Source organism: Vanessa atalanta, chromosome 3, assembly GCF_905147765.1.
Source record: "Vanessa atalanta chromosome 3, ilVanAtal1.2, whole genome shotgun sequence".
In the NCBI taxonomy this organism is placed as follows: Eukaryota; Metazoa; Arthropoda; class Insecta; order Lepidoptera; family Nymphalidae; genus Vanessa; species Vanessa atalanta.
Window position 1 is genome coordinate 7,736,004 of NC_061873.1, and position 282,903 is coordinate 8,018,906.

At 31.5% G+C, this 282,903-nt stretch overlaps 36 protein-coding genes and 1 non-coding gene across 49 annotated transcripts; 20 read left to right on the forward strand and 17 right to left on the reverse strand.

Moving 5' to 3' along the window:
- Positions 1-29,392: 29,392 nt before the first annotated feature.
- LOC125077011 (programmed cell death protein 10) lies at positions 29,393-31,876 on the reverse strand. The gene is made up of 5 exons (XM_047688781.1): positions 31,613-31,876; positions 31,042-31,219; positions 30,796-30,928; positions 30,239-30,400; positions 29,393-29,918 (listed from the first exon to the last, which is right to left on the reverse strand). The coding sequence occupies exons 1-5, from the start codon at positions 31,682-31,684 to the stop codon at positions 29,834-29,836; spliced, it is 630 nt and encodes a 209-aa protein (XP_047544737.1). The 5' UTR covers positions 31,685-31,876; the 3' UTR covers positions 29,393-29,833.
- A 776-nt stretch (positions 31,877-32,652) lies between these two features.
- Positions 32,653-37,382, forward strand: LOC125077386 (actin-related protein 2/3 complex subunit 5-B). Its single transcript, XM_047689314.1, has 3 exons — positions 32,653-32,927; positions 33,992-34,064; positions 37,088-37,382. Exons 1-3 carry the CDS (start codon positions 32,788-32,790, stop codon positions 37,325-37,327), a joined length of 453 nt encoding a protein of 150 aa, XP_047545270.1. The 5' UTR covers positions 32,653-32,787; the 3' UTR covers positions 37,328-37,382.
- Positions 37,383-38,797: 1,415 nt separating this feature from the next.
- LOC125077270 lies at positions 38,798-39,949 on the forward strand. The gene is made up of 2 exons (XM_047689163.1): positions 38,798-38,809; positions 39,067-39,949. The coding sequence occupies exons 1-2, from the start codon at positions 38,798-38,800 to the stop codon at positions 39,709-39,711; spliced, it is 657 nt and encodes a 218-aa protein (XP_047545119.1). The 3' UTR covers positions 39,712-39,949.
- Positions 39,950-40,156: 207 nt separating this feature from the next.
- LOC125076358 (protein timeless) lies at positions 40,157-52,721 on the reverse strand. 3 transcript variants are annotated; one of them, XM_047688460.1, is made up of 18 exons: positions 52,382-52,721; positions 49,310-49,413; positions 48,676-49,226; positions 48,333-48,486; positions 47,890-47,947; positions 47,694-47,757; positions 46,904-47,187; positions 46,074-46,434; positions 45,719-45,910; positions 45,277-45,377; positions 44,678-44,876; positions 44,223-44,425; positions 43,295-43,785; positions 42,915-43,115; positions 42,556-42,736; positions 42,357-42,467; positions 41,429-41,629; positions 40,157-41,118 (listed from the first exon to the last, which is right to left on the reverse strand). In XM_047688460.1, exons 2-18 carry the CDS (start codon positions 49,404-49,406, stop codon positions 40,947-40,949), a joined length of 3,621 nt encoding a protein of 1,206 aa, XP_047544416.1. In that variant the 5' UTR covers positions 49,407-49,413; positions 52,382-52,721; the 3' UTR covers positions 40,157-40,946. The 3 variants fall into 3 exon arrangements, with proteins under 3 accessions (XP_047544416.1, XP_047544414.1, XP_047544415.1); XM_047688458.1 differs by having other exon boundaries at positions 47,694-47,947; XM_047688459.1 differs by having other exon boundaries at positions 40,158-41,118; positions 41,429-41,620; positions 47,694-47,947.
- A 714-nt stretch (positions 52,722-53,435) lies between these two features.
- LOC125076997 (WD repeat-containing protein 55 homolog) lies at positions 53,436-57,318 on the forward strand. The gene is made up of 5 exons (XM_047688765.1): positions 53,436-53,636; positions 53,974-54,308; positions 54,880-54,997; positions 56,133-56,301; positions 56,782-57,318. Exons 1-5 carry the CDS (start codon positions 53,531-53,533, stop codon positions 57,278-57,280), a joined length of 1,227 nt encoding a protein of 408 aa, XP_047544721.1. The 5' UTR covers positions 53,436-53,530; the 3' UTR covers positions 57,281-57,318.
- Positions 57,319-58,713: 1,395 nt separating this feature from the next.
- On the forward strand, positions 58,714-60,796 carry LOC125077023 (GDP-fucose protein O-fucosyltransferase 1). The gene is made up of 4 exons (XM_047688795.1): positions 58,714-58,947; positions 59,287-59,739; positions 59,848-60,133; positions 60,303-60,796. Exons 1-4 carry the CDS (start codon positions 58,845-58,847, stop codon positions 60,601-60,603), a joined length of 1,143 nt encoding a protein of 380 aa, XP_047544751.1. The 5' UTR covers positions 58,714-58,844; the 3' UTR covers positions 60,604-60,796.
- A 383-nt stretch (positions 60,797-61,179) lies between these two features.
- On the reverse strand, positions 61,180-62,634 carry LOC125077037 (60S ribosomal protein L35). The gene is made up of 3 exons (XM_047688824.1): positions 62,548-62,634; positions 62,095-62,231; positions 61,180-61,428 (listed from the first exon to the last, which is right to left on the reverse strand). Exons 1-3 carry the CDS (start codon positions 62,548-62,550, stop codon positions 61,197-61,199), a joined length of 372 nt encoding a protein of 123 aa, XP_047544780.1. The 5' UTR covers positions 62,551-62,634; the 3' UTR covers positions 61,180-61,196.
- A 606-nt stretch (positions 62,635-63,240) lies between these two features.
- On the forward strand, positions 63,241-64,386 carry LOC125077063 (alpha N-terminal protein methyltransferase 1-like). Its single transcript, XM_047688853.1, has 2 exons — positions 63,241-63,947; positions 64,115-64,386. The coding sequence occupies exons 1-2, from the start codon at positions 63,508-63,510 to the stop codon at positions 64,347-64,349; spliced, it is 675 nt and encodes a 224-aa protein (XP_047544809.1). The 5' UTR covers positions 63,241-63,507; the 3' UTR covers positions 64,350-64,386.
- Positions 64,387-65,406: 1,020 nt separating this feature from the next.
- Positions 65,407-68,298, reverse strand: LOC125077359. The gene is made up of 2 exons (XM_047689284.1): positions 68,029-68,298; positions 65,407-67,859 (listed from the first exon to the last, which is right to left on the reverse strand). Exon 2 carries the CDS (start codon positions 67,850-67,852, stop codon positions 66,281-66,283), a length of 1,572 nt encoding a protein of 523 aa, XP_047545240.1. The 5' UTR covers positions 67,853-67,859; positions 68,029-68,298; the 3' UTR covers positions 65,407-66,280.
- Positions 68,299-72,328: 4,030 nt separating this feature from the next.
- LOC125077372 (plasmanylethanolamine desaturase) lies at positions 72,329-77,152 on the forward strand. Its single transcript, XM_047689297.1, has 4 exons — positions 72,329-72,694; positions 72,905-73,110; positions 74,995-75,213; positions 76,106-77,152. Exons 1-4 carry the CDS (start codon positions 72,439-72,441, stop codon positions 76,364-76,366), a joined length of 942 nt encoding a protein of 313 aa, XP_047545253.1. The 5' UTR covers positions 72,329-72,438; the 3' UTR covers positions 76,367-77,152.
- Positions 77,153-79,746: 2,594 nt separating this feature from the next.
- LOC125077237 (golgin subfamily A member 2-like) lies at positions 79,747-84,499 on the forward strand. The gene is made up of 4 exons (XM_047689117.1): positions 79,747-79,964; positions 80,050-81,009; positions 81,358-81,615; positions 82,236-84,499. The coding sequence occupies exons 1-4, from the start codon at positions 79,923-79,925 to the stop codon at positions 83,046-83,048; spliced, it is 2,073 nt and encodes a 690-aa protein (XP_047545073.1). The 5' UTR covers positions 79,747-79,922; the 3' UTR covers positions 83,049-84,499.
- A 321-nt stretch (positions 84,500-84,820) lies between these two features.
- LOC125077221 (phosphatidylserine synthase) lies at positions 84,821-90,585 on the reverse strand. Its single transcript, XM_047689092.1, has 7 exons — positions 90,233-90,585; positions 89,595-89,853; positions 89,045-89,355; positions 88,377-88,631; positions 87,497-87,719; positions 86,958-87,022; positions 84,821-86,467 (listed from the first exon to the last, which is right to left on the reverse strand). The coding sequence occupies exons 1-6, from the start codon at positions 90,394-90,396 to the stop codon at positions 86,978-86,980; spliced, it is 1,257 nt and encodes a 418-aa protein (XP_047545048.1). The 5' UTR covers positions 90,397-90,585; the 3' UTR covers positions 84,821-86,467; positions 86,958-86,977.
- Positions 90,586-91,600: 1,015 nt separating this feature from the next.
- On the reverse strand, positions 91,601-93,211 carry LOC125076911 (WD repeat-containing protein 82). The gene has a single exon (XM_047688648.1). It carries the CDS (start codon positions 93,025-93,027, stop codon positions 92,080-92,082), a length of 948 nt encoding a protein of 315 aa, XP_047544604.1. The 5' UTR covers positions 93,028-93,211; the 3' UTR covers positions 91,601-92,079.
- Positions 93,212-94,765: 1,554 nt separating this feature from the next.
- Positions 94,766-115,158, forward strand: LOC125076910 (chromodomain-helicase-DNA-binding protein 7). 2 transcript variants are annotated; one of them, XM_047688645.1, is made up of 16 exons: positions 94,766-94,995; positions 96,882-97,085; positions 97,195-97,487; positions 97,557-97,678; positions 97,757-97,858; positions 97,967-103,808; positions 103,913-104,087; positions 107,306-107,393; positions 107,626-107,921; positions 107,998-108,087; positions 108,181-108,378; positions 109,057-109,294; positions 109,371-109,702; positions 109,831-109,977; positions 110,832-111,708; positions 111,920-115,158. In XM_047688645.1, the coding sequence occupies exons 2-16, from the start codon at positions 96,949-96,951 to the stop codon at positions 114,239-114,241; spliced, it is 11,259 nt and encodes a 3,752-aa protein (XP_047544601.1). In that variant the 5' UTR covers positions 94,766-94,995; positions 96,882-96,948; the 3' UTR covers positions 114,242-115,158. The 2 variants fall into 2 exon arrangements, with proteins under 2 accessions (XP_047544601.1, XP_047544602.1); XM_047688646.1 differs by lacking the exons at positions 107,306-107,393; positions 107,626-107,921; positions 107,998-108,087; positions 108,181-108,378.
- Positions 107,480-107,557, forward strand: LOC125077468. The gene has a single exon (XR_007120760.1). It is a non-coding gene; the product is annotated as a small nucleolar RNA U6-53/MBII-28 (small nucleolar RNA).
- A 3,755-nt stretch (positions 115,159-118,913) lies between the features above and the next one.
- LOC125076951 (probable NADH dehydrogenase [ubiquinone] iron-sulfur protein 6, mitochondrial) lies at positions 118,914-120,190 on the forward strand. The gene is made up of 3 exons (XM_047688700.1): positions 118,914-119,167; positions 119,418-119,594; positions 119,861-120,190. The coding sequence occupies exons 1-3, from the start codon at positions 119,051-119,053 to the stop codon at positions 119,924-119,926; spliced, it is 360 nt and encodes a 119-aa protein (XP_047544656.1). The 5' UTR covers positions 118,914-119,050; the 3' UTR covers positions 119,927-120,190.
- A 419-nt stretch (positions 120,191-120,609) lies between these two features.
- Positions 120,610-121,214, reverse strand: LOC125076952 (UPF0184 protein AAEL002161). The gene is made up of 2 exons (XM_047688701.1): positions 120,997-121,214; positions 120,610-120,808 (listed from the first exon to the last, which is right to left on the reverse strand). The coding sequence occupies exons 1-2, from the start codon at positions 121,085-121,087 to the stop codon at positions 120,651-120,653; spliced, it is 249 nt and encodes an 82-aa protein (XP_047544657.1). The 5' UTR covers positions 121,088-121,214; the 3' UTR covers positions 120,610-120,650.
- A 1,619-nt stretch (positions 121,215-122,833) lies between these two features.
- LOC125077096 (ras-related protein Rab-14) lies at positions 122,834-128,466 on the forward strand. Its single transcript, XM_047688895.1, has 5 exons — positions 122,834-122,979; positions 123,403-123,512; positions 123,841-124,021; positions 124,971-125,153; positions 126,183-128,466. Exons 2-5 carry the CDS (start codon positions 123,407-123,409, stop codon positions 126,352-126,354), a joined length of 642 nt encoding a protein of 213 aa, XP_047544851.1. The 5' UTR covers positions 122,834-122,979; positions 123,403-123,406; the 3' UTR covers positions 126,355-128,466.
- A 473-nt stretch (positions 128,467-128,939) lies between these two features.
- LOC125077175 (carnitine O-acetyltransferase-like) lies at positions 128,940-135,978 on the reverse strand. 2 transcript variants are annotated; one of them, XM_047689011.1, is made up of 13 exons: positions 135,589-135,978; positions 135,395-135,424; positions 135,066-135,305; positions 134,399-134,610; positions 134,110-134,260; positions 133,684-133,858; positions 133,300-133,484; positions 132,851-132,951; positions 132,503-132,622; positions 131,343-131,465; positions 130,826-131,024; positions 129,648-129,785; positions 128,940-129,561 (listed from the first exon to the last, which is right to left on the reverse strand). In XM_047689011.1, exons 1-13 carry the CDS (start codon positions 135,631-135,633, stop codon positions 129,346-129,348), a joined length of 1,935 nt encoding a protein of 644 aa, XP_047544967.1. In that variant the 5' UTR covers positions 135,634-135,978; the 3' UTR covers positions 128,940-129,345. The 2 variants fall into 2 exon arrangements, with proteins under 2 accessions (XP_047544967.1, XP_047544968.1); XM_047689012.1 differs by having other exon boundaries at positions 135,758-135,977.
- Positions 135,979-137,278: 1,300 nt separating this feature from the next.
- On the reverse strand, positions 137,279-143,836 carry LOC125077198 (kinesin-associated protein 3). The gene is made up of 12 exons (XM_047689055.1): positions 143,658-143,836; positions 143,342-143,525; positions 142,474-142,712; positions 141,778-142,342; positions 141,593-141,693; positions 141,148-141,390; positions 140,899-141,073; positions 140,501-140,728; positions 140,310-140,428; positions 139,516-139,660; positions 138,285-138,357; positions 137,279-137,822 (listed from the first exon to the last, which is right to left on the reverse strand). Exons 2-12 carry the CDS (start codon positions 143,496-143,498, stop codon positions 137,711-137,713), a joined length of 2,157 nt encoding a protein of 718 aa, XP_047545011.1. The 5' UTR covers positions 143,499-143,525; positions 143,658-143,836; the 3' UTR covers positions 137,279-137,710.
- A 497-nt stretch (positions 143,837-144,333) lies between these two features.
- LOC125076899 (E3 ubiquitin-protein ligase Su(dx)) lies at positions 144,334-153,113 on the forward strand. Of its 2 annotated transcripts, none has more exons than XM_047688632.1 (14): positions 144,334-144,433; positions 144,627-144,708; positions 145,101-145,227; positions 145,525-145,812; positions 145,904-146,145; positions 146,347-146,564; positions 146,838-147,145; positions 147,379-147,581; positions 147,772-148,065; positions 148,305-148,805; positions 150,710-150,805; positions 150,956-151,108; positions 152,278-152,409; positions 152,732-153,113. In XM_047688632.1, exons 3-14 carry the CDS (start codon positions 145,158-145,160, stop codon positions 152,867-152,869), a joined length of 2,643 nt encoding a protein of 880 aa, XP_047544588.1. In that variant the 5' UTR covers positions 144,334-144,433; positions 144,627-144,708; positions 145,101-145,157; the 3' UTR covers positions 152,870-153,113. The 2 variants fall into 2 exon arrangements, with proteins under 2 accessions (XP_047544588.1, XP_047544587.1); XM_047688631.1 differs by having other exon boundaries at positions 144,336-144,462.
- Positions 153,114-153,803: 690 nt separating this feature from the next.
- LOC125077431 (alanine--tRNA ligase, cytoplasmic) lies at positions 153,804-158,321 on the reverse strand. The gene is made up of 2 exons (XM_047689390.1): positions 158,197-158,321; positions 153,804-156,874 (listed from the first exon to the last, which is right to left on the reverse strand). The coding sequence occupies exon 2, from the start codon at positions 156,860-156,862 to the stop codon at positions 153,959-153,961; it is 2,904 nt and encodes a 967-aa protein (XP_047545346.1). The 5' UTR covers positions 156,863-156,874; positions 158,197-158,321; the 3' UTR covers positions 153,804-153,958.
- A 1,408-nt stretch (positions 158,322-159,729) lies between these two features.
- LOC125077072 (transcription termination factor 3, mitochondrial) lies at positions 159,730-161,358 on the forward strand. The gene is made up of 3 exons (XM_047688863.1): positions 159,730-160,550; positions 160,744-160,958; positions 161,081-161,358. Exons 1-3 carry the CDS (start codon positions 160,024-160,026, stop codon positions 161,356-161,358), a joined length of 1,020 nt encoding a protein of 339 aa, XP_047544819.1. The 5' UTR covers positions 159,730-160,023.
- Positions 161,359-161,367: 9 nt separating this feature from the next.
- Positions 161,368-165,583, reverse strand: LOC125077070 (endoplasmic reticulum-Golgi intermediate compartment protein 3). Its single transcript, XM_047688862.1, has 8 exons — positions 165,206-165,583; positions 164,977-165,135; positions 164,757-164,893; positions 164,613-164,686; positions 164,341-164,506; positions 163,492-163,681; positions 161,592-161,793; positions 161,368-161,509 (listed from the first exon to the last, which is right to left on the reverse strand). The coding sequence occupies exons 1-8, from the start codon at positions 165,297-165,299 to the stop codon at positions 161,374-161,376; spliced, it is 1,158 nt and encodes a 385-aa protein (XP_047544818.1). The 5' UTR covers positions 165,300-165,583; the 3' UTR covers positions 161,368-161,373.
- LOC125077073 (reactive oxygen species modulator 1) lies at positions 162,319-162,819 on the forward strand. Its single transcript, XM_047688864.1, has 2 exons — positions 162,319-162,538; positions 162,624-162,819. Exons 1-2 carry the CDS (start codon positions 162,408-162,410, stop codon positions 162,730-162,732), a joined length of 240 nt encoding a protein of 79 aa, XP_047544820.1. The 5' UTR covers positions 162,319-162,407; the 3' UTR covers positions 162,733-162,819.
- Positions 165,584-173,057: 7,474 nt separating the features above from the next.
- On the reverse strand, positions 173,058-179,190 carry LOC125076850 (chitin deacetylase 1). 2 transcript variants are annotated; one of them, XM_047688566.1, is made up of 5 exons: positions 179,035-179,190; positions 178,018-178,153; positions 176,163-176,275; positions 174,770-174,919; positions 173,058-174,531 (listed from the first exon to the last, which is right to left on the reverse strand). In XM_047688566.1, the coding sequence occupies exons 1-5, from the start codon at positions 179,084-179,086 to the stop codon at positions 173,372-173,374; spliced, it is 1,611 nt and encodes a 536-aa protein (XP_047544522.1). In that variant the 5' UTR covers positions 179,087-179,190; the 3' UTR covers positions 173,058-173,371. The 2 variants fall into 2 exon arrangements, with proteins under 2 accessions (XP_047544522.1, XP_047544521.1); XM_047688565.1 differs by lacking the exon at positions 176,163-176,275 and adding an exon at positions 176,433-176,563.
- A 7,691-nt stretch (positions 179,191-186,881) lies between these two features.
- LOC125076927 (chitin deacetylase 1) lies at positions 186,882-196,052 on the reverse strand. Its single transcript, XM_047688665.1, has 5 exons — positions 195,970-196,052; positions 190,247-190,407; positions 189,379-189,628; positions 188,105-188,426; positions 186,882-188,016 (listed from the first exon to the last, which is right to left on the reverse strand). Exons 1-5 carry the CDS (start codon positions 196,022-196,024, stop codon positions 187,188-187,190), a joined length of 1,617 nt encoding a protein of 538 aa, XP_047544621.1. The 5' UTR covers positions 196,025-196,052; the 3' UTR covers positions 186,882-187,187.
- Positions 196,053-211,320: 15,268 nt separating this feature from the next.
- On the reverse strand, positions 211,321-231,275 carry LOC125077354 (adenylate cyclase type 8). 2 transcript variants are annotated; one of them, XM_047689276.1, is made up of 21 exons: positions 231,186-231,275; positions 228,907-229,728; positions 228,682-228,831; positions 228,378-228,493; positions 228,192-228,303; positions 227,989-228,116; positions 227,562-227,720; positions 226,270-226,408; positions 225,201-225,302; positions 224,841-224,932; positions 224,193-224,448; positions 223,759-223,842; positions 221,218-221,322; positions 220,685-220,896; positions 220,418-220,493; positions 220,126-220,348; positions 219,961-220,043; positions 219,774-219,875; positions 217,656-217,904; positions 215,471-215,620; positions 211,321-212,765 (listed from the first exon to the last, which is right to left on the reverse strand). In XM_047689276.1, the coding sequence occupies exons 2-21, from the start codon at positions 229,450-229,452 to the stop codon at positions 212,640-212,642; spliced, it is 3,210 nt and encodes a 1,069-aa protein (XP_047545232.1). In that variant the 5' UTR covers positions 229,453-229,728; positions 231,186-231,275; the 3' UTR covers positions 211,321-212,639. The 2 variants fall into 2 exon arrangements, with proteins under 2 accessions (XP_047545232.1, XP_047545233.1); XM_047689277.1 differs by having other exon boundaries at positions 228,907-229,464; positions 231,186-231,265.
- Positions 231,276-233,473: 2,198 nt separating this feature from the next.
- On the forward strand, positions 233,474-237,644 carry LOC125076886 (integrator complex subunit 2). Its single transcript, XM_047688614.1, has 7 exons — positions 233,474-233,932; positions 234,059-234,432; positions 234,544-234,728; positions 234,797-235,145; positions 235,229-235,301; positions 235,420-235,603; positions 235,680-237,644. The coding sequence occupies exons 1-7, from the start codon at positions 233,643-233,645 to the stop codon at positions 237,597-237,599; spliced, it is 3,375 nt and encodes a 1,124-aa protein (XP_047544570.1). The 5' UTR covers positions 233,474-233,642; the 3' UTR covers positions 237,600-237,644.
- A 397-nt stretch (positions 237,645-238,041) lies between these two features.
- On the reverse strand, positions 238,042-243,422 carry LOC125076887 (anaphase-promoting complex subunit 5). The gene is made up of 13 exons (XM_047688615.1): positions 243,081-243,422; positions 242,932-243,008; positions 242,645-242,861; positions 242,424-242,557; positions 242,149-242,261; positions 241,859-242,018; positions 241,552-241,739; positions 241,189-241,417; positions 240,858-241,008; positions 240,469-240,651; positions 239,268-239,702; positions 238,610-238,770; positions 238,042-238,528 (listed from the first exon to the last, which is right to left on the reverse strand). The coding sequence occupies exons 1-13, from the start codon at positions 243,208-243,210 to the stop codon at positions 238,409-238,411; spliced, it is 2,298 nt and encodes a 765-aa protein (XP_047544571.1). The 5' UTR covers positions 243,211-243,422; the 3' UTR covers positions 238,042-238,408.
- Positions 243,423-243,872: 450 nt separating this feature from the next.
- On the forward strand, positions 243,873-246,594 carry LOC125077378 (frizzled-7). Its single transcript, XM_047689306.1, has 2 exons — positions 243,873-245,221; positions 245,304-246,594. Exons 1-2 carry the CDS (start codon positions 244,039-244,041, stop codon positions 245,819-245,821), a joined length of 1,701 nt encoding a protein of 566 aa, XP_047545262.1. The 5' UTR covers positions 243,873-244,038; the 3' UTR covers positions 245,822-246,594.
- Positions 246,595-247,285: 691 nt separating this feature from the next.
- LOC125077125 (protein transport protein Sec61 subunit beta) lies at positions 247,286-248,067 on the reverse strand. Its single transcript, XM_047688937.1, has 3 exons — positions 247,907-248,067; positions 247,629-247,831; positions 247,286-247,538 (listed from the first exon to the last, which is right to left on the reverse strand). The coding sequence occupies exons 1-3, from the start codon at positions 247,907-247,909 to the stop codon at positions 247,451-247,453; spliced, it is 294 nt and encodes a 97-aa protein (XP_047544893.1). The 5' UTR covers positions 247,910-248,067; the 3' UTR covers positions 247,286-247,450.
- A 6,860-nt stretch (positions 248,068-254,927) lies between these two features.
- LOC125077346 (2',5'-phosphodiesterase 12) lies at positions 254,928-263,531 on the forward strand. Its single transcript, XM_047689268.1, has 8 exons — positions 254,928-255,673; positions 255,754-255,877; positions 255,992-256,131; positions 257,073-257,235; positions 257,579-257,867; positions 258,334-258,454; positions 262,807-262,958; positions 263,398-263,531. Exons 1-8 carry the CDS (start codon positions 255,013-255,015, stop codon positions 263,503-263,505), a joined length of 1,758 nt encoding a protein of 585 aa, XP_047545224.1. The 5' UTR covers positions 254,928-255,012; the 3' UTR covers positions 263,506-263,531.
- Positions 263,532-265,268: 1,737 nt separating this feature from the next.
- LOC125076977 lies at positions 265,269-267,534 on the forward strand. Its single transcript, XM_047688739.1, has 4 exons — positions 265,269-265,500; positions 265,688-266,116; positions 266,559-266,721; positions 267,293-267,534. The coding sequence occupies exons 1-4, from the start codon at positions 265,431-265,433 to the stop codon at positions 267,516-267,518; spliced, it is 888 nt and encodes a 295-aa protein (XP_047544695.1). The 5' UTR covers positions 265,269-265,430; the 3' UTR covers positions 267,519-267,534.
- Positions 267,535-270,628: 3,094 nt separating this feature from the next.
- On the forward strand, positions 270,629-272,657 carry LOC125077015. 2 transcript variants are annotated; one of them, XM_047688786.1, is made up of 3 exons: positions 270,629-271,234; positions 271,837-272,188; positions 272,313-272,657. In XM_047688786.1, exons 1-3 carry the CDS (start codon positions 271,104-271,106, stop codon positions 272,514-272,516), a joined length of 687 nt encoding a protein of 228 aa, XP_047544742.1. In that variant the 5' UTR covers positions 270,629-271,103; the 3' UTR covers positions 272,517-272,657. The 2 variants fall into 2 exon arrangements, with proteins under 2 accessions (XP_047544742.1, XP_047544743.1); XM_047688787.1 differs by lacking the exon at positions 270,629-271,234 and adding an exon at positions 271,424-271,597.
- A 901-nt stretch (positions 272,658-273,558) lies between these two features.
- On the reverse strand, positions 273,559-277,570 carry LOC125077172 (RNA-binding protein 39). 5 transcript variants are annotated; one of them, XM_047689008.1, is made up of 10 exons: positions 277,407-277,570; positions 276,963-277,017; positions 276,367-276,415; positions 276,161-276,218; positions 275,830-275,909; positions 275,209-275,743; positions 274,858-275,124; positions 274,565-274,780; positions 274,189-274,313; positions 273,559-273,986 (listed from the first exon to the last, which is right to left on the reverse strand). In XM_047689008.1, exons 4-10 carry the CDS (start codon positions 276,161-276,163, stop codon positions 273,698-273,700), a joined length of 1,515 nt encoding a protein of 504 aa, XP_047544964.1. In that variant the 5' UTR covers positions 276,164-276,218; positions 276,367-276,415; positions 276,963-277,017; positions 277,407-277,570; the 3' UTR covers positions 273,559-273,697. The 5 variants fall into 5 exon arrangements, with proteins under 5 accessions (XP_047544964.1, XP_047544962.1, XP_047544961.1 ...); XM_047689006.1 differs by having other exon boundaries at positions 276,161-276,415; XM_047689005.1 differs by lacking the exons at positions 276,161-276,218; positions 276,367-276,415.
- A 796-nt stretch (positions 277,571-278,366) lies between these two features.
- Positions 278,367-281,225, forward strand: LOC125077044 (protein CWC15 homolog). Its single transcript, XM_047688831.1, has 5 exons — positions 278,367-278,526; positions 278,646-278,831; positions 278,905-279,184; positions 280,583-280,687; positions 280,937-281,225. The coding sequence occupies exons 2-5, from the start codon at positions 278,701-278,703 to the stop codon at positions 281,072-281,074; spliced, it is 654 nt and encodes a 217-aa protein (XP_047544787.1). The 5' UTR covers positions 278,367-278,526; positions 278,646-278,700; the 3' UTR covers positions 281,075-281,225.
- Positions 281,226-282,903: the final 1,678 nt, after the last annotated feature.

Here is a 282,903-nt window from a genome sequence, read left to right on the forward strand (position 1 = left end):
ACGTTTAGTTTATTTACATAGGAAAAAATATAAAGCCCCTAATTTATTTATTTTATATACGTTGAGCAGACACGAATTCAAATTACAAACAATTAAATGACGGTTTTGTGGAATCGAATCTTACATAGAAATAGTGTTAACATTTTTTTCTTATAGTTACTATGCAATTTTCACTGCCAATACTTGTACTGACTCACTTTAATAAATACCAAGTAACAACAACACGAGTTATTAACTTGTAATTTCTCTTGATTAGATACTTGAAAATATACAATGACCGGGTTTAGCATTGACTTTGTTACCAACAAAGATCACGAATTGCTCCGCTTTCGCCACTCACAGTAGCAGTCCATGAATAAATTAAAAAGATTCTGAGAGAGCATTGTCAAGATATTAACAGTAAACATGATATGTTTTTATAGCACTTTTGGTAAGGATTCAAAAGTAAATATAGTCAAATACAAAATAAGATAAAACACATACTGTTTGTTTTTATTAAAATTATTTTTTTATAATTATGAAAATTCTTGAAAGAAAAATACAAAAAAAAATTAAAGTGTTGACTACACTTTAAAGTAGTTAAATATACATCAACTTATTTTTATGTAATTACGTCCAATATAGACTTACACATACCATCAGGTAACCCATTTTCTCGCTTGTCATCCTTAAATTAGTAGAATATCAAATAAATTGAAAGATTTTCATATGTTTAAATCATCATAAAGATTGTTTGAATCATTGTTATTGTATTAATTGTCTTTAAAATTTGACGAATTTGGATAATAAAAGTAAAAGAAATCCTTATTAAAGTATACACAACATTAATGACATCGACAATAGCAGTGGTATAGATGGCATCATATCAGAGGATCAATTAAATTAATGTGTATAATAGTCAGACACGTCGTGCACAGTCGCTTTAATAAACCTGCCTTAGAAATGAATATATATATAATATATATATATACTTAACTTACTTAACATAACCTAACCGGTATTTTAAATACTTTTTAAATCCCTCCCATATTTAATTATTTGGTCAATATATCGTAGTATTAAATAAATTAAATAAACACGGAGACAAAGTTTATGCTTTAGTATACATATACATATGTACATTTAACAAAATTGTAAAACGACGCTCATTTCGATAAAGCTTAAGTTTTACGATTCTAATTAACAAATTCTAATTTACAACGTCCCCTATAATTGCTGGTCGCAGCAATGTTGTTTATTCTGAGAAAATTGGCGTCTCTAAATCAGCGTTGACATTTATAGTCGAACAGTAAGTTCAAAGACAATGCGTTGGCAGATCGTTTGGGCATAATGTTCGGCGTTACTACAGTGGTAGGTAGTAGGTAGTAAACAGGAATCCACAAGCATGAGTCAATGTTGAGTGACGCGGGCGCCGGCGACGTCGGGTGGCGCAACGTAAGTCGCCACCTCGCAACCTCGCCTCGCCATTCGACGCTGCCCGATCCATCATACCACTTCAAGTGACTGCGTGACTGCCCATTGTTGCCGCAAAATTGAGAATGGTGAATAATTTAACACCAATGCATTACGTAACAACTATCATTGAACAATTCGTTACAAGGAACTTATTTTACAAATATAGTTAATAGGATATATCATCAATTCTTGTATATACAAGATCATATAAAGTAGATACATATTTAATATTATAGTTTTGCCCGGAATATGATTTGATTCTTGGAATATGTTATTATTATGTTGAACATGAACACAAATAAATTTGTGCATAAATAATGTTGTTGCTAAATAAAATACATTATTAAATTATACTTAATTATTCTTTATGTGTGTTTTTTATTATTCTTGATTTATTATTATTCAGGCAAAAGCAACTGATGAGGTCAAGTTTTAGAGCACAAAAACGGAATCTTAAACAAGTATTGTACACGTCCATGGCGAGCGGAGCGTAATACGATATTTATTGATTTCTGTCGGAGCGTCGCTTAATGAATGCGGAGCACATTTCACGATTTCTCACGATACGTTTGGGAACGAGATTTTTTCTCGTTTCATTTCTCTCCGCAAACAATAGATCACTGAACACGGATGGAGGGTTGGAAGTGCGTCGCGCCCGGTGCAATTGTGGCCAAAGCGACTGGATGTAGTAAGAACCTAAAGATTTGGTCGTTTTTTCATTTCATTCGTAATGACTACCTAACAAAAATTATGTCTGATTGTTGATTACTTTGTAAATTATAATATATAAACACACTGCAATGAATGCTATCTCAAATATTTCCACAACATTTTCATCACAATTCTCATACTTTCATCATCCTTTGACTTTTATAAATCAATAATGTATTTTTTACTATTAAATATTTAAGTTAAAACTGATATCCTTCTATATAAAATATTTTTATTAGATATGAACGTTATAATAAATGAAGAATATTTTTTTACAGTAATCCAAAGTATAAAGTTCCGAAGTAATCTTTGAACATTCAGAAACCAATGCATATGTCGGGCACTATACCATGGGGTCGATTGCTCCCCGCGTCGAATATAACTTGTTGTGAACTAGTTCCACGATATGTAACCTGTTGAATTACTTCCTCATTTAATTATTCAAATTTATTGCACTCTGTTCTGCACAAAATTATTCATACCGTAATAACATTATTCATATTATGCGTATAATTTTAAACTAGGTACCTGATTTTTTTTTTGTAAAGAAATGTTTAAGAAAATATTGCGTTAAATATTTACATAACCGATGACTTGAATAACTAATATTCATTCTTATCCATTCTATTTATAAAATCATGGAAGGGTTTAAATTTTTTTTTTTAAATATATTTCATCTAAAGTACCTGACCGATACACTTACATATTGTAATGTAATTATTATCCCAATTTCCTTACCTAATAAAAGACAGCGGAAACTGCTACCTGTCTCGTGAGAATTGTCAGCGGATGTTGCAAAAGGTGTCCCGTTTTTTACACACGAAGAGATTTGTTGAATTGAAAGAAAGTTAAAATTAGGGGTGATTCCGTCTTTCCGTCTCCTGCTTAGGGAGTACAAAAACACACTTTAGGTATTTATTCATAAGTAGAAATACTATTGTCAGAAGTTGCTTGTCAGAACATCGTCGGTTTCAAATTGCTTTACAACTTGTACGTTACAATGTTTTTTACAAAAAATAAAGATTACATAGACTAAAAAACTTCCTTTTAGTATAATATATATTATTAGTATTTAATTGTTTCCATCGTTTCATTTGGATAGTTGTTTATCGATGGTTTAAATGTTATAACATTGCGTATCTAATGTTAATCTTACCTATTGCAGTTGACTTATACAAAAATCAATGACGAAAATAAGCAAAAACAAATAGAAAATGTAAATTATATTATTTTTAAAAGGAATAAATGTTTTTACCTTTCACCTACAACAGTATTACTTTTCATGACACACATACAAACAAAACTACTGTAATATCTCTTACGTAACTTGAGTGCGCATCCGTCATTATTTTTAAATTCCAAAATGAAGATTCTGACAATAGCAAGTAGTCCCGTTCCCACACTGATCTATCACGATACGATCCGTACACTATTATGACTTTTATCACCTAATGCGATAGAAAGTTCACTAACCTTGATTTTGTTATCTCTATCATAATAAGGCATTAACAATATAAAAGCAATCTATCATTTGATATTAATATGATCAGTGATCGGCGCGGCGCGGCGCGACGGCTCAGCGGTAGATATCTGCATAGCTGGGCGGAATGGCGGTTAATCAGGTGGCCCGTTATTTTACATTGTGCTCGCCGTGAGTTCGAACCCGACGGAACAGGTTGCTCCAATGACAAAGGAGCAGATTCCATCGTCCGCAATCCGCGTCTGCGGGCTCCATATTATAAATAGTTCCTCGGAATAATCCGTTGTTGTACGTCACTCTGGCGCCCACCAACGTGGCCCTATTAAATACATTTTTTAATTTTACTTATAACTTTACTAATAATGTTAGCTTAATGATTATTATAAATAAACCTTTAAAAATAATTCAATATGATAATATATACAACACGTACGTACAAGTATAACTTTATATGGTTTCGTTAGGTTATTTTATTAATAAAATATACATAATTATTTCGAGATATTAAAACAAAATTGCTTAAAAACACAACGCAACGTGTAGATTACACAGACGATTATTCCACTGCGATAAACAAAAATATTTCCCACAAACAAAAAGCTATAAAATCGGTGTTTGAAACCTGCATAATAACAGTAGTAAAGCACAAACAATCGACTTTCATTTAAAAACAAGGATCTGTGCGCCACCTGCGCACAGCCTGGCGGAGCAATGCTTGAAGTCAATACTTTACTGCCAACCGGAACAATGGAGTGAAGGCTAGTAACAGTATTGTAAGAGCACGTGTAGCTAACAAAGTAGGCGTACTGTCTTATGCTAGCACCTGATTTAAATTAGTTTATGAGATCGTTTTGTTAAACGTAACTTACGAATTCTCTTTAAAAACGATTCCAATTTCGAAGTTCACAGACCATTATCTTCGTAGTTGTTTGTCAAATCATACTTGAATTACATAAATGAGGATGTAAGTGTACCTTATTAAAAAACAAATAATATTTTCTAGTCATTCATAATTATCCACAAGAAATAAAATAGAAAATAACAATGAATCCCAGCTGATGCGGCACATTCAAAGATGTATCAAGGCGATTACACACCATTTTAAAATATAAACGATCGTAACGCCCTGGCTAAAAGGGTTAATTCTGGCAGCGGAAATTGATTTAAATTACACTATTAATAATTTTAATATAACATACTGCCCTAATTTTTTTTTCTTTTAAACTTCTGTTCCAGATAATGAAATTATACAAGCGTTAAAGTTCGATCACAAAAAATAAAACCATGTTTAGGCAACAACAAATTTAATAACAGTTATTGATTTTTGATTTATAAAACAAATACTCATAATTAACTATTGTTTCTTAAACGTGGTCGTTTTGTTTGGACTACATTTATGATTTATTTTATACAAAAAATTATAATTAATTATAGGTAGGTAAGGCACTTTTAACGATTCGAGTAGAATCTTAACCCATTACTTGCGTCGGAACTAAATAATTAATAAGATTATGTTTGTTTTGGTTAGTGGCTGCTATATAACTTATATTTGGGAGATCTATTTTTATACATAATTATTCGTATAAAATTAGATGGACGTTATACGTTACCAAAAATATTATAATTAGTAAAAAAAGGTCATTGATATATGCATGTGATAAAAGTTTAAGTATTTTCATATAAAATTTCAAATAAAATAAGTCGAAAAAATCACAAGTACGACAACCACAGTATGAATAAATAACCTAATTACTTCTAAAATATGATGTTGAATTTTTTACTAAGTTGAACGTGGTAGAATCGCTGCATATTTTCATTAGATAATGATAATAACCCGAATGATGACTTATGGAATGAAGTAATAATATAATTGGCTGTTGACCCTTTTGTCCAATTCAAATATAAAAAAAGTTTAATTTAAAAAATAGTGTATCAGCGGTCAATTACTGACCCAGCAGGCGTTATCCCGATTTTGGTCGAACAGATGGTTATTTTTTAACACTACGCCGTGACGGGGCGCTGAGTGTTGAGCGGGGTTGAGCCGGTGCGCCCTATAACCGTATAATTATATGTTGTAGTAACGCGCGCTCGTACATACAATTGGCCTAAACGAGAGCCTTCTTTGACGCGCCGACGCGCGACGATTACGCTGTTTACCACGATTTTATCCACGTGCTCACGATTTAATCAGTTGTAGTTATATCTAATAATTTAAAGGTTTGTGAGTTTAAAATTAAGCAAATTAGTAATAAAATGCTTTAACTACTTGAATAGAAAAGCTTGATATTTGCATTACAGTTTTACTCGGGTACAGCATAATTATGCCTGAAATTGTGGCTACTAATCTAAAGATATGATTTAATCAACAAATAAACATGCGTCTGTTCAACAAGTCACTAACTATCTGTGTCATCTATAGTTTACGGTTATATCGCACAAATGCCAAGGGCTACATCGATCAATCCAATGTTGTCGCAAGCGACTCTTAATCGACGGCTGCAGTCGAAAGTTGAGCAGCGACGTCGTGATTCCGAACTTAGCCTCCTTTGCACCGGTATACACATCGTTGTGAAAACGTGGCGTTCGGCCCGTCTCGATAATCACAGAGACAACGTATAAAAACAAATTATTAATCTCTCGATCGTGACTAACGATTTCGGATCATCGTTTACGCAAAAGTAGGTCGAAAGTCCAGATAAATATTGGATCAAAATTTGCGTGGTAAAGCTTTCAAATGTCGCATTCGTTGATGGCGCACTGACCGGTGCCGTCGGTACGCCGGTCACGCCGCGATCCGCCTCTACTGAAACTTATCTGCACACTACTCGTAACCTTTTATGATATTATAATTATAAATTTAAGTGGTGAATATCTTTTATTCCTAACGGTCTTCATTTAAAAGGTTTTAACTCTCAGATGTGGAGTAGTCATCAACATCCTTATTGATATTAAATATCATTGAGCTACATTCGTATGGTAATTTCTCGACTTGCTGGTTAAATAAATACATGCCTCTAACTATATACATTTACTTTAAACAATTACGATGATTTAATGACTCAAGTAAAGGCCTTTCAACCAAATCATTTTCTAGGATTGGATAACGTTTATCGTTGGCAGGTGCTAGTGAGCGGCAATAAATAATACCTCATAGATATCAGGCCGAAAAATGATTCTACTTAACACCTTGATAGATCGTTTTGACGGTTCAAATAGTTTACAGGGCTAATGAAACATAATAACCGACGATAAGCATCAGATGTGAAGTAAATTGTATTCATCAAAGACCTTGTTTGTGGTTTATTTTTTGTTAGTGATTTACTTTACTTTATTTTATAATTTTTTTTATTTAAGATTAAAAATTTATATACCTACATGATTTAAAAAGGGTAATAAAAAATTACATCGACTGATCACTGTAAATTACTGTCAAGTACTGTTATTAAAAAAATGGTATCATGTATTCACGTATCTTTATTGAAATAACAAGACATATAATATAGTAGAAATTATATCTCATGTTATTATGTTTTCTTGTTATCTTAACGGTAAGTCCGTGTTCGCATTGACTATAATCGTGTTCAATTAAAAATTTAATTTAATTGAACTTAGGTGAAGGGTATAAGGTATAAGGTCAAATGCTGACAAAAAGTAAGATTTGAATCTACACGACTTATATGAAAGCCACTGAAGTTACTCAACTTATTACAGTCGTTCGACAGAGTTGCGGTAAGCTGTCGCTTTATTAAAGCTTATTGTTTTAAGTACGATATTGCTCCATGCGTTATAGAATACGTCTGTATGTAGGCTAGCGAGATAATGATAGATAATACGACACAATGAAGCACGCGCCGCACCGGTTCGTTAGTGTAACTGTTGAGTCACGGACCCAAAGATCACCTGACGGGGTGCCTTTTGACAGCTCGCGATATTACATAGACGCCGCCGATAGTTGCTGCGCGCTCGCTTGCCTCGCCACCAGTCATCACTCGAGAGCTTACCAGGTTACATTCAAATAAACAATAATCATGAATCATAAAAGTCACGCAGTTTATTCCATAGTAAAAAAATCGTACAATTGGGCAATTTTGGCATGACCACAAATATACCACTGTTAAGCCTGGTGTAAAACACCATACAAACTAAACTTATTTCGATATAAATTTATTTTTTTAAGTATCAATGTAAAGTTGTAATTTTATTATTCATTCCCTTTTTTCGGGGAACTTTGTAAATGGAATATAATTTCATTAAAGTGTGACAACGACATGGTACGCGACCGTGAAAAAAAACATAGGTAATAAAATGTAATTAATTATAGTTATTGACAATTAAATCAAAATATTTTTATTCTAACTCGATACATGCAAAACTTCGAAAGCTGTTCCCTTCAAACTAATATCAATACTAGTTACTGATGCTATGCAACTCGATTGAGAGATAGACCGACAGATTGACATTAATGAACCTGGAAAACATGTACATCATGAAACATGCATTTTTTGGAAATACATTGCTATTTAATATGAAAACATTAAATACTCTACCGTAACAAAATACCTACATATGTGGAAATAGATCTTCCACGAATCTTCTTTTGTTGCAATGACGACCTTCAACAGCGTGCGGTAATTTCACGACTTCACACAAAGACTGTCGAGAATAATTAAAGTAATTACTGTTTACAATAATTAATGACCCACATAACGTGATATGGTTTGATTGATCTCAACATAGTGACGGGATAATTATGCCTTGCTAGATACGATTACCACATGACATGTTAACGTCACTTTTCAATTACTGAATACTCAGTTTACTATAAATTTGCAAATAAATACAAACAATGTATTTTCAGGGTGCCATTGTCAAAGTAAAAACTGGTATTGTGTTTTACTGAAATGATAAACGTGTAAAATTAGAATTCAAAGCTAGACAGATAAGATTAGCCTTCTTAGAAATTAATAATATCTTGTTAAGAATTTGTCTTATATATTTTAAATCTGCATAAATTCTACAGTTATAGATAGATATCTTGATAAAATTTTATAAAGAAGTTGTCGATATCAATTGTATTTATACAAAATTGTTTTCATATTATTTTCATTTACTTAGTATAAATACGAAGAAAATTAGAGTTTGTTTTTCTTACTAACTACGTTCACAGTGTCATTGCAAAATTCTTAATCCGGTATAATAATTTTTTAAAGTTCTCGGATTAAAACCATATTCACTTTTGCTGCACAAATAACTTTATATAAAATGGCATGTAGCATAAATTCCCTACGAATCTCCACAATCTGCGCGGCTTTACACAAACTTAGTACTTAGTATTATTAAAGCTTAAGATGAATTCAAAAACTATAGGCAAAATAAATACATATTTTTTACCTACATATTTTTAATCATTATTACAAAGACTCAATTATATGCAATATATTTTATATAAACTATTTTTTATACTGTAATTTAGAACATTATTTATTGAATTTGGTTGTGGTTTTCTGTATGCTATATTGCCAGTATTTTATTTATAAAAATATATTTTTAGTTAGAGCATATTAAGTTATTTTATAAATAAAATGTAATAGAGGCGTATTTCTAATTAATGAGGACTATCGATTGTGCTTCAGAATAAGTGGCGAAGCGGCGGCGGGAGCGCAAGCGGCGACGTGCTGATAGCCGCGAGCTATCCGGTATATAGGCACTACATTAGGGCTCATGCGCCCGCCCGAGCGGCATCTTTGCCTTTGCCATAAAAGCATTTAACTTGTAATCACGTTTGCATTTCTCTTTTATATACACAAAAAGACGCAGAAGAGCGGTTCTTTTTTATTTAAAGATTACGCTAAATATGCTTATCTATTTTATGTTTTGTAAATCTTCTCGTACTTTATGTCTCTAAGCATATTTCACATAGATGACTATATTTGTGTAATAAAATATATCACATCTTAAAGGCAATTTCAAATAATAAATAAGAAATCCAAAATTGTCTACACGAAGCACATCCCTAATTAAGGTATTACGGCATGTAATCTAGCCAAGGTTGACCCAGCCTCAGCCTAAACGCTGTTGGCATTTATTCACTGTTATCTTAACATTATTCAGAACACCTTACGGATACCTAAGCAGGTATAATGAACTACCATTTTAAGAGCCGCAGCAGTAAATCACGGTTACTTGATAAAGCATCGACTGCGCCTACACACACTAAGAAGGAAGTCTAGATGGAAGAAATGATTTGTTGATAACAATTTTTACAATTTATTTATTATATGTTTTAATGTATATGTAATTTAAGAAATTACTTAAGCACATACATTTAATCAAATTCACTTTGGTATCGTGCTGAAATGATAAAAAATAAAGCTCAATGTTTAGTCAATTTATTTTTATTAATTTATAAATATATGCTTGAATGAAACTCTTTCAAAAGTCGTCAAAAGTCTTTAATGAAAGCTATAATATAACATAGAAGCTACGTTTATGTTACTTGGATTTAACTCGGAATTATTTCAGGCAGTTGCAAACTTAATTTCAAGAAGCGGCGATTACGGTGCGTGGGCGTGGATGACGCACCGCGATTGACTCGTCAGCGGCTATCGGACTCACTTAGCACTAACGCGAGCTTTATCGCGCAACACTATGCTGCTCGTCTGCGCCACGTAACGTGTGTCTTCTGTTCGTAAATATGCTATCCTATCACAAGTGATTTAACTAATGCCTAGATTTTTTTGTATCAATATCTTAATTCCCCATTTATAAAATACAACAAATTGTACAATATTATAGACTTCAAATCACAGAAAATATTCATATATAAACAATTTATTAAATAATATTTAACGGATTTAATTTAATTATACGAGTGTAAATATACCAGGGACTGTACCCTATATTTTAGCATTTTCGTTTTTAATACCCATTAAAACTAAAAGTAACTTCACATTACAAACTTGGAATTGATACGTTATTGCTTTCCTCTGTGAATTAAAATAAAACCGATTAACAATCGCCTTTAAGAGAACTGGGTTTATGGGAATTTTTATTTATTTGTTATTCAAATCGAAATTGGTACCGTAATATAGGGTTCTCATATATAATTTTAGGTTACGTTTACATTATTAAAATGCATAACAAAGAAAGTTAACAATATCGAAACGATTAATGTAAGCAATGCTTTATTAACGTCATTTGACAAAGGGTTATATAACGGTTTCAACGATAGCGACAATAATAGCAATAATTAGAATATGTGTATATTGCAATTACCTTACAAATCTTTAAAAAGTTCACAAAAAACAAATCCCACATCGATTAATTTAAAACTCAATTAGCCAAATAACATTGAATCATCTTAAGCTCATTAATTGAAAATGTTTTTTCGTTATTAAAATTAATAATGATCGGCTTACAAGGGTGAGCGCAGGGGTGGGCACAAACAGTGATGTGATGAGCGTTGCTAATCGACCACGCACCGTGTTGCAGCAATGTGCAGGTACAACATCCCTCACCGAACCTCACATTGGGGTCATGATAAAAACATAAAATATCATTTTTTTAGTTAATTCCTTAATTAAACCGCCACACATGACTAAATATATTAATAACAGAAGCCTAATGTAACTATGATTTCTATATTATCTGTATAAAAATTAAAGAAAATACCACAATTGGCTGACTATCGTTACAGCTTAAACTAATTGTTATTAGTTTTAAGGCGCACTAAGAAAGGTCATAAAGGAAAGATAATAAATACCCCCTTAATCTCCACCTTCATTCAATAATAGCTTGTAATATATAAATATAATAAGCAATTTTATCCGTGTGCCAAGAGTTAAATCGTCTCAATCGACATACAAATCCATCTTAAACATATATTATGTATAATTTGTTGGAGGAAATAAATTATGATATATATAATAGTTATAAAAATATGCATAATATACATATCATGTATGAATATCATTTAAACATATGTAATGTGTGAATATGTCATTAATATTTTTCTTCTTGTGTATATTTTAGCAAAGAAATGTTTGTTTATTCGACGGACTTATCACACGAAAACCATATTATAGTGTTTTTCTTTTACTTTCCGCGTTCGAATTGACGATGTTCCGTGCTTTTATTCCTAGATAATGAAAATGTCATTCCGAATTTTAATAAATAATTTTGTTGTTACATAGTTGCTTAAAAATATAACGAAAGTTACTGCAATACTAAACAACAGTTAATCTGCATGTGTCACATTTCACGAATGTCATATTGGACTCTAAAAGAGGGGAGTAAAGCTTTCGATATTTGTAAAGTAAAGTTTAGATAAACAGAGATATCTGCGGACCGGTACTACGAGCTTACTCACCGTCTGGCGGCGCACGTGCGCGCGCGCCGGTAGGGACGGGCTCGCTAATCGCTCTAAGATTAGTGCCTTGCCTTTAATCATATCGATAACAATAATTCTATTTGTTGACCATGAAGCTTTCTTAAATGCTTTCCATGTTATTGAGTTTGTAAACTACTTCGTTTGTTTTGTAAAAAATATATCCACAAATTATTTAAATGACTTGTAGTAGCGTCGTACTCGTGGAAGTCCAAACCATTTTGCTTATTAAAAATTGAAGCTATATAACTGAATATAAACTAACCAATGTAAATTCTCCAGTTGTTAAAATATTATTTTTAGATAGATTTCACGTCTCGAAATGGTATATTACGAAACTGTACGTTAACATATCGAGAGAAGAGCATACCCACACACTTGCTAGTTGTGAGGGCACGCAAAAATAAAAACCTGTTAAACATATTTAAAATGTAATCATTACACGTTGTCCCCATAAATAAATATCAATAAAACGTTAACTTAATTTATTTACGACTTTTGATATAATATCTAAATAGGCAATAACTAAGCGCCATCTGATCATGTAACGGCTTATTGCGATTGTAAAATTAAGTTGTGATTAATATAATATAAATTCCTCGCAATCGAGCCTCGAGACCAATCACTAGGGCCGGTGTCCCGCGCACAATCGTATATATCAGACATTTAACACACAGTGGTTTCGCGGCTGGTCATTATAAATAGATTGTTGAGATACTACGACGTGTTTACAGACACTATCTGTCGATAGCCCGTCTAATATCAACCTAGCGTCATGCAATTAACTTAGATGACAAATAAGCTCGCATTCTCTAGTAATCTCATAGCAAGATAAAATAAGAAAAACATCGGTACCTAACAATTAATAAATGAAGCGCATTTAGTTCAGCATTAATATAAGAAGATATACATAAATATATAAAATACGGTAACATCAATTTTGTGTAAATATATTGAACTTTTAAAAACAATCTAATTAGTATAGGTAGGTACAATGACATATATATTTTTTTAATTTATATTTCTAGCAATTAATAATTATAAATAATTATATTTAAATATATTTATTAAATTAATACAGCGAATAATCGTAGAACGTCGAATCTTATTTATTATATCATCATCATATATCAAAAAATTAACAAAATCTTTCAGTTAGATTTCTGTATATTTTATCGCAATAGAAAAGAAATGACTTAATTAGTGTTTAACTTAAACACCATTCGTTAAATAAACATGGATGACAACTGGGTGTCATATTTTGAAAACTATACACTACTTAATTAGCAAAAAAGGACAAGAACAAAATGTACATTTACAATAATCCCAGTAACGAGATATCTTCACTTAGTTATTTCTGCTGTCAGTAACGAGAAATAACGATGTAGGAAGAACATGGAACTATTGCGTGTAGAAAACAACTGTAAGAAATGCCGTGCTCTATAATATTTGGTACAAATAAGTTTTGATACTTAAAAAAATTGTACATTGTATTCTAACTACTTGATTAATTCTACGTTTAAACAAAATATAATTTTTATTTTGTTTTATTTTTCGTAGTTTAAGCTTTAACTTTATTTATACATATTATAATTTTCAAAATAGCGATGATAAAATAAATTTGACACACTGCGGAAATAATTAAAAAATTAGACTTGGACAACAACATTAGAATTGGACTTTATGGTTAAGAAGGAGCCATTAATTGCAAATGTATTCTAATAATTCAAAGCTAAATTTTAGCCAAAATTACAATAAAGTAGTTTTCAGAATCGTCACGCATTCGCTTATAAGTTGGACTGGTACTTTGGTACACGATTGTAGATTGGTGGCGGTCGCGGGCGCCACTTGCCGATTGTTCTGCTGTTCACGTCGCGACAAAAGGTAGACATTTACGGCAATTATTTGCAAATCCTATTAATAACTTATAGAAAACCTAAACTTATTAAAAATCTTTATTGTACCAAGATAGAATTATTAAACAAATATGCACTTAAAACGATAAATTAACATTATAATATGAGTTATACGAGTAATCATTAATGGAAACACATCAGGTTTTAAGTATAATATATTTAAAAATATTTTAAACTTTGATTCAAGCAATAAATAATAGCAAGTAAATATTAAACATATACACTTAGAGCCGGTGTAATGGAGTGAACATTGACACACGCTAGGCGGCTAGACCAGTTCGGCGCGAGCGCACGCGGCACGCCACATTAATGACTTGTTGTAAATTATTAAACGCCTCGCCGCCGCCACACGGACAACGACAACGCCCAGCCACTTGTTCCATTGTTGGCAATCAGAACAAAATTGCGGAAACACTGACCACTTGCGATACAAACTGTTAATAAAACAATTATTGGTACCTACACACTGCTGTTAATTGTTGATTACGTTTTGTTCTTGCGTAATTTAAGATTAAATCCTACCGTTTTGTAAACATAAATCAAGAAATACATTACAACTCGTTATATCAAGAAAGCATCTTATGATTTAAGATTTGCTTTAAAGATAAATTCATACTGATATTTCAGTAAAAATTCGAAAATTATTCACGCGTAAAAAATTATTCTCGACATCATCTAGGCTTAAGCTAAGCTAGATGCCTATTTAATTTCAGCTATTTACCACGACAACTGATAACTGGTTTATAGTCAAAAATAAATCCTAAAATATTAGAAAGCAATATTCTCGAATTGAAATACAATTATCATGATAATTATTATTAAGTTTCAGTCACTGACAGTCATTTCATAATATCTACCTTTCTTTCTTTAAATGTCATATTGGGCATAATTTCAAAATAATATTCATTCATTACTATTCATTCCTTTTACTGTCTGTCTCTACGCATTACGTGATATTGGCACTTAAAACTTTTAGAAGCTACTAGATACGTGTTATGTGCGAAAAAAGTATTAAAAAGAAACTACGTAGCTAAAGAATTAAAGAGAATTACTACATTCGTGACATACAAGTAGTTAGTAAAATTAAAAAATGACAATATAAATATAACCATAAGATCTTCTAGATTTTAAGCTGATCTATTCCGCAACTAGGATATATCTGTGCGAACATGAATTTCGTAACTCCATACTAAGGTGGCCGAATTGATCGATGACGTGAAGCGTGCGCTCGCCGCTTGTCAATTATGTTACGAGTTCAGGGCCCGAGATACAGCTTATCTATGCCTAGCTATCTTTCTTCGCTTGCGTTAACGTTAACAAGAGAAAAGCTAAGCTATTAACGGATTGGATGTTGACATTTAAAAATTTGTTCTATTTGGCTTACAAAAAACTTGAATATAAAATACGAGGTTTAATAAACATAATACAGTTCACCTCCACTTCCTAACTAAGTATTTAAATCGTATAATTTTTGTCTAAATTAACACAAAAAGGTTCTTTTTCGATTAAAAGTTTGATATTATCAGAATTTAAAACTACAGTTCAATTTTCAAACTAAAAAAGATTGATCAAAAGTTGTTTCAAGTCTCGTGTTACAAATGAAACCTAATAACAACTTTAAAATTTGCCTTGATTTTTTAAGAATAAGTAGGTATAACCTTAACACGAACATTTTAACAAAATGAAGTACCATAATATTGTCTGATACATATAGACCAGGTATATATGATAATATTTTTTTACTTGTAATGTATATATTTTTAGTACCTATATCTTTGAATAAATGGAGTTGCATAATATGGATAGAAATTCACTTTAAAAATTCGATTGTTCATTATAGGTGATGTATGTTTTGAGCAGCTGCCTCGGAATTTAATGCATTCTTTCTTAACAATAGAATCTTCACAGGTTGTTCCAGTGCGATGGGACCATCTCGCTTTCAAAGAAATGCATCGTCAATACCGCCAAAACTGCCTTTGCGTAAACTCTATTGTCCAAAAATTTGTTTTGTTAGCCTTTGTAAAATGACATCAGCTGATCTTTAATAAACATTAGCAACGTCATTTCAAAAATCTTATGTGAAATTAACCAATAAATACCTACCTTGCACAACGTGTTCCAATACAACGATGATTTTAAATAATTATTTACATTTGCTGATAAACATTACTTGGCAACAAGCGGTACTTTGAAACTATACATATTTCAAAGAACACACTAAAAAAAACTAATATAAATAAATTGTTTATTTATGAACCATTTGATACATTAATATAGTGTCTGATGATTGTAAGTAAGGCAAGTTACAAATACTAAATCCGTATACCGAATCATGAAACGTTGCACAAGGCGAAGCAAAGCAGGCGTGGTTTAATGTTACTCTTGTGGAAACAGCTGTACGCTCCCCTTTACCTGAACATTATGTACCGAGCACGTGTTATATGTGCCCTCGCCTTTTGGATAAATACGATTTGTATTTTAAGTCCTTACATCCGGACTGGTAAAGTACAGGACACAGGCGTCTTAGCCACTCGTACGGCTAAGCTTATTTGCATGTCGAAATTGCACAACCATAAAAAAAAATCAATGCAAATCAATTTATAATTGTTTTCTTACTACATTTAAACAAATCTAATTTGCGCCTGTGGTTATTATTAATATATTGATGTAAAAAAAATATGTTCGGTTCTGTTAATCACGTGTCTATTTATAGAAATATTTTTATGCATACTGCATACTTACACTTTTCATTGCCCTTAATTGTTAAAATTCTTGTAACCGCATGATGAGCACAAAGACAGCAAACAAACAGAACTTATTTATCTTAATATCTATATGTAAAACAAGACGAAAATACTTTGAAGTTTTATTAAGCATCATATCATATACCTATAAATCAGTACTGAAAATATGTTGTAGGTACCTATATAAGATTCTCACAGAGGTTGTATTGCATATTATTTAGTAGAAATTCATATTAACGTATTTAATTGAATATGCATCTCCTATAGGTACTTAATCAAACGTATTCAGATGAATCTCGTTTCGATCTAAATCACATACAAAAGAAACCGGATCAAAGATCTATTGCATATTAATATTGAATTAATTATAACTAGTTTTCAATTGTACTTCAAAGAGTAACTCTGTCAAATCCGTTTAACCGAACGTCTCCCTTTCAAAGTCAACAATTAAGCAATCGGAAGCTTCAGGCAGGTGTGTTTAATTCTTTCCCAAGACAAGGTTGGTATATTACTTGACAAAAAAACGTTAGACGAAGCGTATTTGTATGTATGTATTTAATTATCATAATGTTCAATAAGTCCGTGGACATCATACATTTTCTCATGAATTTAGATTAATAACAAAGAAGATTGAACTCATCCACGTCGATATCAATTAACAAGTTTACCGAATAAAATTATATGTAAACGAATTATATTGTAGTAATATGGACTTATAAATAAATAAACATACCTGTTTTACAAAGATAATTTATTATCGTATTATTATATTTGCTTTATAATCAACCAAAATTAATCTTAGACAGGAAACAGGCTCTTTAAGAAATATTAACTGTGATCATTTGTGCATAAGATAGAATAACTCAAAATTTTATGAGAATCGTAATTCATAAGTCAATAGGAATTGCGGTTTTGGGTCCATAGATCGCATCGTCGCAGTGTGTGTGAGTATGTTGCACTCGCTACACGTGTGTCGCGAGACACGTGTCGATCAAACGGAATTGAGGGTTTTAAACTAACCATCAATATGATTATTTTCTTTTGAGGTTTTCATCTATAAATATTGCCTTCATAAACAAAATAGATCGTTGAAATATTAATATATTATAAGTTTGATTGTTTCAAATATTGATTGTATTGTACTTATTCGATTTAACCTTATATTCACAAAACTTTACGCATACTGTCCTATCTGAGGTTAAATGGTTGTTATCTATGACCAAATTCCGGGCACTACTTGCTTCAAATGTCGCAAAAATAAACGTATTTATTTTGAATATAAGTAATGTTTATTGATATAAAGTCAACCGAGGTAGCTCAGTGGTTGACTACGACAATTTTAAGAGAATAACGCAAGTTAAATCTGATCAAATATCATTATTTATTTTATATGTGCTTAATTTGTTTTTGTATTTCATCTCGTTCTCAGCGTGTAAGAAAACGTCGTGACGAAATAAACACGTCTCGGATGGTTCTGCCACTTGAGTATCCCGTAATGGGACATTCTGGGGACATATTAGCTTTTTCTCAAGATATTAGAAGATCTTCGCCTAGTAGCTCACTTGTGGGATATTTATTTTTAATATAAAGTCATTCGTCCCGTAACCTCGATAAAACAATCCTTTTCAGTGGCGGCTATATTTGCTCAAAGAAAAAGCCTACCCAAACAGGACCAAATAATTTCCCGTAACTTATAGGTTATATTAAATTAATCGACAATAACGTTAACATCACCATGTTTATTTGCCAAGTATGTACTCTCAGGCCTATCTTAATACATGTACAGCGGGCGGGGGTGCATAAATACCGGGCTACACGCGTTGAGGGCGCCTCGCCCATGATAGTCTGATATTGGACCATTGGAGAGCATCGCAGCAGGTCTTTTAAAAATATCTTTGTAGTAGGAAACGAAAGAACAGTGTTAACACCCGGCGCCTGTTGTGCCCAAGACGGAGCACTCCTATTGGAACACAATAAGTGCAAAGTTTATTTCTTACTGTGATCTTTAATTAAAACAAAATTTAAAATTCCATAATATATCAATACATATATTTAAAAAATAACTATAAGAACTCTACTTGTTCATATACAATCATAAAAGCTAATTGCCTCTCGTATCACACGTTATCTAATCAGTTTCTGAAAGAAGCCAATGTGAATTCTGGCACACATGTGTTTGCGCGAGCGCACGTGTTCATTCATATATCTTATGCCTCAAAGGGGATCGCGATTCCCGACAGAAATAGGTAACATTAAGCAACACGTAAGTAAACAGGGCTCGCGTCGCCCTTGATAATGCACAAAGAAAATCCTTCTCCGCGCCCGATAGTCAACGGACGGGTATTTCTAAGCAGTGCAAAGGAAACACACGTGAGTCACGTTTTGTATAATAAAATTGCACCATATCACTGAAAAAAATAATTTTAAGCCTCATGTTTATTTTGTCCTCACTGTTGCTCGTCAGCAAGTAAACATACAATTATATATTTTAAATATAACAGATAAAAGGTTTCTTAAACTACTTACGCGAAATTTTACAAGTGAATGTTAATTATAAAGCCACTTTGTTTCGAAATTTAGATTATATCAAAAGAAACGCCAAAAAAACATTAGTTTCTCTTTTTTACAAATAATTTTATTTAACATAAAATTTAATAATCAAACTCCACTATTTTTATCAACTTAAAATCTTGTCTTGAATAATATTTATTTTTAATAAATACTTAGTTAAAAACTCATTTAGAAAATAAATAAAAAAGTACGGATAAATAATGTTCTATTCTGTAAAATCTTCTGTATGAACGATAATATATATTTTTTTGATGGAATACTGAATATAAATAAAACTTTTAAAAGACTTTTAAGTTTCTTCGTTATAAATATGACAAATAATTTTATGAGGACCTAGAGACACAGATCGTGCACATATTTGCTCATATTATGAATTTTAAATAATTCAATTCTAATAGTGTTACAAACATACGAATTGATAACCTTCTTTTTGTGGAGTCGGTTAATAAAGGTAAAAAATAATAAACTTCAAAGCTAATTTAAATTATTCTTATAAGCACTATTGAATCGTCTTGTTAGATGATTAACTTGAAGGATTGTAACGACATTTATTTGAAAAAGCTTTCTGATTACTATGAAAAAGGTCAAGTAAATTTAAATTTGCCATTATGAATAAAACTAATTAAATATTTTGCAGAGTATAGAAAATATATTAAGAATGAAAAGATTTCAATGTATTAGTCTGCAAAAATAAAAATATCTACGTTTTATTGATAAAAACTCATGGAAAATTTACATGCTATTGATATGAAAAAAATATATCTAATGTTAGAAAAACAATAACCAATTGAATAAATACATCGTTAAATCATACAAAACTTATTACATACGTTACAGTTCAGATATAGGGGTAGTCAGCAGCTAATTTTAATTTATTTGTGAGAGGGTCCGATACATCCAAACGAAAATTCTAATTGTAACATTTTTGTTGGTCATCCCTATCAATATGGCACGTCGCAACAGTCGTTAATTTCATTAAGAGCTTATTAAGCGGGCACGCGACCGTCGACAGTTGGGCTCGACACGCGGACGATATAATCGAAAACCTTATGGACTGGAACATAACTGCTGGTGTTTACGCTATAGAACACTATTTTGTTTTATGTTTAATTCAATCCGATAATTATAAATAAATATGACTCACGAACCTCAATATAATATAGCCTATTCCAATCACGAGAGGAACGAAGACAAATTACATTTGACATTCAATTGACGGGATATAATTGGTCAAGAGATTAAATAATTTACTATACTGATTATGGATTCGCGAAAAAATAAACTATTTTAACGTCTACGAAAATGTTATTGCAACTTTGAAAGCAAGATTAAAGTAGATAGATTACTTTATTCATAGAATAATAATGGGTATTTTAAATAAATATATACTAAGCACAAACTGTCTATATTGCACAATATGTGAGAGCGATTAGCGAATCGCATGGAATACATAACCCAAAGTTTCCTATCTTTATTTAGATCGACTCGCCTTATTATTGTAAAAAGGAAATGTATAGACTTATGCGTGTTATAGCCCGCTTGTAATCGGGATGACGTCTGCATATTATACGATATGCTGTGTGAGTTGTATGGAAAGTACTTTTAATATTCTCTTTAATACTCTCACTCTTAGTGTCGTTCGTTAAATTTTATAGAGTACCTTGTTTCTCCATTCTTATTTTAAAAATATAAATAACAAATAAAATTATTTACGTTGAGAAAAAAGTTAGGTTTTCTTTTGACGAGGATTACTATGTCTACTAAATGAAGTGATGTATAAATGATCGTTTTTTTTTTCTGTAAAACAAAGATAAGAAGAAGCATCAAAATCGTACGAAAGTTGTCGTCGTGATTCCTTAGATATTTTGGATACAAATCCACAACATGTAGGTATGTAATTTTCAGTCGGAAAATTCTCAGTAGCAGGTTATAATTTGAAAGTTGGCACTATTAACAGTCTATGCCTTGAAAAGTAAGTACAGTCGACGCCGACGGTCCTACGCATGAACTCTACGACCGTGTCGGATTGCCTTCACATTGGAATATGATTGAGGGAATGAAGATTGCACCTGTGTTTGCTCAAACTTAGTCACTATAATACTTCCTTCACAAACTATTCTATGTTGAAAATGGTCTACGTTACCGATAACCGACATCAACATTATAGTTATAATTCGTAACTCATCCTTATTAAAGGAACAAAGGGGAACGCGAGTGGATGTATTTATCATTAATTTGTTGATAAGCACAAACCACTACATTAAGCGGTCACGCAGTGATGCTCATCGTGTCATATGGTATGGACTATGCCATAATATGTCGTATATACTTACTTAAACCCTCAAAAAACGGGTTTAAAATAATTGACGATATCATCATCATATTAATTTAATTAATTTTACATAAAGTAATATATTTAATAGACATCATTTGCTATGTTACAATATTTAATATTGATCAGAACAATATTTTAAGCAAAAACGTCAACACAATTGTTTTAACTTATCATTAGATAGAAAAGTCGTGGGAAAAAAATATATTCTTCGTTAAAAGCAATGACTTTATGTTCCGCGTTTAAGGTATTATCCAATGTGTAGGCGCCTCTACATTATCCATTGTGTACTTTATTGAGATGGGGATTTATTTAGTGATATTATTAATTGAAAGGTTCAGTTCACACAGCTTCCGAGGGGTAAGTCCGGGTGACCTGTCACGGGCGGCTCGTTTATTTGTTATTGTTGTATGATGTGCGATCGGTTTCCGAACACACTCCCACGACAGGGAACAGATGCCGGGTGCGGTGCGCAATGCGCTTGCGCCGGCGCCCGCTGCACCACCACTCATAATATTGTCTCACGAGTGACCCTTATTGGTCCTGTGGGAATAGATCCTACCCATGAGAATAGGATTGCAAAGTGTATGCACAATTAATTTACAATGAAAGTTTTCGTTTCATTGTTTGCTATTGTTAAATAAAATAATATTAAGGCGTACTTATCAACTAAATAATACTTTTTAATCTATTTTAAGTATTCTGTATACATGTTATTTCTAGTTTGTTTCGATACCTGTAATATTTACGCTGTCGTTTTATTTGAGAGGAGTGTTTATCTTTGTTCTTCAGGAATTAAATTGTAATACAACAAACAGACACTTGACACGTCAAAACGGCGCATTATTCAACGTGAATGTTATTAGCATAGATTTGCCTGATGATCGTCGCCGGGAGACGCCATTGCATATGCGCCGCGGCCCCGCGCTTCGCCGCCACTACCTCGTCGCCAGCAGATGCTCCATTAATATTTTATTACGCATCGCATTAGACACGGGTTGCTATACAGTCAAAATTTCATCCTCACATCTGTCTGCTGAAACATGGAAATTTACAAATCTGAAAACATTTAGGGAAATATATGTGACTGCCTGCCCGAGTCTATCAATATTTTGCTAGGCATACGTCTGTTACGGCAAATCTAGATTCTAGACATGAGTACATTAACCATATGTGCACCTGGTTCAGTTATTGAAGCTTTTTATGCAATATTATAACTATTACTATTTAAAAAAAAAAAGAATGAAATGCCTACAACTCCTTATTTAGGGAGCTTTATGTGCTAAAATTACAGAAACAGTAATATCAAAAGAAATATATAAAGGAACATGCTACAGCTATTATTTATGTTTCATCAAAGCTTAGGTATTACTTTATAACAATATAATAATACTTAATTATATACATATGCAGTCTCTTTGCGTCATTTTTTTTCGTATGTGTAAACCGAAATATCTGTACGAGCACATGAAGTGATGTATGACGGTACCTAGCTCCGCAAGTATTATGACCGTCCATCCTGAATTAAGCAAAATCGTCGTTGAACTTTCATGCATCCCGCTCCGTATAATGTAAAATTTGAATGACCAGTATAAATCACGATAACAGTTTCGGTTATCGAATGTTAATATCTTCAATAACAAATGCTTTGTTTTTGCAACCAGGAACGGAGATTGATGTGCAACAATTACGGGATGCTCCTCAACCATAAATTCAAAATGTGTTGCATTGACAACTAGGTTTTTCTCAAGTCTGCTATGCTAATTTGTAAATGGTTATAAATGGAACTTTAATACATCCATCCATCGTCCATTTTAGGGGCATCGTAAGAAAATAATAGAATCCGCTTGGTTTTATGTCAGTCAACATATCATTCGTCCCATTGCTAAGTAATATTCTAGATTCAGATATCTGATACGAAACTGAATCGCTAATCTGATTTAAAATGAAAATTATTTTAAAGTTAGTAATTATTATATATCTACGTGCTCAGATTACAATATAAAACAATAAGCAAATGGAGCACACTTACCATTAGAGTTGAGCAACAAAAGCGAATAGAAAATTAAAAGCAAATGCAAATTCTCGGTAGTTCTCACTAAGACACGAAACGAAACGACACGTTCTTTTGTTATATCAAAAGTGCTGTCAATTTTATCACAAAAATGACGTATAAAAAAATTACACACTACAGATAATATAATTTGCATTCGCTTTCGATTTTGTATTCGCTTTTGTTGCTTCACTATATTTTTTGGTGCTCTCCATATGTCTTATAAAACAAAATGAACGAAAGATATAAAATCTGAGCCTAAGTGTTAAAAAACTATCTACTTGGTACATGATAAAGGAATCTCTGTAACTTCACGATATAAAAATCTTTTACATAATTAAAACTTAATTTTAAAGTAACATATACCTACGTATATTATTGTACGCATTAGATATATTTTAGAAGTATTTGTCAATTGTTATAAGATGTTTTTCTTAATTCTCGATTAGGTGGCCTTTGAATTACTTATTCGCTAAATTGGTTTGATAAACATGAAAGACTCTATCACCTTATTTGTTCTCTATAGAAGCAACCTTCTGGTTTATTTTAATTGTTTTGTCGTAAAATAAATAAATTATAAAAAGAATTAATCGAATCTCAAGACCACATAAAGTAACAGTAAAAATCCCACTGCTGGGCTTTGGCTTCTTTCCATTTGTAGATTAGGATGTTTATTAAAATATTATACCTCAGGTGAAATACACTTGAAGTCGGTATCATATTTTTCTCTTTAGAGATATATCAGACAAAAAAAATGTAGACGATCCTATGTATAGTGTACCTTCACAAAAAAACAGAATTGTGTTTAAAAATTCATCATATTATCATGGTGTCAAGGCGTCTGATACGATTTTGAAAATAATGCGTTATGGTACCTATTTAAATTTAATTTTCCTAGTTATTGTAGTTTTGAAAGTAGCGATTTAACACCTTGGCAATAAGTAGGTATATAGGAAAATATCGATGAAAAAATGTTATATATTCTAGAATAAATAAAATAATCCATATATATCACATACACATATTTTGATGATGAATGTTTTGTTTCGATAATTTCGACAAATAAAAGTATGCTCACTTGGCACGCAATAGCTTATGCTATTAGATATTTTGTAGACCTAGCAACAAATATGTAACGACATTTTTTATGAAATATACTTAACGTTACGGTAATATACTTTAATTTGAAACTAATTCTTAAGTACCAATTCAACGAAACTATAATGATAAGTCATGAAATTAATTTTGTGAATGTAAAAAATTATACATTCTATTTTGTAGAAAAATAGAATGTATAATTTTTGTTACTTTTGCATAAAATGTAACACCAATCTACCTAACCTACCTTAAAAATAAAATATTAGCCCTTACGCAACTTTAGTTAATAAGTAATTTTATTTTAATGTTTGTTACATTCATTTAACGCAAATACCCATTTGGAATCAAATGTGTATGATAATCAAATTTTCATACCCAGAGGCAATTTATAGTAATGAAATATCTTTAAATCTGACAATATTAGTGTATTATGTTTGTATCTAACAAAATCCTTTTTATATAAATGCAGTAACATACATTGTCTAACTACGTATAAATAATCAGTCATTACTTGAATACTATAATAACGAATACTTTACTACGTGTTTAAATAATAATTTTAAGGTCTTCATTAAACGCATGGCAATAAAAAATACTTATATAGGTACCTATACCTACCCAAACTTCCGTATTAATTTGACAAATCGTAAGTTATAATATTGCAAGGAGTTACACAAAAAATAACTCAGGAACATCAAAAATCTTACTACAACTGTACAATTACGTTTTTTTTTTTAAATATAGGTCATACTAAAATGTAACTCCATGCTATTAGTTATCCACGACTGAAAAATTATCAAGCATAAACCTTTCATTTTTGTAACGGTTTTACTCGTCGTTATGGTTTTATTTACCTTTTATACTTGAACTATAGAAATGAACTGTATAAATGACAATTGATATAGGTACCACAAAAATGAACATATCGTTCGCTTTCATCTTCTTGTGGCGATGAGCGGCGCGGCGCCGGCACAGGACTGACACGTCGAAGTTAAAATCGATTACGCCTCCGCCTTAAAGCTATGAATATTTTAACTGATCCGTATGATTGACTCATTGTTAGTTTCGGTGTCATAAGACGAACGTTCTTATTTGATCCGGAAAGAAAGTGAGCTATTGTATACCTCAATGTCTATAACTACTATTAATAGGTATCTAAACACTTAGGCAAACCGTCAACAATCAGTACAAATTTTAAAGAAAGTGTATAAATCTTCATTATAGATTGTAAATTATAATAGACACAATAAAAATTATGCAAATATATAAAAATAGGTCGGCAAATACCTACTTGCCTACCGTATACCGTATTGTATAATAGTATTTTTAATTACCTTAATTAAACTACTTTATCATTAAAAATACGAACGTACTATGTACTTATTAAAAATAGTATAAAATTATAAATAAACAAAACAAATAAAAAATTGAAATATACAAAAACGATATTAAGTAATTTTATCAAACATTACAATAAACATACTTAATATTTGCTATGAGTTATTTCCCAGAATGTTCACATGTATCTACCTATTTATTTAACTTAAATCATTACGATTAGATAATAATCTTATTCGCCTCTGACATGTTTCACGGATTCACTGTTTACCTAAGTCAGTAAAAACCCGAATTTCGATTTGGATCGTCACTGACCAACTATAAAGAAATTGGTAAAAAAATGTGTACGCGGAAATATGTGAGGTCGTGGACCGCGGGTGCTTGTGTCAAGTGTCACGGGCAGGAATAGTTGAGACGCGTCGAGTTCAAGAGGCACGACCGTCGACCAGCCATTGTCCGCTGTCGCACGACGAGACGAATCACATTGCAGGCTTCATGACCCACGTCAACGCGGTCACGAAACTATTTTACCACCGTCTTTCACTAAAATGCATTAGAAACGATACCACAAAAAAAAATATTAACTTATAATTTCCCACGAACTCGCAATTTAGTAAGCCCGCACCTACGTCTTATTTTCAAAACAGGTCTTGTACGGATCGTTACATATGAAGCGCACTCCGTTTGTTAGATACATACACATTTATGTTATTTATGTAAATTTGAGATTACGTTTTGTAAGACTGTCATCACCAATTATTATAAAACTACACATAAAAATTTAAAAACTCAGCACATCTGCATATTCTACATATTGGTATTAACAAATGTCTAAAAAGTTATTGTTTTGTTTATTTTAAAGGCGTCATACTGGCGTATTTGTAGGGGTTATTTAGAGCACTAATAACTGGAAGAGGTATTAAAAAAAAAGGTGTGGCATCAGAGCCCGGATCTCAATGATGTTGAATATTTGAGCTCACAAGAGGACATGTGACTTTACAAGAAAGCTAGAATAATATTAAAAAAGAAACAATCAATTAATTGATTGGCCCAGAATATTCACTGAAATTATTCAATGCAAAGAAACATTTCTTAATTCCTTAAATTTAATTCATAATGATTTGTGGTGGATCTAATGTCACTTGTGAGGTGCTTAACCCCACTGATATTTAGAGTTGTAAAACATGCCTAATATTTTTAAATTTAAAAAGTTATTTTTCCTTTCTATGAAAATGTCTATTAAAGTTCTGCCTGCGCAAGCTTCTTGTATAAAAAAATCTGTTTAAGGACAACATTACCACACGGCACATATTATTTCAAAATATTCAGCGTAGAAACAATTTTTATTAAAAAGTAATGTGAAAATAATTTTAAACGATTTGTTCTAGTATCTCACTTTTTATGTAAAGACATTATTAAAGAACGTAGATATATTTCAGTTGTCACAATACCTAGATAATAAAGCTATACTCTTTTTTTGGAATGTCAAAATATTTACTCAATTGTATTTCATTATAGTTGCATGTTGATCTTAAAATGTAATAAATACCAATATAGCTACGATGTTTTAAACATTTTCTATATTAAACTCTCATAAAAGTTTGTTTAGTAATTAACTTATAAAGAAGGTACCATAAAGGCATTAGAATTTTATTGTTCTTTTGTCTAGGTCATAGAAAAAATATATAAATCTTATTAACACAGACCTGAACTCGCGATTGTGCGCACGCAAATTTGCCATATATGAGTGACGACCGCGTACCTCACCGAACGACGACCAGTCTCGACTGCGGCTTGAACACTGAAACGCCCAACCATACGCCCATACAAGTACCCGCAGACACGATTTTCAGTATACAAACTGACCTGCGCAAATAAAACTATGGTAAAGCTTGTGCCTGTGACAAGCCCATTATAAAACAAATTGTAATTGAAAATAACTAAAATACACTATATATATATATATATATAGTATACTTAGAGTATACTTAGAGTAGGCACTAACATAGCTGATAAATGAAAAAGACCGGTTCTATGATCTTTCACTATAAAGTTCATACAACCATTGTGTACACTTGTGAATTCCAACAGTCGCCCAATCATTAAATTTAAGGCAATTCCTAGAATTGACTGTCTTGGTTAGTAAATTTGGCATTAAGCTCTGTTACAATTAATTAAAAAGAAATTGTTCGTCTTTTTTTTAAATATTAATATAAAAGTATTTAGTGTGAAAAATAGAGAAATCGGTCACAAAAAACGCAAGCGTCTCAGTCAATGGTTCAATATGATATCTGCAAAGTTCCAAAGATTACTAGTCTCTAGCACTTTTTGTTTTTTTTTTAAATATAATATATATTATTAATATAATAAATTTAAATATTAAGTTTTGAAAACATAGAACGCCGCTACGCATGTGTAAACTGAATTAATGGAAAACAGATATCAGGTGAACAGTCTGCAATTCAGTTTAGTCAAACGGATTAAGCGTTCGGATCGCCATATCTAATTATCTAGTGCGTAGTCAATATATATCAAATCCGTAACCTAAAGATCGCTGCTGTTCATTTCAAAAACAAATATCTATAAATATTACATGTATGACATTCTTACATACAAAACAAAAAAAAAATGAAAAAAGGAGCAAAATTATAACACTTACCTCAATTTTTTATTAACGGTTATGGTCAAATTTTTAACATGAACGAACGCTATTTACATACAAAATGACGTGGGTCCCGAGGTAGTTTAAATAAAAACCATATCAAATTCTAATGTAAACTGTATTAGATTATAAGGTAAATAAAGTATTTAAAATTTACAGAATAACAAACAATATAATTATGTGCAAAACTAAATAATTATACCTCCATATTTATATTAATTTTCTAACCATAACCAATTATTTTTTTTACTTTTTACCAGCTATTTTACGAATACTGAATATTTGCTTCAATTTTATTGACAACATTTATCGACAGGTACATGAGACATTATTATATTAACATTTTGCTATGTGGAATTGAGATATAATACATAAGAATCAATTTCTGCTAAGCATTCAGCATCTCTTCCTCTTGGATAGTAGTAGAAATTGTTTATTTGGAAAAAAATCTAATAATTTTATTTTATTACAATAGATCGTAACAAGAAATTTTATTGTAATTATAGAAAATTATTATTATTGTATCACTTTAACTTATAAAATGTTTATATTAAAAACTAGAATCAGAAATAAAAATATTAGTAAAAGAATATACAAATATATAATTTCGTTATTTGCTTTCTAGTAATAGAAAAAAGTAAAAAACTAAAGCAGTATCAATTTTTATTTTTTGTAGTTATACAACTTCAGTATTCATATACAGGATATTATATAAAACAAACTGACATAATATTGAATATGGATTATGGACTATAAATTAAAAGGTGCAAAGTTTGTTTATTTTTATCTGTGTATTTTTAACAGTTCTGATACATTTCCTGATTTAATGTGTTGGTTAAAAATTATCAAACTACCTTAAGCTCTAATTTCCAAAATAATGTTCCATATCTAACAAAATGTTATTATTAGAATATAACATAATATTGATTTCTTATTTTTATATTTAGTGTTAAAAAAAATACTTACAAATTAGATTTTACTATTATATAACATTTATTTGTGGTTATTTCAATAAGGAATAAAAAACAAATATTCGTTTAATTACTTTTGTATACATATTTAAATATTTGTATATCCATCAAATGTTTTACTCTGACTTATTTTTTACAGTGTATAAGATTTGATTTGTTTGGTAAATAAGATAAAGTGCACTCACAAATACTGCATTAGCCCTGAAATGGAAAATTTATTTTTAAAAATTTATTTGTCTCTTAATTATGGAGTAAGTGAGAAAATAATTTTTAACAACTATTTCAAAAGCATTTTATGTAGCAAAATAATAAATTTTGCCTTAAGGTCGTAAATTATTAATTACCATGCAGTTTCTCAATGATGAAAAAATATATAAAAAAATGTGTTGTTGTCTAATTGTCTATATCTAATAATAGTGTCTTCCATAGTCATTTAATTTTAATCAATGATATATGCTTTAAAACAGCTCCAAATATTGTGTGTGTATTTTTGCATATTAGTACTAGCAAATTGTACTTACTGTCCTTCCTTAAAGTATTCCTTCAAGGTATTAGAAAATCTTTTGGAATACTTCACAAATTCTCTTTTTCTTTGCTCTAGAGCCTGCTTTCCCTGACCAGGTGTATATGTGGAAACCTCATTAACTGCATCCAGTAGTTTTTTTATAGCTGATGCTATTTCTCTGTAAATATTACATTATTTATATTTGCCCTTATTAATTATGTATTGGTTATCATATCATAGGTTTTTTTTTAAATATATACTTTACAAATAAAAAATATTTGAGACAAAATCAGTAAGGCTGATATATGATTTGAATATGCTATCATGTAATATCACATTGACCATTAAATTTTGTCAAGATTACCATCCCAGCATAATGGTCTGTGTTGTGGCCACACTTCTAAAAAATCTCCTGCTGAGGGTCAATCAAGAACATTCTGGACTATAATAGTGAAGAGCATCATACTTTGCTTACTAAAATGATTTTTTGTAACTGGTGTTGTCTTATAACAGCACCCTTATTGATCCATATTATTTACAGCCTTAAATATATTTTACTTTTAATGAACATACTTGATGGTTTCAAGAAAAGTCTTCCTGTCAGTAATTTCATCAGGGATCCTGCTTAAAATCTTTTTCAATGCAGCAGACTTCTTGTTAAGTTCCTGGAATGCTTCTTCTGATCTATTCAGTCTTAAGTCAGCACCTTTTAAATTTTCATAACAAAAAAAAACACTTAAAATTTTGAAACATAAAACAAAATCATATTTAAAAATATTAGTTATTCAGAGTAAATAAAATTTGTAAATTTATACAGACATTCAGCCTCAGTTAATGTTCCTTGAAGACGAAGTAAGCTTTCATTCATATTAACAGGAATATCAGCTCTTCTCATAATTCCAGCAACCAAGTCATAGTTAAGACCTGGCAAGGCAGCCTCAGCCTTCGTGAGAGCAGCTCGTAATGTTTGTGAAGCCCCCAAATCATATTTTTCTAACTGAAATTTGGTATTATAAAGTTACTAAATTTGTTAAAGATAAATAAAAAAATTGTCAGTCTTAAGAATATTTGTACTAATTTAATGACACCTTTTTTCATAGATATCTATTCAAAGTATTATAATGATAATATTTATCTAAATTTTTATCTTAATAAGCCAAACACAATTATGGCACTCTAAAATATAAGTTACAGAATCATATATGACACAAGTCACAAATTGCTCTGATAACAACAATCAATGTGTGAAAGGACTTCACAATTATTTGTCAATCGCATTACTCGAAAAAATTAATTTTGTAGCAGACATTTAACAAATAAAAACAGATTACTTTATAAGTATGGTTTACATGCTCTGCGTTTATAAGAATGTACTTGGGTTTTTATTTACCTGAGTTAAAACAGGACGTATGAGAACTGGTAAAACCAATGAGGTGACGGGCAACTCATCGCCCATTGTCATTCTGACCGAATGTGATTGAAATGTTACAACAAAAACAAACAATATAGAAGGAAAATGTAAGAATAATCGGAATAGGACTTATTAAACACAGTATGGTTTATTTAGAATGTAGACACTTGAAATAGTCAATGACAGCGACAGGAAATGTAATAAAAAAAACTGACAATTTTGTTTGACAAGTGTCTAACTTGTCGACAGACGACAGAATATTGTAACATTTGTAGCCATTGGGCATTGACTATTAAAAGTTTATTGCAGTGTAGAAGTAAAGACATAGACAAGTATCTTAGTTTTTAAAAAGTGTCCATCAAAATGTATGAAATATAGCACTTTTAAATCTATAAAAATACGCGCTAGCACTCTGTAAAGTAGTAAAATTAAATAAGAAAGCGAAAATTAAATATTCACCTGCTAAAGTCAAATTTATTATTATGCCCTACTTATATACAAATACAAATTGAAAATAGTTACACAATATATTTCCGTAAACATATTGTTCACATTCCTTTTGTCTACATTCCTTTAATGACATAGGATATTTACAAAAAAGTACCACCATCTTATAAAATTCTATATATCTCTTCTAAGTATAACATTTTATAAAATTGGAATTCAGCCTTGTCTAAGTTAATATATATCCGTTGTGCCTGTAATTGCCTCGCTCACCCTTCAAGCTGGCACACAATAATGGTACAGTTGGCCACAATTTTTCATCATCAGTGAGAATTTTACTAAATTTTTGTCTTTCTAAACTACTGGGTTTAGACCTAGGGATGAGTTGGAATAATATAAGTAAATAAAACAAATAAATTTAAACAATATTATGTATAGACTTTTATAAATTCTGAGCTTTCATAACTGAAAAAAAATATATATACATAATATACTAATCTGCACTACAATTACCACATCCACAGTCTAATTTGACTAAAGTATACTATATAGAGGCTTAACATTTTACAATATTGACATTTGTCAATGTCAAATGTCAATGTAAATTTGTCACTAGAGTCGGTTTCTATTTTCACAACTGTTTCAGTTTAATTAATTGTTTTGATTAAAACTACGCTTTATTGGTGTTAAAGTTTGCATACAATAAAGAAATGGCTAAGAATACTTCCAGTTCCGCATTTCGAAAAATTGACATTGATCAATACAACGAGGATAACTTTAAAGAAGACGAATCCGAACAATCCATACCAACTGGTCCTGATGAGGGAGAAGTCTGTGCATTACTCAATCAATATCCTTTTCAGTCTAACACCCATTGCTAATCATTTCAAAAATTTTACACTTTATCCGCCCTCATACCTTGGTAGTTTGTTGACATTATCAATTCAATGACTCATACTTGATTTAACAAACGAATATTGGTATTAATCAACAATTAATAACTCCTACCAATAAAAGAATAACTGTAGTTCGTTTATTCTATAAAAATGTAATTATATTTTAATAATAAATTTTGGAAACAAACAGAAACATTGTTACTGCTTTTTGTGTTTACAACTTAGTACTTTCATTTATTTACAAACTTAAATTAACTCGCAATATCGATATTTGTGAATAAAATGTTATTGGATTATTACAATAACATTTTATTCACAAATATCTATATTGCGAGTTAATTTTAGTTTTCAAATATTGTTGTGCATCAATGATCATACTCTTGAGAAATACCGAATGTATCGCTATGAGATTATAACTTTATAACCAATCCACACTAAAATTTTCCATAGATAGTTATATGCAATCATTTTTTTTTATTTAATAGTGAAGTGGGCGTGAAACAAAATATTCTCAAATAAGAGTTGAAATTTATTGAATATCTTTTTAAATAAAATTGCAATGTTAAAACTAGAATACATACTAGTAGTAGTAATATATGACTATAAAAAAATAATTGCTTTGACAGTTTGCATGTGTGACATATAAAAAATAAAGTTAATGTTACAACATCATACACTGGTCTTGCTAATTGGTAACCTGTCTATTTTTTAAAAGTAAAAACTAAATGTAATTAAAAACAGAATATTGCATGAAACATTGTTAACTTGTAAATTCTAATAGGATTTATTAACTCGGCAAACAACAATGAACACTATGTGTGGAGAATATTGTATCATGTCATGTGTATTTAACAGCATCATCATTTTATGACATGTGGACTTTCAATGATTGTAGATCTTAAAAATTATGTTCCACCTAATATAGATGAAGATTTCAGAAATTATCTTGCATGTAGTAGTAGTAACTACATTGCTATTGTCATACTCTGTCAATATTTTTTCTTAACCACAAAAATACAGGTCGCTTTGTTGAAGCCCTTAAACATGTTTTGAACAATGCTCCCCTGGGATCGTCGAATCAGCAAATTAAAGTGAGTAGCAAGAAACTGCTTGTCTTACTGTCTATATAATATTTGATATTTTGCATTGGCAAGAACACATGAACAACTTCACAATTCGATGATTTTAGATTAAAGGTATATTTTATATCAATGTCATATTTATGTATCAAAATTATCTACAATAGGCTTAAGAAATCTCCGTCCACAGGTAGGTAAAAATGCATTGATGCACTTTAGGGTCTTATGAAACTCCATAATGGTGATATAAACTCCTATGTAATATGGTAAAAAAGCAAAGCAAAACAATTATTCAATAATTACAATTAAAATGAATGGGAAATTAATCTTTATGATGACTCTGCACAGTTTGGCAACAATCTGTTCCTTTTTTTCTTTTTAGTAATGATATCTGAATGTATCATATCATATTGTATATTAAATTACAAAATATAGTCTGCAAGTTAGCTGATGACTAGTAATTGTCGTCAATCTATGAAAACCACATTAAAGATTATATTGGTGTATAAATCGTACCGAAAAATCTCTTTCGTGTCTTGTCCATCCTACGTGACATTAATAATCTGTGCCCTGTCGGCACAACAAAAAGCCATTAAACTAAGAATTGAATTGGCGTTCTTTGGTTTTCTTTCGATAATTAATTTAAAAATTATTTAACATGGCGTACTTTTGAACGAGTATGATAACGTTTAAACGTGTTATCTCTACCAAAGCTGCTTAAACTTGCACTGATTAACTTATAGGACAACTCAGTTTGATAAAAAACTGAGTAATCAATCCATCACCAACACTTGTAAAGCAGCGGCGAACCGCGCACGCAAATCCTTACTAACCGATATATCCTGCGGGCAGCAAGTCTTAATATGGCTGTTATTTTAATTATAATTTGTTTTTTCCAAATCATAAAGAGACGGCTCATAATGCGAAGCATCAGAAAATGTATTACAATCCAAAATTGTTACGTCTCATTTCAGCAACTATTTTTATAATTATACTCTTATTTGTTCGCAGAATCAAAGTAGTTTACATACAGTTATCTAAATCTTATAAAATGTAGATAATATCTGTTTGTTTTCAAAAATTTCATTGATTTAATGTGACATACCTATTTATTAAGTATTGTACGTAGGAAGGAGGCATTCATTAATCACGTGACGTTTGAAGGGATTGAAAACCCCTCCCGGGTTGGATAAAAATCACGAAATATCACAAGGGGGGGGGGGGGGTGTAGTAAAATATCACGTGTATTCAAATATCATTTGTATCAAACACGTGATTTCTTAAAAACGGCTTATAGTGTAACCCTAAATGATGAAGTGTGATGACCGCGCTTGATGGACATGTGCGGTGTTCTCTTCGATCTATTCTTTCGGAATGCTTCGTTATACCTCCTCCTATTTTACCGTAGTCCGAGGGCATTGTTTAATTAAATGTGTTCATGTACTCGTACAATATATGTTTTTCGGAAGATTACACCATTCGTTTATTATTATTTTTATGACAATCAAAACAACCTGCAACCATTCTGTCTAGACATTTTTATCATGGTCTTTAATTTCAGAATAAAATAAGATTATACTTTATACCTGTATTTAAAGATAATATTCTAAAAAATGAGTTGTAGGTATTAAAAATACACGTGACGTTGGGTGTGGGGGGGTGTTGTATTCTTAAACCTCACCAAGGGGGAGGGGCGGTTAAAAAAATGCAAAAAAGGATCACGTGATTATTGGACGGCCTCAAACTTTAAGGAACAATGAACACTTACGTAAAAAAAAATTAGTGACGTTATATTTTTTTTAATAAATTCGTTTCAGTAATTATATGCTGCCTATTGATAATGGCTATCTGACTCACTGTCGTTTAATTATAATTAATAAAAAACCAAAAGACTCATATTTTAAAATAAATAGAACAAATAAATTGGAATTTTATTATTTTCCTATTTTTTTCATATTTACGTCTAACTTTCCAGAATTAAAACTACACAGTATTTAACAAAATATATGATATTATGCACCGATGTCTATATTGCAGTAACATATGTATACATAATCAAAGTAAATTATAAAATTGGTCGGCGGACAGGCAATTGGGTCACCTGAACGTACGGAACTACAAGCGGCCATATATATTGGCGCTGTAAGAAATGTTTACCATTCCTAACAGTTAATGATTACATAAGGACCGCTTTAGTATAAATTTCGACAAACGTATTGTTTTTTGGTTTATTTTCCCCCTTTTATGATGTTTAGTACATACTTTACTGTATTGTTACTATAAACTGCATACTACAATAAGTTAGCTAAAAAACAAATTATAAATCTCTTACGTAGTCATATTTATATCATGTAATATCCATTGCTGGTTGTTTGTTTACAGTTGGAGCAGTATTATAGACAGGGTTGGGCAGTATTTTAATTACTTGTAATTAAAATACAAATACGTATTTGGTATTTCTATTTCTTCCTTAAAATGTAATTTGTATTTTAAATACCTGACGCAAAGGTATTTCGTAATTAGGATTTCAAATACTTGAGGCATCACAATCCATTTATTCTTCATTTAGCGATCGTAAGTGTGAGTGCGGGGCGCGAGAGCGTAATGATGGTAATGCTAATAGAGTTGGCAACACTACACAGCAAGAGGATGTTTGTCGGACAATACATTCAAAAAATCTAGTTTTATGAAAGGGAACTCTGGGTTTGAAAATTCATATACATATACACACATATACGAGCAGGATCTGCGACCGACGGGATGTATGTGAAGTGGTGTCGAATTTTTTCTAATACTTTTAGGAATTTTCAAATACTAAACCTAGCATTGTGAATGCATAAAAAACTCATTCACAATTTCTTATTATGTATTTTGTAATTGGTATTTCAATTAAAGCAAATCATGTATTTTACCCAGCCCTGATTATAGAGAGAAGAGGACTCTTATTACATTTATTATTACTTAAAGCACATAAATATATATTATTAAATAATTTGCTTATATATATACGTGGTATAAATTGTTTTTTCTTTCAGGATAACGCACTTACTCTGACATTGAAAGTCCTACTCGCAATAAAGTCTGCGCAGATCGAAGAGGCCGTTGGTACTTTATCACAAGATGATATAGACATTTTGATGAAATACATTTATAGAGGATTTGAATATCCATCAGAAGGATCAAGCGGGCACCTTTTGCTATGGCACGAGAAGGCTTTTAACATTGGCGGTTCCGGTTCTATTGTCAGGGTCTTATCCGACAGAATGACAGTTTAAATATCTTACCAAATATTATACGCATTATAACTTATTTAATAAACTTTTCATTACATTGGAAACTTTTATTACCTTTCTACAGATTGCGTCTTGAGATGGATGATACAATATAAATCATAGTTCTACACTCGTATTTTTCATTCCATTTTCTTTTTATTTGTTAAACAAGATATTGTGAACATGAGTAAGATGAATCCTAGTGTTAGTTAGTGATTTACCATGTAACTATACTAGACTTGTCGAGAACAGTAGATCATCGTCAAGCTTTTGTATGAAAACTTTTATTTATGTAGCGGTCGATTTCGACAACGAAAATAAACTATTTTGTGACTTTTTATAATTGTAATAACTACAAAAAAAAAAATTTTTGTTTTTACTTAATACTAATTTTCTCTTTTTTAGAGGAAGTATTTTTCTCTAAACTACTCTAGTGGAGGTTATGGATTCATGTAAACGAATTTCATCCGTCATGATGTCCTCGCGATGTTTTCCTACACCGCTGCCCATAACAATACCCGCAACTATTGGTACAAAAATTAATGTTCTAATCGCTAGGCCATATTGTAACTGTTTTCTGTACATCGCGATTTATAGGCCCAGACTCAAGGCCAGACGGTTAATTATTTCAAATGGATTATTTTTATTTTGAATATGAATAAGTTATTGTTGTCCTTCAAGTAACAATATAAAGATAAAAATTAATGGTTTTCGCCACTATTCGCTTCAAAATACTATATTAAATAATACAAGTTTATTATAATATAATGACAATGTATTTAAAATTTGTTTTACGGACAATTAACTTTAATTTGGACTTAACAAACTAATAACCATACTACTATCAGACTAATATGATGCGAAAGTAACTTTGTCAGTCTATTTGTTACCTCATCACTATTAAACCGGTGCTTATAATGATTTTAACGCAAAGGAATCGTGGTAAAGTAAACCAAAGCCGTAAATAACGAAATTATGAATTCGACGTGATTAGAATCGCAAGGAACAGATACATAGCATAACATAAATATAAACATCATCTTCCTGACAATGTCTCGGAAGTATGAGTTTACTTTCACATACGTATGATAGTAAATCTTGATTGAAGTAAAGTTTAGTCAGTAGGTACAAATAATATCGTGCTATTAAGTATTGGATAAGCTCTATTTAATTATTGAAGTTTTATTTATCATAAGATGCTTTTCAATTATATATAAATAATTTAATAATCTATATAAATCGATAGGTACTTAACGTTAAATTAAATTAAATGCAATTAAAGCAGTGAATGTTCCGCCACCTGCCAAACTGCATCTACACAACGACGGTGAGCGAGTATTAAAGAAAGTAATCGTTAGCCCAGGTTACAGGCAGCCTCTCTTTACCGAGAGAATGCACTATATAAAGCAACTCAATACACTTGTCAGTCGATAGTTTTAGCTGTACCTTGGACTTACACTCACCAGCCGTACAATGGAAATACCGGTTAGTATTTTTTGTCTGTTGTGGCGATTGCACCGTAACTACTTGACGAGATCAATTGCTTTGCAACTCGGAAGTAATCACATTACATAATTTCTTATATAATATTGTTTCCGTTTTTTTTTGACCCTAGCTTGAAAATTAAGCACTAAAAATTCTTACGTAAAGTGCTCTAGATTAATAATTATGTTATTATTATTCGTATAACATTCTTTGACAAAAAAGAATACAAATCTAATTTTATAATTTATTTGTTGCAGAAATTAATAACATTACTATGCTGCGCTAGCATTTGTCTCGCATCACATTACACCCACACGATACCAGTAGAAGGTTATGAAACTGAGTTGCAGGATCTTGGTCAACATGTGGAAGTACCCGAAACTCCAGTTAAAGTAATAAAAATAACTAAAACAATTGCAGTGAAAATTCCTGTACCTTACCCGGTAAAGGTAGTGGAAAAGGTGCCTTATCCTGTTCATGTCAACAAACCATATCCTGTACCAGTACCTCACATTGTTAAAGTTCCCGTAGCGCACAATCCTAGCCACGGTCAGGAAGCTCTCGACGTCGGACATGGAAGCCAGTTCCAAAATCGACAACACGACGGTAACTCATATCAAGTGCAAGAATCTCCTCATGATATATCAACAGGCGGCGAAACGCACGATGGTTCTAACTCTTATGACGAAGGTAATCACGAAAATAGCTATGGAGCCAATGGTGAGGAAAATAATCAGGGCGGTAGCTATTATGCACACCCCTCGCAAGACATTCACGGATTTTCTGGCGACCAAGATGGCCATAATTCTTATCAATCGAATAGTTACGATCAAGCTATCCAGAACTATTTAAGCAATTTGAAACCAAATGAAAACATTGGTGGATCAAGTGGTTATCATTAGCATTTATACTGTTTTAACATATAGTTTACTATAAGGTACCTGACTGTCATGAAGAAAGAGTTTCAACATTATACGAATATTACAAAAAGGTGTAATTCAAAGGTGCATTCATAGGTAGGTAGAAAATGCCAATCGTGTCATTGTAAATAGTAGCGTGATAACTTTCACATAAACTGGGAGGACTTTAGAAAACACATTAAAAGCAGGTTTATGTTAACTGAAGGATTTTATGCATTTTAGATAAAATTATGCTCTTGATGTTTAAAATAAACAGAAGAAAGGTAATTATTGGTCCATTCAACTGTTACGAACTCTATTTCGAAATTGTTACTAGATGTGTATGTTATATGTAATATTGTTAATTTTGAAATAAATTATTAACACATTTTCTATACCAATACTTTTATTTACTGCCATTCTACAAACTTTTGTTAACCTAAAAAAATACAATTACATAACAAAATTAAAGTTTGCTTTCGAATGTCGGTACAATGTAAAAAAAAAGTTATGATATAATTCAACTCTTACAAAGTTAACTCCGAATATAACACTAAGATTAGGCAAAGACATAAAAAAACACCACGTATTATTTTTTTCTAATAAAATATATTATTCTTATCGCTAAATTACATCTTATACTGACTGTATTTGTTCTGTACATTTTAAGCAATGCTAGTGTTTGGAAAAGTTGAGGTTGAACTCTAAAGAATGCCTATATAACTACAATGCATTTAATAAGTTTAACGTTGTAAATATTTAACAGAATACGGCATATGCACATGAATACATTTACTTAGTAGCTATTAGTCACGACATTCAATCAATACCTACAACATTAATAAATAACTACTTCTACGATGTTGCTGCAATATCCCATAAATAAAACTTTACTTTTCCATACAGCCGATACATTCTTTGACCGTTTACGTGACAAAAATACGTATTAAGCCTATTTCATTGTGAAGACGATTAGATTTTGAGTTCTGACACACGTAACTTAGCGTACCTGTCGACCGGATGCGGCGCTACACGTCGAAAGTGTCGCGCTACTATCTTCCGCAAAACTTCTTCGAGAACTAGGTTCTAAAAGCTCGACACTTATATGTGTATTTTAGAAAATGTACAACACGGAGACTGAGCGACCGTACAACTCAAAATAAAATATAGGTAAAAATTTAAATCATAAACTTAAAAAAATCCCAAATATTTCGAAAGTGCACGGAGTCTCGCACGCACTAGTAGGGCGGCAGGTACTGCACGCGCGGGCGCTTGCCGGCCAGCTCGTGCTCGTCGGGGCAGCGCTCGTCGGGCGGCTTGAGGGAGCTGCGCAGCGGCTCGGGCTTGTCGTCCTCGTCCGACACGTACATGCGCGTCAGGTCCGACGCCACGGACGCCGTCTCGCACACGCTGCACACGGACGCGGTATCACGACACGAGCACACACACATACATACACGGCCGCCCTCGCCGCTATTTCGATTTGGAAGATTCATCTATTCCATGATCGCGTTCACTTATTTCATGCATTCGTATGCCATTACAAATTGAATATTATACAACAGGCATTAGATTTTCGGAAAATAGTTAGAAAAATAGGAATATTTTATCAGATGAGAATTTCGGTTACAAAAACATTTTGATAAAACTTTTTAACATATAAACTATTGACCACTAATGTAATATAAAAAATAGAAATTTGTAAACACTGATAGCTTACCTATTATTGTAATAATCAGAGTCCGTCAGTCGAGTACTGAAAGCGCTGGTTTCTTGCTTCACACTCATGATGGTCGGAAGTATGACCGAGGAGCTCTCGAGGGTCCCGAGCTGGGACACCTCAAGCGGGACGTGCGTTATTTCTTGAGGAGATAAGTCCTTCATTGTATCGTCTTCGACCGGTATAATTGATCTGCGAACACTTTTTTTGATAAGAATAAATTGTTTTGGTCGCTTCTTGGTGGTACCTACTCAGACGGGCTTATACAAAGCCAGTCGGGGTACCACCCACTCATCAAATATTCGCTAAACCGTAATATATACTTAGTATTGTATTGTTCCGGGTTTAAAGGTGACTGATCCAATGTAACTACAAACGCAAGGAGCACAACATTTTAGTTCCAAAGATTGGCGGCGTGTAAGGAATGGCTATTATTTCTATGGGCAGTGGTGACACTTACCATCAGGTGTCCCTGTATAGGTATATCATAAAAAATTGGTTTTCAATAAATCACTTTTGCCCAAATATCGGCATTATAAAACACGCTTTACACTGTCAACCCACCGTCCACCACGGAAAATTATATAATCTACCTGTAAAAATGCCTACTAACCATTCAAATTGAAATACAGCAATATCTTAAAGACGTCTTGTCTTCGTATTAAGTAATTATTTTTAAACTTTATAATAAAGATTCAACTTTATAATGTTAATGAATTTATTGTAAAACCGTCGCAATTGAGGATAAGTGTTTATTTAAATGACATGTTTTGGGTATACAGAATTTAAGTTCCAAGTTTCTATGTAAAAATATGATTGAAACGCTCCTGACGCAAACATTCTTTTTTTTTTTAAATAGTTTAAAAAAAGACATTTAGAACAGAAGAAATCAGATATAGTAAATGAATAAACTATAATTATTACTCACTTTGCCAAATCTAGAGTGAGTTTGTATTTTTGAGATTTTTGTACTACGTCTAACCAGCTTGGTTTGTTAATAATAACTTCATCTTCCGTCGTGGAGAAAGATGATCCAGGCCTAGAAGAAAATAATGAAAAGTTTTATTACATTTATAGGCAATTCTAACAAACAAATAACAATAATTCAATATAACTAAGATACTTACATGGGCGTAAAATTCATAATAGTCGATAGTTTCTGCTTTTTGCTGTGTATTTGAAAGAAATTTTCGGGAGGTGGTGTTAACATTGATCCCTTCGACATCTCTGGTAAGACGCAGTTTTTCGTCTCGGCTGAATGAATGATACTGCTCTCGGATATATCGCTCAGGGAGAACTTCAACTTTGCTAGAATAATACTTTAAATGTAACGACATCTCATACTCAGTTAAACTTATATGAAGTGCCAATGCAATCACAATCATAATATTTTTTAATTAATAAATGAAATAATTTAAGTATAAATGAATATAAGGCAATAAATAATGACTATGATACGAATTAATAAAATAAAAATATTCCTTACAAACATCAATAGGCGATATCTTGCCAGCCACTTCGTACAGAAAGTCAGGCGTCCAGAAGTTCGGTATGCTAATGAAAACTTTGCCAGTGTCTACTGGCATATGGAAACCAAGCTTATGTAAAAGTTGCAAGAATTTCAAGTCTTTACAAATTGAGGCTTGTTGGCAATTCCACGGCACCAAGGGTATGGATTTGTTCAGGACTATAAAAAAATATTCATTATTATTATGTGAAAAAAAATCATTGTCATAAACAAACACGATTAACTGACAAAAAACCATCACAACAAGAAAGGATTCAAGATGTGCATCGTATTTTTACTTTTTAAGCAATTAGGAATTATGAATTTAATTTAAAATTTTTAGTTAGGGATCTACTCACGCAAAGAATGATACGATACTGGAGATAGGACGGGCAAGTCCGAGGGCTGTTTCAGTAATGTCTCGTATTCCTTTCCGTTTGAATCAAACGTTTTCGTGGCGTTCGAACCGAACATGTTTTTCGCTGACTTTTCTAAATATATTTTCGCAAAACATGTTTCCAAGAGAACGATTTGAACCCAATCCAAAAATTTAGGCATTCCATCCTGTCGGAGCTGTTCACACAATTTCCATATTTCATCTTCTCTATTTTCTTTCACCGTCTCGTGCGCTGCTTTGCTGTGGGAGGGCTTGTCGTTTTCCTTTTTCAAAAGGATTTCAAACTCATCTTTGTTGATGATAAATTGATTGTAAAGTTCCCTTACAACTGCATTTCTATTCTTAACGATGCCATCTTCTTTGAACAGTTTAATAATATCACCGATCACGTCTGCTGAATTACTGCATTGCATGTAATTCCAACTCAACGAAGATAATTCTTCTTCGGTCCATCTATTAGAAAACGTAAACGCGTTTAATTTTTTTAAATGAGAAAAATGAAATAAAATGTTAACTTAAATTTAAGATAGTATGTTGTTTTAATAATCGTAACAATTATAAGATTATAACTTTGAATAGTGTGCGGCTTGCCTTAACCAACCTTAGGATTTACAATCTTATATGCTAGCCACAAGAACAACATTAAATTTAAAAAAAAATTGATTTATCAAAATCGAATTAGCAAAACTATATGAAGAATATTTATTTAATCTTTAAGCGAGAAAAGTATTAATCCAACAGTTAGTATTGTTCTAATAAATGTTGACAAAATCAATTTGAAAACATGTACAATTTAAGTGCAAAGAAACATTGCTTAATGACAAATATTATTTTTTAAATCACGCAAGTTTCTACTGAAATAACCTTGTTAAATGAAGTAACATAGTTACCTATTAGAGTCGCCCTCGGTCGAAAACTGAAACGATTTCTTCTCTTCTAGTGGTGGATTTAGTTCCTCAGCAGACAACAGAATCTCTTTCAAATGCTTATCGTCCTCGAAAATTTCCTTCTCTATGAGGCTAACGGTGTTTTGCATTTTATACGGCTTCTTTATAAACGTGTTGATTACGTACTCAATTAAATCTGACCAATCCTAAAAATGGATAATATATTTAACATAAATAAACCACTGAGTTGCCAACATTCATTTCTTTAATTTGAGCTTATAATTCATCTTGTGTGGTGAAGGAAAAATAATATCGTTATAAACATTATGTGGCGGATGAAAATCTGCCATATTAGAGCAGCGTGATGAAATAAACTCTAATCTTCTCCTCAAATGGAGAAGAGGCCTATTAACCAGCAGTGGGACTTAAGAGATATATCACGTTATAAATATACTTACGTCACATATTTCAAATTCGGATTTCCATATAGATGTGAATGTCTTTAATATTTTCGGCTGAAAGAGGGAAATTAAACATCCGAGCTCCCCTCCGACGTGGTGCATGAGAGTGAAGATACAATCATTTACAAACTCTCCATTTCCCTCGTAATCCTCCAACAGAATTCCATACTGATACATAATTTCCGGCGATGAAAATCTAAAATAGAAGCCAAATTACTAAGTTGAAGAAGTAACTCATAATTATTATTATTCCTACATCTTTACTTTAAATACGCAATATATTTATTTGACTAAAATTATTAATTTGAAATACTTGTAAAAAGTTGTAGTTATTATTTTGCTGGTTAACAATAATTCTGTACTTGAAAATTAATATTGAGTAATTTCCACTAAGGTCCCAGTTACGTGGTGTTTCATTGGATATCTCAACTATTGCAAGCCTAGCAATATCCAATTTTACCAACATTCAAACTATTCCCTATACTGCTTATATTGTATACATACATAAATAAGAGGAAAACATTTGAAATTCAATTCCATTCTTTAAGGATCAAAAACGAAATTACCTAATATTATAATAAGTTCAAATAACTTACTGTCTGATATGGTCGACCATTTTGCCGTCGCCTTTATAGTCTGGCATTTTCAATACATTGTCCAAGAATATAAGAAGAATGTGATTGGTAACAATGAGATCCTAAGGACAAATTAAAATTAAAAAACCATATTCAAGTAAACATTTCACCTTAAATTAAATAAAACAACAATTATAAAACTAATAGAACAGATAACAATAATTGAAAATATATTCTCCAAGGGTTTCTGTTGCTAGTACCTTGCTTGCCTTCTTAATATTAACCATTCGTTCATTCGATAATCAAAAATGTATCGTAGAAATCATTCACTTAGCCAAGTCATGTTAAAATATTATAAATAAACTTAACAATGTTGAATACAATTCTACATTAAATAACAAAGGATAACAGAGCGTTATTTTTTTTTCTTTTTAATTAGATAGAATAAAAGCGTTTTCCTTACTTGTAAATATTGTTTTGAATGATATTTCGGATTGTAGTGTCTCAGAAGAAGAACTAATAGCAAACGCAGTTCTTCGGTTTCGCACATTTTTATTTGTAGCTTGATCAGAGCATCCTTATCGTCGTTACAGATGTGAGCAGATTTTTTGTAAACGTCAATAGCTTGAATAAATTCTCGGATAGCAGTGACGACCTAAAGTAAGAAATAAGAGTAATTAATGTCTAAAGTATACTAATATCAACTAAAAATTAACTATCTATGAAAAAAAAATGATATTAATTGCAAAATTATATGATTTGAAATATGATTAAGAAGAAATAGTTATTTTTTTCATTTAATTTTAAAAATCACTTACCAAATGTAATCTTCTTATTTTCGGTTTTAAGTCATTGCCATCGAGTTTAATGGCCAATTCGAACTGTTCGCACAAGTTGACTCCTTCGGCTGTGAGGTACGAGACGATGTCGAAGGACAGCACCGAGCAAACGTGCTCCAAATCCAATTCAATCTGAGTTGCAAATTTAAGAAAGTAGGTGACGAGCCAAAAGAAATGCGACGTGTCGATCTCCAGTTGCATGTTCGTCAGGATCTGCGTGTGCAGAGTTCGGACCAAGGAGTTGTAGCCCTTCAAGAGGAAGTCGACTGTGAATTCTTTCAATACGTTGGAAATGTCTTCATCGGTCGGTGTATTGTGTGATAAGCCCTGAACATTTATACTGAAATAAAAATGAAAATTTTAAAATCAAATTGATTGCGAGACATGAAATTTCAGAACTCTAGCAACTAACTAAATTGAATAGTTTGTGGACAAAGATGTGTAAATAGTATATATTTTATATAATATTTTAAGTTGTCGGCTTATAATCCTGCAGATTTTGAGTTTTGTCTTCAGTTCAAATGTCAAATTTTGCCCAAAAAAAGTTACCCGGATTTTTAAAACAATATAAAACTGAGTTTCAAACAAAGTTCTCTTTGTATAAAACTAAATATGAAAGTTGCCAGCGCGAATATAAAGGCACGAACACGGAAAACAATTGAGAGTTATATAAACGAAGTCCTCCAAGTAACCGATGTGATACCGAAAACACGTGTTCGTTAAAACGAAATAATTACTTATTTCTGTATAACATTTTATATAAGTTTTGTTAATTTATAGCGATTAATATACTATGTACATAAACTCACATATTGGCTTTGCATCTTTTGACGATCTTTTTCCTTTTGCGCTCTTGGAGAGAAACGTTGGCGCGGACTTTGTTGTTAATTCTCTGTTTTAATGGATGCGATTTCTGATGACCAGCTTTTTTTGCCGGCAATTCGTCTTCATTGCTCGAAGTCGATATTGCTCCTTGATTTTCTATTTGCGTGCCGTAGCCGCAATCCGAATTTTCAGATATAACTGTTTTGATTTCATTTTTATTTCCGATTTTTTTGTTTCCTCCATTTTCGTTATTCATGGAATTATGTACCTATAATTTGTAATTGCGATTATCAATTATAGAAATAAACAATCGCTTACTTAACTTATACAATTAATGATCATTATTTGTATCAAAAACTTGCGTTAAGACGTAACGCAAGTTTAGTTTAAATCTTATATTTCAAAACGTGAACGTTTTTCTGCTTGGACGTAATGATGACGTCAGGCAGTGTTTGTAAGAAAACTATCATTTGCAATGTCTCCTTCAATTTTCTATCAGAAACATGTACGCAAACAATAATAACATTAAACAAAACGTGAACACATAAAACACGAACTAACAACAAACAACTGTTTTTATAGCCGACTTCAAAATAGAAGACACTTATTAATTTGGTTGCATTTTTAGATGCTTTTTGCCTCCATCATGAACCAATTTTGAATATTTCTTTGAAAGATTATACTTAGCGTTTGGTACAATTCAAATTCGAAGAAAAGTGTTGAAGTCGCTAGTTTTATCAGCAGGGTACATCAGTTTAGTAAAAAAATACTCACATTCTTCGGGCTCACGGGTTCCGAGCGATTGTATATTTTACTCTCGTTACTTTCGCTATTGTCGCCTGAAGTTTTATCATTTTCATTCTGCGATTGAAATGATTGCTTCCCAGTATCAATGTCGTTTCCTGAAGAATTATTATCCCATCCGTTGTTGACGGAGTTATGTCCTCCATTGCTTTTGCCACTCGCCCCGGTGTCGGATGAGTCTGACGTAGTATCTGATGTTACCATCGGCGATGAATGATCGCTACCTGTTTGATGAGTATTCGAAATATAATAAATTAAAAATATATATATTTATAGTTCTCACTAGCTGTGTTCTGTGTTCCCGATAGTATTTTGATCCCGTGTTGAGGGTAATTCCATACTGGTAAACAGACAGACAGATAGACAAGAATGATAATGGTTATTTTGGTAATTTACAAATATCTATATCACCTATGAAATGGCAGTTTTTTTTTTAAATTACAGATTAACACTTTAAAGTTAAATAAAAGTCACAGTCTCTTTTGTCAAACAAGTGCTGGGTTAGGTTATTCTCCATCTCGATTCTACAGACACTTTTATTTATATAGAACTTATCGAAATGAAATTGATAGCTTAGCTGAAGTCTTAGTTTGCACACATTGTTCATACCTCTGTTCGGTGGAGATGTATTACTCTCATTATCTTCAGAACTCTCAGAAAGGGATGTTTCGAGCCACACATTGAGCAGCTTATGCAATTTCGTTACATGTTGATCTTTGAAAATTAAGGCTATTAGTTGGACCATAGTCACACCCCAATTGATCTGAAAATTAATGGAATACAAAACACACATCTTGATTCTTACCAGAAATTTTATTCAAAGTATTAATTTATTTTTGCATAATCAAAGCCCCTTTCGAAAAAATAAATAAAAAAAAATTACCCTTCTTAAGTGATTTGAATTTCACATGACTGCATGCATGTCTACGACTACTTACAGCTAGCAACTTACCGCATCTGGTATCGTCATCAATTTTATTAGAACTTTGTCGATACTTTGACTGAATAAGTTCCATAATAGCTGATTTTGAATCGTGTGGGATGGATTAGAGAACGTTGGGTTGAGGTGATTAGTATCCTCTGGTATGTGTAAAATATTACGTAAGAATAAAAGTGTGTTACTGATATTCGAGCATTGTTCCGTATTTAAGTTCAACTTTGGTTCAATGTCCGCGTTCTTTTTTAAAAAATCAATGATCACTTTACAAACTCGTTGGTCTGTGATCGCGGCCTTAGTTGAACAGAGCAAGTTGTTAATTTCAAATATAGCATGTCTGCCTATATCTGTTTTGTTAACAGTATCTACCGAAAGGAGACATTCCACGGGTATTGTCAAATTTACCAATATCTTAATTAATAATTCTATCGTCTTATCATCCTTGGTATTTACTAAAAGAGGTATGAGGTCTTTAGTAATGTTCTGACCAAAACTGATACTTCTCCTAAATGTGCGTAAATGTTTGTCTTCTGATAATATATTTTCAAGTATTGTTTCTAGAGCAGCTGCAAATTTAAAAACTCGATTAAAACTGTTAGTAAAACAACATTGTGTATTACATTCAAGTATATAAAATAAAAAGACGTACCATTACAATTTTCATTTACGTGATATCCATCTGTAGTTGCATAGCCAAGATTGCTAAAGGTATTATGTATCTGTGGACTTCTAAGAACCCACTCCATTTCGTAGCTGTAATAAAGAAAAACGAATAAAATTGATACCTAAAAAATAATCGGTAGTGTTATAATAAAAACGGTATTACTTATTAAACAAGAACTTTCATATTATTAAAAATCAAAATAAACCCTTGGACTTAATATAAAATTTCCGTTACTAGTTATTATAGACGAGTTCAAAATTTAAACGCTTTTTTTACCAGTTAAACAATTTTTAGCTCATGTTGAAACATTATTGAATTCAACATGAAAAACATTATTTTTCGGTTCACGATTATATAAAATAACATCGAATAAAGTATATTTCGATATCGATATCGAGGTGGATTATTACTGGATATTTTATATAATAATAGACAAAAAATAAAGACATTTATTCTAAGGAACCATATCGACGATTGGTAACTTCATTAAAATGCTTAAAGAACCAAGGGTTTCAAAATAATTATTACTACATTTGGCAATCCAACCCGGTAAATTTCCAAAGCCAAACTAAGTTACAATATCGCGAAAATTTTAAAAAAGTTGTAAGGATGTATTTAGAACCTTCAGGTTAACAATCAGAGGCAAATTTGGAAATGTAGGTAACAAAAGGACTGAAGTAAATTGCCTATTTTGCTGCGTCTTATGAAACTAAATTAAATAAATCTATACTCATGTAAAGAGAAAATATTTGTTTGTTCGTAATCGCTAAACTCTGAGGTTACTGTATCGATTTTATGATTAATAGTGATATTTTCACTATAAGAAAGCTATTTTATACAAGTTAAATATAGGCTATATTTTAGTATAGTAATAATAAAAATTAAGCCCTTGTTAAATTATGTGCGTAAATTATGAGGTACTTGTAAAGAAAGCCAATGAAAAGGAGCTATCGAAATGCTTTATCCGTGGTCTCCTACATAGGAGACCACGGACATACATATGTATGTATGTAATCTTATAGATACAAACAAAGTTCCCCGAGGGTGAACATAATATAATGACGAACGCGACTGACGTACTTAAAATTATGTATGCTTAATTAAATAACTAAAAAAAAATGTGGCCGCGGAAATAAACAAGTCTTCTATTAACGTGAATTTAAAAGATAATACCGCTTTTAAATATTTCTTTTTTTTTATTCTGGCTTTTATTTGTGCCAAGAGGGCACAGATTATTTCGCCAATGTCACGTGCGATTTAAATATTACATACAAATACAGATATTTTTATTTTTTAAGTTAAATATAAGATTTGTCACCTAGAATACTTTTTTTCCAATTATAATAAATTAAGTTTTAACTGACTCGTATCAAATAATATATAAATCGTATCACTAAATATAAATAATAAATAATGTATGCGCAAAATGTTTTAAATATTATTATATTTTAGTTGTTTTAAATAATAGTATATTATATCAAAAACATCTTAGAAGTATGGTACATATTTGATGTACCTGGATTTACAAAAGCTAGTTTAGACTTTTGTGATATAAACACGATAAAACGCAGTTAATTATTAATTGTACAACCCTAGTTAATATTTCCTTTTATTTTTTTATCATTTCCCTGTTTGTTTCCTATTTTATTTCGAAATATGAAACAAATTAAAAGTCCCATTGTCTCTTTAAAACGTTAAGCTATACTTTATATCTACTATGAAATTAATTTGGACCATATTACTATATCATTAAAATAGATTACTTAAAACTGAATATAAGATAAAGCGTTTTATTTTATCAATTATCTACATAAACAACATTTCGCTCCGTTTCAATTCGTTTAAGTATATCTGTATAACGGCAGTACATACAAAATTACTGTGTCTAGCACGGTCCACGTGAGCGCAGTGAGTAGGTCACGCTTACAGTCGACTCGCGTGTACTGTGCACGTGCCGGTCGAACGCAGTAGGTACGATCGACGTATAGACGACGCCCACTACTAGCTTTAAGCGTTGAAACGTAACACCAGACGTTTTTGTAAAATGTTTTTCAAATGATTATTAAACAATCTTTGTAGATATTTATTAATTCAATCAGAATACTAATTTATTATTTTAACTATCTAATTAGTTGCTCAAAATTAACACATATTTATTTTTTTAATTACATATAAAAAAAAAATTAAGTAAAACTTAGGTATTTCATAATTGATATCTTAAATGACAAAAATGTAATACAGGAAATAAAAAAGAGATTGAATTATTTAATATAATCAAATCCTTCCATCATAGAATATATTAAAAACCATTATTTTTAGTACCTTATAAATGTTAATGATATCAAATTCATAAAAAACCTTAAAAAAACTCACAATCAAATTAATGTGTTTAATTAAATTTTTATTACTAAAATTATTATTTGATCAAAAATTTCAAATAGTTATTTAAAAAATATTACTTTAAAAAAATATATATTACAAAGTATTTTATTCAATGTCATATACATTTATAGAACTTACAAGTTGTTACTATTACCATGATAAAGTTTAAAAAAAGATTAATTTGAAAAGTGTTATTATATTTAGCAATCACTTAATGGCATTTACTTAATTTTTAAAAATTACTAAAAGACACACTACACGAGTAATTACACAAAGAGACAAGCTTAGCTAAACAAATATAAAATTACATACTTATGATTTTATATCAATATGTTTCTACATTAGCTACGCTAGCTATTTCAAATATATATTACAGAGCTTAAAAAAAAAAAGAATGAGTACTTTATTTATGTGCTCTGACAATAGATATCCTTAAAAACAATTATTTGTATTTGAAATTTTTAATTCAATTTCACTCTGGTAATTAATTAAGCAAGTAAAATTAATGTTTAAAAAATATATATATATAAATTTCATTAAAAAATACCTAGATATTTTTGACAACCATTTGATATTACATAATTCATAACTATGAGAATCAGGAATTAATAAGCATTGGCCAGTACAATAAAGAACAGAAAAGCAAGACAAATTATTATAAAAAATAAATATTACCTTGAATCGTTTTAGTTAAATATTTTATAGTTGAGACCATTAGCGCCGTGTAGACCTATTTATTTATTTTTCTAAAACTGTTTATAATTATAAATTTTATATAACTCCTCAAATTAATAAGGAAAAATAAAACAATCCTTATACGAGTTTATTATTATCATATATTATTTATCATATATGAAGTAGCGTAACTAGTATTGACACAGTTTATTTAAAGTCACTTGTATTTTAATACCACACTCAAATGTTTAACGAGTAAAATTCGACTGCTGTTACAAGCTCAAGATACAAACACTTTTTGTGTGGCTTGTACGATACCAAGTTCCAGTGTACACTGAATTTGACAATGACATTATCATTATCGGCGACCGCAATATCGGAATAAATAAAAACACAGCTGTTATCACTCTGTCTACATAGGAAGTAGAAAGTTTTTTTTTTAGAGATTTATAATAACTCCCACTATTTATTTTTATTGATTCATTGGCTAGTATTTTTTTTGGCTTTTCTTTCTAAGAATATTCATATATTTTATTTAAATATTTGTATTTACTTTAGACATGATTTATTAAACTTTTGAGAAACGTCAAATTGGTAAAAAAATATCAAAGGTGTGAAAATAATCAATTATGAAATAAAATTACGATAAAGTATACGATGGCACTTAAAGATTGTGTTTAGATTTGATACATATTTTCTGTTAATATGAACCACCAGTAATATGCATATTTTTTCAAATTTGGGATAACATATATATGTAAAAAGAACCTCCATTATATATGTTAAAATATACACTTTATGAAAATAAATACAAAAAATATGTATGCTCCTCATATAAATATTGCTTATTAAAAATTAAACAAAATTTTAATTAATTGTATTTTTATTATTCTGGTGGACTTTTACATAAAACAAAAATAGCGGCCTTGTATCGTATGTTAGTAAAAAAATATGATTTGTATTTGAAGTATTGGTATTAATCAGAACAATTCTCATATTTGTAGTGTAGATATATATATATTAATTATTATATACCTTGACAGTTGACATTGACATTTAGCATGGTATTGCTTTTAACTTAACCTCTGTAAAACAATTTTAGCACATAAAACATAATTCATTCGAAATAGTGTGAATTACAATTATAAAATGACCCTTGACTTTAGGGATTTTGACAAAGATTCTTCTGATGACAGCAGCAGTGACTTGGGAGAGGATTCAGATATAAATGATGATATGTCTTTAAGTGAAAGTGGTAATATGTCTTACGTCAAAATATTATTGTTTGAACTAAGTATAAGTATCCTTCAATAATTCTTTGCTTAGTCTTTTTGTATGTAAGGAAATTGAATACGTATTTAACTTTGTTTGCAATAGTAAACAATATACATAATATGACGTTTATTGTTTTTTATTTACTTCAATATTTTAGTTATTTGACCATCAATCATTTGATAATCATTTGATGACAATTACCTTGATTTTTAGAGATTTTTAGAGATTTTTAGCTTAGATTTTTAACTGTCATGGCCTTATTACAGCCTTTTTATGCTGTATCAAAATGAATGACTTTATAATTTTAAATATTATAGGAGGAGAGGATGAAGAAGATGCAGGGAACAATATTAATCAGGAAGAGAACCATGATAATTGTGATGATGAAGATGAAGTTGTAAAAGCTATTAAAGCAGAAAAAACAAAACCACGAGATCATCCGCCAAGTATTAAATGTGATGATTTCATTGTAGATATTTCATTTCATCCTAATAAAAATATTATAGGCTTGGCAAATATAGTTGGAGATGTCTTACTTTATGAGTATAATAATGATGAAACAAAACTTATCAACACACTAGAACTACACACAAAAGCTTGCAGGGATATTGAATTTGATGATGAAGGATTAATTATGTTTACTACAGCAAAAGTAAGTTATGTATAAATACTATTGAAACCTGGTAGACATTGTTTGAGCCGAGATGGCCCAGTGGTTAGAACGCGTGCATCTTAACCGATGATTTCGGGTTCAAACCCAGGCAGGCACCACTGAATTTTCATGTGCTTAATTTGTGCTTATAATTCATCTCGTGCTCGGCGGTGAAGGAAAACATCGTGAGGAAACCTGCATGTGTCTAATTTCAACGAAATTCTGCCACATGTGTATTCCGCAAACCCGCAATGGAGCAGCGTGGTGGAATATGCTCCAAACCTTCTCCTCAAAGGGAGATGAGGCCTTTATCCCAGCAGTGGGACATTTACGGGCTGCTAATGCTAATGCTAGACATTGTTTTGCATATATATATTCATTAAAGTTAATGTGAAACATGAAAAAAAATATTTCAACAGTACAGGTATCAAACACACATCACAGTACATTAATCAAAAATATTATTCCTGAGTCACAAACCTCTGCATGGATTTTTGTTTGACTAAAGTGAAAAATGCAATGAGCATATTATTGTATTTTATAACTACAGAAATTATAATTTTTCTTATAGGATAAAGCAATTATGGCTACAGATGTAGAAACTGGAAAACTAAAGCATTGTTTTGAAAATGCTCATGAAGAACCAATTTATAAATTAATATCTTTGGATAGCAATAAAATAGTTACAGGTAAAGTTTAAAACATTTTAGATTACAATGTTAAGTAATTAGAGCCAGCTTTTGTTTCCAAATAAAATAAATTAAAACAGCTTGTTACTATTTATTATGACTATGTCTATGTTTGAGTGTTTAAGTAGGCAAAAACTAAAAGTAATAAAAAGCCTTTCAATAATTGACATACAAACCAAACTTATGTAAAAATATTCTGATTACAAATACCTGTTAGCAGGGCTTGATTTAGAGTCTTTCTGATTTAGGGTACCCTCAGTGCCTCCATATGATACGAGTTCAAGATTCAATAGAGATTTTCAAAATGAACATAATTTGAACAATTTTCATGTTATATATATACAGATATAGTAAAATACAAGGTGTCATGTATTTTAGACATTTATTGATTACTATTTTAAAAATTACTGATTCAAAAAGAAGAGAAAGAAAGGTGACTTATAAATGAAGTTGTTCATATTAATTTGTAAAACAATACTTCTCCATCTCCACTCGTCTGTTGCCTCAAGGCCTTCAGTCCTTTGTTGCTCCAGTTTATCTAGTCCTCTAAATCCAGCCTCAGTCAGTTACACAATAAGGTATTTCTATAGCAAAATTCCAGAGATACTTTTAACTTTGCCGATACATAAATTCAAATTATTAATAAATAAAACTAACACAAGATTATAGAGATGACAAAAAAGTGTGAAGCTAATACTTGTTGACTTTCAGGTAGGATGTATTACATATATAATTGTATTCTTCTAACATAAGATATCTGAAATGTTGAAAAATAGTAACTACTGAGTTTCTTGTTAGTTCTCCTCTATCTACATTGCGAACCATTGTAAGCTTTGTTTAGTATAGTTCTGTAAAATGTTTATTCAAAAGTGCTTGTAAAAGCAGTCTTGAATAAAGTATATTTAGATTTTTGTGATTTTGTAGTTGTTCTACTATCTTAACAATAATGCATATTCTCCTGTAATCATTTTTAAGATGTACTTAAATTCTTCATGATATTTGTACTGCCTTTGTAGTAATTTATTATTATGAGTTTTTGTCGTAATCAATGATGCACTAAAATTTAATTGCCTTTGCCTGCTTAATAGTCAATATACAGTCAATATTTTCATAAACTCACTTATTTCAATTATAGGTGATGATTGTGGCACAGTGAAGCTTTGGGATATGAGGAAACAAAATCCTATATTTAGCCTAAAAATTGGAGAAGATTATATTTCAGATATGATTACTAATGAAGCTCAAAAGTACTTAGTTTGTGCCGGTGGTGATGGTATGCTCACTTCTATTGACTTGAAAGGAAGGTAAGTTCCATTTATATGGTATGTTATGCATACATTTATTGAGATGATACACTAATAATAGTACCTAAATATTCAGTTTTTAACTTAGTTTCGAAAGGCAATTTTTTTTAACTCAAAATATAATCCATAGTTTTTTAAATAAAAACATTTGATTGTCAAAATGATAATACTATTACTCCGATATATTTTATTTTGTACTTAAACCACATACATAATCTAAATTAAATAGATCAATGCCTAGTTCCTAAATTTCCTATTTTATTGTTTCTATATTTTAAAACTGTTATAATATATCTGTAACTTACTATAATTATTATTTTTTATTTGACATTATACTTTTTTTATCGAGCTATGTTTGAAATATGCTTCATAGATAGTCGTACAATATGTAATGAAAATAGTAAAATGATTTACAAAACGACACGAAAGATGCTTAACATTATGAACCAATATAATCTTAACAAAAATAATTATTTCCAGTAAAATATACACATCCTCGGAGCAGTATGAATCAGAGTTAACTTGCATGGGACTATTCCGTTCAGAGTCAAAGTTACTAGTGGGATCATCAGTAGGTAAATTTTACTTGTTTAACTGGAAAGAATTTGGATTACATAGTGATGAATATGTTGGACAGAAACATTCCATACAATGTATGATACCCATAACACAAAATATAGTTGTGTCATCTGGAGAGGATGGGATACTAAGAGCAGCACACATGTTTCCACAACGGCAACTAGGAATTGTAGGACAACATAGTTTACCAGTAGAAGCTCTTGATATTAGTCATGATGGCCAATATATTGCATCTTGCTCACACGATAATGATGTCAAATTTTGGAATATTGCTTACTTTGAATCAATTGATACTATGATTGATGTGAACCACAAACAAAATAAAAAGAAGGATATGATCAATAATTTGCCATCAAGTAATATAAAAAATGCTTCAGATTTTTTTTCTGGTTTAGCATAATGTATGTAATCTATTGATTAATGTTGAATAAAATAAACAAAAAGTTTAAATGTTTTTCTTTTCTTTTTACTAAATATATATGTATGTATACATATATGTATAGGTTAGAGAGCCGAGATGGCCCAGTGGTTAGAACGCGTGCATCTTAACCGACGATTTCGGGTTCAAACCCAGGCAGGCACCACTGAAATTTCATGTGCTTAATTTGTGTTTATAATTCATCTCGTGCTCGGCGGTGAAGGAAAACATCGTGAGGAAACCTGCATGTGTCTAACTTCAACGAAATTCTGCCACATGTGTATTCCGCCAACCCGCATTGGAGCAGCGTGGTGGAATATGCTCCAAAAACCTTCTCCTCAAAGGGAGAGGAGGCCTTTATCCCAGCAGTGGGACATTTACGGGCTGCTAATGCTAAAATAGGTTAGTACCTACACAAATACAAAAAAGTCGTCTCCTGATGTATACTAATACATTTTTGTATTTGACTTTTTTGTATGCCGAACTAAAAAAACTTCTAATCCCATTATATACTTATTATATAAGGTTTATACCAGATTATGCAGCCCTAAAAATAACTTTTTTTGGAATTGGTGGCAAACTAGCAACAGTTTCAGCTGATGAAAAGTGACTAACACCGTCCATGGATATTAGCAACACTTACTGGACTTAAGGAAAGGGTAGGTTCGTATATTGAAGAATCCGATTCGTATCGGCTTAGAAAAACCGCTGATGAAGGCTGATTCTACAGTGTTTTTGGCTAGTGGGAAGCAGGAATGCCTTAAAAATCGATGGATTTGACGATTTTTGGACATCAACCTGAAGCGGATTCTGACGCGATGTCTGTAAATGAAATACATAGGCTGTGATTAATTCAAACAATTCCTCAGAACATTACCCATAAGCGTACGGTAATTTGTTATTTTATTTTTATTAAATACAATTATTTTTTTAAAGTTAGTGTATGATAAGCTTAGTATTCCGACAATATGATTTTTCATTTCTTATCTTTATTCCTTAATGTTCGTCACGTATAACGGTATAATTAGGTATAGGTAGCTAAACTGGTAGAGGAAACGTCTATAATATGTAGGTAGTGTTAAATGTAATTCAGAGGATAATAATGAATTTTATCACATGACGATTGAGTATACTAAATAAATAATAATTATTAATTAACGCCCGGAAAACCCATACTTTAAATGTGTATGTGGTATGATTTCGATCATACTTATAATTAATCCTAAACAATATCACTTAAATTAACACTTAATATTGGAATGGACCAATTTTTTTCTTTAAATTTAACAAATTATTGGGTTCATAATCATTGCTAAAAGTTTTATTTGATATCAGGTAGACAGATATTAAATCGGTATTCGGTTATCTACCTATGTCGTACGTCACTACGTATTGACAATTGTTTTTTTTTTTTATAAACATAACCTGAAAAATACCTTATAGTTAATAAAAGTAAATAAGTACTTTATTTATTTGTAGATAATCAAATAATTGTGGTCGCCTGCTAAAATAACAATATGTTTTTGTCATTCTTTAAGTGTTCAAAATGGATAAAATCATAACGTTAGTAACAATAATTTTTTCATTTAATATTCTTATCATTTTTGGTACGAAAATTGACGGATATGTTATTTATTGTCCGTGTATGGGTAAGTACATAAAATTTTTAAATTTCCAGTTTTACTTGTTTGTTATTAAATGCACAAGTTGAAATATATTAAAAATTAACCTCAAATACTTGGTAGTAGACTTTTGTTGAAGCCCGTCTAAACAAGTACCACCTACTCATCACATATTCTATCGCCACTCAGTATTTTTTTAAGTAAAAGGTGAGTGCGCTAGTAAATATATACAATACAATACAATACGGCCTTATGCCTGTATTTACTGTTACTGGAGTTACTGTTGCTGCATTTACTATGGTAGAAAGGTCTAAAAACTAAAATATAATTTGTATGATATTAATGTGTTTATTGGATTCATTTTAGGTAGATTTGGAAACCAAGCTGACCATTTTTTAGGGGCATTAGCCTTTAGTAAAGGAATAAACAGAACACTTGTATTGCCGCCATGGGTTGAATATAGATATGGAGAAATCAGATCAATTCAAGTTCCCTTTGATGCATACTTTAATGTTGATTCTTTGAAAAACTATCACCAAGTAGTAACAATGGAATATTTCATGAGAAATATTGCTCAAGATGTATGGCCCCTACAAGAAAGAATCTCATTTTGCTATACACAAAGAATTGGAGAAATACAAAACAGCTGTAATGCAAAATCTGGAAACCCTTTTGGTCCATTTTGGGACACTTTTCATATTGACTTTGTAAAATCAGAATTTTATGGACCTCTTAATTATGATGCACATAATGTTAACATGATGGAATTATGGAAAAAAACATATCCCCCTAATGAGTGGCCAGTATTAGCATTCACAGGTTTGTTTTTTTGGATTGCCATTTGATAATTATTATAAATGCATGCAATGCAATACTTATATTGAATTAATTGTATTATTGGTATTGAAAATTTAAAACAAATTTCAGGTGCACCAGCAAGTTTTCCAGTTCAGTCAGAAAATGTTTATTTACAACAATATGTTACTTGGAATGATGACATTATTAATAAAACAAAACTTTTTATTAAAAACAATATGAGCGGTGGAGGTTTTCTGGGAATACATCTGAGAAATGGACAAGATTGGGTGAAAGCTTGCCAACATGTAACAGACAGTCCCAAGCTGTTTTCAGCACCACAATGTGTTGGATATAAAAATGAAAGAGGAAAATTAACAGCTTCAATGTGCCTTCCACAAAAAAGTGAAATAATCAAGTAAGTTTGATTTGGTATAATATAATAAATAGTATAAATATTTTAAATTAAAGAAATTATACTTACATTCAGAAAGAAAAATTAAAGATTAAACTTTCTTACTACATTGAGTGTGTTTAATGTCACATGTATATAAACTTCTCACTTATCAATATTTTCTTGTTTTCAGACAAGTTAAAAGAGCACTAAAAAAATACAAGGATATAAAACATGTTTTTGTTGCATCAGATTCTAATCATATGCGAGAAGATTTTGAAAATGCTCTTAAATATATAGATGTCACTGTACATAGATTAAAACCAAGTAATCCTCATCTTGACTTGGCCATCTTAGGTCAAGCCAATTACTTTATTGGGAACTGTGTTTCATCATTCACAGCATTTGTCAAGAGAGAAAGAGATGTTAAAGGATTGCCTTCAGAGTTTTGGTCCTTTCCAGATAGAAAAAAAACTAAACATGAAGAGCTTTAAAAATGAACTCAATTTTATTTCAAAACTTTTAGAAGTGTTTAATTATCAGTTGATTGTAATAAACTGAATGATTTCAACTGTTCAATTTTAAATTCATAAGTATTATTTAAATAAAACTATTTTATAAGAAAGTGTAACAATAATCTTTGATGATATATTTCTATAAGATAAAAAGACTGCAAAAAAAAGAATCTCTTTTTCTTCATCCTTTGTGTAATAGACAAATTACACAAATTTCTTCAATTTAATATTACTTAAGTGCAATTATTGCAATTAGCAATAACCTACTAACTTGCAACCTATAATTTTTGCTTTTGTTAATGGTCACCAAATTCACATGTTAACAGGGTTATTTATAATCTACCATTAATTGTTTACATTAAAATTAGAGGCATTTTCATGAAAACAAAGTTATTGCCCCCTTTTTTAAGATAAAACTGTTCTAAATCAGACAAAAGATTTATGTAGATTCATTGTCATAGTTCAAATGCTCTTTGCATTTTCGAAAATTAACTTTGTATGGCATTATAAAAATTTTAGGTAAATAATTTAAAGCAGAAAATAATAACTCAAAAAGTTATTTAAAAATTTATTTAAGCTTTTACAGCATACACTCTAGGTGGAAATAGAGACTTCTTTCGGATCTCTTTTTGAGTCTTGATTTTTGCCTCATGCTTAGTAAGGGCCTTGCGCATGGCGCGAGTCTTCTTGGGTCTCAAATCAAGAGGCTTGTACTTTTTGTTTTTGTAATGATTTCTTAAATTAACTTTCATTTTTTGATGGTAGACAATGTAGACACGTGCTATGGCTTTCCTGACAACACGTCTGGAACAAAAAGGGAAAACTTATTGATGGTTACATTAAATTTTTTAAGCTTATCTAATTAAACAAATTTTTAATAACAAATGAATAAAAGATTATAATATTTTAAAGAATTTTGTATTAAGCAAAAATCTGGAATTAATCGAGTTGATAAAATACATTATTTTATAAGACAGACATTGTTATGTGTTATCATAAAATACTAAAAGTACACCTAGTGCAGTGAGCAAAAAAAAATAAAGCATAATATTTGAATGTCAATAATTATTTTTTGCCTGCTTTTTTTTTCAATTTATGATTTCAGTCTGTTCTGTTTGTCTTAGCAACTTATCAGTTAGAAAATAAGATTTATCTTTATAAGGTAATCAATACATTAATATGCTTCAGTAAATGGGCATTAATAAACAAATAAAAAAAAATGTCCAATATAATAACTTTCTACAAGATGATTGCAATATGAAATAAAATGGAATTAAGTGTAAGCCGTGATACATATATCTAAGCTGAATGCAGTATAATAATTTAATCACAATTTAAAGTTTTGACTTCTCACTATATTTAAGTAGTTCTTGTCTTGATAGCAATTTATTTGTATTTGTTATTTTATAATTTAAGTATAATTTCATATTGTTAAATAAGCTAATCATTTATAAATATATAAGTACTCACATTTTAGATAGCTTTGAAGCAACTCCTCCAGTTACTTTAGCTACTCGGAGATTAGTTAACTCCGTTTTTAACTCTTCAAGTTGCTTGAAGAGTTCTTTTTTGTCCTTGGTGCGTAATTCTGAGCACTTAACCTTCCCCTGTTAAATTTTGATGGTTATAAATTAAAAATCACACAAAATTTAATTTTACGAGTCCTTAGAACTAAACAATAAACGTTGTTTTTCTATTTCATTATTTGTTTGATAGAAATAATATAAAACTGCATCAATAAATACTGTTATCATAAGGAATGTTTAAGGAAATAATTTACCATTGTTAACTTGAAAAAACTAAAAATCAATACATCAAAATCTTTATACAATAATACTTAATAGTTATTTCAAATTTAAATTAAACATTCTCATTTGATGTGTATAATGTATTTAGATATTTTTTAAAAAATATATTACACACCATTTTCAAAACACCTTCTTGTCACCACCTAAACTGACATAAAGACAGATAACATTAGTGTTGCAAGCCTGCAAGCAAAAATTCTGTAGTAGGTTGCAAGCGTAAACGAAATTATTAAAAAATTATAATTATTTTAATAAAATTAAATTAAGGATTTAAAAAAAATTGTCGTTGTATGGGTAAGTAAAAGTAATTGTCGTTTAATTAAGACATAATACGAACGAAAAACGGAATGCTATAGCTAGCTTCAAATGATAATGAATACGAAAAAGCAATGATTTTTTATTTATTAGGTATTTTTAGCAATAAATTATTTAAAAAAAAAGTAATATTGACTAGTACTAGTAGTACTTTTATGTAATTTTATAAGCGATTGTATAATATAGGACAAATAAAGGCACGATGTATCTATTTAGAGAGTAGTATTATTGATTTGAAACGTAAACATATAGAAAACATACCCAAACCTCACTGGCCACGGTACTTTATTATACAAAAATAATTGAAAGGCTTTATTTCGACACCTTTGGACGGCTTTTCCAATATGGGTAAAATATTGATAAGAAAAGAGACACTGATTTGACATTGTAGACTTGTTGTCTCAGCTCAATGCTTAATGCAAATATTTGCCTCATTGCCTGTATGTTGGAGTTCTTTTTACAAAATAGGTCCCTACCTAGAAAATTGACTGACAGTTAATGTCAAATTGACAGGTATTTATTGAAAATATAAATAGCTAGAAAATTTTTTTTATTTATGTAGGCACATGTGATAGGAGTTGTGGTTTTTAAATTTAAATGAAGTAAACATTTGGAAGAAAATAAAGGTTAATTTCAAAGATTCCAAACAAAATTGAACATTGTAATTGTTTGTGCTGCCTATGCGTTATTGTATAATAAAGTTACAATGGTGTCATGTTTTTGTATTTAACGTTATTCATTGATAACTAAGAAAATAATTATGACCGAAAAAAATATTAACTACAAAAAAGCTTCAGAATATTGGGCAGATATTCCAGCAACATTAGATGGAGTGCTTGGAGGTTTTGGTTATATATCAGATATAGACATTGAGGGTTCAACTCTATTTTTGAAATCAATTTTAGCATTAGAAAATGCACCTAAACCTGGATTAGCACTTGATTGCGGTGCTGGTATAGGTAGAATAACTAAGAATCTACTAGCACCCCTCTTTGAAAGAGTTGATGTTATTGAACCTGATGAAAAGTTTATTAATGCCATTTCAAGTTATGTTGGAGAAAATAAAATTAAAATAGGCAGTTTATATCAAACAAGCTTACAAAAATTTGTACCAGAGAGAAAATATGATATTATTTGGAATCAATGGGTTTTAGGTTACTTAACAGATATCGATTTGATTGCATATCTCACATGCTGCAGGTAAATTCATTCAAGTAACTACTGTAAAGTCGACATGCCATTATTCATAAACAAAAAATTAGAGATTAATGTTAATTTTTACTTATGTTGAAGCTGGTCATTTTTAATTGTTAAATGCTTTTGTACTAGTAAAGTAAATGTTTAAATGCTATTATAACTTGTTTCAGAAATGCCCTTTCAAAGAATGGAGTTCTTATTGTTAAAGAAAATGTCACTTCATCGGGAAAAATAGAGATTGATGAAACAGATTCATCAGTCACAAGACCCCTTAAGCAATATTTAAAAATATTTAAACTAGCCAAACTGAAAAGGATAAAACAGAGTAAACAAACCAACTTTCCTACGGGGATTTTCCCAGTTTACATGTTTGCATTACTCCCTGTTGACCCTGATGAATCTTAACATTGGTTTATGTTATAATATACAATATTTAATTAAATGTATGCCTTTTAAATCCCTAAAATTTATGTAAATAGTGCCACACCCGCAACAGCACCAACCTAAAGTAACAACCTGCCAATGTTCCTCTACTGAGCTAAAACTTCCTATGCTTTAGAGGAGCAGATTTTTGAAGCATATTCCACCATGCTGCTCCACTGCCAGTTAATAGATACAGTTATGGCAGACTTTCACCTGATACATGTAGTCTATCTCATATCCTTACAAACCTGCACTTGTTCTAATCACTGGGCTATTTAGCCTTTTTTTTCACACACAGTAAACCTGGGTGGGGAAAACGGGTTATGTGGGATTCCTACCCACTAAAACCACTGTAATGGCCATACTCAAAACGTATTGGAGCAGCTGTGGTATCGTGTCACTATAATCCGTGACCCCTCCCGTACAGTGCTCCGCTCGTGGATCGACGAAATTCATCTCAAGGAAAACGAGCCGTGGCATAACTGCCGCGTCAGTCTTAGCCGTGGCTGACGAGCAAGCTCGTCGGCTGGAGGTGACTGACCTGCACCCAAGGGGCTATTTAGCGTATTGCAACCTTATATAAATGAATAAAAATTATGTGTTAACAGCACAAAGCTTAACATTTTATACATTAATATTATAAACATCATTCTTACATATTTGAATATTCATGTAAGGTATATATTTTTATTTTCAATGATACCATTAGAACAAGATGTAGGTACAAAATTTGATTCATTACATTCATTCACAAATTTCGTAATAAATTAATATGAACAGTCAGTAAGTTGTCTTACATTTAATCTAAAACTGCATGTTGCTTTCCGTCTGGTCCTTTGCAGTAGAAACACGTGCAGGAAGTTTAAAAATTATAAATTCCACACAGTATATCAGTTTACATATATATGTATATTATTCATTATTCAAAACTGCCTAATACATATTATAAAGATACTAACCCTTATATCAAGGACAGAAAAGAGAAAGGTTCGTTACAGTTTAGCTACCTAACCTACCTACAATCAATTTTGAGATCTTCCATTCAGTTAGATAAAAAATAATAATTATACTTACATGTAATGATACAGAACCTTCTTAAGATATGTAGCGCCACTGTAGGTACATTTTCTAAGATCGAGTGAATTTTGATCTCGAGCCGTTTTATAAACATGTATTCTAATACAAAGTCAGTAGTAGTTAGTATATTCACACTTCCTCTCTTCAACAATTTTTTAAATAGGTATACTTTACTCTTTCTCGAATCTTTTTTTTTTAGTCAGATAACGGTCGTAAATCCGGAAGATTTATTTTTTGAAACGCACAGTTAATAATTACGACATTTGACATTCTTTTAAATGAATTATACTTTAAGGATATTTAGTATAACAGTATTCCATCATCGTGGTCGTTCTGCTTAATCCTAGTCAAGCCAGGTACTTGCATCGAAGTTTCCTTGCCCACGGCGGGCGTCTCCTCAAGCAAACAGTATGCATCAATTTGTATTGAGAAAATAATTGTTTTTTATGACTCAAATTGTTTTAATCTAACATAAGTCTTAGGAATGCTACAATTGTACCCACGCTAGTATTCATAAAAGAATACATTTACTGAGGTTTTTAAGTTTATATCAATATCATGAATACAATACCATCACATCAACAGACTCTATAATATTAATAAAACGTAATAAAACGACATGGGTACCAATATTATATTCTTTATGGCTTAATGTATACTTCATTACAAAAAAAATAAAGTATTATAAGAAAAAATAAATAATGAAAAAAACTGACCTATTAACAAAAATCGCTGTCACAATAGAAACAGTAATGGGTAATTAGATACTAATAATACAAAAACATTCTGCTTAACTTTCAAATTTTTATTATAAAAGTTAATTCGTTATTTTCTATTCATGCATCATAACGACGAATAGGAGATGTATCTACGTTGTAATTATTTATTTTTATATAGTTTCGTATGTATTCTCGATCACTGTCCGATAATATGGACCAACTTTCTAATTCAACTAATATTTCTAAGTTCATACAACTCTGTATTATTCTTTCTATAGACAGCATAGTTAAAAAATCTGATTGCATTATGCGTAACTCTTTTAAGTATATTAGTGGGTTTTTATCTAATAGCTTTACTACAAATTCATCAGTCAATTGAGTAGCTGTTCCTATTTGAATGAATTCTACGTTTATACAATTTGTCAACAAAAACATCAATTGTTCATCTGTAAAACTCGATACACAAGTTAATTTTTTTATGTTTCTAAACGGCAAAATTTCTAATTTTTTTGTAAATAGAGAAGTATGTTGAATTAAAGTGCAATTATAGAAAGTCAAAGTTTCAAGTAAAGGGCACATCTGACTTATATACATAAGAGCATTCAAATCAATTTGATCTACGTGTTCAAGATGTAACTTTAATAAATTACATCCTTTAACTTGAAGCACTTGTTTTATTTGATCGGCATAAAAATCGCACGATAAGAGTTTTAAATCATACAAATCTTTTAAACTTATTAATACCATTAAATCACTTTGTAAAGTATTATGAAAAACAGTCATTACACTGATATAAGGACACATTTGTACAGCTAATTGTAAGTGATGACTTGTAGCATATTTACTAACGTAAATTTTTAGATTAAGCGGACAAGTTTCAGGACAGTTAATGTGGATAAATTCCAGTACTTTACCAATTTCATCACAGCGGCCTATGTCTTCTAAATGTTGACAATTAATCAACAAGTTTACATATCCCTCCCAAGTAACAAATGTGTGATATAACTGAATGCTCTTTAAAGATTTTAACTTACTTATGATATTGATACTCTCGTTTGTGATGCATTTTGAACAAGACAAGTCTAATTTCTTTATTTTAGTGCAGTTTTCTACTATACATTTTAATATATTATCTGTACAATCATAATTTATAAATAAATATTTAAGACAATGAAGTTGCTTTAAGGCCCGGATAATAGATTCCTCCATATCTGCAGTTTTCCAGCCACCAGAAAGAGAACCCAAATTTAAGTAAACAAGTCCAGACAACATATTTAGCTTTGAGTAGAAAACAGAACGCATCATTTTTGGTATTGTATCAATAGAAACGTATGTAACATTTTTCGTAAATAACACCTCAGTCATTTTTACAATTACATTCATTTGACTGACGAATTTTCCCATTGACCCCCGAAATCCCAACGAATGTTTCATTCTTTCTGAAAGTTCAGACAGAGCTTTAATAGCTTCATTTGCTAATTTGTCGTAAAGCATCCACGGGACATAAAAATCTAAATAGCGACGTATATTTTCGATTTTTTGGTTTAATGTAGTTTGAGCTGTGTTCGGATTTTGCTGTGCCAGTAAAGCAATTGGATTCATATTTGTTTCCGCTTGGTTTGCTATCCACTCTCCAAGTTTTATTAATGCCAGACATTCTAGTTGTTTCGGTTCTTTGTATCGCGTCATGATGAAACTACAATCACAAAATTTTATCGTTTTGAAATTGAAAAAACAAGAATTTTAATTTTAAAAATTCACTTAATTTATTCACATAATAAAATTAGCGACAAATTTAATTAATATTTAAATTTATAAAAAAATTACCACTGTACAGAAATTCAATCAATATTCTTGCAAGTTACCTTTGAAATTCCTTCAGAACTGTAATGCGCAGAAATTGAAACAATTCTCCAATAGATATTTAACTATTCCTATGTTTATATAAGTTTATAAAAATAAATCGATAGCAATTGATAAGTATGACTTTTAATTCACTAAAACTGGTCACAATACTTCATTCCCCGTAGTTTAATGCTTTATATTGAAATTCAATTTTGTCAATGGACACACGAAAAATATAAAACGAACGCATAGACCGAATAACACAATATGTAACATGTCTATTTTTATCCCGGGCTTGAATTTTGATACTATAGCTGCAGTGATGTTACTATCGTTACATTATAAATTCACTTGAAACATTTAGATTTAAAATAAATAAAGTATAAAGAAAACACTGTTTAAAAAAATAAGTTGATAGAAATTTTGCACACGGCAAGATGACAATTTTTGTACAAAATATAATATGTTGAATTTCATAATATAATCGTCCTTTAAATGTTGTAGGTATAACATAGTAGTTACCTATATCTAGTACACAATGAATTAAGCACGACCTTCAAGGAATCTGTCCGATTCCAGCCACAGCGACCAATTTTTATAAAGAGACCAGCTAGGGCCGGAATATTATATCCGTTCTAACATAAAGAGAAAAAAAAGAACACATTCACATAGTACCTACTTTTTCATAAAATTTTAAAATTTTCATGTTCCAAAATTATTAGGTAATCATTAAAAATTAACTCATTCATTCATAGTATCATTTCATAGTATTGTCCCAGGGATTTAATACGGCCTGAGACTAGACTAAAAGAAGTTATTTATAAATGTAAATAATAATGTATAAGTGTAATAGTGTATGTGCAAACACAGGTGAGCTCTCCATTACCTATTCTTATATCACGGAGCGGTAAGACAAATCTGCTTTATTTAAAATAAAACTGCTGTATTCTTAATTTCAGGAAGACTCCGGGATTGATTATATGCAGGGCCGTACAAACTAGTAGACGAACGCGGTATTTATAAAAATCATTAAAGTCAAAGTGCCAATTTTAAATGTGACTCCTCGTTTATTAAACGGAAAATTAAATTAAATAACTTTTTCTTAAGATTGTCTTTATGTATAGCATGCGTCCAACTACGACGTTAAAGTTACAATTTTCGAGATATACCTAGTTGAGATTTGATTTGATTGACACTTATCAGAAAGATTGGTAAAAAAATATGTGACCATACTCCTTTTTTGTATAATTCAATAATTAAGCGGACAAAGAAATGAGCCACCTGATGGTAAGTGGTCACTACTCATAGTCTATTATAACTACAAGAAGCCAAATGAACAGCATTTGACATCAGATTGACTCGATGTTGTTGGTAAACTTGAATTTTTATATTGAAGTTGATATAAGAAGTTTAGTGGAATAGTGTTGTATCATAAATAAAGATATGTCAAGAACTGTTAGTAGCAGGGCCGGATCTACCAATTATAGCTTTTTGGGCTTCAGCCTAGGGCCCCGTGGATACAAGGAGGCCCTAGCTAAGTCAAATCCAAGTCAAAAAGAAACAATAATGAGAAACAATCCATAACTTTATTAAATTAAACAGATCGTATGATTTGCCCCTAAGTAGTGTTAGCCCAGGGCCCCCTAAGCTTACGGTGCGGCCCTGGTTAGTAGTACACAATATAGCTAAGCTATTAGAAAATCGCGTGACATGCGTAAATCTAAGGTTTGTTTATGGTTATTCCTTCATCGAGTAGAAAATACTATCCATACGCTATTCCAATCATTAAAGGTAAAAAGCTAAATAAACAACATTTGACAGCAAATTGACGCGATATCATTGGACAAGAGCTTATTAATCTATGATATTCTCTATGGATTTATGTAATAATGGCGTTTTGAACCTCGACGAAACTGTTAATGGAATTTTGGAAGTAAAATTAAAGTGGATATAAGTAGTTAAGTGTAATAGTATTGTATTTAATTAAAGATATATTTATAATAAACATTTAGTAATACACAATATAGCTGAGTTTTTAGGAAATCTCATGAAATACGTAAATCTAAGGTTTGTTTATCTTTATTCCTACTTCCATTGGAACAGACTATAGACATTGTTACTATAAGAAATATTTATCATTCTTCATAAAAAAATTGCACTCGGAACCTTCGGAAGTAAGATATTATGTCCCTTGTGCCTGTAGTTATACTGGCCAATTCACCTTTCCAACCGAAACACAATAATACTAAGTATTATTGCTATTTTAATTATTAAGTATGTGTTACGTGTTACTATTAATGCTAGTATTTATTGTTATTTGGTAGTGGAATATAAGATAAGGATTTGCTCAAAGGCTTCAGGCTGTTGCTGATAATTTTTCAATAGAAATACCGGATAACATTTTATCGGCCTGACCTGGGCTTGAACCCAAGATCTCGGGTTCCTTGATGACCTTAATAATAGCCACTAGACCAAAAATAAAATCAGGGTGGCTTGTTTCTCTTAATCTGGTGAGCGCCGTCGCGTCGTCGGGTCCCAGGCCTGCATCTGACGTTCGGAGCAAACGATGCGAGATATCATGTGAGTTTTAGGGCGTCCGCTACAAGCCAGTCACCGTGCGTGTAAAAACCCGACTCACACGCCGTGCCCAAATAGATCATACAAGTATTTTTTTTGTATACTGAATTACACTTATATGATGAAATATCTAAGGTAAAGAATAGTCAAACAACACTAAAATGTACTTTTTTAGAAATAAAGCACTTAAACTTCATTAATAATTGACATATAAACAACTATCCCTAAGCTTTCTTGCAATCTTTGAGAGTGATTTTCTGAAAAAGGATAAAAGTGTAAAAGGAAGCTGAGGCATCGCGTGCTATTTTATTTAACCAGTAAGACCGTGAACGGTGGTAGTTTTATCCGTCAGATGGGACCAACCCATTTCCGAAAGGATAATTTTAATGTTGCTTTTTTCATTATATCTGAATTGTGATGTTAGATATTACACATCATATGCGACTGATTAATAAGGCTCGCTTGTTTTTTTTAAAAGAATAATATTGCAAAATTATATAAAATCAATTTTATCGCATAGCTACAAAGTTTTTAAAACGTTTGCAAAATGTCAGACAGATTTTTTTTTAGATAGTAAAAAATATGTCGAATACTAGGACGGAGTCTTAAGCATTGTTAAATATTTATATATCATAATATTATGTTCAAATAAAAACAGGATTTAAATGAGCATATTTAAGATGTAATATGTCTAGTGTATACTGACAATTTTATATTATTAAACCTACAAAAGTGAATTGTAAGCAAGCTTTAAGTTTGCATTTTCATTGGATAACAATATAATTTTCATAGATTCAAATAATGGATTCAAAAATTTTATTCGTTACATACCTATATTTTACACTAAATATCACGTATTCTAGTGCTGGGAGTTTTTTTCAGCAACGGTTTTAAGAACTAGTTACTTTATAAAGAACGAACGAACTGTTTCTGGATTTAAAACGAACGAGACGACACTCGGCCACGGCGGCCGTCGTTTTGGTACTGCTTCGCGAACCGGTTCCGATCACGCGTAACTGATTAAACACTTTATTTTGATCGCCGTAAGGACTGTTATTGTATGAATATTAAACCAGTTATAAAGAACTACTTTGGATTTGAATCTTATTCCTACAGAAATACAAATTCAAATTTGGTTGTAAAAGAATTAAAAAATTACGAAACAAAAAAAAGTTTTCGTAAGCTCCAATACGCTTATTATTTTTTTATTACAGATTTAGTATTAACTGCTTATTAATATTATTAATCGGGTAATCCTCAGCCGTAATAGTTGAAATTACAAATATTTTAAAAATATTTCTTAACTTTCTGTTTTTTTAAATGCAAATAAGTGCGTGACGGAGAATTAATCCAAATAAATTATAAAGTCGAAGTCTATTTTCAAAATTATCTAATATGACTCCAGTGTTGAATATACATTATTTCAGTAAAGTATCGTAAATATAGTAAGTTCTCGAACATATGAAAACAAACCGGTTTATTTTATAACCATTTCGAAGAACTGTTTTGTAAATGTAAAAAACCTGTTCGTTTCGTTTTACGTAAAATCTGGAATGTCCCAGCACTAACGTATTCCCCATTTTATAAGCCGTTTTCTATTTGATGGTATCACCCGTAAACTTTTTTGTCACTACTGACAATATTGACATGAATAAAATTGATGTTATTCTTATGTCTCAGATTGTTAGTTGTCATATTTGCCAAGTGATATGTCAAAGGCAAAGTGACAGTCAATTTGTCAAACTTGTGGTTATCAATCACGTACGATGTTCATGTACATTAATGATAAGCAATACAATTATCTAGCTTTAAAGATCATATATTTTTTTTTATAAAGTTTTAAAATCGTAAACATGACTTTACCATTACCTATACCACCTTGTGCAAAAAGAGATGGCTTAAGTGGTCTTAGCTGTGAACGCTTTGAATACGCAAGTACTATGGCCACAACATTATTAGCTCCAGTAAAAACGGAGCGTGAAATTCTTGAACACTCGATGTCTGAAGATGATCCAAATGCCAATGTTCAACCAAGAAGTGAAGCAGGCAGGCCCCGGTGGGGTCCTCGTCACCGAGGTGCACAAGAACTTGCGGAATTATATAGTCCAGGTGAATATTTTCTCATACCGTTTTTTACCGTCAATTGAAGTTTTGCATTATTAATTACGTTAGTTGGAACGAGACAGTATTTAAGTTTAACCTTTATACCTTACTTATTAAGGAATTTAACATCAAGAAAATTTTACATTTGTTATTCTGTATAATTCTTTTCGAATTTATTTTAAAATAACATTTGCTTCAATATTCTAATATTTATAGGAAAACGGTTGCAAGAATGGGTATGTGTTGTAGTCTGCTGTACACTGTGCATATGTGCAGGCCTTCTAATGGCTAAATATCTACGTGCTGATGCTTCATTGTTACTGGCAGCTATAGCTGGTGTTCTCACAGCAGACTTTGCCTCGGGCCTAGTTCATTGGGCAGCTGACACCTGGGGAGCAGTAGATTTACCAATAATAGGCAAGGTATAGTCAAATAAATAAAAATAATGGCAAAGACTGTAGTGTAGTTGCAAAATTTTATATAGATTGGACCATGCAATTCTAGCTTTTGCAGCTTTAGTATTTGCAATGTTTAAGTTACTATATGACTGAATTCTGTTGCTATGTCTTGAGAGAAATTAAATAGAACCCTTAAAACCTGTATGCAAAGCTTAGTTTAATGTTATGCATGACATACTAATTTACTTAAATTAAAAAAAGGAACAATTTTAAGTATATTCATATATAAGAAATTTCATGATAATTTTACATAAAAAAATAACCTGAACTCTTAAAGGAAGAAAGATGTTTCACACAATAACAATTTCCTGCAGTCTAGATGAGATTACAGGAAATAAACCAATCAACACTAAACATGACACAAGTAATGTAACTTGTGTTTGCCAGTTCAATCTGATTATTCAAACTAACTATACTCAAACTTGAATCAGATTGTTCTGAATTTTCACTATACAAATTCACCACCAAATGCATATTAATACTTCTTTCTCTATTTATTTTTGGGTGTAGCAATTCATCAATCGGTGTTTAATTATGTTGTTTTATACAATTTATTTCTTGGTAGGGCTTTGTGGTTTGTTGTCTATCTGGGTAGGTACCACAAAGTTATCAGATATTCTACCACCAAACAGCAGTACTCAGTATTATAACTACATTGTAACTACAGGCCCAAGGGACATAACAGCTTAGGTCCCAAGGTTGGTGGCACAGTGGTGATGTAAGGGATTGTTAATACTTATAGTGCTATTGTCTATGGGCAGGGGTGGCCACTTACCACAAACAAAAAAAAATCTCTATTTGTATACAAAACATCTGTTATCCAAATTACAAACAAGAGAACATACAAATCTGATACATGATCCTCAAGGTCAGCAAAAAACTGCTGTTTTCAGATGGCACATGAATGTAAACTAGCCTCAACGAAGATTAAATAAATTATTCAAATAATATTGACTTATTTATATTTCAATTAAAATTTACGCAAAAAAATTGAATTAAGGATCATAATAGAAGATTTCAAAGCACCGTTTATTTATACATGTTTAAGTTGTGTTTATATTTAATTTATTCTCGTGCTCGGTAAGGAAGAAAAACATGATGAGGAAATCTGCATGTGCAGGATGAAAGTCTGCCTCACGTCATCACCCAAACTGGAGTATGTGTGGTATTCCGCACTATGTTGTGGTATAAGTCCCAAACCTCTTTAAGAAAAGTCAATTTGCTTAATAGTAACAATTTATATGCTGTTATATTTACTAATATTATATAATATTAAAGTAATATTATTTTAAATACAGTTACAGCACTATAAAATTCACAAATTACCGGTAGTACGAAGTGAACCATCTTTATTACACGGTGTTTTTTTTTGTAACTTTCCTAGGTGGACTTGCAAATGGGCCACCTAAAGGCAAGTAGTGACCCTAAAAATTGGCGCCATTAGTAATTTTAACCACTTATATCGCCAATATAAAGAATGATTTGTACAAGAAGAGAGTAAATGTTGATATGATTATAGTCTATTCCAGCCACAGTAGTAAAATCAACTTTGAAATTTTCGTGATATTATTGGCCGAGATCTTGAATAATAATCTATGGTGTATACATTATGGATTCTCGAAAAATTGCAATTTGAATATCGTTGAAGTTGCTATCGTGACTTTTGAAGTAAAACGAAAGTGGATATAAGTAGTTAAGTAGAATGGTGTTGTATTATAAATTTCGATATATTAATCAGCAATGATGACAGGAGTGGATCTCTCATAAATGGAATAAGGGCAAGCGAATGATGAATACATATTATATGCGTATGATATATAATATGTTAACGTATTTTCTTTTCGACAGAATTTTTTGCGGCCATTTCGTGAACATCACATCGATCCAACATCAATAACACGTCATGATTTTGTAGAAACGAACGGTGATAATTTTGCTATCACCATACCAGTGTTGGCGAGAATTGTTTGGCAGTTGCTTAGTTATGATACCTCGCAGATTGATGATCAATTTCATTGGATTGCGTATTGGTATTTGTGCTGCATTTTTGTGGCCATGACTAATCAGGTTGGTAATTTTTATTAATTTCGTACAATGCCGCCAGACCATTAAGTTTACTGTGTTTAATTATTTTTAAAGACTGATCCAGCTATTTCTTAGATAATAATCCTGTCTTTGCCATACTTACCTTTCCTCTTGTAATGTATTAATGTGTAGGTAAATATTGGAGGGCTGGCATAAACGTTTATAAAATGTCCATTACTATGACGTAATACCATATTGATTGTGTTTTCAAGGTGTAAAGGAATTTTGTTAAAATTTCTTATCAGAATTTGATAAAGTACATATTATATTTTCATTCGTTATATCAATTAATCATTTAACAAACAATATTATTGCAAAAGTATTTAAATGCATTATAGTTTAAAGGATTAAACATTTATTCTTTAACAAAAACATCATGAGCTAATCTTATTAATATAATACTTAAAAAATTAATACAATTTCAAAGCCTTTATCAGTCCCACATATTATATTCTGTAAAATTTGTTACAATACTCGTTTTCCTTTTATAAGATAACTATTATTTTATTGTGTCTTTAAATTTATTGTTCTGTAGTAAAATTTCGCTCTGACTGGAATTTAAACAAAGTTTTAAATAAATTTTTATTCATCATATTAAGTTTATTTTATATTGTGTCAATAATAACCATATTTTTACTTATCAAAAATAAAAAAGTCTTAAATTAATCTTCAAGGAACACCTATTTTTATTAAAAATCCAAATTGTTTGTTGAACTTTTAAGATTTAAATATAAAGCCATAAAATTGAAAGTTTTCTTTTTGGGACTGCCATTATTAGTATATACAGAAAAATATACAAATATAGTAAATATATAAAAGTTACTCGTATGAATATGTCTATTTATACTTAATAAAAACTTGAATATTGTTGCAGATTCATAAATGGTCACACACATACTTCGGCCTGCCCGCGTGGGTGGTGTTATTGCAAGAGTGGCACATAATATTGCCGCGTCGACACCACCGCATACATCATGTGGCGCCGCACGAGACTTACTTTTGTATAACTACTGGCTGGCTAAACTGGCCTTTAGAAAAACTGCACTTTTGGTCGACGCTTGAAGTTATTATAGAAGCTTTAACAGGCTGCAAGCCTCGCGCCGATGATATGAAATGGGCCCAGAAACGTTCCTAGAATTGATTCTGTCCATTGTAACAATTTTATATCGCTACAGCTAGACTTAAATAACTGTTGATATATTAATAACAATAATAATTTGCTACGAAGATTTTCTCGCTGTTATAAGTTATATTGCTTAAGGATAATTATTGTTATAAAAAACTATACATATATTTACTAATGGGTCGGCAAGAAATCGTTTTGATATTTTTTGCATTTTTATAATAACTTTGGTTAGGTTTTGATCGATTAAATAAAGAATTTTATCTAATTAAAAACTATCAATTTAACAAACGAGTGAATATTATATTCCGCCTGGGGTTTCCTTTACCTTAGCATTGTACATATAAGGCTACTGAAAACTCATAAAAATAAGTATAATTGATATAATTTTCATGGGAAACGTCATAAATGTGTTAAGATTGTCCAAATATTAACTAAGTTGTTGTGGCCTTGCTTCTCTTTGAGATTAAAAGTGAAGAAGACTGGTTAAATGCAAATACGATAACCAATAAAATATTATTAATAAAAACTGTGATATGACGTCGTGATGACGTAGAAGCAGATGTGACGTAACTATAAAATATTAAATGTAATAATTTAAATATCTATTCAAATCATAATATTAATAGGATGCAATTAATGATTGTATTGTTTGCTATACCAAAGTTTTGTAAAACCATTTTTTTATATAACCTCTAAATTTTGCGTTAAATCATGTTGTATTAACCTACCCACCCACCTACGAATTACCTACTTGCATTTTTTACATTTATATATTATCATTAAGAGTACAGCACATACACAAAATTTAATAATATATTTTATTATAATTAAATTAATAAATCATATGGTTTAACTTAATTGTAAGTTTTGAAGAATGATTTATAAAAATAAATTATCATTGCTTTAAATTAACTATTTTCATTATATGATCTTTTATTTATTTTTTCCACATAATATAGGTATATATGAAAATGCATTTGATAATTCAATTAGTGCGAAAGGCTTATATTAAAAAGGCTTAAATTAGCAAATACGAAGGTACAAGTTAATTTTACAAAATATTTTAGATACATTAACCCCTGTTATTGATATTTTGACTTTCGTATTTTGTTACCTAAAATGTATATTTGCAATTGTTATAAATAACATTTATCAAGAAGACCCTGCCCACGATGAATTTTGGTCTTGACCCGCCACTGGTTATTATTTAAGTCACAACTTACAATAAAACGTATAAACTCATTTGTTATCTTTCGGTTAGGTTAATGTTATAAGTATTTTATTATGAATGGTATATATTTTCCACCCTCTTTGTGTTTAGAACTGCAGAGCAATTTGTATGTCGCTTGTGCGACAGCTCGTATTCTGCGGTAGGTTTTTACCAATTTCATTTTATAATCAGTTCATTGTTTTTTGTGACACTTGCTGCTGAGTTTTAATTGCATAACTTATCTATACGTCTATACACATAAAAAAATTAGAGTGTCTGTTTCTAAAATTTAAATAACCGCTTTTTACTAAATGCATATATATGTATACACGGTACATTTTACGTACGGTTTTTGAGTCTGTCTGTCTATCTGTTTGTTCCAGCTAATCTCTGGAACGGCTGGACCGATTTTAACGGGACTTTCATTGGTAGATAGCTGATGTAATAAGGAGTAACTTAGGTTACAACAATAACATTTTTGTTAAATTCAAACATGCACGAAGTCGCGGGCACAGATAGTTTATAAATATGCATACGATACTCAACTTCAACTGTCGCTTTAAATCAGTGCCTTAATTGACCAGGTAATAACTCATTGCAAAAGTACGGTAAAAGTTTATTCTGTTAGGAATATACAGGAAATCGGTTTAAATTGAGATATTATCCTCTATACCATTTACAAAACATAATATGAGGTTAATAAACGAATGATTAAAATACAATTTAGCAATAAATAATCATTAAACTGTACTTAATCAGTACATAGTATAAAACAAAGTCGCTTCCCGCTGTTTGTTTGTCCCTATGTATGCTTAGATCTTTAAAACTACGCAACGGATTTTGATTCGTTTTTTAATAGAGTGATATAAGGTGAAGGTTTATATGTATAATACACGCATAACATAGTAAAGAAACTGATAATTATATAGGTTTGAAATGTGATGTCGTATATAAACACTTTTTTGGGCTTAAATTGCCAACTTAGGCTGAATTCTACGAGAAAGATCAAAATAATGTATTGTTCACTTTAAAAAGCTCTTCAAAAAAGTCCGGAATTGTATAAATGTCTTATCTCTTTGGGATAAATTACAATAACCATTTTCTATCCTTATTTTTTACGAGACTGGCTTATTTACAGCTATTTTAAGCAATACAATTACATCATTACATTTTTTTACATTAGCAGCCTGTTAATTTCCCACTGCTGAGCTACGGCCTCCTCTCCCTTTTGAGGAGAAGGTTTAGAGCATATTCATAGGTTGGTGGAATACACATGTGGCAGAATTTTGTTGAAATTAGACATACGCAGGTTTTCTCACGATGTTTTCCTTCAACGCCGAGCACGAGATGAAATATAAACACAAATTAAGTACATGAAAATTCAGTGGTGCTTGCCTGGGCTTGAACCCGAAATCATCGGTTAAGCTGCACGCGTTCTAACCACTGGGCCATTTCGGCTCTTATAAAACTAATTTCAGTTAATTGGCGAAAATCTATAATAAAATAAATGAGGGTAAAGCAACAATATATTTACAATACATTCTATTATATTCTATTGAGGAGAGTGCTGAACGGATATATATACATTATAACATAAATTTTACTAAAAACCTACAACTTCAAAAACAGTTCTTAAGAAATACCTACACTTTTGTCTTATACACCCCATATACTAACTACTGTAATGAAAATAATCTACTAAATGAAGGAGCGTAGTTATATTAAAATACAACCGAACGAAAAATAGTTTAAAAAATATATGTTGTTGTATTAACTTGTTTGTCGTTTTTAATTAATTTTCGAAGATGATCTACGTATAATGCATTAAATTTACACGAAATCGCATTTAGCGAATGATACATTTATCGTTTGATCTTGTAAGTGAATTACTATTATTAATGAGAAAAAATACTCTAAGCAAAATTAAAAGACTATAGGCATATAATATTCATATTACAGTTTTTAATAAAATTGTTATTGTAATATTTTTGGTAATAATTAAAATATTATTGTTTAATTATCCTCAGTATTAGTGTTTTCGAAGTTTATGTATACAGTTTACTGAAAAGGGCCAGAAAAGTAAAATAATAAACTTGAAACGAATTTTTACGAACGCATTTTAACAATATTGTCAGTGAAAATGTCATTGGATTGCCAGCATAACATTATTTATTGACAATTCATAAGTCAACATAATCGATTTTTATGTGATTAGTCTGATTAAAGTCATAAATAAAGATAATTGAAATAATTCTGATTATATTAGTATTAAAAGTCAGAGTGAAAACTAAAATTCATAATATAATTTAACAAGAATTCAATTTCAGTTTGTACTTCTCTTCTCCTTGTAAAAACATGGATATAAGAGCCGAAAAGTTAGCTAAGGCAAGAAAAAAGGTACCAAAATGTCATTTATTTAGTTATCTTTTTAAGATATTTACGTTTACTTATTAAATATTACATTTTACTTCATATATTTTAGTTAAGAGACCATCAAGAAAAGAAAGTTGTAACTGGTCAAAGAGAAGAAATATTGGACGAACAGAAGCCTAAAGGTAGTTTAAATGACAATTTGATGACTGTTAACAAAATTGTTCTTGATCATAATCACGGAATAAATGGAAAACAAAAAGAATCAATTGTTGACATGGACACAGACAAGAAAAGTCCAGAAAGCAAATCAGACACTATTACTGAAATGCTTATATCAAATAAAGCAAACCTCGAATTACACATGAATGAAATGAGTACCAAACTAGCAAATTTAGAATCTCTATATGAATTAGAAATAAGTAATCATAATGTTTGCAAACAACAAAATATTGCCCTACAAAATGAAATAAGTGATTTAAAAACAAAGTATAAAATTGCTGTCAAAGAAGTTTCTACAAAAGATGAAGACATGGCACGATTAAAGGAGGCACTTGATTATCTACATGATGAAAAAAACAATTTATTTGAACAAGTTGAATTAACAAAATCAATTTTGAATAGTAAAGAATTAGAAAACGCACAAATGTTTCATCAAATATCTTCATATCAGAGTCAAATTGATATGTTGCAAATTCAATTGCAACAATTATCAAATGATTCTTTTGGTAATTATGATCAAAGTTATAAAAAAAATCAAGATACTGAGACACTGTTAGACAAAATTTATGAGTTGGAACGTGGCATAGAGATGGTGCGGAGAGAAAAAGATGAACTAATTGCACATTATGACCATTTTGCGCAAGATAGAAATGAGCAACTACAGTTAGAACAGCGTAAAAATGAAAAGATATCAAAGGATTTACGTAGACTTTATGATAGGGAGCAAAGTCTTGTTGAACAAATAAGCGAATTGGAAATACGCCTACAAAATTATAATATAAGGAACGATGAACTGTTTCAAAATGAAAAACAGGATCGAGAAGTCAAAAAACAATTAATTGCAACTAAAGTAAGTACACTACAACAAATTTTACATTTTACTTAAACAAATAATTTACAAATTGGGTAAAAGTTTATTTTTATGCAAAATTGAACTAAAAAAAAAAACCCAAAATTGAATTTTCAACTAATTTTGACTACCCATTTTAAATTTAAAAAATCTATCCCTGTACTATAAAAAAGTATGGTAAGTAATAAGGGTTATAAGACTACTTTTATTAAACAGATTATACTTTGAACCCCATAAATTCCCCTAAATTAAAAGAAAACATTACTAAAGTGAAAAACTATTATTCCCTGAACTGCACTATCTGAAAGTTAATATTATATGATTTTATGTTACATATTTGAATTTTAGCAAGAACTTGAGGAAATTAATTTTAAATATAAAGAACTTCAAAAGCAACACATGTACTGCCAAGAAAAAATTCAAGCACTAACTCAAGCTAAAGAAATTGAAAATTATGAAAATAGCATATATAAGCAAGAAAATGTTAATATTTCTAAACTAAATGCAGACATAGTGAGTGACAAATTGGCTGCACAAAGAGCAACAGAACAAAATGAAAAGTTGAAAGTGGACATGGAAGACTTGGAACAAATTATAGTTAAAATGGTATCTAGACATTAATAAGTATATCTAAATAAGCAGTTATTTAAAAGTTTGTCTAACAAGCAATCATACTAATTATTAGCTACCAAGTTGGGAATGTAGATTACTTAGTACACAGAATATACTTTAATTTACAATGCTCATTTTTATATAAATTTATAAATACACATTATTGCACCCAATTACAAAGTATTAGAGAATTAAGGAATTAAATATAAATCTCCTACCTGATATCCACCAATATTCTGAGTTTAATGTATAGAATGTTATGGTGCTTTGGTTTGCCATATGTAACTCTATTATAGTCCAGTACTATTTTGTGTGGTTATCACACCCATGAATAATGGTTTTAGTTTTATTAAATACATCAATATTTTTTGGCAGACACATTCCTTAGCAAAACTGTGCTATAAGATGGTGTAGTGGGCAAATATCTTTAATATAAATTATCACAAAATATTATAAATAAAAATATATGTTAATAAATCCAAGATTTCAAAATACTTACAGGCTACATTGTCAAAAAAAAATCATTATATGTGAATATAACCATATAGATGTGTCACCATTCTTATTTAGATTCATAATTAATGATTAGGTGCTAATATATCATTCTGTTTCAGGGTAAAGATAAGTTAGAGTTGACTGAGAAATGGACACATGAAAAACAATTAAATAAAGGATTAGCCCTGAAATTAGCAGAAGTAGAAGAGTGTGTTAAAAATTTGCAGAATCAACTAAAAGCTAAAGATGATGAAATGATAAGATTGCTAAACGAATATAGGGAAATGGAGAGAAGACATGAAAATACATTGAAAGATGTCAGTGAAATGAAGCAAAATTTAGATTCAGATCATATTCAGGAATGTTCACATGAAACACAAAACAAAGTTGATTTAGATAATGAGAAGACGTCACCTCTAACAACAACACCACAATCAGACACAAAAGTTAAACTAGACAATTTATGTATACCGAAAGAGGATGCGATGATCAAACTTCAAGAACGTTTTTTAAATATCATGGACGAAGTTGCCAACTTATCTGATGAAAAGCATAGATTGGAACATATTATTCTCCAGTTACAAAACGAAACGGATACTATTTGCGAATATGTCGCGCTTTACCAGCAACAACGAAGTTTATTGAAGAAAAGAGAAGAAGAAAGAAGTAATCAATTAAAAATATTCCAAGCTGAATGTGACAAATTAAAACGTCATTTAGAAGAATTAAGTGATCTTCTCTTAAGATTCGCAGCTGACGAGGAGCTAGCCTCATTTTTAAAAGAAGAAACTAGACATACTGATTTGGCTAGAGTGAAAGAATTGCTCGAAAAGCTGCAAAATTGTTCATTAATCAATCCCAAATTTAAAAACTTAGACTTAAACGTATTTTATCCCTGTCATTGTTGTTCTGGCCAACTCATCGATATTTAAAGTAATCAGTTAAACAGCAGTTATTTCTTCTAAATGAAGTAGTTTTATATTCCTGATTAAATAATTAGATAAACAATTTATTAATGAACAAGTCTATTTTTTCAAAGTCTCAAAAATAAAGTTTTTTAATTAATTATATACAATGATTATCTTTTAATATATGTGAGTACATTGAATTTCTTATTGTATTGTACTAAAGTTCAAGTCATTTTTAAAATAGTATCCTCGATTTCTAGTTGGTCGTCGAAGAAGATGAATTTTAAATGCAAATAACATGCAGAAATAGATTTTAGTGTAATTTTATCTTCATCCTATTATTTATCATTCCCTTGCTATTAGGATGAGACCTTTTGGAATGGAATACTGACGTCAACTAACGACTGTCAGTAACATTAGCAAACGCTATCGAAGTTATTTGTTTTAGTATTTTATTAATTTATGGCAATTTGTTTGGGAAATTCTTATAAAAGTAAACTGTTGTAACGTTTAAACGCGTGCTATATGTAGACTGGAAATAGAAGATGACTAGCTTAATTTTATCGTAATATATTTACTATTCTCTATTTACTGCAGGTTATTTTTTTCCTTTAAGTAAAAAAAGTTATATTTATTTTATTCTGTTAACGATAAGCATTATCTGTATATGAACATTTTTTAAATCTTAAATTGACAAATTTTATAAAAAAATATTTATTGACTTCATCTTTTTGTTTGACCTAAGCTATCTATCAATCTTTAAAATCATTACCACGTACCGCAGTTTCAAGAAGTCTTATCTTAACAGCACTTTGTTTTTATAAATATGTTTGTCTGTTTTTAAATATAATATAATGTAAATATCAATATTCCTTAATCAGGCTACTAAGCCTTTTTATTAGTCTGATGAGATTTTATTTATGATTGTAATAAATATATTTACTATTATATTTGTTGTTATAATAATTAATGATTCATATAATGATTCTATATCTATATTATATACTATTATAACTATATACTAGTAGTAGTAGTAGTATAATTATAAATACACATTTCGTCGGGACAATTTCGGTGAAAGCGGCCAATCTCATGGGAGATCAACCAACTTCATAAGACATATGTGCAAAAGCAGGTGTACTCTCTATTCGTCCAATGGGACGGCAAACCCGACAAGACACAGAAAGAGTTCAGATGCAGGTCGGCTTTACGTGGTTTCCGAGGCACGAGAGTGTACACAACCAACTTCAAAGTTTTCGACAAAACCAAATAACTTTTTATCGGCCCGAAATGGGATTTTAACAGAACAGGATCTATGGCCTTGTCAGGCTACTACACCAACGAGGAAGTCTGTAAAATTAAAAAATATATTTATTTGAAATTTTGCTGTCTGTAAATCGCGCTGCCTAGTGTTTCTTGTAATTGGAGTAGATATATGCTTATGTCAATGTTAATAAAATTGAAAAAAATTATTAAAGATGAATTAATAAAGTGGAAAATACTTTTACTTGTTTCCCCCGGGTTTATTTTATACCAGTCATTATATTAACATATGCACTTGAAGTTTTGTCAAAAAAAAAATTCATACACTGATTTACGCACAAAGTAACAACCTTGTAAATATAATACAACCGCCACGAACTCCTTTAACACATTGACGGTTGCATTTAGCTTCTGTTTGTCGTCCTAGTACTCATTGACCTGAGACCTTAAAATTTATCAGAACTGGTTAAGCTTGAGATAGTATGTAAATATCAAAACACAATACAAATTTGAGGTTAAATAAAACGAGAACATAATTGAAGAACTTTATCTAGTCTAATCATACATTAATAGCAAACATTCTAATCACAACAAAATTAAAATTTTCCCTGTCGTTTTCGGCTTTCATGTGGAAAACACCTTATAACCTTATCCTTTCAAAGATCGCAAACGCTCAATTTTGTTTTTGTTAGTATTTAAATATAACCAATACTCAAATGATATAATAATTTAAGTACAATAAGTAGGCATACATACACTGTTTAGTTTCTATTGTAATCATTTTCTCCTGCTCGTAAAAAATATAAAAAAATAGGAATGGACTTCCAATGAAGAGTTTCCGTCTACTCAGTCTTACTCAAGGAATGTATGTAACTACTTTTTTTATGTCATATCATCATATCATATTATGTCAGGTTAGGACTTGACAATATGGGCCGATCGTAACCTGTCGCCACGGCCCATAGACATATGTATATGCCCCACCGACTGTGAGAGTAATTTGTACTGTAAGCAATATTAATCATTCCTCATATCAAAAATGCGCCTGCAAGCTTAGGAACTTAGATGTGATGTCCCTTGTTCATGTAGTTACACTGACTAAATGACCTTTTAAACCGGAACGCAACAAAACTGAGTTTTAATGTTTGGCCATAGTATATATGATGTTTGGGTGGGACGTATTCGGCTACGAGTTGCCACCAAGTAACGTGTTTATCTCAAAGAAAATTTTAGTGTCTTTTTAATACACTGATAAACTTCTCGTAAAAACCATATTAATATTTCATTGAGCTTTTCACAATGTTTCTTGTGTTCATCGGGTACGAACGATCTTTGTTTAAGATCTACTGGGGCATCTTGGTTCTCATTACTTACCTCTTCTTGTAGTATGTAAATAGATTAAATTAGAGGGAGCTGGTCGACGTGGCCAGGTAATTAAGGTAACGTCGACTTAATTTTTTATAATAAAACAAGGCGCCCTAAATTATTATGACAGAAGTAGGGTCATGTATGTACAATAACAAACAAAATAATTGAATCGCATCTGCTTTTGGGTGGTTATTGCCCTTTTTATTTTAGTTTACAATTCTAAAGAAGCGCTGCATAATGCGACTGAGGTGGCAGACGCTGATCAAGTGATTATAAAGGGAAACTAAAATGTTTTAGAACCATGCCATCGGATAGATCACAAAAGACAAAGCTCTCATTTCTGCTTGCGAACTATATATATTTTAATCATATATTTAATATGATAAATACGTTATTGATAATTTTATTATCAAAATTAAAATATTGAACGTTTCACAGAAAACCTTTTTTTATTCTATTACTTAACAGTAACAGTAACTTTTAATATAATTCACACACACAACCGAAGCCAGGGAAAATATTCTACTTCCGATAAAAATATCTACATAACACTCGCTAATTATTTTAATATCATGTGGAAGATTCAATTAACTAAGTTTCTATATACTCAAATATTAACGAACAACACAGCATGAATGAGCAATACATCACTTTTTCTTATTTAACCTACAAAGTCCACATAAAACGCACGAGGTAACTAGTTTCAAGCTATCAAATAGTATTTGGTGTTGCTTAATAATTTAATAAAAATAAATAGCTTTAGTAAAATGTCATTCTGTATGAGCTAATTATGCTTGTCTTCAGATGATCATCTGAAACAAAAAAAAACATCTTAATCATTTCAAATTATAAGACACGTAACTAATAATCTAAAATCCACAATGGGTATAGATAATAATCTATACGAATATAATTAAAATGTCCGACTATTATTTCAAAATTAGAATTACTTTCTTGACTTTATGTATTATTTTTATTGTTACGTGTCTGTTTGTCCGGGTGACCGTGAACAGCTAGAAATTTGAATATCGTAAGATACCGTTTTTATTTCATCAAAATCATTTCTCGATAAAAATGTAATGTTCCTATACCATAATGTAATGTACGTTACATATTTGATCAGCGTTAATCTGGGCATATAAGGAGATAATTATAAACATTAAAACTATACTATAATAATGCTCTTTATAGATAGATAGATTTATTTTCGTTAAACGTTTTCCTATTTTGGAATCAAAGTTATTTAAAGTTTTAATAAAGCACCAAAGTATAATATCTAAATTGAAGATAACATTGGGTTACCTGTATGACTCGTCGAGCTTCTACTCTTCTTTTTTAGGACTATCTACCGTAGCTTCCCTGTTTGGCTGAAAAGAAATAGAATTTTTTTTTATTAGTCTTAAGGATAACAAGCGCTCGGTTGCAAGCATTGTCCTGGCTAACATACCGAATGTTTAAGACAAAAGGTCTCTGACTAAAGGTGGTACTTATCAACGGTATTATCGATATTGGTGGAAGAGCTTTGTACAAACCCGTCTGGGTAAGTACCACCCATTCATTAGATATTCTACTGGCAAACAGCAATACAATCATTCGTGTTCTGGTTGAAAGGATGAGTGAGCCAGTGTAACTACAGGCACAAGGAACGTAACATTACAGTAACTAAGTCAGTGGCGCGTTGGCGATGTGGGGAATCGTTAATATTTCTTACAGCGCCAACGTCGTTGTGACCACTTACGTACTACTATTGCTATTACATTGGTTCTACAGCGGCAGCGAGTCTTTAATAATACTATAATTTTAATAAACAAAGTGTAATTATTAAACAATATTGTGTTTACCTCAAAATATTGATGATAAAGCACAACTCCATACACGCAACCAATTGAGACTAGAATTTGTATGATGAGCCATATGAACACATTCCACATTTGTGCTTGACCAAACAGTTCCTTTCCATTCTTTATACACAACATTGATTCAGTGACCATTATAGCTCCGTATACCCAGCACTGCGTTCCAACTCGTTTGCATCTCGGATCCGTAACGTAAGTATAATACTGCCTGAAATCAAAAGTTGAATGTTATCGTTACAATATACGACCTATGCGTCTTAGCTTCGAATGGGACAAAAATTAAGGTAAACTCAATGAGATAAACACAAATATTATGTATTCGATAATCAGTTATTCGTGCGAGTCAAGCTTATCGTACGCACATCTTATCGAACACTCTTAGTTAATTCCAATACTTTGTAACAAATCAATATTTATCTTAATATTTGCAATTTTTATAACAAGAACACGCTTATATTTAATATTAAATAAAGACTATGAGTTAAGTGTCAAAAGAGACGCCTCAAAGAGATTACAGTGTCATTAATGACTGAGATGGTTAGTTATATTTTTATGGGAATCGAAAGATAATATTTATTTATATAAGACGAACATTATATGAGACTATTATAAAACGGAGAAAGTAATCTCGAGGTCTCTTTGCAAAAGCAAGCAAAAAGGAATTCATCATTGCTCTAGATCTAGATTATGCAAAAAAATATATATTGATAGTTCCTGCATGGTTGAGTAAAGCTGTTCTAACTGGTCAGGCACTAAGCAAATTGTGTAAGTGTTAAGCCTAATGTTAGTAGGTAATGGTAACAATTTTTGCTTGACATTAAAATTACACAATAATATTTTATAGCCTAGTACTTGAGATACTAACCTTACCGATGGGGCCACAATCACTCCAATCAAACATAGTCTTGCTATAACCAATGGATGTGATGGCGGCATTTCAAATATGTGTTTTAAAAAGAAAGTGTTTAATTCTGAAATCTGCCAAAACACAACCAGCTGACTGAGTGCAAAGAATCTCATATATGTGCATGTTGGATCCAACCATCTTACAGGAGTCCAATAAACTGGTGTGAATTGAAGGATGGCTCTTTTTATCTTGCCTGTTGTAGATGATATATCCCTTGAAAGTTAAAAAATGTTCTTTATCTTCAACACAATATAATAATATAGTACTTTACTACAATGGCCAGAAAAATTCCTATTGCTGGGCTAAGGCCTGCTCTCCTACCAAGATTTTTAGAGTTTATTCCACCATGCTTATGCTGACTCACAGCTTAATCACAATGTCGTCCTTCACTACTAAGCATGTGTGAATTGAATGATGGCTCTTTTCATCTTGCCTGTTGTAGATGATACATCCCTTGAAACTAATTATAAACACAAATTAAACCATAATAAGATTCAGTGGTGCTTGTTTTAGTTACAATATATATATATTGAAACATAATACCTTTCTGTAAGGTATAACAAATAGTATTTTGTAATGCTTATGCATTTTTCTACTTGTATATCTAGTAACTGGAATTTATTTACCTTATACTGACCCACTTATATTCTCTCATTTCTAATGCCTTACAAATTTTTAGACCACACCATATGCCAAAGCCATTACAAATCAAAACATCCAGTATAACAGAATCCCACCAACATTCTAAGAAATTTGGAAGTAGATGTGCAAATGCTATTTCTGTTATTTCCCACATAATGGATATAGCCCATAATAATCCCGTATGTCTAAAAAGTATAGCTTTAAAGGTCCATCCCAAAAAATGACCCCAAGCAAATACATCAACATGAGACCACATACGGGATAAAGTTAAGTCAGAGCAGTTAACAGCATATTCCTGAAACAACAATGAAAAATTATTTGTATAATTAATACTTCAATTTAAATCTGAGCAAAATGGACTACAGCCTATTCCAAACAAAGGAGGATAATAAACAGCTAAAATTGAATTGACACAGTATTGGTGAAATCTTGAATAATTTACGGCACTAGACACTAAAACACTGTTTTAAATGTAAGCAATTTTTTTATCAGAACAAATACAACTAATAATGACACAAAATGCAAATCACTCACCTTGTCCATGTCAATATGAAAATTTCGTAAGTTGGGATCAATCCAATACATTATTTCATATACAGTAGAATAGCTTTGAAATAATAAAAACAGCAGGGCAAGTAAGTATAGTACTGACATGCCAAATACAATTCTCCATACTGCTGGATGAGGTCTAGTGAATGGTCCATTGGGAAATGTAAGTACGGACACTATTAAAAAAAAGAAAATCACACAACATATTCCTGACCAAATGTTATCTTGAATCCTTGTTTCGTCCCTAAAAACATTTCATAGTGTATTAGACTGGTACAAAAGAAAATCAGATAAAAAATGATATATATATTTTAATCCATACATATATTCATATGAGTATATTTTATAATAACAATAATATTATTACATTATTATATACTAATTCCCAGGCCAATGTTTTGATAATAAGTTTAACAGACCGTATATATACATAAATTTAACTCATACTTTTAAAAATAATGTGTTGAATAGAAATGATGAAATTTAAGATATTAAATTGAATATTTAATTTAACTTAATATTTTTGTTTTACAATAAGACAATTATTTAAATTTGTAAGATCACTTAATTAACAACTAGAGCTGTGTAAATAATTAAAAACTAATGATAGATATTGTTGTTACCTGACAAACGCTGTATATATGACTGCAGCAATTGACACTGCTAATAAGGTTATGGTATGCGGTTTATAAAAAAATTCTAAAGATATGTCGTCTACTGGACGTTCATTTATATAACTAAAGGCATCCTTAGATTCATTGGAAACAGAAGCACTCCCAATTTCCATTTTAATTAAAATTTTTAAATATATTTTCAATGACTATATTTTATTTTTATTAAATAAGCTTCCTAAGAATACTCATCTCTTAATCTGATACATATTATCCAAATTTAATTTTTAAAACACGTCAAATCCATTACACTTCGATATTCCTGCACTAAGAGCGAATTTTAATAAAATTTGAACAAAATGTGATAAAAGTCATAGATGTTATTACAACAGATTATATTATATTGGATTGTATTCGTAGATAGCGAATGATTATTCATAATCATGGCCATTGGCATTACACCGATTTTGTGTAAAATGTTTTCTTACGTAAAATAACTTTGCTTTATTTTATTTTTTCAAAATCTCAGCATTTAATTACAAAGTGAATAACTTTAGCATTGAATTTGAGTGTGACTAAAAGAGCAGCGTCTCGAGATGGTCCTCTCAAATTACCGAGACATTTGCCTCACTCTGTAGATATTTAGATAGATTTCACCAAGGCGCGAGCTCAGTCAGTTTTGATGAATATCGACAAAAGGCCGCAGTCCGTACGACCGGAAAACTATCACCACCACTGCCTTCACGTTCACGATAATTTTGCATCTTATACAAAAAAGAAATGGAAACATTTTAGGTTGAGAAAGATGTACGAAAAAATCACAAGCTGGGAACTAATTTTCTTAAGTGTTGGGCTTCGATGATGTGACGAACATGGCATCTACTGAAGCGCCTCTAATGTATTTTGAATAAAAAATATATTTTTTTTACCTGCTATTAAAACTACAAAAAGCAGTTGTCCCTATTATTAATATGTTTATTATGTATTTGTATGTAGACACATTGAAATAAACAGTTGTGGATTTTCCGTATTCGCACAAGAACTACTGTGTCAAACCTTATGAAATAAAAATTGATTATAGATACGAATAACGTTAACCGATTATGACAATAATCGATTATAAAATAATCGCTGGCGCACTAACCACACGTGTGTATTCGCAATTTTAGCTTAAGTAATTAAGTATATAAAATACACCACACTTTGTTTAACCGATTTTTCAAAGAATATTTAACCACTTTGTTTATCTAGTATCCGTAGAATAATTTATACTACTTCAGAAACTAATAAATTTAATCCTCTGATTTTCTTTATCAAAATAATCTTTACAAAAATAAATAAAACTAACAATTTATAATTATTCTTTATTTAAATTGAAATATAATCATTTTATAAAATTATATTATTAGTTACTTTCATAGTCTTATGAACAAAGATATAAATTTAATAAAGAATAGTCAAGACATAAGTCGCTATACCAATTTGGTTTATAAAAGGAGAAATTGCATACATTATATTGATTACAAAGGGCAGACTGGTGGGTAAATGTCTTACATAACTCAATTTCTTGAAATTATACTCTGTTGTATTCGCTTTGTTTAAATATCAAATTCTTCATGTTATGTGTTTGTATTAGTTCATTTCATATAAAATGTTTTAAAAAAAAATAAACTGGAAAAGACATAAATTAAGATAAACTAGTTTTTTCAAAGGTACTGTTTATTCAATTTATGAAGGCCATTCAGAAAATGGCATTTTTGAAGTTTATTATCTATGTAATAGTCTTGATAACTTTACATTCAATTAATACAAAAGTTTGATCTTTACCTAGATTAGCATTGTCTTTATTTAGTTAAACATTAAACATCGTCTATTGTTGGGAGCCAAAAAGCCATATTTGTACATGCTGATGCTAGTAACATATATTTTGGATTGAACTGAACACACTGAATAGGAGCTGGATGATCTCCATTTAACACACAGACTTTATAACCGGTATCTGCATTCCAAACATGTACTCTTCCATCTGTTGAGCCACTGAATATATATTGTGAGTCTGGACTGAATGATGCCTCAATAGGAATACCTTTGTTGTTAAGATGACCAGTAAATGTTTGTAATGGAGTACCATGGTAAGCATCAACTAATCTGATTATTGAACCATTTGTACTTATAAGCATTGTTTTACCATCCCTAGAAAACTTTAGCCCAGTCCAATCACATTCTTTCTCTTGATTTAATTTAAATGTTACAAATGGACCTTTGTCAAATGATCTTAAGTCATATAGTTTTATGCTTTCTGAGTTCACCCCTGCTGCAAATATAAGGCCTTCTGGATCATATGCAGCAACAGGTCTTCCTGACAAGTGCATCAAGCCTTGACAATTTGGAGAACGCAAATCCCATAAACGTAATGTTTTGTCTAGAGACCCAGATAAAAATGTGTCCTCCACTGGGGATAAGCATAGAGTAACTACTTTCTTGGTGTGCCCTGGAAAGTATCTGATATATTTGTTATCATGGAGTGACAAATATCTTATTGTATCATCCACTTTCGTCGAACTGTGGATAGCCGTATTCTTAGCGTGTGTGAAATGTATTAGATCAACACCATACTTTTTGCTGTTAACAGTTATCATTTGTGTTCCTTTTTCACAGTCATAAATAACGATTTGGTCATCTTCACTACAGGATATTAGAGTTTCACCAGTCGGTGAGAAATCTATACTGTTTATTTTGTCTGTATTTTCTCGAAACACCTTTGCCACCTTAAAACTCCTCACAACTTGGTCGACTAGTTTCATCATTTACACTTTTGTTATAACTTCTATTAATAGGGTTATTAATTCGTTCAAAAAGAACGTGCCGAAGATTTTTTTACTTCTATAGGAATAGTTATGGAATGGAAATTAGATATATTTGAGTTGTTTATTAAAACGCTTCATACCAAAACTATCAAAACAAGACAATGCGAATGCCCAAATGCTGATATTCAAACGTCAAACGTCAAGTCGAGTTGTGAACGTCAACCATATAACATAATTGTACAAATTAATGGTCCTACACACATTCCCATGTGATAGCACACATTTCCATTTGATAAAGCACATTGGCCATGCGATAGTAATCCACGGAATGATAATGAACTTTTTCGAGTTTTTAGGTTGACATCTATAGAATATTTCTCATAAAAACAAAGAAAATATCGAAGGAAATTCACTTTTACAAAATTATTAACTAATTACTTTTGGGAGATTATCCCAAAGATGGTTCACAAGTTTCAGGATAATTAATTAACACCACAATATTCATCTTATTAGGATATGTGTGTGCTATCAATAAATTTTAGATTAACTTCCCATAAAAGATAGTTAATAACGATTAACTATCCCTCTGCGACCTATAAAGATAGTTATTAGTATTTTCAGTATTTTAAGTAATATAACGTAAATCAAAGACCTTAAATTATTATTAGTATTAAAACTAATATTTTGAGAGATTTTCAAAACTGATTTTCATTTATTTTTATTTTATTAAATACATTTAAAATAAATGGAAATGCAGTAAGAACACATGATTATTTTAATCGAACAATTAAGAACAATTAAATAACAGTTAAAATAGCAATATATATGTATGTATAAATTGATAAATATTTTTAATGAATTAAACAAAAAACAAATTGTTTTATAATTAAGAATATTTAACAAAGAGGCGGATTAGCAAAGAAATAATCTTCACCTGCCAACTTAAGAAAACTCTTTAATCTTAGTCTTAGGAAGAACATATACGTCTTCGCTTTTGGTCTTGATAAGATAGGTTAAAAAGTTTATCCGACAAAGGAAACTAATGTTGGGCAATATTGACAAATTTCATAAATAATCATTATTAATTTCATTATAGTCTTAGACATTACTTTAAATAAAATAAAATAATATTATATACCTACTTAAGCTTAGAAATAAATAACCTGACAAAGATTATCATCTCCTGATACTTATTTATGTATATGTTTCAATTGAACACTGTTAGTTTTTAGTAGTAGTTTGTATCGCACGGTGGTGTATAATCTAAATACTTATTGTAATCGGTAATTATTGTGATGATTTTAATTATTTTCCTGCGAAACAAAATGTTTTTCTCCATATGCATAATGTTTTGTATGGTAAAAAAATGCTTTCTAATCATGAGCAAAAGCAGAATGCATTTAGATTAATTTTGTAAACATGAAAAATTGTTATATTGTTTAAGATGAATAATATAAATAACTTAAACGATGTTTTCATTTGTTCGTGTAACTCATTATTCTACAAATAAAAAATGCATAAACTTTGTGTTCTTATTAGTAATAATATATGTCTTAAAATAATAGACACATAATTATTATCAATATAAATGTACATTAATTTATAATATCAGAAAGAACTTAATATACAACATTTCTTAATAATCTACAATAAAAATATTATTTGGCAGAATAATAATGGTTAAAGTCACAACCTAGAAAAAAGTAAATTTTCGCAGTCTCAACTCTCTAGTCGCAAAGGGAAACAAAATGGACGGAGTGTAGTGGCTACGATACTAATGATCTAAATATTGTGGGATAATTTGCAATTCGATTGCTTGGAATCTCAACAGTTGATTAATAATAATTACTACGTATACCACAATAGAATAATTTATCATAGACTGTATATTATACGCCTATAATCACCGTTCGGTTCTTTGAAATATGGTATCCATTTTGTGATCAATTGTATTGTGTGGCGCTTACAGTAAGTAACTTGTTATGAAATTAAATAACATTTTAATATTTTACATTTTATTATTCCTAGTCATAAATTGTTAGCCAATCATTATTTATTTCTATAAATACTGTGTTAAATAGGTTGATGTTTAGATACTATTGATAGATATACATTAAGCTACGGTAAGTTATGTGCTAGAAGTTGTGCTAACCACTAGAAAGGTGTTTTCTTCGATGTGTTATATGCTTTTACATATAAAAAATACCTTAATATCCTAATAATGTTTTTATGTATGATAAATGTGTCAAGTTAATTGAAAATTGTTTACTGTAAAAATAACTAAATATAGTTCCAATATTTACGCGGATTGTTATAAAATAGAAGATATTCAATTTTCTTATGCTGTGTAACTGAACGGGAGAAGTTGTAACGCTCTATGTTATCTTAGCACCATAAGCGTATAGCTTTTCCCCTTGGTTACACAAGCAAGGACTTCAGGAAGAACAGTTGGACAGAAATGGATTTGGAAAGGTTTCAATTACTTTAATTTACTTGTCAATATCAAACTTAGATGCTATATGATATAATCACATTATAATTTTTATCCATTACTTTTATTAATTTTCTTTATCTTTTTTCTTATTTGTTGTACATGTGATAAAGTTGTTTATATAAAAGTAAAATTTTAAGTAATTTTAACAAATATACATGATCATGAATGAAAAATTCTAGATATTATAATTAAGTACTGAAAAATTATATACAGGATTGATGATATAAGTTGATTCCAGGGTAAATAATTCATTTTATTGTTCAGAATTCTAGCTCTATTTTTAATATGAAATGTAATATATTGTAGTATATAAGTAAATTATATTCGATTCAAGGCAATACCATTGACTATATGTTTGCTATATATTTGTATTGTATAAAAATAAAAAAAAATTGATATTTATACATTGTTTAAAATAGTCCTTAATGATAATTTTAATATGAATTATATTTTATTTTGAAAAAACAAATAAATTAATCAATTGTTGCTTTAGTCACATATCATTTTTAAAAGTGATCAAAAATAATTTACATCAAATTAAAATTCTCTGAAATGTATACTTATACTTATCAGAATAGAGCTTTATTATTAAGTGAAATTATACTTTGTTAGTAAATATTTTGTAATTGGAAATACTTTAGGGTAAAAAAATATATAAATATTTTGACTCTTTTATATATTTTTTATTTGTATAGATAATATTGCAACAAATTATTAGTCATATTTAAGCTATCATTTAATAAAGTAGTGAAAATTTACCACTTTATTTAGTACATGTAAATTACTCCAATTGCCTTGTAAATTAAAGGACATTCATTTATGAGAGGAAATCTGTTTACAGGTGTAACATCTGATTGACATGAAAAAAAAAGAGATTAATTATTATATTATTTATTTGTTGTAAAATACTAGTTTTAATTGCTTATCATGAAATTAATTGTAAATAATAAATGTTATAATTAATAATTATTGTAGGATATGTTTTCTATAACCAGTGAAAATTTTAAATTGAATTTCAAATATATGATTTTAATTTTACAGCATATTTTTTTTTTTTAAGTTTCTAAATAAATTAGGCCATACAAACTTTGTTGTGATTAGTAAACAATACTCATTCAACATTAAAACAAAATATTATTAACACTATTTTACAACAACATCTATTTTAAATGTAAAGAAAATTATCAAACCAGAATTAGATATTTTTTTCCATATTCATGATAGCTTTATGGGAGTATAACATTATTATTTTTTTATATTTGATACACCAAGTGTTGCAAGATAGGAGTGAGATCTAGCATTGATTACTTAGGATATTTGCAAACTAACTGAAATATAAGTTTTGTCTTTATTATTTCAGATTAAGATGGGTGATCTAATTTGGAACATTCAATACAAACTCATTTTAATTCACTCTTAAGTGAGTGATGGACTCATATAATTTGTTTGGTGATGATGGAAGCGGTATGTTGGAAGGGCTTACTGATCTTGGTGGAGCAGACAGCTTTGCTGGTAGCTCTACGTCTGGAGTAACAGGAGATAATAAAGATTCTGCTGAGAATAGGTAACTTATGTTAAACATACAACTTCTTATATCTTGGTATTATTCAAAGCAATCACTACTAAATATTTTTTTACAAAACCAAACAAAAAAAATATGTTTTTGTTTTTAGTTATAGGCAACCATACAATCCAAATAGTGTGGGACAAGAAGGAACAATACAAAAACTGGCATCGTTTGGGGGTGGAGGTGCTAGTGGCTTACCTAGCAGCTCACAGCCTGTGCCTAATCCTGGCCCTGGTCCACCAGGACCAGAGTATCATGATTATGGTGCCTATCCCCCACGCCCAAGATTACCTCAGCCCCCACATGCACCACTTCATCCGTCACATCATGTACATCCTTCACATTCATATCCCAGCTATCACCCTGGGCCAGAACCAATGTACTCCATACCTGAACAAGGTAATTAGTGCTTTTCCATAAAATTTTAAATATTATAATCAAATTACATATATTACTGTTTATTTTAAGGGATTGCCGATATGGGTGTATGGTCAGGTGCACCAGGAGCAAACAGATATTCACCTATCACACCAGGATACAGACACTCCTATGAACATCAACAAAAGATGCATCAATATTCCCCTCAGCAGGTATGTATTATAAGTAAGCAAAACAATTAATATAACATTTTGCATTTAAAAATATTAATCTTTTGTATAACATTGTAGGCATCTGGAATAGGAGGCCTTCAAGCACAAAATGGTGCATATATTCCAAGGCAGCCTCATTTTCCTCAACCAACATCACAACAAATTTACGGACAACAACAGGTTAGTATTAATAAAACAGAATAAGGTTTTATGCTTTATAATATTATTATAATACTACAATTAAATAGAGGTTTTCTAATTAATTAATAAAACTTAATTATTTTTCAGAATTATCCAAATTATACCCAAATGCATCCTCCTTCTGCAACAAGGATTTCTCAACATCCAACTTATCATCAGCAAATGGATGTAAATGCTCATCAATATGGTTTACCTCATAATCAGCAAAGTCATGGTGCAATACCACAACATCAACCCCATCAAAATATACCTAGCCATCCAGGTGGTATTGGTCCAGGAATCCAGTCTCACCCAAACTCACATTTACACCATGCAGGAGCTTCCCCTTTACATCATGTTCCTCGTCAACCTCAAGTACCTCCTTCTTCTGTTGGACCATCACACGCAGTTCCGTCCCAAATGCCTTATGGGTCACCACATCATTCTGTCCCAATCAATTATCAGCCTCATCAAGTGCAACATCCTCTTGATGTTAATGTGACAAGTCAGTATAATTCCGTTAAACCTGGAGGAATGGATGCCGGAAGTCCTCAATATCGACCCCCTTTTCCTCAGTTATCACCACAAATGTCACCAAGGGCACAGGTTTCACCAAGACAGCAGCCTCAATCGCAACCTCAACTGTCACCTCGACCCGTTATGTCTCCTGTTAAAGGACCTAGTGCGTCACCTCTAAGTACTCGTAATGTTGTACAACAATCGCCTGGTTCAGGTCCTCCTCCAGTATCTGCATCATTTTCGTCACAAAATACACTACAAGCTTTAGAACAAATGGTTTTACCTGCAAGTGGAGAGTACTCATTCCAACGTAATCCTGCATCTCCAGTAGTCGGTCACAATATCGTGCCTTCTCCAACACAATGGAATCCGAATAAAATATCTACTCCAATCAATACGTCGCCAGCAAACACTGAACCATCTTCAAAACCTTTAGAAACACCACCAATGCAAATCTTAAAACCAGAGCAAAATAAAATGAGTTCAGTTTCCGTACCTAATAATGAAAATAAAAATTTGGATAAGTCTCAGTCTGACAATGAAAGAACGTCAGAAGACAATGCCTCTATGAGATTTATAACAAATACTCAGAAAGAAGCTACTTCAGTAAGCTTAAATAACTCTTCTAACTCACCTTCAACCAATTCATTAAATGTGTCTGTTGATAAAGTAGAACATAAAGAAAACAGTAGTACTCATAGTCAACTTTCAACTGAAGGAATATTTGAAATTGGACATTCCAAAGAAGAAAAAAGTGATATTACAATAAATCATGAAAATAAATCGGACATCAATCTGAATGAAAATATCAACAAACAAAACAATAATGAATTATTAAGAAATCAAGGAACCAATTTGCCAAGTGGATCAATGAAGATTGATACGTCTGCTGATCATACCACGAGTAGTGCTTCACAGCAAGTAAATATTTCAATTGGTCATCCGTTGCCAGTTAACACAACTAATAAATATGATAATACACCAAATTTAAACATTTCTAGAAGCCAAGGGTATCAAAGCACTTCATTTCCAAATATACAGAATATGTTGCCTCAAGGGGTACCAAACTTAGTTACGAGCATTTCAACCAATATACAAAGTAATCAAAATTTAAATGTTCCTCCGACGTTTCAAAGTGGTTCCCCGGCAGCTACAGCAGCAGTACCAAATATACAAAGCAGTATTCAGTCTAATCATTCAATACAACATCCAAATCTTACTAATACGGTGTCGTCAAGTATGCCAGTCCATAATCAACAAGGTAATTTGGCTTGTTTGCCACCCACTGTACCAAGTATGATAGGAAATATTCAACCAACATTACATAATTCACCAAGTAATGTTACCAATGTACAACCTCCAACAACTATACCAAGTATTCAAGTTGGAATGCCTTTAAACCCTCAGAACATACATGGCAATCTTGGCCCTAATTTGTCATCAAATCAATCTAATGTTATGTCGAATATCCCTCATAACATTACTCCAAACATGATAGTTATGGGATCAAATAATTTGCCTCATCCAAGTTTATATTCTGCATCACATCATCAGGAGAGGGCAGCATTACAACAACAGATACAAGAAATATATTGTTTACCACCTTCAAATGAAAATCAAGAAAAGGTAAGGTGCTTACAGGAAAGGTTGTCTATGTTGCAGCAACATGAAACTAATGATAAATGTAATGGAGGACCTAATTGTATACTGCAAAATCCAATTTATGGATCCAAAATGGTAGAAAGTCCACAAGTGACCAGTACAACAGGACGTGGACGTGGAAAAGGACCTGCTAAGCCAAGAAAACCCCGCGTCAAAAAAGATAAATTAACTGCAATGTCACAATCTCTAGATCAGTTGCCTGTCTCAGAAGACTGCGTCACAGCAGGCACAGGTTTACAGAGTAATTCGGAGATTGATACAGAAGTGACGGAAGATATTACGAATTTAGACAGTAGTGCTTTATCAATAGACGAGATGAATATTGGAAAAGTAAAAAAACCTAGAGCTCCTAGAAAAAATAAAGAGAGAAAACCTCGTGTCCCGAAAGAACTAAAAGTTAACAAAGACTTGGGCGATAAGCCAGTAAAAGAACGAAAGAAACGAGAACCCAAAGATCCAAATGCTCCAAAAAGAAAAAGAAATGTCAAAAAGGGCATATCAGAAATGCATGCTGATACAACAACTTACAATGAATCTTTAGATAGAGATAATATAGATAATGTGAATGATGAAATGTTAAATAAGAGCATTGCTGTTAATGAAGCTTCGAAGTCAAATATATCTATCACTCAAGAATTACCTTCATTAGATGACACGAATGTAACTGATTTTGATGATATTCCTGTTTCAAAAATTGCCATTAAAGATTTGTTAGAAGAAGCGGAAGCAAAAAAAGATCTTATCGATAAAGAAGATGAATTAGACTCCGTTAATCTGAAGAAAAAGACATCAAAGAAAAGAACATCTGGAGTGAGTAGTTGTAAAAAAGCGCTCAATAAAAAAACGCCTAGTGGAAAACGAAAGCGTCGAGGTGGCTTGATACCTGATTCTGATGGAGAACCCGATGATTTGATGTCTACCCCACCTCCATCACCTCCGCCAGAAGGAGATGACAGTCTGAAACGTCGATCTGCCCGAAATACTCAACGTAAAAAGTACACGGACGACGTGTTGTTACGCTTGTCCGATGATGAATTTACAATGGCAACTCCCAAACAAGAAAGAGAATTGTTGGATGATTTAAGCCTTGACACTAAAGATATGAACAGACCGGAATTGACACCAAAACCCAATTATATGTATGTCAATACCACAGAAGAGGATTCAATGATAGTACAGCACGTATTAGCATCTCGTATGGGTAAACGAGAAATAAAAAATGAAGTAAGTGAAAAAATAATAAAACAAGAAAAAGATGAAAACTGTCCTAATATACTCCAAGAAAACCCAGACAATCAATCTCAAAACGAAACTGATGAAATTCCAAAAAAAGAAGAAAATATAGAAATAGTAAAAACTGATTCTATAGAAGAAGAAATTCAGAATAAAGAAATTAATAAACCAGAGCCAGAAAAAGAAAGTGCGGAAGAAATATTACCAAAAACGATTGTGGTTGATGTGGAAGAATATTTTGTCAAGTATAGAAATTTTTCTTATTTGCATTGTGAATGGAAAACAGAAGAAGAATTATATAAGGGCGATAAACGAATATTCTCTAAAATTAAACGTTTTAAGCAAAAACAAGCACAACAAATGAATATTTTCGAACTCCTTGATGATGAACCATTCAATCCTGATTATGTTGAAGTGGAAAGAATATTAGACATGTCGGAGAATCAAGATCCAGCCAATAATACTGTTGTAAAACATTATTTGGTTAAGTGGAAAAGTTTACAATATGAAGATAGTACATGGGAGCTAGAAGAAGATATTGACGTAGATAAAATAAAACAATATAAAATTTTTAGTGAAATTCCACCTAAAGAGAAATGGAAGTTTAAGAAACGACCGTCTGCTGATCAGTGGGCACAATTGAAAGAGTCGCCATTGTATAAAGGAGGAAATACATTAAGACCATATCAATTAGAAGGTCTTAACTGGTTATTATTCTCTTGGCATAATAATCGTAATTGCATATTAGCCGACGAAATGGGATTGGGAAAAACTATTCAAAGTTTAACATTTGTGAATTCCGTTTGGGAGTATGGAATAAGAGGACCATTCCTTATTATTGCACCACTCTCTACTATTCCGAATTGGCAGAGAGAATTTGAGGGCTGGACAGAAATGAATGTGATTGTTTATCATGGATCTCAGCAAAGTAAGAGTATGTTACAAGAATATGAATTCTATTACAAAAACGAAAAAGGTGAACCAATTAAAGAAATTACTAAATTCAATGTATTAATTACAACTTTTGAAATAATTGTAACAGATTTTCAAGAACTTAAATCGTTTAACTGGCGCTTGTGTGTTATAGATGAAGCTCATAGGTTAAAAAATCGAAATTGTAAATTATTGGAGGGGTTAAGACAACTTCATTTAGAGCATAGAGTTCTATTATCAGGGACACCTCTACAGAATAATGTTAATGAACTATTCTCGTTACTTAACTTTTTGGAACCATCTCAGTTTTCTAGCAGTGACGCATTTTTGACAGAATTTGGTCAACTTAGGTCAGAATCAGAAGTTGTTAAACTTCAAGCTCTTCTCAAACCCATGATGCTACGTCGATTAAAAGAAGACGTTGAAAAAACTTTAGCTCCTAAAGAAGAAACGATTATAGAAGTAGAATTGACAAACATTCAAAAAAAATATTATAGAGCTATATTAGAGAGGAACTTCAGCTTTCTTCAAAAAGGTATAGCAGCAGCTGCGAACATTCCAAATTTAATGAATACCATGATGGAGTTAAGAAAATGTTGTATACATCCATATTTACTAAATGGTGCCGAAGATCAAATACAATTTGACTACAAACAAGCTAATGGTGAAGATAAAGAAGCTTACTATAAAGCACTTATTCAGTCTTCCGGAAAAATGGTCTTAGTTGACAAATTATTACCTAAATTAAAAGCTGGTGGTCACCGAGTTCTTATATTTAGTCAAATGGTAAGATGTCTTGATATTTTAGAAGATTATCTCTTATTTAGAAAATATCCATTTGAAAGAATTGATGGACGAATAAGAGGGAATTTGAGGCAAGAAGCCATTGACAGATTTTCTAAGCCCGATTCTGATCGGTTCGTATTTTTGTTGTGTACTAAAGCTGGTGGCCTAGGAATTAACTTGACTGCTGCCGATACAGTTATTATCTACGATAGTGATTGGAACCCCCAAAATGACTTGCAAGCACAAGCGCGGTGTCATCGTATCGGACAACAGAAAATGGTTAAAATATATCGATTAATATGCAGAAATACATATGAAAGAGAAATGTTTGATAAAGCATCCTTAAAACTGGGATTAGACAAAGCTATTTTGCAAAGCATGAATACTTCGCAGGGTAAAGAAACAGGCCTAAAACAATTATCCAAAAAGGAAATTGAAGATCTTTTAAAAAAGGGAGCATATGGTGCCGTCATGGATGAAGATAATGCTGGGGATAAGTTTTGTGAAGAAGACATTGAAATGATTTTAGCACGAAGAACGCAAGTTATACAAATGGAGTCTGAAAAGGGTTCTACATTTTCAAAAGCTAGTTTTGCTGCTACGGATCAAAGATCGGATATTGATATAAGAGACCCCGATTTTTGGAACAAGTGGGCTAAGAAAGCTGAAATAGATACAACAGAGAAGAAGGAAGATGAGGATTTAATAGTAACAGAACCGAGGAAAAGAACAATCATTAAAAGATATGGTCATGACGATGGTCCAATGGAAATGTCAGACATGGAAGTAACACCAGATTCAGATGAAGATGAAGAAGGTAATTTCTTTATTTTATCGAAAAAAAATCTTGCTTTAAACTGTTCAAAAAAATTAATGTCAGGTAATTATCTATTTATTTATTTGAAATTAAAAAATCAACAGGAATCAGCCTCAGAAGCAAAAGAAAGAAGGAGAAACTTGGTAGAAAAGGACGGCGATATGCTAGTGACGATTATGTGCCACGGCATGAAGGAGTCCCCATAGATGAAGAAGTCGTGTATGGATCCTGGACTAGATCAGAATGTTTTAAGATAGAACGAGGTCTACTCACATTTGGGTAAGCTTTTGATTTTTTATATCCTTATGATCTTAAGAATCCACTAATTTTCGATCTTACGTTTTTTTGATTGATTTTGTTAAAAACTCCTAAGGAGAACCTTTTTTGTTTTATTATGTAAGTGATTAAAACAAAAACAAAACTTATAAACATTTAACGTACGTAATAGTACTTACAATGTGTTTTGTTCACTTATACTTAGTCCATATATAATACAAAACTGGAGGTTTCTTCGTTGAAGCTATCAGTTTAAAAAGATAGTTACATAAAGCCTCATGACTAGTAAATCTAACTAGTAAAAGTCCTGTGTAGCAAATATTTGGACTATTGCTAGACATATAATATATAATGTTTGAACACCTGTGAATTTATGCTTTTGTTATTAAGTCCAATCCTCATTTATAGTTTTTTCAAATTTCATATTCTTGATTATCTCACTAATCTCATTTCATATCTCATATAATACGGATATTATAAAGAGGTAAGTATTGTTTATTAGTATTTTCCGGAATCCCACAAAAATACATATGTGATTGATATGAAAACTAAATGGTTTTTTTTTTTTTTTTTCTAAAAATAAGTAATTTATTTACACCATTAATTATTTCATTATTGAAAAAAAATTACATACCGTATTAACCGAATATTTATTCAAATACAAAAGCTCATTTAAGACTATTTCATTTGTTTTTGCTTTACAATTCGCACCCGTACTTATATAAAAAATGTCTTGGTCGGTGCGTACGGTTATGTTTTACAACTAAGTATGAGCGCTTGTCATTTGACGAAGTCAATAGTGGCTACTTAAGCCACTAACTAACTAATCTTATGTATAAAATTGACTTAACTGACGTGATCGACTACGCGTAGTGTAAACTATACTACTAGAAATTTAATGGCAGTGACTTGTTGTATTTTTGAAGCTGACTAAGAAAGTAATTTTTTTAACAAATTTTGTTTTTATGGATTGCTGCACGTGTACGTGTACGCACGTGCACGTGTTGAATAAGCTTTGCATTAATATACTTTTTCTATGACTAATTTCTATGAATCATGAATTATACTATGTACATCAATTAAAATTTTTGCGAATTAGTTTTTGTAAACTCTATGAAAGGGCATTCCATCCACGATTCATATGTTTTTAGTCTAAATGTGAGAGTGTCAACCAAAAAAATATTTCGCGATATTATGTTAGATTTTGTGGGTACCATAATAAAAAAAATGTCTAGACATTTTATGAGACCATTTATTGGCCTTGGTTTTATTTAAAATTAAACATCTCAATTTCTGCTTTTAACCAAATGTGGCGAGCCGACTACGACCATCATTATCGACACAATTCAAAGGTAAGCCCTGGGATTTTACGCAGTGATCTGAATTTTCCAATTATCCCACGACAGACACATCATAATCAGGAAGTAATCACAATTATTGTATAATTGTACATGTATCATTGGCAAAAGAACAATTGGGTGTTGTTCTCATGTTATGTACAAAATATGGCTTATAAGCTAACTCGACGTTTAGTCGAACTTCACCTGTTCTTGGATTAGAGAATATTATTGATGTGCCAAACAAATAAGATATATCCACTTTGTAACAAAGCTGTAAACCTTATAATTCTATAATAAATAACTAAAGAGTAAGAACGACAGCATTTTTAGAATGGTTATGTGGATTAGATTGGATATGCATATTAAACAAAATATTTCACGATAGATAATGTATCTACTTATATTAACAAAACAACCATAATCCTTCGAAAAATAACAGGTGTTTGAACTTAAATAAAACTAAGGTGGTTAATCAATGTTCTTTTATAATAACTTTCTGTCAGAGTAAAAAATGTTTACTACTAGTTCTACATAATATGGCAAAACTCTTTTACATCCGGCCTTTCACTTTTTGACCAAAATGGTCAGAAGTATAAAATTTTAATTGAAATACCTACGATAAAACATATTAAGGGTCCGTTGCTATATTTTTTCCCTAGTTCATACAAAATAAAACAATTACTTTAACAGAAAAACTTAAATAATTACAGTTTACATCAATGGATGTATTTACAAGTATTACGTTTAGGAATGCCGCCAAAAAAACTGCCTGATATATAATTAAGCCTTTGGTAACAGAGCCATTCAATTCAGTTAGTTTAATGGATTTTTATTATGTAACCAGTGGGCACAGACTCTTGCCAAATTCACGTAGGATGGAGAAGACACGAAGGAGAGTGATCTGTAGTGTTCAGTGAACAAAATCAATGAAATTTTGTATATAAGAATAATAATAGAAATTTACTTATTGAACCTATAACGTGCACATAATATCAAATGATATTATCTTGGTTGAATATGTTGTCTAGCAAAAGTCGTTTCGTGTAGGTGGACCTTTTGTTAATTAGATATATTAATCATGAGGCATTAAAGTTCTGGTCAATGTTAATGAAAATATTTAAGGATAAGAATGAAATAAGAACTTTAAGTATTATTTCGACAGACATCTGAACCAGTACAGAAAACAAATACATAAATAACTCATCAAATAACTTCGGTTTTGTGAAAAATCCATGACCGTGGAATGTGGCCTAACACGAAGTTGAAATATTTAACCATATAATGAGAGTGAACATGCATTATATACATGCTCATTGGTTAGTTTGAAACAATTTTGATGTTAACTTTTACAAGCCCATATTTTAAAATTATGAAGTAAAAGTTTATATTATGTATTTGTCATTTTAAACGGTGTTGTTACTAATCATTCCCAACATGTTTCTTTTTTATCAAAAGTAAAAATTTGTTCTGCAAATTCATCTTACAAATATTACTGATCTTTAAAAAAAGATGTGAAAATTAATATAATCGTTCGTGGCGTCTATTATAATATATTTATTATAACCTTGCTGTAAATCTTAAAGCGAAACAAATTATAAAAGATAAATACTTAAAAAAAACGTTTTGAAATTATTTGCAGAGCTTAGCTTAGACCAAACTACTGAGATAATTATCATACATGGCTCAAATACAACTTCGTGTTTTCTTTTTGTTCGCCTAAACGATTAACATGGAAGCCCACATCTTGGAATGTAATTATAGTATATTTTAGTTTTTTGATAGTTAATTATAAATCTAATAATGTCATATAATAGTTTTAGATATTTTTAATAGTATATTGTATATTAGTCTTACCTAAGTATTACTTTTACTGTCATTCAGATGGGCTCGTTGGGAAGAGATATTAGATAAAAATCAGTTTAGAAAAGGTTGGACACTACCAGTGATTGAAGATTGTGCACGAATTATTGTAAGTTTCTTATCTTCTAAATATAATTCGTTATTTATCATTTTAAAACTAGTATAAATTATTAATATATTTAAGAAAAACACTCAAACTTATGATGATTTGCCATGCTAATACCGAAAAAGTTTAAGACTTTTACTGAGTTAATTTTCTATTTTCTGAAGTTATTGTATTTGAATACTTTTATAATAACGCACATAGAGAACATAGTTTCATGTTTGGTTATGTATTGTAGGTGTTATATTGTTTGCGTCACTATAAGGGCGATGAGAAAATAAGAAATTTTATTTGGGATCTTATTGAACCTTGTGAGAATGGTGAAGTTACTATCTCAAGAAATCATAGTGGACTACATAACCCAGTGCCGCGGGGTAGAAATGCAAAAAAGAAAAATAGGCTCAAAGAGATTCCAAAAGCTCATGATACTCAGAAATGGGAGGATCCTGGTCATTGGAGTTCAATAGATAAATATGATTGTGACGCCTATTTGGAAAGTAGCTATAAAAAGCATTTATTTAGACATGCTAATAAGTAAGTATACAATAATATATTATATTCAAAAAACTACTTAGATATTACTCTTTATTGACACATTCTATTTTTTTAGAGTTCTACTAAGAGTTCGTATGATGTATTATATAAAACATGAAGTTATAGGAGATTACGCTATTCAAATAGAAAATGGAACCCATGCCAGGTGAATTTGTTTTACATACTAATAATAAAAAATAATATTATTTGGAGTTAAGCTTAGAAGGTCAATATATAATATAATATGTATCTGTTTTAGTACAATGGGTATGCGAGTGCCGCGTGGTGTGGACAGCGCGCCGCCCCGCCTGTGGTGGGACACCGAGTGCGACGTGTCGCTGCTCGTTGGCACATATAAACATGGCTATGAAAACTATTTGGCGATGCGTTCCGACCCGCAACTGTGCTACGTCGACAAACTTGGTCCACCTGATGATGCGGAGTGTACAGATATTAAGTAAGCAAATTGTACTGCAAAGTGGAAATTATTATTTGGCTAAAAATATCTATTTTATATTTCTATATATGCGAGTCACTTATTTTAGTAGAAAAAAATAAGTCATGCTGTTTACATATATTGCTGAATTGAATAACCTCTTAATATATATATTATATTATTTAATTAAAGTTTAGTATGGATTGTGCAATACCTTGTTAACTGTCAAGATGAAATATTTATTAACAAAATGTTACTGTGCAACCATCTAAATGTGAAACACTTGTTCAAGTATTTGTTGTAACTTCTTTAAGATATTAACATATTTAGAATAGTGATTTCTGTATATCATTATAAAAATGTGTAGTACACCATACATCATATTTTTGTATGAATTAAATTATTAAAAGTATCTATGGTCTCATTCTTAACATTTTATACACATACATGCAGCAAAAAATTCAAATTGTTTACGGCAATGTCCTGTCGATATAGTTTATTTCAGACATTTTCCTTTATAATATAATACTGTATTAAGTAAATCCCCACAGAAAACCTGACCTGACAATTCTGTTTATATACGAATTATTTATTTCATCTTGAAAGTAAACAAGGCGAATTTGTATTTCAAATAAAATCACATACACATGTGCTTATGCATGATCATTTAACTTATTTTGAATCATTTCTTTGCCACAGAAGCGAGGAAAGAAAGGTGCTCGGGAGCGTGGCAGGCGATGAAGAGTGCACGGATGACGTGTCAAGCGGTGCGGGCGCCGCCTCGCCTGCCTCTCCGCGCGCGGACGACGACCTCTCGCTCGCCGCCACTCATCTGTGGCCCTCTATGCAGGACCTCAACACACGCCTTCGGCGCCTAATCACTGCCTACCAGCGCAATTACAAGCGCGAAGAACTCAAACTACAGCAGAGAGCTAAGGTTTGTCTTTTATTTTAAAACTTGTTTGTGTTTCTTAATTTTCTGTAATAAACAAAATTTATATAATTACTTATAGATGGAGCGACGCGAGCGAATGGATCAACTCGCACGAGATGAAATTTCACAATGGCGTTGGACGCGAGCCGATGAGGAAGCTTTCCGGAGAACGGTCGCCTCTTACGGAGTCGAGTTTGATCCTGCCACTAAAAGTTTACGTTGGAGTCGATTTAGATCTTTAGCTCGCTTGGACTCCAAAAGTGACGATGCTCTGACTGACTACCTTAAGGCTTTTATGGCTATGTGTAAACGTCAATGCGGCCTCGCAGTAGGTGAAGCAGAATTACCGACTAGAGCAGATTTGAAAGCAGAACCAATTGGTGAAGAACGAGCCATTGCTACATTAGAAAGGTATGTTTATTATTATAGTAAAAAACCATAAGGAGTAGAATCTGACGAAGTCATTGCTATGAACATTTGAAAAAGTCGTAATTATTAAACCTAATTTTTTTTACTCTAAAATTATGCTTAAATTTTAGAATTGATCTTCTCCGTGTACTACGCGAAGAAGTAGCGCCGCACCCAGCGTTGGAAGCACGCCTGGCGCTCTGTGAGCGGTCACTCGATGCCCCACCCTGGTGGCAACCCGCACGACACGACAAACTCTTAGTTTTAGGAGTGTGCAAGTAAGAATGACAATTGCAGTTTCTATCAATTGCTTGAGAGCAATTATTATTGTTCAGCTAATTACAAAAATAAAATGCTTATCTTAATACTTTACTATAAAATCTAAAAATATCTTATATATATTTCATGTTGTATCATTCATATTTCTTATAAATACAAGATTGTATTTATAAATGGTTAATTTTCACGGTATTAATTTTATATAGTAGTAACAACGTTTTATCGATCCAGAATGGGTGGAATGGATTTCTAGAAAATAATACAGTTTAAACAATGCAAGGATTGACATGAAATATAACTTGGGAAATCCATGCACAGTAAAATTACTCTAAAATGTCTAGGTGTCATGGTTAAAAAGGTAAAGATCTTAAATTAATAAACCAGAAATATATATAACGGACGTATCTGGTGTACAAGCCAATATGGTATGTTTACTAATTTAAGCATTGTGTTTTATATTAATTATTGTAACTTTTGAATGACCATCTTAAACATAAATTACCACTACTTTATTTTTCATAATTTATTAGCAATTTGTGCTTCTGTATATATAATAAGTACTGCTTATTAGCTTATTTTATTACCTCTTTCGATTTAGATAAAAATACTAAGCTGCTGTTGTTACTACAGACATGAAGTGTTACAGTTAGTAATTTTACTATGTTACACGCTGAGACACGTGAGGTGTAAAAAGTTATGGAAATGTTTTTGTCTTACCCAGACAATGCATCAACCGTTCGTTTTAATTAACACTACCTGACGATGCTATAAATTGTTCTGGGTACTAAAATAATTAATCATTGGTTGTACAAAACCTTTCGTTTACGATTTCTAATATTCTTATGTATTTCAGGCATGGGTTGGGAGATACTTACAATAAATTATTTTGCGACCCAAAACTACCTTTTGCGGATTGCGCTAGAAAATGGCATGCGAAATATAAAAGTGGAGCAAAAAGTGACACAGCAAAACCCACATCTGATGATGAAGAGAAAATAAATACAGAGGTCACCACAGAACCAAGAATGTCCCTAAGACGTAGCAAACGTACCTCAAACGTTCTCGAACGTGACACTGAAGATGACACGGATGCTTTATCGGAACTCGAAACTTTAGCAAAATTAGGTAGAATAGACGAAACTTTAACACCGGAACATTGGTTTTCGGAAAGAGCTCTTGAAACAAGGCTACATCATATTGCTCATGCGGTACAGAATTGCGAGTGGCCTTCGGCAATGTCAACAACTAGCTCTTCCAAAATCAGCGATGGAAACAGTGCACAAGTAGAAGTCCCAGATGATCGTAAACAAAGTCAGAAACGTCATATTGCTATTGATGTTGAAACAGAAAGAGCTAAGTTACATGCACTACTTTCTTCACCGCAAGCCGCACATTCAGCCTCGCGTGAAACTCACAGATTACCAACTGTGCTAAATCAAGAGCGCGATGATGCATCTAGTGATTCTGGTTCTCGACGCTCTACACCTGCTCCTCCGCCAGCTCATCAACGCGTGGCACCTTCTCCCGCACCATCCGTTCCACCTTCGCCGGCGTCTTCTGCCGCGACTGTCGCGCCTGTTGACCTTTCGGCTCCATTAGACTTAAGCGAAGCACAAGATTTCTCTATTGGTCGTCGAACTCCACAGGCGGAAGCTTCGCCTGCCTCAGTTGCGCCGACTAGAAGTAGATTAGATGATACTCTTACAAGACTGATGAAAAGAAAAAATGTGGTATGTATAGATAAATAATTGAAAAAAAAAAATTATATATTTCATATCCTTAAATACATTTTTTCAATATGCAGTATTTTATCATTACTTTAGTGGTATGGACTATTTTTACGTACCACAAATTCTGTTATATATTGAAGTAACGTTTTTCTTAAAACCGTTATTTTTTATGTATGATATTTAATAACTAATATGTAACATCTAATTACAGCCTGCACCAGAACAAATTGTTAGTAAAGAAAAGAAAAGGAAGAAATTGGATGAAATTGTTCTAGGGCTTTCTGCGGCGAAAGGAAAAAGCCCTAGTAGTTTGGTAGGATCATCTGATCCCCCTCGTACTAAAAGTTCTACAGTACTTCCTGAAGTAACAGTAACCCCAGCAGCTCCGCCAAGCACTGCTAGTACTCCTCCAACACAAAAACCGTTTTCAGTAACTGTGACAAATGTACCATCTCCACACTCTTCCTCAAAAGAATTGTCGTCCTATTTACAACAATCACTGGAACAAAGCAACAAAAATCAAAAATCAACTACTTCTACAACACCTAAGCCTTATTCACATGAAGCTAAAGTTAATAAGTGGCTTGCGGAACAGACCAATGTAGACACCCGGAGACGTGGGTTTACACCACGGTTGGCACCAGATGAGCATGTTCCTGTAGTTCATCGTGTAACGGGAAAGAGACTTATAGGTCATAAAGCACCGCAATTAAAACATTTAGCGCAATGGATTGCAGAAAACCCAATGTATGACATTGATTCAAAGTGGACAGATGGAATTAAAGAACATGTTAAATTACCACAAGATGTACGTAATCCAAGACATTCCCCTATGCAACCTACAAGTTCTGTACCTGAGCGTAAAAAGGGAAGACCCCCAACCCTCGACACAGCTTCAACTAACGTGTTATCATCCAATACACATCTAAATCAAAATATTTCTGGCTTAAATCCTGCACTTCTAGCAAGCTTGTCTAGTTTAAGTGCTTTTGATCCAAAGACGTTAGCGGCAACTTTATCAAATTTAACTGGATTTGATCCAAAACTGTTATCAAGTCTTAGTAGTTTTGATCCTAAAAATAATCCTCTCCTAAACTCATTTAGTGGTATGCCCAACTTACTTGGAAATATATCAGGTGGCAACATATTTGCTAATTTAGCTGGTTTAGGTCTACCCGGTTTTCCTTCTCTTGATATGAATAGCTTAACGGGATCAAGTGGCTCTTCAGAGACTAAAAACAAAAGTAGAAAACCATCTGAAGCATCAAGTGCATCTACATCAAAATCCACAAATTCTCAATTTCCTTTTGTGTTTCCCAATCCTAACATGTTGTATCCTCAATTAGGTTTGAGTGGCCTCTCGCCATTTGGAGTTCATTCTGGGATGTCATCTTATGATGCATTAGGATTGCTAAGTAGTAATCTAGCAACGAGTTCTTCCGCTACATCATTACATAATTCAAGCCATAGTTCACGCAGTACCAAAACTACTGCTCCTAGATCATCTACGGTAGTGACCAGTTCTTCTACATCGCGCCAACAAAAAGTGTCGGATCGCACTCAATCCGGTCATTTACCTCAAATACTTTTACCTCCGGATCCTTATTTACTGGAATCACTTTCCAAACAGACGATAAATTACGATACGGCCCTTAAAATGGATAAAAGAACTCGCGATACTGATACGCATGAAACTATAGCCACTGATTTATCTAAAGCTGACAAAAAGAAATTACCCTATGATCCCCTCAGATCTCAAATGCCCCCTGAATTTGCTGCTGTTCAAGAGAAACTTCTAAAAGGAGACAAAAAGGATATAGACATAAGTAAAATGCTTTTGGAACAAATGGCTTCTGGTGCCTTAAGCGCTAGCCTCGTCAGTTCGGCCGAAGCTAAAAAAACAAAAGACATTGACAAGGATTCATATGAAAAACTAGGTAAACCACCTGAATATATAACACGTATGCCATCTGATGACAATGGATCCACAGTAACTATTGCTCATAAAAGAACAATTGAAGAAATAAACAATGAACCAGAAAATTTAGCCATACAGTCAACACCAAAAAAAATAAAAGATAACTCTTTAGAGGTCATTAAAAATGTTGAAAAACAATCAGATACTACAAACACTGGAGAAATGGATTTAGAAGATTTAATAGCACCTTTAACAGTCATTAAAACTGGTATGAAAGCTAGTGATTTTGACATAAACAGAACAACAGAGCCCTCCAGTTCCTTAATTGTTACTAATACTGAAAGAGAGGAAAAAGTCCAACAAAATACATGTCGTGAAAGAGAAGTACAAAATGATAATGAAAATGTGCAGAAACTAGATGGCTCTAAAATCGAGAATGATGGCAAAGAAGATGTTTCTGACGACGTAAACACTGGAGACGCGTCAAGTGATGGTGTACGTCGAGTGAACAAAAAGAAGGGTCGCAAGTCTTCAGAAGACTCTTCTTTCGGTCCACGGCGAGAACTTAGATCAAGTTCTGGACGACAATCTACAGAATCTTCATCAAATCATTAATAACATTATTATGAATGGAAATAGTATATAATAGTATATGTAATTAAAATAATTTCGATAATTCACCACCTAAAATCGATCAATAAGAGAAAATTAAAGTTATAGTTCGAAAAAATTAAGGCGCGCTATTGTAATTACGGCGGCCCATATACGATATGTGTAATTTAAAATCGAAATCAGCTTGATTTTAAATATCCTATCATGTGTAATGTCAAATTGTTTTCAAAAACCTTTTTGTATAAATATCTGCACATGAAATGCATATTTACAATATTTTACTTATAATGTGTTCTATGAGTAATATATCAAGGACGACTTTAAGCATAGACGTTTTTAAATCCAAGTTTTGTAAATTTGTAGTTACATTTTTGAAAAAAAATGTCAAATTAAAATCAAAGACTGGTTAATTCAAATTTAAATGAAAGGAAATTGGCATTTTATGATAATTTGTTAATGCTTCTTTAAATACAAGGCCATGATAAAGCATGAGGTAATAACATTGTCGTGTACCCGTTATTTATACAAATATGAATTTTATCTCGTCATATGAATGGCATGTTTATGTTAGATGAACACTGAGAAGTATTTACTATTTAACGATCTCGAAAATCTACGCTGTACAGCGTAAATAAACAGTTTTAACTCAAATCATTCTGATAAGTTTAATATTAAGAATGACTAGCAATATGGCTGAAGAACAATTTTCTGTAACTGAGTAAATGTAGTTGATAGAAAATTTAATAACTATTACAACTTTGACTTTTATATATTTTTCATTAAGTCAAATGCTGAATGTGATAAAATTATTTATTACATGTATTCTTATTATTTTGCATTGCTGTAATTGAATGATGAATTGTGTATTGTAGATAATAGTAAGATGACAAATCATAAGAATTAATAAAACATTAAAATGATTATGAGTTTATTTTTATACATCTCATCCCTTTGTTCAACAATGTGGTATTGTTTTGTTGATCGAGGTCTTATACATAATCAATATCTTAGATATTCGTTTTTGAGGCATAGAGCAAAAACAATAGTATAGTCAAATCAGTAAAACATCTTGTTTAGACATTATTTGAATAATTTTGTCAAAATTATATTTTACCAACTAAATAACGTAAAATTAGTAATAATAACAAATTCGTTAAGTGTTAATATCACATTGTTCTTAAATAATGAGAATAGCCATTTTATTTGTTTGCTAAAATTGACACTTCACTCGTTTCATAACAATTATAATAATCACTCGTTCCATAACACTTATAATAGTCACCATTGCACTGTTTTATACAGTGCAATGGTGACCTCTGAGTTACTTCAGATCTAAACTGAGATACGACACACATATATTTAATATTTTATCTAAGGGATTTAAAATTCTTGTCTTTATACTCCGTACTATGAAGGACTTCAAGAAAATTTCTACCAAAATTAAAATATTCATGACTAGTTCGTCCCATACTGGAATTCAATAGCATTATATGGAATCCACAGTATGATGTCTACATCAATAGATTAGAAATAGTTCAAAAACGCTTTCTTTACCATCTCTCTTTTAGCGATTTACAGGTCAAAAATATCACGAGTTATAACGACAGACTTAAATATTATCACATGACCTTTTTTACAAATCGTAGAAATATTACAGATCTTATATTTCTGCACAAACTAATAAATGGTGTGATAGATTGTAGTAATCTTCTACAAAAGATTCAAGTTAATGTTAATGCTCCTTCTCGCTTGCCCCGTATAAAAGCATATAACCTATTGAATATTCCTACATTTCAATCAAACTTAGGACATAACGCTGCTGTTCCAAGGTTCTATAGACAATACAACAAACTTTCTAGAAATAATAATGACCCCGATATTCATCGCTACAGCTTGTCCAATTCAGTGTGCCTCACTAAGCTTTTAACCTAATACTAATATAATAATAAAACAAAGTTTAATTAATAAGCTTATTCTTCATTTTAAGTTTGTAATTTGTATTTTTATTGCTATTTATCATTTTTTCAGTTTTTATCTTAATTGCATTTAATTTATTTTTGCCTTTTTGAAGGATCAGACTATTTGTAACCCTTATATAGTTTTATTTTAAGAATATGTATTTAGTGTGTATCTTCTGTTGGAGACTCATAAATTAAATACGTAAATAAATAAATGACAACGTACGAAGGTTTATTTCTTTCCCCAAAATTTAATTAGGTAATTGTAAGTTTTTATAAATATTTATGTTATTACATGGCTTCAAGTTTTTTTTTTTTTTATAACTAATGCATGTTTTTGTCTTTATGATACAACTATGCAATTTTGCAAAGTTACTTGTACGATAAAGAAGAATAAAGGTGCTATCCTCGTTTTTGATTAGTTTCTTCAATACCTCGGTATATAGAGCATACCATACCATGGCATTTTCAAGTTATCTACACTAATTTACATATATATAATATACTTATATTATGAGAGCCGAAATGGCCCAGTGGTTAGAACGCGTGCATCTTAACCGATGATTTCGGGTTCAAACCCAGGCAGGCACCACAGAAATTTCATGTGCTTAATTTGTGTTTATAATTCATCTCGTGCTCGGCGGTGAAGGAACACATCGTGAGGAAACCTGCATGTGACTAATTTCAACGAAATTCAGCCACATGTGTATTCCGCCAACCCGCATTATAGCAGCGTGGTGGAATATGCTCCAAACCTTCTCCTCCAAGGGAGAGGAGGCCTTTATCCCAGCAGTGGGACATTTATGGGCTGCTAATGCTAAAAAAAAAAGCGAAAGTGTCTTTTACGCTTTCATGACCAAACCACTGAACGGAATTTGATAAAATTTGGTATGAAGCAAGCTTTAATCAAGGAAAGACAGGCTACTTTTTTATACAAAATCATCATATATATGATCTTAATTTATATTTACATTATTATTTGGCTCATCGTTCTAGCAAAATTTTACCGTTATATGGTTTGACATAAAAACGAATTTTTGACTACATTTCAGTTAAAAAAAGGTACCATGTGCATGAGGCACATGTATCGGTAGTATCTATGCGAAAACGATTCTGTTAAGCCCGCCGAAGAGACGGAGAGGTACCGCTGTTTTTTAGTGGCACCGGCGAGTTCCACATAACTTCAAGTGGGGGAAACGCGTAAAGCGTTTTTCCAGCATAAAAAATGATTCCATGTACCTACTAATTTGATAGTATATGTTATAAATAATTACATGATTTGTTAAGTTACTATGGTAGGAATTTTGACTTTTACAATTATCTGATTAAAAGTAATAATTCTATTGACATTGACAAAAAAAAACATTTTAAATTAGGTAAGCCTTTTTTCTTTAAATTTATATCCCAAAGTGGCGAACTAACAGGGGTACGGAAGGGGCGGCTCGCCCCGGGCGTCCAATCTTGGGGACCCCCAAATGGATTCGTGTTTCCCTGATCAAATCCTAAACAAGACTTTAAAAATGTGCTTAGTACCTACATAATTTCAACAAGATCAAAACACTACAGCCATCTACTCTTTAACACATAAACATAAATAAGTATAATAATAATAATTTAACACATCAATTTTGTGATTGTGAATCAACCAGGATAACAAGCCTGACTTCTACGTATATTGACAGTGTTTTTTGTTACTGTAATATATATAATGTATCAATTATAAACAGTCTTACTGTTGACGAATATTTTCCGTGGAAGATCAAAAAATAATTTATTCACGTATAATTTATACAAATATAAATATGAATACATGACGTAGTATGTGATGTCTATAATAACTTAGAATTAACGACACAGGATCTAAATAAACTTTATACCTTTTTCTTTAAATTAATTTGAAAATAAAATTAAAACATAGCAATGTAAAATTGATTTTAGCGATTGGGCTACTGTTGGCATTTATAACAGTAAAAATCAAATATATTAATTATAGAATGAGAAGGATCATGAGACTACCTTTGTAAAACACAATAAACTCCATTCAAAAACTTTTAAATAAGTTAGTATTCATACTAAATCTACTTATATAAGAAACAATATTATATTTTCAGATGATAAATTCAAGGCTACTTGGGATGCATTTACCCGTTTTAGCTCATTTCTGTAAACCTAAAAAGAAAATATTACCTATGGAATTAACCTTTGGAAACAGATTTATGCACAATTGGATATGGAAGTAACATATCGTCGTTAGGCATTCAGAAGCGCGAGTGTGAAAATATTGATTTTTTTTTTCTTATTTATTATTTAGATAAATACTATGGATATAAGAAGGAAAAAAATGCAATATTTTCATATTCGTGTTTCTGAATGCTAAACGACGATATGCTATTGAAACCTTTTTCGATAAAATACCCACCGATTTAACTATACACTTAAACTCATCTACTTTAAAGGCTAAAAATGTATGTAAGTTATTATTGATTAGGACTTCAAATTGAGCATAATGTTAATATTTTAAAAGATACTACATAAATAATAATAAGATTGTTAGAATTTTCACTTTCTTGTTTAGCTATATTTAGACGCTTTTACGGGAAAGAAATTTCACAAATCTGGCAACTTTTTATGAATACATAATTTGGTACAGGCTGTAGCTACCCGTCCCGAAGGCGAGGTGACAAACTGGTAACACTGCTTAGTTATTCGCCGTAATGTCTATTCCTATTGTCTATAGTTCTATACTCTATATTTATAACCAATAGCACGGTATTGGTGAACAATATTTTTCTTTAAAGTATTGTTCAATTTTGTAGCATAATCAACACCTACGGCTAAAATTGCTACCACAATAATGTATTCTGTTTCAAGGACTAGCCAAGTTATTAAATGTATTTCTCCTACAATTAGACCTTTGGTAATTCGTTGCATAACGAACAAAATAGAAGATGTGGGTACGCACACAGGGCAGGTAGGCAGAATAAAACGAAAATGACTATAGTAGTTTTTAAAATTTATATGAATAAATGCAACGCAGCAGCACCAACAACTGGCCTAGGTATTGCATTAACCATTAGGTTATGCATTTAAAAAAAATATTGATTAATAAAGTACCTTGGTGATAGTAACTCCATAAACGTATAATGTGCATGTAAAATTTATAATTGTACACAGAAATTTAAATTAAAGCCAAATATACAATAAACTTGTAATTTTAATAGAAATGGGATTCTGATGACTATCGACTTGCCAGATTTGCATTGGCTCCAAAACAAGTCAACCAAAATTGGGCTATTAACTTAATAGCTGAAGTTCCACCAAAAGAAGTAACGGAGCGAGTGGTATGGTGTGATGGTGGAAGTGGGCCAGAAGGCCATCCGAGAGTTTACATTAATGTGGTAATTTTATTTGACTTTAAATTGACTAATATTAATCTATTAAAGTAGAAAAGCTATGTATCAGTCAATATTAAATCCAATTAATGTTTAGCTTTAAAGTATTAATGTGTATAAATCTGATAAATTTGAAAACCAAACACTTGCTAGTACATACTATATATATAGGAACAGGTTTTTCGGTTGATTTATTTTTAAACTATGCAATAGATATTCATGGTATAATGATTTATAGATTAAATTAAATTTTTTATGTTTCTATTTTGTAGGACAAACCTGGCGATCATTCCTGTGGATACTGTGGATTGAGATTTGTTAAGAAGGATCATCACTAAAAATGCTACCAATTCTTAAATAATTTTGTCTAAATAGAAATTGTAGTATCAGACTTTAATTAACTGATTGTAATAAAATTATTAAAAAATATATAAATTACTTATTTAATAAGTTAAAACAATATGTTCTGACCATATGCAAGAGCAAATATTAACAAGTGATTATGTACACAATAGGCATATAAAAATCCTGATACACCTTTTTGTTAATTAGTAATAGCAAAATAATAAACTTTATTTGAATATATAAGCTACTCATTTAAATCTAATGTCTTATTTTAGGAGTAATAATAGTACAAATATGTTTTTATGTATAAATTGGTACTTTTGTATTATTATAAGTATCAGAAAACATATTCCCTGCAGCTAGGTGGGACAATGATATTCAACTTGAGATTTAAAGTTCAGTGGTGTGCCATGGGAAAGGCCTATGTCTAGCAATGGACTGACATGGATGATGAATCATACTTTTCTTGTCTGGTATTGTACATATTTATACATTGTATTAGTTTACCTATACATGTTATTTATTAGGCACTTTATTTTTGCTGCATGATTATTTTTAAATTTATAATTAAATAAAACACATCTTTAGCGATTATATTGTTAACTATATGTATTTTTAATAGTTTTTCATTTAAATATACACCAGAAAAAGAGTAACTTTTTCATTTTTTAAAAATAAAATGCTATTTTCACATGCAGTAAATATTTCATTTTAAAATTAGTTAATTTCTGTGTTTTCATTTTTTAGTTGTTGTCGTATATCTCTGTTAGATTGCAAGAGTTCTACCAATCTTTTATGAATATCATCATTTTTTTGTTCCAACAAATCTAAAGCTTGATTTAATTCATCCAGTTTTGTATCCAATAAAACATACTCTGCAAAATAAAAAATATTTTATTATATTCTTTGAGCAATTTTGGTTTAAACTAGCATTAGGGTTCAAAAGAGAAATATTATCTCTAAAAAAATCCAATAATATAATAATAAACATGCTGAATGCTTATAACATTCAAAAACAGGAATGTACTAAAACATACTCTGAACTTTTTTATTGGATATATACCTTCTCGAACATTTTCTTCGTTTTCTTCGTTACTTTCAATGTTATTAGATTCGGTATCATTATTAGGTTTATTATCATCAGAGCCTGCCATTTTGATGAATTTTGTAATATATAAGTAAATTATTACTAGAATATTATAATCTTAATAATCAGAACTTTTTAAAACAAAGTATTAAGTAAAATATGATAACTTTATGCTAGCTCTAATATAAATATTTAATATATGAAGATAAATGTCACAATTTGACATTAACATTGTGAACTACGTCACAATTAGGGTGAACAGCCCATATAAAGAAGAAAATGGTGTTGAAAACGAAATAGATTTCCTTGCCAATCAATAAGGTCAAAAATATTATTAAAAGTTTTTCGTTTAAGTAAATCTGCGAGTACATATATTCTGTCATATTAAATTTTAAATATGGTTTGGCTTTCCTAAATGCACAAAAAGAGCATCTCATAAAGTAACAGTTGATGACTTTCCTATTTGTCTACCCTTTTCAGTTTTTTATATGAAATAAACCATAAAATATAGGCTTCCCAATATAAAATAATTATTAAAATCTATTCATCACTGACGATTATATTATAAATACAAAAAAGGAAGAATTTCCTAATTCCCCACTAAAAGGAGTGGAAGCTTTTTAATAAATTATTCAAATATAGTATTACAAAAATTATCAAAAACTAATGTGGCGTGAAATATAAAATAGAGAACTTAACATAATCAAATAACTTCTTCTGACAATAAATGTTTAAATATTTATAAACTTAATTGTTTCGGAATATTTTAGATTTTCCTTAAAATATTAGTTCTCCTATTGTACAAATGTTTTGCACGATTCAATATTGAAATAGGGAAAAATTATTGTGATCGCCACCCTGTTTTAATGTACTATACATTATATTAGAAATTATGAACCATAAGCAATATGGAAGCTAGTCAAGTGACTTCCACTGACCACCAGTACCATAAATTGCCATCACAAGCAATGGACTAATATGATCATATACTTAAAATTTATTTAAAAAAAAATTGTCTTCAATATTATATTATTACATACTTAACATTGCTTATTTTTTATAATACATTTAAATATGCCTAAAAAATACTATTTTAACACATTTTCATAAAAAGAACATTTTGATAAAAATCAAACAAACATTGAAAAATAAAATAAATAAGGCTAGTTTTTCATTTTATAATGATGATACACGACACGATGTGTTTTTTTAGTGTATTCGTTTTGCCGTATTCGTTTTAGCTCTCTTTAATACAACTTTATTTAAATATTTGTAACAATCTCCATACGATCTTTTCATAAGAGTTTTCAATAATTCCAATATCTTTTAGATATATTTTTTAATATATTGCATATCCATACACAATTAGACTATTTAGTAAGTGGTTACTATTATCACACCAGACAGTAGCAAACACTTACCACCCAACTTATTACCCGAGAGACCGATTTTATTTTAAATTATGATTTCCAATAGTCTCCTGGAAATTTCTATATATATTATTATCACTATAAACTATATCCTACAGAATTAGTATTTTTAAAAACCTGAAAAAAATATGATACTATTCTGTAAAATATATATAATATCGTATTAGACGTGATATCCACAATAATTTATGTCAATTGTCGACGGCAGAGATTGTTCTCTCTCGCTCAGATTTGGAACAAATATTTTGGTATAAAATTGCTTACCTAGAAATTTTAATAATTTCAAACTTTAATTTAATCATACCCTTTTTAATGAATAATTAAATAAAAAATATTTTGAATTTTAGTTATTAGTTTCTTTTTTATCTACTTTATGTTTGATCTATTACGATTTACAATTACGACGGCTATCCGCTATATTATCTACATTGTGTGTGACTAATTGAGTATAGAAATTCTGAAAGTGAAAAATAAACCTAAACAAAAAGGTCTAATTAAGTTTGTAAAGTCTTTGATAAAATACATTCTAGTAAGTTTTTATTTAATAATAATATACCCACCTGTAAATACAATTAATTTAAATATCCGTAAAAAAATTAGAGTGAGACGCCTTTATTTATATAAAAGTTAGTATATTCGTCAGCACCAGCACCTTGATTTAAAATGTTGCGTATAACATCTTAATGTATATTGGTTGCTAAAAAAATTCAACGTCATATTGCACTAACTGTATCAGTAACTCAACTAAAGTAATGATAGTAGTAAACATATATTATAATCTATTGTTTTCAGGCTCCTTTTGTGATTGAATGGATCGTTTTGCTGGAAATATTTCCATCAAATTTAATTATACCTTATCTATTTTTTAAAATATTCATTAACAACAACAATATATCTTATCATCAAAATTATATATCTTAGCATTACTACTACTTTATTTCTATTTTTTCAGCAAAATGACATCTGGACCTTACAATTACTCGTACATTTTTAAATATATAATTATTGGTGATATGGGGGTGGGAAAGTCATGTCTTTTACATCAATTTACAGAGAAAAAATGTAAGTAAATATTGTTGTAACTTTTGTTTATGTAAATTTGCTTGCACAATTGCATATTCATGTCTTTATTTTTTTCTTATAACAAATGGCTTAGATGAAATATATCTATAAATTTGATCAATTGCTTGTAGTAAATACAGTGAAGAATAAAATATCTATTATGTTATGTTTGTGTATTTAGCTCAGTTGAAATAATTTATATCCATTATGGAAGTGAATCGCCCTTTGTCTTCAATTGCTAAATAAAAGCATATTAAATAAAGCTATACTAAACTTTTACATATTACAATTTATACTGCAATGGTAAAAACAAATATCCATATTACAGTTATGGCTGATTGTCCTCACACAATTGGTGTAGAATTTGGAACTCGAATAATTGAAGTTGCTGGTCAAAAAATAAAGCTACAGATTTGGGATACTGCTGGACAGGAAAGATTCAGAGCAGTAACACGTTCTTATTACAGAGGAGCAGCTGGTGCTTTGATGGTATATGATATAACAAGAAGGTAAATTAGTAAATGATATTTATAAATAAATTAAAGATACAGGAATTTTTTAATGTAGCAAATAATACATTCATTGTTGTGTACAACTTATTATATCAATGCATGATTAGCAATGTGTTCACTATTTTTGAATAAGAAAAGTGGCTTACAACATTTTTTAATACTAAAATATGACTTAACAATAATAAAAGCTTACTCATTATAATAAATAGGTGATAAAATTAAATTAGTAATTAAATATTAGGCCAGCTGCACTACACAATTCTTGTTTGTTAAATTTACAATTATGCCTCATGAATAGGATGCTCAATCAAAGTTAAATTTTTTAGTTTTGAAGTTTTTGAATTTATTTAGTTCTTTATTTTCTTAATGCCTAAAACTTTTACATAATGTGGTAGCATCCTTGTATTATTTGTATGGTTTATTAAATCTTCAATTGTATATATTTTTTCATTTTAATGGCTTTTACAGACATGTCTGTACTTTGAATGATCAAGTATTAAATTATATATATTACAATTAATGTTACTCATATTCAGTATAATATTATTATTATTTGGCATCTACATATTGACAGATTGATCCAACACTGCAGAAAAACATTAAGAAAGGTTATTAGTAGTTATGTTCAACATTGGTCAACATTGACCAACTTTGATACTTTATTGAATTGTTAATACAGAGATAAGTAACAGAATAAATGAGACAATGTAAAGTGGTAATTTTTATAAATACAATTTTTACAGTAAACAAGTGCTATCATAGTTAGATGATCAATATTAAACAATATTTGTTGTATTAACATGTTGTTAATAGCCAATTTCTTTTCTATTTTAAGCCAAGATAAATCAATCGTTGACTGAAATAATAAATTGAACAAATCAATAATTTAAATGACCAGCATGTAATATTAAAGTGTGAAAGTTAATTCTATATTAAATTATTACAGATCAACCTACAATCATCTAAGTAGCTGGCTTACAGATACTCGCAACTTGACAAATCCTAGCACAGTGATATTTCTTATTGGAAATAAGTCTGATTTAGATGGTCAAAGAGATGTTACATACGAAGAAGCCAAACAGTTTGCCGATGAAAATGGATTAATGTTTGTCGAAGCTAGTGCTAAAACGTGAGTTAAATGTTCATATCATTATATACATGTAATTCTAATTTTTTCAACTGAATATTTATAATTGTGATCTAATTTTAATATATCCACTAAAAAAAATATCTGCTGTGTGTATTCATCATCTTTAGTTATTATAAATCACAACTGTGATTCAGTACTACAATAATTTGAATACTAGTACTATAGTCTATTTCAATTGTAGAAGTAATGAAATTAAACAAATCTTAGATTTACTTATGCAATGAGATTTGCTAATAATTTAGCTATATTGTGCATTATTAACAGTGCTTAACACTACTACTTATTTAAATTTACAATACTACTTTTGTCTACTTTACTTTTACTTCCAAACTACTTTTTTTTTTACTTCCAAACTAATAACAGTTTCGTTGACCTTTATAATGCAATTTTTTTGCAAATCCATAATGAATATCATAGATTGATCAAGCTCTCGACCCTGTGAAGTTTAACTACAGATACAAGAGACATAACTTGGTGATAGTTAGTTAAAATTTATTTCATATTACTTGCTATGCATATTATAAATACTTCTTTAGTTATTATTTCTATAAAATAATATATAATAAAACGATTTTAGTAAATTTAGAAAGAAAGGGCATAAAAATCTGTCTTTAAATAGAGATGCAGAAATTATTATTATTGATTTACAACTCAAGATCCAATACAGATCTGTGACTTAACAGTTTATGCATATGTGATCAATTTTAAGTAAAATCATTCTTATGATCAAGCAATGAAAATGTTGTTGTGACTACCACATGCTATTATTAAATTTTTGGGTAAAGAATTTGCATATGCTTTTTTTTGTATGAATTTAATCTTTTGTATGACGGAGGATTTCTTAACTATTAATATTTAGTATCTGTACCTTGTAATAGATGGACAGCTTACTTTCATTTGTCAAACATTTTATAGAGAGGTTACTTAAAGACTAAACCAATGTGTTTATAAAATCTATCTAGGTATTAGTATGAAGATAACATTGTACAAAAAAAAAGCTGATTTCAGGGGTCAGAACGTCGAGGAAGCATTCCTCGAAACGGCGAAGAAAATATATCAAAGTATCCAAGACGGGCGACTGGACCTGAACGCGGCGGAGTCTGGCGTGCAGCACAAGCCGGCGTCGCCCGGGCGCCCGCTGGCCGCGCCGCCCGCCGCGCGCGACCACTGCGCCTGCTAACTCGCCCGCACGCCCTCGAATAGTGAATAAACGCTGTAATTATCCTCGATGAAATTATTTTTGACAAATGCGGTAGCGATAGACGCCTGTGTCGCGACTATTTTCGTGCCGGTAGGCGTGGCTAGGGAAGCGACGTCTGTTGCCGAGATCCGTTCTAACAAGCATTTCAAATTACACAATTGCTATAAAAGTAGTAAAATTATCTGACATTTCACTGCTGTGTGATGGCCTCTCCTGTTTTAGTAGAATGATTAAATGTTAATTTCCTCTGGGTGATAAATAAAATCATAAACTTAAACTTTAATTGAGATAGATCACCGCATTCCCTCCATAAGGACATCCTGAATGCTGGCCTTTAATAAAAAGCAGTCAAACATATAGGCAGCTTTTATAATAAAATAATAGTTGATGTTAAAACAGACTTGAAGTAAATATCCTAGCTTCGCCTATGTTTGTGCCGATTGTATATATAAATATATATATATATATATATATATCTGTATGCAAATTTCTTATTTATACTTTATTTATAATTATGAAATTAGTAATATTTATAGTATGAAAAATATTGTTTGAAAAGAGCACCAAAATCTCATTTACATTCCACACAATTGGGTTCATGGAATTTATAATTATACATATAGGATAAGTGACATGTTAGGATTGTAGTGAATTTCGTTAAAGATTGCACTTATAAGGATCATATTGGTTGGAATGAGTTAAAATAAACAATGCAGATAGTCAATGTATAACAGTGTAATAAATATAAAGTTAATAAATAAAAACATTTTAGCAGTTACGGATTGATTATTTTAACTAAAACTTTTAATTACTTATATAAAAAAATAATAATTAAATGATGTATTAATAAATATTTAATCTTGTTCCGATTTTATCATTTAGGCTCTTTAAGATTCAATTGGTTAAATTATATTTTTCCGAAAAAATTATTAAATTAATGTTATTTCTCTATTATTATTTTTTGTAAGCAGTATGTTATTAAAGATCACTTGACACCTAGATATTATTGGTAGAGTTTTAGAATTACAAATAAAGTTTACTATAAGCCGAATATACAGAATAATTATATTTTTAAATTGATTTGAGTTACTCACTTCATATAATTAAATAAAATTAGTAAAAATTTACAATATGCCATGACATTGAAATAACTATTACATCTCCTGACTTATTAAAAAAAAATATATATATATCTAAAACTAGCTAATATGTGAACCGAATAAGCTTTTAAAATGTTCATATAGTCATTATTATATTTATAATCATTCACGAAGGCGCATCCCTCGACATTTAATGAAATAATTTGAAAATTAACTTGAAAGTAATGAAAAACATAAAGTAATATTAAGTTTCAACTTGTATTGATTATAATTGCATAAACTGTACTCTACCAAAATATCTAGGTCTTCACTGATTTGTTTATTTAAAAATAAAATCATGGACACCCTTAATTAACCTTTGATTTTTGAGCAGAGAAATCTAAGGCTAGATTGTAAAGTCAAGGTTAATAACAGGTTGAATTGGGTACACAGTTTTTGTCACTAATATTAAAGGCTGTTTCTTAATTAATTCACCGCCAAGCAAAGGTTAATCCAAATGCCTAAAACTTTTTGGCACTGATTTTGATAATCTTCATATATGTTGCTTACTAGAACACTTTAAATTATTCCCGAAATAGTGATTTGTTGTTTTCAGTTCTAAAACGGGTTTCCTTTTAGTGGGGGCGAAAACGACTCCAATTGCAAATAAGACTTGATGAAATATTGTATTATTGATGCAAACAACAACTTTTTTAACAATATTTTAGCAGTTACTTATTGCGTGTCCTATTCTAAATGAAAAATTATCATATCGAAGGATATGCTTTAATATTTTGTTAATTGTTTGAATAAGCGTATCAAATTATGTCACTCTATAGATTGTGATGTAAATCTGAGAATACTATTGTTAGTAAATTAATGTTGTCTACTGAAGTTTCCATTGCTTTTGTATCTTAAGTAATTGAATAAATGTTAAATATGTTATTTTTAATCAAATGAATTATAATTTATTGCAATTTTAATTTTATTTTATTACATCATATTATAGACTTTGAAGTATTAAACCGTTTTATTTCTAACGACAAATAGAAAGGCATTTTATCAAAATAGACAATTTAATGGTCTATTATTTTTAAGAAAGAATATGTGAATTATTTTTTCATTCGAAAGTTGCGAGATATAATTTTTGTTAGTGTAATTAATAAATATGATTTATAAAAAAAATATGACAATAAACAATGAAATTTAGGTAATAATATATTCCATTTATTTATTTAAACATTCTAATTTTAATTATATGTATAAAGATGTGGCTCTATATTTTATAAAAAATTAGTCCGTTGGATTCCGTCGATAACAATTTATTAATGTAGATTTTCAAATTTTCTATTAAAATTTACAAATCTGAAAATTGAAACTTCATTTATGGTGTTATGAAATTAATCTATATGTTTTACTCAAGAAAAAAAGAATAGGCGCTTCACTCAAATTATGAACTGAACCTGCAGAAATAAATACACAAAGTTATATTAAAAATATTTTATTTGGGTATTTGAGGTTAAAAAAATGAGACCAGGTATGCTCATACATGACTAAAAGTCACAGTTTTTCCCATTATAGACATAAGTTAACAAGTGTTTGTTTTATATATTTTCATTTGCTGGTCTTGTGTAAATATCACATCTTTTTACAATATATAACATTATAGTTATTAAATAAAATATTTCGCATACTTTCAAAAATGAAAATCTATAATGTATAGAAAATATTTTTTACCAAACCGTAAATATTTTGAATATATTACATATTTACAATGTAACACTTAGTCTTAGATATAGTTATCAAAAAGCATTCATGAATGTCTTATTAAAGTAGATCTTTTAAAAAAAGAACACAAAAATAATGCAAGCCCGTCGCCACGGCAAGGCGCTCAGAGCTTGGACTGCGTGGCGCGCAGCAGCACGTCGTGCATGTCCGTGAGCGCGTGCTCGAGCGCGGCGCGGTACGGCGCGCTGGCGGTGTCGGGGTGCGCCGCGAAGGCCGCGGTGGCGAAGTTCACGTCGTCGTCGCGCGGGTTGTAGCACGTCGCGTACCCGTCCGGCACCAGCGGCCCGTAGCACATGAAGCCGTCGCACCGGCACGCCACCTGCGTCATACGGCCGTTTCCTCGGGTTATTATTATAGTGTGTGAGAATCGCGAGCGCTGTTACTGAAATAAGATTATGTAATCACCTGACTCGTGGAAATTCTCATGTGAGCGCTTCGTACGTATCCGGGGTCGGAGTATATTTTCGGTAATTCGATACCATTTTCGATCGCTATCAACTTCAATCCCAATAAATGTCTATCGACGCCTAAACCTTGTAATGCCTGTGAAAAACAAATTAATTACTCTACCACAAATCGACAAATCCACCAACTAGCGTAAAAAATATATTTACAATTTACATATCACGTACTTATGATTTTAAGTTGCTAATATGCCGATGTTGGAGGGTAAGTGACTCCTAATTAGCATTATCAGTTAGAATATGTAAATTTTAGCAGTAGGGTATTAAACAGTCTTTATGCACCTCAACTGAAGAAAATCGAATCCAATCGAGGGAAAATTATCTTTACGAGGCCTCTTTCTCGAAAATCTCGCGATGTACAAGAGTAGGGTGATAGTAATGCAGAAACAACTTTCACTAATGATAAGAGAATCTGATTTGACATTCTTTGTCTGATTAATGTCAACGCAAGATGGGTATCGAGTCGAATTTTTACTGGGGATGAAGCCAGGGTTCGTCATTATCAACTTAAGTCAACGGCACATGACCTCCCAAGAAATTAAGGAGCTACAGCCGATTGGAAAACTATTATTTTGAGACTGCGGAGGAATCATTTTCGTCGATTTTAAAGATAATGGCGTCCCCAGAACTAAATGATATCCTAGAGCGGTTATAAACCCTACCAAAAAAAGAAGGTTCAAATGGACTAACTAAGTTGTACTTCTACGTGAACAAAAAGACAATTGGAAATAATAACTTCAAACAGAAACATTCTCTATACTACGAGTATTATTAGCATTAGCATTAGAAGCCTGTAAATTTCCCACTGCTGGGCTAAAGGCCTCCTCCCCTTGAGGAGAAGGTTTGGAGCATAATTCACCACGCTGCTCCAATGCGGGTTGGTGGAATACACATGTGGCAGAATTTCCTTGAAATGAGACACATGCAGGTTTCCTCACGATGTGTTCTTTCACCGCCGAGTACGAGATGAATTATAAATACCAATTAAGCACATGAAATTTCAGTGGTGCCTGCCTGGGTTTGAACCCGACATCATCGGTTAAGATGCACGCGTTCTAACCACTTTTTCGCATAAGATTTGATGGAATCTTACGCGAAAAAGCCCGCTCGAGCGCGTACCTGCACGGTGTAGTCCTTGTGCGCCTTGACGGCGCCGTGCAGCGCGGCGAGCTTGTCGCGCGGCGCGGCGCGCGCGTCCAGCATGGCGCGCGCGAACTGCACGGACTGCACCGAGCACGAGCGGATGGTCTCCGTGCGCCCGCCCGCGTACATGCGCGTCGCCGCCGACTCGTAGTGAGCGCCCGGCGTGCCGTGTAGCCTGCGCCGCGTTGTCGTTTCACATTTTATTTATTTCAGCACGTTATCATAATAATATAGTACAAATTGTTATAAATGGATCTAGATGTACAAAATACGAGGCGCCGTGCTTGTTAGAGCGCCATTATGATGTCGCGTACCGTGCTGAGTGTTGTGACGTCAAATAAGCATGAAAACTGTCGGCGCGATGATTGAAATTCTCTTTTTCTAGGAGTAAAATGAAAACCAAAAAATAAACCAGGCGTAAATAATGTTCGTTAATAAAGTTTTTATTCGCATAAACATACGAATATCTGCTAGGTTTTAAATACTATCTCACTTGTAAAAAGCATATTGCATTGCCATCTGGAGATAGCTGTCAGGGCTCATTTTGTGCGACTTGATAAAGTTCTTGCCGTATCTGTCGAACTTGAAGCAATTTAAGTCTAGGTCTGCAACTAATCTGTAACAAACGATAAAATATCCTCTTTAGTGCAACAATAAAGTGAAAAATATAATATTTGTTGGTTAACAGCGCTAAAACCATCGCCTTAACGTAGTACAATTACACAGGGCACAGGGCCCAACGCCATTCTCACGAGGTCTATATTTTCGATTATACGGTAAAAAAAACGATTTTATATTGAAATGGGATAACAACAATATTTGGAGAGTAAATGATTTTTTTTTAATTATCTGACAACACTGAGCGGTAATAATAAAAACTGGTCAAGTCAACTGGTCTGTCTCAAGTCGATAACACTACATTTTATTTATATAAGAACATTAAGTTCTTAAATATATACAAATATAAAAGAAAAATAAATACTGTATAAATCTGGACCGCGTGGAATGGTGGCAAGAATGCTTAGCAGCATTTCCCCGTTGAATCGCAATTCCTATTTTCTGGGCAAAAAACGAACCAGTCCTCCTATCACCAGTGGAGACAATAAGGCGAGGTGTTATACTTTTAATGAAGCTTTTTGCACTAATACTCCAAGGGCCAAATGTTTCGACAGCAAATGGGACATATTACTTATATTTACGTATCACCAACGGGGATCATATTCTCGTTTGATAAAGTGCTAAGACAGCTCTGATAACGAAGTGATAAGTTTAACTATTTTACGTGGCACGTATCACCAAACTGAAATATAATATAACCGTGTGCCCTGAACTCCTTTTCGCCGTATTGGATAATATCTAATCCAGTAACGAAAATACAGTAATATATCCATAAACGCAGGTACACCATAGTGGGTACTATGGTGTACCTGCGTTTGTGAACAAACTTGTTAACTGTAATGATCTCTTGCACTAATCTTTGTTGAGAATAGCTGCTGTTACCGAAATCGCGCAAGAGGACCTCATGATCATCACCACAACAACAATTATTATTAAATATTTTGGATTTATTTTCACAAACCACTATCTTTAAACTTAAGAAACTAGTCATTGTTCTATACTCCCAAAGTTATTTAAATATAAAAAGTTACATACTTATCTAAGTTAGTTTTTGCTGTTGATATCATCTCGGCGACTTCTTTGTTAACGTTGAATGTGAGTCGGACAGGATCCTTCGGACTCGAAGATGAAGATTCAACCGGTTTATCCTGCTCTCTATAAAAATAATAAAAGTTATAATAAAAGTGGCTACCATAATATACCATCTGTTTGTTGTTCTTTCACGGCCAAACCACGAACAGATTTGATAAAATTTGGTATGAAGTAAGCTTGAACCCAAAGGAAGGACGTTTTAGCTTTTTATTTTAGTTTTTTTTTTATGCCTAACACCTGACGAGCAGACAATTTGTAACATATAGAACAATATGTACAATACAAACTTACATGTACTTAATAATGAAATCAGTCAGTACAGCTATCGGTTGTCCTTCGGCAGGGGAATGTTCGTAAGTGAGGCCTGTGATGCCGTCTGCTCCGACGATGAACTAAGGGTTTGTAATGTTTTTGGATTCTTAAAATACATTTAAGGATTCTATATAAGTATATGTATTTAGAAAAAAAATGTTTCTGTTCATTATTAATTAAAAAAAGATGATGTTTATTGGGCGGCGGAATTCGTAACATATTATTTAAAATTAATAGTTCTACATACATCATACATTTGTCAATGACCAGGCGGAACGCGGTAATTTTTTTTTTGTCAACAATCTATAATAATGCCATTGATCCTGCCATTGGAATAGGCACAGTGTGCAATATAAAAAGTTACTACCATCAACTGCATATTTTTGTACGTTTGTAATGATGACAATTATTACAAGGCATTCTTCTACCTGTATAGTTTTGTCGAACCATCGATTGGCGCCATTGCTGCGCGAGCCGCCGCCGTGTATAGTCTGAGCGGCGGCGAGCGTGCGTTGTGGGTCGCCCTCCAAGCGCCACACGCCTGTCGCGGCGTCCAGACACAGCACCGCTAGGCTCGTCTCGACGTCCAAGAGGGACTCTCTGTTCACTTTATCTGAAAAGTATAGGAAGGTAGAATATCTTTCGTTCTGCTATTTAGATTTTATTATCCACCCAGTAATCCCATATGTGATTGTTAGTTTTGTACTTTTAGTTATTTCTACAAAAATCTTGTACGTTTATATTGGGATACAATAATTTAATTTTGTCATTTCTACTCTATGATGTAATTGATTAGATAAATTTAATCTCACCTTTGCTGAGCAGCTGATAAGCCTTTGCCCAGTTATCTCTGTTTTCGGAGGTAAGAACACCAATTGCATCACTAGCTGGAGTTGATGATAAATCAACTACTTTCTTTAAAATTTGAGAAATTTGATCTTCATTTAACCTTTTGCCATCACTGCCCCAAAGATCGACTCGGAAAATCTGCAAATATTTATTATCAATAAATTTTTCTAGTAACTATAGTTTATTTGTATACAATAAAGACTGAAAAGCTAGACATGAGACGCCTAGCGTCTTTGAATGAGAGCTTGTAAGTTTAATTGGAGTGTAAAATAGCAATAGTAATAATTTCTCGACACAGATATTTTTATATCCTTTTTTTGTAATATAAATGTTTATAGAAACAATTTATTGATAACTGAATTCATTTATCAGTATTAAAAATATCTTACATGGTTATTATGTATTACAGTTACATGTTTAGAATCATTAAATGATAATTTGTCTCGTTTTTCAATTGGTATGCGGCAAGTTCCAAATATCTTTTTATATTGTGACATATCCAGGGGACTTTTTCCCATCATTTCAACTGGAATTTTATCACTAAAAATAAAAAAAAAAACAACATAAAATCTTTAGAAGATGTATCTTTTTTCAAAAATATATATTAATTATTTTGGATGGCTTTTGATGTTAATTAAATATTATTAAGTTGTAAAAAAAAATGTAAAAGTAACTAACTTATCTATTAAAGCCTTGTAATCTAAGGCAGCTAATAAAGTTTTAGCTGCATACTTTAATTGGTCTTGCTGGTTGTTAAATTTACGGAAAGGAAAAACCAGGCCTGGACTAGAAAATACTACTACAGGGTCCCGATATTCTAAGTATGCTGTATTAAGCCACCAATCTTCAAGCCAGTTTTGATGTTGTTCAGCTCTCTTTTCTAAAAGACTCTGAAAAACATATTATTAATAAATTAAAAATGCAATATCTTCCTTATTCTGTAATAACAGAATAAGGAAGTTAATTTTATTTATTTGTAAAGGCAGTTGAATTTTGTATTTTCTAATAAACAAATGCTATATAATGACAATAAAAGTGTGTTCTTGAGATGATGATACTACTAACGCCCATTTAATTAAAAAAACCTAATAAAGAAAAAATTTGCAAAATTTTATAAAATCTTTTATTTTATCTAAAAATTAAAATTAATAATGTTTTTAAATTATTTTAAGAATACAATCAACTTTTTTTTAATTTACAATTGAATTTAGAATGTGTAGATTTAATGTCACAAACTCTTATCTTAGTTTGTTACTTTGTAATAGGTATATATGTAGTAACATGAAGTTATTTAACTTTATTTCCTTAAAGATGACTATTGTTCCGGACATTTATTTTAATTTACCTGTAATTTTTGCCCCATACCAGTTTCAAATTCCTTGACAAGATTACAAGTTGTATTAAATTCTGCATCATTCAAAAAGGGTTGGACTGATTTCAGATATTTATTCAGGGTGTCTCCAAGTTTTGGCACTGGTAACCTTGGCAAATTTTGCACCTTACTTGAAGGTTTAGTTGATGTGTAATTGCATTTTATGTGAAAAGAACTGGCATATGGTTCTAAAAGACAACTCTTCAAGGACGTCTATAATAAAAATAATAATGTTTAATTTACTGGTTTTAATATTTTTACTTTTAAAACAACTCTGCTACTTTTTAACAAATAATACTTACTAATCTCAAACCACGAAGCATTTTAAATTCCTGCGAGAAAAGGAAATAATTAAAATTAAATAAATAAGTATATTTTACTACAGTTTCATAATTATTTATTTGTACTATTTACTTATTTAACATATTTTTGCTCAATATGGTTCAAAATAATGACATTTTGAATGCAGGTAGCATAAAAAATTATGAAAACTTACTTCGTACTCGAGATTGGACTTTTGAACTTGGCTATTGATAGACATGAAAGTAACTTCACTAAAAAAGATATGTTATCAAAACAGCGATCTCATGCGATATAGGAAAGTGAAAGGAATCTGTTAGCTGGTAAGTAATTCACACGTAAAATATCGCTTGCCATTCACTTACTAGTTTCTCAAAACCGGTTGTTTTATCAACTTTAAAACATGTAAACTGTAAGAAACGCTCGTTCGTTTATACTGAAAATCTACAAGCACTAACTTTTTACCTAATCTTGATTCATGTACCTATTGTATAATACATAAATTAAGGAAAACACAGCTACTAAGTCGACACAAGCTGTATCTTTGTGAAATGCTAAGTATTACTAATAGTAATATATATCGCTCGTATCATTTGACATTTCATCGGTAATGTATCCCAAAGAGTAAATAAAAAAGAGTTGTCATGTGTCAACTGTCAAATGAGTATATTGTTATGATGAGTAAATGTCAACCGTCATCTTCATGTTTTGTTGGCAATTGGCATTAATGACATTTTATTTTATGGTATATATTCTGATTTAAAACTAAAGACGAACAGCTAACGAACAGCTGAACACATTACATTACATACATACATTCATTCTTACATACATTCTTATTAAACCTCAATTGTAACAAAAAAATAATTCTTCGAACAATGAAAAATAGTTAACTAGTTGTATGTATCTTCATCCCCAACTTAAGACAACCCGTATATCTCGTAACTACTAATTATTAGTCGACATAAAACAAATGTTTATCATTAATAACATAAGCATAAACAATTTAGGTCCGTCTACATCAGATATCACATGAGATTCTTTTGGACTTTTACCAATAAAGCTCTCTCAAGAGCAACAGCTTTGAAAATATAATACATATCTATATGTGTCTAGGTACTTCTTGTAACCCTGGTTTTTCTTCAGGGAAGACCTTGTGTCCTTACTATTATTTTCAAATTTTATTTAAACTCACTGTATTCCAATTAAGAAAAGAGTAAGGATAAACAAACCTTATGTTAATATATTCCGTCATATTGATTATAGGTCTTCTATATAATGTATTAAAAACATTTAAACATAACATAAGCAGCCTGTAAATTTCTCACAGCTGGGCTAAAGCCTCTTCTCCCTTTGAGGAGAAGGTTTGAAGCATATTCCACGACACTGCTTCAATGCGGGTTGGTGGATACACATGTGGTAGAAATTCGATGAAATTAAAGACATGCAGGTTTCCTCACGATGTTTTCCTTCACTGCCGAGCACGAGATTAATAAATTAAGCACATGAAAATTCAGTGAATTAGGTAAGCACCTGGGTTTGAACCCACAATCCTCGGTTAAGATGCGCGCGTTCTAACCACTTAGCCATCTCGTCTCTATGTTTATCTCGGACTAAAAACATTTATTGGTTAATTAATCTTTTTTGATAATACAACACTTACCAATATATGTTATGAAAACAATAAATTATTTATTTGAGATCTCAATATTATGATAATAATTCTAGGTCTAAGATGTTTATTTACCTTTACTCTTCCTGCTATTGAAATAGGCTTATAGGTATTATTTAAGGCATACTCACTTTTTGTGGCAAACATATATTGTAAAAAAATAAAAAAAACAGCTTGGTATAATTACATATTTATTTGCACTTGAACATAATGCATAGTATCAGATATTTATATATTGTGTAGAATATAACAAAAATCTAATACTTTGTTATAAAGCATATGATTGTAGGTTTTTTATTAAGGTTTAAATGACTGTATTAGTAAACATTTTTTTATTTGTTTTCTCTTATAAAAAGGAACTTTTATTGCTCTATTAGCATCATCATTAATATAAGGGTAATGAATCAATGTTACAAGTTTTCTTAAAAGCTTGATGCGAAATAAAATGTTATCTAATACGAATAATTATAAAAATATGTGTAAAAGTCAATATTCTAAAATGTTGAATTATATGCAAGTAGTTCAATAATTTAAAAACTTAACATGAAAATAAATTATTTATGAGAGATCGAGTTAGATATCCAAATGAATCAAGCAAATATAATTGTCACTAGGATTTGTGTTATTTTCTATAACAATAAATATGTTAGGCAAATACATTAAGCTTCTTAGTGAATTGCGTGTCGTCTTCTGACGTTTTTCCTGATAACGAATCTGATAATCCTAATAATTCGTCACTTTGTCCATCTTGGGTATTTCTAAAAATTACAATAAATATATAATTAAAAAAATCTTAAGGCGCGTTCATTGTTAATTATTTATCATGTTTTCATTACATTAAAATACGCTATTATTAAAAATAAGAAAATTTAAGTATTCACTATTTAAATACTATTTTCGGAGCGTATGTTTTTCGAAAGAATGCAGAATTTCGAAATAGTATAAAATAATGTTAAATTAATTTCCTTATATTCCTAATGTGCCTAAACATATCTAATCTTAAATATTTGTTTTAGTTTGTCTTATGGAAATACAATAATAGTTAAATATTATGTAATAGATTATTTTTAATTTTACCAGAACCCATTTCGTTCGAACCAATTCGTTTCTCACTGTTAACTTTTTATTTACTTGTAATTTTCTTACTTAATAATCAAATTTATAAAACGAAATTCATTATTAACATTAAGGAATTTAATTAACATAGTATAATACTTTACCTGCTGTTCGCTCGATTAAAGTCAGCCTCTCCAGAAAAACTGTCTGAATCGTCGTTAAGTGATATTTGGGAATCTGTAAAGATGTAACAATCTATGAATCGTAACATAATTAATGGATGAAGGTGTTGTGTTACGCAGTCACCCTCGTCACGGCGACGGGGCGGGAATATCAGGAGGCGGCTCGTCGACCGAAGTCGAAACAGCTTTCACCGTTGATCGGTTGGAAATACTGTGATTGAGGGTCTCCATATCCAAATTGGAGGACCTTTTTTCCACGGTCCATGAAAGGTGATAAAGATGCAGACGATAAAGCTTCGGGCAGCATTTTGTCCAATTCGGCCCGAAGCTGGTCAACACCGCTACCACCCTGGGTCGCCAGCCCGCCACCTACCGAATATGGGAGAACCGATTCGCTATGCCGGCAACTCTATGTCAGGTTAATGAGATGGCACTGTACATCAATCAATTTGGATAGACGTCCTCACCGCTCGCAATCGGGCTCTCTTGCGGAAGTCGCAGAGGGTCATATCGGTGAGCAGGATTAGAGGTACTGTACTGTACAGTGCTGTGGACTACAGTGACACTTCTCGCGGTCCATTCTGAATACTCCAGGCGGAGGTGCTCGCAGAGATGTACAGCAGGATTAGAGGTACTGTACAGTGCTGTGGACTAGAGTGACACTTCTCGCGGTCCATTCTGAGAACTCCAGGCGGAGGTGCTCGCAGAGATGTACTGGTTCTGGAGAGAGGCGACGAACGACCTAATGATAGTGGAGGCGGTACGTTGAAAAACGCAACACGCTCACGTTCAGGATGACGCAGGTACGTACCGAACACGAATACTTCGGCAAGTACCTGCACGGTATAGCTCGGCGGGAAGTGTTACCCTTCTTCCACGAGTATACATCTAAATCAAGTTATAGGTTTGGTTACATCAAAAGCATTATACCATATTCATGTAACTTTGTGCTACCGACCACTAGCTGGCGTTTTAATAGTTTCCTAGATCACGCGACAATTTGATTTGATACGTTACTTGTACAAACTTCCTTTAATAAATATTTGAGTTCAACAACAGTGTGGAGTGTAATTTAGTAGCAAGTAAAGACAGGCAGGAGGAAGAAAGATAAATATACCTAAGATTTACATGTGCAGAAAAATAAAGAGGTTTCTTCATAGTAATTTGTTACAATTTATCAAAAAAAAAAAATTGAAAAAAAGAAGTTACATACCCGAGGTGGTGAGGCGGTGCGTGGTGAGGTACTCAGCCGAGAGGTAAGGCGGCAGGTCGTCACTCGCGTCGCCTGCACCGCCCTCCGCGCCCAGAGTCTCCACCACGGACAGCCACTGCCCGTTGTGGCAACGGAACCGCTCCAACTGTAGGATGAATGGATTTACTAATGTAAGTCTTGCAGTTTATAAAAATACTAGAGATGAAACGGATGTCCGGTAACTATCCGGTATGGATATAGGTACTATTCGGCAGGATGTACATCCGGCTGAATAAAAAAAACTGGATAAAAGAAACATATTTTTGAGTAATTAGTGGCTTAATTTAGTTTAGTATCACTTAACTTAAATATAATTAGTTTTAGTTTTGAATTTTTAATCACACAATAGTAAATTAATGTAATACAAAGAAAATGAATGAATTAGTACTCGTACTTCACTAAGGGCAAATTATGGTGAATAAATACTAATTTCTAATAAATAATTTGGCCAGCTTCAGAAAAAAGTCTTTCGCTATACACACTGCTGCAAGGTGCAGAAATGTAGATTTAGGTAAACTCTGTTAAATTTGGGTATTGTTTGGCATAAGCTGCCCACAAAGAATAAGGGTCGCAAATGTGATCGGCTAAGTTTCGCCGGATATCCGGCTATCCGGCCTCATCGTCGGCCGAATATCCGGTATCCGGCATCCGGCCAAAATGCTATCCGTTTCATCTCTAATAAATACCTCGTGTGGTAAGTAATAAAATAACTTTCATTATTCGTTTTATCATTACTTAATACAATTCCAACTCACTTTAATCCTTGCGGCCCATTCGTTTTGCATTTGCGAGATGATATCCAAACATGAATCGCACATTTTTCTTATTTCCACATTTTTGTCTTGCATGAGATCGATGAGGTACGCCGGAGCTTCTGCAAAGCACGAGAGACCATGAGAGTTTGTTTAGGGCGCGCGAGGTGGCGCATCGGGCGGAGGCTACGAACCCGTGCTCGAGACGAGGTACTGCGCGGCGCGCGGATGCGACAGCAGCTGACGGAAGGCGAACACGGTCTGCAGCACGTGGTCATCGTCGGCCTGGCGCTGCCGCAGCGCCGCCACTAGCGCCTCGCCCCCCCCTGCCGTCACCAGCGCGGCGGCCGCGCGCTCCTCTGCGCCCATCGCGCCCGCCGCCACCACCGCCTCCAGCACCAGCTCCGGGTCGCGCTGGTTAACTGCGGATGTTGTAACAAGTATTTAAGTGAGTCATAGTTTCGAATGATTGGTAGTGCTCAAAGAAGTCTGTCTAACCTGCTCTATTGAACACTACCAAATTGAATGCACCGAAAAAATATGTCATCCTTAAGACAAATTATTACAAGTTTTATTTTTCTTAAAAACCTACCTGGATCTAATATCTTCAGGATGCACGGAATTAAGTTGTATCTTTCGACGACGGCATATATATCGATATTATTGTTCAAATTCAGAATGTTGCTCAGTGTTCCCATACATTCGATGACAAATTCTTCAGACGCCTCATCACTCGTAACCGCGCCAGCTATGTCTCCTACGAATTCCTGAAACATATATCTCCATCAGCGAAAGTTGATCAATGCAAGCGTTCGACAAAGCGGGGCGCCGCCGAACTGACCACGAAGAGTGCCTTGTTCTGAGGGTGGTGCGACAGATTACGGACGAGCTTCATGAGCACGGCGTTGCGGTGTCGGAACGCGCGCGCCAGCAGCTCCCGCAGACGGCCCTCGGCCGACATCTGCTGCGCGGCGCGCTCGCTCCACGACAGGTTGACGCACAGCGCCAGCAGCACGTCCGTCGTGCCCGGCCCGCTCTCGCAACGCGCCTCGCTGTTCACGTTCAATAGCAGCATATCCGTCAACTGAAAGGGGTAATAATGGAATGGTCAGACTGGAGTTTTTTCAAACATTCGTATTGGAGAATAGCAGACCTGCACAAAGTCAGTTGCAGTTTAGGTTGATTGCTACTTTCAAGAATGTAAACGATAATGAATAAGAATTAATAATTATCGTTTACAATTGTTGTTGGTTGAAAAATATAAAATGTTCATTATAATTACTCACCAGTTTGACACAGTCAGATTGTGTAAACATTTGTTTGACGCGGTCATCCATACTGAGGTGGTAAAGTATTTTCATTGCTAAGTTTATATGTTTATCATCACCTTAAATTGTAAAATTGTATTCATTTACTTTTCAAATTCAATCTTATATCAATTTACATAATTTGTAAATATCGAATAACTTACTAGTAAATTGGATGAACTTTGGTAGCAAATTTATTTTGATCATTTTGTTTCGTAATTTAGTATCGAAGGTCAAATTAAAGAGTAGTTTTAAAGTAACATTCACCAAATCAGCATTAGGAGAATCTAACAAAGGAGCGAGTTTTTCAATAATTCCTTTGGAGGCCATTGCATTCTTATTTTCAATAAATATTGATAACTTTTGCAAAAATGAAACAATTAAAATCAGTAGATCAATATTTGAATGTCTTTCCATAGCTCCGATGAGCAAACCAACTATATCCTTTTTATGCATTTTTTCTTCTACTTTTACATTATCTGCTATGTTTAAAAGCATGTAAAAAGCAACTCTAAGCAACTGTTCTTGTCTTTTGGATAAAGTCTTGAGTTTTCTCTTCAGTTGTTCCTCATCACTCTTAGAAAGGAATTCATCAGATGCATGGCACAGATCTTCATGATAACTAGACACAATAGATCTAGTTTTTTGAATATTGACATCAGTGACTGCCCAAGTTCCAGATTTAGGACGTCTTTTCGGTTCTGGAATACGACTCTTTGGCAATTCATTCTGAAAATTATAAAAAATTTTAATTAGCAATTAAAAAAAGTATAACATGTTTTTAATAAAAATGCAAGCCATAAACGATTTACTTTCTGATAGAACATAAAAAAAATAAACAACATTTATAAGTTACTTGCTTTATCTGGTGTAATAACTTGCTTTTTTCCTTCAACTTTTTCTTTCCATTGATCATATCGTTTGAGTTCATAATCAATAACATCCATACATAGTGAGCCAATTTTGTACTGAATTATAACAGAATGAAACTCTATATAAGTAGAGAAACAGAAAAATGTATAAACAATGTTTGTACTTAATTCAATACTACGTTTCCATTCTTCTCTTAAGACTCTAGAAAGAGCACTCAGCAGGGCTTCTGAAAGTTAGGATTTAAAATTATTTTGCAAAACATGTAGACTTCAAATCCTTTAGACACAAATTGCCACTATTTAATTTATTAAATTTAGTAAGCAAAATCAAGCACTACCCCATAGCACTTTGAACAAGCTCATCTGGGTAGGTACTACCCACTTGTGACTTATTTTAGGCCTTTATAGCACTACATAGTTTGGTTCTTGTTTGAAGAATGAGTAAAGCAGTGTAATTACAGGCACAAGGGGCTTATCTTATTATATATATCTTATTAGGGGCTATCTATGTATATTCAGACACATAATTAATAGATAACATTCAAATTATCGATGCTCCAAAACCCGCATTGGAGCAGCGTGGCGGGATATGCTCCAAACCTTCTCTTCAAAGGGAGAGGATTTACAGGCTGTTAATGTGATGTATTCAAATTTCTTCAACACTGTTAGTTAAATAGATTAACTTAAAACATTCCCCACACAACAACACTTTAGAGACCATTAAGGACAGATGCGTCAAATTCATCAGCACAGAAAAGAAATTTTACATCTTTCCTACAACAATATTATTAAAAAAAAATTAAAATCCTTGCAATTAAGGTGTCATGCATATCAATCAACATAAAAATTAAATTACCGTTTCTAGCCAATTCAATTAAATTGTCTGGGTTTCTCGCAAGTTGTAATATTAGAGCAGATCCTTTAATTTTTTCTGGAATGTCATCATAAAGTAGTTCAACATAATCATCAATACGATTTAAGACAGCAACTGGAACACTTTCTATGGGACTCATAGTAGATGTTTCTTAACAAATTCAATCCTGGAATGGAATATTATTATAAAAAGTGTAAAAGCAACATTAAAACAATTAGGGACCCTTAAATTCTATCCATAACAATCATTTGGTCTAAGGATTAATGAAAATAATTTATATAATATTGATTATGCTCACAATCTTATAGAATGTTCTTCTATGTGGTCGTACATAAATTAACGGATTCCCTTCTATTAAATCAAATAAGGTTTTTAATAAAACTGTTATTGATCAATTGCAAAATTTAATTTTTATTCCCTTTTGTATTTGTAATATAATGGCCTTGTACACTTGTAATACTTGTATTGCTATGCACTAATCACTATTGACTAATATCATAGACTAAGAATTTTAAATGACAATTGATCTAATTGACATTTCACTTTCGGATAAGCCAAAGAGGATTATCTATGTCGAATGTAATTTTTCTTAATTAAGATAAACAGGTCATTCAAAATCCTGTACAAATAATATCGGTTTAAAGACACTTGTTGAAATTATTTAAGTAACATATTTAATAATGTAAAAAAATAAATTAACAATATTTTTTATTTGATTTTGATATACAAGTCATATTGATATTTATTAATATTAATTCTACTCCTATTTGATTCTTTGGAGCTTGTTTTTTTTAGGTTTGAATAATAGTTTAATTAAAAAAATATTTTGAAATAGAATTTTATAATTGATACGATTTACATCATAAATAATATCGCCTTTATATTTCATCAAATTATATGTTAAATAAAATTAAATCTCTTCTAAGCCCGCATGAATATGTTGTGTTTGTTTTATCTGTGAGCTCATAGCACTTTTGAGGTTTTGAGTCGAAATTAACACAATAAAGTGAATATGTATAGCATACAAAGTTAATCTGTGAAATAAGAAATTAGTAATCTGTTTTGTTGGTGCTAGTAAGTTGCTTAAAAAGTATATCCAGTAGGTAATTACTAACTTGTGACTAATAAATTTCAGTATTATTTTGTTTATAATTACAGCTTAGTTGTTTGGCGAAACATCATATTTACAAAATAAAACAGTTCATTGTTTTTGACAAACTTGACCATTGTGTAGTGACAACTGATTCTAAAGTCTATTTCCTTTCAGTCTTAACTTCTTCAGAAAGATAAGGAAAAACGATAATGACCTAATCGGAAAAAATTGCATACATCGGCTTTACTCAAAATTGGTAAATATTTATTAATTTAATTATAAAGTTGGCTCTCGTGATCAAGTAGTACCGTAATATTAGTTTGTAAAAAATCTAAGAAATTTATTGTTTGTGAATGTTTATTACGTAGAGTTAAGTGCTTAATAAAATTATTCAGCAGATTATTCATAATCAATATTACTGATTGTGACGTATTTTTAAATACTATATAGTTTGTATAATGAAATTGAAATCAGTTTGTCTTTAATTATCAATTAAAACAACAACTTATCACTTCATGTTTTAATACTTTATATGATATAATGGTGAGTTGTTACTTTAACAAACTTATTTGTTAAAGTAACAACTCAAAGTACTGTACAATATTATATGTTAGAAAATTATAATAATAACTATTCAATTACTTACAGATTTATAATGTGGAAAAGTTAATTGTCCAGAAAACATTATGAAATAATCATATCACTATGACAGAAAGCATTACAACACTTACTGCTCCAATTTCTCTATCAACATATCATCAGCTGAGTTTAACTGGTAAGTATTTGAACAATTATTTGTTCTTTCTGGCTTAAATTATTAAATTTTGTGTCTTGATGTATGAGTATTTTCAATACTGTGCTATATTTTGTTTTTTATTTATATATGAGTCAATTGTTTTTATCTATACAAGAACCAATTGATTTATAGGATTGGATGCAAATATACAGAATGATAAAATACTAAATTCAGTCATTTGTTGAGTCATGTTTCATAAGAATTAATTAATTATACCTAAAATGAACAAAATATGCAAAAATATATCATTCTAATTAAATCAATTTCATATTTCAGTTGAATCAGCTAGTATCCGTAATTCTGGACTTTTTAAACCAAATCCCTATTTGCAACTTATAATAGATGATAATATTTCAAGAAGAACTGAGGTCATAAAAAATACATTGCATCCAAAATGGAAGGAAGAATTTACAGTTTTGGTTACACCTCTATCTCAACTAGTATTGCGACTGGCAGACCACCACAGTTTTCGAAAAGATCACATTATTGGCGAGAAAAAAATAAACTTCTTAAAAATTCTTCTTTATATCAATGGAAAATGTGAAAATGTGGAATTAAGTATTGGTAAACATGAAGTCAAAACATCATTTTGTTAGTATACAGTTTTTATGTTGAAATAAATTTGTGTACGACTAATATTGCTGCTTTATTTTAGATTTGATGAAGAGTGTTTCTCAGGATAATGCTTCTAATGGAAACACAGAAGTGAAGGCAGCTGAGTTAGTGTTGCTCTTAGATGGCTTAAGAATTGACCCATCCATTTTAAATCAGTCACATGAAGCATTAGGAGAAACTAGTAATTCCCAAAGCCCCCTTAGTGAAGGTGTTCGATGCAGGTTTAGAATAAGAAATAATTTAGAAAACCAGAGGTCTGTGGTGCATCTTCGAGCATTGCGTGTATGTATAAATAAGTAATATTAAAAAAAAAAAAACTCTTAAATCTTTTTTTACTATGATAAAACTTGTATTAAATGAAACTTGTTGGGCAAAGATGATTTGTGCAGCAATTTATAATTGTGAAAAACTAATTATGATAGTTTTACTGTCAATTACTCATTTTCAATTAGTGTATTATGCTAAATCTTCTAAATATTATAGCCCCCACCGGGTCCGCCTCCACTGAGCAATGGCGCCGTGTCCGTGAGCGCGTTGGAGAGTGGCGCTGGCCCCTCGCGGCAGGATGAGCCGCCCGTCGCGCCCGTCGCTACGCACCTCGCGCCCGCCCCCGCCGCTACCCCCTCGGCGACCGCCGCTCCCACTGCCGAAGAACCTCTGCCACCAGGGTGGGAAATGCGTTACGATGTTTATGGGAGACGGTAGGATATTTACCAGACATTTTTCTATAAATCCATATATTAACTTAATCTTTATCTGGTCCAATTTCATATTTTGCTTAATGGGGCGTTTGCTACGAAATCAACTCGAAAGGGAAAGAAAAGGGGCCCTTTAAATATTCGTGCTCGTTCCTGGACTTGTCTCTCGTCATTCGCGCTACTGTGTAAATGCAACTTAAGACATCAAAAAAGCGCTTATGTTATGTTACCTTAATCAATGACGAAAAAAAAAAAAAAAACTGCAAATATTCATAGGTACTATGTGGACCACAACACGCGGTCGACGTCCTGGGAGCGGCCGCAGCCTCTGCCGCCGGGCTGGGAGGTGCGGCGCGACGCGCGCGGCCGGGTGTACTACGTGGACCACAACACGCGCACCACCACCTGGCAGCGGCCCGACACGGAGCGTCTGGCGCGCTTCCAGCACTGGCGCGGCGAGCGTCGCCATGTAGTGGCGCAGGGCAACCAGCGCTTCCTCTTCCCGCCACCGCGCCCGCACGCTACGCACTCGCAGCCGCTGCTCCTGCCCGAGCCCCTCGACGCAGACCACGACCCGCCCCCAAGTAGGATCACTGTTCACAAACTATACTTCAGTATTCGAATTGAAGTTTCAGTATTGTATATGTGTCAGTCGGCACTTTTATGTCCTCAAATTTACTTCTCATCGAAGACTACAGTTAAAATTTTAAATGACAATCAATCAAGAAAGTACCACTTTACTGTAACGAATGGAAGAATATCAACTTGAACAAATGGACGTAAATGGCTAAACTAATATTACAAAATATGAAATCAGGCGGAAGTGGCGCGAGCGGCCCGCCCGCAGCGCCCAGCGCGGCGCCGAGCGCAGCGGGCGCGGCGGGCGCGGGCGCGGGCGCGGCGGACGAGGCGCTGGGCGCGCTGCCGGCCGGCTGGGAGCGCCGCGTGCAGCCCGACGGCCGAGTGTACTTCGTAAACCACAAGAATCGTACCACGCAGTGGGAAGACCCGCGCACCCAGGTACAGTCGCAACCTGCACGTGAACTTGTGTTATGTGCGAAGTTCACATGTATCTCTACAGTACACTGTATGGTACTGAAGAACAACCTTTTCATAGCAGGACTGAAGACTTTGATCGGCCGTCAGCTGGATATGTTTAAATATACATTTTTTTAAAACAAAATAAATTTAAAGGGCAATATATTTTTAGGGACAAGAAATCAGCGCGCTAGAGGAGGCTCTCCCCCCCGGTTGGGAGATAAGGTTCACAGAGGAGGGCACGCGATACTTCGTTGACCACAACACGCGCACCACCACATTCCAGGACCCAAGGCCGGGCGCGCCGAAGGGTCCACAAGGGGCCTACGGCGTACCCAGAGCCTACGAACGCTCCTTCAGATGGAAACTTAGTCAATTTAGATACCTATGCCAGAGCAACGCTTTACCCAGTCACATAAAAATTACGCTATCGCGGCAGACACTTTTCGAAGATTCGTATCATCAGGTAAATTTATCGTTTAATCATCTAACGTAAACATGACATTCAAAGCTCTAGATTTTATCAGTTGTTAATCAACAGTCGGCTTATCAGTTGGACTCATTTAAATGTGCGTAATTGTATATCATCTAGCGAGCTGTTCAAAACTGATAATTTACTTTGTTATTTTTACCCCACTGTTATTGTAAATACCTTTAATTGACTGAGTTATATACTATATTTTTTTTTATTTCTTTACTCTTCAGATCATGAGGCTACCTGCATACGAACTTCGGAGACGATTGTATATAATATTCCGCGGCGAAGAAGGCTTAGATTACGGAGGAGTTAGCCGTGAATGGTTTTTCTTACTATCCCACGAAGTTCTCAATCCAATGTACTGCCTTTTTGAATATGCAAACAAAAATAATTATAGTCTTCAAATTAATCCAGCCAGTTATGTTAACCCAGATCACTTACTTTATTTTAAATTCATAGGAAGATTTATTGCAATGGCTCTGTACCATGGAAGATTTATATATTCCGGTTTCACTATGCCTTTCTATAAGAGAATGTTAAACAAAAAACTGACAATGAAAGATATAGAATCAATTGATCCAGAATTTTATAACTCGTTAGTTTGGATTAAAGACAACAATATCGACGAGTGTGGCCTTGAAATGTGGTTTAGTGTAGATTTCGAAGTTTTAGGACAAGTGATACATCATGAATTAAAACCGTCGGGTGATAAAGAACGTGTTACAGAGGTATGTTTCTTACATAATAGATAACCCGTCAAATTAAAATAACCCATTGAATCGTAAAAAAATGTTTGCATCACTTAACAATTTATTAATGTATGTAAACATTTACAATAATAATATTTATATATTACTCGGGTTTTACCAATGATCATAGCTGATGTCTGAATCATGCCCGTGATCACGACAAACATCCGGTGAGAGCGATTAAAACAAAGTTTATACAAATATTTATATTTATTATTAGGTGTTAAATTTAGTAATTATAAATTTAAATGGCTATGGCTATGGCTATGATTGATAAATTCATCTTATTAAATTGACTGTTAAAAAGCAATTAAGATAATATTACAAAATTGGGCTTATTGCTATCACATTAGATTTTTTTTTTTTATCTAAACAGATATAAAATTAGTAAATATTCGAATGATTGAACCTTAGCAAAATTTAAGTTGTTTTAGCTTCAAAACAAATACATTAACTTTAACTAGACTTTTCTGTAACGTTTAATTAATGAAATGTAAAAAATATGTTGGTATTATATCTACAAACAATATATCTTCATAAAATCTGTCGAGAGAGACTTTAAACTTTCGAAAGCTTGTGAACCGAAACACACAGCTTTCGGTAGATCTATCGAAATTCATATAAGTTAAATTATAAGAAGTCTAATTTGTTTTTTCACGCAATAGGAACGTTCAACGTTCAGAACGATACGCGGCCTCTTATTCGGGATTCTTACCTACTATAACCACTACGATGTCCGTGTTCGGTACGGTTCGGAAAGACTACCGGATCGTGTTAATATAGAAACCCGCGGCCCGACCCGTACTTAGCTTTGCTCCTCTGGGCCGCCTTAAATAGGACACGCGCGACCCTAGGGATACGCTTTAATTTTTAAGCCCCAGGTATCGAAGGTGAGAGGGCCGAGCCGAGACGACATATACGTCGTTTCCACTCTTTGTCCGTTTTTAGACCATGACGGTTTCATAGAAAGAGGCTAAGGCCTCCACGCAGAAAAACTAACCTAACCTAACCGAAAGATCATAAAGTATCAAAATTGCATACGTTCTATTGTAAGTTGAATCAAGTTCACAATCTTTCAATTTACAGTTACTCGCGTGCTACTTTATAATCTAACGTAAAATTATAATAGAATTTTACGGTAATATTTATATGTCACCGTAAGATGACAAACATCGTTAGATTACAATCTATCTCGTAGATTGTAAACTGTCGAAATATTGTGAACCGTGAAATATGATTGTAATATATTATTATTTATCTAGTTATATTATATTTCGCGCAATTGAAAACTGTCGATAGATTGTGAACGTTTATTCAATTTGCAATAAAATATAAACAATTTCGATAGTTCATAATATTTCGGTTAGGTTAGGTTAGAGATTTTATAATTTAACTGAAATTTACTTCTATAGATTGTAAGCTACCGAATAATAACGGTGACATATGATTAGTCGCTCTTACAATAAGACCGGCCAATCAGGAAGAGCTTTCGATAGTTGACAATTTGACGCGGGACAAATTGAAACTTCGATAGATTACAATATAGCGAAAAATAATGCGTTAAATTGCAATCATATTTCACGGTTCACAATATTTTGACAGTTTACAATCTGACGAGATAGATTGTAATCTAACGATGTTTGTAATCTTACGGTATCATATACATTTAATTGTCCATGTATGATTCATGCTGTAATTTCGTTTTAGAAGAATAGTAACTACTGAGTTCTTCTCATTGAATATACATTTTTATCAAGTCGTAGTAATATATTTAATTGAATAGTAACGTAGTATTGTTAAATCTTTTACAATTCGTGTGGCACGGGTATTAATTGTTCGTCGTGTATTTTTTTATATTGGGAGTAAAATTTGTTTTCTTTCAGGCTAATAAGGAGCAATATTTACAATTAGTTACACAATGGCGTATGACACGAGGAATCGAAGAACAAACGATCGCTTTTCTTGACGGTTTTAACGAGGTATTCTAGTTTATTATATAAGTTTTAAATACAATTTACGTTTGATACGACACACTCGATCCAGCATTACTATGATGCCAAGTGTTTCTAAAGAGTATAATTATAGAATTTCTCATCTAAACGATGTGACGATGTCATTGAAATTTGCAGGTGGTACCGTTGGAGTGGTTGAAGTACTTCGACGAGCGCGAGCTGGAGCTGATGCTGTGCGGCATGCAGGAGGTGGACGTGGACGACTGGCAGCGGAACACCATCTACCGCCACTACACGCGCACCAGCAAGCAGGTCGCTTGGTTCTGGCAGGTTGGCATTACTCTTTATAAAATCTGTAGATAGATATTACACAAATCTTCATAACTTTAGTTTATAATACTAGTGTAAAAATGTTGTATTTTTTTTGTGTATAATGACAATTTTTTTTAAATTCTTAAAAAACTAATTGTGATGATGATGTCGTGTGACCGATTCTGGTCATAGCACCCACTCTTCAAGGGAAACGAGCCAACTATGCAGGATATGTTATAGTGCCCAAGTGAGTGCGTCAACACAGTTCACTCTGCTTCGTCATTCGTAATCCGATGGGGCAGTAAATCCGACATGACCGCATAGAATTGGGGCGCAAATTAACGACTTCCGAGGAATGTTCACACTTCCGACTTCCAGACTTCGGGCTGTCACTGAGAATTTTTTCGACAGAAAAACCCAATAAGTTTTTATCGGCCCGACCTGGGTTAAAACTAGATTTTCAGGATCTGTGACCTTATATACAGCTACTACGAGGCATTAAAAAAAATACTATATAAAATTCTAGTACATACACCTAATTCCAATAGAAGGGGAAGGTAGAGCAACTATACGATAATAATATTCTATAATAATAGCACTGTCATATTTTTTTTATGCTACATAACTTTTCCACTTAACTACTAATACCCATTAAGTTCCTGCCCAGTGTCGCTGTCGAAGTCATAAGGTTGGCAAACTCCGACAAAAAACTTCGTCGACATTGAAAACTATTTTTTTGCACTAATATCAAAGATTATTCAATTCAATTCTTAGTTTAATAGCTTTTAATTGTGCCGACAGGGCACAGATTACCAAAGATTATTATTAGATCTCAATCTATAATGTCACGCAAATTTAAGGTGACAGTTGTTTTTTACCTTACCTGTGATTGGATTTGGCCAAATATATTAAGTACCTTATAGAATCTCGAGGGCCTGAGTTTGTCTTAAAACATAAAGTAAAAAGTTTTTAGCTAAGAAATTCTTGGAGTTAAGTATTTGGCAACGTTGACATTTCCTCGCCTCTGAATGTATTGTATGTATGTATTTATATATATGATTTAACTGTTCACAGTGAATATAAAATATCTTCTCGTGCTAGAGCCATTTTTAATTTTCATAGCTTCATAAAATTTATTTCTTCCTCTAAACAGAGGATGGTTACTGATACTCTGTGCATAATTTCAGTTTGTGCGACAAATGGACAACGAAAAACGGGCAAGATTGCTGCAATTCGTTACAGGAACTTGTCGAGTGCCAGTTGGTGGATTTGCTGAGCTTATGGGTTCTAATGGACCTCAACGCTTCTGTATAGAAAAGGTAAGGAGGACTGGAAGGTGATTAACTTTAAATTTATACCTTACCTTAATAAAATATACATGTCAATGTAAGGTATACATTTAAACTCTACATTTAATTTCACTATGAAGAGGTGATAAACAATACAATAATCACAACCTGAACTTGCAATATATCCTTACATAATAAGCTGATGGAACACTACATTATTAATAGCCTGCCAATTCAGTTTGGTTTTTAAAATTGAACATTTTTAGTTATTGGTTACTAGTAAGCATTATTAAAATTTTATATGTATTAATAATACTAACTACGAATTATTTTAATTCTTTAATCAATCTAGGTCGGAAAAGACACATGGCTACCGAGGTCACACACATGCTTCAATCGCCTTGACCTACCGCCTTATAAAAGTTACGAACAGTTGTGTGAGAAATTGAACTATGCGATCGAAGAAACGGAAGGATTTGGTCAAGAGTAAATAAATTTTGCTAGTAGCACTAGTAGAATATTGTAAATTATTAATACTTTAATTTAAATGCACCAACCTCCATGAGAGGTTTTGTTCAATTGGAATTGGTGCCGTCGTAAAAAGACCAACCAAATACTTGTATGAATATTTGTTTATTAAACAATAATTTTATTGTGTAGATATCTTTTAGTGTATTATGTCAGTTATATAAGATATATTTTGTTTGAACTATATTTATAAAGTTCGTCTATAAAGTTCAATAAAAATCTTTGAAATGTAATTTGTTTTATTCTTTTTTTAATTTATTATTATTTATCACAGTGTACTAAAAGAGTTGTATACATATAATACAACTTTTATAAGCAGAATAGCATGTCCACATATCTTTTTTTCAATGTTTCAATATACGAAATCATACTTGGCCTTCTATATATACTATACTTATATCTGATATAAACTATTATTGCATATCGATAGTCCACTATCGATAGACTATCGATAGTTAAGGTGTTAGAGATAGTATCCATAGTATTGTCACGTGTCAATACAAAGCAATACTATCGATAGTATTACTTTTAACCTAAGCTATCGATAGGAGCAATAGTATCGCTTCTACCAATAGTATTGCTTACAGAGAGCTAACGATACTATCGATAGTATTGCGCACGGAGAGCTATCAATACTATGGATGGTACTATCGATAGTTCAGTAACGCTGATATAAACATACATTGTTGTTATAGGAAATTGAACTAACGATTTTACTAGCAACGAGTACTTTGAAAAATAATATGTAAAAAAATCATATTCAGTTATTTTTTTAATACATATATATAAAATATATTGTATATAAATTTAATATATAGTACAATTATTTTTATTATTTTAAACATGATGTTTAAAATTCTTCTTAAATAAATTCTTAAATAAAAGTTAAATTTAGTTTTAATAAATTTTATTTCTGCTAATTTACAAATAAAAGGCGATTATTTTACGAAAGTATGTTTCTAAAATCACTGCCAATCATAAGTGTAGCAATAAAGATACATTTTTTTTACTATAAAAAGAAATAAATAACAAAATTAAACTGCATTCTTAATTAATACAATTTAGAAGTAGCAAATTCGCGTGCCTTTTTAATAGCATCATCTAAAGCCCTGATATTGTTTCCAGAGGCTTGAGCAGATTCTGCCTTACCACCACCTTTACCACCAATAATGGGTACAATGGATTGAATCCACTCAGATGCTAGTAAGCCTTTTTCAATAAGGTTTTTAGGTACAGCTACCAAACAGAAAATTTTATTTGAGTCCTCATCAACAGAGAAAAACATTGCAGCTGAATTAGGCTGTAACTGCTTTACTTGTTTTAAGGCAGCATCTAATGCTTTTGTATTACTATACGCCTTTAGCTCTTCTATGATTATTTCCGACGATTTATCCCCCAAACATAATTCCTTCGCTTTTTCAATTACTAAATTGATAGTCATTGCTTTAGCAGCTCTTTCTTTGTCATCTAATTGTTTCTTTAAATTCTTAAGCATAGTTCGTAGCTCTTCTTTCTTCCAATAAGATATCTGGGCCTGAGAGACATCATTTGTAAGGTCAACAATTTTTTTTACAATTTCCTTCTGATTAATATTTTCACCTTGTTCTTTTATGAAATTAGCAATGTTATTTACTTCATTTTCCAGAATGCTCATTTTATTAATAGCTTTCAATGCTTCAGGCCCAGTTAATGCTACAATTCTGCGAATACCTTTTGCAATTCCTTCTTCACTTACGATAACATATTCACCAATATGTCCAGTTTGATGTAAGTGAGAACCACCACAAAATTCGACGGAAGTTTCAAAACCAGTTGATGCATCTGGATTTTTTTCCAACTCATCAACTGAAATGCCAACTGAAACCACACGGACTGGATCTGGGTAATGTTCATCGAACATGGCACGAAGACCTTTTATTTTTTTAGCCTCACTCAAACTGGTGTGTTTTGCGTAAACACGCTTGTTATCACTTATAATTGATTTTATTTCGTCTTCTGTGTCTTTTATTTGTTTAACAGTCATGGGACCTTTATTAGTAAAATCAAATCTAAGGCGATCTGGCATCACAAGGGATCCTCTTTGATCAGAATCATTTCCAAGCACTTTTCTTAAAACATTATTAAGTATATGTGTTCCTGTATGATTGTTCATAACTAATCTCCGTCTTTCTGTGTCTATATGCAGTGTAACTGTATCTCCAACTTTGAGTGTACCTTCAATTTTACCTATATGAAGAACATAACCACCCTTTACCTGAACATTAGTAACTGTAAATTCTACACTGTCATCGTCAGACTTTACCATATAACCTTCATCAAATATTTGCCCACCCTGCTCTGCATAGAAATTTGTTTTGTCTAAAATAACACCACATTCCTGGCCACTACTGACCTCATTTACGAATTGTTTGTTACTGCGTAATGATAAAATTTTTGCAGAGCATGGTGCAAACTTATATTCAGCATCTTTATCAGTGGAAGATGGAACATAATTATATTTAGGGGAATCATCTGTGACGGGCACTCCACTTTCCTGTAAATGACTAATAGCATGTATATCTAATGCCAATAAATCTTCCTGGCCTAAAGTTTTTCCTTGTGATGATAATTGAGATTCTTTTTTTGCTTTTTCATAACCTTCCATGTCAATAACCAGATTATTTTCTTCACACATTAATTGTGTTAGATCAATTGGAAAGCCATAAGTATCATACATACGCCAAGCAACATCTCCAGGTACAGATTTAGAATCACCAAGTTTCTCTATTGTTCTGTTAAGCAAATTCCGACCTCGAGTTAATGTTTTCAAAAACTGAATTTCTTCTTCATTAATAATTTGAACAATTGATTCTGGATCTTTTTTAATTTCAGGAAACACGTCACCAAGTAATACTACAACAGTATGTACCAATGAAGCGAAAAATCCTGGTTTGGCATTTAGTTTTTCTGATGCAAATCTTACTGCTCTTCTTAAAATTCTACGGAGTACATAACCTCTGCCAGTATTATCTGGGTGACCACCATCAGATAATGCAATTGTTAATGTTCTTGCATGGTCAGCCAGTACACGGTAAGCCATATCAATACCATCCGTGTCATCAGAACCTACTTTACCAGTATAAGGTCTTACTTTAGTGCCATTTTCAATGGCTTTAAAAATAGGCATGAAGAAATCAGTATCATAATTTGCTCTTTTATTTTGAATTACAGAAACTAATCTTTCTAATCCCAATCCACAGTCAATGTGCCTTTTGGGCAATAACTTTAATGATCCATCAGTTTCTCTATTAAATTGAATGAAAACCAAGTTCCAAATTTCGAGCACATCAGGATCATCCATATTAACAAGATGAGCAGCATCTCTTCCACCGATCCGATCATAATGTAATTCAGAGCATGGTCCACAAGGTCCTGTTTCACCCATTTCCCAAAAGTTGTCTTTCATATTCCCAGGTAAAATGTGCGATTCTGGAACTCCTAAATTTAACCAAATATTCTTGCATTCTAAATCTGGTTCCAGACCAGATGACTCATCTCCCCCAAAATATGTTACATACAATCTATCACCTGGAAGCTTATATACTTGCGTTAGAAGTTCCCAAGCCCATGCACATATTTCGTTTTTAAAATAGTCACCAAAAGACCAATTTCCCATCATTTCAAAAAATGTATGATGATATACATCTTTTCCTACATCATCTAAATCATTGTGTTTTCCACCAGCCCTTATACATTTTTGAGTATTTACAACTCTTACATATTGAGCCATATCAGAGTTGGGATCTACTGATCCTAAAAATATGGGTTTAAATTGATTCATGCCAGCATTTGTAAAAAGTAAGGTAGGATCATCCAAAGGAATTGTAGATGAAGAGTGAACATACTTATGGCCTTTATTGATGAAAAAATCTATAAAAGCTTTTCTTATTTCACTTCCAGTCATTGAAGTATCCATTATGGCGTTGACCTAGAAATATAAAGAATGCTATTGTTAATTTTTAATTTTTTTTAGCTGGAAACGAAAATTATATTTAAAATTAAATTGAAGTCATTGCTTCAATATGTGGTAACATAATAAGACTTTTTTTAATTTTGTTATTATTAGATGTCTTGTTAATGTCTATTCTTTATGAAAAATCATATTATACTACTGAATGACAAAATAAGTAATTTGTTTAATAAATTTTATACAAATAACTTTTTTTTTGTGCATAAATATGATATTACCAGAGCTAGGTAACATACTTAAGCAAAGCGTGTATTTCATAATACTTTGCTTAAATTAAAATACAAATTACAAATATCCTTTGGAACATTTTTAAAATATAAAATACTGAAATTGTGTATTTGAAAGTATTTTGTATTCAGACCACTTGTTTGAACAATTTTTTTTTCAAACCTCATAATTAACTTTCGCTCATAACAACTTTAACTTAAACACTTAAAAGTAACATATTGCTTACATAAACTTGGAATTTCGTTTTTTTTTATGAATGATTGTACAATTTCAATACAAATTGAATACTAATAAGTTTGTTTACAATGCAGCTTTTTGCTAAATGTATTTTAGAAATATATATTTAAGCAATAAGTATTTTAAAAAAGTTTCTTCTAAATTTTTTTAGAAGTAACTACAACATAAATACTAAATAAGTTTTTTAATTCAAATATTGCCCACCCCTAGCTATTGCATCATAAAAACCTATCTCACATTAATTATACCATATGGTCAATTTTAAGTGAATGTCACATAGTTATGGAGAAAAGCATAATTTCGTTTACAAATTGCCACCTACTTTTCAATGATGTATAATATTTAAAAAAAATATCTAGATTTTTAGTAAAATTACTAAAAAATAGGTAAATATTTAGAGATTAGCAAGAGTAACTAAAATTATATTAATTTAAATAATAGAAAATTGTAACTGAATGGGACCATATTACGTACCTGACTTATCAAATAAATTTTAAATATTTATTCAAGGGAATATACAATATATTAAGTATATTAATTGATAAAAGGTTATCTTAACACATATTATTTTAATGTATACACAATCAGAAACAGGAACTTAAAGCTAGTTAATTTTGTCACAAATGCTTCTACAGGTGACAAAATATTAAATTATTTATTTTATTATCCATATGGATCAGAGCAGTCAAATACAGTGAAAGTAAGTAACCTTTTGACCGAATAAAATTAATTGTGTATTTACAATTTGATTTCTTGAACTCGTAAAATCAGGCAGATATAGTTCATTATAAAATATAAATTGAAACACCAATTACCTTGTACTCGCACAACAAAAAAAATTGAATATTTTAGTTACTCCAGTGATAGAGCAATTAGAAACATGCTCCACATTGCACCACAGACTAACTACTTCAGTCTTCCGTCTAAATTTTAGATTCAGAGTGCAACGTTGACATTTAACAAGTATGCAATAAAATGACAACTCATGAACTCAAAAGTTCCTTTAAGTTGGCAAGGGGAGATAAATTTTATACATTTTTGCTTTTTAAACAGTTCTTTAACTGTCCTTCATTGCATTTTTTTTACTCAAATACTATCTCAACGAAGTATACTATAATTTTTTTACCTTTTTTTATTTTATACTTTCTAATTAGTTATTGATTGTTAGATTAAAAAAATATCTATTCATACTGAACTCTTTAATATTTTAATTCTAAAATGCATTATTTTATTGCTACTATATACATATTAAAATATTGTGAATGTCAAATTATTTTGCACCTAAAATGTATTTTAGACTTAATGAAAAAGGATGACATACTTTATTGTAACAAAGCATTTTGTTTTTAAATTTTATAAAGAAAGAAAAACATTTTTTGTTACTTTTACTACTGCATACTTTTTTCTTCTTTCCCAAAAATTGTTGGTTAGTTGTATTTGATAGTTTTCTGTTGAAATATAAATGAGCTTCTGGTAGCAATGATTATAATGCACCTCTTTATTTAGCTTATAATATTGACTGACCGTCATTATCGATGCTGCTGGTCCGTGGCAAAATCTCCAAAATGCGGCGAATTTTATAATTACGTGTGGATATTGGGGAATAATATTTAGGGGGATTGAGGGTATATAAGCCTAGAACTAAAAAAAAAAATTAAGTTAGATTCCAAAATAAATTTAAAGATTGAAATATATTTTGTAATAATATAATTAAATTTAGTTTAATGTAATTAAATTTGAATGATCGCGCTATTATAGGGTTGAGAAAGTGGAGATTTTTTTAATTACTAGGGAGGATTTCCTCTATGCATGTGGGGATGTGAGCTAAAATGCTGATGCAACAATGTTAATAATGGGAAATTTGGGTTTTCGCAATTGATACACTCTGACTTCTGAAGTTTTGAGTATTCTACTAGAGTTGGGCATAATAGTTCGCAACTGAGATCGCTCGGTTTAGTTCGCCGAACCTAAACGAACTAGTTCGCTCTTTTAGTTCTTCAGCTCCCAGCTGCTTACCGACTACCGAGCATCTGCGAGCTGACGAACAGATAAACTAAAACAGCGATCTGACTTTTATTGATTCAAAAAAAGATATGGACTTTAAATAAAAGATAAATTAAATGAATATTCATGAAATAGATTTTATTTATTGCAAACAAATAGGTTTATTATTTAGGTAATAATTAAAATACACTTTTAGTATTTTTGCTTTTATATTTTTATTAAGTTTCAAAATATAAAATAAATTTCAAAATAATCAACGATAACCTATACATATTATCTTTCTTGACAAGCATGTCAAGGAACCAGTAGTCCGTACCCCTAGTAAGTCGCAGAAACGAAATGCATTTCACTGAGCAGTGAGCGAGTGACATGTAGAATACCGCGCGAGCGAGCGAGACTACATTAGTTTATTAGCGCTACCTTTCCTCGTTCAGTAACGAACTAACGAACTATGGAACGAAAAATCGGAGATCTAGTTCGCGTAGTTCATCTGTGGGAGCGCTCTTTCGAACTAATTCGTTCGCTAACTACACAACACTATATTCTACATTATTTATGGATTTGACACTTTTTATTCAAGTGTAAAAATACAAATATACTATGTCTACCTAAAATAATTTTAATATTTGAATAAAAATATGTTTAGTATAAACATGGATTTGCGTCATTTGATTAGATTTACAATTGCTTCCAACGCTAACATCAAAATAAGCAGAAAGTTTAGTAGTGTAGTTTTGTCTAATTCTTTAGTAGGGGTTAAATATGATCAAAAGAACACCGTGCTCGAATCTGTGAGTGAAGATTTATCAGAAGTAACTCCATACTTTCCTGAATCATTTAATATAGCTGCTTATGTTAACAAATCTGAAACACTTCAAAACCTTATTAAATTAAATGTGAATCTTAGCAAGATTGAAAAGAAACCTCACATAGTAAACAAACTATTAAAAATGGATTTTGAAAAAGATATGAAAAACAACATATTTTTTATCAAAGATTTCGTTGATTCAGAAAATATTGGAAATTATATTACTAAAAATCCTCTTATCTTATGTGAAAGTATTGAAAACTTTCAAGTAAGAATTAATTACCTACAATCAAAAAAATTTAGTAATTTGCAAATACACGAAATAATAGCAAGAAATCCTTTTTGGTTAATGTTTAGGTAAGAGTATTCTTTTATTTTAAATAAAAATATCTTATGAACTTTGCACCTAATTTAGTATAACAGTAGTTTGTAGTTGTAGTTATTGTAAAATTAAATCATTTAATATATAAACTAATTATTAAAAATTGATAAAATTAATTAATAGGATGAGAATAATACTCAATATAATAAAAAAAAATATGATTTTCAGTACTGAGAGAATAGACAAAAGGCTAGGATATTTTCAAAATAAATTTAGTTTAAATGGGAATGAAGTAAGATTACTTGCAACAAAGCAACCAAAAATAATAACGTATAGTATTCAACACATCAATACAAATTCATTTGTTGTCAAAGAAGAAATGGGTTTTAATGATGAAGAGGTGAAAGCTTTACTACTAAATAAACCCAGAATATGGATGACAAGTAAGCCATGTATTCATTCATTTGGTCAAAATACTTATAGATAAAAATGCGAAATGAAAAGAAAGTTTGTATAATCAGAAACTTTATTAAAAATTTTAATAAGTCTAAAATATTTGTTTCAGGTCAAAAATCCTTGTTGGAAAGATTCAATTACCTCCATAATGTCATTAAGATACCCCATAGCTCAATATTGCATTATCCTAATGTGCTTCTTTGTAGAAATTTCAAGGTGAAACAACGTCATATGTTTTTGGAGACCCTTGGTAGAGCTCAGTATAATGCAAATAAAGAAAATTATATTCCACTGAAGGCTCTGATTGAAAACACAGATTCAGAATTTTGTAAAAATTATGCTAAATGTAATGTTGATGATTTCAATTTGTTTTTAAAGACTTTGTAATTTAGTATCTATCATTTAGCCTGCTTTGCCCAATACAATTTTGTTATGAAATGCATTAAGAGAGTGATACAGTAGTGTGTCAAATATACCGGCAACAGTGAAAACACCTCCAACTATTGCACAAATGTTTGTAGCAAAGTGACCAATTGACCTGAAAATAAAAATATTATTAAAGTTAAATTATTAATAAACTTTGTTTTTATTATATTTATTTTTGTTAAGTTTCTACATACCTTCCTTTTTCAGTATATTTCACCATTAGAGGTGACAGTTCATAACTAAAGAATGCCCCTGGCATTCCAGATTCTGTATTAACGTTGGAAACAGATTTTTGATGTCTCGTTACAGAGAACTGGTTAGTGTGTAATACAGTATTATCTAATCTAACATATACGGTTGGAACTATTTTTAAGTAATACTGAAACATAACAGCACCTGCAACAAGGTTAAAAAAAATAGGCTAGTTAATTTTTTAAATTTTAATACAGGTTGAAGAATTCATGTTTCTATGGATCATGGTTGGCCAAATCCGAATTTATATGATATATGGAAATATTACAAAAGTATTTAAAATTTTCCTATAATTTTTTTTTTTTTATCATAACTAATTAAATATATAAACAAACATATATAATTCAATATTACGCTAATGTATCATCATGTTTTAAAGTAACTAGTAACTTAATTAAATTTTTTGAAGTAAAAACTGTTTTAATGTATGATATTTGCAGCATTTTTAAAGTAGAAGGGCTGAATATAAGTTAAGGATAGTCAAGGCTAATGTTTTTTTTTATGAAAACTAATGTAATTATTGTATTTGGTGTTTATTTTTAAGTGTTGTATTATCTAAGTAGTGGAAACGATTTCGTGCTATTATTTTATTATCGAGGAAAAATAAAACTTAAGGTGCTAGGAACGTTATTTGGTAAAAATTGGACGATGTAACTTGACGTTTTTGACATTGACGTTTGACATAAGCATTAGTGTAAGATCAAATCTAAATCCTGTGAATTCCGTAAAGATATTTTGTATTTTTTAAAGCATTTATCATGCCAGTTCCCGGAGGCCTTTATCAAAATCAAGGACCTACTTGTTTTGATAAAATGAAAATGGGTTTTATGATAGGATTTTGTGTAGGCATGGCAAGTGGAGGTTTATTCGGCGGATTTACCGCTTTAAGGTTAATATATAAATTAGTATTATTTTAGAGAAAAATGTCATATAAAAAGTTAATAAAATATTTATGAAGTATTTTTGAATTACAGATATGGCGCTAGAGGCCGTGAACTAGTTCATTCTGTTGGCAAAGTAATGCTTCAGGGCGGTGGAACTTTTGGTACATTTATGGCAATCGGAACAGGAATTCGCTGTTGATATATTATAAATTCAAATTGTAAATACTATTACTTTAAAATGTAGTGACCTATTGGTTTAATTATAAATAAAGTTTCTTTTTAGGATTATGGTTATATAAATTATTTTTGTGTGAAGCAACTCAACTAAAAACTTTCAGTAATTACATATGCCAACTACAATAAAAGTATGTAGTTGGCATATGTAATTTATCTCTTAAACAATTCATTCATAAATAAACAACCTGTATTTTTTTGTAAGTTTAAGTTATGGAATATTAGAAATGTATAAAAGTAACAGTTATGCAGAATTTCTGTAATAATTTTAATGAATACAGAAAGACTGAATAAAATAAAATAAGACTCAAATTGAACATGTAAAATTAAAAAAAAAACAAAAATATTTTTTAATAATACGCCTATTTTATAATTTACCACATTTACTACTGTGTCAATTTGAATAGTCTTAGCAATAGATAGCAAAGCACCTGCGGAGCAGGATCACAAGCACTATAAGATGAAAAAATGTTTGTAAGAATAAATTGTTTATATTGATTTAATTTCAAGTGTCTTTGGAACTTATGAAATGGAATTAAAAAAGCTAATAATATTAAAAAGCAACTTTTAAGTAATGTCTGATTTCAAAACATTAACTTTAAGTAGACCATATCTCATTTCAACATGTCACAGGCACATTGTAAACATGCATAATTCTAGTGGCTTAATAAAACCATTAACAATTTGATTCAAAATTGAAATTTTGATACTTTAAAAATCTTACCTTCATTGGCTTGTCCAATTACACCATCAAGAGGAGCAGTATTGCCACTCTCTATATCTGTTCCAAATGATAAATGCTTAATTATATGTGTTGTGTTAAAAACTGAGGAGGAAAATGGTTGGACATCATGAACATGTACATGATTTATGGTAAAACTTTTGCCTGGTGCTATGTGGAAACTTCCACCAACCTGAAATATATTTGTTTTCATGTATGTGTCTGAGTCTTGCTCAAATTAAAATACGGAAAACTATTTTGAGTTAGCTTTACACAATAAAAATTACTGGTGATTAATTTATAATTAAGTTGAAGCAGCAACCTCCTTTCTTTCTGCAACATTTTGTTATAAATAAATTACATGTTGATAATACTTGGTAAAGTTACAATATTAACTTGACTACAAACAAAAACATGTAAAACTGGGTTCTATTTCTCTTTAAATTAGAGTGAATATGGGAAACCTTTCTAAAACAAAGTGATAGCTTAAATTATTAATAAATTAATAGTCAAGTTAAAGCAATGCTAGCTTCACTTCTTGCATATGCACTTATTCAAGTCAGCACAGCTGGTGACTCGCCTAGCAGGCAGAGAATATGTAGGGGGCACACTAAAGTTATATTTAAAATTTGTTGCAGTAGTGAATGAGTTAATAGATGTTATTAATATGTTACAAAATACTTGAGTAACATGAAATGTAATCATCTTACTGATATGGCTTTACTATCTTACTCCATATAAATTGTTATTTCTGATATATTTGATTATTATGATAAAGACATACTTGATATACCTGTATAATTAATATTACAATACAATAAAGCAGAAATCAAGTAGGTGATATAATAATACCCTATTAACTTCCATGTATCCATAAATCTGACAGCCTTCCTTGAGGGCCAGATTAGTTCTATCTAATGATTCATCATCTTTACATTGTTCAATAGTTGACAAGTCAGGTAATGCCCATCTTCTTAATCTATATGCTTCTTTGACATCATCACAAGTATTACAGCACCTTTAAAAAAAAGTTTGTATTTAATCTTGAAATAATATGCTTAGGGCATTATGTAAAATTATTTCATAAAATTATGGATTATTTAATGCAATACAAAAAAACTTACTGGGTTTCATTAAAAGCTGCACCATAGCAACTTCCACATGTGATCTTGGCAATCTTAGTAGTATTTTGCTTAACCTAAAAATAGTCAATTGTATGATAGCTAAAATTAAATCTAAAATTCATAGTTAAGAAAAATTAAACATACAGGTGACAAGACTGGAAATTCTTCTTTTTTAGGTTCTTCTATAGGTGTGCCATTCAGATCTAAACGTCTCTTATGTATATTGTGATCCATTTGAAGATGCTGTTCACCAGAAGAATCCATAGCATCTAATACCAAATCTATGAGATTGAAAATTTAACAAATTCAATTTGTTGAGTAAAATGTATATAGTACATAGAAATTTATAATGCAATATGCTTACAATCACAGGAAATCCTTGGTACTATTATGTCAAAATTTATTCTTAATTTATGTCCCCGTGATGTATCAACAAATAATTCTTCTGATATATTAGGTGATAAATATGTATGCATTTCAGATAGAATTAGTAGAACCATTATAACTGCACCCGTTATAGTAACTGAAACAAAAAAAAAACATTCAAATAATCCTCCAATAATATTAAATAAACAATAATAATTTATACTTACTAAATGCTCCTGTGGCTGTTTTTACTCTAAAGTCTTCTAAAGTTTTAGCATAAGCATCAAACTGCTTAAATTTATGTATAAATTGGGAGTCCATGATAATACCATAAAATTTTGGTAAATATTAGTGTACGAAAAATTGTAATAATCTATACAAATTATTGTACGTTGTTTTCGCCGATTTATATTCTATATAATATTATTAATACACTTTTTGTTTATAACAGTTTATTTTTTAGTTTAACATTACGAATAAAGAGCACTTAAATTTCTTTTTAATGCAATATTGCATTAATATCTGAATTTCGGCTATTTTATACTATTTTTCAATGGTTTGTCGCTTGTGGAATAAGAATGAAGAAATGCTGATGTTGTCTATATGTCAACTGTCAAGTGAAGTGTGAAGTATCAGAATTTTTTGTCACTGTCAAGTGTCATATTTCGACAAAAAAATATTAGTGTTTAATACGAGAAAATCAAGGATCAAAATTTAGTGTTGCCTATCGATAGTCCACTATCGATAGTCTATCGATAGTATGGTCACTTGACACTTGTCAATACTATCGGTAGTAGGGATAGCTACCCATGAGTACTATGGTATACTGTTGATATTATCGATAGTATCAATGATACTATCGATTTAGTCAGTACATAGGTGAACATCATGTCAATTGAGCGATAATCGATTGAAATTAGTCGACTTTTTATGGATAATTAATTTATTATAAAAAGAAATTAATAAGAGTCCAAATGAAAAACAAGTTTTAATCAAAGCTGATGATTTGATGATTTTTAATTGTTATAAGAAAAAAAAAAGTAAATTATTAGTGTAAATTCATTAAAATTGTATAATGCAAATTTATTATTGGTTCAAAATTAATCTTGTTAGTTAGGTCGTAACTATAAAGTCAATTAACGATTTATGACCTAACCTAAGGTTATCTGTGGAAAAAGCATAAGTAGTTTTGGCGGGCTTAAGGAAGATTACATTGGAGAAAAAAAAGTGCGTGTGTTTTATAATTGATCACAAAGATAAATATATATCATAAATTGATGACATAATGTCTACTTTTTAATAAATAGGAGTTTTTACAATATTGGTAAGCGTTTTATTTGTAATTTTTCATAAATAATAAAAAACACAGTTCATTACTTATTTATAGATAATGTTTTAAGCGATACACAAAATAGTACTTTTCACAAACGATTTTGTGCCTTATTCAGTTTGAAGTCTTTCTCGTAGATTTCACAATCCTAATAAGCTCTCATCAGCGCTCCTTGCTGGTGCTTTCAACGAAAAAACAAAAGCGTGGGGATCACTCGTTGGACGATAGAGATCGGGCTGGTTTTATAAAATCAGGGATCCGTAAACACCAGCTTACGGCACAATGGAGGTTCAATATTTGATCCTATTCTAAGCCCGCATTTGCGCGTCGTGGAGAGTCCTGGAGGATACTTAGACTTTGTAAGACAAATGTTACATATGGTTTGATATCTCATAACTTTCAATGAAGCCGAAAGTTCATGCACCGAATAGTGTAAGACGGCAGTATAGGTTAAAGTGCCTTGACGAGAGCATATCCGCTGAATCTGCTCTAGTTCAAGCCTGGACAGGGCCGCCGTAAGCGGGCGTGCAAAGCGTGCACCGCACACGGGCGGCACGCCCTGGGGGCGGCAAATTGAGCAATATATCACGTACCTAAATTAAGTCATGAAATTAAGACGCATTCGTAAACGTCCGTCGTCTGTTATCCTATGAAAAATAGTACTGGCGAAGTTAGGGGAATCCCCTATAAGCTTCCTTCTTGATTGGTAGGTACCTAGTTACTAGTACGCATTCTGACAATGTTTTGGTACATAAACAGTAACGATGACAAATTGAATTGCAATTATTTTGTTCATAGTTATTTTGACGTGTGTTTCGGGTGTGATTATAATTCAATCATAATAATCATAATAAGTGCTTAATAAATGTTTATCTTCGTTAATTTTTATTTTATTCCCCACCATAATAAGGAAACATTATTTATCCTTTTTTTTGACAAAACTCAATGCAGTCGTAGGGTGGCTTATCGCGGCGGGTATCGCGCCGTCAGGTATACTGGTGGTCGCCCGAAATAGCAGAGCTAAGGGCGACGTCAAACCGGACGCGAAGGGCATACGTTCGCTGTCGAAGGCGAAGCGGCCTCAACGCAAACTTAGAGGGACAGCTGTGGGCCACATATCGCCAGTGGAAAAAGGAGTTATAAAAGGCGATGAGTTGTATCAAGCAGAGAGCAAAGGAGGAGCTTCTAATGGGCCTGAACAGGGATCCGTGGGGGCACGTACCTATCGTGGTTTGCAAGGGAAGCTCTGGACACACGGAGCTCCTGTTACGGAAACGCTACCGCCAGATCTCCTCCTGCGACTGGTCGAGGAACTATTTCCTCACTCAGCATGTGCGCATGCCCCATCAAATAAGGCCATTCGCTCCGTGCCGGTTAACATTGTTGCTCCACCACATATCACGGAGTAAGAGATGAAGATGACCCTGGATCGATTGAGGGCCAGAACTACAGGTCCAGACGGAGTTCTAAGACGTGTTCTGCGTGACGCCCTGAAACACCTAGGAAGGAGGCTTTGGGAACAGTGGACAGTTCCCGAAGCCTTGGAAAGAGGGAAAGTTGCTCCTGTTGCCGAGGGTGGGGCGTCCACAACTCTTCTTCGGCATACAGGCCGATTGTGCTGCTGAATGGGACGGGCAAACTCGGCCTGACACACCCTGATTGAGTGTGCAGCATGGGGGCCTCAGCGTCATTACCTGGCGGCCATTGTATGATAAACGCTATGATCGACAGTGAATGTTGCTGGAAGGAAATCTGGAAAGGTCTCGTTCTCTCTGGCGCAGATGGAGGCCACGGAGCGGGAGCGTGACAACAGTGCTGCTGCCCGTTTCGCCGAAGAAGACCGGGAAGAAGGCGTCTTCGCTATGGACGCCTTCTCCTCCCGCCATAAGTGTCGCCGGGGCTTGAGATCTCTGTACCCTGAGAACCCCCTAGGATGTGGAGGCCCGCAGAGGTGAGGTGTGCGCAAGCAATCCCGTGACGTCCCCCGAAAAGATGGAGTGGGTACCGTTGGTTTTACAGTGAGTATTCCGGCGCCTTCAGCGCCGGCGAGCCCCATATACTCCCCACATCATGTGCGCGAAACGCGTTACGCGTTTTACCAGCGAAAAAAAAAACAAGGACGGCATAATCGGTATTGAAAGCGGGCGACGAAACAGCTAGCGGCGGACCTGAGCCTGGATTTTGATGTCCCCGTGATGTTGAAGTAGAGAAAATTAGGTTGGCTTCAGATGTGAGCGATAATTCCAGTAAAGTCACGTTTGTCTGATGTGGTTTCACGGTTATTATACAAAATCGAAATTAAATTTAACAAAGATAGGCAGGGAATAGTGACAGTATTGAGAGAGCGCCTAAAAAGAAATATTGGCAATAATAAGGCAATAGATTAAGCCTTTCGAAAACAAACAATTCAATTCTCAATTTAAATAGAAGCTTCCCCCTCCTACAAGTCCGAAATTATAAACCTTCATTTTTTTTTACTACAAAGTACTTTTAGCGTTTGCCATTAAAGTAAGTAAGGTATACTCGATATATGTCTTATGAATCCTAAAAAAACCTTATTTTTTTTGGTTTCGTTACTGTATTGTGCATGCAATCCATATATCTTAGATTTTATAATCGAATAGTTATTATTGGTGAGACCGATATCAAAAATATTACATATTCGTAGTAGATGACATTTACTTGAGTTTGTAGATTGATTAGAAAACGATAATAATAGGGATACTGATATTGTAGGATTTAAATTATATTAACATACGACCGTCGACGTCCAGACACGCGCTCCGAGTAAGTAAAACTAAATACTGCTAATCGTGTATATCACGCGAGAACGGGCAAGCGTATATGGCGCTCACCCGTCGCGCTCGATCTTATTTCGTATCATCATACGAAATGAAGTTTCGTCTTTGGTTCAAACATCTAGTATTGAATTTGATGAGTTTTAATTTGTATCATTGTCAAATTCTATTACTCGTAGTTTTTATTGGTAGAAATGTAAGCGAACGCGAAACGAACAAATTGCAAATATACACTGTAATCATCTTATTGGTTAATTCTATTTTAAGTTTTTATATATTATATAGACACATTTTTTTAAATAAATTAATTCCGATTCGATAAGCAAGCAAGTGTAGTTTTACTATTAAGACGTGCCTACAAAAAGTAACTTTAGATCTTTGGCGGCTTTGTGAGGTGACTACTACTGCGTTGTCCTCATCGAAGTTTCTGACTGTGAGTCGTCTTTCCTTATCCTGGTACCCCGTTTATCCACGATAACAGGTAGTTCCCAGCACACGAGAGGTGCGTTGGCCATTTGAGATGGACTTTGTCATCTCAAGTATCCTATTGTCTCGCATTATTCTCGTGCATCTGGCCACTACTACCTCTGGGTCTCCTGCCGGTGTGAAGAGCCTGGGAGGTGCGTTTTCTCGCCCCACTGCTTCGACTAGGCCCACGAATTTTCTCCCACTGAAATAATATTAAGTGACACTGATTCAGTTGAAGAGCAGCATACTTGTTGTGAAAATATGATTGAGTTGAAAGAATTGAATATAAACTAGAAAAATTATTCTGTCAAATCCATGAAGGATTATTTCTTCTAGTTTACGCGCGTCATCATTTTAGTGACGATGAATACGAAATAAATCCTGGCAAAAAATATCTACAAATTGACGATTGGGTAGTAGTAAAATTTTGAAGAAAGAATACTGTTAAGCATTTTGTATGTAACGAAATCTCAATAGATAATAATGATCCAAATGTCCAGTACTTAAGAATAAATAAAAACAACAAAATCCAGTCATTTCATTATCCAGACGTTGAAGATGTTTCAGTTATTAGACATGATGCTGACATTTTAAAGTATCTTGAAAAATGTCAATCTACCCCTAGGACATGTGATTTTGAAAAAAATTAAAAGTGTTCCAGTTATTATAAGAAAAAATCATTTTCATTAGTATTTTAAAGTGATTTAGTTGAAACTCATTTTTCTTTCAAAAATATTTGAACGCATTAAAATACCGTTCTGTGCTTAGAATTGTTTTCTTAAGATATTCTATTATTTATTAATGATCGTTTCAAAATTCAATTAATTAGTATTGTAATATTTATGTTAGGTTATTTGTTGGGTTCATTATAGTGAAGGTATATTACCTTTGATTTCGCGACAACGTCAAATATTTTTATTCTTATATTATTATTGTTCAATTAACATTTTGAACTGATGCAAATATTTGAAATTATTAATGTTATATTTAGTATATTATGTTGTTATACTGAAACGAAATAATATCCAATATTGTGGTGACAGTCTTTAAAAACAAGAAGTAGGATAAATAAAAAATAAAAAAAAAGAAAATAATAAAAATAAACAACGCTACTAATCTATCTCTAAAACCAAAACAACCGTTTAATTAATCAGAATAATTATTATGAATTACTAGTATAATTTCTCGCAATGGCCCGCACAAAATTGAGTCTAAGGATTTCGAGATCCCTTTGACGTAACCTCTTTCTTCTACCCGACACTTGTCAAGTTTTGACAAATAATAATTGGAGGGTAGGAAATGTCTTATTAGCTTGAAAATTCTCTAAGATCGATAAGTAGCTGATAATTTTTTTGAATTGTTATTATTGGTTTTCTTGAATATCGTAATGGAATCGAATCCATGAAATTTGTGCACTGATAATGTAGAAATAAATTTGTAGCACAGATTATCCGGATAACTTCTCGAATTGTGTGTGATGAGGCGTTAACTATGTGCAAGCTAAAATTAGGCTACTCTTCCCCTCGTTAACTTTAATTCTAGTATACAAGACACGGGCTTATATAATATTATTTATTATTTTTATCAGAACCTCGATAAATTAATTGCCTTTGATTTGATAGCTCCGGTAATATGGTAAGACTACCTAATAATATCAGAATGTCTATGAGTAGTGGCTGGATAAAGGCTAATTTGTTATTTTTTATCAGCTGTCATAGCTGTCATGACTTATTTAATAACATTTAGCAAACATTAAGCAAATCGTATCAAATATACGCGAGAACGAGTTAGACAAGTCTTATTGTATCTTCGTATGCAACATATAAACCCGGAAGAACTTGTGGATTAAGAATCATGATTTTTACTTATGAAATATAAATATGCAGATATTTTATATTGAGTTATTAAATTCTAAGTCAAAAACTGGACTTCGCTGATTTTTATAAAACTGTTTGTAATGCTTTCAAAAAATATCTATCTATCTATCAACATTTCCAAAAGCAATGGTAAAGTACCAGAGAGAAATTTCCGGGTTTTGGACAAAGCCTTCTTCTTTTTCTAGATCCTACTACTACTTTTACTACTACTTTTCTAGATTTACTTGGTGGTAGGGCTTTGTGCAAGCCCGTCTGGGTAGGTACCACCCACTCATCAGATATTCAACCGCCAAATGACAGTACTCTGTATTGTTGTGTTCCGAGTGAGTGAGCCAGTGTAATCAAAGGCACAAGGGACATAACATCTTAGTTCCCAAGGTTGGTGGCGTATAGGTGATGTAAGGAATGGTTAATATTTCTTACAGCGCCTTTGTCTATGGGCGGTGGTGACCACTTACCATCAGGTGGCCCATATGCTTGTCCGCCAACCATTGCCATAAAAAAAAAATCCGCTTATGACAGACTAGTCGTCTGAGAAAATTTACAAAACTCATTCACATCTCAAACATATTCTCATCTGCATCATTGTCCTGACAATTAATTTCAATCATTACCCGAAGTACGTTATTAATGCTCTGAAAAAATGTGTACGTCTTGCAGAGCTATTCTCTATATCACATTTGTATAATATAATTTTATGATGTTTCACGATGGATTGTTAGTTTGTTCTTATAGAATATTCTTAGTGAAGGATAAAGGTATAAGGACTTCATACAATCGAAGGTCTTACATAAGTCACAAAATATTCCTAAAGCATTACACGACTCTTCCGTGCCTTAACCATATTTTTAGTAAACTTATCACCGGCTCTTGTAAATCTAAAATGTTTGATACGTAGGATCTTGTGTTTATCGAAAGGAAACATAATTTGAAGAAATTTGAAGAAAAGTGAAGAAGAATTAATTTTATATATATCTTAGAGTTGGTAGTATAGAGGCAATTCTATAGACCCTAAGGTCTGATTTAAAAATTGAAAATACTTTACTTTGCTTAATTAAGTCAGAAAACACGCCACTAATAATACCATTATTATATATAGTTACAAAATGAGGTGCAATCACATCAATTATTAAATTGATTACCTTAACTGACGTACCCACAGATTGGGCTTCTTAATATCTAATAATTTAAAATTAGTCGTCGTCGATTGTTAACACTGACAGTTTTGAATTCACAGTAGACATTGCATCGTTTAACATGTTTCTTTGGGTAAGGATTCAGCGATGGTAGGGAAATGAGTGATTTGGTAGTCGATATGGATCTGGATATGGATGGTAGGTAATTGGAATATCACAAAAAAAAAAAATTAAAACTGTTGATAGAGATTGGTTTAAAATTATTATAGCCAAATTATACTCGGAATATTGTCAAAAATAAAACCAGTAACTAAACAAATACTTGTAAGTCATATTAGTCTTAGTAGACATTTTCAATCTCAAATAAGATAAATAGATCAATAAAAGAAAATAATTTAATAAAAAAGCGTAAGTTCTATGATACATAGTTATAGAGTATTCACCAAGGTAAGAAAGAAATAATAAATGTATTCCAATTTTATATTTTTTATTTTTGTTCAAAAGATTTTAACAATCTAAACATAATGAAGTATTAAGTTTATCTATATTTGCAGGTAAACGTGGAGCGGCATTTATTATGTATTGCTTAAATATTTAAAACAAACGTCAACTTTTATGATTAAGTATATTTGCAGTTAATTATGAAAAACTTATTTTATTATTTGTATTATTTGAACAATTACATAAGCTGCCTTCCTGCGACACAGTCACAATAAATTGTATTTATTAATATTATTGAGTATTATTTACATGTGTACAGTCTTTTAAATTTTACTTAAAGAGATCACTTCCTAACGTTGAAGCCCTCTCCCGTAGGATCTAAAATCCATGGATAATTGTTAGGGCATTCCATACAAGTGAATAGACGTAACGTCTCTCCTGGTAGCTCACGAGTTGTTAGTGGACATGCATTTGGTAAAGAGCAGAAGGGCTGGCCTTTGACGTCACACTTTTCTTGTTTCCATTCTGCGAAATCTCTAAGTTGCGATAATTCGGTTGGGTTTTGCATCCATTGTATAACTTGAATAAGAGAAGTGAAATAAACATCGTTCTTTTCTAGCATCTCCTCAATGAATTTGATAAGCTCGTCTCTGAATTCCTTCTTTGATTTAAGCCATGAGGCGTGGAAATGAAGACCTAGAGGAGCACGGTTGGTAGAGTAGTGACGGTTGAAGTTGTGACGTAAAAGACGCGCGAACTGGTCACCAGTTTGAATGTTGGAACAAGAGTCAACTACGTGACAACCAGGTAACGATTCATCAAAGGTTGGGTCATCTCTTCTGTCCAGTTCATTCATTACCATCTCCCACACTGGATGACTCCTTGAAGGGCAGTTATGAGCGTTACCGTTACATTTATGTGGCATACGGAAGTATAGCGTGTAAGGCCAAATAGGAACACGACCTAAAGGAGCTGTAATAGAAGCGTCATATACGAAGTATTGATCAGCCATCATTTCGAATTGTTTGTTTCCTCCGACACGCAGATATGGTGCTCGGACACCAATGATAGAAGCATCAGTAATATTTGCGTAACGTTCAATAATAAGACGTGCACCCGCCATTTCAGCTAACCAGTCATCGTAGCTGCCACTGGTCCAGTATTGTGGATCATCTTTGTGAGTTATTGAGAAAACTGAAATTTCATGTCCTTTGCGATGCAATTCTTGAATTCCTGCGTAGTTTGAATATTTGTGTGAAACGAAGAATGTTCCACGAATTTGACAACCATTAGGATTGTGACGATTGCCATTGAATATCTGATCATATAAATCCATGTTATCAACGTTAACGGCACCGTTAAAAGTAATAGTAATCATCTGGGGCACTTGGTTGGGCTCAATTCCGCCAGGAATACGAGTACCGTCAGCAGAACAGAAACAGTCAGGTAGTCTGCATTGGTTTGTGTCACAATCTGGAGCTCTGTTAGGGTCTACATCGACAGCTGCAAGAATAAGTCATCAAGTTATAGTATTAGATGATGACATTAATTTGTTGTATATTTTTATTTTAACGATGTAATGATAAATAGTGATAATATGTTAACCGGCATATTATACACCCTCATAACATAGACATTATTAATACGAAACAATTTATAATTAAAGAGATTACTAATAAGTATAAGCATTTAAAAACAGATTGTTAATCATGATTAATAAATCATTGGAAATAAATCTTACTGCAAGCATTTTCATCCGACTCATCCTTGCAATCAGGTTTTCCATTACAGAATAACTCTTTTTCGATGCAGTCACCACTACCACATGCCAGTTTTCCTTCAGGACAGATAGGTTCATCGGTCTTCAGGATTGGTAAAATTTTTCTTGGTTCTGAAAAATCAACAAAATTATCTTCCGAATTTACTATAGAGCCTTTTGGGATTTCGACTGATGGGTGCCTATGAAGATACACTTTATCATTAGACGATAATCAAAGTGACCAACATGGTACTCTTGCTTCGTCTGTGTATAAAATATTGTTGTAATAGTGTTCCTACGAGAAGAGAAACAAGTGAAAAAGAATTTCGAAAAGCATGACAAGATGACGAAGTTAACGTAAGAAAGAATTAATGAGGGAAAAGAGGGACTTAGCACAAAGTTTATTAGAATATGGCTAAGTTCCTTGAAGTAGATTAGTTATTGGAAAGATACAGAGACGACGTTAATGAATTTATTACTTGATATTTGATAAGAAATTATGACTCATAAAGAAAATGGAGGGAAAAAGAAAGTTGCAATGTGAACGATATATTATCAATACTACCGTTGAAACAAAAAATGTACTTTAGAGAAAACTCCTTGGGAGATATTTAGGACTACGCAGTATTGAAAATAATAAGTAGTCGATGCTTGCAAGAAACCCAAAATATTAGTTTTCAAAAAAAAAAAAACGTGGCTACTACTAAAAATGTAACATAATCTGTATACATAATTATTTTGACAAGAGGTGTCTTACAAAGTGATTTAATAGATTTAAACATTTTTAAAGTAACCATGTTATTTTAAAAAATCTCTCGTTAGTTTTATTTAAGCAGTGGTGTATGGTACAGCGATGTGTTATGCAGAATTCACAAGTTATTATCGAACATAGAAACCATTAGAAAGCTATTACGAAAACATGTTAGTTAGAAATTTTATTGTAAAAGGTAGATGTTAGTTATTTTTTATGAATTGAAGCACTAGCGTTAAAGTAGGTTATAAAAGATTGTGAATAAATTTGTCATGTATGAAAGATAGTAGAATAAATCTATTAAGATGCAGGCATTCTATTATGTATTATTTTTTAAATAATCCTACACCTTTTGTGTCAAGAGATTCATGTAAATGTAATTTACGACATACTGTGTTGTTTTTATTTACATCAGTGTAAATATTTATATTTAGAACTGCAAAGTGTACGTAAGTATTATTTATCATGTATTGTTCATTAATGCGAAACTAGTGCATTCGTCCTGCTGTGGACATTTTCCTTAGTCCGGGGCCTCATGCATAATACCAAATCTACAGTGCGACGCGGCCCCTTCACCCAAGCTCGTTTGCTCGCTATTCGCGAATAACTTTTTATCGCACTTACTCTCGAGTTTGTCACAGTTGGTCACTTTACCCTTCCAGTCGCAGGTTTGTTTATCGAGATCGAAAGCCAGTCCCGATGGGCATGTGATCTGTTTAAGACCTGACCTAGTGCACCTGCGTCGATAAGAATAACATATTTAATAAATGTCTAAAAATAGGAAGCGGACGCGGAAGAGGCTAACTTGTAGTTTAATTAATGTGGGTACTACTATCGAGTCGGATGTTTAGTTAGCCCTTCACACGGCCACTCCCTCTTTGCGGCGGAACTTACTTTCTATTTTATCGCAATTCTTAACATGGGTTTTCCAGTCACATGTTTGACGGTCGATATCAAACGCCAGTCCGCCGGGACAACGCACTGAAGCGAGCCTGGTCACTCCATTTTCACCTCCTTTGTCACACCTGTACACAGCCATATTTTCAGCAAGAAAGCTCATTTCATTAATATATATTTATGAAATATTCAATATCTAATTTTAATAGGATTTAATAAATAAATTATATTCTATAATTAAAAAACAATATTCCTGTTGAACTCGAACCTTGAAGCTTAGCATCCTGTTTAACCTGTACGTTATGTCATACACAATTGTTAGATATATACTTACATGACCAAACACCCGCATAAAATATTATTTTATCAAGATTACAAATACATATCTTTATTAGAATTAGTTAAAGAAAAACTATTTGTAAAAATAAAAAAGAAAATACTGATAAATACTAGTAACAACTTTAACTATGGACCTTGATCGAAGTTATAGATTGCTGAAAATATATTATAATTATATTTGCTCATACAATGATTATCACTAAACAAAAGTGCTTATACGGACATTGAATATATTTTTTATTGGTTTCCAAAAAATCATAATAAATGTATAAAATGCAATCTCGAGTAGTTGGAAATACTAAAAAACCGTCTAAGTGCGAGCCGCAATCGGTCATACGCACAGTGTGTAGGGTTTCGTACAATACAATACGATTAAACAAGTTTTTTCAATTGAAGAAAAAATAGATATGACCAAACAAGTTCTTTAACTGTGTCAAATTTCTTAATATATTTAGTAAAAGTATGTAAGTACTATGAATAGCTATCATTAAATAACTCAACCGAACAAAAGAATTGACACCAAAACTTTATGATAAGGACTCTTATTAATTATTAATTAAGAGAATCTAATATAATAATAATTTATAAATACGGTCATAGTTGTAGTTCCTGCATCAATCAAATGTCAGTAGCAATTTATGCATAAGCATACAGTTATAGGTAGTTGTTGATTATTTTAATAGGAAATCGTAAGCCTTCTATTATTTGGTATCGTGTTAATATAATAAATCCAATTATTTTATAAATATATATTTTCTCTTTGTTTTGGTTGGTCCTTAAAAAACTAGTGTAAAGTTTCATCAGTTCTTTCATATTTTTAGTGTAATTTGTAGTAAAAGGGATTACAATTCTAATTCATTACCTACATTCTAGTACAAAAGGTTTTCAGTTACTGAAGTATATTTATTTGTCATTGCTTTGTCTCATAGATTTAAGTAGCAGTACATAACTATGACTAATATTCAAGGCACGATGGCGACCGTTCCATTCACTGGCTGGAATATCAAGTTCTTGAATACCAAACGAGTGTATTTATTATCATCAACTCTGAACAGCCTTCAGTTATATGTTGAAGTCAGATGATTTTTTTAACTTCGATGAGTTTATGTGATATTTATTTAGGGAAATAATTAGAAAGAACTTTATACTTTGATTACTTTTAGTAATGAGAGCTTTTGAGTTTAAGCTTAAGCATTTTGACTTCCTGTTCTCATTTATGATATTAGATTTAAAATAAACTGACCTCACGACATCACGGCAATCGCCTTCTGTGGTCAGTCGGAAGTATTCATCAGCGGGACGGCCATCGCAAAGCTGTTCCGGATTCACCTCATCTCCGCCATCGTCTTCCTGGCGTTTTACTCTTGTCGCGTTGATTACTAAGAAAGTACGAAAAAAATTTTCAACCGTTATTATCATTAGTAAATTCGCTAATAATGTTAGATGTTGCGCATCAATAATTGTTTTAAAGTGTGTTAAAATAAATATGTTGTTACGTGTAATATTGCGTTTTACTATTGCGTTAAGACTTTTTAGCATTAGAAGTAAATACCGTAAAACAGGCATAACATTTATACTGACTTAACATGTTTATTGAGTAACGAAGCTTAGCGTAAACCACGATTACCACACGCGGGTGAAAGAATGTAGTACCGTTTCATTTCGGCGTAGAATGTTGCTGTGCATTAGCTCATTTGTATAATGAATTTTAGAAATACTATTTCTGAAAGAATTATAGATAACTACTACATAAACTTAAAGCCTGTTTAAGTTGCGAAGTCAGTAAGCAAGTCGATGACGGCATTGAAAGGCAAAACGTTAAAAAGAAATCGAGGTCAACGCCGGCCACGTAAGTAACCGGTGTTCTTTCAATTATAATTTTAAAATATTTTTACGTAAGTTTATTTAAATATTAAGCAGATTAGATATTTAAAAAACAGACGTGGTCCTTAATAATGTGAGCCACAGTAATCCATTACTTAATTTTTTTTATATGGGTTGCGTAATAAGGTATTAATATTCTATCATTAACTATTACACTACTATTACATTGATTAACTTAACTATTCTCACAAAAAAAAAAAAAAACAAAAATTTAACATATACAATAAAGTTTAAAGAAAATTTTGCTCGAGTTAAATGTACCTAATTTTAAAAATGATAGATTTTTATTGATTTATTATTTATAAGAATAATTTAAAATATTTTAAAGATAAAAAATATTTTTAATAGTAAACAAATTATTATTTTTGGTACTCACCAGAATAGGCGAGCAGTAATACCCCCAAACACAGGTACGCGTGTCGAGCCATGGCGCTCGGCGAAGACTGGCCGGTGCGTCGCGCTCTACAAGAAAGTGCAAGAGGTGCTTGCTGCCCCTCTTCACCTATTTATATAACCAGGCTGTTCGAGTTCAACACCAGCTGAGAGACTCCACCCGTCCTGTACACACTATACCTTCCGTCGATATAAGGTATCATTCCGTTGCCGCAGCTTTTAATAAGCACACGGTGACGTTAACCAAGACAATGTGCGAAGAAGATAATTGAATATATTTTGGATAATAATATTATGAATAATTCTTTTAATATATAAACACATCGTGATTACTATAACATGATGAATTAAGTTAGTTTACGTTTTCAATTTTTTTTTTTTATTTTATATTTTACTAATTTTCATTCATAGAGCTTTTTTTAATCAATATCGATATTCTTTTAATCTGGATATTAAATCATACAAACATAATTCATTCAAACAAAAAAAGAAATTATCGTTATCTAACTATTTGCAAATGTGAGGAAGTGTAATAATAATTTCGTAAAGCAATTCTGTACTGTCCTCTTAAACTATTTGCCAAGGCAAGCAAGCGGAATATTTTAAATAATATATAATAAAGTACTTGATATTTAACAAATTTAGAATTCATTTGGTTAATAAATTCAAAGGTGATTTAGAATGTAGAACATTTTTTACATAGCTATAATAATATATTTAAAATTTGCTTGCTCTTTACGCGAGCCGTAAATAAGGACGATGTACGTCATTTGCATACTAGTTCTTCTAAAGTTATATAAAAGAACTTTTATTCATCACACATATAATATTTATTAGAAATACGTTTATTTTAGATATTGTTATATTGTACTTCACTTCTTAATGTTGTATATATATTCCTTTTTTTGGTATAAGTAATTTTTTCACAAACACAGTATTAAGTCAGGATAAGTTTCACAATAATAGTAATATAATATATTGATGCAAAAAACAATTATTGTACAGGTATTCTTAATATGATTGGTCTAAGTCGTATTCTTCACTATTTTAAAGCTCATTTAAAACGACTGTTTACATTTATTATAACAATATTTAATTGAATATTTCAATTCCCAACATTACAAATATTCCGTTATTTTCCCATTGCTGGGTGAAGTATATTATACCACCACTACAAGATACATCAATGTTGATCGATCGTACATATTCAGTTTGAATTGCTTTAATTTATTTAGAAATTTACAACGTTCCAAGTTTATTTATTTTTTTACTTAAAGTGAAACCATTTTTTTAACTTGATTATCAAATTAATTGTTTATGCATGAACTTTATTGAAAAATATTCCTGTTTACTGTAACTAAATCGCTTGGTATATTATAGTTATTTGCTGAATAAATTTTCGATGAATAATCGCTAAATTGTTTACAAATTAATATCCTTTAATTGATAAATTTAGAGTCACTTTCGATTATTATACAAACCTGTATTTTTTAATTTATGTCAATGCCACGCAAATTTGGAGAGAAGATCCGAAACTATAAACTTCCTTAACATAATTATTTTATTAAAAAAAATGAGATTGAAGGACACGTTCAGATGAAAGAAAAAGTGTACCTACGAGTTTTAATAAGAAATGTTTTCTTTTAATGAATTACAGTGTATATGGAACACTTAGTAATAATTTTTATTTAATTTGTAATTTTTATACCAGAAATATGTAGCTAATGAATATATGAATAACATGATACATAATATGTAGACAATTATAACTTACAATGACATAAAAATAATAAATCTATTTGTACAAAGATATTATGATTAGTATGTCAATAGCACAGATAGGGTAAATAATACTAAAAAAACTTTCTTAAAATAATAACAAAACTTTTCCTTTATTCCTTAAAGCCTAATAATAATCAATCCAAATCATGATAAGTGCAGCTAAATATTTGCGAGAAGATGTGTGGCCTTGTGGCAATATCCGGGTGTATCAGATTATGTAACATACAAGTACTGAGGCTCAGAGAAGACAAGGCGGAGGGGCTGGCGGTGGAAACGATGAAGCAGCGCGATCGCACGGCGTGGCACCGACCGCGGACGAGCCGGAGTCGACGTGTTGTCGATTCATAATGTAAGCAACTCGCGCCTCATGACCTGACCTTCCAACATGTATAATATATCTAACTTAATGATATTTAAAGATATTTAAGCTCAGTGTACTACAGATTATTTCATTTTTTATTTTATTTTATGTACGTTGCTTAGACATATTACAAGTTAAAAAAGGAACGTTATATAAGTTTATACATATAAATTATTTATTACTATTGCACACGTATAAAAACACTTAAAAAAATGTTGGAAATCAACGAATGCTTTAGAATGAGTTGCATTAAATGATGTCCCCAAATTAGCGTATACACATTTGATTATCGTATTGAATATAAGTACATCTACTGAAAGTTGCAAATTTCGTGAAATTGTAAGTTGCATTCATGTCAGGCATACCTTTCAAATAGAAATCTGTCTGATACTGGTAGATATTTCATTGATTTGGTTGTAGTAGTGAAACTACATGAATTGTTTGTGTTAATATGATTACCAATGAAATTTTTTTACACGCCAAAGATATATTAAATTATTAATTAAAGTTGTTGTAATATTTTATTAGTTTGTATGTCTTTAATGTGCAAAAATAATAACATATTTTGTGTTAAAATTTTAATGAAATAAATAAATAATAAATAAATAAATATTGGACAACATCACAAACATTACTCTGATATCAATGTAAGTAGCTAAGGCACTTGTGTATAAAGCTAAATCCAATTATCTAAATCGTTATTGATGACGATGATGTCCTGCTGACCGATTTCAGTCATGGCGGACATTCTTAACTGAGAATGACTGTCTTTCAGCACAGCTGCTGCCGTCTGACAAAACTGCAAAGAGATCAGCTGTCTAGAATATTTTACCAATAAAAAAAACCAGGATCACGGGATCCTTACGGCAGCCTTATAAAATAGCTACTCTGCCCTCAAGACAGTTATTATTAAAAACTAGTGTGTAAGATTGTATTTTATAGGGTATGATATATATATAAATAGTTTTATTTAATAGTCGAAAACAGTATAAATTAGGAATAATGGTATAAGTAGGAATATCGTATCGTAGTTCCAATCTAACATAATAAAAATTGTATAATACCGGTTATATATCTTAATAGTATTATTTTTTTAAGGAAAAATATAATTATTAAAACAGTTAACTATGTGTAAGTCTAATCTAATCTCATTTAATAAATAAATTTCAATTAAAAATGTTTATTTATATTGTTTATGTTTTGTGTAACATTAATAAATATAATACTATAAATAAGCTATAAGTGGGCAGGCAGGTTATCTAATAAAAATAATTTATATAAATATTAATGAAAAATCTTTGAACTATTCTTTGCATAATTAATACTGTCGTTATAATACTTAATGTTAATATAAAAATTATAATTATACCGAAACTAGTGGCATATAATAAAATTAATAATTAGGTGCCTACTGATATAAAAGGTCAAGCGAACATCGTATATGGCACGGAAAAATGTAATGACCGACTGGGTTAAACTAGCTTTTACGTCTTATTAGAGGGTATTAATAAAAATATTTATACCTACGAGACAAATGTATGCCGAGTATCCGGGTCATATATGCACGTAACAACTGCATATTGCTAAGAAACAAGCAATCGATAGTTTAAACGGTGAATCTTTGAAAATATTATGCAACAAATTGCACATTATGGGAAAGTGTTGATGATCGAAATATAGTTATTTTCACCAGCTAAGGATAGATTGTTCTGATGACTCTACTTCTAGTAAGTTCGCATTTAATCATCGGATAAAAGGAAGTAGAAAGACATGAGTTTTTTTTCTAAAGTCATTGATAAAGGTTATAATTAACAAGCTTGTTTGTATACATTTAAATCAATTAAAATAAAAAGAGGTTTTTTTGCTTTGTACGTTTTGAGTTAACAGTTTCCTGGTTAAGTTTGCAAAAATGTACCACGTGGTTGGTTTACGTAAAGTCTACCATCACTTTTGCCGTGTATCTAAATAATCTCCGTTCTATACAATAGTTATGTTCTGTTTAACGTTTTAAGATAATCGAAGTATCAGTAATAATAATGAACTAAATAGCAAAAAAAAATTGTAATCTGCTTTTGTAAAAATACATATTTTAGCAATAATTTTATATTTTAATTTAGCAATTCATCAAAAACGTACAACAACAACCAAGATTTTATTATTCTACGTTATAGAAATTTTAAAGTTTAAACGTTAAAATGCGACATCTACAACTTCTGTGTTCCTCTTTTTTATCCTTTTATTTTTAATCGGTGCGTTAAAAGCAAGAGAACATTTTTTATAAATTTATCTGTGTGTCACAAAAATGGATATAAACGTACACAAGACCTGAATAGCTATAAAAAGATTGTCGAAGCTTATATTCATAATAACATTTTGTTACATGTAACGTGAATAAAAACAAAATGAAAATAAGTTTTATTTAGGTAGGCTTTTATAAGAACTTTTGATGCGATATATTACAAAATTAAATTACATGTAAAACTAAAATCATTTTTGAATATATATTCTACTGAGAAGGACTGACGAGAAACTCAGTAGTTAATCATTTTCTTAAATTAAACAATAGTCAATTAAAATTTCACATTTCTGTTGGCTAAAATTTTGGAATGAGATGCGCAGAATACTAGCACGTCAAAGCTAAGGTACAGGCGACGCGCAGCGCCGCGGCAAGTAGGCGCACAAGAGTCAAGGATCCTTCAAGATATTTCCTTTCACTTGCGACAATGCATGCACACCTATGTATATCTATTAACAGAGAATAAATGTGGTTTGTATACATCTAAGCAATTCTAACTATATTAATAAGGTCACAAACTATATTCACTGAATAAAAATTAGATAACGTATTATTTTATGTAGGAATATGATGGAATTATATAGATTCGAAATATCAATTCAGAGGTTAAAATTAATTAACCTTTTCATCCGTATGTGTGAGTATCGAATATAGCTATAGCCTATAATATGTTGTATTCACAGAAGATATTGCAAGAGGTTTAAGTCATTCTTCCGTCTGATTTCGTCTTGACAAATTTAACCAATGAGGAAAACATAAGAGCAAATATCAAAAAGTTGACCTTGTAAAGTTACCGAGTTGATTTGAGTTCTGAATTAAGATGTTATTTTAGTCAATATTCATTTATGCAAATAACTGCTCAGCTAATGTAATTATGAAATTAAGGTACATTTCCACTTTTTATTTCATTAATTATAACATATTTTATTTATAAAATCTTAATAATCCTTTTCCAGCGTTTAGTATATTATTACGCAAGAGCGTTATTTTAAGAAATACAGGAGTACAAATAAAGAATGCTACGGCAGCGCACTTCACCTGATGACTTTCACTGCTTTCACTATCGCAGGCTGTTTTGCGCTTCTCTTCATGACTATGCTTACTTATATCAATTATATACGAAGTGTCGACTCTCTATTTATTTTGATGGCGCTAACAATAGTAGTGTTGATTTTCATTGTCCTTATTTTGGTCCATTTACACCATGCATTGCAAAATCAAATGGAAAGTTTGTTGTGATGACGATATACAATATGCAGACGGCCGCTTTGAAGGTGATGATGTGCAACGAACCACCCACCGAGGCCAATGTGTCAGCTCAGGGAAGGCGGTGTGTTGGTGGCACACCTCATCTATTGTCTTGCTTTAAGATTGCGTACATCTACTTTGATGCATTAAACAATTGAAATATTATCGTCTATACAATTATATATATGAATGTAAAATCCTTTTTTTTTTATTAGATTTTGAGTGTCAGGAGATTGTAATGTATTTATAATTGTTGTACTTATTAAATAAGATATAAAATATTTATAGTCCGGATAAAAACATCAACTTATACGGAAGTGTAAAATATTTATTACAAACATGGACATACATAGATACCGGAACATATTTCCGCTACTAAAGGATAATAATTTTGCATGAATAAGACAATATAATATAACAAGATATTGTACCTATATGATGGTGTTGATTGAAAAAAAGTATGACAAATGAATAATATCAAAATATATTATTACTATATAAAAAAAATATATACATAAGAATTGTTTGCATAAAAATAGTTACTGTGCAAATCATATTCACGTGAAATCACACGAATTTTAGCAGTATTTTCAAATTGAATTGCAATTCCGATCCTCTAGGCATAAAATTAACCAGCCCTCCTGTCACCAGTCGAGGCTATAAGATGTTATACCTTTAATAAAGGTTTTTGTGCTATTACTCCAAGGTCCAAGTCTTTCAACAGCAAAGGGAACGAAGAAATAATTTTTAATAATGGACTAATATTTGGATCGTTCGTTCGCTTCAGGTTTTTCCGCAGCGGTTCGGTCTCTTAACACTGTTTCGCTTATATATGATGAGTCAATATAGTAACGCATGTAGCGTCCCACATTAAGATGAGTCCTCGTTCCCAGAGTACCAGTGTCAGTGCTTCAGGTCTCTTTTTATTATCACGACCAATTCCACGTGGCACAATGAGAACAAGAACGTCGTTTATTGTATCATTAAGAGAATCGTAAACTCCATAAAGAAGAAAGTATGTAATCTAGTGTTCGAAGGACTATTGATAGATATAGATATTGATTTAAACCTATTATATATGTATTATACATAAATATAATTTTAGTGGTCTCATCAAGTTCATAAACTAACAAAGCACCGATCAGCTTGGTATTAAATCGAATCGTACGTTTTTTGGCTTGCTTGAGAAGTTGATACCGCTGACATACAAAAAGGTGAAGGACGGTTTCTTTTATGTTAAAGTATTTTTAAAATCGTTTATAGCTTTATAGTTTTAAATAAATGTTTTTTATAAAACAGTTTTTTTTTTATTGTTTAACTGTGTTATTTGATTGAATTGAACTGTAAATCTATTTTTTCATGCTTACATGTATTTATTTTACATTCACTTAATTAAGTACTATTTTTTAAAGAATTTGATTGATAAGATTGTTTTAAATGTTTAAAGTATGAAAACTTTAAACATTTAAACCAATCTTATCAATATCAATCAAATTCTTTAAAAAATGAATACAAAACGTTTGTCAATATGAAATGATTAATCAATATAATTCCATAATCTCACTTACACAATTTTTGTATTAAGCAAGATATTCTTATCTCCGTTGTTTTATTGACAAAAACGGACAATGTAACGTACATATATATAATTTATTTCATTATGTTTATATTTTTTGCATCACAAACTTGGTATTTCGTAGGCATTTCAATCAGGTTACGTGCACGAAGAATGAATAATAATGAATAAGGCTTGTACATATTCAATACAATTATTCTTTTTTTATTTGATTGTGATGTCGATGAGTTTTAAATTTCAAACACTTTTATTCATATAGCCATTATGACTATTGCAATTTTTATCTGTTTCTCATCAGTTTAATGTAAGGGTATTTATATTATATTTATATTGAATCAATGTTACAATTAATATCAATCTCGTTATAAAATAAAGTGAATGGACAGTTCTAATACACAATTACTGAGAAAATGATTTACATGTGATCGTTATTTTATTTATTTTTCAATAACGGCTTATATATCCGCTTCGATTTCAATCGAATGTCTGGTTTTTATTTTATATATTTAATAATTGATCATTAAGCGAATGAGGGATCTTTACTTGTGTAAATAAAAAAAAACAGGATGAATTTTTTATATTTTGTATTTATAATTTTATCCAACAGACTTACAGTAGAAAAATCACATAAAGTATTAAAACAGACCTATTAAATATCATGTGAATCTATATTACATACAGTTAGGTAGGTACTTAGACTACTGACGGGATTATGACCCAGTACATTTTATTACACGGACACATATTCATCGAATAAGTCAACACTGTTAAGTTGTCATTTATTTTATTTAAACCCGAATATAATGTCCTTGCAATTAATAATTGCAATTTATTTTATAACTAATTTGCACCACGCGAGGCGCGAGATCTCATTTAATAATGACCGTCGCCTGTTGGGTCATTGAGCCAGGGGTAATTGACTGGGCACCTGACGCAGGTCTGTAAATTGATGGTTTCTCCGGGAACTTCCTTGGATATAAGTTTACATGAATGAGGTACCCAACAGGCAGGAATGCCTTCTACGGCACACTTTTCTCTCCATGGCTCAAAGTTCTTGGCCTCTGTGACGGTACGAGGATTTTGAATCCATTGGATTACTTGAGTCATTGTAACAAAATATACATCATTGTGAGTTTGAAGAATTTCATCAATCCAGTATAAGAATGCTTCTAAGAACTCAGGATTATTTTTCAACCAGGCGGCGTGGAAGTACAGACCAAGTGGGGCTCTGTTTTGATCATAATGACGATCAAAGTTATGGTTTAAGAAATTGTAAAACTGGTCACCGGTAAGAATATTTGAACAAGAGTCAACCATAGCACATCCTGGTAAGTATTCGTCATTAGTGGGGTCTTCACGACGATCAAGTTCGTTCATTACCATTTCCCAAACTGCGTGACTTCTTGTTGGACAGCTTTGCAAATTACCGTGGCAACGGTGAGGCATACGGAAATACATAGTGTAAGGCCATAGAGGGGGGTTTGATAGAGGTGCGGTGATAGTACTGTCATACAGGAAAGCTTGTTCTTCCATCATTGTGAATTGATTATTGCCACCGACGCGTAGATAAGGTGCGCGAACGCCTACAATGCTGTTATCAGTGACATTTGCGAATTTTTCTGTAATGACTCTCATTCCAGCCATTTCCTTGCCCCAGTCATCAACAGTAGCATTGCTCCAAAATCGTTCATCATCATTATGCCTGTATAGAAAAATGAAACAGAATAGTTTTAAAACAACCATTTCATTATATAAAGCAAATGCATTTCTTAAATGTATAATGTACTTACGTGATCGAATGTACGGCAATTTCATGTCCCTTTCTGTGAGTTTCTTGCACGGCTGAGTAGTTCGTGTATTTGTGTGAAATAAAGAATGTGGCCTTGATGTCACAACCGTTTGGGTTTTTACGTTTTCCATTGAATATTTCTTTGTATAATTCGATGTTGTTATTGTTGATAGCGTCATCAAAAGTTATAGTGATCATTTGAGGAACGTCTCTTGCAGGTAAATCACCAGGGATGACTGTTCCATCTTCAGAGCAGAAGCAATCGGGTAATACACACTGGGAAGTGTCACATGGTGGAGCCCTGTTCGGGTCGTTGTCAATATCTAAAACAAACGAGAATGTTCCTAATTAAAACTCCTATACTTGAGTGTATTTGATAAATTGTCTATATAATATTAGTACTCATATCATTTGAAATAAAATAAACATCAACTTTATATTGTTAACGCGCTCTGTTTTTGAAAATACATAATAAAATGTGTGCGTATCTGAAGTTATTAGAGACACGTGGCTTTCGGAACCTGTATGGGTACTTTCGCTTCGTTATACCGCTCGGGACATTCAACATCCATTTTGATTTCACTTTTTGATACAAAACATGGTGATCGTGATATATAGCAATAAATTCACATAACAGAAACTAGTATAACGTGTAAATTGTGTAACTAAATTAATTCATATTGAAATATGCAACAAAAATAAGCGATTACCAATCTTTACTTTGCTTGGTTGGATCGCTTGTGATATTTGCTATTTTTTATAAAATGTTAATCTATATATAAACAGTGACTAAGTTCGATATTGTATTCTGCATGCGTCGTAACTAAATATGTTCACAGTGAAGTTCATTTTGCGCTCACAACCAAGCCATTTCAAAAGCAATGAATCAAACTATGGTTCTTAGAATGCATATCGACTAGTAACATCTGAGGTCATAAAACTGTTTCATTAAATAGCATTGAACTTTCCAATTTGACATAAAACTAGGCTATTTCATTTGTTTTCGTAGAAAACGTTGCATAATAAGAAACTAAATGTTAACATATTCAACAAAATGTAAATAAAATAAACACCCCATTTGGTTAAGGCACGTTGCGACATAGCATTGAGATGTTTTTTTAGGCCAAGTGATTGGCATTTCAGGCAAGTCGTTCGTCACGTCTTACAATCCAGTTTTTTTATAGTTGTCAAGTTCAGCGATGTGTTTTACTCTTAGATTAGATCCTTAATTACCCAACAAAAATATAAGGCACATTTGTGAGTTGTTTTACTTACCACACGAGTTCTCGTCGGACCCATCGGGACAGTCTTTTTCACCGTTACAGAATAGTCCTCGTTCAATGCAGGTGGCATCTCCACAAGCCAAGAAGCCATCCTGGCAGAGAGGCTCTTCGGTGTAAAGAAGAGGCTTTATCTTACGTTCTTTGTTCTTTAGCTTACAGTTCTTTACAGCATCTTTCCAGTCGCATGTTTGTTTTTCAATATCAAAAAATAGACCGGCCGGGCATCTGATAGCTTGAATACCCTATTAGTATGAAGCAAAAACATTTATTAAATTACCGTTTTTTATTTTAAGCATATTAAACTATAAAAATATTTTAAAGTGTTATGGTTTTTTACGTAATATAGATTTAAACATATTTTATAAATCTTGACTTAATAATAGAATAAAAATATTTTTGTAAATACAAAAGATCAATATAATAAATATAGTTTATCTATGATTTGTCGTAAAAATGTACTTCCAAGATATTTTATGTACATCATACTTAGATTAAAATATTCATTAAACTTTCATTAAAATGATACTAATAATTAAGTATTTATAGTTTTGGCGAATCATATATATGACAGTTTGTGGAATTCCATTTGATAGGTATTTAAGTTTATCGATGATCAGAACAGACTAATTTAAATATAAACAAGGCCGGTAAGTTACGATATACATATTTATATCGTATTAATTCTAAGTTGTAGACTATAGCCTACGTACATAGACAGAGACAAATTACGAGTATTTAATGAGAATTTTAAAATGGTGTTTGTATCAGAGACGCACATTGCATTTGGCATTGATACATATGCCGCTGTTGGTACGAGAAAAGGTATGCGTGTAAAAGTAGTAATCGCCTATTGCACTGACCGAGGCGGTACACTGAATGACGTCGCGACAGTTGTCGCCCTCGCCGGCTACCAGCCGGAACCATTCGCCAGCGTCCTTGTCCTTGCATAGCTCTTGTTCCAGGCTGTCGTCTTTCTTAGAGTCATCCGCTTGCCGCCGATAGCGTTGCCCATTAGCAACTCCTGCAAAAGAATGTAATTAATGCCAAATACCTAAATTAAGAAAATTCGTACTATAAATGTTTATTGCCCCTTTAAAAAACTTATAATACGGAAGTAAATGCACAACGAGCTGTTACTTTATACTGTTGTATAATTAATAGTTGTATATTAATATTCAATCCATTATAACTTTTTCGTGTTTTTTTTAATCACGAGAGGTAAAATGTCACTTGAAGATGTACATAAATGTCAAAGGTGAAGTGAGCGCACGAGACATTTGACTTGCTCAAAATGTCAGCGCTTAAGCAAGCGACAAGGACGACTCTTTCTAAGTTCTTCTGAATATATCAAATTGTTATATTATGCATGGTATTTGATGCTTTGTGCGGGAGTTCTGATGAAATTATTATAATTCGAAAAGGTCACGGAATAGTTGATTTACTTGACCGCTAACTATGAATCAGGAAATCGGGGATATTTGCCTATTTGAAATATTACAAACCAGTTTTACAAAATTGAAGTTTACGATAGTTAGTTCGGAATAAACGAAATTTGAATGATAGTTTATCTAATTTAACTAAACAGTTTTTCGGCTACAAATTAAAATAATATATTGCATTTAATAAGTGTCAAATCATTGTTTGCTAAGAAAGAACACTAGAACTTAGCTAATACTTTATAAAAACTATTTAATGGAGATAGTTTTATGCTTATTAGGACGATATGTGTGCGTGTGCGTAATATGCCAACGTAACTCGAGGAAACTAAACTCTCGCAATATTATCTAATAGAATGCTTACGAGAAGTAATAAAGTGGGTGCGAGTCGTGCTAGTGTACAACTACGCCCCACGACCGTATTAACGATATACCATTGTTCGTCTATCTCCGTCTTACTCCTATTTGTTGATGTTGCAAAATTGAATCGAGTGATACGAATAACATTATTTTTATTTGCTTTTCTAAAATCAGTCTCTTGGAAATAAATAAGGTTGATAAGTAAATAATGTTTTATTGAACGAAATGTTGGAACGCTAGTAGCAGCTAGCAATCAATAATTCATGTGCAACATTTAAGACAGTAAAGACACCAACCTTGTGAATGTAAACAGGAAATAATACAACTCTATTATTATTGTTGACTGTTGCTTTAGAATATTTAAAAGGATTCATTAATAGATTTCTTAATTATTACATTTACCAGAGTGTTAAATCGTATACAGCTTACATACACGTTATACAGTTAAATTAGGTTGTAATGTTGTATTATATTCGAAATTATACGATTAGCTTAAAATTTAAAAATATGTTTAGCAATCTTTTAAGTATTTCATTGCTCACACATAGTTATTCCATTTCTGATAGTAAGATATGAATAAAACATGACGCAATAAAAAAATAGTTGTCACCGGAACGATAAATGAGAACTTGTCCTCTTTGACCCGGATCTACCACGTGTTTGGGCAGCTATAGACTACGTGGAGTTGATCTTATGACTTTATAAACCCTTAGCAAAGCTCCTGTAATAATAAGCCATGTTTATTAAACTATATATAATGTTAAGCACGTTAAGCACGAACAACTAGAGCGCGTTGAAGTCTTTTATACGGGACAATTGATTACTTTTAAATTCGTTTATTATTATTTTGCGTTTAATCTAATTAGTCGAATATGCTCAACTCATTTTAAAACTGTTTAAGATAACTTTAAACGTAGCAATATTTATGTAATATTTGTTTTTTCGTGATGTCTTAAAATTGTTAAAAAAAACTTTTATTTGAGTTGATTAGAATTTGTTGGTCTATTGATTCAGGCTTTACATTAGTAAATAAATCTATTATTGAATATTATTAACATATTCCAGTGTCTAGGTTGATGTATAAATGCACAGTTATGTGGCGGCAAAGGCGACGGCGCGGGCGTCGGCCCAACGCGCCGCTTGCATACCGATCACTAATAAATATGGAATGTAACCTTAAGGCTTTTCTTCTATTGGTTCCCTTCTGTCCAATTATGACACTAATAACGGGATAGTAATGAATCAGTATGTATATGATGACTTTACGGTTACGACTGTGAATATAATGTGTGCAGTTAAATACTACTATTAACCTTTATTTTTATATTTTATATTACACATTACGAGTATTCTTCATTTTAAAATTTGCATTAGTATTTGTTAATGATGAAAAGATTAGCATTTTGAAACGCCTGAAATATGTTGCATTTTTACAATACTTTCACTATTTATTTATGATCAACTTGTTATTTCATAAGTGTTTCGACCAACCGTGTTGTAAGAGTTTGTGTTACATATTTAGAGGTAAACTAAAAATATGTATGTAGCTCACGATTTTTTTTGGAATATACGTTTAAAATATGAATATTTATTAAAAAATAAACTGTGTACGTATAATTTATTTTTGCAATTTAAAATTTTAATCTAATAAAAGACTTTCATTGCGCTCTGGATTAAAATCGTGAGAAACGTAATAACTCGAATATTCGATGATACGTGACACCATGCTGAATCTAGACGTGAGCGCAATACCTTCTCACGATGTTTTAAAATCCACAACGATTTTTTTTTAATTTAAGTAGCTCCCACGACTTGTTTGCGTTACAGTTTGGTAACTGCTTTATTATGAGATAAAGAAGTATGGTATCGCATATACTAAATTTTCAATACGATAAGCTTTCTTACTATAGTATGCTTAGACGAAGTATATATTGCTGTTTAACTGTTTTATTTTTTTTAACAGATAAATAACTGACAACCAAAAGTGATATTAATCAAATAAAATAACGTGAGTTATTCACTAATAAATCGTAAGATCCAATGAGGTATAAAACCTCTAAGTCGTTATATGATATTAATTTGTGTTCGGATTTCCTACAGCTTAGTTAAAATGTATGAAATTCTTAAATAGCTGAATGTTTATGCTTGCGTGTAGGCAATATTTACAACGTAATTGATTTGAACTCCTTTATTCGAAATTTAGCAGTCTATAATTTGATAAATGTTCAGTGAACGTATAACTAAAGTATAAAATCTTTTAGGTATTTGGTATATCTAAGACTGACATCAATAATACACATTAGAATATTCACAAAAAAACAAATGTTTTATGTAAACAACAAATACGAATTATATCGAAATAAAAGATTGAAGTATTTAAAAGTACAATGATAAATTACAACTTAAAGTTTTCCTAATGTCCTAATTACTAAAAGAATTTGATTGTGCCACTCGATAAATTTATACGTATGTCAATATATCATACCAATAATATAAAAATCCGATTGTACATTATACTTCTACTATACTATTATTGAAGTTTCTTTGTAAATGTCATAATACCGGTTTGCTAATAATGCATATACATAATGCACACACATGTAAATATATCTTGCGATAAATGAAGGACCGAGTTTCAATGCGCAATGAACTTTTATGTCCCTGTCTACTTTAGGATTGACATTTATTATCTCTGAATAACATCACGTAATGGATGAGCTGTTTGGAATAAAATATGACGAGTTTAACCTTTCGACATCAACCAACTTAATGGTACGGTTCGTAATTACACATCTTCCGATACTCGCTAATTGAAATGATTTTAACTAAAAATGTATAAACTCAGAGGGAATCCAATTGTCTAATAATTAACAGCAGTTAGTAAAGTAAATATAATGAACTAAACTATCATTAAATTTATTAGATAATTAATTGATTTTAAATTTGATTTGTTTTGCATAATTATAGATTGATTGTTATCCCAGTAATTAACTTCTTCATTCATATCCTAATATTATAAGATTAGTAATAAAGAAATTAGCGATCTCACCAATAAAGAACCGTGTCGCATAATAAGGATTTACAAGCAATTTAAATGCAAATAGTACGACTTGATTTGTGCCAAATATTTGACCTTAACTACGCAACTAGTTATAAAATCGTTTTGTAAGTTTTAGATAATCTGTTACAAGTATAAATCGATAACTTATTAAAATGAATATTCAAAAAGTATTCAATCACTATATTACGTTATAAAACTATATTTAAATGAGAATCTAGTATAAAAGAAATACTTTGAAAGGGTTGTTTAGATTAGGCCGTAAATCTAGATTGTACTTAAAAAAAACATGTTATAAAAATATTGTTATGCAACTAGATTTGATTGTAATGTGCTCAACAATATATTGCGTTTTCTGGTCGATCTAATTCATTTGCATTCGTAATATCAATTCGCACTTGTAAAATATACATTAATTAGAGTATACTTTTTAATAAACATATTATATATACTGAGAAGAAATCAAATAAATAAATTGCTATTCGTTATTTTATATATATATATATATATATATATATATATATATATATATATATATATTTCTCTGGTACGGATTGTATACAAACAGCCCTGTGATATTTTAGTGCATAAATAAGTGAGTTAATTAAAAAAAATTGAAAGTTAATTTTAAAGCAGCCTAACAAAATGGTAGGTATTAATGACCTTGACCAAAAACAACAATATTACAGCTTTTTAGAATGTTAAGTATGTACAATATATATATTTTTTAAAATTATAGAATAAGTATTTTAAAGCAATTAAAATTGAATATATGTCAAGACTGCTTAAAGGACTTAAGAAGTTTAATTTGTTTATATTGATACTAATAAGCTGCAATAAATAGTAAGGTTATTATTTTATTCTGTCCGTCTTTACTTTCATCTATAGTTCCGTCTATTTGCAAGATAAATAATATTAATAGATCCTTTTTTATCTTGTATATAAAAGTTTTTTAAAGAAAAAATACAATGGGTACGACTATAACTAGTGATTGCATATAAAAATTTGTTATTAAATAGTTATTGTTATTTTAAGTATTTTCTAGTATTATCACGAAAGCAGTTCGAGCGCCTCGCACTGCTACGCGATTACGACGCGGCTCTGGAGTGACGTCAGCGGCGCAGCCGCAACGCAACACGGACCAAATGTGAAAGTTCTCCGCAACCACAATGCGCAGTCGCAGTAAGTCCTAATAATATGTATTTAATGAAATATATTTTTGTAATAAGAATTAAATTTCAAACTAATTTTACTAAAATTGTAGACTCCACTAAAGGTTTTAGTGTGAGCTATCTTTTCTTACTGGCAGCTGTAGAGAAATACAATTATCCAACGGTTGGCTAACTACAAAACTATGACCAATTAGTTTTTGCTGAGACACTTATTTGATAATTTTTTTAATTAGTTTCACTATACCGGCATACATATTACGAGCTCGATAGTTGTATATTTTAAAATTGTCCTTGAAAGGCTTGCAGCCTGCTTATTACATTCTTAAGTCATTTGATGCAAGGAGATCACGTTCTGACTGCATTCATTCGGAAACTTTGTAGAGACACGGTCTATCTCGCGACGGTCAGTTCGTGCAACTTCACTGTTCACTTTTAAGTAGCACTGGAAATTGACGCATCCACTATTTACTCTCAGATGTGCGGATGTGACGTCGCGTAACCTATGACGTCGCGAAATAGACGGCATCTGGAGACGTAAGATAAAGGTTAGGACTCACCGCAGGCGAACAAGAGACACGCGACCAGAGGAGCGACACGGGCGTAGCGCGCCATGACGGGATCACAACAGGTCGTTGCGCGGCCGCGGTGCGATTAAATAGTGGCCTCAATCTGCGCCCCGCCCGCCCCTCTCGCCTACAGCGCTTTACACTTCTGCCAACACCCTTTGCACTCATCAGCTGTGAATCACCTGCATCTCCAGGTGCATTCTTCAATCTACAATACTACTACTTCTAGTGTTGATACTAAGATGTACTATTTACTCAATGAAGAATAACATTGGTCAAATAGTCTTATATTCGTCTCACCAAATACGCAATGGTTAATATTTAACCTTTAAAATATTATAGTATTCATTTGATATCGCTTACATAATGCTATAATCAAGTATTCTTAGAGCACACTTCTTATGAGATAAACTATAAAATAATACGTAAATATTGTCCCATTTTCTTGTAAATTTATTTTAATTATTTGTTAAGTTCTAATTGTTCTCTGTTATTTAAAATAGCCGTATGCTAAAATATATTGACACCGTAGATGTACATAAAGCAGCCATTAATAATAAATCATCTCGTATTTATGAGTAGAGTAGTAGTAGTATGTGCTTAAATATAAGCATTTTATTTATCGTAAGTTCCTATTTATATTTTTACTTCTAGGCTTTGCGTACTCGTTTAATAATGCGGAAGTATGAATCGAACTAATTTAATGATTTACTTTAAGAATGTTTTTAAACATTAAATTCCAATAATAATATCCATAAGGTTATATAGTTTCATAGAGCAGTCCGGGTACATGCTTTCATAGACTGTCGAAGGTTTATATTTTTTTGTTTTTGTTGACATTGATTTTTGTTTGTTTTATGCGTTGTTCTCTTGAAATATTTTCAAGAATGTCTTTCTATTTGTGTGCAATGTTAATTCTAATTGATCTAAATATATATAAGTAGTAAATCCTACCAAGTTACACGTATTAAAAGCTAAGAAATAACCTCATTTCGGTATTGTCTAAATAGAAATGTTAATTATTTAAAAAATAAAAATGATTTAAGCCTTTCTTGAATTGTTTATTGGTAAACAAAAACTTGGTAGTTGGATGCTTATAATTATATATCATTTTTCGTCCTTAATTAAAAGTTAAAATTGGAACTAAGTGTTATTATTAACTTGTTTATGAATAACTTCAACATACAAAAATAATTAAATTATAGAGTAAGATATTCTTAACAGCTATAACTACCTTTGTAACATCCATACTTGAGGCATCGTTGGTAAGGCTTTTTTCAAAGGCCAGATCGCTAAATATGCGGATTACATGCCTATAGATTGGAAAATATTAAAAGAAAGCTTTTAAAATGGACCTTACATTTAATAAATCCAATATTAAGATACAGATAATAATTATTACACTGAAAAGAAAGATTTTTAGTACATACGTAAATAAAATGAATATCCATGGTAAACGAACGGAATTCAGCAAACGGAGTTTTATTAAAAAGCGTATAGCACAGTTTCTTGAGAGATTTACACAACTGTCTGTGTATAAGATATATTTTTAATATGCGAAACCTGCTTAGTATCTTAAAAATTTCGGTATTCGTTTTTGCAAAATAATTCATAGTATAATTTCATCTTTGAAGTAATATGTCGTGTAAATTCGCCAATCCGTAGTGGAGTGGCTTGGTGGGATTAACTCCAAACCATCTCCATCAACCATCATCAACCATAAGAGATGACCTTTAACCGTAGCGGGACAATAACGGGTTGTTAATCTTACCTAGTTTTTGTTTGATTAGAAAAAAAATAAAGGTAATGTTTAATCAAACGTAGAATAAAATCTAAAACGATATTTTAATTAAACATATCGCATCGCAACTTTTATCGTTCCCATTTGTGTACGCGAAAGTTTGTCAACTAACTCTACCATAATGTTATCAGCTATTCTATACTGGAAATGCATTTATATGTATGTGTATATCCGTATGCACAAACGTATCAGTGATGATTGATAAAATGTGACTGCCATTTAAATGAAATACTTAACTTCATATTCTTGTATTATTTATAATCAATATGAGTAAATACGTGAGCAAAAAAATGCAACAGCTATTTTTAAATTGATATATTTTTAAATATATGATCAATGCTAAATTTCTTTATATTAAAATAATATAAAACTATAGTAGTTTCTCTGAAAGTTCATTATTATGGTAAAGAATCCCGATTGATTTCATTCATATTGAAACTTATATAATTGTACGATTAGTTGCCCATATAATCTTAGGCTTTAAATAGTTCAATAAAATTAAAACATAGCCTTCAAAATATTAATTTAATATATATTACTAGACGACCTTATGTTTAAAAAATTAAGTCAAATTATTGGTATTAAGCATAAAATGTATGCTCAAATAATACTTAATTTCGTTCATGTGTATTTTTTGATAGTAATATATTTATTTGATTATATATAAAACTAATATACGTATACAACATTTACTTATTAAAAAAATATTAATTTAAATAACAATTATAAATAATGATAAGAACATAAAAATCATGAGCACATGAAATGGTGACAAAAATGTCATCCTCCTATTGACTGTAGACTAGCTATAAATAAAAAAAATGTTTGATATAATTTAATAACTGAAGAAACTATGAATAAAATTGCAATAATTAAGCTCGAACTTTGCAATATTATCGAAAATATTAATTGCATTACTGAAAATAACATGCAAAGAATTTATTAATATACTTTCGAAAATAAAATAACATAAGTATCGGAAATAAGGAAACAGAAATAATTGAAGAAACAAGACGATTGTAAGTGATAGAATTAAGACGAAGAAAATGTCAAGGTTACGATAGCAACTAGGTCTTGTTGAAAGGAGAATATGCAGCACTCACATTTTAATCTTAATTTTTAATAACATAAGGATAAAATATATTAAAGTGGTTTTTACACTGCACTAGTTCAAAACATTATATATATTTAATGAATACCATAATTTTAATATTTTTAACGATGATTAATTGGGACTTCCATTTAATATTTGTAAAAAGAAATACCTCTTTGTATTGAACAACAGATCTTTTGTTCGAATCTTGAATAAAGTATAAATTTCTTTAAAATGATAAAACTACAGACAAATTCTTAGGCCTATTTAGTTGTATACGTACATTTACACTTTATATGTCTGGAATTCATGCTCCGAGTAATTTCTCCACATTATTTCTAACATGTGAATGTTAGAAAGAGAAGGGATATTAAGTTTGATAAAGACACTTAACGCTTAATAAAAAACGACAACACTAGTACTGTATGACGAGATCAACATAGAAAGGAGATAGTGATATTTAAATTACTAAATTGCCAACTCTTCCTAAGATACTAAACAAACTTTTGCAATATTTTTTCCATGAAAAGGTGGTGCGTGCAGATTTATTTTCCGAATTATCTAAAATTTTAAATAAATTATATTTGTGGAGATTACCCATGCCAGAAACGCAGACACATACAATATAACAGAAATCAATTGATCAAAAGAATTAATTTATGTCTGCATTACAGTAAAGATAAAATTTTTGACTAACAATTTTACGATTACGATAAACGACTTTTACGATGAATTATGTTATTATTGAATTTTTTTTTGAATAATAAAAAAATATAATTAAAAATAAACTATTCTTTTCACTATTCTATAAGTTCAACGTTTTCAAGTTATCGGTCACTATTATTCAAATATAACATTCGATTAATTGAATCGTGTCGTTTTACCGGTTTTCTAGAAAGTCACTTCCGGCATACATTGTACCGAGATAAATCAATAGTGCGTTGAATCTTCTTCGTATGATAGGGTTAAAATGTCAAAGTTTTTTTTAGTATATATATTACGAAACAGTGTTAAATTATTTTGATAAGAATTAAATAACTCAAAATATATATAGTAAGATATGAGAATTATTAGGTATAACTTTAATTATATTGCCATGGCTCTAGCATTAATTTATAAATTATAATACAAAGTATGGGGTCAACAATAATATTTATTACCGAATGTTACTTCACTTATAATAAATACTTTCATTCATTTTAGGTTATCAAAAAGTTTTATCTTATGCACGTTTCTAAAACCAGAGTATACATTATAGCACATAAACGCAAAATATATTTACTACCAAATAAATACATTATTATTATTATTAATATCACGATGAAGTAATTCCATAGTCAATGATAAATAACAAAGATTATAGACATCATTTTCTAAAAGTGTGACTTTTTACCTTTCAATTTCTCAATCTTGTTTAATTCAATTTTAGATTTTTATACATAAAATAAAACGAATACATATATAAGGCAATATACAACAAACGTAGGCATAATGTAATACAGTCATATTTATGATTATGATATTTATGGAGAAATTGCCAAATGCAGTTAGTGTATTCATTGCTACATAACATTTCTAAAATGTTTAGCTAAAAAATAACAAATATAGATAAATTTGAACAGGATAAAATCACTTAAATGTCTTATACACTATGATACATGGGAGCAGCTACTTCGGTTTGTTAATATTATATTTTTTATTCACATAATACCAAGTAGAAGTGCAGTATAAGTTTTACTTGCCTTGACTTTGACTGGTTCGCCTCATAGTGTCATCTACCGTACTCAAGTATTATTTATTTTCTTGTGTTATATATGCTGTATATGCTTAACTTATTATTTAAGCAAAAACTTACTTATTCATACCTTAAATCATATTCAATTACTTCTTTTATTTATTACACACTTAAAATAAAATAATTTTCACAAAAAAAATATATGTTTGAATTTCATATACCTTTTTTCGATTAAAATATATATGCATTATAAATAGACATTCCTCTGTTGTATGAAAAAATATATATATTAAAATTTCTGATTGTATTAATAATAACAGTTAAAAGTAATTATAATTAATGTTATTATATGATTGTTATGAATTACTCACTGACGAATTCTTATCAAAACATTGTCTAAACTATAATATGGTAACCCTGTCGATGATTTCGTACAAGGCAATTCTAAAGTTAAAATTCGCTCACTGCACAAACACAGGTACAGGGCGTAGAGTATGCCCTCACTCTCATCTAAGGGCAATCATACGACAGAAAAAATAGAAGGCGTATAATATATTGTGTTCCAACCATAATAACTTGACACTTGCAATTCAAAGCGAACCTTCGTTTTATCATGTAATTATGATAATTATTTTCGTCTGTCCGATTTCGACGAAATATTATAGTGTACAATTACATTGTACAATTATACGAATATACAGTTATACGGTAATTCCGACACGCATTTGACAAGAGGCGCAGATCCGTCTGCTTGACTTGCTTTCTGAGGTACGTTAGGTAAACATTCCGGACAGTGTATAACAAACATTCAAAGGTGTAATTAATTGAAATCCCTATATAGTATGTCTCTATGTATGCTTAGATCTTTAAAACTACAAAACGGATTTTTTTAGTGGATAGACAGGTTCAAGCGGAAGGTTCATATGTATAATAGAAGCATAATATAGAGAAACACTGATAATTTAGGGGTTTTAATGTGAACGTAACGTGAACAAAACGTAAATAAACACATTTTTGTGTTTGCATTGCAAATGCTGGCTGAACCCCTAAAGAAAAATAAAAAGGTCTACAAAAATGCGATGGTATATACATGTCTATATCTTAGGTATAGCCCACGGTAACCATTCTTTATCCTTTTTTTTTACGACAAATAATGGCTTATTTACGAAGCGATTTTAAGCAATACAGCATTAATCCTAATCCAATTAAGTACCTTACCATTACCATTGTGCATTTAAGATCAATATGGCTCTGAACTGACTGAAAAAGCTTTGGATGTTGGTCGCTAGTATGTAATAAGTCATATTTTATATACTCATAAAGAAACATCAAAAAACAAAATCGATGAACAAAACCTGAAAATATGAACTTTATCTTCTATAAATTGCACCTTTAAATTTAAATTCAAATATCACATTTTTCAAGTATTAAGCTTTATTCGTCACCAATGTTAAGTCTAATGTGAATGGATTACGTTGTATTTATATCATTTGTATGTATATTTTTTTAATTTCTTTTCATTGTAAACTGCAAGTCTCTCATTTACATTTTGTACCAAAAGTATGAAACATTATTTAAATTAAATCTTTAATGTCAAATAGTATACATTAGTTCTGTTAGAATTGGAGTTTTTCGATAACAATTTACTTTAATTTTATTTACGTTTTTCTTTTTTTTATATACAGCCGTGTCACCGCTCTAAAACCGACCAGTAACTATTTTTCGCTCCTTAAATTATTGTTTTGTTGAATTGTCACAATTTAGTAAATTGCAATCAAGAATCATCATTATTTTTCTGCACATCTACGGCTGGAGCTCATCAAAATAAGACCATAACCGATTTTTTATGTGCAACTATCGACCCATAATTACTTGTACAAAAATCGGCTCACGCTATTAATATATAAAACTGTTTAATGCCGTCCTTAATTAAAATCTTAAATTAAACACAAAGAAGTGCTGTAGTTCCGAGATAAACTCGGTCAACAGCTCGTTCTCGGTATCTAATTCACTGTCTTCAAATTTGGAACAATTATTAAAATAAGACACGTTGTTAGTGAAATGCAACAGTTCTTTCTATGCAGATAAATCTTTATTATTATTTCTTGTTAAACATGTCAGAAAAGAAATAAGCATATTCTTATATTATTTGTTTATTTGTAATTGTAGTTACGTGAATCATGCATTCCATTTAAATGCGTTTGATCTAACATTGAACTAATCTGAATCTAAGTAAAAATGTTTGACTATTAAGAAATATTTCTGTTGATAAGTCAAATTTTATTGTTAAAATGATACGCATTTAACATTATTTGTATTTTTTTTTTTATAAATGAACTCTTTAATCTATACTAAACTAATATATATATATATATATAATGATAATGTTTCTATAATCTATACTAATATTATATAGCAAGAGGGCGATTTTTATTAGTTTGTGATCTTCCAGATAATAAAATCCAGAACAACAACACCCATTTTAATAATTCTATCACCAATTTAAAACTAAATTATTCCAAATGATCATATTTGAATTACCTTATCATAAGTATTTGATTTAGAATTGTATGTTTGTTCTTTACTCTGTATAATTTACGTGTCAGCGATGCAAAAACCAATCAGCGCGGTGGGCTAAGCTAAGTGGAGTGGAGGGTGTCGATGTCAATACATATAAACTTTTGGTATTAATTTTTTATTTGTCATAATAATTTTTCGTCATGTCTATCAGAAAATGTGAGTCGAACCGAAGTTTTCATATATATATTCCGGAGATATAAATAAATATTAATCATACGTATAAACGTTAAACTTTGATAATATGTTACGTTTTTAACGTAACATAACCCACATTATGATTTCAAAAAGAATAATCGCAGATCGTTATTAGTTATGTTATTAAAGTCTAAAACAACTTTGGATTTACCGTCTCAATGGACGAGGCGCATTACTTTCCTGGGCATTCTCTCTTGCAGTTTTTAGTGCGGCCTATGTGAAATAAATATTTGTTACTGTACATATTATATACACTATAATAACTTAGGTGCTTAGATACTTTGTTAGTATGGGCCGCCTGTATAAATATTGATATAGATATACATAGATTGTTCAAAATGCATTTAAATGATACTCCAATTGTTTAATATTTGTTTTTGCTCATAATTAGTATCTACAACAATAACGTGGCATTTGTATTCATTTTCCTCAAATGTGAAAATTATTAGATTAGGTGTTTATATAATTTAAAATAATAATATTAATTAATTATGTTGATTTTATTTTAAGTATATTTTTATAATTGTACTTTATAAACATATATTGTAGGACAGCATTTGAAAGTCACCCCAGTTAAATATTTGTTTTTATCCATATTGTTTATGTAAAAAGTAATGTTACGTTTTTTATTTCGCTTTTATTCAAAAACTACAAATTCTATGAATAAGGAATTTTCATTTATATTTATAATTTCAAGACGGCCATAGGCATAAAGTAGTTTAGTAGTTAGTGCCTTACGCAACTAATATGTGCCATATTAAGCTTAATATATATTCAAGCGTCCATAGCGCAATGGTTTATGGGCCGCCTAGCGATGTCAAAAGTCGAAGAATCGATCCTGACCGCTTGGGCTATTAATACTAATAAATCTTAAAGAATCAGATACTATTTTCCGAAAACAGAAGGCGTCTTTTTGTTTTCTACTACTATTCAGTTTCCATAGACGTTCTGTCCGTGATGTTGTTGTATCTTATTCTAAATTTAATTGATGTTATTTAAATGTGCTTGCATTATTTTATTGCCACGCAGCATCACAACCTAAATTAGTGGATCGCAAATTGATGACAAATTGCATTTGTATTTTTTTGCTGAACTCTACTACATTTGATTTAATTTGTTTTTATTGGTAGATTATTATTAAGTTATAAAAATACGTACAATACAAATTACTTTAAGCTTAAGTTACAGAAATCACCACAAATGGTTATAATTTTCATTTGGTTGTCAAACGTGAATTAAAAGTAATTCGGAATTAAAAAAATGCTTATCTAAAAATGGAGGGATCGAAAAATAATAATATATTTTATTGCTTAAAAACAACTTAGGTTGCGAATGCTATCCTACATTTGACGAGTCTGTGTAGTCAGAAGAAGAAGTTTAGAAGTTTTAGAAGTGTGACCAACCATGTCTACAGTCACTGTAGTACAGACGACTGTAGACATGTTTGGTCACACTTCTAAAACTACTACTCGTTTGTTGAAATTAAGTTCGCTTATCACAACCGCCAAATTTCCGCGAAAGATTAGGGTCACTAAAACTCAAGATAAACGCAATTCTCGAATTCCAGGCAATCGTAAAAGTAACTAATATAACAACAAGAATCTTCGTAAACATACATGTCCCAAAACATTATCGAGCAAATGACGGGGCACTATATGACAGTCTGTAATGTCATTGATCTTGTTGTATCTTGCGTATGCAAGGAATTCTATTTCTCATGTATTTTTACTTTACGAATGTTTTTGTTTTCCGTGGAATTTAAAGTTCTATTCTAATTTTAAATTTCCACAATTTTTATTGTGATATTATATTATCTATAATATTCATAATACGTGATAAACACCTAGACAAAACAGTAATAGTAGAAACATAATAATAGACACTACAAAAAGGTTTATCGTTGTGAGTTGTGAGTCATCACACACGCATCTTAACCGATGATTGCGAGTTCCAATCCGGGCAACCATCACTGAATTTTCATACGCTTAATTTGTGTTTATAATACATCTCAAACTCATCGGTTAACATATAATGATGAAACCTGCATAGCTATGTTCAATGAAATACAGCTACATGTGTATCCCCCAACCATTAGTGCAGCGTGGAGGAATAAACTCTGTAACCTTCTTCTCAAAAGGACAGGGGGCTTAACCCTCAGCAGTGGGACATTTACAGACTGTTACAGGAAATTACTGGACATGGTCTATTGATGGTAGGTATGTACAAATTTGTAATACCGTTTGTAATACCGATTATGAAGGACTTTTCATATGAGTTTATTTTATTTTAAGCATATTTTTATATTGTACTTTTATCCATCATGAATTCGTTTTGCATTGGCTAACTAACTATAAGGCACTCATCATTTCAAACAGTAAACCAATCTGTTATATACACTCATTATAGCAAAAATAAAATTAAACGTGTCAAGTTTAATTTCGTCCGTAATTTATAATTATAATAATTTGCTTACTAAATAAACTTTGAAATAGATGGTGTAAGCAGTCATTATTCCGTTGTGCCAATAGAAAATGCGTAGCCGTATTAGGTAAACACACAAATAACTTTGTTCCGTTAAAACATGACTCCGACTAACCTAACACGAACGCTAAATATGTATCTCGTTAATTCGATTAGAATGTCAAAAAAAATACTAGAATAATATTTATTGAAACGCAAAAACGAATACGATTGTATAATGGTGTCGCATCAACTTAATCTTACTTCCTCAATGAAGTGGTTTTTAACATAATAACTTGATTATTGCGGTTACAAGCAAACATAATTTTCTTTCCCTCGCAACAATTTACCTTGACCAAATCGAGGATAACTCAACTAGCATTGTTCCTTCCAACTGTTAATATTTGTTATTAAAGTGGTTTTGATACATATACAACCGTAAGTTTAACTAGTCCAATAGCAGTATTTGTCTAAGAAATCGTCTTAATGTTTTAATCATTATAGCCAGAAGGCAATGTGCATATGTATATATAGAGTATTAAGGGACAGTCAGATTAGAGACTAGTGTGATAATAATACGTGTTAAAGAATAGGCTATCCTCGGTGAGACGTCCAAACGCGGTGCACCCCGTTTTTTAGCACCTTCTGCATCTTGCATTAAGACGGACCTGTGTATTTATTACACACATTCATATTTGCGAATTGACCAACATGGACCATTTTTACAAGCTTTCATTTAACTCCAAATTTTTGCTTGTCAGTTTTTTTTAGGTTAAAGCTTGTAAAATAAATTACAACGTGGTTGTAATCCTCGTATCCTATTAAGTTAAAATTTAATATGTTCCTGAATCATAACCTGAGTCGGTACCTAGTATGGGTTCCAAACAAAGGAACTCCTTAAACATCACCATAGACACAAAATTTGTGTATTGTAAAAGCGATTTTAAAAATGGTTCAATACTTTTAATTTATTTAATGACATCGTGAAATTCTCCGACGTATGTCTATATAGTATAACATTTCTATATAAGGAATAAAGAGCTAATGTGCTTATTTTTGACTTTAAGACTTATTTTTAAAAGTAAACGCAAATATTTTCGCTAAAACAGTAAGGACCTTGGTGTTAGTAGAATTGTCAGAAATCGTAAGAAACGTATTTGTGTGATATCGTATGTGTCATACATTTCTCAGGAAATTAATTTTAAATTTATTTTTGTACCTTTTGAAAAAATTTAATAGCTCGTTATGACGAGGTGACTTACGAGTACACAAGAGAGTTCTTGTTTCTGGTCCTTTAAAAAATTTAATGGCGCTGTACGACGAAGTCTTAAATATACCAAAGCTCTTGTTACACAGTTAATCATTAATGGTATATTATGGTGACATAAGTTTTATGGCTTGAACAACCAGAACACCGTATTTATATCTGTATAAAATTAATAAAAAAATATATTTGATAGTCGGCTGTATATTGTAAATCTTTCCACATATTTTAAAATTTTAAGTGAAAAGTTTTATTAAGAAATAATATTTAAGCTACTACGCTGATGCAATAAAGTACACGCTGATCATATTTATTATTTGATAATTCACAGAATATAAAAAAACATTTATGCACTCAGATAAATACACGTTACTTGAAAATATGTATGATAATCACATATTCGTTAATATTAACAAAATATTATACTTTTCTTTAATGTTCACGAATACATTATTAAAGTCAGAGAATAATAATTCTCATGCCGTTCGAAAGGAATTATTTCATAGTGCACAGAAATAAGCATTCAAATTTCATTTTAAATTATGAGTGAAATTCGAACACACGTGATAGTAGTTAAATTCAAAATGGACGTAGCGTAATTTATCTCAAGAAACCATAGACGTAAAAGGTCAAACAAAAAAGGTGCCTTCCGGAAACAGCGAATAAAAAAGAAGACTTGCATTTAAACATTTAGTTAGAAAGTTGAGTAATATAATTGTAATTTTGATGACATACGAGTATAGCTAATACGCATGACTCCACTCGTAGCTATTTTAGTGTTTTGTATGATAAACGAATTTAACATATACATAAAAAAAGTACAATTTTGTAAAAAAAAATTAATAAGTCTGTGTGTTATTTAAACATTAACGTATTATTAATAAATTATGTATAGATACACAAAACATATAATATAATATAGTTTTATTGTCGTGAATTATATATTTATTAAAAAATATTTATATAAATAATAAATAGGGAATAAAATGTATATCAATTCAATTTTGTCCCCTTAATTATGCTCTGACGTCGCTGTGTTTTTGCGTCACGATACTCATAGTATTTGTAGGGTCCATTTAATTCAGTTTTTTTTTCTTTTATTTAACTTCTCTATTTAAATTATCTTATTGAGTTCACGGAAGAAATACATTATGAGGTTAAATATCTACATTATAAATTGGAATTGAATTAAACTTACTGCTCTTGAGCCAGGAAATTAATATTATTGTACCTGAATGCGACAAAAAATTGGTAGATTTTTCGCTAACTTAAATAAAACAATACAATTTTTGAAAATTAGTTAAAGTGTATATTATTTAATCGATTGTATTTAAGCAGCACTTGTATCTATTATATTATTGTATAGTTTGTCGATATATAATTTTTTACTTGGTTGTTAACACATGCAATGTGATTTATTCCTGTCGCAGCCAACTGACTGTATCCAATTCACATTGGGACAGTGTGCTGAATGAACTCCAAAGTTTGCAGCAGCTTTGAGAAATTTTAAGTAAATATACCTTATTTTAACCTTATTAACGTATCATGGCAGCACTATTATAATTTTTTTTTTTTGCAAATTTTTATGTCTAATATTTAAATGCAATTTTTTGTTGCGCAATGTACCAGGCTCATTCGACACTGTTTTATGAGGGTCTTATAAGCACCTCCTTTAATTAAGTTTCTCATTTTTGTAATTACATAGTAAAATATAAATCACGAAAAAATAAAACAAATGACTAAAACCTTATTACATAAATTTTAAAGATTAAGTGCTTAAGTGCTATAAAATCTAAATCACCATAAACGCCCTGCCTTTAAGAATTAAAAAGTCTCCGATTGTCATACATTGCTGACAATAAGCTTATATAATTTATATAGTTAGAAGCTATATATATTATAAAGTGGCATTCAATGATTTTATTTCCATTAAGTAAATATTAACATTTTTATGCGTGCCCACTCACACGCCCTATCCTTTAACTTGTCGATAGTCAAGGAAAGTTTTTCAATAAAAATATTCGTTGCAGTTTATACATATGTACATTTTGAGTTTTGTATTTAAGCGAGCTCTCTATAAAGTGTACTCATTAAATATATATTTATTATAATATTATTTTATTTATGTCATTTTATTATATTTACATTTTTGTTGATCTCTAAAAAGTAAAAATAAATTGTTTAATATTATTTTTATAATGAAGCTTGTGTATATTTTCTAGGCTATTTATTTTATTATTTTATACCTTTTTGATAAATAAATAAATATTTCAAATTTAAATCGTTTTTGTAAACTCATCTTACTTGTTTTAATTTTTGTCACAAATTTTATTAACAATTAATCTTATTAATATTTTTTTATGAATTTCAATTTATTCGACAACAACAGCACGTAGTAATAATAATTAAACATGTCGTATTTCCTTTAATAAAATTATCTATTAAACAACTACTTATTACGTAACATTATAACCATATAATTTATCATGAATTATAACATCTACTAGCAAACCTAAATAAATAAAACACATAAAAATTATTAAAAAGTCACAAACAAAGCTTCTCATTTTGAAAAGTATAGTTATAATTAAAACAAAACAATTAAAAAACACAACTTTCTAACTACAATACAAATTAGTCTTTCTATAAGACATAGAAGACTGACATACCATACCATATGTCTAATGTTTTCTTAAAATTAATCGAGGTGCGTCAAATTTATTTCCGTTTAATGTAACGTAAATTATAGGGAGTGGTTTACTATTCGAATATCTGTTATAGTTTTAAAATTAATTATATAATAATATAAAATAAATTATTAAAAAGAATAATAATAAATAGTATTTATATGTATTATATTTGTATTTACTTAATATATATACTATAATATATAAAAAAAAATGTAATTATTATTGGTTAATTTCTAGACAGGATAAATATATCTGTACATTTCATTATATTTTATTAACACATACATAATCTGTAATTAAAATGGTTGTTTTACATCTGATTCAACATTATAACATGACTATTCAAAAGGGCTTTTAGAGCCTACTTGAAAATTGCATAGATATCAACAATGTCAAAAATTATAAATATCAAATTAAAATATTTTTAAAGACACGGTAATGTTATTTGTATGTGATAGATACGAGCCAAGTTACAGTTTTAGTAAATATCCTAGGCATCTCAAGTTAACAAGTCAATAAGATTTCTACGTCAAAATACATATTTTAAATAAATTAATAAGTCTATTACACACCGATGCAGATGTTTATCAATTGGTTAATTGTCATCAATTAAAAATGACTGTTGGAATACTATCTATATTCGTTACACAGACGGACTGATCAGTTATAAGTGATATTTTACAAATTATACACGCATTCACTTGCATTATAGAATAATAAAGAATTTATTAAACTTTGACTACCAAAAAGAAATGTTTTCACATGAATATTACGATAATATTATTTTATTGTGGTTTTATTTACACCGTAACTTCTTTTAACGTCGGAAATCACGGATATTTGTCTATAAATTTCTTATAAAACTAGTAACTAGTAACGGAAATCTAAATAAATGACAGTGTTTACATCCATTTTTATTCATTTCGTGCTCAGCGATGTAGAGAAACATCGTGAAATCTGCATGTGGCAAATGAAAATCTGTTACTAGTACATCTATCAACAAAAATATCACTTCTCAAAAGGAGTGCCAGTTTTGGACCAGCAGTTGGATATTTAGTGGCTGCTACAAACTGTGTTGAACTTTTATCATAAACAAAAATGTTACAGCCCACGGACACACAAATAAAGGTATTAGTATTATTAGTATTAAGTATATAAGGTATTGTTATTTAAAAAATCAAATCAATGTAAAAAAAATAAAAAATGTTATAAAATGTCTTTAAAATAGTGTGTATAAGATTATATTTATATACATATACTTTATTTATTTTCTCTTTTAAATCATAATAACTTCTATTTGTGTCTCTGTGGGTTGGAACGTTTCTGCACAAAACGATCTAATAGACAAATCGTTTGTCGTATTTAAAGTATTATTAACTTTAGCAGGCTCTAGATATAAGACCGGAATAAAACAAAATATATAAGAGGTATTGCTTTATTTATTTGCATTATTAGCCATAAAGGTTGGAAACCTTCAAATGCTTGAGCTAGAACACGTATAAAATAATATCTTAATAGTCACAATCACAGGAAGGTATATCGTTATAGAAGAAAAATAACTCAACAATAAGAAGACTTAGTATTACAATAAACATCTATATTATCAAGAATAATTCTAATATAAATAAATAAATACTAAATATTTGTCGAAGCGTGAGATTTCCCACGTAGCATAATGTTCTACATTACACAGATCATTTCATTATTAAAACTTTAAGTATATATCATGTATCTACTTAGGCTAAAGTATCTAGGCGACTACTAAAACCACAATGCCTACTATTGTACTAAAATTCTAGTTATATCATTTTATTGCACGATCTACCTGATGAACTAACACTAAAGTAAGCGACATCGATACAAATAAAGCTATACACCTAACAAGAATATCACAATATTGCTACTTAGTACTCGAAGATGAAGATGAGGCAACACCAACTACAAATTTATCCGCAAATCGTTCTTATGTAACTTCGATTCGCGTATCCTTGCACACGCATGACTGCATCACACTACCGTTGACTTATGAAGTAATATTAACGGCACAAATAAATAACGTAGGTAGAGCCTATATATGAAATAACATCTGACATACTTTTGTTATCTGTGGCGTGTAACAATAGTCGTACGTTTAAGTCGATTCATCTGAAAATTACATGCTAATGAATTGCATTAACATAACCATCGAGATCGAGATAACTCGTCAACAATAGCGATTAATTACAAGAGGAAGAATATTTTAAATACAATTGTAAATAGTAGACATTACTCGTTACTTTCTAATTACTACCAGATACCAATAAGATAATTAGGCAAGAATTTTTATAGTAAATAGATGTTTATTTTAAGTTTATTAAGTGATAATATAATGTGAGACATGTCACATCGATTGTCGACAACGTTAGTATTGCTTGGAGGTGATGTAAGAAATTAGATAATTCAATAAAATAAACTAAAGGTCACAAAATGAAATTTTATTTATGATAAAAGTAATGTCACTAACAGTCTATTAAATTACGACATTTACATGCATTTTTAATGGTTACTTGAAGAGATATTAAGACAAAACTACTAATGTCGGCTTAAAGTCATGAATATTTAAATATAATGAGTGAAAAAGTAGACTGTAGAATCGCCTATAGTAAAAAATTATCTTATTAAGTAGAAGTAATACATCACAGTTAATAAACTTTAAAAAAGTCAACAGTTTTGTATAGTCTCGATTACAACCGAAGATTGCTAGAAATTTCATTAAAGACGTGACCTTACGTCGTGCGATTGCACTTGGTTACGGGTTCTAGACTAGACTAGACTAGACTAGACTAGTGTGCGTGTGCTTTGTCCTATGTAGGCAGCAGCGGGTGTGCGAGCTCTCCTCGACTGTGCTGCTGCGGAGAACTCGCGACGGCATTCGATCCACCGTTCGCTAATAAAGCATCTCTAACACTTGCTTCACATTGCTCATCCACCTGAAATATTTAGAAAATATAATAGTATATCGAAAAATAGCACTACTATTTTTTTATGATTTTTCATTTTATGTATACAATAAAATAATAAAAACACAAGCATTTCCGCAACAATAAAAAGTTGAACATTACGTCAAAAATTAAAATCATCCCCATTAAATTTCAGTCAATATTCTGTAAATAATAAAACGCTTCTACAGATTTAGTTGCAGTGATTATACAACATGAATATTCATTTGTTTTTTAATTACGTTGAATAAGATAAATGATTATTATCTAGGCGCAGATGTTGATACAATTAAACGGATTAATTGCCATTAAAAACAATAAAATTCAATTGTAACGATTGAAACCACTTAACATCCTAAGCACGGTTTAGAGTTAATTGTTACATATTTTTGTCCCTTCTTCGTTTGCTTCAAGTCCTCTTCTTTTATAGCATTGCGACAACAATCCGGACTGCCTATCCGGATAGGGCGACAGAAACAAGTCGGCCTGTCCGGGTAGACTGTCCGGATCGTAGCGACCAGTTTTCCGGCTCTTCAAGTTTTTTCTTTCTCGCTTATTAGAATGACTCCTACACATAAATGCGAAATAATAATTAATACATAAAATAAAACATACATAAAAGGGAAATTAGACAAACCGCTGCCTTGCTAAAGAGCGCGTGACAATATTAATTATGCTGCTGACTTCGTTTTGCAAGTCTTATGTTGTAATGTAATTCAGTATTTATTACATTTGCACCTACACTTATCATCCAACCATTTAAAAAGTATATAATTCAGTTATCATATTATATTTTGAAATTAGAACATGAATCAGAGCGCCTTGCATAAAGGTTAGTAGGTAGGATATTATTTCATATCAATATTAAATTAATATAATAACAAATGTACGTAATCTAAACAGAAGCATCTTATTCAAGGTGTTAGATTCATCCAATCTAAACCACATTCAGGTCGGGGTTAAGTGAAATAATATTTGTATTTACAACACTAAGGGTATAATTATAACACACTGTAAATAATAAAATATATAAAATTTAAATATAAATTTATATTTCGTGAAAACTTAAAAAAACAAATGGTCGCTACATACTTATATTATTATTTTTTATGCTACATGTAGCGATAGCATGATGCTTTATGTACCTTATTCTTGTATGACAACCTAATATCGCGTATGATAATATTTATTCACCTCAGTGCCCTTTCGTTTTGACAGACACGTATTAACGGCATATATAATTTCGTATGAAAACAACGCGGCTCGGGTTTTTTTGACATCTTCCGCTTTAGATAATTCCTCTAAGATAATCTCATACAAAAATAACCATAAAAATCTCCCGAATTTAAAAGGAAAATCCCAAGTTGCCAACTGCCGCCACCGCCGATGATAAACCGTATACATATGAAAGAGCTCATGCCACGCTATGCCGTGTTAACAACTGCAACTGTGTGCATGTCAAAAGGTTTGAACGGGTCGATTGGACAAAATTCGAGGACGAGATCTCTTAAAAATAAATTAAGCTAAATCTACTATCATACTAGTATTACTATCTACAATTAGTGTGTCTTTACCTAATCTGTTACCGAATTCTATCTACGTCTTAAGTATTGCGATGTTTATTGTTCGGTCAATCAAGGATCAATTTAGGCCCTTTTCTATTTTTAGTATATATAAATGAATATCTTATGTGTTAAACGTATTTTCGATGTATTCTTGATTGCTTCTTAATTAGTAATAGTGATCTTAATGTAAACTGATGTTATAGTGTTTTTAAGAATAGTTCGAAACTTAATTTGAATCCTCATTTATCGTCCTTTACAAGTTAGCTCTGCAGTTTACGCGGTTAGAAAACTTAAACAACATTTGATACTGCTCGATCAGTATAGTATGATTATTGTAATAGTATTACATCTAATGCCATATTATCTTGAGGAAACGCTACAGATATTGATTTTTTTCATAATATAAAAATTCTATCCGATCTATAATGTAATAGCAATTACGAGACTCATTCCTGAATGTTTTTAAATACATTGGAATACTCACGTCATATGCGTTAGTATTTCAACAAGCTTTGTATGTATATTCAAAATAATATATACTGATAATTTTTTTGAATGAATCAGTAACAATCATTTTATAAGCACGAGAAGTAAAAGTAAAGTTAAACATGTGACAAGGTACTTCTTTTTGTACCAAAATTCCGCAAATATATTTATCAATTCATAAATTTATATCTTATCTTTAAAAAACATTAATAAACAAAGCATGCTTATGCTATAACATTAATAACACAGCATTGCTTCCTCTTAAAAATGGAGACTTGGCCGTGGCAGTGGAATATTTATAGATTCTCACTTTAATTGTATCAAATGTAAGAGATATGATACAAGTGTTAGTCTTAATTATGTCGAAAAGTTGGAAAAATACGATAGCTTTTGTTTAATGCATATCACGAGAATTCAAATTCAAGTTGTTTATGATTTTTTTTCTTTTATAGTTATTATCACGTGTATTTATTTATGACAAAATTATATTCAATTTTATTTTTAATTCAAGGCCGTAGAAGTATAAAAACTAAAGAAATTAGCAATTTTTTTCATAAATCATTCTTAGCTCAGAATATAATTATAAGCGCACGTCATTAGAATAAGATAATTATTTAGATTTATGTATGATAAATGTACACTTACGACTGGATTATCTGTTAAGTCGGTGGTTCCTTCGCGTTTGCCTTGCAAGTAATACGTCATAAGTTGCCCTTTTCCTTTGACGGCGACAAGTCCACGCTGTTCGAAATAGTAGCCGAAACTTTGTAGAATATGACAAGTTTCCTCCGTCACCTAAAACAAATAATCCGCTATATTTTATTGACAAAATCCCACAATTAGAACATGTGATGTAAGTAAGGCCTTAACTATATACAATTGTTTTTTTTATATTTAATTTACAGTACATTTATTTATTCATTATAATTAATTTCATTAAATAAATAAACTGTAAATAAAAATAAAATAAACTATTTCCAATAAAGTAAGAAAAAAGTACAATAATTATCACTCAACGTCGATTTTAATATATTATCGTGATATCGATGTATTTCTTTAAATGAAATATAAATAAAAAATATTCAATATTACATAAGCATTTAATAATAAATTCTTTAAGCATAAGTTACTTATTTAAAGTAACTACACTCAGTTTAAAATAAACCTTTTATATAAACATCACTAATGTCAATAACTCATATTTACCAATTAATACAATAGTCATACAAAAATACCCATAACAAGTCAAATATTTCCAAGATTGATAAACGAATAATTCACGATGAACATCTTATTTTTAAAACAGCCATACATACAAAATACATAGTAAGATTGTTATGTACGTAAATCGAAAATATATTTAAGAGTTACATAAGTCATTGTATAAGCCGGAAAGGCTCAGTGGTTTGAACACCTAAATCTTAGCCGAATTTCTTGAGGAAACTATCATGTGTTGAATAAAAATCTGCCAACAATCCATATTGGAGCAACGTGTTGGAAAAAACTCTAACCTTCACTTTAAATAATGAGGAGGCCAAGTAGCTAGACATTTACAGTTAATTTTTTTTTTTAAATGTTTTTTAATTAAATATGAATTTTAATTCTTTAGTACATACAATAGACAGCTTTGATTAATGTATTATTATTTTTTGGTTTGTTTTTGAATTATTGTATTATCAAAAATAATATAAAACAATTGATATTCCACTCTATGTAAACTGTGGTACCACTAATTTTATAGTTTATTTTATTTATTTCCTAACCTTTTAGTATCTTTGGGCTACTGGTTCTTGGTTTAAATGTTTATATTTTTTACTTTTATTATGTTACAAACGGATATAAATTAACCTTTAATTTCTTCAAATCTACTTTAAACTGAAACTGTTTAATGTAAATATCTGAAATCATCAATGCTACCAATGAGTATTTTTACAAATTATCTAATCTATCTAATTTACGATTATATATTCCTTTTTATTGAATAGACTTTTAAAACTCCGCACTACGACCCACGAAGATGGATCAGTGATCATTGATGAAATCCCGAGGAACAGTTAGTAAAGTTATACTAGCTCTCGGTACGATATAAACATACTTACATTATACTATAAAAACCTTATCACGATATGAAAGTGCCGTGCCAATCGTACTAGTAGTTTTCACCTGAGGACGGATGAACTAGGATATAAACTTCTTATTTAGTGTTATATTATTGTTAAGAAAAAATTTATAAATACAGTACACTTGTCTATTCAGTAGATCGCATCTATTTATTACATATGAATATAAATATAAATTATAAAAACTAGACTTCAAAATATTGCTAGCCATGCAGTGTAAATTTTAGAAATGCAATAGCCATCACTAGTATCCCCATTTTCATCTCCAACTAAGTACACTCAAGTTATGACTTTAACTATAATGAGATCAAGATCACTACGACTTTCGTATCACGGTTAAACGTATTTATTTCAGCTGTACTTTTACAATATATTATATTTATAGAAAGGGAACAAATTTCTTTAATTTAACCTCTAGGTTTAATCTTTAATCTAAACTATATAGTGAGGACTGAGGACAAGGATAAGTATTTAAAAAATATTTTAATTCACATTATAAATTCCTAACAATAACATGACGACATATAAACCGATAACATAGTGATCGTTTTAAAAGAAAACCGGTACAATGGACGTTACTAGTATATCCATCTATTTTTACTTTTTTAATAAAACGTAAACAAAAAGAAAAACGTTCGTACAATAATATCGTACATTATTTAGTAATTCGGATGAATACGCGACAAGTGAAATTTAGAAAGCATCGATACCTGTATGCAGCCCGCCTTGCCCGTGCTCTCCATGCGCGAGGCCACGTTGACGGTGTTGCCCCAGATGTCGTAGTGCGGCTTCCTGGCGCCGATGACACCGGCCGTGATGGGCCCGTGGTTGACACCCATGCGCAGCACGAAGTGGTTGAACGACTGCTCGTTGATGGCCGCCAGCACTCGCTGCAACTCCAGCGCAAACTCCACCAAGCAGGCCAAGTGCGCCCAGCGGACCAGAACTCCGTCGGAAGGCTAAGCGGTGTCAATAAAGAAAGATACGTTTTAGATACCGTCGAATACCGAAGTCGTGAAAGCATTAAGCATATTTATATACATTATTTATTGTTAGTTTTCTTTGAAGACGACTTTAAACTACATTTTATCGATTAGGTATTTGACTATAAACATTTATACGGTACTGTATAATGATCTGACATGTAGTTTTTCTTTTTTAAATGCGAGATAAAAGAAACACTCACGATCACATGTACAGATGTAAATAGGCACATACATTACATACATATGGAGAAACAAAAATCTCTCTGAAAAGTCAGATAACAATGGAGATTAGAAAATATAGCCTGATATACTTAAATGGGACTTTAATGATGCAATGAAAACAGGTACATAGTTAATTAATACCAACATCGATTTATTCTTCTAAAATTTAATATATACTTAATACTTTTTTTAAATGACTGACGAAAGTACAGCTTAAACCGATCGGTCTTAGCGGTTAAAAATTCTGCACTGGAATTCATTATAGAAAATAAGTGAGCGCTATGGAAGGTATTACAAAATTCATCACACAAAAGGCTTCATATGAGAATGAAAAGTTCTTCATTTTTGAAAAGATAGTTATGAAAATTTGATGTTTAGCTTCTTCTTATATGTATATTTTTAGTAATATAAGCGTAAAAGATAATTATTACAGATTTTTGCAAATTCATCATCAGTTGGAAAAAAATGTTCGAAAATTTTTAAAGTAAAAATTATAGGACTTTGTTTGCAGTAAAATATATATAGTACAGCGATGTAAAAAAATCAATAACTAAATTAGTAATTTTTAGCCATGTTTGTTATTTATCTAATTAAGAAAGTTAATTTTAATATTTATATTTCAATTTTTTAAGCAGTATACTTACTGTTAATATTATTTAATTTATTTTAAGTTAGTTTTTGGTACAGAGTGTTAGGTGTTAGGTTTTGAAAGAAACTATTAAAAAATTATAATCATTTTTTATATTTATCATTTGAAACGTATTTTGGCCGTAAATAGTATACGTAATCTTTGGTTGCCGATATTTTAGTATTTATTGTAACAATTTCTGGAAACCAAATCTCGGCTTAAAATGAGGTATTCCGTTGATTCACTGTAGAAATTTTTTTGGTTCAGGGTTACACAGAAAGTGTGCCGTGACCGAGGTAAAAAAAGAGAGTGTAGGGATTGCAGGTAAGCTAAAAACTTTGATACTAAAAAAATATCAGTAGGTAGTATAATGTTTCCGATGGAATTTCCCATCTGTATACGGCTAGTTATTACTATAATTTAAAGCTTACATATTATGATTTATACTGAGTATATAACTACATGAGTAGTATATAAATATAACCTACATTACGAAGTAATATTAATTGATGTTTGTTTCCTAAAAAATAAATTGATCCCATAAAAGTTATGTCTGCACACATTCGTAATAGACAGTAAAATAAGTCAAACCTCCACCTGTAACGACTATTAATTTGAGTCGCACGTTATCTAGATTTATTTCACGTTTTCCTTTATACAGAAAATAATGACACTGTCATTTGTATGCTAAAACATATTCTACGTCTTTTGTGTCAGTTTACCAAATTTTAGCTGGATATACTCATATATTAAGACGTAAATATCAATTAATATATGTTTTACTTTAATAGGTAGTCTATAGCTCAATTTCTTCATGGTATTACCCATATAGTACCCGTGGTTCCCGTACACCATTTTAAGCTCACTTTATTGCGATTTTTATTACTTAACATTCTTTCAAAAACTCTATTTTATGAACATCGTGTTAAACAATTATGTTTATATATTTTTTTTAATACGTAGAAATACATAAATATTTTTGTATTATATACCTGCATCTGTCGAGTGGGATTTAGGCCTGACGCAGCCATGTAAGTAGAGCTTATTGTTTTTATTTTTATGATGTCCTTGCTGAATTTGGCGTCTTCTAGCAGCTGAAATGTGAATGATATTTGATAAAAATACTTTCGATATCAAAGTAAGCATTTTAACGACTACAGCGTCGAAGCGAATACTCACGAGATCGAAGTCCGATATAACTTCGTTGAGAAATCGTAAACATTCTAGGCCTTGATTATTGACCGTCTCTTCCGAGTAAAACTCTGCAACGAAAAAAACACCGGAATTAGAAAATATCGGCGGTCATGTATCGCGCCGGCGCTCCGGCTCGGCTCACATATCGACCTGTAAAGTTGGGCATGGAGGCGAACAGCACGCCGACCTCGGCGTAGCTCTGGCTGTACAGGTCGGCGTGGTGGTGGCGCGCGCCCATGAAGTGGCGCGCCACGTGCGGCGGCAGCACGTTGTGCACCAGCGCCTGGTTGCGGCGCCGCAGGTCGCCCGCCTGCTCCGCCTGCGCGCGCATGCGCTCCCCGCGCGAGTGCCGCGCGCGCTCCAGCGCCTCGCTCTGCCGACAACGACGCGCTATTAATAGCCGACGCGACGCGAGCTCGGTGCGGACGATCACTATACTCACGTATCTGTTATACACGAGCAGTGCGATGGCGACGATGAGCAGCATCAGAATGTGTCGCCCGGTGTGTATCTGAGCGCTGAAAAATAATCGATTTCAAAACTGATGACTTTACTTTCGAATTTTGAATATTTCTGGTATTTAGAAATAATTTAAAACTGTTCTCTAATGCCATGAACGTGTCATAGTATTCACTATATAGTGCTAACGTCTTTCTTTAAAAAATATCTCTAGATTATAATTATTTTGATGAAAACAGGAGGCTCTCACAGAACATCGTAGAGCGCCTCGTCGTAGTCGGAGGTGGCGTTGTAGGGCAGTCGGAAGGGGTCGCGGTCGAGCGTGGGGCGCGAGGTGAGCAGCGCGGGGTGCAGCGCGGCGGGCAGCGCGTGAGCGGCGGCCAGCGCACCCAGCAGCGCCGCGCGCGCGCCGCCACTCAGCGGAGACACCCACAAAGCGCCACAAAGCGCGCCCGCGCCCACCTACAAAAGTCGGGGCTAAGCCAGTATCTTTTCTTCGACGTCTTCTGTCGTCATCGAATGTGAATAACGAACGAGCGAAACCTTTATATTTTTTCAGTTTGGTTTGATTTCGTAACACAGCGGGTGATTGATGATACATCGTTTGCACGGTTTCGACGGTTCATAGTAAAATAAATTCTCTTCGTTGAAAACGTATACAAAGGATATATTTAGACGACTGGACTTTTCGAGCGAATAGAATTATTTTCACTGCTGTATGTTTTAGTTTTTTAACAGCGAGGCATAAATTTACTGAAATTACAAACAATTCATAAAACTTACGTGATAATAATATGATGGATGTATACAACGTCGGGCTCCGCTATGAGCGGGTGCGTCGTCTCGTAAATCGTCTTCTAATAACGTCTCGAAACTACCGCAAATTATCTGTATTGGAAATAATTTAATGTGATGTGTATATTTTAATACGCAAAAAAAACCTATATTATAACGAATAAATCGACAGCCGAACCTTAGCTCAGTAGTGAGACATTTACATGCCTAAGGGCATGGTGAATTTCTATAATATAAACTAATACCTCCTTGTACAAAGACTCATAAATAAAAAAAGAATTAATTTCTTACATTTGAAGTTTTCAAATGAACCACATTCTTTATTTAAAACAATTATATTGAAGGTATTTAAATGCGATGGATGAATAGTTTGGCGCAACAGGCAGCGGAGATCTCCTATATCGATTCTATAACGCAATATGAATCTTGTTTGATGCGAATATTTCATACTAGCCAAATATACTTAAATTCGAGCATTAAGAGTATTTGTCTGTTTTCTCATAATACTTTTTTCAGCCAAGGCTACTTCTTGCACTTATGACAAACGTATGAATATTATTGAAAACGATAATTTTAGGTATTACTAACTAGTAATTCGGTAGAAGCTATGGATGGCAGTTGCCATCCAGGAGAATTTAAAGGGAGTGCAGGTGTTAGATATATTTTTCGGTATAAAAAGAATATAGATATAATCTATCTCCATGTCAAATTTCATTCAGATCCCATGAGCTATTTCGACTATTTATAATTTTAATAATTAATAATTTTATTATTTCCAATGTATTTCTGTTTTCCGAACTGGAAACAAACAAGACGGATAGAAATATAAAAAGTAATAACGTATGTATATATGATACGCAAATTTGTAGCTTTTAATTTACTTTCGCGAAATTTAATTATACTTTACTTTTTTATACTTAAAAACTTTACATGATAAAACAAAAAAGCATTAAACTGTCTTCCATAAGAATACAGAATACACTGAATTCTATCTTTCAAACTTCTTCTTCCACTCAATCCCCGTAGGAGATTAGTTTAGACTTCCTGTGCAAAATTTTATCCATTTAGACCCTCCGGTTTACGTACGTTTACGGTGTACGTTATATGCCTGACAGACATTTCAAAGTTTTTTAAGTAGATTTTATATACAGTAGGTACAAAGTTATCTTAAATCAAAGCCAAGCCCAATTTATTTTACAAATAATATATAAATAGCTTGTAAGTAGCGAAATATAAAATTGTATCTAAATATTAAAAAAAAAACTGGGCACTAACTTCTTACAGTTTCTTACAGTTTACATACAATTGAAACCTTTTAATAAAATATAATAATTTTTACTTTTTACAGCTTATTTCAAACCGTTCAAAAACGGCAGTATTTTTTTTTTAAGTTTTTAAGCTAGTAGTAGTTTGGGCTAAGAAAACTATTTTACTCGTAATAAAATCGAAGTGCAGCATTATTACAACAATTTAAGTTGGCCTATTATTAAAGTTGATATTTTTTATGTGCAAGCTGATCTAGTAGAATCAGAAAAATAAACCGCAGTACAATTTTTAATTTAGAACCAATTAAAATAGTTTAAAAACCTTCAAATAAGCTATCATCATTGTATCTACTGCGATAATATATAATACTAAATGCTTAAATGTTTTCTCGTGCATATTTTTATGAATAATATCTTGTATATTTGTATAATACGATTGCTACAATATAGTAACGATCCGATATTACGGAATGCCCCACATCTTTATTTTCTTATATGTAGTAGTAGGTAATAATGAAGATAAATATTTTTCATTTTTAAATAGAATTATGGCATTACATCGTAATTTAGTAAAAAATATATCTTAAATGCTAATAAAATAACGGTGGGATTGGAAAACATATTTAAGGTAGTTAAAAAAGAGCCCAGGCCCCGAAATGAACATTGCCTAGGGCGCGATTCATCCGGCCCTAGGTAGGTATTCTAAATTAGAAAGTGTAAACGGTAATATTTATGTGCAATAAAGTTTTTTAACTAATATGGTATTAATATTCTAAAAAGATAATACTGCGTGACAGATAAGTTGAACTAAGGCTATCGTGACGATGACAAACGCCATTAATTAAGCGCTAACGTAAACCGCATTACTTTATTAGAAACTACAAAAACGATTCGATAAAGGAGTATGGGCTGTGGCTCATATCTCAAATATAAATAATTTTAAATAATCAAAATTGGTTGTCACGTTATTGATAATGTTTTTATGATATTAAACAATATCTACGAATAGCATAATTATACTGCTAATAGTCTAACACACGAAGTATTTTTTTTTTAAAACAGTTTTTATAGGTCAAACATAATATGGGACCTCTTTGGGATCTAACTCAATCGAATAACGTTAAATCAGTCTAACCATCGGTGAACATAAATAAAAAATACGTACGCTTCATATACACGTAGGAACATATAACCTCTTTCTTTTGAAGTCGATTAAAAATAGAACGTTAAGCCAGATAAAAGAAATAAAGTGTATAATACTCACCAAAGGAGCAATGTTCGCAGCAACAAACATCGCTATGTTAAACACGCCACAAGTCAATTTCCAGTAAGGTGATATTGTTTTTTTCTGGAAAAAAGTATTATATGACATTTACGTGGATAGTGCAGCCCAATGAGATTAATATTTTTTACCAATTAAACTTTAACAAAAATTTTACATCATATTAAATTAGTATCCATTCATATATTATATGGTACAGTCTTTAAATGGTGGTGGGTAAAATATAACTTTTTCAATGGCTTCGAAAATAGCCTATGACCAACACTCGCATCAAATTTGTCAAATTTTAAGCAGAACTGTTCAAAGCATCATTTGAAATTAAAAAAAATGCTTTTAAACACAACAACAGACATAAACTTACATCACCTTGAGTATCAAAATGTGAAGATGTAGACTATACTTTGGCCGGAAAGTACCTTATACTGCACGTATCTGTAGCAGGCGTAGTAGACCACGTTGATGAGGCCGGTCTCGAGCACGAGCGCCAGATAAACGGCGTGCAAGGACCAGGTGTGCGGGACGGCGAAGCTGGCCAGCGCCACGACCGTAGGCAGCAGTAGCAGCGGCGGCGCCACGGCCGTGAGCGGGCAAGGGTCACGGCGCCGCGCGAAGCCCGCCTCCGCGTCGGTCGCCTTGAACGTCAGGCACAACGTCGTGGCGTCTGCGAGCTCCCTGCGCACGGGAATCACTATCCTCAATTCGTCGCCCGTACGCCGTGCTCCGCGAGACTCTACCTCTTACTGATACGGTACAGTGACAGATGGCAAAGGCCGCCAATACAGTTCAAGAGATACTTTGCAGATGGATCGACTCAATGATAAATCATGAGGTATTTTGAAAAAGTTAATTACATACATGTACAAGTTGATAAACAAATTACGATTTATGTGTTCTAATTATTCTACAGTAACTGTAGTGGTGTACTTTCAAAAGCAGGTGAACAAGCTAAGTAACATTTTAGAACTTAAGAAACATGCTGAATTTTTTTCAGTGTTTTTGTCTATTATTGCCATTCCAAATATAATACAATACAAAAGAATGAAATAATCGTAGTATAGACTCACTTGTCGTCATCTCTATTGACGAGTTCTTCTTCTAACATAGCGAGAATTTTCACGTCCTCATTGTCCTTGCTCTCATCTTGCGGTGATAGAACCTACGAATAATGTACGAAGCGTATCTATGTAATCGAAAAGCAACAAATCAATATGAACGCTCGTGGTCGATAGCTCAGTCTGGTGCTCGAATGTTTCTAACAAGCTTTATAACTTGATGAATGATTTTTTTCTTTCGAGAAGCAATGGTTACAAACGGATAAGTAGAAATGTAAACTAATGCGGACCGCGGACCTAGTGGCCTAGTGTCCTATATTCGGCTGCAGCCGGAAGGGGCCGGGCGGCCGGGGGTAGAACGAGTGCACTCACAGAATCCTCGTCGTCGTCTTTGAGGTCGGAAAGCGCGTCGGCGTCGTCCCCTCCCTCGCCCGCCTCTCCCTCCGGAGCACTTTTATCTTCACTGCCCTGATACTATAAAGTTATTTTTTCTTTACAATCTAAACATATTCAGAATATTATACATAACGAAGAACGATTTCTATATTTAACAAAGGATAGTTTCACTGTATGAGTATTATTCTATGATATCTATCAATAAATAAAAATAATCTTGTTATAAAAAGCCTTTAGTCTGCAAGCCTTTTTTACTATCAAGCATATCGAGTGTTGTCATTCAATCGTGATAAGCCATGCTCCATCTTTTCTTCTGACCATAACACTTAAATCGATATTTGTTATATATATATCTATATGCACGTAGTGTTTTGCAACTCAATAAATGTCTCATAACTAAAAATATAATATTCTCCATGCTCAATCATCTTTATTTTTAATTGATCCAATTTTGATAAGCAGATAAATGAAATTGACAACATGAAATAGATCAACTATAAACTTATGTTTTTTAATAAAAATGGACCTGAAAAACTATTAAATACAAAATTTACAAACAAACAAATATATTGACATTTTTTCTATATTGATGATTTACGAACTGAGGGAAAATAATTTTTTTAACTAAATAAAAAAAAGTTAAATAATAAAAACTATTATGCAAATAAGGTTACCCAATTGACCTATTTTATGTCCTAAAGCTTTCTACGAAATTGATTTGGGTCGTGTTTTTTATGAGATTTCAGTCAATTCCACTTCGGTATTTTAAGCTGACTGTAAGAGTATAATTAATTAAAGTATCATTGTTTTCCGTACATCTTAATTAGCAAAAATAGTTTTCAAATATTAAAATTATATAAATACATATATACAGTACATATGTATACTTATGCAATATACTGTATGAGTAATATAATAAGTATCTGTGACTAATATTGGAATGGCAGCTATGGCCATTAGACTATAATTTTAAAATTAAATGATATATTATGGAATACAAAGGAATGTTGTTTAAATGTAGATAAGTAGTAAAATATCGACTGACCGGCTTGAGAACGCGAACAATGAAGTAGGTCTTGACACCCGCTTGCCGCAACATTTCCTCTCGGCGTTCACCGTGCGCTGGCTCTACTTCGAACTCGTCGTTCAGGAAACTCAAAGTCACCTCCGATACATGCACACGCCTGAAAAACATTCATTTCTATTATACGTATGACAGTGGACCGTTTAATGTCACTTCCTTTTCCAAAATTTTTAGAGTTTTCTTTTATGCGAAATATTGCAACGATACATAATATTATAATGTCATCGCTATGTGGTGACCCAATTTTTTTGTGTTTTTTATGTCCAAAAAAAGATATTTTTTAATTCAGGATCCTCCAGTATATAACCTCGTCTTTATATAAATCTAAGCGACATTAATATAAAAACAATATTAAACTACTAACATTGTACTACTTGTCCAAACAAGTTAAAAAAAATAAAATTTCTAATACAGTATTCAATACTTACTCCTTAAACAAAAAACACATTCTCTAATTCTCAATAGTAAATCAAAATATTTTTTTTCGAAATCACCCAAACTATGCATAAGTACAATTTTATAATGTCATTGTACCATTTCTGATATATATTACACTCATGAAGCTTTTATATTGAATAAAATGGAATGTTATGAATGATTTAGGTCAGTTTTTATGGCCAAATGTAATATATAATTGGACATAAAATGGTTCATTAACGAATTCTGCGACGTGGAAAATCACCATAAATCTTCAATATAGCTCAGAGAATTCGTAACGGAAACTCGTCAACTAGTCCCGCTATGGCGTTTATAGATGACTGTGCAGAGAGATAATAGGTCAAGGACGTAGTTACGTATGACCAATCGGATATAGGAAAGATGTTGTAGTTAGTGAAATGTACTAAATAACGCGGTATCAATCATGTACTATCATTAAGTATTTAAATAGTACTCAACCTAATATGTATTGGTTATTTTTCAATCGGATATACGAAGTGATCACCACTCACATTAAGATTTTAAGAAATATTAACTACTCTAAACCCCATTAATATGCCGCGAAACATAGGATCTAAGATGCTATGTCTTTTCTGTTGGATAAACCAATACACAACTTTGTGGTAGAGTTTGGTCGTCGACTAAATGGTGAGTAGGTAATGCTAACCCAATCGGGTTGACACAAAGCGCCACCTCCAATATATTATAAAAATGTGACTAACATATATATTTTCTTCAAAAAAGCTTTCTGTATAAAATAGTTGTGAAGCTTAAAGTAAATACATATACATACTATAATGGTAATAAAGACTAACCCAGCCATTCCACTGCTCTCCATTTTGTTTGCAAGCTCCACATCCCGTGAATACACATCGAACTGCCACTGCCGTTGTCCTAACACACCCGCTAGTACTGCACCCGTATGGATGCCCACTCGCATGTCCACGGGTGAATTCGTTTTTTGTTGAACATATCTATTTCAAAATTAATTTTCAGTTTCAGAAACTAAGTTGATGAGGGCTTGGATTTTTAATACGTGGCCAAAATTTTACGCGAGCAAATTCACATAACAAGTAATTTATATTAATATACAATAAATTGTTGTTATTACAATCTATTGTTTTGTGGATTGTGTATTGAGACATTTTAACTCTAGCAAAAGTCATAACTATCGTTAAAAAAATAATGCTATAAAAATAAATCAATTGCATTATATTATTATTTCATATTAATTATACTTACTTAATTGCCTTAACCATTGATAATCCCATGTGCACACAGAGGACAGCATGGTCGGGTCGCTCCACGGGAGCGCCACTTATACAATAGTAACAATCGCCCAGAATTTTAATTCGCAGCTGCTGATATTTCTATGAAAAGATATATTTCTTCTAATTATAAAATCTTTATTAGATATATTTTAATATAAAATAAGTCACACTCACTTCAGCGAGACGATCAAATCTTGCAAAGAGTTCGTTTAGTATTGCAACCAGATCTTGCGCTGAATATGTTGAAGAAATCGCTGTAAACCCCACAATGTCAGCGTACAGGATGCTGGTATGACGTTAACGGCAGATATAGTAAGCAATCATATGAAAACCTTTAAAGAATCCTATTTAATAACTTACCTAACATTTTCATGTCGTGACATGTATATTTTTTTAAATTGTGTATCTATAAGGCCTAAATCCTGTCTCATCTGCACAGCAACGTGTTCTGGAAGCACCGATAGTAACAATCTTTCCTAAAACAAACGTGATCGATGGTTATTATTTACCTGTATTACAAAAAATACAGCATCGAAAAATAGCCTTTGCCATTGGCCGTTTTCTACATATTTTCAGAATACAACTTATACTTATTTTATTTATTTAAATCATCAAATATCGATAAAATGATGAGCTATGTTAGAATTCGACGTATCAAACTTACTTGTTCTTTGCTTTGTTGTTCAATTGTTAATTTATCTCGCAAACTTCGTTTCGTCTCTTGAAAAGAGCAACGCTGTTGTTTTTCGTTTACAGTATAAGCGGTGCCTCCCAACAACGTAGCTCCTAATAAGAGGCAACCGTTTGCTATTTGCTGTCAAAGAATTGTACTTAGTTACAAAATAATCATATTACGAATTTAAATAAATTTGTAGAAAATATTAGGTACCTGTAAGTAAAAATCATCGGCGAGTCTACTTTCCGCTGTGGAAGCATTGTAATACTGGACCGCTAAATATGCGGCAAATGATAATATGCTATATATTATCAGAAGCATGAAATGAAATGGTAATGTTGCAAGTGTGAAATATTGCAGCACAACTGCCCAACCGAGTAACTCGTTGTAGGAATCCCCAAGGCGTCGTGAGGCACTCACTAAAAGTTGCATCCACAGAACGAACCAAGCGACATGGTTCAGTGCAGATCGAGCGCGGCTAATAAAAGCGTATATAGCTGCCAGTAACAGGTTGACTACCAGAGCTACTGCCATTAACGCATAAGCGAAATGGAGATCTCGTTCTCCAGGTACAAGGGCCGCGAATGTTTGAAACAGTACACCAATCGCGAGTAGCCGGAGTATGGCACGTTGTCTTTGTCGTTGTGTGTATGCTAAATATAATTTCTCTTCTGATAAATCGGAAAACCTCCATGGTGGCACGAAACAAAACCAACAGGCGCTCTTCTTTAATGTTCGCGCTTGCACAGATTTCTCCATATCGTTAGCGCTCTACCATGTTAAAATAATTGAAAACCGACACTGATATTACCATCTTTATTAAGCAACTTTTCTACGCATCCACTTTATCACAATACATTGGTTTCTTTAATTTAGTCACTCGGTGAAATCATTTGAAAATATTTTTTTATTCATTAAAATATGTTATATTTTTGTTGAGCCTTTCATATAAAGCATATTAACAAAACCTATTGTATACTTTTAAAGTGTCAGCGACGAAGTTAAATGAACTATTAAAAGTAATCAAGTAATATTCTGAAATATTAATCGTTAACGCGAGTAAAACCATTGTAGACATATCGTAGCTCACAAACCATCAAGCGGAGACTTTCCGTTAGCAGCGGCCTGATCGAGGACGCCTGTGTAATGAATAAATTACACGCTGAAACATTGTTCCGATATCCGTTCATTAACTCGGCCGTCTATTAAACATAACTCACTCGAGGTTTTCTCCAAAGACATACGTAATACCTACTAATTTCAATATTGACAATCGTTTTGAGTCAGAGCATATATACATAAATAAAAGAGTGACCGTGAAAATCATAACAGACGATATTTGTTTCTCATAATTCTATATGATATATATTTCTTACGAATGAAAAATATTTTTCAGGTGGACCCTATTAATTGTTAATTAATAGGATAAACTATTTACAAAATATAATTTTATTAATTGACTTACTGAATACATTTAAATAAATTAAATCAGCTATCATCATCATACTTAATATTATTGTTTTATTATAAAACTTTACTGTCATCTATTTAGATATTGCAAATTAATTTAAAGTTATATTTAACCATAAAAGCAAATTTTTTTGTTTCTTCTTTTTGGAGATTTAATTTTATACTCATATAGTAATAGTGTTACTTATAAAGTTATATACAATACAAGTACAACACCATAACACTATTTATAGAAATTATGCATTATAATTTATAAATTCAACAATTAAAATACATGCAGAAATAAATAAAATTTTAATTTATTGCATTAATTAAAGATGAAAAAACTATAATAAAGAAAATCTTCTATCTTTATTTCTTAGCAAGTACGTTTAAGAGACAAAAAGTACAAAGTATTATTTTCATATTCAATATATATTAATATTAATCTTACAAGGTCTACTTCACAAAAATCTCTACATAGTCAATATACAATGTGCCATATTTTTGTTTAAAAAAACATTTAAATTGTAAATACAAAAACCTAAACAATTTAATTAAAAATTAATAATTGTAATAAATCAATTTTAAGTTATTTAAAATTTAAAAAAAAATTGTAATCCATGATATTTACCATTGTTCATCGTTCGTTTATTAATATAAAAAAAAACTATGTAAAAAGAAACTTTTTTAATCTATAATGCTTGGGGTGTTCTTTCTAATTGAGCTTATGTACAATAGGTGCCTAGTTAGGCAATATGTATGATGCTATTAGTACATACATGAAATTAAAATAACAATATAAAAATCGAACCTTTTGAAATGATTGATATTAATTATTTTTTTATGTTTATGTTGAAATATTTCCCGCCGAAATCGTTGTTCAGTGATGTAAGAAGGCAATCTCGGTAAAAGACTCTTGTCATGCTATTGACCCAATAATTTATAGACCACTTCACACAGTATACAATAGGTTGAAATAGATAGTTTTTGTGTGTGACGGTTATTTAGAGACTTGAGGTGATTTAATGATAATATTATACTTGAGAATATTGAGCGGTACGGGATATAAACGAGGACGCGGGCGGTAGGGATCGCGGCAGCGCAAGACGGTATGCGCACGTGCTCGCGCGCGACTGCCGCGCCAGCCGCCGCCCTCCGCAGCAGCCGTGCACCTCGCCCGCCCGACCCGCCTTGCCGGCCCTGCCGATACCGCCCTGTCGCCCTGCCGCCCTGTCGCCCGGAGCAGCTCTTGCCCGATTCATTACATCGATTCAAACAATTGATATTTCAAAAGCGCTTAAAAATGTTCAGTGATAGTAGTGTATAAACTGCTTTAACTGTTTTGAAATAAATGCAGGAAACATTTGTAAAATTCTAAAAGTAATAGTTACTTTATGTAAGTTACATGCGATTTTCTACCGAAAACAAGAAAATTATATATTGGTGTTCTCGCCGTTGTTCTAAAGTAAAGTGTATATACGTCTTGAAATCCTTTAGCCATATTCACCAGCATGTATTTTTTTAAATAAACAATCAAATAACAATTATTTATGAAATAACAAAGATATATTGATAGTTCACTAACAACAATTTTATAAAAAAAAATTATAGAAAAAATTACCTATATTTACTCACTAACTTATTACCTTCCTAACTTCCACTTGTTAATCAGATATATAAGTAAGAACCTAGCGCCTAAACCGGAATTTCAATAATTTTGTTCTATTATTTTTTTGCCTTTAGCTTTGCCACTGCTGATAATGGTTATTAAGTTCTTAAGAATTATTTCATTAATTGTAGAAATTCTTAAACCAAAGTCTCAAATTCCCAATTTTTATCTTTACGTAACTTTAATTTTGTGAAGGAAAAATTTATAATACAATTTAATTATTAAGAACCTAAGATACATAATAAATTTCATTGAAATCTCATCAATCATATGATATACATTGCGTGTACATACAGCCACAATTACTTTTCTGGCTTATAGTCAATAATTAATTTCCGTAAAAGGTCTCTTAAAGATACACGTCCTTGTTTTTATCCTAAATAGTGTACATATACATACGTACGTAAATTATTTCATACTATGACTATGAAACTCTACATAAAAAAAGTTAGTGTAAAAATACAACTTAAGCTTCACCGAGAATACCACATAAAATATAAACCATAAATATATAAGTAGGCATCTACTTATTTGAATATTGTTGTTGTTGTAAAAATTTAGCACGCATAGCACGCATACCGTTTGAGGATAACCTTGCAATCGAACTTTTTTATTCTGTAAAAAGAGAAATCAAAAGTAAAACAGCAAGCCTTCTTTTTAATCAGTTAATCAACAAATTGTAATGCGTTCGTGCAAAATATCATGCCATAGCTACTGTGTGAATAAAGTAACAAGAAAGTGATGACTTTGAAGATTATGAAGATTTTAAGACTTTACATTTAAGATGGTAACATTACGGTTCTCCGAAAAATTTGGAAAAAACCTATTATCATTACATAGCATACATATATACGACTATTATAAAGCGTTATGACTATATATTTTTTGCATCGATATATATGTATGTACCACGCACTAGATACGGCGATCCGAACACTCACTCTGTTTGACTGAACTCAACTGCAAACTGTTCACCAGACTATAGTGTGGCTTCACGATTCATTCAGAGTGGATGCGTAAGGAGCGGCGCTAATAATATGAAAATCCGAAATAAAGTATGAACGTGGACTTAAATAACAATTCACTAGTCAAGTAATTAAAATTATTTATTATTAGTGTGATTACATACCGACCTAAAAATATTATAATTCCACAATAGAAATAATCTTAAGTTATTTAATGTTGGTGCCATGAAACTCTTGGCGTTTACGTCACTTTAGTCGCGAGAAAACTATTCTCTATAAGGCGATCTATCGCTGTTTTAATAGTTATTAGTTAGTAGTCATGTAACGTGACGAAAGTTCTAACTCTAACCAGTATTTAAACAAATTCTTTACACGGTCGTTCTTGTCTATCGTAGTAAGTGTGTCAATGACTTTTTGGGATTAGAAAATAAGATGAGTTCATTCAAGAAGACGTTCTCCTCCGAATATTCTGTTTTACATTTTTTTATGAAATACAATGTCATTTAAATCAGTATCAGATTAGTGATATTTAAATCGTCTTTATAAATAACGTATAAATTATTTACAACCGCCGACACGACTACTTTGGGCTTATAACTAGCTTTTGCTTATATAATAAAGAAAAAAATATTGTCCGTAGATACCTATAGACAATTTTTATTTGTAATGTCAAAACATTTGAAGTTGAGTGACATACTTAATAAATTTGTTTTGTAGGCACTTATGTTTTGGTGTTTGATATCTTGAATTAAACGAAGTACCAGATGAGATCTTAAAAAGAAATAACATGACGAGACTTTCGTGTCAGTTTTAGTGACAGTTTATATAAATCCCTGTTTTGACATTTTTATAAGGACGTAATCATGGAAACCGTTTTTATGAAACCAGTACAACCACATGTGTTTAAAGCTTTAAAAGATGTTGATATCCCGGCATTGATTAAGTGCTCGTCCGATGAAATAAGACCTATAATACCATGTCTTGTTCGTATGGCTCTGATAGCTCCACTGGACGTAACAAAGTACTGTGCAGAGGCAAAGAAAGATATATTAACTCTTTTATCAGGAATTGACTTGGTAAATTTTATAGTGTCTCTTCTTTCCATCGAATTTCATGCACTTGAAGTAGACCTAAAAAAAGAACAGCAAATGCGGTAAGCTAAACAAATAAAAACTAAAGTAGCAGTTACAAGTAATAACTTGTAACTGCTACTTTAGTTGACAACACATAAACTAATAATACTTGAAACATTGATATATATTTGTATTTTTGTTTACAGACAAAAAAATGGTTCACAATGCACAGAATCATTTTTAATTCAAAATATTGTTAATGGCATAGCAAATGATTTTGAGCAGTCAGACTCGGCTAGAAGGGTTCGTCTTGTTCTGTCAGAGTTGCTACAAATGCAAGCGCAATTAACTGAGTACAACCAAAATAAAAACTCTAATGCTGAATCATCTGTGAAGCCATCGGAGCTCTTTGATAATGAAGTTTATCTTGAAGAAATTACAGATGTTATTTGTATTAGTCTTGCAGAGTTACCAAATTTACTGAATATTTGTGAAATTGTTGAAGTTTTACTGTATGTTAATAAAGGCCCTATAATTATTTCTTGGGTTGTAGCAAACATGCCAGATACTTTGCTTGAAGGTAAGTAAAAAATAGTTTAAATAAAGGCTTTCATAATGATAGTACAAGGTCACTTTCCTAATAAAAAACAAGCCGTAATAGTTCAAAGATTAACTTATGATATTGTTATAGTGGCTGAGTCACTTGTGATCAATGCTGAGAGAAATGAGGAAGGCGGTATTCGAGCTAAGACTCTTCTTACATTATGTGATGCCTGCCCATATATTGCTGCAGCAGTGAGAGCAAAAGCCGTATCTTCTTCACGATTACCATCTTTAGTGATTAATCTAACTTTAATCCATCATTCAGAAGATCTGGTAATAATAGTGATGATTCAATTTAATTTGATAAAAAGTGATATGTCTTAATGTTTTGCTTTTTTTAGGTTTCTTTTATATCAGGACTTTTATTAGGTTCAGATCAAACTTCTAGAGCATGGTTTGCAACATTTTTGCGTAATTCCCACAAGAGAGGAAAAGGTGATGGTAATACAACACTGGTGAAATTACGGCAAGAATTGTTAAATAGACTCAAAGAAGCAGCTGCTGGAGTAGATGCTTCTGCCTTACTGAGATTGTACTGTGCTCTAAGGGGAATAGCAGGAATTAAATTTCAAGATGATGAAGTGTCAGGATTATTAAGATTAGTTACCCAAAAGCCTCCTCCAACCCCTGCAGGTGTACGATTTGTGTCCTTAAGTCTTTGTATGATTTTAGCATGTCCATCTCTTATGGGTTAGTATCTTGTTTCTTAATTTCGTAATGACTCTAAGTGTGTAATAAATTTTATTTTACTAATAACAAATCAAACTTTACAGCTGCATCTGAACATGAAAAAAAGGCTATTGAATGGGTTCAATGGCTGGTTAAAGAAGAAGCATATTTTGAAAGGTGCTTTCTTTTTCTATTTTTCAGTTATTATTGTCAACAATGTCTAATACCAAAGATAAATACATCAATATTTTTAAATTCATGGAAATTAATTAACAAAAAAAATAAAAAATTTCAGTACTTCTGGTGTTACTGCTTCATTTGGAGAAATGTTACTTTTGATTGCAATTCATTTTCACTCTGGACAATTAGCAGCTGTAGGTGAATTGGTATGTGCAACACTCGGGATGCGTGTACCTGTTCGTCCTAATGGTTTAGCTCGCATAAAACAAGCATTTACACAAGAAATATTTACAGAACAGGTATAAAAAATAAAATAACTGCGGAGTTAATATATTTAAAGTTTCAATAATAATTGGATATTTTCCATTGTTTCAGGTTGTAACAGCACATGCCGTAAAAGTCCCAGTTACAGCTAATTTAAACAGTAATATCTCTGGTTATTTGCCAGTGCATTGTATCCACCAATTACTTAAATCTCGAGCCTTTTCTAAACATAAGGTGCCAATCAAGAATTGGATATATAGTCAAATTTGTAACTGTATAGCTCCCTTACATCCTGTTATGCCCGCTCTTGTAGAAGTTTATGTTAACTCCATTCTTGTTATTAATAACAAAGGAACCAATGAATACTTTAACAAGCCTATAACAGAAGAAGAAATTCGAAGAGTTTTTAGAAATTCAATTTTTGGTGTCAACTTTGATTCCCATAATAAAAACTTTACCCCTATGGAGACTGATGGAGAATCATTTGTTGAAATAAATATAGAAAAACCAACATTAGCCTCACAATTGCTACTGATTTATTATCTTCTGCTTTATGAGGATGTAAGACTAGCAAACTCTGCAACTCTTATTGCCAACGGTAGAAGAATAAAAAGTTATTCAACTGCCTTTCTTTCTGAATTACCTATTAAATATTTATTGCATCAAGCTCAAAAGGATCAGATGAGCTATGGCGGACTTTTCAGTCCTTTACTCCGTTTGTTGGCGACACATTTTCCACAACTATCTCTTGTGGATGACTGGATGGATGACCAAGTTTTTGGAGATACATGTCGTCATCAAATTGACATAAACATTTCAGATACATCAATAGATGAAGCTTTTCAATGCATAGAGGAAAATCCATACAAAACAGGAAAAATCTTAAAAGCTATGCTAAATAAAAATCCAACAGATATTTGGCCTTTTGCAGAAATATTTGTCAGATATGTAAAAAGTGTGCTTGGAGATCAGGTTCCAAGGCATATTCAGGAACTATACCGTGAGGTTTGGCTTAGACTCAACACAGTTTTACCACGATGCTTATGGATCATGACTATCAATGCATTGCTTGATATAAATAATGGAAATATAAGAAATGTTACAATAACACAAGAAAATGTTTTAGTAGATCCTCTCCAGGTGTTACGTTGCGACATTAGAGTGTTTAGATGTGGACCCATATTAAAAATAATACTTAGAATTTTAGAAGCAAGTTTGGCAGCTTCTAGAAGCCAATTAAGTCGTCATTTATTGGACAAGCCACTTCTTGAAAAGAGTGGTCAACTAACCTCAGATTCCGAAAGAGAAGAGTTGAAAAATGCTCTAGTTGCTGCTCAGGAAAGTGCTGCGCTTCAAATTTTATTAGAAGCTTGCTTAGAAACAGAAGAAGACCAAACTAAACCAGAACTTATGTGGTCTTTAAGAGAGGTCAGAAGTATCATTTGTTCTTTTTTGCATCAAATATTTATATCAGAACCATCATTAGCTAAGCTCGTACATTTTCAAGGATACCCACGAGAATTAATACAAGTTACAGTACAAGGTATACCTTCCATGCACATTTGTCTCGACTTCATTCCAGAATTGTTAAGTCAAGCTTCACTTGAAAAGCAAATATTTGCAGTGGATTTAGTGTCACATCTGTCAATACAGTATGCGTTACCAAAAGCGATGTCTATCGCAAGATTATGTGTGAACACGCTTTCTACACTATTATCAGTCTTGCCAAGTGATTTGCGTCTCGAACTATTCCAGCCGGTGTTAAAATCATTTGTTAGAATCTGTACAGCATTCCCTTCTCTCTTAGAAGATATCACATCCTTATTACTACAACTGGGAAGAATCTGTGAATCTCAAGTGTCATTGGGTCACTGTTGGAATGATACAAATATATTAGGCGAAAGCGCTTACGTAGCTTCTGACGTTCAAAGCGACAGCAAAGTTTTAGTAGCAGAAGTTCTATGTCGAGATATCAAAGTAACTATGTCAGAAATAATACAAAAGGCTCTATTAAATGATAAGCTCTATTAAAAGTTTGGAATACTTTTAATATTAAATTGGATCCTTTTATAACATTAGTATGAAATGAGATATGTATATTTTGAAATGATTGTCAAGCATCATCATAAAAAAGTAATCTTTTATAATAGTTCAAGTACAGTTCACACACAGCTTCAATAGAATACATGATTATTATTTGTGGCAAAATATGTCTTAAACATTAAATCAATATAAATAAGTATTTTTGTTTGGTTGTCGTTAACATACAATTTAGTTTTATGTATTACTTTAAAACAAAATATTTAATAATAGCAATTACTTTTTGCGTTAAGATTTGTTGTTCTTATTAAACTATGAGACGGATTTTTTACAAAACAGATTTCTTTTTATTCTGGTAGATTATATGCATTTCAACAAATTATATTCTTATAAATAACACAATATTATATGTTTAAGTCCTTTCGAAACAACTTTTAGTATAATTTTCTACTTTTTTTTGATAAAAAGGATCTACATGATTAATAATTTCAAAAAATGCTAATATTTTAATTAGGGTTTGAGAATTTCCTACACTTTAAAAACCCGGAAATTCCCGGTACACACCACAAGACACTCCAACTGACACAGATACAATCATAATCCAAACGTCACAACAACTAATATGGCGGCATGATGGCGGCGCGGCAAACGAATTTATTGTGTTGTGTACTCAGTATTTACGTAGTAGACTAAGTAATTATTCGTTTAACTAACAGCTGGTGCTAGGCTCTAAAATTACGAAAAGTCGCGTGACTTCGAGACAAGAGACGTGTCGGGACCCAAACTCCAATTTAAATTCTTTAATAAACAATATGTAACATATTCATAGGTTCCACTGGATTTTGCGTTTCAAGCTGTCTGTACATCCAAGCACATTGATTGCGAGCTACTGTATTTCCAATATCGTTATAAAGTTGAGCCTGAAATTTATAATGTTTATTTTAATATCTATAACAACAAATAAACGTAAAAGAAACACATAGTGTTATCACCATAATTACCTGTAAGTACCAGGTGTGTAGAAGACGCGCTTGTGCTCCAACTTTAGCGAAGTTCTCCTTAACCGTGTCGAGTGCATCACAGCACGCTTGCAGGACGTGCGTGCGCGCCTCGCCGGCCGGCGGCGCCGTCGCTACGCGACACTTGGTGTACAGCAACAGGCCTACAAACGAACGAAAATATCAATGATTAGTAGTTTTGTAGCCAGTAATAAGAAAATCAGTTTTACTCTTTTATATGTTCGTCTAAGGCCCGAGCATTCTTCGTTTAATTACGCAGGTTTGAGGTGCAAAAACACATTTGAAATGTGATTACGACATCAATGAGTTTTAGTTGTAGTTTTGTTATTGTTATATTAGGATCTGAACAGACGTAGCCGTTCCTTTGTTGTATAATATATATTATCTTTAATGAATATTTGTTATTTCAGCATTTCTGCATGTTTATATTACCAGGCAGCATCACAATTAAGTTTTAGGATTAAAATATTTTCGATGGTACGAAATATGATATTCAAATGCAATATGAGTCTACATTATAAGTTGTAGATTCATTCCAGTTGGCATCATTGTGTCCTTGAAGTTTGAGATTTAATTTTTGAATAATAATTATTAAATAATCATAATTACTAAATACACATATTTACAGTTTGAGCCTTACCTCTGGCCATATCATAAGCGCTTCCATGTTCCATAACAAGGGGTAATACTTTTCTTACTAGTAGCAAGGCGTTTTTCGTACATCCCATATGAAGTTGCACATTTGCTATATGCATTTCCGCCGTAGCGGCGAGAAAATGTAGATTGTATTTCCTTGCCAGTGACAAGGCCTCATTTAACAGCATGATGTTCGTAGAGCGAACGCTGCTGAAAGTATGCTGTACTTCTGACATCATTATCATCGCTTTTATTCGTAAGGACATGTAATGCAAACTGTCGTCCTCTGTTTTGCAGTAATCTAAAATGTCGTGAAGAGTCTCTAGAGAATCAGTTGCATCTCCTTTCAAGAAGTACATTTCTGCTCTTAACAGCTGACTTTCCCATCGATCATAAGACGCTAACTGTCGTATACTTTGATCTGCTTCTTCCCATTTATCTGAAAAAATAGTTTAATAATATTTTTCTACCAGAGTAATTGTATGTGTGTATGAATTGTAAAAGAAAAAGAAGAAATTTTTTTTTAATGAATATTATTGCGTTATAAGAATAGGGATATGCTATTAGGTAATTAAATATAGTCAATTCCATCCACAACAGCATTTTTGTCGAGAGCTAGAATAATGTATGATATTTATTATGGTTTTGCGAAAAATTGGGGTTATTGGAATTTTGGAAGTAAAATTAAAGTGGATATAAGTAGTTAAGCGGAATAGTTATATCATGATGGAATATGTTGTATTATAAATAAAGATATATTAGTCAAGAACTGACCACGAGAGTGAAATCTTAGAATGTGTGCGACATACTAATTATAAAATTTATGCTTAACGTAAATTGGTTGTCAACATTTAAAAAGTGAGATATGAAGTGAATTCTTACACAATCACACTGCAGATTTAAACAGAATAGACATTATATTAGACATCACCTTGAAATTTTGCATTCAGTAAGTGTGAGAAAAATAAATTTATACTGATTGCTGTTACAATACTTGTTTACAAAAGGCTTAACCTCACACAAACTCAAAATGAAATCTTTATGAGAATAAAATAATTAAAAGCACTATAAAACCTATTATGAAACTGACTAGTCTTAAGAATGTTTGTTAACCATAACTGAAATTTTGAATAAATTAATTACGTAGATCCATATTCAGTGATCAGCATAAACACACAAATGTCGATAGTATACAAGGGGTGTACCCGCTCGTAGCGCGGCGGCGGCGCGATAGGTGGCGGCGGCGGCGAGCACCTGCGGCGCCACGAACAGCGAGGCCAGCGCCGCCGCCAGCGCACCGCGCCCGCGCCAGCCCGCCGCGCACAGCGCGCCTGCCGCCGCCGCGCCGCCCTCCGACTGCCACACGCTGCCGTTGCCCACGTTGCACTCTGTACGGACGACGGTTGGTAAAAAATTTTGGAGCGGTTTTGAAGTTGTAGTTTACTTACTGGTCACCACTGGATTAAGTCACCGTGGATATTCAGGAACCAAAGATTCATACAAAAAAAACGGATCTATAAGAGCGAGCAGATTAATAATATCTAATTAGTATTTAATTATAAAAAGGAACTATAAAGGCAATCAAAATTCTTACTTGTATTCAAATTTAAGAGTAACTGACAATTTATTGATGCCATTTCGGTTTTTCCATAGAGACCCCATAGCGCGGCTGTGTTCGCTAGACCCGCCATAGTTAAATCGGTCATAGAATGGCGGTAATTGATGAAGTCACCTTTCGTAATAATCTGTAAACGATAATTAATATTTTTAGCATTTTTTTACTAAAATAATTAACCTGGGAAAGATGATGAGATGTTACTTATGTACCTCATACCTGTAAGTTCTGATGAGTGCTTTTAGTAGGTCAAACCCTTGCTTTCACAAAAAATCCTATCACAAAACATTCAATCAATCCGTTTTTTTACCTGGAAGACTTCAGCAGGCTTGACGGCATTAACGGCGGCGTGTTGCGCCATGAGCTGCATGGCGGAGGCGTCGGCGCGAGGCGGCCGAGGAACGCGCGACAAGAGCGCGGCACGACGCGCCCGCCCGCCTGCCAACGAACCCCACGCTGCCGCGTGCGCCAGACATGCACTGTCCGCCGCCTCTTGTGCGGTCGCCAGTGCCTCACGAACGCCCTCCATCGCCACAGACCTGAGTGGGTTGTGAAAACATTACTGTTTCATTTAAAATATGCAATTATAAAGGAAAGTTTTTAATACAAAACTGCAAATGAATGCCAACATGTAAATAATCTAAGAAACATGCACAATTTCAATACTACTTACTTATGACCAAATTGTGTATGCATTGCTGCCCTGTTTAGTGCTGCATATCGAAAATTCTTATTTCTGTCATTTATCATGTTTCCATTTCCACACATATTAAAAACAGCACGATCAAAACAGTTATAAAGTGAATCTTGAGCACCACAAAATTCCTTCATCCTGATACAATTTAAAAAGCTAAGAAAATGCTGAAAATAAATGGTTTGATTCAATGTTTAATCAATAAAAACAAATCCTCTTGAAATTCAGCTCACTTTTTATTGTAATTTAAAATATTAAATAAATATATTTCATTCAATTTACTTACAATATCAGGATATTCAGGTATATCATTCATTATCTGCATAATAATTTTTTGAAGCTGTTTTGCTGGCATTGCCTTCTTTTCATTTATTTGCATTAAATTAGCTTGCTGAGCAGTGAAAAGTTCTGCTTGTTTTCTAGACCACTGGCATTCCTCAAAACTGCTATAAAGTAAAAAAAGAAGTAAAAATATATAAATTTGCCAATAGTATTATGTTGCTTATTATCCTCTTGCCAGCACACACACTTGATTATTTAATTAAATATCTTGATATTAGCATTTTTTTTACTAACTTATCCCTTTCAATGATGTTCATCTTCATAAGCAATTCTTGAGGTTTTGATTCTTCTGGTATAACTGGAGATGTAGCTGTCCCTACTGTTGGCACCTCTACATTGTTGAGTTTCTATAATTTTAAACAAAATAATATTTATGATATATTAAAGAAATGAATATTTCTTAAAAGATTTATGATATTACAATTTTTTTTTTAATTTTAATATTAAAATTTCATAAAACTTAATATTTAATCTGTCTTAAATGGTTAGTTTTATTAGACTAGACTAACCTCTTTACTTAAAGATCTCATCATTAATCCAGGTCTTCCTTTTTGATAATAAATACAGAAGGATTTATACAGTGAAGCAACTTGTACAAAAGTAAGCTTATTCAAGTACAACATTATCCTACGTAGGTAGAAACCTATAAGCAAAATATTTTGTTATACATTCATATACTGTACATAATATTTATTTAATGAATGCCAGTTTCTAAGTAATAATAACATACCCAAAACACTGCACCTTGTTATGACACAAGGAACTGTTTCACTTTGTTCAATCATTAACTTATCGATGGTTGAAGTTACACAATCCATAAGAGCATTTACTCCATTAACATATATATTTTGAAGCCGTACACAAAAATTTTGAAGATGTACACTTAACAGATTGTATCTTCCGTCAGTTAGAAGTGCTTCCAACTCTTTAAACTCCATATCAGGACACTAAAAATATTTTTAATTACAATATGTTTGGCTTTCTATAAAATTATTTGAGCTTAGAAAGTTATTTTACCTGAATTAATTTAAGTGCAAGAATGCAAAAATCTTTTCGATATTTAGGCGCCATGGTGCAGTCAATCATATCTTTTGCTAAAAACATATTATGTAAAGTAATAAAGTAAGTTATCTCAAGAAGATACATAAATTTGTAATAATACATACCTTCCATTTTTAATAATCCATATTCTCTAATAAAAGCCACAACAGCTATTTTGTGAGGTGTTATATTGTCAACATTACCTTTAATGTTTATTAATTTTATAAAATCAATGTTTTCGTTTCCTAAATCCATTATATAAAGTGAATATTATTCTAATATTACAGATTTTTTGTTGTCTTTCAATCAGTTGAAAGAATCAAATTATGGATTGAACTAGAAATTTTAACGTTACATTCAAATTTATATGTGATTGAATTAAAATTTCACTCAAATACCATTATATATTTTTATAAAACATTTATTAATTAATTTTAATTCAGTAAACCACTTCTAGCCGAGTCAATTCAAATATTTCCCACAATATTGTCAAAGTGACATGAGTGTCATAAAAAAATATTGTTATCACAGATTAATTATGTAACATGTTTATTATTTGTGTATTTAATGTAGATAACTACCATGAATATCTAAAATTCAAACACTTGCAGCAGAAATATTCAATTCTTTGCATACGAAAAATAAACGAATTTACATGTAAAAACAACTTTCGACTAGCTGTCACCCATATTTGTACACTAAAGACCTATTAAATGATGTATCATGACTAGGTATATAATTATAAAAAATATTATGCCAGGACCCTTCTAAATCTTATAACAAAAAATAAATTTATTTAATTCTACCAGTTTTCGCCATAAGAAACCAAATATTTCTTTACTTACAATTTGTAAACATCTGTTGAAAATAACCTAAATTCATCTAGGTTCTATCATCTATGTCAAGCAAGTGTAAACTTTAAACGAGTTAATGTGAAATGGGAAATATGGCCTCTGTATTCAGATTTTTGTTTTTAAAATAACATGGCCTTTTGATCTTGTGTTCAAAAGCTTAGTAATCAAAAATGATATTTTTTTTACTATTATAATTTGTTTTTATTAGGCTTACGTTGACTTCTATACAATGGAAAGACTTTTCATTTTGTATATTAATGCATTGTTTCAGTTGTTTATGTTAGTTAAAGGCTCAAGTGTGACGGTTTACCAAGGTGATAGCTTACCGCAACATGGACGATGTGAACCCATAACAATACAATTTTGCCAACAGTTAAGATATAATCAAACAATTTTTCCGAACTTGCTTAACCACGCCAAACAAGAAGATGCTGGCCTTGATGTCCATCAATATACACCGCTTGTTAAAGTTAACTGTTCACCAGATCTAAAATTCTTTTTATGTTCGGTGTATGCTCCTGTTTGTACTATTTTGAATGAGCCAATACCACCTTGTCGTCATTTATGTGAATCGGCTAGACATAACTGTGAAGAACTGTTAAACAATTTTGGCTTGAAGTGGCCAAAGGATTTGGATTGTTTAAGGTGGCCAGTCGTAACCGACGAAAATGTTGTTTGTGTTGGAGATAATAATGTTACTCATGAATCAAGGAAGCCTTCTGTGACTAAGCTTCCTAAGGTTGACTACAAGAATAATTATGAAAGGGATCCCACAAAATTGCATGGAGCCAAAAACATTGGTTTTGTATGCCCCGTGCAATTTAAAATACCGGAAAGTTTAGATTTAGAATATTCTCTGAAAGTTGGGGAAAAAACTGAATATAATTGTGGAGCACCCTGCAATGGAATGTTTTTCAGTGAGGATGAAAAAACATTCGCCAGATTGTGGATTGGTATTTGGGCTACACTGTGTGCAATAAGTTGCTTATTTACTGTTATGACCTTTTTGATAGATACAGACCGATTTCGCTATCCAGAAAGGCCAATAATTTTCTTATCTGTTTGCTATCTAATGGTTGCTGCTGCATATGTAATGGGCTGGAGTGCTAAAGACAGTGTTTGTTGTCAAGGTCCATTTCCTTCAACCATTAGTGGTACAAGATTACCCAATATCTCAGTTATCACTCAAGGAACTAAACATGAACCATGCACAATTCTATTCATGGTAGTGTATTTCTTTAGTATGGCTTCGAGTATCTGGTGGGTAATATTAACCCTTACATGGTTTCTGGCTGCGGGTCTCAAATGGGGCCACGAAGCTATTGAAGCAAACTCTCAATATTTTCATTTGGCTGCTTGGGCAGTTCCGGCCATCAAAACAATTTCAATTTTAGCTATGGGTAAAGTTGATGGTAAGTGCTATTGTGTCATTGTAATTGAAAAGTTAAAAAAAACATTTATTTTTTTAATATAATTTTAATTATTTGTTTGCAGGTGATATTTTGTCAGGAGTGTGCTACGTGGGACTGTGGGATGCTGAAGCTCTTCGAGGATTTGTGTTAGCACCATTATGTGCATATTTAGTTTTGGGCACTATATTTTTGTTTGCTGGCTTTGTTTCACTGTTCCGGATAAGGACAGTTATGAAACATGATGGAACTAAAACTGATAAACTAGAAAAGTTAATGATACGAATTGGTATTTTTGGAGTACTATATACAGTTCCAGCTCTTATAGTAATAGCTTGTTTATTTTATGAACAAGCTCATTTTGATAGTTGGATGGGAACTTGGCATCGCGATATGTGCTCTACTCCACTGTACTCCATACCATGTCCATTTACACATCAAGAAACTGAAAGGCCTAAATTTGAAATGTTTATGATCAAATATCTTATGACAATGATAGTTGGAATCACATCTAGTTTTTGGATTTGGTCAGGGAAGACATTAGTGTCTTGGCACCAGTTTTTCGATAGAATAAAAGGCAGAAGAACTGAAGCATATGTATGATAAATAATGATTTTAAATTAGTTATAAAGAAAGATTTAAAACTTTTTAATTTCAAATGTGACTACAATTATCATGACATAACATTTTAAAATTTCAGACAAAAAATATTTAAAAAGTATATTAATTTACATATTGTCAAAGAATGAAACTGATCCAATTTAGCTTCTCTCAATTTTCTAGTAATAAAAGAAATCTCAAGATTATCAATAAGGCTGATAGTGTAAATATATTCATGAACTCATAGTTGTATAAACGCTTTTTTTTATTTTTTCGTTTTATAAATCTTAGTACATAATAATTATTAACACCAGTTTTATAAATCTACATCTATGCATTTAAACATATGTTACAAAAAAATATTTATGAGCGTATGAATATTATGTATTTGTATGTAAAATTCTATATTTCTTACATATCTTTTAATTGTCAATCAATTTGGTAATCATGTGTTCAAGTTTTGAAGTGGTATTATTATAAAAATGATTTTATTCACATTAATTATACAAAACTGAGGTTGAGTTTTATAAAAAAACTTTTTTAAAATAAAGAAAGTTAAAAAGCACAAACTCTGATAAGTAATTTTATGAAACTAATCAAGCTTAAGCCATATTGTGTTATAACTTTAATGATATAAGTACTTAAATCTCAAATTTAATAATAAGGCTGATCATGTATATACACCGAAATGAACTCTTAGATTTATCAAAATAATTGTAAGTAGCACTATGCCTCATCGATGTAAGTGTTTAATAAACAGTATTTTTTATAGATTGTCTTGGACTTTTTTTATAAAAAAAAATATATATGAAATAAAGTGAGATCACAGACAAATTAAAAAATTTGAGATATCATGAGTCTTGTTTGGAACAAAATTCTTTTCAATGTCTTCCATCAAACTTTCCATATTGTTTCCGTACTTTTAATAAATTAAAAATCAATGTAACTTTAGTAACAGTAATATATCTTTGTAACAGGAGTGAAGTTAACAGAAAAGAGAATAATTAAGCTTGCGCGTTTACCTAAACTTCAATTTAGAATTCTAATAAAGTTGGAAATATCCATGATAATAATCATAAACTAGTGTAATCATTTTTAATCAAAATTGCATTGCAAATCAGAGATAATTGACACAATCAGTGGACTGAGATAAGAAAACTTATCTCAACACCTCTTAATTAAAATAGTTTACAAGAGAATTTGTTGTGAAAAAAATTTTTAAAAAACTTTCACAAAATAGAATTATCCTATTAAGTGTAAAAAAATGACCATTTTCCTTTTATGCTATGTAAATGCATACTAATAATGACTAAGCAAAATGCAATTGTATTTTAAAAATATTTATATAACTATTTAGTACACATATAATATGTTTTTGTTTGTTCCTTTTTTTTTAATAGGTTTTACATTAAATTTGTATTCTCTATAAGTGGGGTTAGGTTAGACTACTGTAATAAAACAAAAAAATTGAAATACTTAAAATTTATTATAAAGAACAAAATAATTTATTCAAATTTAAATCTAGATACTTTCATGTATAATAAAAGCACTTCTCATAACATATTCTTTCACTCTCTTATCATAGAATTATAATTAATTATTTATTAAGTATATAATATCAACACAGCTTATTTAAGCTCTTGTGTATTTACCCCAAATATGCAACATAAATACGGATGCAATGAACAACAAAGACATAACCAATACTGGAACTGGACCCCTGAAAATAAAATTGTTTGTTAATCCTTAGTGTCTATTTACAAATCAATTATAATAAAGTTATTATCGTCACCGTCATCTTGTTACTTACACTTTGACGCCAGGAGAATCATCTGTATAGAAACGCCACATTCCACCTGATCCAGCGCCAGTGGTACGATTTCTGGCCGCTGTAGTGGTAGTAGTTGACTTACGTTGTCTGACGGTACCACCACTAGAAGATCGAGGAGCTGCACTTGCCTTGCTCGGAGAACGACTTCCTGATCCCACCGATGTAGAACTTGGTGCGGCTGGCTGAAATTAAATATTTCAGTATGAGAATAATATTTTCATATTTTTTTCTAATTAAGCTTAACTCATTTTTTGTACCATTTTTATGTTTAAATGAACTAAATGATAAACCCTTTCACAATACTAGGATTCTAGTCTTATAAAGACAACAGCACAATGTATAAGACAGCCCTTATAGAAATTATAAATGCCACTAAGTTCGAGTTGGCGATCAACTCTGCAACGCGTTTAAATGAAGTTGACACGTCGACGTCGTGTGGTAGTGTTGCCAAATGAATATCGCAAAAAGCTTAAAAAAGTTTTAAGAAAATTAATATACTTATATTATGTATGATGACCCATTTTGAGGTGAAAACACTTTCAGCTAACTACTTACAAACTTTAGATTACTATTTAAATAGATTATATGATTCCGCTTTTCGTTACTCGAAAATTACATTCTATAAAATATATATTTAATAATATCAATTTACTAAGAACAGTATACACATATCATCAAAAAAAATTATAATAAATTGTCATTATAATATTGTCCATTGTAATCAATGTAGGTATACTATGAATAAGATTGTTTTCGTAGCCTTTAATACAGATTAAAACATAAATATTAAATATAAATAACTCCTCAGTTCACGTAGTACATGCAGAACTTTTAGATAAGTGTTTTTTGTTTGCTTAAATTTATTTTGTGTTGTTTTAAAGTCAGTATGAATACGATGATAGAACTCTTACACTACACTGAATTATTGCCTTTTTTTATATTCTTCTACTATATTTTTTCTCTATTACATTTTAAAATTTTGATATATTAGATTAAAAATTTCTCTATATATATAGTAACATTTTAGTTTTGGTAGCTGACATAAGCAGCTTTGACAAGTGACACATGATCATGACTTATCGTGAAAAGCAGTGCGGCGACAGTTTCTAAGAAATGGTCGAAAACATTGCAAAGCAACGTAATCTTAACCTTATTACGTACGTAATAAAGTTTAAATTTAGTTGAAGAACGGAATCGAGAAACTTATGAATCCTTAGCCAACACACAGATATAAATCATTCGGAATGTTGGTAGTTTGTTACAGAGAACAGCCATATTTGTTTTCGACATTTCGAATTTAACAACGTATTTGTGAAGTTCGGTGTATCTTGAAAATTTTATTTTCATTGATAATAACTGTGTTATTTGATTACTAATTGTATTGTAATGGAGAATATACGACATTACAGTTATAGGAAGTGTGCGATTTGTGGTGTGCGAAAGTTACCCAAGTCTAACACGCTCCTTTCAAGTTTTCCTTTAGACCCAGATCAGTAAGTTAAATACCATATTTATTATGTCTTCACATTATTAAATTTATCAAATCATCTAACATTTTAATTTTTACAATTTTACAAGTTTACAACAGAAAAACTTAATTATCTGGTCGTATATTTGAATCGAACCGACTTATGAAAAGTAAACTTAGAAGCATGCTACCCTTACTTTAACGTATAAATGCTGCTTTCAGATGCCGATTATGGGTGAAAGCAACTGGTGATGAAATTTTAATTCATTTGCCGATTGAGAAGTTGCATGAGCTAAAGTATATATGTGGTTCTCATTTTGTGCCTGAGTTTTTCAATACCAAAGGAAATCGTTTACTTAAAACTGCTGTGCCAACTGAGAAGCTTACTAGACCACCTTTATGTGATGATACTTTGAATGAGTTTCCTTTACATGTTAAGTCCTTTTATGAAATGAGGAAAAAGAACTCAGGTATGTAAATTAAAGTTAAAACGAAGTATGTGTTTATTTAAATTATAGTAATTAAATTCTTTACTGTTTGTGTTCCTCCAATTACTTTAAAAGCACATAAGTTCTCATGTGAATTGCATAGTAGAGATTGAAGATCATCTAGATATCTTGAACTTAAAACGCCTGTGTATTCCACAAAATTCTTATTCTATAGTATCACATTAAAGAGGTTGCATATTGAATAATAAACTCCCTTTATTTCTTTTTCTTCATATTTTAAAATTTCATTTTGCTGAAATGCAAAAAAAAAACTATACTTAAGTAATGACATTCATATTCATATCTAATAATACAATTTCTTAATAAGTAACATTTAGTTTTTGTATTTATTTCTTATACTATTAAAAATATTAATTTACAGTTTCACATTTTATGTCATTTCAAACATTCAATTTTAATATTATTATTAATATTTCTTTCATTTCAATTAAATTATATACCTAGATTCAATTCAAGACTGACTGGATTGAATATTGATATTGAGTAATAACTGAAGCGCAATTATAATTAACTGCTTATATTTCAAATAATTTTATTTTATTAACCATATTATTACATTATATTAATTAAAGAATTTGATAATTTGTTTATTATTTATAATTAGTAATTTTTAAGCATTTTTTTTCTATTACTTTTATTACGGTATTAAGAAAAATATAACAAAGTATTCCTTTGTTATATTTTAATATAAAAATTGAAGTTACTGCTTTATTTTTTCATAATTTAAGTAATTCATAATATTTCTAATTTCTAATTCTAAGTATGTACTGATAACAATATTACTCATTTATATTATTCGATAATTGCACAAATATTAAATGCATTCAAGGTTTGTTAATTATGATATTATTTAATATTTGTGTTATTACTATTTATTTCATACAATTTTAATGTTATTTATTATTACAAAATGTTATTTGGTTTTTGAAAGAGATCATGATTTTTTTATATTTGTTGTTATGCCAATTACTTAATAAATATTTCTTGTTTACAGTTGTACTGGCAGAAAGTACCAATATCAATACCAGAATGGCAGTTGAGGAACCAGTGCGACTTTCTCATCATTTAATGAGTATGTATTTTACATCCCCTTAAATAGTAGCATCTAAAACAATTGTCATCATCATCATCATCATGATCAACCAATGGACGTCCACTGCAGGACATAGGTCTCTAGGACACATTAGTGCTTATTTGACATTAGGGGCGTGCACAGGATATCTCGGAGAATACCCAATTAATCTATTCTCCTGTGGGACTATCTACTAACAGGCCTGTTCTAAATACATGCTTTGTTGAAAATAAAATAAAAAACATGAAATACTATCTCTCATGTATTAAAAATACCAAATACTTTTAGGACCAGTATTTAAAATATAAAATACAAAATACAGTATTTTTTTTTTTTATACAAAATACATTAAGATTTAGGATTTCGGTTCAAAGGGGAAAAGGAAATTATGACTTTCTGGTATTTTGCTAAGCTAAACCGTGGAGGTGGACAGATCGGCTGTGTAGGTTTTTTTTGACAACAAAACCCTATAAAGGATTCCTTGCACTTCAATTCATTTTGTTTTTTTTTTTTTACTTCAGGTAAACCAACGAGTTCCACTGCCAATGTGTTAAGTTCTGGTAATGATGATTCGGTACAGATATCTGGTCCTTTGAAAAGAAAGAATGGTAAGAAATTTATATGAATTTATATTGATTTCAGAAATTTCCCTATATTACAGTCATTTTATTCTGCTTAATGATAAATTATACTGCTGAATATATATAATACTTGCTGTTGTGGTAAAGCTGTATACTCTTGTGGAATGGTCTTGACTGTTAGCTAGGTACAGCGGGTTTAAAGAAAGAAGCCCTATTTATGCGTCGGGGGCTTAAATACACAAATACATATATATATATGTTCATACATAAAAAATATATGCTAAACTGCTGGCGAATCCTGCAATGGTCATGTGTCAAACCCAGAGTAAAAAACAGTAGAAGTTTGAAAGTATACATATACAAATAAAACTACAACACAAATGTACTGAATCATGGGAAGAATGTAAATGCTTATAATGTAGCATTTATGTTTTAAAAGTATTTTACAGAAAATCCGTATCAATACTTTACCATTCTCTTCAATTGTAAATATTGGAGAAGAATTTAAATTGTACGGAACATAAGCTTATGGATTCTAAATAATGCCAATAAATACAATTTTAACTTAACTTGGATATATTTTTCAGATGATATACTGCCACAGAGAGACAGTGAAATTAAAGTCCAGAGCTATACACGCTTAAGGAAGAATGATTGCAATATACCTGGTATGTATTTGATACCATACATTATAATGGATTTCTTTTCATTTCCTCTTAACCCATTATCGTTCACTGCTGGACACCTTATAGATTATTACCCCCTTTAAACCATACACTAACTTGGTATTGTATAGTGGTTGCATTGGTGTGGTTTGTTTTTTCTAGCCAAAACATTTTTCTATAACTTTCTGTGTTTATCTACGTTTACTGCCACTATGACTGAATTTTACTTTCATTTTAAATTAATTCGTATTTATGATTGTTTTAGGTGCAGAGATATTGACTAAACGAGAAAAACTGTTACTGAAACGTCTGCAAGATTCCAAAATTACCTTAAAGAGGATTGAAAAATCATCCTTAAATTTGGACAAATTAGATTCTGATGTTTTGAAATCCATTATAGAGAATGCAGTAAAAAATCAGAAAAAAAGTTCTCATGGGAAGCGCTGGGATCTAGAAAACAAAATCTCTGCTCTAGCTATCTTTAAGAGATCTCCTAAAGCTTACCGCTTCATGCAGAGTGTGCTACCACTGCCTAGCACAAGAACACTACAAAGAATTTTGAAGGAAATTCCCATGGAACCTGGTATTCATACCCAAGTTATGCAGATATTAGAAAAGAAAGGTCAAGAGCTGGAAGATGATGAAAAGCATTGTGTTCTTTTGTTTGATGAAATGGCTTTAAAAAAAAGATTGATTTACAACGACTCCATGGATAAGGTTGAAGGGTATGTAGACTTGGGAGATGGAGAGAGTATGGGTAGAAGAAATAAAATTGCTGGACATGCTTTAGTGTTTATGATTCAAGGCATAAGAAAAAAATTTAAACAGCCCATAGCACATTATTTTGTTGAAGGAACAATAGAAAGTGAAAAATTAGCAGTGCTGATAAAAAGCATAGTGGATGCCATACACAAATCTAAATTTAATGTAGTCGCAACAGATTGTGACCAAGGGCCAACCAACATGGGTGCACTTAACTTATTGAAAAAATTTGATGGTCTTATGCCAGAAGCAAATTATTTTTTTGTCAATGAAAAAAAAGTGTTCATTATGTTTGACATTCCACATCTTTTCAAGTCAATTAGAAATAACTTCTTCCAAGCTGGCGCGATGGAGTTTACAGGAAAAATTGCTAAATGGTGCCATTTGAAAGAAGCAGAAGAAAGAAATAGAAACTTTCTACATTTCCAAAATATTAATTTATCAGTTGTGAATCCTACTTTCAAAACTAAAATGCGTGTTAAATTTGCAGCTCAAGCACTAAGCAACACGATGGCAGCAGTTTTGAAGATGTTGGCGTGGGGCGAAACCGACACCGCGAAGCGTGAAGAACTTAATGACACCGCGTTTGTGATTGAACAAATGGATAAACTTTTTGACTGCACTAATGGACCAGCATCACCAAAGGACGTCAAAAAAGGCATTCGGGAAAATGTATCAGAAAATTCAAAGCACGAGGAATCTTGGAATTATTATTTAAAATATATAGACACAATAAAATTTTTAAAATCTGACTCGCAGATTAGATTGCGAAATGTCCGCTGCATAAAAGGTTTTCAAACAACTTTAAAATCATTAAAAGATATTTGGCATTTTCTTAATAAAGAGGCTAATTTTAAATATTTGAATTTACGCCAACTTAACCAAGATTCCTTGGAAAATTTGTTTGGTAACATAAGACAACACAGTGCAACAAACAGAAATCCTACATGCTCTCATTTCAATGCTGCTTTAAAATCCAGCGTAATTTCAGGTTTGTCAGGTCCACATAGCCGTGGTTCTAATTGTGAAGTTGATTATAACAACTTATTTGTATCTTACCAAGAACTAAATCAGAAATCCAAACCCGACTTAGAGTCAACTTCTGTACCAGAAAATGTAGATTCCGGGAATGATGTTAATGTTTGTTACCCTGTGTTGTCTTTACCTGAAGATTCTGAAATAGAATATTTTGAAAGTTCGCTCTGTAGCTTTGAAGAACAACCAGTCGTATATGTTAGTGGGTACTTAGCTGCAAGAGTCCTCACTAAATTCAATTGTGAATGTTGCAATTTTTATTTGAAAGAGGTAAATCCAGATTTTGCCAATCCTCTTTATAAATATATCTCATTGAAGGAATGGTGGCAGGGTAAAATGTCACTAACCTATCCAAAAAAAGAATTATGTAATCTAGTAAACGAAGCAAAAAATATATATGAAGAATTTGTTGCCCCTGACCTATATAGACTAAACATTTGCCAGTATTCTATATTACAACTAAGTACACGCTGCAATATGACATGGTTTAAATGCGAAGCTCATTATAAATATGTAATGGAACATATATTTACTTTATTAAGCAAACTCTTCATTAGAAGATCATGTAAAATTATTAATTCTGATTTTGTAATATCAGAATGTGATGTAGCGGATAAAGTTAAAAAGGCACAACAGCTTAATAAAGACAAATAAATGTTCCTGGCTTTTTCTCATTAAGTACAGTATTGCTTAACCAGGTATAGTCTGTTTTTTCTTTGTTTGGTGCGATCTAAATCTTTTTATTCAATTATTTAATGTAAAAAATAATATTTCATTTACTTCATTTTGTTTGTATCTTAATTATGATACCAAGTAAAAGTAGACTATAACTCACTTGACGATTTTAAAAGTTCTTGTAACAACATATGTAAATAAAGTACATTTTGAGTTAAAAGTTTGTGTTTTTATTTATTTAAATCCAAAACTATAAAATGATAAATACAGACATGATCTATTTTATCGACAATTAAAGCACATTACTATTTTATCGATATCGATACATTTATTGTCGACACCACCACCTCCCTACAGTTGTCAAAAAAGTGGTTGGGTTGGCAGTAAGTACTTCCGTATTTTACTTCCAATAGGTTGGTAGTGCTTCTCATAAGGTTCATATATGTGTGCGTGAGCTCGGGACTAGTGTTCTAAGTGCCGACTCTTACTTTACATACTCTTTGGTGAAAAGCGAATGCAGAAATCTGAATTCTAAATGTCTTATCTGATCAATCTACTGATCAAATTACTGAGTGCTGTAATTTTTCAAATATAGCATGGTCAAAAAGTGCACAATTTTATTCCGTTCGTTTAATTCTTTGTTTTCGATTTCTAAAAGTAACAATATGAATCAAAATAAGTGCTATTTTAGGTATATTAAAGAGCATGGCCAAGTCGATATATCATTTCTTTTTAGTAATAAAGATAATGTGCGCCAATTTAACCTGAGTAGAAAATCTTCAGAAACTTTGGAAACGTTATGTACTCGTATTGCTACAAATGTACAGAAGATTATTAATAAGAAGACAAAGAATAAAGGCCCTAATAAAGAACAAGAAATTGAGGTAAAGATATACGATAATAAAAAGAATCCGATTTCTAAAGAGGCAACTTGTTCTGAACTATTTTCGTATCAGGAACCGATTTTAAAAATTTCGGAAAATTTTTATGATATTATTCTTAACGCACCATGGGTTGTTAATTTTAATTTACCAAAAAGTATATTAATGGGGTTTCCAGTTTTTCCGGAAAATTTTGAAACTCATCATACAGATATTGAGCTCAGTATATTTAATTGGTACCGAGGTAAGGCATATAACGAGAAAGGAAATGAAGTGAGTGATATACATATTGAATGGGAATTTATTACAAATAGCTATTACTATACACCAACAAAAGAAGATGTTGGTATGAAATTAAAGCTGGCCTGTACACCAGGTATTGTTAGATTACATATTAAGGATATATTTAAGATTTTTGCCAAATTCGGTAGATATATGTTTTATATTTTTTTGCAGTAAATAAAAGTAACATAGGTCCTATTGTGGAAAGTGTGACAAAAAATACTGTGGAAGCTGGGCCTGGTCCTTGTCCCTTTGAAAATCGACATGTATTCACAGTAAATAAATTGAAAGAGAAGAGGTAATTCATATAATCGGTAACTCAAACTTAATATTCTTTATTGATATTATGAGGGTAATTGTGAGCTATTTAAGTAATTTAAGTATGTACCTATAAAATAAAATATCTTTTCAGCTTCCGCTGTGTTTCATATAACATTTTAGCAGATTTATATTGTGATTCTGACTTTAGCCGAACAGTTTTACATCCATATTGTCCACCATATGCTTTACATATTGATTATAGGAAACAGCTTATCTTAAAAGAATTAAAAGGTAAGCCAATGAGTATTATATGTATAAGTTATAAGAAATCATAAAATTGTATTTTTACCAAGAATGTTATGAATATGTCATTTTGGATCTGGATATGGACATGGATATATTAATAATAATTTTAGGTTTCAGATAAGATTATGGATACGAAATATATTTCGGGTTATCCAATTGTTTCGGATATTTTTGGTTACAGATATTACATTATTTAGAAAAAATAACATGATATTCATATGACTTTAATTTTACTAGACTAGACTACTATTTAGTATTAGGTATCATCTCAGAAATAAAACTAATAGCTTTAAAATACAATTAGCTACTCTCAAAGTATAACACTATGCAAAACTAAATTATAATAAATATATTTTTTATTGGGTTCAGTTGGATAGATTTTTATTTCATATATCTGATAGTTATGGTTACAGAGCTCTATATCATCCCTGATTTTTTAACAATAGAACTAAAATAAATGATAGTACAGTTTGTGCATTTTAATATATAATCTATTCATCAATTGTGCTGCAATCACATATAGTCTATTCCAATCAAATAACAACAAACATTTTTTGATGATTTGCATAATTCCATGCGATTTGTTATGAGCTATTGCTATATCATATGGTCCTTGATTAACATATTGTTAATTTATAAAAGAATACTTAATCACATAATTAATATACTTATAATATAGTTCTCGACTAATTATTATGTCTATTGAATATAAAGTTTCATTATTTGACTTTATTTCTTCTTGGATTGGAATAATAATTAATACTTGCAATGTACATCCTTTTTTTTATATTCTAAACTAGGAAGGGACACCTAGTCACAACTTTATTTTCCCTAAAAAGTTTATTACATTTGTCGTTAAAAAAACTTAACATATCACAATTTTTTTTTCAAGATATGAATGTATTGAATTTTGATTATGTTTTCAGGTTACAATGCTGATATAATTTGTCTACAAGAAGTAGATTTAAAAGTTTTTAATAGCAGTTTAAAACCATTCTTAGGATGTGAGGGATTAGAAGGATTATTTTATAAAAAAGGGAAGGCTGTTGCTGAGGGGCTGGCATGCTTCTATAGAAAAGACAGATTCAAGTAATTAAATATTTATTTAATATGTTATTGAAACATTATCAAAAAAAGAAATTCCTCTAAAGGTGAAGTTCTATTCATTCTATGCCAGCTATGTACAACTGCAAAGCTTTAAAAAAAAAAACTCAAACTGATAAAAGATTGTGTAAGAGCTCCTGCTCTTGATACTTAAAAAAAAAGTTAAGGCACATATTTATATAACATTAGGATGTCTAAAGAAGTAATTGTAAGCATCAAATACAATTAATATAATTCCTAAAGTAATTCTAAATGGCAATATTGATTAGGTTTAGTATGAAACTTTTCTGTGTATTCAATGAATTTAAATGATCAAATAATTTTCTAGGCTTATAGGGGAAGACAATATATTTTTAGCAACAGCCTTAAAAACCGAAACATGTTTAAAATCAATTTGGGACGAAATTAAAGACAATGCACCATTATTGGAGAGAATATTGGATAGATCAACTGTAGCAAGTGCATCTATTTTACAATCAATAGAAAATCTAGATGAAATTATTTTAGTTGGCAATACACATTTATATTTTCATCCTGATGCAGATCATATAAGATTACTTCAGGGTGGTATTATTATATACTGGTTGGGAGATTTACAGAAAAAATTAAGAAAACAGGTATATTTGTTACAGTAGCAATAGTTGTGTTTTTAATCATAACACTGTACATATGCACAACTGAATAATGAAACCGTTTAAATATATTTATGAATCAAATGAATAGTTTAGTCCAGGAAAGTATTTTGTGCTGTCCAACATAATATCAATTTTGTGTCAGGCTATGAATTAATAGATATGGTACATATCATAAGACTAATTGTATGCCTGTCAAATTTATTAATGGCAATAAAAAATCGAAGCTTTAAACTTAGGGCAAACTCATTTTGAGTTTGGTACTATTGACACTAAATCTTTCTTAGATACTGTTGGTGATATTTTTTACTGATATTGTATGCAACAAATATTTGGAATCTTTTCACACATTCAATTTTGATAATGTTTATATTCAACTGAAGGACTAAACTTATTTTTTTAGTGTTATAAGCATTACAATTTCTGATATGAATATTTATTTATTTTTTAGTATCCACAAAAAAGGATCAGTCTCATATTAAGTGGTGATTTTAATAGTGTTCCATCATGCGGCATTTATCAACTGTATACGACAGGTATAGCTCCTAGTAGCTTACCTGACTGGAAATCAAGTAAGTTTATAATAAACAATTCATTAAAAAGTTTCAAATATGAAGATTTAATATGGTTGTTGCGGCCCGCGCATCATAATATAGTGTATTAACAGTATATAAACAAATAAATTTCACAAAGTCAGTGATAGATATTGTATTATCACAAAGTGAGTGAGAGTAAGGTCTACTCAACAACATTTTAAAATGTCTAACTGACATACAACACAAAGCTTAAGCCGGTAGAACATAGATGAGCACTAAGATTGGATTTTTTTAAATTAATCTCCTGACTGGATTTGATGGGAAATCGATATTTTAGATTCTGTTTTTAATATAATGTATCTGTTAAAGTGCTTCTGAAAATTCATCACCTAAAAGAATTAAATTTGGGATGATAGTTTGTAGAAGTATGACTTTTTTCAATGATTAATTTAATGAAATCCGGTATTTAGGCTGTTTGTGAAAATTCATCAACCAAGGGGGTGAAGTTAAAGATAAAATTATTATGTATATGTCAATGTTTGAAATATGAAAATATGCACCTTGTTTGAGTAAAGAGCAGTTGCACAGCTCTTTCTAATATACATCCTTCTGGTGGTAGGATGTCAATCATCCGCCTGGCTTGTTACCACCGTACGCATGGTGAAACACTCGTGAAGTGGCTGCTTGCAGCCGCGTTTCGAGATCAGCCGGCGTACAGCCAGTGCCCGAGCGCGCATTGTCGCGATAAGTGTTGGTCCGGTGGATGTTGCTGTTGAACCAATGCTGGAGGAAAGTATATTGACCCGCCGGTCAGGGAGACCCGTAGAAACGGTTGTTCCGCTGGCCGCCCGTGGCAGAGTACAGGGGCCCAAGCGTTCCTAACCAGCTCGCGAGGCTGCCCCACCAGGCCACGCATAATCCCGGTGTGGACCGTCGTGCCGGTTGGTGACCGGACGGTGGGGTCCCGGCGGCCACTACCGGGAGGGTTCGGGGGCCCTTCCGCCCGGCGGGTCGGTTTATTCTCTCTTCTGGCAACTTATTGGGGAAACACAGCTCCACACTTTGACCGTCCTTATCGTGGCAACGCATCGCTCGCTTCACGTCTCTTCCTCTTTTTTCCCCCTATCCATGACAGTGCATAAAAGAAATGACGGTCGTACAGCGGTGCACACCCCCACCATTCCCACGCTGTTTGAGGTTGAGTTCGTTAACATCCGTGGACTCCACGCTAACCTCAATGCTGTCCACCACCATCTCGAGACAGCACGGCCAGCAATGTTGTTTCTGACGGAGACTCAAATACTCCGTCCTGTCGATACCAGCTACCTTAATTATCCCGGCTACATGCTTGAAGAATCCTTCAAAGCGAAAGCCGGAGTATGCTTGTTCGTCAGGACGGATGTTTGTTGTCACCGTCTGCGCTGCTTGGAGGACCCTTCCTTCTCCCTGTTAGTGGTACGTGTGGACTTGGTTCGTCAGAGTCGGGTCTACGTGTGCCTCTACAGATCCCACAATGGTGACTTGGAGACAAGCCGACTATTTGACCATCTTAGTCGGGTGGCAGATGCTGCGCAAGAGCAGTTTCCTAACGCGGAACTGGTGTTTTTGGGGGACTTTAACGCTCACCATGAATCATGGTTGAAGTCCTCCAAAACTGACCATGCAGGAAGGACTGCCCATGCTTTCGCTCTCACGCATGACTTGACCCAGTTGGTTGATCAGCCCACCAGGATCCCAGACATTGACGGGCAAGCGCCTTCCCTACTGGACCTTCTGCTGACTAGCCACCCGGTGGAATATCAGGTTGAGGTTCGGGCTCCACTTGGTTCTTCGGATCACTGCCTGATATCTACCAAAGTGCCACAGGCCAAGCTGCCGCCACCAACGGTAAGCAAACGTCGCATTTGGCACTATAAGTCGGCAGATTGGGACGGTTTGCGCGATTACTATGCGTCAGTCCCTTGGAAGGAGCGTTGCTTCAGTGAGAATGACCCGACAGCTAGCGCCGCTGCTATTGCTGGTGAGATCCTGTTGGGGATGGAATACTACATTCCTAACTCAGACCTCGCCAGTAAGGGTACGCGTAACCGTTGGTTCACTCACGAATGTGCCGATGCTGTGTCTTCTAAGCAGGCGGCTTATCGCGCGTGGATCAATGGCTGCGTTAGTGGGGCATCTAACATTGACTCACTGAAAGCAACCTACAATAAAACTTCCAAGTCTTGTAGGAAGGCATACACAAGAGCGGATGCACAGCGCATTGCGCGGTTTGGCCATGACCTTATTTCACAACCTAGAGGCTCCCGTAGCTTCTGGCGTCTGACCAAATCTGTGCAAAGCAATTTCTGTCAACCTTCGCTGCCACCGCTCAGGTATCCGGACGGATCGCTAGCTCACAGTCCGCAGGAGAAAGCTGATCTTCTGGCAAAACTCTTTGCGGATAATTCCGTAATCAATGATTGTAGTGCGCTGCCACCAACAATTCCTTCATGTGGCTACACGATGCCTGACATCAAAATCAGGCAACGTGATCTACGTGCAGAGCTACAATCACTTGATGTGCGGAAAGCTAGCGGTCCCGATGGAATACCAGCCATAGTGCTGATGAAGTGTGCAGCGGAGCTGTCTCCTGTGTTAACGCGCCTGTTCCAGCTGTCTCTTTCTACAGGATGTGTGCCGGATTCTTGGAGAGAAGCTAATGTGCAAGCGGTTCCCAAAAAAGGGGATCGATCTGACCCGGCAAATTATCGGCCAATAGCTATCACCTCAGTTCTTTGTAAGGTGATGGAACGGATCTTAAACAACCAACTGATCCATTACCTAGAAGATCACTGTCTAATTAATGATCGTCAGTACGGGTTTCGACCAAAACGGTCCACAGGTGATCTTCTAGCGTACGTAACACACCTCTGGGGTGAAGCTATCGATAAGCGTGGAGAGTCGTTGGCCGTCAGCCTCGATATCTCCAAGGCTTTCGACAGAGTCTGGCACAGAAGTCTTCTCTCCAAGCTGCCGGCATACGGTCTGCCGGTTCAGCTCTGCACCTGGATTGCTAGCTTCCTACACAAGCGCAGCCTTCGCGTTCTAGTTGATGGTTGCGCTTCAAAATCCCATGTAGTGAATGCTGGAGTCCCCCAGGGGTCTGTGATATCCCCCACGCTCTTTCTTCTGCATATCAATGATATGCTCTCTCTCGGGAACATACATTGCTATGCAGATGACAGTACAGTGCACGGGGGATACCACGGACGCGCAGCGGCTGGACGGGCGGAAACTGAGGAGAGACGGAGGGATCTTGTTGTTGAGCTCGATAGGACGTTAGGACTCATCGCCAAATGGGGCTCTGACAATCTTGTTGAGTTTAACGCCAAGAAAACACAGGTGTGCGCTCTCACAGCGAAAAAGTCACCATTTTCCCCTCCTCCTTCCCTCTGTGGCACCACGCTGGAGATACATAGCAAAGTCGCCATACTGGGAATCGACGTTCGGTGCGACCTCAATCCAAGGGATCACATCGAGGCTGTTATAAAAACAGCCTCACGTAAACTCGGAGTCCTGAACAAGGTGCGGCGTTTTTTCACGCCTGCTCAACTGCTCCTGCTGTATAAAACACAGGTACGGTCCTGCGTTGAATATTGCTCGCACCTCTGGGATGGCTCCGCTAAGTACCTACTGGAGGCCTTGGATCGGTTGCAGCGACGTGCGGTTCGCATTATTGGCGATGTAAAGGTCACCAACACCCTCGAGCCTTTACAATTGCGTCGAGAGATAGCGGCACTCAGCGCTTTCTATCGAATGTGTCACGGCGAGTGCTCAGAGGAACTATTCTCCCTTATTCCTGCTTCCCCTTTCCTTCACAAGTCCACGCGTGCTGGTTCTCGATGTCACCGCCTAACTGTGACATCAATTCCATCGCGTACAAAGAAATTTGGCAACTCTTTTCTTTGTCGCACTTCCAAAACATGGAATTCTTTACCAGCGCACGTATTCCCCTCCTCTTATGACCTGGGTTCCTTCAAGCGAGGCGTGAAGAGGCATCTTGCGGGCCGGCAAGGCGGGGGCGGCTAGAGCAGATCACCTTTCCCAACTGCACTAGCCGTCGTCGCGTTTGGACTCTGCTACCACTTACCATCAGGTGGAGCAGAGTCATTTGCCCTCCCGGGCAATAAAAAAAAAAAAAAAAGCACGTAAAATTCGAGATGAAAGTGTGTATGGAAATTCGTCATTTTTTATTATATAAGTTAGAAAATGGAAGTCGGTTTTTTCTTTATAAGTAAAAGACGAAACGAAACAGTATTGTCCAATAGGATATCTAGATTTAAATTAAAAAAATAAAAATAAGTTCAACATACTAACCAAATAAATTTTATAATTAATAATCATTTTAGATCCAAACGAAGAAGTTACTGGTTTAAGTTTGTCACAAGATATCTCTTTGGATAGTGCCTGTGGAACTCCACAGTACACAAATTATACTGAAGGCTTTGCTGATTGTTTGGATTATATTTTTTACGAAAAGAATAATCTGAAAGTAGAGCAGGTATGTATCAAGTGATTTTTATAATCTAACGCGGGATTGAATTTTTTTTATCCTAAATCATTTACTTTCAAAGTTTTTAATTCAATTTTAATGTCAAACTAAATTAAATTTAGATCGTTCTACATTATTTATAAGAAAAAATATTTCACATTTGCTTCTGAAAATTGAAAAATACATTTTCATTTAATTAAACGAAAGACAGATGGGGCGCTCAGAATATTATAGAGAAGGGAACAATGGCAAGGCACCAAAACAAAGGCGAATGCAAATTCCCAGTGGTGTACGAAGCAATTTGTATATTTGACTTATAAAGAAAAAGACGCGTCGTTTCGCACTATAGGGAATTTACATTTGCTTTTGTTGCTTTACTATAATGTTCCCGCGCTCTATCTGCCTCTTGTTTTAAATTTTGAGTATTAACTGATGGTTATTTTTGTAGGTTATACCATTTCCCAGTATAGAAGAGCTGAAGACACATACTGCATTACCCAGCATCGTTTTCCCATCAGATCATATTTCTATTATAGCAGACTTGCAATTTAAATAGATTATGAATAAATTAAATTTCATTTACACAATGTCTTTTACTTTAGAAAATAATTATCTATACTAATATTATGAATTTGTCTGACTATCGGTTACGCTTTCACAGCCATTCCACTGAACTGTATTAGATGAAATTTGGTACGAAGCTTTTTTACTTTTCTTAACCTGACGACTTTGTCATAAGTTGTATTAAAAAGTTAGGATTAATATCATAATATTACCATAGTCCTACACTTATTTTTCAATGGGAATTCCAATATTTTATACAACACAATATCATAATATTCATTTATAAAAAAAATGTTTTAGGCCGACTATTGGCATTCCTAAAAGTAGGCAACGAATGAAGGAACCTAATGAAAGAATGTACAAATAGTACCACCTTTGTTATGTTAAAAAATATTTTAAATTAAATTTAAAAAGGTGTTCTTTGGTAAATTCTTCTATATAAAAATAAAATAAAGAATGCACATTATAAAATAAATATATCTTGAAAAATTATTAATTGTGAAACTGGTAGAGTTAGCAGTCGCAGCTCCCAATTGACCTTGAATAATAATAATAATAAGCTCATAAATAGTGAACGGTAAGTAAAGCATTCTAGTTTTGCAGTCTCTTATTTCTTATATAATGGTTGTCGAGTTTTTGATCGAAGAAAATGTCAGAGTATGTAATACAAACTTAATTTTACCATAGTATATAACTAATAATTAGATAGCCATTACATATTAAGAAAACTCCTGATCTGTAGGATAATTTTGTAAGGGTAATAAATTCAATTATTGATTCAACTTATTATGCAAAATCTTCTTACCTGATAATACGGTAAAGTCGTTCCAATTTTTAAATCTAGTAGTTTTTCGGACCCCAACAACCATAGGTCAATCTTAAGATGGTTTGCCCATCAGCAAATATTTGATAAAAATACCTTAAATCAATTATGAGCTTACTTTCATTGACACAATCTGCTTCATAGAAAACAATTTAGATTTACTTGGGCACGATAATCGACGCAGGTATCGATAATCGAGCTTATTACGGAAATCTATGAAACCTGGGACTTGGGAGTCATACTATGCCTTTGGGATTTAAGAGAGAAGTCAATACATACATGAATTTTTTAGAGAACAAACATAAAGAAAACAGCTACAGTACGACGATGCAAACAAAATTATCTCTATATATATTAAATAAACTGTAAAAGCTGACGACTTATTAATGGCGAATCGAAACATCCAGTTTAGTTGGCAATATTTTTTGGCCTTACGTTGATATCTGTTTGCGATGGATTGGCATTGGCGAGTTAACTGGTGTACGACTGGTTGATAAGAAAGAGTTCCTTGAGTATGAAATTTTCACCTCCTAGCTATTTATTTGTTATATATGTACTTATACATAAACATGATTGGTTTTCTTTCGCCGGATCTTCTCAAGTCCGCTTTTATAATATTTGATTGAATTTACGAATTTGAATTCATGTTTCTGGTAACAGTTAATTATTTGTAGCTTAGGATAACTAAAACACATATTATTTTACTTATGATACAAAATTTAGCCTCTTAACTTAAATCAGTGAAAATATACGAAATATTTATATTAATTTAAAATACGAAAAGAAAAGAATAGCGTCCATACATTTAATATTTGATTTATATTGTATTTTTATTAACAATTTAACACTTATTAACTATTTCTCATTATCTGTGCTCTGTTTTGGTGTCAAATTTATACTGACAAGTGGCAACTGACTGACAGCAGTTTGCTAATAAATGCAGGTATTTTATTACTGTACATAATACATATAGGACTATAGGTGCCTACTACCTGGTGTATTGTGTATCTTTATGACTTATTCTCATTTCTTTTGTCTCCTTTGATTATTGCACGCAGTAAGTTTCGTCTATTTGGTATATTAAGTATTAAAACATGTTGAAATTGTGTAATCAACCAAATTTTAAACCATGTAATCAAAAGTATGTCAAGAATACGTTTTTTGGTAAGTTCAGAATATTTTTTTTGGTGTGCGCTTATGCTTATAAATAACTGTAAACAATGATGTGTTGATGTTGCTATATAAACAGGTATTGTAACTTGTATGGAAATTTCCGTTATGATTACACGTAGATGAGCGTCGATAAGTAATTATATGCCTTTTATAAAAAGTTTTATGTTTTCTTTGATAGGTGGCAATGCTCAAATCGGCAAGCCTATTCACAATACGCCATCAGTAAAATATCCTCAAGTTGCATCTCTCAAGCTGCCTACAAATGTTGTTAACATAAATGAAGCTGAAATGGCTAGATTTTCTCCTTTAAGGGAAAGAGATTTATTAGGACCTGTTATAAATGCTTATAACATAAAGCAGGAGAGGCCCGTATTTGATATAACTCTACAGTATGATCCACATATTAATAAATATGACTGCAGAGGTGCTGTTAGTTTGTCATCATCCATGCAGAGTAATGTTCCAAGTCCATTTAGCGGCAACCACACTCATTTGAACATGCCAGGATCACAGTGGGGTCAAGGGTATAAGTATTTATCCGACCACCTGCAGAATGCTCATTACCTCACTTTAAGAAATGAATATCGTGGAAAATTGTACAATAAAGGTATAGTTTATACATATATCTATTTTTATTTAGGAAAAAGTTAATTTTTAGAGTTATTTTTTATTAAGTTTATAATTAGTAAATATTTGTACACAAGGGTTAAACAGCAGTTTTTTTAGTTTTTATCATTAATGTTAAAAACATCAAAAAACTTTTGTTCATAATATATTTTTAATATTAATTATGAATTAAGCATAGGGTGGGTAAATATTTTCAGTATTTTTTTAGAATTAAAATTTATTATTAGAATAAGAACTTATGTTGCATCATGGAATATAAAATAAGTTTAACAAGACATTAATTGCTTTTGTGGGGTATTTTCTTATCATTATTAATACAAAAACATAAATAAAGGAGATTTTTATTTGCTAACAGCTTAATTGCTTATTTAATATTGATAAGTTAATGTTAATTTCATAATGTATATTTGTCCAAAGCATAGTTATAACAATTGGAGCAAGGAACATGAGCACAGACAACAGTCCTCCATTGAGTGCTAAAGAAAAATTAAAAAAAGCTGTCAAAGATTATGGTTCAACCGTTATAGTATTTCATGTAACAATATCTCTTCTGTCTCTGGGTGGATGTTACATCCTTGTTTCTAGGTATGTGGTGTTGTAAATAATGGCCTATTAAATTGTACTATTCATTTCGAAATTAGCTTTTTTTGTATTTATTATATGCTAAAAAACATTAAAACTATTTTTGTAAAGGGTATTGCTTATTTTGCCATTTTAAATTAAACCAAAATTTCACTATAAAAATAAAAAATGATGATATAGAAATAAAGGTTCATACAATATTGTTGTTCAATTTATCTTTTAACTATTTGCATGTTTGTTTATTTATGTGTTTGTACATTTTTATCAGCTTTCAATAAATTATTACATTCTCTTTATTCTAGGCTGTGTTCCATAGATTATAGATTAAATGTGGACATCATATTACATTTCATATAATATATTTATTAAGCTGGAAGTAATTTAATTGATATAACTTTAATCATAATTCTTTTATACTTTATTATATAAAGTTTCATAAAAATTATACACACCACATATTATTTTTATCTATTATGATATTTCTAGCAATTGTAGTAGTATAAGTCTATAAAAGTAAAGTGAAAAAAATATTTGTTTTTGTATGTAAAACTATTTATATATTTTTTTGTTTCAGTGGAGTAGACGTAATGGCAATACTGAAGTATTTTAATATTGGTGAAGGAGCACTCCTAAATGCAGTTACATCAAATGCAGGAACTTTTGTTATAGCATATGGAGTGCATAAAATATTTGCACCTGCAAGAATAGCTATGACATTAACAGCAACGCCATTTATTGTTCGTTATTTGAGAAATATTGGTTTTTTAAAGCCCAATAATGGAATAGGTGGTGGGAAATAAAACTATTTATGAAGAATATGCTTTTTATTTAACTTTTAAATCATATGAGATTGGTGACTTTAAATTGGTAAATTTAAGTCATTCGTAATATAATAACTATTTAAAGAAGCAGTTAACAAGAGTATGAGGATAGTACTTTCGTACTCACTTAGATATATATTTTTATAAATATTTTATTAATAGGAAAATATCAGCTTTGGCCTTTTTAATATTTAATGTATAATCTTAATATATAATAATTAAATATAAGAATTTATTTATTTAATATAAGAAATTTATTTCTAATCTAAAATTCATTATAATATAAAACTAGCAACCCGCCCCGGCTTCGCACTGGTGCAATGCTGATACTAAATATACAGAATGTCTTACAACATTACAACGGTCACATTATTTCAGACATTAGACAATACCAACCGCTATGTTACTGCGTTTTAAATCTTTTTTATCTTCGAAAACATTCATTTAAATTACATAAACGTAAAGGGCCATATTGATCTATATTAAATAAACAATGTGTTTTAGGTACTTAATTGAATAAAATAAGCCATTATTTCTCGTATAAAGTAAAGGAAAAAAATGGTTATTGTGGATAATCCTTAAAAGAGAGACATATACCATCGCGGACTATTTTAAAGAAGTTTTTTAAGGTCTACAATATTGTAGTACATTATTTTGATCTATCTCGTAGCCATCATTTGTAATGAATGCGCAAAAAATGTGTTTATTTACGACACCAATTTAGAAAATTATCAGTGTTTCTCTACTATATTGTGCATGTATTATATATACCTATACCTTCCTCTTGAATCGATCTATCTATTAAAAAACCGCATCAAAATCCGTTGTGTAATTAAAGATCTAAGCATACATAGGGACAGACAGCGGAAAGCGACTTTGTTTTATACTATGTACTGATTTAACCTTATCAAAATAAATCATGCCCTTTGATCTACATATATATTTGGATAAGCAGTTTTAGATGAATTAGATATTTAAAAGAAAACAAGCAAAATCAATTAATGTAGCTTGCAACGCCACATATTTATTATATGAAAATTGTTGCATAATACATTAAGACGAATACATTGATGGACATGTGCTAACACTCCAATTTACATCATTACATATTTACAATTTAAATATATGTTGTCGACCAAAAATCTTAAAATCATGTATTCAAGCATTTGTAATTTTTATACAAAGTTTTTTCAGTTTATTTTCTTTGTTTTCATTTAAATCTGCTTTATTTTGTTCGAAAAAATCACTGATTATATAGTCTATTTGTTTATCCAATAATTTTATCAGCCTTATATTAACGTGTATTAATTGTCGATTCATTTAATATGATGACGTCGGCGCCACTCTGTATAAGCGAGCATTGTGGATGAAAACACCGATGAGTGTGTGTGTTTCTGTGATGTGAGTCATACGAAAGGGCAATGCAAACAACAAAAACAAGAGTAAGCAGTCAGAGTTAAAGAAGTGTTCGGTTGAGAAAATGAGCGGATAAAATTGTTAATAGAGCATTTAATGGTGCTATAACCTTGTTGGGCTATTTCCTGGAGCTCGTCCCAGAAATTTGCAAAAAAAGTAATAGCAGTGTCATCTGCATAAGTAATTATATTATAGAGAGACATTCTACAAAAGTCGTTAAAAAATAAATAAAGTAAGTCTGATTATACCTTGTGGAACACCATACGAAATGGGTAGTTCATCACAGTTGTAATCATTTATTTTAACTAATTGTGTTCGAAAGAATTAAAGTTGAGTATCTCTTACACCTATAGCTTCCAGTTTTAAAATAAGTATGGAGATTGAGTCTGTATCAAAAGCTTTTGCAAGAACGATAACAATAGTAAGAGACCAGTATTCCTTATCTAAGGTCAATTACAAAACGCGTGAATCTAACAACTGCGTTGATGTACTTTTGTTTTTACGAAAGTGTAACTGCTGAGGCGAAATAAACTGACCAGTCCTGTTAGGCTAAACGCTCGAGCACTTTCGATAAAGTTGACAAAGCAGCGATTGGTCGATATTTATTAATATTATATAAATGTAACATAAAAATGTACTAAGATTAAAAATCGTTGAAGATTTGTATTTTGAACTCCATGGTATTCTTCAGTCTTCGATATCAAAACTATTAAAAAAAAAAAACTCTTTTTAAGTTAGTTCTCAGTATGACGTTCGGGATTCAATTGAATTTATAGCTACCTGAGCTTGTGACTTGCACTTAACATAACATATTAAGAGCAAAAAGAGTTGTTTTAACAACTTTTTAATATTAATATAAATATTATTCAGTTATTTTTTACGGAGACTACTTTCACTTGTCACTTATTGAAGTGAACTGTATTAAAAAAAACACAATAACAAAATCAAAATTCTAATACCGCTTATCTTTATAATGTTGGTTGTTTTTAATCAGCTTTCATTTCAATTTATTTTAGTCAAGCAGCGTAGGTACTAATGGCGTTCTACGGTAAAGGTAAAAATTCTTTGGAACTTCTTTATAATATTAGTATCAAAATTGGTGATTATAACATTGATTGAGATTACACTTGTTTTTAACGATTCCATAATTATAAGAATTGAAAATTATTCTGGAATGAAATAAATGTGTGTGCCTAGCAACACTGGTCACCTACTCATCTCGTTGTACAATTTGTGTATTTCAGCGTTGCAGAGCTATCGATAGTTGACCTCGAAATCTATTCAGGATATCGATAGTACTATTGATAGTATCGTTTTGATCAATACTATCGCTACTATCGATAGCTCTCCGTGAACAATACTATTGATTACGGCAATACTATCGATAGTATCGCTAGCTCTCTGTAAGCAATACTTTTGGTAGCAGCGAGACTATTGATACTATCGATAGTTTTGGACTATCGATAGCTTAGGTTAAAAGTAATAATATCGATAGTATTGCTCATGGGGAACTATCGATACTATCGGTGCTACCGATAGATTATCGATACTATTGATACGTGACAATACTGTCGATAGACTATCGATCTATCTCTAACACCTTAACTATCGATATGCAACACTAGTGTATTTGTAATAATATATATGTATGCTTGTCCAAGTTGGTTGTATGTGTATTCAAAGAGCATAAAACCACTACGTTATATTCATATCGTATAAGTTTACCATTAGTGTAATGCGTATTTCTTCGAAAATGATTGTTGTCTGTTTATGTAATTACTTTTTAATTGTAAAGAAAAAAATCTATTACTTGTGAAATCGTAATACTAGTACCAAGATATAAAAATATGTTTTGCAGCAATTTATTAAACAATATATAATGTAGAACTATGCCATTCCTCAACTCGTATTTTTACAATTACTACTAACTACGTACATACTTCACACTATTGCTGAGTGGCGGCTTCAGGCTAACTAATAGTCTAATACTAACAAACCACTGTCTTCATACGACTGAAATCTATTCGTATTACTAGCATCATTTTTAAGTTCGACGGCTCTATATATTTTTATTTAACATAACGATAATAGGTTCCACAATCAAGCATACATTTGTTTGGTTCAGTTCTGGACATCCGCGAGTCGTAAATGCAACGAAAACCTTGTTACACTTTATTAAAATTACTTCTATTCTTAAACGTAGCTAATAAAATAATGTCAGTGCCTAATATTCCTGTAGAAGACACGAATGTTTTGCTAAATTCCAACCTAGACCAATGGTAAATATAATTTAATTTATACTTGTATTCAATTACCTACTTAAATGAACTAAAAAAAATGTGAATTTGAAATTGACCATTGTGATACTGCTAGACGTCAATAACATTAAATATGATAAGAATGTCAAATGCTCAGTAGAGTGGGTAAACATGTAATATAATTGTTTATACTTACTGATAATACCTACATTTATACATTACATACATTTTTAATGTAGTATTTCATTCATTACAATTCAAGTTAGTAGGTCTTACCAGTAATTATTTCTACTTAGCTATGTTTCGACGTATTTTTCTTTTAAATATTTTTACATTACAATGTTTTATTTTATTATTTCATATAAATATCACAGGCACCAATGGGTAAGTTTAGATTAAATAAAAAAAAAATTCAATGAAGGTGTTTAAGATTTAGGACCTTTTAATATATATATCTATCTATATACTTACTAATCTTACTTTTATTTTAATATATTTTAACATCATCTATTTAAATTCCATCACAATAATTATAATATTAATTTTTTTTTCATTATAATAAATTATTTTTTAGTTTAGTATGAATTATAGCAAGTACTAATGTTATTAATATTATATTACAGCAGTATTTCGGGTACAGATGAAAAGTACTTATTTGATTTTACAAAAACAGACGATGTCGATGGTTGGCAGGAACAATCTGATACTGTTCGCAGTGTTGGAATGTCGAAAGCAGTATTCGTGATACTTAAGAATTCTGAATTTAGAAGAGCGATATTTTTTGCCTTACTTAATCCTCAGCCAAACGGCGCAGGATTTGCTGGTATACGAGCTCTTGGCTCATATGACCTATCCGGACTTACAAAATTAAGCCTCCTTTGTAGAGGACAAGGTCAATTCAGTGGATTTAAAGTAGTTTTGAGACATAAAGGACTGAATAATGAGCCCAATTTTTCGTTCGAACAATATTTTCAGGTTTGTATCATTTTATAACGACATATAAATCATTCCAGAATGCGTTTTATCAATTATTTAAATTATTATAAAAAAATAAATAAATGCGTATTATTATTGTATATATATAGTTTGGAAATTACAGGCTCCCAAAGACGAATTTGCTGTACGTACGTTACCATTCTCGGAATTCAAAGCTTATTACAGAGGGAAACGTGTTAATAACAACGAGACCTTGGATTTATCACAAGTGACCAGTATTGGTATTCAGATGTACGGTGGAGTTTATCAAACGGTCAAACAAAAAGGACCAGCAACTTTAGAAATCGATTGGATAAAAGCTGAATAAACTTATACATTTGAAAATAATAATAGATAAAGAACTCGTTATTTAGTGTTGCAAAATAATTAATGTAATAATAAAACTATATAGTTCAAAAGCTGATTGTTTGTTTTAGCAAAATAAAAATTTAACGCTGCATGCATTTAATCGATGTATTTTTTTTACTGACTTAATGTTTATTATTTAATTGTAAGCAAGCAATAATTACTAACTCGAACATATTCTGCTTGCACAAGTTTGACAAGTTACACAATTATATTTAATTTACAAGCAGAATTTTGTTCAGACAAAATCACAACTAAAATATATAGTACCTACCCTAAATAGGAGGTAGACATTGGTTTCATAAGCGGATATAAAAACATAACTAGTTTTACATGAATATCTCAGTAAGTTTATTGGGATTCTTTGTTTGTTTATTTGATTCAAGTCTAGTTCTTAGATTTAAATCTCGAGTGGAAAATAAGTCATTGGTTTTTCGCCGTCATATCGAATTGCCGCGATTGAACGTAAGACCGCAAATCAGTAGATTTGAGCGCTATATTAATTATATCTCTTTGGCCAATCCCTTGGTATAAACAAGGAGGATAAAGGTCAAATAACAGCCTGTAAATGTCTCACAGTTGGGCTAAAATATCTATTTTGAGAAGATTGAGTTTTCCTACCACGCAGCTCTAATGCGAGTTAGTTGGATACACATATGGTTTTTTACCTTACGAAATTAAAAGTGGATAATCGTTATTTATTATTAAAAATAATTGCGCTTTTTCAAGGGCAGCATCAGGTATTTTTCTAATTGACACGTAGTCTTATATAATTTGAGAGCAACCTTGTAAATTTTACTACAATATTCCAAATCTAGTATGCATGTATCATACACGTCGCATCACTCTTTATAAAAAGATGACAATTATGGTGACAAAAAAATAAAGGATTGATAGAATTTATAGGGTAGGTATTAAATTCTATAATATTATATACTTTTGAGTAATACGACTAAATTTATACGTAGTTTTTCACCCCAATGAGAAAATAAAATACTTCAAAGTTTGATGAAATCACATATAATGTGTTATTATATTGCCTAAAATACAGAACACCACTAGATATCCTAAATAAAAATGTTAACTCAATAGTCTTTATTACATTTAAATTGCTTTGCAGTAAATGCTTAAATTGTACGTAGTTTATCGTTGTCGAGTTGGTAGAAGCAACGTGAGTGCTGTCATCGCGTCAGGAAACAGGGAGTGGTAATTGACGAGAGGCACATATGCTGCAGTAATGACGCGACCTGCAAACCATCGCCCGTGTAGGGAGTTGACCGACGCCACGGCAGTTGCTATAGTGGGGCATTTGCAATAAACATTCCCTTGGGGGGAGGCTTTGTCAACATACACATGTAACACACCTCCATGTTTATTGCACTCACTGATAACATCATCTCTGATTTCTATATCCCAACTTGGATTTGTTTCTCTGTAAGAAAAAGAAGAAGAATAATTAAATTATTTGAAATAAGAATATGATCTTCTTTTTTAATTTCTTTGTTTATTAAGTATGTATGAATAATTACTGTTATATCAACATATAAATAAATTTGTGTAATTAACACAAAACTAGATTTTGTCATATTAATTATAATAAACTTTTTTAAAGTAATAATGTCTTAAATACATACGTGGCTGGGTCAAACATGTTATTGAGCATGAAGCATTGAGTTGCTATTGGTGGAGCAACTTGTGGTTGTGGTGCAACTAGTGTTGATCCTGCACCCATGAGCACAGAAGCAGCAGCTGGAGGTATCTATTAATATAAAAAGTTATTTTTGAAAAATCAATGATATACCTTGTTATTTTAATTATTAAAGTAAATTACAACATACTTTTACTATAAAAAATATTATCCACACCCAAACTCAATAAATCTCTACTAAAATAAAGGCACAATTTCTTATTTTTTAAAATTAAACCAAGTAAATATTAGTGCTGAGCCACATTATTTATCTTAACCAAGCAATACTACTACTTGCTTTCTTTATAAACAACACAACTTACTTGTAACCCAGTGCCTTCTGCAAGTTTGAACATGAGTTGCAAACGTCCCGTTGCACCAAGATCCACACCAGCTCTGTCTAACTCATCTGCATCAAAGCGTGTACTAGAGCCTCCATCTGTTCTTTCGGTTACATTACCCACTTTCATGGGTCTGCCTGCTAATTCAAATCCATTTAGTTGTTCCATAGCTTTTTTTGCATCAGGTGCATGATGAAACTGCAAAAATAATTTAGTGATATATTTCCTTGAAACATTGCTCATAATTATAATTATATGACAAATATGAAAATTACTGTTAGAAATCCATAGCCCTTGCTTTTTCCTGTGTCAGGATCAGTCATTAATTGAATGTGATCTATTTTGCCAAAAGGTTCAAATATTCCCCTTAACATATCTTCAGTTATATTAAAATGTAAGGATCCAACATACAATCTTGTTGGTCCATTGCTAGTTTTTGGTGCCAAATTTGGCAATGTATTTCCTACTCTATTTTTCTCCGCCTGTGTATGTTGAACAATTATTGGTACACCAAGTAATTTTTGCCCTGTCAGTCCAAGTGCCTAAAATAAAAACAATTATAAATAAAAGCAAATTCATAACATCATGGATAATCAAATGAATGAATATTTCTTTTCAATAATTACCAATGGTACAGATTCAGCGTCCTTAAATTCGATATACGCTATTCCCTTAAATCTTCTGGTTTTGTTACATGTAATAAGTCTGACATCTCTTACTTTACCAACCGAGGAGAAAAATTCTTCTAAATCCTTGGCTCGAATACGTTGAGATAATTGCATGCAAAACACTGTACGTAAATCTCTCTCTTCAGGTGGCAAGTCATCAAGTTTAGGCTCAACACCTCTTGATTTAGACCTGTATTCAGTCCTTTCTTTCTCATCACTACGCTCTTTTTTGTTGGACCGGCGGTCTCTACTCCGGTCGCGTTCTCGACTGCGCTCTTTATCCTTACTATTACGTCTTTTTTCTTTTTCTCTCTCACGTTCCTTTTCCTTGTCGCGATCTTTATCTTTGTTACTACGGTCTTTATCACGATCACGACGATCACGATCTCGGTCTCTATCACGTTCTCTGTCCTTCTTGTCATCTCTGTCCCTTGATCGGCGCGAATCCTTATCCTTATCACGTGATCTTTTTCCATCTTTTGATCTGCTTCTTCTACAAAGTTTAAGTTAATTTTTATATTCAATTTTTTATAATCAAACAACATAGTCCTAAAACTTAATTAAATAAGCAACTCTTACCGTCGACTGCTTTCCTTCTCTTTGTCTCTGTGCTTATCAGAATACTTGTCCGACCGATGTTTTGAAGAGGAAGTGTTATCCTGTCACACAAAGCACAAGGTAGAAGCAGCGCCACAGCAACACACGCCGAGTGAATAAATAAAAATAGCATTAGTTTATTGAATAAGTTGTATGAAACAATTTGTGAGTTTTCATTAATGACATTGAAAGAAACATGTCATTTGATGAAAATCACATATGTGGTTTGTTTCCTATACTACAGACGACTGCTTTCACAATCATTGTTCATCCTAGAGGTGGTTGTTCAAGTCGGTCCCTGGTCTACACTTACCATTTGGAAAACCACTGACTAATGATGTACACAGCGCTAACATCACACAGGGATACTTCTGTAAAAGATTTACGACCCATCAGCGCATGGTCTGTTTCAATTTTTAAATACTGACTTGCAATGCATTTTCTATTAAAATGTTATGTTTAAAATATATTTCATAAATTAATGTAAGATGAAAAAATTAAGTATAGTATAGTCGATACCTCATTTCGGTCAGGTCGGTGAAGTATGCTGGACAATTACCACAAAGTTCTATAAATACAAGAAATGATTCGCAAGTTTAATTTTGTTTTATAAATTTTCAGTGCCTACATAACTGTTCAAAGATGCCATTTATACTCTATTTTGGACATCTTTAATCAGTTTAACCCAGAGAGTTAAAATGTTTAAAGCACCAGATGCTTATATTTTGCATAAAAAGTTTATGATTTATTATAGTAGGTCTACAGATTAACTATGAGTTTATGTACCATATAATGTGTTAACTAAACAATTGATACTGAAAATTCAAATGGAACGAGAAATATTTGCCATTTGGAAAATAGAAAATGTTTATCAAAGAGAGGTAAATTTAGATAAGAAAGAGTAATTTTAATTACAATAACAAAATGTAAGTTTTATATGCTTATAACATATCTATAGAAAATAAGTATACTTTTGGAACAGGTTATCAATCAACTATTTTTTTAAATATATATATGATATAGAAATTAATTTAATCTATTTATTTAATTACTTTTACTACATGATAATTTTTTTTAAAAAAAATTATAAGGATAGAAAAGATCTATTTGCTTACCGATTTATTATACGGCGCTTCTAGCATGGCCTCAACATCTAAATCTTCAGCCATCCTGAAATAAAATTCGACAATTAATTACATGAGTTTTCTGTTCAATGTTAAACTACATAATAAAAAAGAACATACGTAATCGTTTATATATAATAATTATGTAGTCGTTTTATGATACTTTAACTTTATATCTGGAAATATTACATCAAGGACTAAATTGAGTACAACGATTTTGAGTTCCAAGTTTTGGCTAATTTACAAATGGTTAACATTAAAATGACAAATTAATGGAAATATGATTAATATACAGAAAAGAAAGAACCTAAAAATTATATTTCTGAAATAATGCCATGTTGATGTCAAAATTAGAATTACAAAATGGCGTACACATTGCTGGATTTTTCGATTGCTGCAATGATTTTAGACTTATTTAATTTATAGATAATTTACCTTAGAGAATAATTGTCCGTTATTAGTTGGACAAAATTGTAATATTTGAATATATTACTTCGAGCAATAATCTGTAAATAAAAAGTAGAAACTCAACGCTATCGTTTAAAAAATATTAGTTAAAGTTACGCGTTGACGGCTGACAGTTGACAACTTGAGTCTTGCCTTGCTTGACACCGTATAAGTGTATTATCTATGCTTGACACTAGATAGATAAATTTTGAATCATAGATAATACACTTGTTTTAAATAGAGTAGTATTATATATGATATCAACTTTATCTCAGGCAAGTGATGTGTTTGCTAGTGTTGCTTATGACTCAATAATGAATGAATTATGACTAATAATAATGAAGAACAATTTAGTATTATTTATGATTTACCGATGTACATGAATATGTATAAATTTGTTTGGGTAAATGTTTTATTTTCTATCAATATATTCATTATATCTGAACTTCGAAAATAGTGTGAATTTTTATTCGAATTTCATTGATATTATGTATAACTCGATTTCATATTAAACTAGCTACCTCGAAAATTTTTGATATTAGTCAACTCCTTTTACTTTGAAACTTTTACGTAAACATTATAATATTTACAGTGAAATAAAAAAAAATATTACCTAAAATTCCCCATCCTAATATTTTGAACAGGTAAAATAAATTGAAATTCATTTAGTTAAATCATGTTTAAGTTAATATGAATGTCGATTTCCACAACATAATAGTTAATGGACTTGATAGTCTTAAATAAACTACATTGGTACTATGTCTGTTATGTATTAAAAGCCTTATTTATAAGAATAACTAAGATTTATTAAAAAATATTATAATATACTATTGAAGCCATGATGTCGAATATATTTTCAAATCATTAGGTTATCGAAAAAAAATTACTCAGTACTCTATGTTATCTGTGTCATTTTAGAATTCCTTCAATTCAAGATATTAGATAATTTTTATTTATCGTCTGTATTCTGTATTGAGTACTAAGTACTTTGTTGTTGTTCGTTAATCACATTTCACAATATCATAATTCATATATTTATTATTTCACGGTTGTTTGTCTTAACAGTCTTAATGAATTTATGAAATATCTTCCGCTTATAACATTCTAAGTAAATAAAGTGTTTTCATACTTAAAACTTCACAACTATTTAAAAACATATTTGTCCATTGAAATAAACAATAAATTCCAATAGATGATTGAACATAAATAAATTACTAATTGTTACAGGTGAACGAGTTGATTCAAATATTTGTTTCATAAAATAACTTAAAAACCTTATACAATGACTACAGCCGCTAGACCTACTTTTGATCCTGCTAGAGGTGGTCAGGGACGTGGTGAGAAGGATTTAAGTGCAATTTCTCGTCAATATTCCAGTAGAGATCTTCCTAGTCATACAAAATTAAAATACAGGTATGTTATTAAAATCTACTAATGTGAAGTTGGTGTTTGTTTTTTATTTATAAACGAATATATTATTTTAAAGGGAGCAAGGTCAAGGAACTACAGAAGAGTTACGTTCAAGGGATTTCCGTAAAGAACTTGATGAAAGAGAAAAAGAAGTGAAAGGCCTTAATGCAAGAAGACAAACGGAACCATCAGTGAAACGGCTAAAAATTGATCAAGTGCCAGCTGCCAGCTTAGATGCTGATGACCCTCTTGAAGGAGATTCCACAGATTCTGATGACTCGGATGATGACACAGCTGCTTTACTAGCTGAACTGAATAAAATTAAAAAAGAGCGTGCAATTGAACAGGCCAAAAAGGTAACACTATATATTTATCTTAACTTTATGGTAAGGTTATTTAAATATTAGCCTATAGGACATATTTTCTTCTTAGATACACTTTTTCAGAAGAAAATTTCACTGATGACTAATTTCTCATATATATTGACATATATAATAAGTAAAAAAAAACCATAGCTAATGATAAATTTTTACTCAATTCTAATAAATAATCACCAATAAACAAGATAATTTTTTAAATTTTTTTATTTAGTGTTATAATTATATCACCATTGCATAGAAAAATCAAAGCTTAAAACTATCTAGTGAAAAAAGTGTACCAACTGAGGGTAATTTTTTTTTTTGTTTTTAAATCAAAAAGTATTGCTCAATTTATATTAAAAATGTGTAAGGAGAAACTAGTAAAGTTATGATGAATTTAACAACTATAAAAGTTATAAAACTATGAAAGTTTTAATAATTTAGAATAATTTAATTTTGTAGACCACAAAAAATTAAACTGCTTGCCAACTAATGTCATTGAATTTTAATATTAAAATTAACAAAACGTGAGGTTATACAGAGACTAAATGGACTAAATAATTCCAGAAACAGTATCTGGAATTTTCATAGAATAATAACGAATATTTAAACTTTTCCCTACTACGCTATACTGTTGTTGTCCAAATTGCATCAAAGTTTTCACTAAAAACAAATTTACTTTATATTATAATTGACATAATTTTTTCTGATAAACTTAATACTAAAATCAAAAAGAACTTCTACTGAAAGTTTTAGTTATGAGTTCCGTTTATATTTGGAAATAAATAAAAAAAAAATAGATTATCAACTCAATGTAATAAATTTCAAGTAAATTATTTTGATAAAATTGCAACATGCAAATATTGAATCAATGTGCACATATTACCTTATCAGGCTGGTATAGGGTTTTAATGATATATAAATATATAAATGAGGGTATATAAATTAAACATTTAAACCTCTTAACTGTGGATGTATTAGTCATTTAAGTTAAAGTATTGATTATTACAGATCTAAATGTAATAATAAAAACTTGTTTAAATGCTTGTTAAAAATTTATTTGTCTTGAAAACACATCAACCCTTTGAGTGTTATTAATTTAGAAGTTCACTCTGATGATAGTGATATCCTTTATAATTGATTGATACAATTCCTTCAAATTCTACCCAATTCCAAATTGGTGTGATGTATCGGTGGAAAAGCATGTAGTTAGGGTGTTGGAAAATCGCAGTCAAAGAGTGGGATCATATTTTAATGAGTTCTAAATTTCTTTTACCACTTTAGTATCTTTATTCCAACTTCTGGCCCTCTAATCTGCGGATTTTTACCCCCCCCACCGAACTGTACTGAACGACGCCTATTTCTAATCTGATTAAATATATGTTTTTATTAAAGGAAGCCGAAAAGAAGCAAGAAGAGGAAAGAATAAGAATGGAAAACATATTGTCCGGCAACCCACTTTTAAACTATTCTGCCGCAGGACAGAAAAATGACTTAAAGGTGAATATTATTTAAGTATATATGTTAATTTACTACTCAAAAGATATTTATGTCTTTCCTGTCATTGTAAATTAATGTAATATTAATTATTTATATATTTAAAATTATTAAAAAACAAGTTTTTGAATTCATTCTGAATTTATTTTAGTTTGTTTTTTTTTATTACATCATGTAGAAATTTACTTTGTAACGTAGAATAGTATTTTTTTTTATATATTTGTTGTTTTATCTTATGGTTTTCTTTATTAGGTAAAACGCCGATGGGACGATGACGTCGTTTTTAAAAATTGTGCACGTTCCGAACCTGAAAAGAAGGCAAATTCATTTATAAACGACTCCTTACGGTCAGAATTTCACAAGAAATTTATGGAAAAATACGTGAAATAAGTAGAATAATTGTTGATTTACCAAGTATGTAATGTTGGACACACAAATTCATCTAGACGTTCATTAAATTTATCTATACATTTCATTGTGTTCATAAAAGTTTTCATATGTAAAAATACTGACATTAAAATATATTACACATATTTTGTCATTTGTTTATTTTATTTATATCTCAGAATTCTATACTTATATAATCCTTTCAGTAAAGAAAATAAACAAAGTGTTGTACAAGACAATATAATATAAAGATCTATGTAATCCTATAACAACCCTGGCTCATGTAACATGAAATGAAATGATTTATTGCTTTTTGATGACCTTCGCAATTGTTGGTTTATGTATAGTTTTTGCGAATGACTATTCCAATACTAAACAATAATAAAAAAAAAGTTACTTTCAAAGTTTGTTGTTTATTTTCAAAGAGCATATAGAGCTATAAAATTTATTTTATTAAATGTCAAAGGGGTCTTTCTAATGATGCTTAAAAGAGCCGTAAAGGAGCCACACACTTATATATTCTAACGCCTAGCAGAAATAAATAGTCTATTTCAACCACAAGAGGAAAAAACCCATATAAACAACTATCATTGGTCGAGAACTTATATATATATGTATTCTTCGTCGATTGGAGTAGGTGTTGTGTGTCGGTTACAAAGGGGGGTGGGTCAAATACGCCAGTGTAACTAAAGGAACAAGGGACGTCAAATATTTATTCACATGATACATTTTTTTTTTATAACATTGGTAAACAGAGGTTTACCAATGTTATACTATATATTTACCAATGGTAAATGGTAATGTTATTATATTATATACAAATGGTAATGTTATACAAAAAGAACGGTAATTTTCCTAATTTTACACTCTTACAGCTCTCAGAGACATCAAATAGCTTTAATGCCAATCGACTACTTTTACAAAACGCATTTAAAAATAATAACAATCTCATTCAGACTCGTATCTCTAAGTCTGTCATGTCTAAAGATCTGACTAGAGCTTAAGAGCCCCAATAAGTTTGTAATTGTTTCAAAAATAGTTTTGTAACAAGGTATAAAATGCATCCTTTCAACCTTTCAGTCTACTGGTTGTCTTTATTTTAAAAATAATAACAGTCTGTTAATTACCCACTGCTAATCTATTATCTTCCTTCTTTTGAGGAGAACATTAGGAGTATATTCCAATACGCTGCTTTACTGCGGATTTTGAACATTTCAACCAAAAGGTCGAATGAGAGACACTGCCATACGTGAGGATTCACGATGTTTTCCTGCAACGTCTAACTCGAGATGAATTATAAATTCTTGAAAATTCAGAGATACCGGGTCAGTATCGTGCTCCAACCACTTGGTCATCTCGGTATTTTTAATAAAGTAAAAAAATTAAATGATACGATAGCTTGAATTCACATTGAATGATTAAAAGTTATTATTTAATATTAATAACTTTTCGTGTCATTTTCTTACTTTTATATACCTATGTGCTTTTAATTCTGGATGATATGGCATTGAATTATCCCGGCCTCAAGCCTAATACTTTTTTTTAACATTATGTTATTTTTATTTGAGAAATATTCATTATATTTCAAATTTGCCATAAAAATTACTCGACACGATGTATTGAAGTATTTGCTACAGTAATTGTTTTCGTACTTATTTATAATGTAAATAGTACGATTGTATTTGTATTGTATCTATACTAAAATCCTAAAATGGGTTAAAGACTCAGTTATTATTACCGAACGTTCGGATTGTATGCAACTTTAACAATGTTGTATCATTCGTTTGCTTCTAATCAGCTGCTTCCTACGCCTACGATGCCTTACTAATTGT

Bases quoted from the DNA above. Each gene is read 5' to 3' on its own strand.
- LOC125077011 (XM_047688781.1), bottom strand. From the start codon at position 31,684: ATGACAATGGGCGATGAGTTGCCCGTCACCTCATTGGTTTTACCAGTT. The intron at 31,220-31,612 runs GTAAATAAAAAC...ACCAAATTTCAG, and splicing joins TACGTCCTGTTTTAACTCAG to TTAGAAAAATATGATTTGGG. The intron at 30,929-31,041 runs GTCTGTATAAAT...AAAATTTAAAAG, and splicing joins AACATTAACTGAGGCTGAAT to GTGCTGACTTAAGACTGAAT.
- LOC125077386 (XM_047689314.1), top strand. From the start codon at position 32,788: ATGGCTAAGAATACTTCCAGTTCCGCATTTCGAAAAATTGACATTGAT. The intron at 32,928-33,991 runs ATATCCTTTTCA...CCACAAAAATAC, and splicing joins GTCTGTGCATTACTCAATCA to AGGTCGCTTTGTTGAAGCCC. The intron at 34,065-37,087 runs GTGAGTAGCAAG...TTTTTCTTTCAG, and splicing joins CGTCGAATCAGCAAATTAAA to GATAACGCACTTACTCTGAC.
- LOC125076358 (XM_047688458.1), bottom strand. From the start codon at position 49,406: ATGGAGTGGGTTCTTAGAAGTCCACAGATACATAATACCTTTAGCAAT. The intron at 47,948-48,332 runs GTATGAACAATG...CTCATCAAACAG, and splicing joins TACATCTCCACCGAACAGAG to GTAGCGATCATTCATCGCCG. The intron at 41,119-41,428 runs GTAAGCTATCAG...GTCCGTGTGCAG, and splicing joins TCTGATTATTACAATAATAG to CGTGTGCGAGACGGCGTCCG.
- LOC125076997 (XM_047688765.1), top strand. From the start codon at position 53,531: ATGACCCTTGACTTTAGGGATTTTGACAAAGATTCTTCTGATGACAGC. The intron at 53,637-53,973 runs GTAATATGTCTT...TAAATATTATAG, and splicing joins TATGTCTTTAAGTGAAAGTG to GAGGAGAGGATGAAGAAGAT. The intron at 56,302-56,781 runs GTAAGTTCCATT...AATTATTTCCAG, and splicing joins TCTATTGACTTGAAAGGAAG to TAAAATATACACATCCTCGG.
- LOC125077023 (XM_047688795.1), top strand. From the start codon at position 58,845: ATGGATAAAATCATAACGTTAGTAACAATAATTTTTTCATTTAATATT. The intron at 58,948-59,286 runs GTAAGTACATAA...GATTCATTTTAG, and splicing joins TATTTATTGTCCGTGTATGG to GTAGATTTGGAAACCAAGCT. The intron at 60,134-60,302 runs GTAAGTTTGATT...TCTTGTTTTCAG, and splicing joins CAAAAAAGTGAAATAATCAA to ACAAGTTAAAAGAGCACTAA.
- LOC125077037 (XM_047688824.1), bottom strand. The intron at 61,429-62,094 runs GTGAGTACTTAT...TTTTTGTTCCAG, and splicing joins GCTTCAAAGCTATCTAAAAT to ACGTGTTGTCAGGAAAGCCA.
- LOC125077063 (XM_047688853.1), top strand. From the start codon at position 63,508: ATGACCGAAAAAAATATTAACTACAAAAAAGCTTCAGAATATTGGGCA. The intron at 63,948-64,114 runs GTAAATTCATTC...AACTTGTTTCAG, and splicing joins GCATATCTCACATGCTGCAG to AAATGCCCTTTCAAAGAATG.
- LOC125077359 (XM_047689284.1), bottom strand. From the start codon at position 67,852: ATGACGCGATACAAAGAACCGAAACAACTAGAATGTCTGGCATTAATA.
- LOC125077372 (XM_047689297.1), top strand. From the start codon at position 72,439: ATGACTTTACCATTACCTATACCACCTTGTGCAAAAAGAGATGGCTTA. The intron at 72,695-72,904 runs GTGAATATTTTC...TAATATTTATAG, and splicing joins TGCGGAATTATATAGTCCAG to GAAAACGGTTGCAAGAATGG. The intron at 75,214-76,105 runs GTTGGTAATTTT...ATATTGTTGCAG, and splicing joins TTGTGGCCATGACTAATCAG to ATTCATAAATGGTCACACAC.
- LOC125077237 (XM_047689117.1), top strand. From the start codon at position 79,923: ATGGATATAAGAGCCGAAAAGTTAGCTAAGGCAAGAAAAAAG. The intron at 81,010-81,357 runs GTAAGTACACTA...TTTGAATTTTAG, and splicing joins AACAATTAATTGCAACTAAA to CAAGAACTTGAGGAAATTAA. The intron at 81,616-82,235 runs GTATCTAGACAT...ATTCTGTTTCAG, and splicing joins AACAAATTATAGTTAAAATG to GGTAAAGATAAGTTAGAGTT.
- LOC125077221 (XM_047689092.1), bottom strand. From the start codon at position 90,396: ATGGAAATTGGGAGTGCTTCTGTTTCCAATGAATCTAAGGATGCCTTT. The intron at 89,854-90,232 runs GTAACAACAATA...AAATGTTTTTAG, and splicing joins ATATATACAGCGTTTGTCAG to GGACGAAACAAGGATTCAAG. The intron at 89,356-89,594 runs GTGAGTGATTTG...TTGTTGTTTCAG, and splicing joins TTCATATTGACATGGACAAG to GAATATGCTGTTAACTGCTC.
- LOC125076911 (XM_047688648.1), bottom strand. From the start codon at position 93,027: ATGATGAAACTAGTCGACCAAGTTGTGAGGAGTTTTAAGGTGGCAAAG.
- LOC125076910 (XM_047688645.1), top strand. From the start codon at position 96,949: ATGGACTCATATAATTTGTTTGGTGATGATGGAAGCGGTATGTTGGAA. The intron at 108,088-108,180 runs GTGAATTTGTTT...TATCTGTTTTAG, and splicing joins GAAAATGGAACCCATGCCAG to TACAATGGGTATGCGAGTGC. The intron at 111,709-111,919 runs GTATGTATAGAT...ATCTAATTACAG, and splicing joins TGATGAAAAGAAAAAATGTG to CCTGCACCAGAACAAATTGT.
- LOC125076951 (XM_047688700.1), top strand. From the start codon at position 119,051: ATGTATTCTGTTTCAAGGACTAGCCAAGTTATTAAATGTATTTCTCCT. The intron at 119,168-119,417 runs GTAGGCAGAATA...TAATTTTAATAG, and splicing joins TGGGTACGCACACAGGGCAG to AAATGGGATTCTGATGACTA. The intron at 119,595-119,860 runs GTAATTTTATTT...TCTATTTTGTAG, and splicing joins CGAGAGTTTACATTAATGTG to GACAAACCTGGCGATCATTC.
- LOC125076952 (XM_047688701.1), bottom strand. From the start codon at position 121,087: ATGGCAGGCTCTGATGATAATAAACCTAATAATGATACCGAATCTAAT. The intron at 120,809-120,996 runs GTATATATCCAA...TTTATTTTGCAG, and splicing joins CGAAGAAAATGTTCGAGAAG to AGTATGTTTTATTGGATACA.
- LOC125077096 (XM_047688895.1), top strand. From the start codon at position 123,407: ATGACATCTGGACCTTACAATTACTCGTACATTTTTAAATATATAATT. The intron at 123,513-123,840 runs GTAAGTAAATAT...TCCATATTACAG, and splicing joins TCAATTTACAGAGAAAAAAT to TTATGGCTGATTGTCCTCAC. The intron at 125,154-126,182 runs GTGAGTTAAATG...AGCTGATTTCAG, and splicing joins GTCGAAGCTAGTGCTAAAAC to GGGTCAGAACGTCGAGGAAG.
- LOC125077175 (XM_047689011.1), bottom strand. From the start codon at position 135,633: ATGTCTATCAATAGCCAAGTTCAAAAGTCCAATCTCGAGTACGAA. The intron at 135,306-135,394 runs GTAAGTATTATT...TTTTTATTATAG, and splicing joins TGCTTCGTGGTTTGAGATTA to ACGTCCTTGAAGAGTTGTCT. The intron at 129,562-129,647 runs GTGATTACATAA...CGTATGACGCAG, and splicing joins TGAGAATTTCCACGAGTCAG to GTGGCGTGCCGGTGCGACGG.
- LOC125077198 (XM_047689055.1), bottom strand. From the start codon at position 143,498: ATGAGTCCCATAGAAAGTGTTCCAGTTGCTGTCTTAAATCGTATTGAT. The intron at 142,343-142,473 runs GCAAGTAACTTA...TATAATTTTCAG, and splicing joins AAGTTATTACACCAGATAAA to AATGAATTGCCAAAGAGTCG. The intron at 138,358-139,515 runs GTATGTAACTTC...ACATCTTTACAG, and splicing joins GCACCGCCTCACCACCTCGG to ATTCCCAAATATCACTTAAC.
- LOC125076899 (XM_047688632.1), top strand. From the start codon at position 145,158: ATGACAGAAAGCATTACAACACTTACTGCTCCAATTTCTCTATCAACA. The intron at 146,146-146,346 runs GTATGTATAAAT...TAAATATTATAG, and splicing joins TGCATCTTCGAGCATTGCGT to CCCCCACCGGGTCCGCCTCC. The intron at 148,066-148,304 runs GTAAATTTATCG...TTTACTCTTCAG, and splicing joins TCGAAGATTCGTATCATCAG to ATCATGAGGCTACCTGCATA.
- LOC125077431 (XM_047689390.1), bottom strand. From the start codon at position 156,862: ATGGATACTTCAATGACTGGAAGTGAAATAAGAAAAGCTTTTATAGAT.
- LOC125077072 (XM_047688863.1), top strand. From the start codon at position 160,024: ATGTTTAGTATAAACATGGATTTGCGTCATTTGATTAGATTTACAATT. The intron at 160,551-160,743 runs GTAAGAGTATTC...TATGATTTTCAG, and splicing joins CCTTTTTGGTTAATGTTTAG to TACTGAGAGAATAGACAAAA. The intron at 160,959-161,080 runs GTAAGCCATGTA...TATTTGTTTCAG, and splicing joins ACCCAGAATATGGATGACAA to GTCAAAAATCCTTGTTGGAA.
- LOC125077073 (XM_047688864.1), top strand. From the start codon at position 162,408: ATGCCAGTTCCCGGAGGCCTTTATCAAAATCAAGGACCTACTTGTTTT. The intron at 162,539-162,623 runs GTTAATATATAA...TTTGAATTACAG, and splicing joins GGCGGATTTACCGCTTTAAG to ATATGGCGCTAGAGGCCGTG.
- LOC125077070 (XM_047688862.1), bottom strand. From the start codon at position 165,299: ATGGACTCCCAATTTATACATAAATTTAAGCAGTTTGATGCTTATGCT. The intron at 163,682-164,340 runs GTATTATTATAT...AATATATTTCAG, and splicing joins GATACATGGAAGTTAATAGG to GTTGGTGGAAGTTTCCACAT. The intron at 161,510-161,591 runs GTATGTAGAAAC...TTTTATTTTCAG, and splicing joins AAATATACTGAAAAAGGAAG to GTCAATTGGTCACTTTGCTA.
- LOC125076850 (XM_047688565.1), bottom strand. From the start codon at position 179,086: ATGGCTCGACACGCGTACCTGTGTTTGGGGGTATTACTGCTCGCCTAT. The intron at 174,920-176,432 runs GTAAGTTCCGCC...TTGATTTTTCAG, and splicing joins GAATTGCGATAAAATAGAAA to AACCAAGAAAAATTTTACCA. The intron at 174,532-174,769 runs GTAAGATTTATT...TTATTCTTGCAG, and splicing joins GTCGGATGAAAATGCTTGCA to CTGTCGATGTAGACCCTAAC.
- LOC125076927 (XM_047688665.1), bottom strand. From the start codon at position 196,024: ATGGCGCGCTACGCCCGTGTCGCTCCTCTGGTCGCGTGTCTCTTGTTC. The intron at 190,408-195,969 runs GTGAGTCCTAAC...ATTCTTTTGCAG, and splicing joins GTGTCTCTTGTTCGCCTGCG to GAGTTGCTAATGGGCAACGC. The intron at 188,017-188,104 runs GTAAGTACATTA...TTTTCTATACAG, and splicing joins ATTGCCGTACATTCGATCAC to GCATAATGATGATGAACGAT.
- LOC125077354 (XM_047689276.1), bottom strand. From the start codon at position 229,452: ATGGAGAAATCTGTGCAAGCGCGAACATTAAAGAAGAGCGCCTGTTGG. The intron at 220,897-221,217 runs GTAAGTTTTATG...CGACTTTTGTAG, and splicing joins ATCCATCATATTATTATCAC to GTGGGCGCGGGCGCGCTTTG. The intron at 220,494-220,684 runs GTGAGAGCCTCC...ATTATTTTTCAG, and splicing joins GAGGCGCTCTACGATGTTCT to CGCTCAGATACACACCGGGC.
- LOC125076886 (XM_047688614.1), top strand. From the start codon at position 233,643: ATGGAAACCGTTTTTATGAAACCAGTACAACCACATGTGTTTAAAGCT. The intron at 234,729-234,796 runs GTAATAATAGTG...TGCTTTTTTTAG, and splicing joins TCCATCATTCAGAAGATCTG to GTTTCTTTTATATCAGGACT. The intron at 235,302-235,419 runs GTGCTTTCTTTT...AAAAAATTTCAG, and splicing joins GAAGAAGCATATTTTGAAAG to TACTTCTGGTGTTACTGCTT.
- LOC125076887 (XM_047688615.1), bottom strand. From the start codon at position 243,210: ATGGATTTAGGAAACGAAAACATTGATTTTATAAAATTAATAAACATT. The intron at 242,262-242,423 runs GTTAGTCTAGTC...TTAAAATTATAG, and splicing joins TGAGATCTTTAAGTAAAGAG to AAACTCAACAATGTAGAGGT. The intron at 241,418-241,551 runs GTAAGTAGTATT...CAACCCACTCAG, and splicing joins CATACACAATTTGGTCATAA to GTCTGTGGCGATGGAGGGCG.
- LOC125077378 (XM_047689306.1), top strand. From the start codon at position 244,039: ATGGAAAGACTTTTCATTTTGTATATTAATGCATTGTTTCAGTTGTTT. The intron at 245,222-245,303 runs GTAAGTGCTATT...ATTTGTTTGCAG, and splicing joins AGCTATGGGTAAAGTTGATG to GTGATATTTTGTCAGGAGTG.
- LOC125077125 (XM_047688937.1), bottom strand. The intron at 247,539-247,628 runs GTAAGTAACAAG...TTTTATTTTCAG, and splicing joins GATTCTCCTGGCGTCAAAGT to GGGTCCAGTTCCAGTATTGG.
- LOC125077346 (XM_047689268.1), top strand. From the start codon at position 255,013: ATGGTCAAAAAGTGCACAATTTTATTCCGTTCGTTTAATTCTTTGTTT. The intron at 256,132-257,072 runs GTAAGCCAATGA...TTATGTTTTCAG, and splicing joins TATCTTAAAAGAATTAAAAG to GTTACAATGCTGATATAATT. The intron at 257,236-257,578 runs GTAATTAAATAT...ATAATTTTCTAG, and splicing joins TATAGAAAAGACAGATTCAA to GCTTATAGGGGAAGACAATA.
- LOC125076977 (XM_047688739.1), top strand. From the start codon at position 265,431: ATGTTGAAATTGTGTAATCAACCAAATTTTAAACCATGTAATCAAAAG. The intron at 266,117-266,558 runs GTATAGTTTATA...TCCAAAGCATAG, and splicing joins TGGAAAATTGTACAATAAAG to TTATAACAATTGGAGCAAGG. The intron at 266,722-267,292 runs GTATGTGGTGTT...TTTTTGTTTCAG, and splicing joins TGTTACATCCTTGTTTCTAG to TGGAGTAGACGTAATGGCAA.
- LOC125077015 (XM_047688786.1), top strand. From the start codon at position 271,104: ATGCAACGAAAACCTTGTTACACTTTATTAAAATTACTTCTATTCTTA. The intron at 271,235-271,836 runs GTAAATATAATT...ATTATATTACAG, and splicing joins AATTCCAACCTAGACCAATG to CAGTATTTCGGGTACAGATG. The intron at 272,189-272,312 runs GTTTGTATCATT...TGGAAATTACAG, and splicing joins CGTTCGAACAATATTTTCAG to GCTCCCAAAGACGAATTTGC.
- LOC125077172 (XM_047689005.1), bottom strand. From the start codon at position 277,016: ATGGCTGAAGATTTAGATGTTGAGGCCATGCTAGAAGCGCCGTATAAT. The intron at 275,910-276,962 runs GTAAGCAAATAG...TTTGTGTGACAG, and splicing joins AAGCGCCGTATAATAAATCG to GATAACACTTCCTCTTCAAA. The intron at 275,744-275,829 runs GTAAGAGTTGCT...TAAACTTTGTAG, and splicing joins GAGAAGGAAAGCAGTCGACG to AAGAAGCAGATCAAAAGATG.
- LOC125077044 (XM_047688831.1), top strand. From the start codon at position 278,701: ATGACTACAGCCGCTAGACCTACTTTTGATCCTGCTAGAGGTGGTCAG. The intron at 278,832-278,904 runs GTATGTTATTAA...ATTATTTTAAAG, and splicing joins CATACAAAATTAAAATACAG to GGAGCAAGGTCAAGGAACTA. The intron at 279,185-280,582 runs GTAACACTATAT...TTTTTATTAAAG, and splicing joins CAATTGAACAGGCCAAAAAG to GAAGCCGAAAAGAAGCAAGA.